The sequence below is a fragment of the Staurois parvus genome, unplaced genomic scaffold (assembly GCF_062004578.1).
Source record: "Staurois parvus isolate SC_StPar_1 unplaced genomic scaffold, SC_StPar_1.0 ptg000686l, whole genome shotgun sequence".
Lineage (NCBI taxonomy): Eukaryota > Metazoa > Chordata > Amphibia > Anura > Ranidae > Staurois > Staurois parvus.
This window is the reverse complement of record NW_028318482.1, coordinates 1,196,081-1,484,438: the sequence shown is the minus strand read 5'-3', so window position 1 is coordinate 1,484,438 and position 288,358 is coordinate 1,196,081. Positions and strand designations below refer to the sequence as shown.

Sequence of the window (288,358 nt, the reverse complement as noted above, 5' to 3'; positions counted from 1 at the left end):
CTTGACATTGTGTCTCACAACAGATAAAAATGTACTTGGCTTTGATGGAAGAAGTGGCCTTATGGTGCAGTCCCTGCTACTACTTCCCTAAGGTATCCATAATGCTTAGGATATTATTTGAGCCAGACTTTATTTCTACAGGTTACTGATAAAATTTAGACACTGTTTTTATGATAACAGTCAGTCAGCCAAGTTTAATTTTCATTCTACTTGTCAGGAATGGACTTGCCAGTAATGGTGGGACTCACCTGCCTTGTGGGCTGCAGTACCAGGGCTGGCCAGCGGGTGCTCCCAGCAATCAGAGACTCAACCCTGCAGCCAGCCAAACACCTGAAGTTGATCATGCAGGTGTATTTAAGGGATGGCCAGACCTGCAGTCTCTCCCTTGGTGTGTGTTTTTCCTGGGCCCTGTATCTTGTTCCTGCATCCCTGTTCCTGTCTATGTCTGATTCGTTGCTGACCCTGCCTGATCCGGACCTCTGCTGACTTCTCCTGTTTTATCCCTGGCTTGTGACCCCGACCATTCTCTGCCTGACCCCCTGTACCTACCTGCCCGATTGTTATTGACCCCGCCTGCCTGACGACGCTTGCATTGTATGTACTGTTATCTGTGGGTGGTTTGGTTTGGTTCGTTTGCACTGTGTTATGTTTTAGTATTGCACTGCGTTTATGTTTGTATTTTTAGTCTTTAATAAATTATATTGTTTATAACTTATCTGAAGCCTGCGTTTCCCTGCGTCAGTCACATACCTCTGGTCACACCCCGGAGCCCTGACATTACACCAAGGCCAATCCTGACCAGAAGTGGCTGCGCAGGGAAGCCATCTTGGCTTGTTGCTGGGAAGGATGGATCTTGATGAGGTTGTGTATTTATCTCTGCCTGGGGCCCGATGCCCGTCTGAGGGCCCGATGCCTGTCGCCCCGCCTGGGGGCCCGATGCCTGTCGCCCCTTCTGGGGGCCCGATGCCCGCTGCTCGGCGCCCGCCGCTCCGCCTGGGGGCCCGCCGTCCCGCCTGGTGGCCCGGTGCCTGCTGCTCCGCCTGGTGGCCCGGCGCCCGCCGCTCCACCTAGTGATCCGGTGTCCAGCTCGATGTGCCTCTGCCCGGAGTCCAGCTTGATGTGCCTCTGCCCGGAGTCCTGCCCGGAGTCTAGCTCGATGTGCCTTTGCCCGGAGTCCTGCCCGGAGTCCAGCTCGATGTGCCTCTGCCCGGAGTCCTGCCCGGAGTCCAGCTCGATGTGCCTCTGAAGGAGTATCCCAGGGATCAACTACTAGAGTGTATACGGATCGCTCATGTTCTAGTAGATCAGGGCACAGAATTCTCTGAGGTGCAGCCATTGATTCAGGTTTGTGCTGAGTTGGTTTCATCTGGTACCCCCGAATGCAGGGATGAATTTTTGCCGCCATTTACTGTCGACCAGGTAGAGTCCCTGGTATGGTTATTAGAGGATGATGTGGATTACTTTCTGGAGCATTATTCTGCATGTTCACCACAGATACTAAGAGATTGTATAAACACAGTGCAGTCTTTGGTCAGACAGGCTTTGTGTAAGCTGAGCTTTGTTCAACCCATACTGCAGACATGGTCAGACTTGTTGCACCCAGCCTCAGTCAGCTTACAACATCATTCCTCCACTCAAGGCACTCTTCCTGCATCCCCGACAGCACCCCCAGTGACTGCCCAGTATACTCTAACTACCACATACCAGTCCTCTGCTCCCACTCGCTGCACCTATCCTTTCTTTAACCCTGTAAAGAAGTCCTCTGTAGCAACTGCTCCCTCCTCTGTTCCATCTTCCAGCTCTTCTCTGTCCTCAGCTGCTCCATTCGTTTGCAGACCTGCGTTTACTTGCAGTGCCCCAGTAGTTAAAACCAGAAAAAAGCGGAAATTCTTTCCAACCAGTACCATCCTGCCAGTATCCAAACCGGTGAGTCTGCCGTCTGAGAACCTGCCTTCCGTGGTTCAGCCTGCTGCCTCGGCACCCGCACTTCAGCCTGATGTCTGTACCCAGCCTGATGTCTGTACCCAGCCTGATGAACTGATCCAGCCTGATGATCCTATCACGCCTGATGACCCGATGCCCGCTGTCGAGCCAGACGATCCAGCGCCAGATGACCCGGTGCCTGCTGTCGATCCAGACGATCCGGTACCTGATGACCCAGTGCCTGCTGTCATGCCTGGTGACCCGATGCCCGCTGTCGAGCCAGACGATCCAGTGCCAGATGACCCGGTGCCCGCTGTCGATCCAGACAATCCGGTACCTGATTACCCAGTGCCTGCTATCATGCCTGGTGACCCGATGCCCGCTGTCGAGCCAGACGATCCAGCACTAGATGACCCGGTGCCCGCTGTCGTGCCAATTGACTCAGAGTCCACTGTTGTGCCTGGTGACTCGGTGCCCACTGCCTTGCCAGATGACGCGGTGCCCGCTGTCGAGCCAAATGACCTGATGCCTGGTGACCCGATGCCCGCTGTCGAGCCAGACGATCCAATGTCTGACCCAGTGCCCGCGGTCATGCCTGGTGACTCGGAGCCCACTGTCATACCTGGTGACCCGATGCCCGCTGTCGAGCCAGGCAATCCAATGCCTGATGACCCAGTGCCCGCTGTCATGCCTGGCGACCCAATGCCCGCTGTCGAGCCAGACAATCCAATGCCTGATGACCCAGTGCCCGCGGTCATGCCTGGTGACCCGATGCCCGCTGTCGAGCCAGACGATCCAATGCCTGATGACCCAGTGCCCGCGGTCATGCCTGGTGACCCGATGCCCGCTGTCGAGCCAGACGATCCAGCGCCAGATGATCCGGTGCCTGCTGTCGAGCCAGACGATCCGGTACCTGATGACCCGGTGCCCGCTGTCATGCCAATTGACTCAGAGCCCACTGTCGTGCCTGGTGACTCGGTGCCCGCTGCCTTGCCAGATGACGCGGTGCCTGCTGTCGAGCCAAATGACCTGATGCCTGGTGACCCGATGCCCGCTGTCCAGCCAGACGATCCAATGTCTGACCCAGTGCCCGCGGTCATGCCAGTTGACTCGGAGCCCACTGTCGTGCCTGGTGACTCGGTGCCCGCTGCCTTGCCAGATGACGTGGTGCCCACTGGCGAGCCAAATGACCTAATGCCTGGTGACCCGGTGCCCGTTGTCATGCCTGATGACCCGGTGCCCGCCGCCCCGCCTGGGGGCCCGGTGTCTGCCGCCCTGCCTGGGGGCCCGGTGTCTGCCGCCCCGCCTGAGGGCCCGGCGCCCACCGCTCCGCCTGGGGGCCCGATGCCTGTCGCCCCGCCTGGGGGCCCGATGCCCGCCGCTCCACCTGGGGACCCGCCGCTCCACCTGGGGACCCACCGCTCCGCCTGGGGGCCCGCCGTCCCGCCTGGTGGCCCGGTGCCTGCTGCTCCGCCTGGTGGCCCGGCGCCCGCCGCTCCGCCTGGTGATCCGGTGTCCAGCTCGATGTGCCTCTGCTCGGAGTCCAGCTCGATGTGCCTCTGCCCGGAGTCCTGCCCAGAGTCCAGCTCGATGTGCCTCTGCCCGGAGTCCTGCCCGGAGTCCAGCTCGATGTGCCTCTGCCCGGAGTCCTGCCCGGAGTCCAGCCCGATGTGCCGCTGCCCGGAGTCCTGCCCGGTGTGCCGCTGCCCGGAGTCCTGCCCGGTGTGCCGCTGCCCGGAGTCCTGCCCGGTGTGCCAGTCTTTGATATCCCGCCAGTTACCAGACCCGGGCGGTGGAACATTTTGCCCAGCTAGGACTGTTTGGAGCGTCCTGAGGCCGCTCCTGGAGGGGGGGGGGTACTGTCAGGAATGGACTTGCCAGTAATGGTGGGACTCACCTGCCTTGTGGGCTGCAATACCAGGGCTGGCCAGCGGGTGCTCCCAGCAATCAGAGACTCAACCCTGCAGCCAGCCAAACACCTGAAGTTGATCATGCAGGTGTATTTAAGGGATGGCCAGACCTGCAGTCTCTCCCTTGGTGTGTGTTTTTCCTGGGCCCTGTATCTTGTTCTTGCATCCCTGTTCCTGTCTCTGTCTGATTCGTTGCTGACCCTGCCTGATCCGGACCTCTGCTGACTTCTCCTGTTTTATCCCTGGCTTGTGACCCCGACCATTCTCTGCCTGACCCCCTTTACCTACCTGCCCGATTGTTATTGACCCCGCCTGCCTGACGACGCTTGCATTGTATGTATTGTTATCTGTGGGTGGTTTGGTTCGTTTGCACTGTGTTATGTTTTAGTATTGCACTGCGTTTATGTTTGTATTGTTAGTCTTTAATAAATTATATTGTTTATAACTTATCTGAAGCCTGCGTTTCCCTGCGTCAGTCACATACCTCTGGTCACACCCCGGAGCCCTGACACTACTGTTGATGAATTGGAATTATCAGGAGAGGATACAGAATGCTGGGGGAATATGGAGGGGTTATAGGGTTGTTGGATGCAGGGAGAAGTGGATAATAGAGATGTTGGTTTTGAATACAATGTAGTTGGAGATTATTTATTAAGATGAGGGTATTAGTTGTAGGGGATAGATGAAAGAAAGTTACAGAGATGAAAGTGCTGGATGTAAGGGCGGGTAAAGGGCTTTATGTGGGGTACAGTGCTGGATGTTAGGTAGGGGCTGGGGGAGAGGTTATAGCATGTTGGACTTGAGTGTATGTGTGAGAAGTGCATTGAGTTTTTGGAAGTATTTGATACTGGGGAAGGTGTAAAAAGATAATGGGGGATGGGGATGTTGGTTGAGGGACAAGGGGGTTAGTATTAGGGAGACCGTATGAGTAACACTAGGGAGAGGTGTAAGGTATTCCCCCTTTCCTGGAATCCTTATATTCTTATTTCTTATATGCCGCGCAGCGTCTGGGTGTGGCACGGGTTTGATCGATTGGGCAATCAAAGAAACCAACACATGAGTAGGATACAGGAAGATTGCAAAGTTTATTACGTACATTACAGTTTATAAAGGATAAAACCACAAACCCAAATTATCCAATAGTAAGACAAAACCCAAAATTATCCAATAGCAAAGCGTACCTATTACTTTTACCCAGATACCAGACAAAGTTCACCTTTTACTTAAACTGTTAAACTGTTAACCTCAGTCAGTACATCCTGCCGTTTTACTTAAGACATAACAATTTCATCTACTTAAAACATCACTCTAACTCTTATCACAATGCAAGCATAATGAATACAAAAATGGTATACCTGAAGCATTAGCCCTAGCTCATATTTCCCCACAAGAGGTACTTGTTGAAGAGGGAATTAATAGGTTTCCCATTACAAGGTGTCTTTACGGTCAGCTTTTTGAAACAGTCTCCCACTGGCAGTCAGATATCTGTAGGGACTTTCTGGGATCTCAGTATGACACAGTAATAATAACCCCTCCAAGGGAAGTGGTCCTCTGGTATCCACTGATCTGTAAATATATTTTTTAACACTGATGGTAAACTGCCTTGCTGACAAACAGTATTTCCTCTGGCTAAAGAACTGTATGTTCTGCAAAGTTTGCAGGACAATTGTTTTAACTTCCTTGATTTTGCCTGTCCAATGTCTACAATATAAATAACATTAAGATAACTCTGCGTGGTGATTCCCCTCAATCTTCATGTACAGTGATTAGGCCTCAGCCACATAGAGGTTATGGGGGTGTAAGGTTTAGGGGAAGGTACAAGGTAGGTACAATGGAAGTGTTGGATGTGGTTTGTAAAGAAAGTGTGATGGGGCTAGATAGTAGAAGCAAAGCAATTGGGATAGGAGAGAGAATTTATGGCAGTGTTGGATACATGTGTTAGGTGCAGGAAGGTTATATTGTAAGTGTGTTGGACATTGGGGAGGTATACTAGGAATGTTATGGGGATGGATTGCTGGTTGTCAGGAACAACAGGACCCCCAGCCCATTTCTTGTTTTGGGGCCCAGGAACTTCAAGTTACACTTCTGGATGTGTCATTATGTTAATCTTTATTATCATCTTAAACTTCATTGTACACTATGAATAATATGTACTCCATTATATATATTGAGTTAAACATATGGTATTCAGATTTTCACAAGTGGAGTAAATGGAGTTACTGCCCAATAAAAACTGATGAGTATTATGTATATGCCTAGCAAAATTCTTCATCAGGATCAGGCTTTCCCAGCTGCGTGTGACTACTCACTGCACCGTCATCTGCAGACCACACATTATCACCTTAAACATTCCAGTATCTCTCGTAACCTCACCAGAGGGGCTATGAGCTGCTATAATCTAATCATATCACTCCATTTTCTACTTCCGAAATCTGCAAAAACACCACCGAAAATATTTGCTTGGACTTTGCAGGAGCTAAAAAGATACAGTGCACAGTATTATTTATAAAGTAAAGCACATGTACATGTAGCGCTACCCCCTTAGGAGTTGCTGACGTTTTGGCTGCCCCATATAGTTCTGCACAGCTAGGCAACATGCATTTTCACAGACATGCATCCAGCAGTCAGTAATCAGTCCTTGAGCTTTGTTTTTGTGATTTTATTAAGGGATTATAACTTGGATAGGGTAAGGGGTGTATGGGATGCCCAGTGGAACTGAAAAAAATGACAACTTCCTGAACTATGCTCAAGTATTTACACAAAAAAATCTTTTCTGTGGAGAGCTAGCCAGCATCATCTGTAGTATCACTCCCAGACCCCAGATGCTCCTTGATCTGACTGCCTGGAGGAATCCCTGAGCAGGGAATGCAGCGCCTGTCACATTAAAACAATGGGTGGTTGCTAATCTGGTTTTCCATCAGTGGAGTGCTTCTTCCCCTATCAGGCTCAGGGGCAGGTCTACTCACTCAGACCTTCTCCTGTGTTGTTGGTCAGTCAGTGGCTGCTACCGGGCCTTCTAGCTGGGCCACTCTTTCGCTGTCTCACAAGTGGTCCTCTCGCAGGGGACCGAAGAAGTCCCGAACTTTCTTCCTTCCAAGGTCCTCTGCCTGTAGGAGAGCCCCTCTCTATCTGGGCCCCCTCACAGGCTCCTGCTTCTCTCACATCTTCCACTCTCCTACTCCAACCACCACTCTCCCTCCTCCTGCTGAGTGGGTCCAGCTACTCTTAAAGGTTGTCCTGGCTCCTTTCCAAGCCTCCTGTTAGGGATTGGTCAGGATCCTCTAAAAGTACAGACCAGCCACTCCTCAGATCCACCCACTGCTTCAAGACCTTTCTACAAAGTTCTAGAGCAGGGGGAAATTCCAGAGGGCTGGTCTGCAGAGCCTCTCGGCTCTTACCCAAATTGACCCACCAAGCTATCACACCTAGGCTGCTGCTCAGCCCTCCTCGCTAAGGACCATTATGACCTAGCTCCCCCTAGCTACCTAGGAGGTCGCTACATACATATTTAAAAACATTTACAAGGAGAATTAAAGAGCTTGACATGTTAGTCAAAATTGCTGCTGAATATTCAGCGCACATTATATATAATTCTTTGCACATCGTACCCTCAATACCTCACCCTTCAGCAATTTACATATCTTAATAAAGAGAACAAATGTCCATGAATCTCAGGTAGACCACAATGATGGCGTCAGTGTGGTGTTTGACGTGTTTCTCAGATTTTCCAAACTGTATTAACAGGAACTATAATAGACTCGATCACTATTGACTATAGATTAGTGGCATATTACTTATCAAAACTCTGTGTTATATATCACTTATATTCAATCTACTTTGTGATATCATATCTTTAGATAAACTTTCCACAGTTCCTGATATTCAGATCGGGAGATCTAAAAAACATGTTCAATGCTATCTCACCTTTATCATTGTAATCAACCTGTGATATCTGGCAAATTTGTATACATGGTCACCAGATGCCTTCAACAGCTCCCCAGTAGTGCGCCCCTCCCCCCCCAGAACTCCTCTGACATGTTTCCTAGGCTCTGCTGTCCTACCTGCAGGTCCTGGATCCCCAGTGGATGCTGACTGGTGGAAGTAACGGGACAGTGAAATCCTTTTGTTCATATCCCCTATCTAGAATGATCACGGAAGCAGTATACATTGCATCACCTTCAAGTTCAGCTGATCTGTGCTCCAATAGCTTCATTGGAAGTGCAGATAAGACATCAAGGTCTAATAAAAAAAAAGTGTAAAAAATTAGCATTTAAATTCTCTCCAGAAAATTTTAGTCCACTCTTCCCCCTATGTACATGCACATTCAAATGTAAACATACTTGTTGGGGGCACTTATGTACAATACCGTTGATTGCCCTACACATGGTACATATTGCCAAGCATGCCGGAGTGAGAGCAATGATTCTAGAACCATTATGGTTAACTTTAATTTAATGACCTATATGGGCCTTGAAGCGTAGTGAATGGAAAATGTTGGGTACTGAATTTTGTTGCCATTTCACAGGTGCAAATAGCCCACTCCTGTATCTCAGCATGCTGAATAAATGAACTCTACAGGGTTTACATACACCTTAAATCACAATAAATTATATATATAATAAATCTTGCTACCTGTATAATGAATAACGTTAGTTCTACACATAAAGGACAGACTGGAACTGAGCGATATTCAGTGTAATCTTTTTACTTGTGTATGTATCAAAGCTTAACGTGTTACATATCTACATGGACTAGAAGTGTACGTAGCTTCCAGATGGTCATATATTGGAGGCGAAGACCTCCTTTGGGAACCATACCTCTCTCTTTCTTTCCACACAGCTGTCTCCCTTTTAGATTTACTCCTCTATTGCCCATAATCTTGTGTTAGAGCCCACTCTTGTAAACTATAGTATTTAAGTGCTGCTAATTTTAAAAAAACTAACATTGCATTTAGTAAATATTTTGTGTTACTGGCATAATTCTTTAAAATGTACTTTTATTGTGGAAGAGCAGTGAAACTACATCTATGATATAGGTAATGTAGCATCAGAAGCCATAAATACCCAACAACAGCGAGAGCAAGGTAGCTCTTATTCATCATAAGTAACCATTTCAAAAAAATTTAAAAGGCCAACCGCAGTCTGCGAGGAAAAAGATGTGGCAAATGTGATGAATAGGAGAAAACATCGAGTTTACCAGATGAAGGAAGAACATTTTCTGTAATGTAGTCACAGATAGCGGTAAACCTCTACGATTAGGCCCAATAAGGGTGAAACACCAAGATGCAGGGACTGCATCTGACTGCACTGGTAAGCCTCTGTTAGCTTACCAGTGGATGTGGTTGATCTATGAGGTGTGCACAGGGCCGCCAATAGGGGAGACCACCTGTCCACCTGTAGGGGGCCTGGACACACAATGGGGCCTGAACAACGGGGGAATTGGTGTAGCGGGCAGAGGGGCAATTACAGAACAATTCCCTGTGTGGTTTTCTGCAGCAGCTGAAAGCTGGTTTATCTCCTTCTGTCTTTCAGCTGCTGCAGGGAGAGACACAGGGCATAATTCCTGTAATTGCTTCCCTTGCATCGTTCCCCCTCTTTGTTCTGCCTGCTTCTGATTTTCCCCCATGTGCCCCCCTGTCACTGTACCACCCCTTCCCACGGTGCTGTCGGTGCTGTCCTTTTTTAAATGTACAAAGTAAGTGATTGGTACTGATCACTCCCTTATCCATTGAAAACTGAGCATAGTAAAAACACTTTACTATGCTTCAGTTTATGAATGAACAGGAGCCTCTGTCTCCTGTTCATTCATCTTTAGTGCAGCTGAGGCTACAATGAAAAAAATTGAAGAATCTGTGTCCTCAATTCCTTTCTCTGACTCAAAGGTGAGATGTTGGTGGTCTGTTTAGACTCCTGATATCTCACCAAAGCTGCCCCCAACAGCATTATAAAAAAAAATTGTAAAAAAAACAATTACAAAAATGTAAATAATAATATAAAAAAGAAATTGTAAAACATAGTTTAAAAAATGTAAAAAAAAATTAACAAATGTAAAAAATATTTTTTAAAAATTGTAAAAAATTATATTACAAAATTATCAAAAATAATTTAAAAAATATAAGGGCTCATTCACATGGGTTCTTTGGCCCATACAGAGTGAATGAGCTGTTTGTGTGGTAGGAGCTGTCTGTTACTCTATGATAAAGGAGCAGCTGTATGAACACAGCCACAGGTACTAATTTAATAGGTGTGCAGGTGTGGGTGAGTGGCCCCGAATGCACACTGTCAATGTTTGGGGGCCACACACTGCATCCACACGTCTGTCAAATTAGGAGCTGCAGCTGTGTTTGTACATCTGCTGCATCCCCATATTGTAACATAGCCTGTTTGTACACAGCAATAACCACATTAAACAACAAAAAAACCCCACTGATTCACACTTTACAAGCCACAGCATATTGTTTTGATATGTTCGGGGGGGGGTGACCCGTGATTTCTAACAGCAGCCCTGAGTGTGCACCCCCTAATTTTGCTACTGTGATTGTTCCGTGGAGTAAGACATGCTCCTAGAGGGGTTGGCACCCACTGTGGGAGGAGAACTGACAGAAGTACTAATGGAAGGTGTTTGAGTGGTGCTATTTTTCACATGTGATCACAAACCTGAGAGGCTCTCATCATTCCCCACACTATCCAAAACTAAAAATGTTTAGGACAGTAACATTTATTGCAGAGGGCAAAGGAATAGTCACTAGTATTGTTTGCAGTAGATCTTTCTCTCATTGACTTGCCATGACGTTTTCTGCACCCCTTTCTCTGTGGCTGTGGAGGCAGGGCTTTACTTCCTCGTGTTAGAGGCTCCAGCAAAGAGACCAGTAAGCAGTAAAATAGTGATATCACCAAACTCCAAAGACTAGCAGTCAGAGGCAGCAGTACATTAGCTCTCACACTGCAATATATAGCTATGAGTACCCAGGCATCCTCACAAAATGTGATGTACACTACTATTTTTAGGTGGAATTCCAGGTAAAATGTAGATTCTTCATAGCCAACTTTTACAATTTTTCCTTACAACACAGCAAATCACACTTTGAGCTCTATTATTCAGGATGTATATATAGTACCAGCATTTTGTGCAGCATGATATAAAATAAAGGCAGACAGTATAAGTACAATTCTGCATAAGAGGGTTAGGAAGGCCTTGCTTGTGAGAGCCTACAATCTTTGAACCATCATACTGCACTCCCTTGTAAAATGAAGCCTAAGAAACCGAACCAGGGCAAAGTAAGTAGGTTATAAAAATATATTTTTGGGATAATGCTTTATTTGGTTTATGCTTTGTAAAGACACACGATAAATTACACACTAAGGACCCAATTGCTTTTTTGCCTGCAGCGTCCATAGTTTGCCTGGTCATTCTTCTTTGCCCAGCCTTCCATATCACAGGAGGAGGAAATGTCCTAAAGCTGTAAAACTCATTCATAGCGATAAATTACTGGCCTGTAGGAATTCAAAGACCAAAATTAGCAGAAACAATGTAAGTTGAAGTACAACTAAAGGCTCTTGTATGACAGTCTAAACCAGTCCCAATCACAGTCACTATGATGTATAAGCCTCATAAAATAAACATTTCCTTTACCTTCCCTAAAACCATATCTTCCTTTATGTAGGTTGATAGCCACACTCCCTGCAACATTTTATTAACCCACTATAGTGCAAGCAGGCAAAGCCTACATGAGAGTGGCAACTCAGCTCTGTAGAGTAGGACTAGTGCAGTAATGTTCAATTTAACACTTCCGCGCTATATATGTTCAAATGTCATTCAAAATAACAAAAAAAAGCAGCCAGCACAGTATCGCAGGTATCAATACATAAAACTTATAAAACAAAAAAAGGTACGGCGCTACAAATACAAAACTAAAACTAGACATAAAATGAATAATAAATTAAAGTTATAAATTAAAATGTCCAATGATGTGCAGAAAAAAAGAGGAAAAATAAAATAAAAAGTCTCTTGTGACAAATAAAGATTCAAATAGTTAAAAAAAACACCTTGGGAATCCACCATCACCAGCACCTCAAAAAATACTGCCTCTTACCAGACTTGAATGACCACACAATTAAGTGCCGGTCAGGAAAAGCATAGTGCGGATATCAAATTATAATGAGGAACTCCGTCACTGTTGACTCTGGGAGGATACTGTGAACTCCAAATATTGGATGTAGATAGACGCCAATTGGATCCCTCTCATTAGATTCCCAAATCAAGGCATTGGCTCCCAACTGATACTTCAGATAAATTGCCAAATATAGACCTCCTTGCTGCAGTGCTGTTTCTGATCCCTTTCACATGTGTGTTTGTCCGTGCTCAACTAGGTGCACAGATGTCTATGCAAGTTGCACCTGAACTTGAAGAAAGTAGTGCATGCACTACGTTCAAAATCGGTGCGACTCTGACCAAGTCAGAATCGCACCGTTATGACCGCTTCAATTGCCAACAATACAGTGTGACTTGTAATGTGATTTAAAACTATCGTATGGCCGGGCACTAAAACACATATTTTTAAAAGGAGACCATAGTTCTGCTTTAAAAGGTCTTGTTGACTAGAAGCTCTCCAGTAGTCTCTGAATCCTCATAATGCATGACATACAAGAAAGATTTGATAAATCTATAGGTTAATTAAATAAATAAATAAATAAAACAATTGAGCTTTTTTGCACACAAATAAACTGGTATTTTCTGTTCATATTCACCAGATATTTATGGGGTCACAGGCTCCCTGCTGGTTGTTGATCTGATACATAAACTATTTTGGGTTTGTTTGCGTGTGACCATCTTTTATAGAAGCCCAGTGGAAATAAAAGTTCCAGCAGGATAAAAAGTTCAAAGTGCCCTCATAAAAGAAAATGGAATCTGAGAACAGTCGGTCTCTGTTCAGTGGAGAATACAGTTTTTGTTCTTTGAAAATTGTAAAATGTGATGGCAAAGAAAGCAACTGTACAGTGTGTCCAACTGATATCATAGACTGAAAAGCAGATCCTATCTTACAGCTCTGGAATGTTCCCTGCTTTACCCAGAATACACAGGGCTGTATGGCTGGCTGTGTACCAATTCTGTTCCACTTTGCCCTTTACTAGTAAAACGGCATCAATCTCTCATTTGCTATTGAAGTGCAGAAAGCAACTAGTCAGATGTTAAAGCCTAATTCCAGCTTGAGCATGTTAACTAAAAATGATTCACCTGCCAACTAAAATAAGAACTCTAGCTGTTATACTCACCTTCCCTTTGGTGCTGTCCCCCACAGACTCAGCATTGCAATGAAGCTGTGCTGTCCATCTTCCAGGATTAATGACACCCAGTGTAATCCAACCCACTTCCTGTGAGACTAGGATGTCAGGGCTCCACCCCCCACCCTGCACTTACAAGGGAATGCTACACAGCTTGGTGTCAGTCGGGGTAGTATTTATGTGTTGAAGAAGATAGAGAAGAAAGAGGACTTGTAACGTCATCGAACTGAAGACACATGAAAAAAAGGAATGTATAATGTGAGGATCATAGTGTCCATAAACAGTCTTTCAATTCAAAAGTCAACTTTATTCTCCACGAGAATCTTATGCTATTCAGTTTGTCTTCCATGTTAATGTGGCTTTCCCATAGTCCTCCAGCTTCCTTGCAGCTTTCCTTTTATAGGCAGGGCTGAAGGGGAAGTATCTCCCACATGGAAGAAAATGTATTTGAAATATATTTTAAAAATATTCTTCTCAAATATATTGACATATTTGAAATACTATAATTTTGGCCTTATTCAATATATTTCAAAATATATATTTTTTTATATATATATATATATATATATATATATATATATATATATATATATATATACATATATATATATATATACACTGAATGTTGAAATGGGGTTTTATTACAAAATATATGAAAAATATTTTTAAAAATACCATTCAAATATACTGTATGTCCTTAAAAATACAAATTTTTGGAATGCATATACAAATATATGTAAAAGTATACAGTTGCAAGAAAAAGTATGTGAACCCCTTGAGATTACGTGAAGTTTTGCATGAATTGGGCATAAAATGTGCTCTGAACGTCATCTAAGTCACAACAATAGAAGAACACAGTCTGCTGAACATAATACTACACAAACATTAGATGTTGCCATGGTTTAATTGCACATAACATGTAAACATTCACAGTACTCAGCAGGGAGGAAAAAGTATGTGAGGCCCTAGCTTAATGACTTCTCTCAGAGCTAATTGGAGCCAGGAGTGAGCCAACCTTGACTCCAATCAGTGTGATGATATTGGATGTGTTGCTGACAGCTGTCCTGCCCTTAAAAAACACACACCTGTTTTGGGTTTACTGGTTTAAAGAAGCACTGTCTGATGTGAACCGTGCCTCGCAGAAAAGAGCTCTCAGAAGACCTACGATCAAGAATTGTTGACGTGCATGAAGCTGGAAAGGGTTACAAAAGTATCTCCAAAAGCCTTGATTTTCATGTGTCCACGGTAAGACAGACTGTCTACAAATGGAGAAAGTTTAGCACTGTTGCTACTCTCCCTAGGAGTGGTCATCCTTTAAAAATGACTGCAAGAGCACAGCGCAGAATGCCGCATGAGGTAAAGAAGAATCCCAGAGTGTCAGCTAAAGAAATACTGAAATCTCCGGCACATGCTAACATTTTTGTTGACACATCTACAATAAGGAAGACATTAAACAAGAATGAAGTACATGGGAGGACACCATGGAGGAAGCCATTGCTGTCCAAAAAGAATATTGCAGCACGTTTGAAGTTTGCAAAAGAGCACCTGGATGTTCCACAGCACTACTGGCAAAATATACTGTGGACAGATGAAACCAAGATTGAGTTGTTTGGGAAGAACACACAACACTATGTGTGGAGAAAAAAAGGCACAGCACACCAACATCAAAACCTCATCCCCACTGTGAAACATGGCGGAGGGAGCATTATGGTTTGGGGCTGCTTTGCTGCCTCAGGGCCTGGACGGATTGTTGTCATTGATGGGAAAATGAATTCCAGAGTTTATCAAGACATTTTGCAGGAAAACGTACGACCATCTGTCCGCCAACTGAAGCTCCGCAGAGGATGGGTGATGCAACAGAACAATGACCCAAAGCATACAAGTAATTCAACAAAACAATGGCTGCAACAGCACAGAATACGCCTTCTGGAGTGGCCCAGTCAGAGTCCTGACCTCAACCCCATTGAAATGCTGTGGCATGACCTTAAGAGAGCGATTCACACCAGACATCCCAAGAATATTGCTACACTGAAACAGTTTTGTGAAGAGGAGTGGTCCAAAATGACTCCAGATCGTTGTGCAGGTCTGATCTGCAACTACAGGAAACGTTTGGTTGAGGTTATTGCTGCCAAAGGAGGGTCAACCAGTTATTAAGTCCAAAGGTTCACATACTTTTTCCTCCCTGCACTGTGAATGTTTACATGTTATGTGCAATTAAACCATGGCAACATCTAATGTTTGTGTAGTATTATGTTCAGCAGACTGTGTTCTTCTATTGTTGTGACTTAGATGACGTTCAGAGCACATTTTATGCCCAATTCATGCAAAACTCCACCTAATCCCAAGGGGTTCACATACTTTTTCTTGCAACTGTATGTTAAAATAACCTTTTTATATGTAAAAAAAAATTGGAAGAATATCATTAAAAATATATATATTTTGAAAAATATTTTTCATATATTTTGTAACATAAAAACACATTTCAACATGCTGTGTGTGTGTGTATGTATATGTATGTATATGTGTGTATATGTGTATATATGTGTATATATGTATGTATATGTGTGTAAAAAATATATATATATATATATATATATATATACATACATACATACATACATACAGGTGAAACTCGAAAAATTAGAATATTGTGCAAAAGTTCATTTATTTTAGTAATACAACTTAAAAGGGGAAACTAATATATGAGATAGACTCATTACATGCAAAGCAAGATAGTTCAAGCCGTGATTTGTCATAATTGTGATGATTATGGCTTACAGCTCATGAAAATTCCAAATCCCAATCAAGCACAGTAATCCCACGGTCATTGAACCAGGTTTTGGCGCTTTTGGCAGTGTGGGCAGGTGCCAAGTCCTGCTGGAAAATGAAGTCAGCATCCCCATAAAGGTCATCTGCGGAAGGAAGCATGAAGTTCTCCAAAATCTCCTGGTAGATGGCTGCGTTGACCTGGACTTAATGAAGCACAGTGGACCAACACCAGCAGATGACATGGCTCCCCAAATCAACACAGACTGTGGAAACTTCACACTGGACTTCAAGCATCTTGCAGTGTGTGCCTCTCCATTCTTCCTCCATACTCTGGGTCCTTGGTTTCCAAATGAGATGCAAAAGTTGCTCTCATCAGAAAAGAGGACTTTGGACCACTGAGCAACAGACCAGGTCTGTTTTTCTTTAGCCCAGGTAAGATGCTTTTGATGTTGTTTGTTGTTGAGGAGTGGCTTGACAAGAGGAATATGACATTTGAAGCCCATGTCCAGGATCCGTCTGTGTGTGGTAGCTCTTGATGCACTGACTCCAGCCTCAGTCCACTCCTTGTGAAAGTCCTTAACACTTTTGAATGGCCTTTTCTGACAATCGTCTCTAGGTTGCAGTCATCCCTGCACCTTTTTCTTCCACACTTTTCCCGTCCACATAATTTTCTATTAATGTGCTTTGATATAGCACTTTGGGAACATCCAACTTCTTTTGCAATTACCTTTTGAGGCTTTTTCTCCTTATGGAGGGTTTCAATTATGGTTTTCTGCACAACTGTCATGTCAGCAGTCTTTCCCATAATTGTGATTCCTACTGAACCAGACTGAGAGACCATTTAATGGCTCAGGAACCCTTTGCAGGTGTTATGGCTTAATTAGCTGCTTAGAGTGGGACACTTTGAGCCTAGAATATTGCACCTTTTCACATTATTCTAATTTTCTGAGATTGTGGATTTGGGGTTTTCATGAGCTGTAAGCCATAATCAGGGGTGGACTGACCATTGGAGAACTCGGGCACTGCCAGAGGGTCCGGGGTCAGTAGGGGGCCCCATGAGATATCCCTGGTACCTTTCATAGGCTTTTTGGGTGTGGTTTGAGTGTAGGTGAGGACACAGGGGCCCCATGATCCCCTATTGCCCGGGGGCCCCATGAGTTGTCAGTTCGCCCCTGGCCATAATCATCACAATTATGACAAATCACGGCTTGAACTATCTTGCTTTTCATGTAATGAGTCTATCTCATATATTAGTTTCACCTTTTATGTTACTGAAATAAATGAACTTTTGCACGATATTCTAATTTTTCGAGTTTCACCTGTGTGTATGTATGTGTGGATATGTATGTATATGCAGGGCTTTCTTTCTGCCGGAACGCGGCGGTACTGCGTTCCGCCACCTTTTTCTTCTTGTCCCCGCTCACCGACTGCCTCTGCAGAGCTGACAAGCTATGCAGAGCAGCGAAAGTGACAGGTGCCGGACGCGGCTTGTTTATGTCATGCTTGCGCGTGCCCGGCACCTGTCACTGCCGCTGCTCACAGCCGGTGAGCGGGGACATGCACGCTTCACCCCCCCCCTCTACCGCCAGCGTGTAAACATCGGGGGCGCGCGGCCACCCCCATAGGAAAGGTGTATCTTAGTACACCCGGCGGTGCGCGCTGACGTCATCACGCCCTCTGCTCGTCGATCCTACCATAGCGCGGATCGTCAGCATCAGGTAAGGAGCGGCGATACAATTTTTCTCGCTTTTCTTGCTAATGTGGGGGGGGGCAGTGTTACTCGCTATTCTTACTAATGTGGGGGGGGGGCGGTGCTAATTCCATACATTTACTTTTATAGCCCCTCCCAAATTTTACTTGCATTCCTGTTCTCTAAAGGGGTGGTCCTAGGGTTTGATGGGGGCGTGGCCAGGTTTGGGTGGGGGAGTTCCACCACCTTTCCTCTGAGAAAAAAAGCCCTGTGTATATGTATATATGTGTGTATATATATATGTGTGTGTGTGTGTGTATATATATATATATATATATATATATATAATATAATTTTTTAAATATATTAAATATGCCTAAAATGGTAGGATTTCAAATATATGTCAATATATTTGGAAAGAATATTTTTAAAATATATTTCAAGTATATTTTTCTTCCATATTGGCTGTCTTCCTGACTCCCTATATACCCAACCCGCTGATCCAAGCCAGAGGTCTTAACACTTCTGCTAAAATAGCAATATACCCAAGAGAGGGCATCAACATTTAGGTGCGCTGTCCCTGGTCTATGCACTAATGTAACTCTGAAATCCTATAGGGCGAGAAACCACCTGGTGATCTGTGAAATCCTGTCCTTATTTTGTGCCATCCAGGAAAGTATGCGTGATCTGACACTAGATTGAAGGGTCAGCCCAACAAATAGTACTAGAGTGTCGCTATTGCCCACTTTACTGCAAGATTGCTCTATTGCCCACTTTATTGCAAGGCACCTCCTATGGGACAAGGCCAAGAAGCATCCATTTACATCAGGAACTCCTTCTGATCATCATGTGCTATGATTTCCAGCACAAAGCTTGCTTCAGTTAGTAGAATGCTATTTCTGTCTCAAGATTTCAGGATTCGATTGCGGAGGTTTTTCCCTTGTGAGATCTGTCAAGGGGGTGGCTAAGCTGACAAAGATAGAGATAAATCTTCAATATAATATACAACAATCCTGAGGAAGAAATCATGAATGTGCTTCTGGCGCTGCTCAAGACTAACCGATAGCGAAGATCACCCCGCTGGCACAAAAGAAAAAATGGGAGCAGCTTCCCAGGTAACTCCAGACACTTAGCAGTATAGATGAGGATGGACGCCGCTCAAACTGAGCCCCAGGAAGCCTCTTTGGCCAAGGCCCCTATGGGCTGGGTGAAACGCGTCAGTGGGTGTGGCCAGAGTGACGACTGAAGCCATCCTACTACATCCCATTCTCCTCTGACTCCTGGGGTTCAATTTGAGCAGCGTCCATCCTCATCCAATCTTGAGGAAGAAGTGTACAACTTTTCCTGTGAAGAGCTGGGCCATTTTTGGATGCCTTCTACTTTTTTAAGCTGGAGTTTGATGATCTCTCTCCCTACCACCTACCCCAAATAGCAGGCCTCCTCCAGTTCAATCATGCTGTTCTCAGGGTTCTCAGTGAAACCTGCCTACCATAGAATATCTGAGACTAATTGGATATTTCTTGATGACTTTCCTACACTGTCCACCACAGCATTTTTTGTAGGGCCCGCTGTAGGCTTTTCGTGGATCAAATGGTGTATTGGAGACATTTTAGAGCCTTGCTTGCTGGGTCACTGCATTTTCTAGGACTGTCCTACCCAGGGCTTTTTTTCTCAGAAAATAGGTGCAGGAACTCCCGCCTTCTGAGTCAACCCTTGTCTCCACACCCTACCCACCTATGAGCACCATCTTTTGGTTCCACCACCTAACAGTAGCACCCTTTTTAGTGAATACAGAACCAAGTGTCATTTTGTGGTGTTAAGTAATTTGTATAGAATGTGCTAAAGAAAACATAAAAAAACAGTAAAATAGATTCCCTGCTGCCAGCAACAAAAGCATCCCCAGGCACAATATCCCCCACAGCAACAATAGACCCACTCCAGCAACAATAGATCTCCCAGCAACCAGCAACAACAGACCCCTCCCTCAACAGTAGATGCCTCCCAGCAACAAATCACCCTTCAGCAACAATAAACCTCTCCCTCATCGAGAGACCCTCCAGCAACAATAGATCCCCCAGCAGCCAGCATCAATAGATCCCTCCAGCACATCTTGCCATTACATACATTCAGTGCTGGAGGTGCCGGAAATGCATTCCCCCCCCCCCCCCCCCATGTTCCCTCTGAAAAAAGCCCTGGTCCTACCAGAAAATGGTTAATTTCTTATTGTGTTATGGCTGCATGTTGGTACTGTGCCAGAGCCTCCTCAGGGCGGGTCCGCATCTGCATACTGGCCAGAACCAGCTGCTTGAACAGCTCTTCCATCTTTTTTGCTGCTGAATTTATAGCTTGTGCTTTGATCGGTAGGCAGGGGCGGACTGACCATTTGGAAACTTGGTCACTGCCTGAGGGCCCGGGGTCAGTAGGGGGCCCCATGAGATGCATCTGGTACCTTTTTTCATAGGCTTTTGAGTTTGGGCAAGGACACAGGGGCCCCATGATCCCCTATTGCCCGGGGGCCCCATGAGTTGTCAGTCCGCCCCTGTCGGTGGGTGACACTCTGGAAGAATGGGCATTCCTGTGCAGAGTGCATTTGAATGCAGACTATCCTAGATAATGCCTATATGTGATGTTAAGTCTTCATGATTGAAAGAACTGAAAAACTGAAATCCAGAAATTGAAAGGCTCCTCTCCTATATTGAAATTGCTTACTCTGCACAGTGTATTCAATTTCAGTGCAGAAGAGGAGCCTACAATTGTGGAAGACTTAAAATAGCATTGATCCATCAGCATTTTTAGCTTAACAAATTAGGAAACAAAAATTAATTTGGTAAAACTCTTACCCCAGCACTTGCCGTTTACAGCTGTCAGTTCTGCTGGCTCCTGTTTGCCCAGTGCTGCTTCCCTGAACTTCTAGTCTTCACAGGAAAGAGTTAACAGAGGAAAGTGCAGTCTCCAGTCAGTCTGTTAGTTTGAAGAGGGGGGAGCAGGGCTGTGTGTTTCTTTTGATGCACGCACTATAAAGAGACACAATTTAGTCCCTGCGTGCAAGGGTGGCTCCATAGGATGCTGCAAGAGAAAGGAACCACCCTGAAACAGGAAACCTGGGGCTGTGGTCATGGAACCAGCTTAAAGGATGTACCCATACATCCTCTGGTTGAAGTGGGTATACCAGGGCCATGGCTGCAGCTTGACCCCAGTATAATTTTTTTTTTTCATCTAGCAATGCTGAAAAATTTAAAAACAATCAGAGTAGCTAAACCCCTGGATTGCTTTTCCTGGAGGCTTTCCCTTCACCCTGGGCTCTCCCGTCCCACCGGGGAGCTCAGGACTGAAGCTGGTGGTTCCATTGACTTACCACAGAGATGACTGAGGATCGGTACATCCTCGATCATCTCTATGGTCTAAGAAACTAGAGCCAACAATTATTTTCTCACTTCCGATTTCAGCTAATTAAACAGGCCAATACGAGCCTGCAAAAGCATCAGATCAGACTTCAGATCTGTGAGTAAAGATTACCTGTCACTGCCTATGCTATCACACAGCTATTCTTCATCCCTTGTGATAATAAAGTTGCTAAAAACATTTTTTAAAAAGCATCTATTATATTTTACCAAACGATTAGGTATTATATTGGGTCTTTGTGCACTAAAATTCACTAAAGTGTATTTTTTTCCCCAAAAAATTGCATTTGAAAAACCACTGCATAAATACTGTGTGACATAAAAAATTGCAACAACTGCCATTTTATTTTCTAGGGCCTCTGCCTAAATATATATATATTGTTTGGGGGTTCTAAGTAATTTTCTAGCAAAAACATTTAGACTTTTACATATACAGGAGAAGTGTCAGAATTGGCCAGGTGTTGGTGTGGTTAAACTTGAACATAAGCAAGGGTTTACCCCCGCTCACATCAAGCCCGACTTTGAAATCGCGTGACTTACAGTGAAGTCGCACAATTTCAAAGTCAGGTGAGATGCCGATTTCTGGTGTGATTTGCAAGACATCTGACACAGGTGTCTATGCAAATCGCGCCAAAAGTAGTACATGTACTACTTTAGAAATCGGTGCAGCTCCGAAGTCAGAACCGCACTGATTTGACCAATGTAATTGCGGACAATAGGGTGCAACTTGGCATACGATTTGCATGGCATGCATATCTCATGCCAAGTCGCACCTGATGTGACCGGGGTGTTAATATTACTTTAAGGTTAGGCTGGAGTAGAATCTGTGCCCCTCTCCCAACCTGTGATTGAACTGCAAAGGAGAAGCAGCAGACTGAGCACATCTCTCCGTCACTCTGCTCTCTCTTGTCATCAACATGTTCCTTGTCACATATCAGCACTGCATCACACCTAACCACCTCCTTGTGCTACGTCTTCCAGTCTGAGCTCTACTGTGCAGGGATTGCAAAAAGCTGAAACCAGGTTCAGGTCCTTACATGGCTTGCATTTATAAAAAATAGATTTAATGATGCATTATTAACCGCCTACCACCTGCCATATAAGGAAATGACGGGCAGGCGGCGCTTCTGTCCTTCCAGGACGTCCTCCCACTTTAACTGCACATGCGCGCCCCCCGGGGGCGCACGGCATAGCGATCGGTGGTGCGCTGTGTCCCTGGGACACAGCAGATCACCGATCACAGTAAAAAGCCGATGACGTCGGCTCTGTCATGTGTCCAATCACAGCTGATCGCATGTAAACAAGGAAATGCCTGTTATCGGCAGTCCTTTCCTCACACTGACAGTGCGTGAGTAGAGGAGAGCCGGTAAGTAGCATTCCTGTGAGGGGACATATACACTGATTATCAGGGCACTTATGATCTGTGCCCTGATAATCAGTGTAGCCCCATCATTTACACCTGTCAGTGCCCATCAATGGCACATACCAGTGCACATCAATGCCACGTATCAGTGCCCATCAGAGCTGCCTTTCAGTGCCACCTATTAGTGCCAGTCAGTGATGCCTATCATTGCTGCCAATCAGTGTTGCCTATCAGTGCCTCCCATCAGTGCTGCCTAACAGCTCCAGTCTGTGCTGCCTATCAGTGCCAGTCAGTGCCGCCTATCAGTGTCAGTCAGTGCCGCCTATCAGTGCCAGTGTCGCCTATCAGTGCCTGTCAGTGCCTCCCATCAGTGCTGCCTAACAGTTCCAATCAGTGCTGCCTAACAGTGCCAGCCAGTGCCGCCTATCAGTGCCAGCGTCACCTATCAGTGCCCGTCAGTGCCTCCTAATTTTGCCCGTCAGTGCCGCCTATCAGTGCCAGTCAGTGCCGCCTATCAGTGCCCGTCAGTGCCTCACATCAGTGCTGCCTAACAGTTCCAATCAGTGCTGCCTAACAGTGCCAGTCAGTGCCGCCTATCAGTGCCAATCAGTGTCGCCTATCAGTGCCTCCCATCAGTGCTGCCTAACAGTGGCAGTCAGTGCTGCCTATCAGTGGCAGTCAGTGCTGCCAGTCAGTGCCGCCTATCAGTGCCAATCGGTGTCGCCTATCAGTGCCCGTCAGTGCCTCCTATCATTGCCCATCAGTGCCGCCAAACAGTTCCAATCAGTGCTGTCTATCAGTGCCAGTCAGTGCCGCCAAAAAGTTCCAATCAGTGCTGCCTATCAGTGCCACCTATCAGTGCCATATATGGGTGCTGCCTTTCAGTGCCCATCAGTGATGCATGTCAATGCCCACAAGGGATACCTGTCAATGCCCATCAGTGCCACCTACCAGTGTCTCCTCATCAGTGCAGCCTATCAGTGCCCATCACTGCAGCCTCATTAGCGCACATCAGTGAAGGAGAAAAAATACTTATTTACAAAATTTTATAACAGAAACTTAGAGAATTTTTTTTTTCAAAATGTTCAGTCTTTTTTAATTTGTTTAGCAAAAAATAAAAAACCCAGTCAGTGGTGGTAAATACCACCAAAAGAAAGCTCTATATGTCTCAAAAAAGATAACAATTTTGTTAGGGTACAGTGTTGCATGACCGCGCAATTGTCATTCAAAGTGCGACAGCACTGAAAGCTGAAAATTGGCCTGGGCAGGAAGGGGGTAAAAGTGCCCGGTAGGCAATGGTTAAATATAGAACAGTAATCATTTGTGTCTTTTATATTTTCCCTGAGTTCAGCTTTAAACCCAAACAGAAGTTCTAAACCTTCCTTTCTCTATTCAATAAAAATAAATGTCTGGAGTTGGGTTTAATCAAGTTGATTAAATTTTATGAAAATATCAAACAAAAATTAAACGCCATTTATTTTATTATCTTATTAAAGTAGTCTGCAATTATTATAATAATAGTAAAGCGATGTCATTTTCAAACTGAAGATAATACCTTGAACACCTCCTTTGCTTCAAGCTATGAAATGTTCACGTTTACTTTTTGTGTAAAGAACAGTGCAAGCCAACCATTTATCCTGTCAGGAAAGACTTCAGCTTATGTCTTCCAAAGTCTTAGTTGGCAATGCCCTTGACATATATTTCATAACAGGATATTTTGCTTTCATCTTAAATGATATTGGAAAAAATCCAAAGCATGTGAATTCTTTGCAGGCTGCACAGGATTAATTCCATATTATATAGCAAGAACTTTCGCCTTTATTAACGTTACAAGATGGGAGATTGCGACAAACTTTTCGAAAGCCAATTTTCATCTCCCGGTAATATATTCATATGCAATAGTCGAGCCTGGCTGTAATTTCTAATGGAGTGTTTTATCGAACTCTATTTCATTTTCATGGCATTGTGTATTTAATTTCAATAGCGAAATGTCAAAACTCTGCCGAACAAGCAGAACAATTTATTCCCTTATAAAAAGGCGACGTTTTAATAACTTGAAAAGTGCGAGACATAAACGTTTCAATAAAAATCACCTTTCTTCAGCCTGTTTGTTGCTGCAGGAAAATATCAAAATATCGCTGTTTATGATCAGTGGGATAACGTGCCAAAAAAAATTCTAATTTGCAAAATGTCAAAACGATCCGTGCTATTAAATCTAGCCATGGATAGCCACGGTTATGAAATTAAAAGAGAATATCTGTATTAGGTTAACAAAAAAAATTGTCAGAAGAATGACTTAGGGTCAGGCTACATTTATTATGTCTGCTCCCCCTACACCAATGGTCTTGTGTTATCCCCTCCTACTGCATTTCACACTAACAAGCCACTTAACTACATGCCGCCCAGCCACTGTACATATATACGGCGGCAAGGCGGCACTCGCAGGCAAAACCACATTTTAAAACGTGTGTTTTGTAAACAAATAGGGGGCGCACGCGAGGCGCTCCGCCGCCCTATCTGTCCCGCGGATCACCGTCGCAGATGTCAGTCGCCGGGTCACAACCACTCCTTAGCGGCTATGTCCCGGCGATCGGCGGCAAACAGTGACAGAGAGCACAGCTGCAGTAGCTGTGCTGTCTGTCACTTCCCTGTCAGCTCGAGAATGAGCTGATCGAGAAAGAACAGTTTCTCTTTCTCGATCAGCCTTGTCCCGTTCAGTACACACCCCCACCCCCTAGTAAAACACTCCCCTCACTCCTATAACCCTTCCCTGCAAAATAAAGTTAACCCCTTCCTCCCCATTGCCATTAGTACAGTGTCAGTGTTTTTTTTTTTTGCACTGATCACTGTATTGTTTTTGGGGATGTCAGTGACCCCATGTCAGTAACCCCCAATGTCAGAATGTCTGCCACAGTCCCGCAATCCCGCAGTCCCACCATAAGTCGCTGGTCGCTGCCATAAGTCCCTGATCGCCGCCATAATTCGCTGATCGCCGCCATTATTAGTATAAAAAAAACCCTAAAAATCCCAGTATCTTTCCCGCCATTTGTAAACGCTATAACTTTCACGTAAACCAATTAATTTACACGTATTGGGATTTTTTTTTTAGCAAAGACATGTCGCAGAATGCATTTTGGCAGAAATTTATGACTAAATTTGATTTTTGCATTTTTTTTTACTGGACATGTTTTATAGCAAAAAGTCCAAAATATTGTTTTTTTTTCCTCAAAATTGTCAGCCTTTTTTTTTATAGCGCAAAAAATAAAAACCGCACAGGCGATCAAATACCACTGAAAGAAAGCTCAATTTGTGGGAAAAAAAGGATGTAAATTTCATTTATGTACCGTATTGCATGACCACACAATTGTTCGTTAAACTAGCGCAGCGCTGTATAGCAAAAAAATGGCGTAAATTGCAGTATCTATACCATAGTTTGTAGACGCTATAACTTTCACACAAAGCAATCAATATACACTTATTGGGATTTTTTTTACCAAAAACATGTAGCAGAATACATTTTGGCCTAAATTTATAACTAACTTTGAGTTTACTATATATTTTTTATAGCTGAAAGTAAAAAATATTGTTGTTTTTTTTTTAATTTTTGGCATTTTTTTGTTCATAGCGTGAAAAATAAAAAGCGCACAGGTGATAAAATTACACCGAAATAAAGCTCTATTTGTGTGAAAAAAAGGATGTAAATTTCGTTTGGGTGCAGCATTGCATGACCGCGCAATTATCAGTTGAATTAGTGCAGTGCCGAGTAGCAAAAAGAGGCCTGGTCATTAAGGGGGGTAAATCCTCTGGAGCTCAAGTGGTTAAAGGATAATTCACCTTTTTTTAACCACTTGCCTACAGGACACTTATACCCCCTTCCTGCCCGGGTCAATTTTCAGCTTTCAGCGCTCACACTTTGAATGACAATTGCGCGGTCATGCAACACTGTACCCATATTACATTTTTATAAATTTTTTGAGCCAAAGCTTTCTTTTGGTGGTATTTATTTGGGTATATATATGGGTTTTTTTTTATTTTTTTTGCTAAACAAACCAAAAACAACTGAAACTTTTGAAGAAAAAAAAAGTTTTTTCTTAGTTTCTGTTATAAAATTTTGTAAATAAGTGATTTTTCTCTTTCACTGATGCGCACTGATAGGCGGCACTGATAGGTGGCACTGATAGGTGGCACTGATTGGCATCGATAGGTGGCATTGACTGGCACTGATAGGTGGCACTGAAAGGCAGCTCAGATGGGCACTGATATGTGGCATTGATGTGCACTGGTAGGCACTGATATGTGGCATTGATGGGCACTGGCAGGTGGCATGGATGAGCACTGACAGCTGGCATTGATGGACACTGACAGGTAGTACTGCTGGGGCTACACTGATCATCAGTGCCCTGATGATCAGTGTACATGTCCCCTCTGAGGAATGCCGATTACCGGCTCTCCTCTCCTCATGAACTGTCAGTGTGACAGCTCGTGAGGAGAGAAATGCCGATAACTGGCATTTCCTTATTTACATGCGATCAGCTGTTATTGGACACAGCTGATCACATGACCGAGCCGACGTCTTCGGCTCTTTCCGTTGATCGGTGATCCGTTGTGTCCGAGGGACACAGCTCACCACTGATCACAGTGCTGCACGCTCCCAGAGCTGCGCATGCACGGTTAGAGTGGGAGGACATCATGTGACATCCTCGCAGAACGAGAGAACCACCTTGCGCCCGTCATTTCCTTATATGGCGGGCGGGAGGCGGTTAAATAAAATCCAGTTCCTCTATGTAGCAGTATACCATTAATGCACCTCTTGCAGAAAAATAAACGCTTTCTTTGATTTTGAGAAAAAGACCTTACCGTATTTTCCGGCGTATGAGACAACTTTTTTTACTTAAAAATATACCCCAACAATTGGGGGTCGTCTTATACGCCGGGTATAGAACCGCTGGATGTGCGGTAATACTGTACGGTAGCTTCAGCTACATACAGTGTACCACACTGAGCCAATCGCGGCGAGCGATGAATTCTATTAATGAATACAGAGCCTGCTCGGATTGGCTGAAGTTGTGACATCATCAGCCTGCCTCTCTGATGCAGCCAATCCGAGCAGGCTCTATATTCATTAATAGAATACATCACTTGCCGTGATTGGCTCATATGACGTCCTCCCATTCTACGCGCATGCGCGGCGATGCGCTGTGTCCCTCGGACACAGCGGATCACCGATCACGGAAAGAGCCGAAGATGTCGGCTCGGTCATGTGATCAGCTGTGTCCAATCACAGCTGATCACATGTAAACAGGGAAATGCTGGTTATCAGCATTTCTCTCCTCTCAAGCTGACACACTGACAGAGGAGAGGAGAGCCGGTAATCGGCTTTCCGCGGAGGGGACATGTACACTGATCATCAGGGCACTGATGATCAGTGTGCCCTGATGATCAGTGTAGCCCCAGCAGTGCCAGCTCTCAGTGTCATCAGTGCCACATCATTGCCACCTATCAGTGCCTACCAGTGCACATCAGTGCCACATATCAGTGCTTACCAGTGCACATCAATGCCACATATCAGTGCCCATCTGAGCTGCCTTTCAGTGTCACCCATCAGTGCCAGTCAGTGCCACCTATCAATGCCAATCAGTTCCAGCTATCAGTGCTGCCAATAAGTGCCACCTATTAGTGCCAGTCAGTGCTGCCTATCAGTGCCATGTATCAGTACTGCCTTTCAGTGCCCATCAGTGATGCCTGTCAATGCCCATCAGTGCCACCTACCAGTGCCTCCTCATCAGTGCCCATCAGTGCCACCTATTTCATATGGGTACAGTGTTGCATGACCGCGCAATTGTCATTCAAAGTGTGACAGCGCTGAAAGCTGAAACTTGGCCTGGGGGGGGGAGTGGGTATAAGTGCCCTATAGGCTAGGGGTTAAATGGTGTTTCCTCAGAAGGGGGGTAGTCTTATACGATGAGTATAGCCCAAAACCTATGTTTTGACTGGAAAATTAGGGGGTCGTCTTATACACCCAGTCGCTTTATACGCTGGAAAATACGGTACCTTAGTCCTTACTGTGTTTCTTAGAAAGCTTCATCGCTTGCTGGTATGTAGATGTAGGACAGAGAAGCCAGTAAGGCACAGGAAGGAATTTACCAGCTGATCTTGCGTATTAGCACACACATCCTGACCTCCTTTACCCACCAACTATTTTTTCACAGCATCCTTCCATGCATGCATTTGCCTGCCTTCCCCAGCGTGCCTTCAGACAGGCTCAGGCCGCATTCTAAACTCCCTGGGGCCTCTTGCAGCCCACGGAACACCCCTGATGTAGTGCAAAGAGTCTGCCTGATTGGATAGATGGCGTGTCCTTCCTATTATATAATTTTGGTAAATTTAAAGGAGATTGTACAATCAGATTGTATGGTGTATGACCATATTTATACACCTAAAAATACCTAGTTGCTCTTTCAGTGTCATAATTGTTCACGGCACATCAAACACAGAAGCAAACACACATTTTGCCACATGAAAAAACAGGTGACAAACACCGCAAAACGCTCAGTAAAAAAATGTGTAACTCAACCACGCCAAAATCTCCTATGAGCTACTTTGCCATATGTAGTGTTTGAAATTAATGGACTGCCCTATGTGTGTCACTGAAAAAAAATGAGCTAAAAAACGTGCACTCCACTACTCTAGGTGTGACTGAGGCCTGAAAGTGAAATTGGTTTGTTTACACAAGAGCAATGAGGACAGATCTGACATCTGTGTGGGTGTAGGTGCATGGCACAAAACTCAGACAGTGTGAGTTCAGGGACATGCTGTTGTTAAGTTGGGAGCATGTCCATGCAGCCGCTGCATCCCAATTGACAAGAATGGGATATGCTGCTGATGTTAATTTGGGAGCGGTGGCTGTGTCAATGCTGCCGCTGCATCCCAATTGACATGAATGGGATATGCTGCTGATGTTAATTTGGGAGCGGTGGCTGTGTCCATGCAGCCGCTGCATCCCAATTGACATGAATGGGACATGCTGCTGATGTTAATTTGGGAGCGGTGGCTGTGTCCATGCAGCCGCTGCATCCCAATTGACATGAATGGGACATGCTGCTGATGTTAATTTGGGAGCGGTGGCTGTGTCCATGCAGCCGCTGCATCCCAATTGACATGAATGGGACATGCTGCTGATGTTAATTTGGGAGCGGTGGCTGTGTCCATGCAGCCGCTGCATCCCAATTGACATGAATGGGACATGCTGCTGATGTTAATTTGGGAGCGGTGGCTGTATCCATGCAGCCGCTGCATCCCAATTGACATGAATGGGACATGCTGCTGATGTTAATTTGGGAGCGGTGGCTGTGTCCATGCAGCCGCTGCATCCCAATTGACATGAATGGGACTGCCTGCATGGGAATGCAGGGAAAACCTGTTCATTCCTGTGCAGCTAAACACAGACTCACTATAGTATTCCCTGCGTGAACAAGGCCTTAGGCCTTGTTTAGAATTGCGGTTGGGGGGCAGAAAAAATGTGCTGTTGAGGTGCACTTCTACCACCTGCCAACCGTCCCCCCTTAAGGTGCAATAGGCAGTGGACGGGAGTGTTTACAAGCTGCTGCTGCTGCTGCAATGTTTCATTTTGCACCCACTGCAGAGTTGACCCGAGCGATGCCACCCGCTCATTGCTAAACATTCAAGTCAATGGGGAAGTGCAAATGCCCCGCAACTGTATGTAATACACATGGTTGCGGTGCATCTGTTGACACAAATGGGGTTAAACAGGTGCAGAAGAAGCAGCGCATTGCTTCCTCACTGTCTGTCAGTAGCCTCTGGAGCATCATCTGAATGTGGATCAGGCTTTAGAGGTGGAGGAGGTTTAGACGCATGTCTAAATCTACCCTTGGGCCCCTTCCACATGGGGTGAACTGCGGCAGGAGTTTGCTTGCTCAGCAGGGAATCTGTCTGCTGATCCCTGCTGAGCAAGCACATGGCTGGTCTGTGTCCACTCCACTTCTGCAGAGCTGACACAGCTCACTCTCCTCTATAGGTGGTCGGATGTAAATGGACCACCTGTCCGTTTACATCTGACCGCCATCCGAGCTGCTAGACACATGGGGAACAGATCGGTTTTAGTGGATCGGATGCAGGCCGGTGTAAACTGACATATGTCCACTTACATCCACCGCTCTATAGAGGATAATGGAGGGTCCAATCGGGTCTGCCTAAAAAACTGACTGGTGGACCTGAACTTACTATGTTTTCTATTTTATTTTTTTTAACAATTTTTTAAATGTATTTTTTTAAAGAAAATTTTATTTTTAAATATTTTTTGTTACATATTTTATTGGGGGGGGGGCTTTGGAGAGACATCAAGGGTCTAAACAGACCCCTAATGTGTCCCTTTCTCTGCAGCTTCATCTACACTGTAGGTGAATGAGATAGGAGTCTGTAGAGACTCCTATCCATTCACAAACTGATGTATAGTAAACACACTGTTTACTATATTTCATTAATTAATGAAGAGGAGTGATGGGTAATGATAAACACAGGTTTTACCAGCCCTCACTCTCCATCCTGATACTCACCGATGTATGAACGGGGCTGCCGGGGATCGGTGAGGAGGGGGGACACTAAAGAGGGTGGGGTGGGGTCACAGTGGGGGCATTATTTGGAGATTTTTTTAAATTTTGTGCACTGTGGCTGGATGCAGTTGGCAGTGGGAGAGGCAGCAGGAGAAGCTGACAAGTGCATCAAGCCAAACGAGATTAGTGCTCGTGGGGGGGGGAGCTGGTGCTGGGGGGGGGGGATCAGTGATAGAGTAAGGTGTACGGTGAGGTGGTTAGTGGCCAATGCAGCAGGGGATGTGGAGAGAGAGCAAGAGGTAGGTGATAGCCAGGAAGCAGCAGTTGGAGGGGGGGGTCACATTTAGGTTGATAACTCTGACCGCTAATCAGAGTTATTGTTTTGTTCAGTGTGCACTGAACAGTCCTGCTATAGGTTCATGGTCACTGGAGTGCCCATGAGCTTGTAGCAGAATGAGAAATGTCAAATGGTTCAAACAAAGACAGAGTAATAGTGCTACTACCCATACACAGTCAGGTCCATAAATATTTGGACATCAACACTAGAGATGAGCGAATCGAAGTAGCCGAAGTGGAATTCGAGTCGAATATCGGAAAAATTTTGATTTTTGATTTTTCGAATCCGAAAAATAGCCTAATTCGGACGCGCGAATCGAAATTTTTCCGAAAATGGCGGCTGACATGTGCGGCGACGGAGCGGGGATGTCTGGGAAGGCACGCAGACAAGGCGCGCTGACCCATAATGCATTCCTCAACGACATGTGATCGCATCAGCCAATCAGCAGCCAGCCAGCTAGCACTGTGTAATGGTCGAGCTATAAATAGCGGCCATTTTGGAATTCTTCATTTGCCTGCAGTTATTAAACAGAGGCAGACCGCTCTGTATTAGGGACAGGGACAGAGTTAGGGCCACAGAAACGATACTTGGGGACAGAGAAACGATACTTAGGGACAGAGAACTATTACTCAGGGACACAGATTTGTTAATTAGGGCCACAGAATCGTTACTTAGGGACAAAGAAACGCTAGTTAGGGACACAGAATTCATACTCAGGGACAGACAGAATTGTTACTGAGTGCCAGAGAATTGTTACTTAGGGCCACAGAAACGTTATTAGGGCCACAGAATTGTTACTCAGGGACAGACAGAATTGTTACTGAGTGCCAGAGAATTGTTACTTAGGGCCACAGAAACGTTATTAGGGCCACAGAATTGTTACTCAGGGACAGACAGAATTGTTACTGAGTGCCAGATAATTGTTACTTAGGGCCACAGAAACGTTATTAGGGCCACAGAATTGTTACTCAGGGACAGACAGAATTGTTACTGAGTGCCAGAGAATTGTTACTTAGGGCCACAGAAACTTTAGTTAGGGCCACAGAATTGTTACTCAGGGACAGACACAGAATTGTTACTGAGGGCCACAGAACTGTTACTTAGGGCCACAGAATTGTTACTCGCACAGACACAGAATTGTTACACAGGGACACAGAACTGTTACTGAGGGCCACAGAACCGTTACTTAGGGCCACAGAATTGTTACTCGCACAGACACAGAATTGTTACTCGCACAGACACAGAATTGTTACTCGCACAGACACAGAATTGTTACTGAGGGCCACAGAACTGTTAGTTAGGGCCACAGAATTGTTACTCGCACAGACACAGAATTGTTACTCGCACAGACACAGAATTGTTACTGAGGGCCACAGAACTGTTACTTGGGGCCACAGAAACGTTAATCAGGGACACAGAATTGTTACTGAGGGCCACAGAACTGTTACTTAGGGCCACAGAATTGTTACTCGCACAGACACAGAATTGTTACTCGCACAGACACAGAATTGTTACTGAGGGCCACAGAACTGTTACTTAGGGCCACAGAATTGTTACTCGCACAGACACAGAATTGTTACTCAGGGACACAGAACTGTTACTGAGGGCCACAGAACTGTTACTTAGGGCCACAGAATTGTTACTCGCACAGACACAGAATTGTTACTCGCACAGACACAGAATTGTTACTCAGGGACACAGAACTATTACTGAGGGCCACAGAACTGTTACTTAGGGCCACAGAATTGTTACTCGCACAGACACAGAATTGTTACTGAGGGCCACAGAACTGTTACTTGGGGCCACAGAAACGTTAATCAGGGACACAGAATTGTTACTGAGGGCCACAGAACTGTTACTTAGGGCCACAGAATTGTTACTCGCACAGACACAGAATTGTTACTCGCACAGACACAGAATTGTTACTGAGGGCCACAGAACTGTTACTTGGGGCCACAGAAACGTTAATCAGGGACACAGAATTGTTACTGAGGGCCACAGAACTGTTAGGGCCACAGAATTGTTACTCGCACAGACACAGAATTGTTACTCGCACAGACACAGAATTGTTACTGAGGGCCACAGAACTGTTACTTGGGGCCACAGAAACGTTAATCAGGGACACAGAATTGTTACTGAGGGCCACAGAACTGTTACTTAGGGCCACAGAATTGTTACTCGCACAGACACAGAATTGTTACTCAGGGACACAGAACTGTTACTGAGGGCCACAGAACTGTTACTTAGGGCCACAGAATTGTTACTCGCACAGACACAGAATTCTTACTCGCACAGACACAGAATTGTTACTCAGGGACACAGAACTGTTACTGAGGGCCACAGAACTGTTACTTAGGGCCACAGAATTGTTACTCGCACAGACACAGAATTGTTACTCGCACAGACACAGAATTGTTACTGAGGGCCACAGAACTGTTACTTGGGGCCACAGAAACGTTAATCAGGGACACAGAATTGTTACTGAGGGCCACAGAACTGTTACTTAGGGCCACAGAATTGTTACTCGCACAGACACAGAATTGTTACTCGCACAGACACAGAATTGTTACTGAGGGCCACAGAACTGTTACTTGGGGCCACAGAAACGTTAATCAGGGACACAGAATTGTTACTGAGGGCCACAGAACTGTTAGGGCCACAGAATTGTTACTTGCACAGACACAGAATTGTTACTCGCACAGACACAGAATTGTTACTGAGGGCCACAGAACTGTTACTTGGGGCCACAGAAACGTTAATCAGGGACACAGAATTGTTACTGAGGGCCACAGAACTGTTAGGGCCACAGAATTGTTACTCGCACAGACACAGAATTGTTACTCGCACAGACACAGAATTGTTACTGAGGGCCACAGAACTGTTACTTGGGGCCACAGAAACGTTAATCAGGGACACAGAATTGTTACTGAGGGCCACAGAACTGTTACTTAGGGCCACAGAATTGTTACTCGCACAGACACAGAATTGTTACTGAGGGCCACAGAACTGTTACTTAGGGCCACAGAATTGTTACTCGCACAGACACAGAATTGTTACTCAGGGACACAGAATTGTTACTCAGGGACACATAATCGTTTAATTAAAGAGTATGTCAGACAACATGCAGAGGAGTGGCAGAGGAGGCAATGTTTTAGGAGCGAGCAGACGTGGCAGCAGAGGAAGGGGTCGAGGCAGCACTATTCGCAGCCAGAGGCCAGTGCTCCCGGTGTCATCCAGCGGTCGTGTCTCTACCGACAACCCTGCCGTCATCGATTGGTTGGCTCGGTCGTCTTCCTCTTCCCAGGTCACCTCTGACACCTACAGCCAACGGTCGGTGGGTACGTCAGACACAACCGTTAGTTGGCATGGCCTGGGACCAAGCCCACTGAAATCACGTGTCCTCTACCTGCCCCTGTCCTTTGGTGTTCCCTCACCAAGCGAAGTATCGCATGCTGTGGGCTCAGCCCCACTGTACAGTGAGGAAGAGCTAACAGAGGGCGGTCAGGAACGGGGGGAGACATCCGCCTTTTCAGCAGCCAGGCGAAGAAGTAGTGGCGAGGAGAGTGGCCCGGTAGCCGGTCTAGAGACAGGTCTGTCTCCTGACCCAGACGCAGCCGAGGGGGCTAGTAGTGAGGCGGAGACCCTACTTGATGATGAGGAGGTTGATCGCACTTGGCAGCCTCGTCCTCATCAGGCAATTTCTTCCGCATCATCAGGAGAAGAGGGTGGCAGCTTGGCAGTGAGCGAAACAGTCGGTGGGTTGCCCAGGAGACAGCAGCAGGGTCGCAGCAGTGTCAGTGGAAGCAGTGTCAGTGGAGCCAAACGGCCACGGAGTAGAGCACCAGCTCCACTGCAGCCTACCACCACGGCCAGTAGTGGTGCCGGTGTGCACGGAGGAAGCAGCAGTCAGCCAGTGAGGAGTATCGGGGGCAAAGTTTCCTACTCGGCGGTGTGGCAATTTTTCGTCAAGCCGCCCGAGGAAGTAAACGTAGCCGTATGTCGACTATGTGGCCAGAAAGTCAAGCGTGGCCAGGGGGCCCATGTTGGGACTACAGCATTGCGGCAGCATATGCAGCGTCGCCATTTGGTGGCCTGGGAAAACCGTGATAAAGATACGGCGGTTCTGCCCGCCCCAGCCCCCGCTCCATCACCCGCTCCGTTACTTGCTCCGTCACCCGACGTCAATCGCCCTCCATCAGCCAGTCAAGGCTCCAACACCTCTGCTGAGGGGAGTTGTCGCTCGTTGGCATCTTCCGCTCGTTCAGATGCTCCTTCTCCTGCTACTCCTCTTCACGGATTCCGTCAGCAGTCTTTCTTGGAATCCGTTTCCAAGAGACAACAGTTTGCGAGCACGCACCCGACGGTGCAAAAGCTGAACTTCCTCCTGTCCAAGTTGCTGGTGCTGCAGTCCCTCCCTTTTCAAGTGGTGGACTCAGCACCTTTCAGAGAAATGATGGCTTGTGCCGCGCCGCGGTGGAGAGTGCCAAGCCGTCATTTCTTCGCCAAAAAGGCAGTGCCAGCCCTGCATTCACATGTAGAAGACATGGTGGGCCAGTCTTTGAGCATGTCGGTCTCTGCCAAAGTGCACGGCAGCGCCGACGTGTGGAGCTGTAACTACGGTCAGGGACAGTACATGTCATTTACGGCCCACTGGGTGAACGTGGTGCCGTCACAGCCGCACCAGCAACTTGGACAGGTCACGCCGCTTTTGCCTCCACGTTTGCACGTCCTTGGTCCGGCAAAGATGTCCGCCTCTACCACCTCTTCTTCCGCCGTGTCCTCAGCCGCCACCCCCGTGCCAAGTCCCATTACCCGACTGGCATATCACATGTGCAGGGCGCAACGGTGTCACGCTGTTCTGCACCTGGTATGCCTTGGCGAACGTAGTCACACAGGGGAGGAACTTCTGAGTGTAATGAACAGAGAAATCGACAGATGGCTGTCTCCGCGCAAACTGAAAATCGGAACCATGTTGACCGACAACGGAAAGAACATGGTGTCTGCTCTGGAAGGTTGTGCCATGCGCCATGCATGGCTCACGTGTTCAATCTGGTTGTCAAGCGGTTCCTAAAATCCACCATCCCACTGCAAGACATCCTTAAAATGTCACGTAAACTTTGCATGCATTTCAGCCATTCCTACACCGCAAAGCACACCCTCCTTGAGCTGCAGCGGCAGAACGGAATTCCACATCATCGCCTGATCTGCGACGTTGCAACAAGGTGGAATTCAACCCTACACATGTTAGACCGCCTTTACGAGCAGCGAAAGGCCATCACCGATTTCCTGATGTTAAAAGCGGATAAAGGTACTCCCCTGTGTAACTTCGATGTCAGCCATTGGCAGCTCATGCGTGACACCTGCCGCTTGCTCAGGCCCTTTGAGGAGGCCACGCTATTCGTGAGTCGGCAGGACTATGGGATGAACGACGTCATTCCTCTGTTGCACGTCCTTGAACAAATGCTGTTAACAATGGCTGGTCAGGGTGCGGTAGACGTGGCGCACAGATCTCAACGCCACATGACCCCTGTGGGGGCAGGACAGGAAGAAGAGGAGGAGGTAGAGGAGGACATTTGTGCTCAGGAATTATTGAGTGAAATGGGTGGTTTTTCCACTCAGCGGACAGGAGTGGAGGAGCAGGAGCATCTGGTAGAGGAGGAGGAGGAGGAGACAGAGGACCCAGACGCACCGTGGCAGTATGCTGTGGAGATGGAGGCAGGGAGTCCCTCGCATTCCTTGGCACAAATGGCCCATAGCATGCTCGGTTGCTTGCGTAGCGACAGCCGAATAATAACCATCAGACAGAGGGATGACTTTTGGCTGTCCACCTTTTTGGGAGGCCAAAATAACGTACTATAAAAACCACCTATGTAGTCAGTTGGTCTCTGCCTTTGTGCGCCAACGTCCATCCTCAGACACTGTGGGCCCTGTGCGCTCGCGTTCCGCTGCCATGGCAGCAGGGGAGGGGTGGGGTGGTAGGAGCAGTGGCAGCTCCACCAGCAGCGGCTGCCTCAGTCTGCAGTCGATGATGAGTAGCTTTCTTCACCAGCGCAGTGAAGAAACTACTAACCAGCCGCAGCAGCAGCAGCAGCAGCATCAGGTGGACCTGGAGCAGGACCTCAAACAACAGGCTTGGGCCTACTTGGACAGCACCCTGCCAACCGAGTTAGACAATCCCCTTGACTACTGGTCAACGAAACTTGACCTTTGGCCCCAACTAGCTGAATTTGCCCTTGAAAGGCTGTCATGCCCGGCCAGTAGCGTGGCATCGGAGCGCGTGTTTAGTGCGGCAGGAGGTATTGTAACTCCGCGGAGGACACGACTGTCCACCCAAAGTGTGGAGAGACTCACGTTTGTGAAAATGAATCAGGCGTGGATTAGTCTGGATTTCAAACCACCAGTTCCTGACACAACTGACTAAATCCGCCATGAATCATGCCTCAAACATGTGCCACTTTGAGGTCTCCTCACACACTGCTGGTGTGTTGAATTTTTTGACATAGGGTGCTGGCAGATTACGGGCCTCCCATTGCTGCTGCCAGGCCCCTAATCTGCCATAGGCCCCTATATACCGCCTCCTCATGCTGCTGCCAGGTCCAGAGTCTCTCATGGGTCCCTGTACGGCCTCCCATTGCTGCTGTCTCCATCGCCACACTCTGCCATGTGCCACTTTCAGGTCTCCTCACACACTGCTGGTGTGTAGATTTTTTTGACATAGGGTGCTGGCAGATTACGGGCCTCCCATAGCTGCTGCCAGGCCCCTAATCTGCCATAGGCCCCTATATACCGCCTCCTCATGCTGCTGCCAGGTCCAGAGTCTCTCATGGGTCCCTGTACGGCCTCCCATTGCTGCTGTCTCCATCGCCACACTCTGCCATGTGCCACTTTCAGGTCTCCTCACACACTGCTGGTGTGTAGAATTTTTTGACATAGGGTGCTGGCAGATTACGGGCCTCCCATTGCTGCTGCCAGGCCCCTAATCTGCCATAGGCCCCTATATACCGCCTCCTCATGCTGCTGCCAGGTCCAGAGTCTCTCATGGGTCCCTGTACGGCCTCCTATTGCTGCTGTCTCCATCGCCACACTCTGCCATGTGCCACTTTCAGGTCTCCTCACACACTGCTGGTGTGTAGAATTTTTTGACATAGGGTGCTGGCAGATTACGGGCCTCCCATTGCTGCTGCCAGGCCCCTAATCTGCCATAGGCCCCTATATACCGCCTCCTCATGCTGCTGCCAGGTCCAGAGTCTCTCATGGGTCCCTGTACGGCCTCCTATTGCTGCTGTCTCCATCGCCACACTCTGCCATGTGCCACTTTCAGGTCTCCTCACACACTGCTGGTGTGTAGAATTTTTTGACATAGGGTGCTGGCAGATTACGGGCCTCCCATTGCTGCTGCCAGGCCCCTAATCTGCCATAGGCCCCTATATACCGCCTCCTCATGCTGCTGCCAGGTCCAGAGTTTCTCATGGGTCCCTGTACGGCCTCCTATTGCTGCTGTCTCCATCGCCACACTCTGCCATGTGCCACTTTCAGGTCTCCTCACACACTGCTGGTGTGTAGAATTTTTTGACATAGGGTGCTGGCAGATTACGGGCCTCCCATAGCTGCTGCCAGGCCCCTAATCTGCCATAGGCCCCTATATACCGCCTCCTCATGCTGCTGCCAGGTCCAGAGTCTCTCATGGGTCCCTGTACGGCCTCCCATTGCTGCTGTCTCCATCGCCACACTCTGCCATGTGCCACTTTCAGGTCTCCTCACACTGCTGGTGTGTAGAATTTTTTGACATAGGGTGCTGGCAGATTACGGGCCTCCCATAGCTGCTGCCAGGCCCCTAATCTGCCATAGGCCCCTATATACCGCCTCCTCATGCTGCTGCCAGGTCCAGAGTCTCTCATGGGTCCCTGTACGGCCTCCTATTGCTGCTGTCTCCATCGCCACACTCTGCCATGTGCCACTTTCAGGTCTCCTCACACACTGCTGGTGTGTAGAATTTTTTGACATAGGGTGCTGGCAGATTACGGGCCTCCCATTGCTGCTGCCAGGCCCCTAATCTGCCATAGGCCCCTATATACCGCCTCCTCATGCTGCTGCCAGGTCCAGAGTCTCTCATGGGTCCCTGTACGGCCTCCCATTGCTGCTGTCTCCATCGCCACACTCTGCCATGTGCCACTTTCAGGTCTCCTCACACTGCTGGTGTGTAGAATTTTTTGACATAGGGTGCTGGCAGATTACGGGCCTCCCATAGCTGCTGCCAGGCCCCTAATCTGCCATAGGCCCCTATATACCGTCTCCTCATGCTGCTGCCAGGTCCAGAGTCTCTCATGGGTCCCTGTACGGCCTCCCATTGCTGCTGTCTCCATCGCCACACTCTGCCATGTGCCACTTTCAGGTCTCCTCACACACTGCTGGTGTGTAGAATTTTTTGACATAGGGTGCTGGCAGATTACGGGCCTCCCATTGCTGCTGCCAGGCCCCTAATCTGCCATAGGCCCCTATATACCGCCTCCTCATGCTGCTGCCAGGTCCAGAGTCTCTCATGGGTCCCTGTACGGCCTCCCATTGCTGCTGTCTCCATCGCCACACTCTGCCATGTGCCACTTTCAGGTCTCCTCACACACTGCTGGTGTGTAGAATTTTTTGACATAGGGTGCTGGCAGATTACGGGCCTCCTATAGCTGCTGCCAGGCCCCTAATCTGCCATAGGCCCCTATATACCGCCTCCTCATGCTGCTGCCAGGTCCAGAGTCTCTCATGGGTCCCTGTACGGCCTCCCATTGCTGCTGTCTCCATCGCCACACTCTGCCATGTGCCACTTTCAGGTCTCCTCACACACTGCTGGTGTGTAGAATTTTTTGACATAGGGTGCTGGCAGATTACGGGCCTCCCATAGCTGCTGCCAGGCCCCTAATCTGCCATAGGCCCCTATATACCGCCTCCTCATGCTGCTGCCAGGTCCAGAGTCTCTCATGGGTCCCTGTACGGCCTCCCATTGCTGCTGTCTCCATCGCCACACTCTGCCATGTGCCACTTTCAGGTCTCCTCACACACTGCTGGTGTGTAGAATTTTTTGACATAGGGTGCTGGCAGATTACGGGCCTCCCATTGCTGCTGCCAGGCACGTAATCTGCCATGGGCCCCCGTACCGACTCCTCATGCTGTGACGTTGCAACAAGGTGGAATTCAACCCTACATATGTTAGACCGCCTTTACGAACAGCGAAAGGCCATCACAGATTTCCTGATGTTAAAAGCGGATAAAGGTACTCCCTGTGTAACTTAGATGTCAGCCATTGGCAGCTCATGCGTGACACCTGCGCTTGCTCAGGCCCTTTGAGGAGGCCACGCTATTCGTGAGTCGGCAGGACTATGGGATGAACGACGTCATTCCTCTGTTGAACGTCCTGGAACAAATGCTGTTAACAATGGCTGGTCAGGGTGCGGTAGACGTGGCGCACAGATCTCAACGCCACATGACCCCTGTGGGGGCAGGACAGGAAGAAGAGGAGGAGGTAGAGGAGGACATTGGTGCTCAGGAATTATTGAGTGAAATGGGTGGTTTTTCCACTCAGCGGACAGGAGTGGAGGAGCAGGAGCATCTGGTAGAGGAGGAGGAGGAGGAGGAGACAGAGGACCCAGACGCACCGTGGCAGTATGCTGTGGAGATGGAGGTAGGGAGTCCCTCGCATTCCTTGGCACAAATGGCCCATAGCATACTCGCTTGCTTGCGTAGCGACAGCCGAATAATAACCATCAGACAGAGGGATGACTTTTGGCTGTCCACCTTGTTGGACCCTCGCTACCGTTCAAAAATGGTGGCCTTTTTCACACCTGCTGAGAGGGAGGCCAAAATAACGTACTATAAAAACCACCTATGTAGTCAGCTGGTCTCTGCCTTTCTGCGCCAACGTCCATCCTCAGACACTGTGGGCCCTGTGCGCTCGCGTTCCGCTGCCATGGCAGCAGGGGAGGGGTGGGGTGGTAGGAGCAGTGGCAGCTCCACCAGCAGCGGCTGCCTCAGTCTGCAGTCGATGATGAGTAGCTTTCTTCACCAGCGCAGTGAGGAAACTACTAACCAGCCGCAGCAGCAGCAGCATCAGGTGGACCTGGAGCAGGACCTCAAACAACAGGCTTAGGCCTACTTGGACAGCACCCTGCCAACCGAGGTAGACAATCCCCTTGACTACTGGGCAACAAAACTTGACCTTTGACCCCAACTAGCTGAATTTGCCCTTGAAAGGCTGTCATGCCCGGCCAGTAGCGTGGCATCGGAGCGCGTGTTTAGTGCGGCAGGAGGTATTGCAACTCCGTGGAGGACACGACTGTCCACCCAAAGTGTGGAGAGACTCACGTTTGTGAAAATGAATCAGGCGTGGATTAGTCTGGATTTCAAACCACTAGTTCCTGACACAACTGACTAAATCCGCCATGAATCATGCCCCAAACATGTGCCACTTTCAGGTCTCCTCACACACTGCTTGTGTTTTCAATTTTTTGACATAGGGTGCTGGCAGATTACGGGCCTCCCATAGCTGCTGCCAGGCCCCTAATCTGCCATGGGCCCCTATATACCGCCTCCTCATGCTGCTGCCAGGTCCAGAGTGTCTCATGCCATGTGCCACTTTCAGGTCTCCTCACACACTGCTGGTGTGTTCAATTTTTTGTCATAGGGTGCTGGCAGATTACGGGCCTCCTATAGCTGCTGCCAGGCCCCTAATCTGCCATGGGCCCCTATACCGCCTCCTCATGCTGCTGCCAGGTCCAGAGTCTCTCATGGGTCCCTGTACGGCCTCCCATTGCTGCTGTCTCCATCGCCACACTCTGCCATGTGCCACTTTCAGGTCTCCTCACACACTGCTGGTGTGTTCCATTTTTTGTCATAGGGTGCTGGCAGATTACGGGCCTCCCATTGCTGCTGCCAGGCCTGTAATCTGCCATGGGCCCCCGTACCGCCTGGTCACGCTGCTGCTGGGTCCACAGTGTGACATGGGTCCTTGTACCGCCTCCCATTGCTCCCACTGCATGTGCCACTTTCAGGTCTCCTCACACTCCTGCTGGTTTCCATTTTGTCATAGGTTGCTGTATGGCCTCCCATTGCTGCTGCCTCCACCGCCACACTGTGGCTCCAAACACTGGTTTTGGCCCCATGACTGGCCAAATGAGTGAAGTGTGCGGTGATTCTAAGATCGACGGCACTCATCTGCATGTCATACTGAGTGACAGTATTATTTCTCTTCCCCAGCAGACTCCAAGGGCATTTAAATTAAAGGTACAGTGTTCTGCACTAATTTTAAGTCTCTCTGAAGCCTAGAAACACCCTTTTTTAAGTTAAATTCACAGCGAATTTATTCGACTCGAATCGAATATTGTCCACGAATTCGCCGAATCAGTCGAATCGAATTTTTCATTTCTTCGCTCATCTCTAATCAACACAATTCCAACATTTTTGGCTCTATACACCACCACAATGGATTTGAAATGAAACGATCAAGATGTGCTTTAACTGCAGACTGTCAGCTTTAATTTGAGGGTATTTACATCCAAATCAGGTGAACGGTGTAGGAATTACAACAGTTTGCATATGTGCCTCCCACTTGTTAAGGGACCAAAAGTAATGGGACAGAAAAATAATCATAAATCAAACTTTCACTTTTTAATACTTGGTTGCAAATCCTTTGCAGTCAATTACAGCCTGAAGTCTGGAATGCATAGACATCACCAGACGCTGGGTTTCATCCCTGGTGATGCTCTGCCAGGCCTCTACGGCAACTGTCTTCAGTTCCTGCTTGTACTTGGGGCATTTTCCCTTCAGTTTTGTCTTCAGCAAGTGAAATGCATGCTCAATCGGATTCAGGTCAGGTGATTGACTAGGCCATTGCATAACATTCCACTTCTTTCCCTTAAACCCTTTGGTTGCTTTTGCAGTATGCTTTGGGTCATTGTCCATCTGCACTGTGAAGCGGCGTCCAATGAGTTCTGAAGCATTTGGCTGAATATGAGCAGATAATATTGCCCGAAACACTTCAGAATTCATCCTGCTGCTTTTGTCAGCAGTCACATCATCAATAAATACAAGAGAACCAGTTCCATTGGCAGCCATACATGCCCACGTCATGACACTACCACCACCATGCTTCACTGATGAGGTGGTATGCTTAGGATCATGAGCAGTTCCTTTCCTTCTCCATACTCTTCTCTTCCCATCACTCTGGTACAAGTTGATCTTGGTCTCATCTGTCCATAGGATGTTGTTCCAGAACTGTGAAGGCTTTTTTAGATGTCGTTTGGCAAACTCTAATCTGGCCTTCCTGTTTTTGAGGCTCACCAATGGATTACATCTTGTGGTGAACCCTCTGTATTCACTCTGGTGAAGTCTTCTCTTGATTGTTGACTTTGACACACATACACCTACCTCCTGGAGAGTGTTCTTGATGTTAAAATGTTAGAATTGTGTCAATGTCCCAATATTTATAGACCTGACTGCATCTTGGTTCCAGAGAGGCCACAGTTGCTCGATGCACAGATGGCTCAGCTGTAGATGATACTTAGTAGAAAGAGGATCCGCACAAGCGTAGTTGGTCTTAAGATTCTTGTATATATTGAAAAGACACAGTGTAAAAGTTGCAAATACAGAAAAGCTGACGCTTTTCAGCCTGTGAAGCTTTACCATGTAGGCTGAAATTGTCAACTTTTCTGCATTTTCAAATTTTCCTCTTTCTACTAAGAAATGTCAAATGGCCAGATGAAAGCAGTGCTGTACATCTGTATGGCTTTGAAAGGAAGAAGGGGTTAAGGCATACTAATACTGGCTACTGTACTTATCACCAACATATAGAAAACTGTTATCCTACTTGCTAGCTGTTCGATCCTAGGTGTACAAAGAGGTGTACAAAGAGGTGTACAAAGAGGTGTACAACAGGTATTTTTTTCACTCATCAAACAGATATTCTAAAAGAAAACTTTAATGGTATGTTTAGCAGATCAAAATTAAACAAATAAGAGAAGTTAATTGTTAGGGTTTACTTGTACTTTAAAGATGTTTGTTTTGTTTTGGAATGAATTTAAAGAATACGCTATATTGCCAAAAGTATTGGGCCAGCCCTCCAAATCATTGCCACCCCACGGATAGCCAGGATCCCACTCTACAGCATGCTGGCAGGGAACAGGTTTTTCTACACACAAAAAAAAAAGTAAGTCCTTGCACACTTTTAATTTTAATGTACCTGGAATGTATTTAGCTGATTAAAGATGAAGGTTTAATTGGACTTTGATGGCGTGCAGCACTACCCCATTGGAAGTCGCTAGATTTGGGTCCCCCTCAGGGGCAGACTGACAACTCATGGGGCCCCCGAGCAATAGGGGATCATGGGGCCCCTGTGTCCTTGCCCAAACTCAAAAAAGCCTATGAAGAAGGTACCAGGGGCATCTCATGGGGCCCCCTACTGACCCCGGGCCCTAGGGCAGTGCCTGAGTTTCCAAATGGTCAGTCCGCCCTTGGTCCCCCTATAGTCCTGCAAAGCCAGCATTACTCATCTTCACAAAAGCTTGCATCCAGAGTCGGAAATCAGCCCTTTGGTTTTGTTGTTTTATTTAGGGAATTTGAACTGGGATGAGGTTAGGGGTGTACAGGATGCCCAAGGAAACTGATAAACTGAGAACAACTCCCTGGAACTATTTACAAGACTTCTCTGTAACACAGTCTTTGTTGGGAGCTAGCCAGTGTCTCAGTGCACCACCGCAGACTGTAGATTAACTTCTCTTCACCCAGCAATCTGGAAGTGCCTCTGAACAGGGGATCCAGTTTCTGTCACTTTAAGAGATGAACAGTCACTGACAGGTAGCTAATCTGGTTTTCCACCAGAGTGCTCCTTCCCCTATCCACCCAGGGGGTATAGGAGTAGCTTAGATCCTCTACCACTTGTGGGTTGGTAGCTGCTACCATGCCTATCAGCTGGGCCACTCCTTCATCTGGGCCATCCTATCAGCTGGGCCATGCCTATCAGGTGGTCCTCTCTGACCCTAGGTTCACACCTAATAATTTTCCGCAGCATTTTGCAGAAATGCACTAAAGTCCATTTAGTATGATTTCCTAAGGGACATGTTCACATCTCTGCGTTTTAACCCAGTGCGGTTTTTGGAAAGAGTCAGGGACTTTTTTTAACACAAAAAGTTGTGTTTTTGGTTCTACAGACTTCAATGGAAATGCTGCAGAAAAGCATGTAGGACGTTTTTTCCATGTTTTTACTGTGTTTTGCATTTTAAATCTGCCTAGCAACAAGAAAAAAACCCTCAAAACGCCGCAAAAATGCAAAACGCACTGCAGAAAATGATCAAATGCAAACTGCATAGGTGTGAACCTAGCCTTAGGGGGCTGGTGAGCTCTGAGCTTTCCTCCTTTTCATCTCCAGGCCTGCAGGTAGGCCCCATCCCACTAGGCCTCCTCACAGCCTCTTTCCTTCAGCCTCACATCTTCCTTTCTATCTTCCACCCAAACCAGTTATAATGATTTCTCCTTCTTTTTATGGAGACATTTTTACCTGGACAGGAAGTGAGAGGGAAAGTCCAACGGGGACACAGACAGCAATAAAAAGCTAACAGAGGTTTTATTCCTTCCTTATTTTTTTCTCAAGCTAAAGTTGTGGTTGTATTTCCATTTAAAATAAGTCAAATTTCTGGAAAGACTAAGTGTATAAACCAACATGCCTCTGGCAAATCATTGCTCAGAAAAACAAAATCATTTTTACATTACCATCATTTGGAAAATAACGAGCTTGCAGGTTGCTGCATATTCTGAGCAATGTCACTGACTGCAGCCTATTCTCGCTGCGGGTTTGGAATACCGCGATACGCTTCATCGCACATTGATCTTAGTTTACCTGCCAGAGGGGCTGCGCCTTTCCTTTTTGTTGGCATAGTGAATTATGTGAGCAATCTCCCCGGTGCCGGCTGCCAGGATTATTCAAGCGATTGGGTTAGCACACGTTGTGTATAAGCCCCCAGCACTGTATTTCCAGGGTTGAAGAGTAAGTTGTTTCCCTAATGTGGAGCTAATGAGCTGGCATCTGTGCTGCTCCATGCACAATGGCCTTATATCACCCATTGCTCCCAGCACACTAGGTAAAGGTCACATTCAGCATTAGGACCGAGCCTTCCAGGGAAATGTGTACATTATAATTATATATTGATTAATGGATGTGTCAGATAAGGCTTCTCCACCTATACCTGTTTTCCATAAATTACCAAAGATTTTAAAGAAATATTTAGTCTATGTTTGCTTAAAGCAGTGTTCCTCAACCATGGTACCATGGCATGCTAGGGTGCCGTTTGGTTTCCCCTATGATGCCATGAGCACAGGACCCTGTTTGCCCTCAGGGTCTGAGGGGGGAACTGTGATGGGGGGCTCTATGATTGGGAGACTCTGATTTGATGGGGAGATGCTGATGTGATGAGGGCTTTCATGTATATAGGGGACTCTGACATGAAGGGGAACTGAATTAATGGGGGTCCTCTGATGTGATAGGAGGACCTCTGATGTGAAGGGGGATTATGATTTGAAGGGGGGACTCTAATGTGAAGGGGACACTCTGACGTGAAGAGGGATCAATGTGATAGGGGGGCCTTTGATGTGAAGGGGAGACCCTGATGAGAAAGGGGTACTCTGCTGTGAAGCAAAGACTTTGACGTGAAGGGGGACTGATGTGATGGGGGTCTCTAATGTGATGGGAGGACATCTGATGTGAAGGGAGGATTCTGATGTGAAGGGGGGATTCTGATGTGAAGCAGGGGCTCTATTGTGATGGGGATCTCTAATGTGATGAGGGCCTCTGTTGTGATGGAAGAACCTCTGATGTGATGGGGGTACCTCTTAATGTGATGGGGGGCTCTGATGTGATGGAGGACCTCTGATGTAATGGGGGACTCTGATGTGATGGAAGACCTTTAATGTGATGGGGGACTCTGATGTGATGGGGGGACCTCTGATGTGATCGGCACCTCTGATGTGATAGGGGACTCAGATGTGATGGGGGACCTCTGTGATTAGAGGGCCTCTGATGTGATGGATGACCTCTGATGTGATTGGGGAACATCTAATGTGATGGGTGATTCTGATGTGATAGAGTACCTCTGATGTGATGGGGACTCTGATGTGATGGAGTACCTCTGATGTGATGGGGGATTCAGTTGTGATGGGAGACTCTAATGTGATGTGAGGACACCTGATGTGATGGGGGACCCCTGATGTGATGGGGACTCTGATGGGATAGAGGACCTCTGATGTGATGGTGGACCCCTGATCTGATGGGAGACTCTGATGCGATGAGGGACCTCTGATGTGATGGGGGACTCTGATGTGATGGGGGGATTCTGATGTGATGTGAGGACCCCTGATGTGATGGGGGACCCCTGATGTGATGGGGAACCCCTGATGTGATGGGGACTCTGGTGGGATAGAGGACCTCTAATGTGATGGTGGACCCCTGATGTGATGGGAGACTCTGATGCGATGAGGGACCTCTGATGTGATGGGGGACTCTGATGTGATGGGGGGGATTCTGATGTGATGGGGGACCTCTGATGTGACGGGGCACCCCTGATGTGATGGGGGATTCTAATGTGATGGGGGACTCTGATGTGATGAGGGGATTCTGATGTGATGGGGCATTCTGATGTGAAGGGAGGACATCTGATGTGAGGGGGACCCCTGATATGATGGGGGACTCTGATGTGTTGGTTGTGTCACATACCTGGTAGGAGACTGAATTGATGAGGTTGGCCTCTCTTGTATCTCCAGCCCAGGCCCCACTGAAGGTGGAACAGATGGTGCCGAGGGAGAGGAGGAACATGAGTGCTGTCAGGTGTTGATAGCAGAACTTGCAGCCGGAGATGAAGGTTTGAGAAGTCAGGCAGGACATCAGGTCAGGAGCAGATTTGATGCACGCTGGACCAGCTGAGATTAAAGGGTCACTCCGCATGTACTGCAGGTTCTGGAAGCTTTGCTTGTTGAAGCTGTCAGTGGGCTTTAGGCAGGAACACACTGATGATTGGAGCGGTTATGAAGGACAGCCGAAGCAGGCACTCAGAACTAGTATGAAGGCAAGTCAGAAGCAGGAGCGAGGTCACAGAGGTAGCCAAGGTCAGTAGCAGGCGGCCAACGAGGTACAGAAACGTAGGCAGAAGCGTGGTCAGGAACAAAGCCGAGGTCACAAACAGATTCCAGGATCAGGTCAGTAACAAGCTGGGTATTCAACAGAAATCATATACAGAATTTACTCAGGACACAGGGAAAGCTGAAGACCAGTCAGCACTGACAGTGATCAAAGCATCTAAATAGCCTATCTTGTGGCAGAAACTGTAGGCACGCTCCGGCATGCGTGCACACGTGTGCGCTCAGGAATATGCTCATTTCTATATGTGATGCAGCTATGCACATTCCTATTAGCGATGTTATGCACATGCACATATCTATGCACCAGTCGCCTTATAGGAATTCCCTTACAGGGGGACTCTGATGTGATGGAAGACCTCTGATGTGATGGAAGACCTCTGATGTGATGGAGGACCTCTGATGTGATGGGGGACTCTGATGTGATGGGAGGACATCTGATGTGATGGAGGACCCCTGATGTGATGGGAGGACATCTGATGTGATGGAGGACCTCTGATGTAATGGGGACTCTGATGCAATTGAGGACCTCTGATGTGATGGGACGACATCTGATGTGATGAAGGACTCTGATGTGATGGGAGGACCCCTGATGTGATGGGGTACTCTGATGTGATGGAGAACCTCTGATGTAATGGGGGACTCTGATGTGATGGGAGGACATCTGATGTGATGGGGGACCCCTGATGTGATGGGGGACTCTGATGTGATGGGAGACCCCTGATGTGATGGGGGACTCTGATGTAGTGGGGGACTCTAATGTAATGAGAGGATCTCTGATGTGAAATTAATTTTATCAAGGCAGTTGTGTACATTGCCCCAGGCTTTACATTTTTTTTACATTTTAGACTGCAGCGCCTCAAGATTGTACATACTGTTAAAGTATGCTGCAGAGCTATACAAAGCAGTGTGCTTACAGTGGAAAGCACACACACAGCATATTGTGAAACAGCACACAGTTAACCCTTTGATCGCCCCAGATGTTAACCCCTTCCTGCCCAGTGTCATTAGTACAGTGTCAGTGTTTTTTATTAGCACTGATCACTGTATTGGTGTCACTGGGAATGTCAGTGACACCAAGTCAGTTCCCCCCAGTGTCAGAATGCCCGCCGCAGTCCCACTATAAGTCGCTGATCGCAGTCATTAGTAGTAACTTTTTTTTTTTTATTTCAGTATATATACCACCATTTGTAAACGCTATGACTTTCACGTAAACCAATTAATTTACACGTATTGGGATTTCGTTTAGCAAAGACATGTAGCAGAATACATTTTGCCATAAATTAATGATGAAATTTTATTTTTTACATTTTTTTACTGGACATGTTTAATAGCAAAAAGTCAAAAATATTGGTTTTTTTCTCAAAATTGTTGGTCTTTTTTTGTTTATAGCACAAAAATTAAAACCGCACAGGTGATCAAATACCACTGAAAGAAAGCTATATTTGCAGTAAAAAAAGGAAGTAAATTTCATTTGGGTGCAGCGTTGCATGACCGTGCAATTGCCACTTAAAGTAATGCAGCGTCGTAACACAAAAAATGGCCTGGTCAGGAAGGGGGGTAAATCCTCTGGAGGGCAAGTGGTCAAAATGAAGCCCTCTAGCGGCTCTCTGTCACTGCTGACAGAGCTTTCATCTCCCCCTGGTCTTCCTTCTGGGTTTGCAAGCTCCAGTCATCTAACTGCGCATGCACACAGGAGTCACGGGTCTTAGCACAGGGCTCTGAAGAAGTGGCACGGGTATACTGTTCCTTCAGAGAGCATATGCCGGCTCTCAAAAACAGCAAATATCTTCTAAATGGTGCAGGTGAGGAGATATTCATTTTACTCATGGGGCCCCCGGGCAATAGGGGATCATAGGGCCCGTGTCCTTGCCCAAACTCAAAAAAGACTATGAAAAAGGTACCAGGGGCATCTCATGGGGCCCCCTACTGACCCCGATCCCTCGGGCAGTGCCTGAGTTTCCAAATGGTCAGTCCGCCCCTGGGTAAGCTTTATTATAAGGATACCTGCAGGTAAAAATATACAAAGTGGATTTTATCATTGCTTTAAGGAAGATATGAAAATGATTGCTGTGAGAAATATCTCTTTTTTATAGAAAACCTTGTATTTATTATATAGAATGTCTTAGGAATAGCAATCCTTTGTATCGCTGGACGTGCCAGTGCTCCAATGACTCAGTTAAGGGTCTGTGTTATGTTGGCAAGCTGGAGCAGTTGGCTGGCCAAATGTACAGCTGTGCAGGAAGGAAAGTACAATTGTCTTTCATTAAAAAATAAGGTCTCTTTTTTTCTGAATATATATAGACGTAAAATCCTGGAAGCCGTGCTTGAGGATCTGTTGGCTCTATGGATCTTCTTGGAAGCTGTGCGCTACATTTAAACAAACAGCCTGATTACAGCAACTGGCCTGTGTGCACCATCTACTTTAACAGATTATCCAAGATCAAGCCATAGTGGCCCCTATTCTTCGCAGCATTGCGGAGCACAGCCACAATCTTCGGCCTTGACAGATTCTTTTGTGGAGTTATCATCTTGAGAAAGGTTTTACCGCTGAAAGACTTGCCATTTAGATCAGTTTCAGATCACTGTCTTTAATGCATCAGAGTGGTAAATGGTTTCTCCATCTAGACCTTTGGATGAATAGAACATAATCACCGCACTGACATTATATATTATCCTTGTGAAAAGCCAATATTTCTCAAGACAAGTAAGGAGAATGTTTTATTTCTATGCTGATATTGGAGAAGTTGTAGATATTCAACTGGTACAAGGGACAGGAGAGCTGGCATGCACGCCAGGATTGCAGCTGGGAAAAGGAACTAATACCCCTCCCATTCATTTTTGAAGGTCATCTGTTACGAAAGCAAGTATTGGGAAGGTGACAGGGCCTCTTTGGGTGCTGAACAAACAGTAGTCAGGGTGGCCACATTTGAGGATCTGGGAAACTGATATGTCTTTGATTCAAAGCCCAACTTGAGTCAAATGTTTTTTTTGATGGACTTAGAAAAAACAAAAACTCATTTTCGGTGAAGTGACAAGGGATTAGAACTTTACTTTACTAAAGGAAAATAGACTGTGCACTTTGCAAATGTAGTTGCGCTCCAAAAGGGCATTTGCTCCAGAGCTTAAAAAACAAGGTGAAGCTTCACTTTGCAAAGAATATCCAATCATGTGCAAGGAAAATATAAAAAAAAACAGAATTTTTGCTTGCACATGATAGGATTATGGAAGTCACCAGAGCTTTCCCTCATTTATTAAGCTGTGGAGAAAATTCCCTTGCAGAGAACTGCACCTGCAAAGTACACTGTCTATTTGCCTTTAGTAACCCCAGTAAGGGGAAGGTTTGTACCTTCCTGTCCTTGTGACACCTGCTTCCCTCATTTCTTTTTCTAGTAGGGAAGGGCCTTGCCAAGTACTGCCGCCTGTGTCCCTGCTAGAGGTATGATCCACCAATTTGTCCCAGTGACCATTGTCAGTTAGGCAGGGAGTGAAAGCCTAAAAATTTCAGTTGTCCTCAGAGCTAAAGGTGAGGAAAAATCCTTTGATGGAGAAACCACTTTGTAGGGCAACTCTCTAAAATGGCAATTTCTTTCACTTTAGAAAGGTTTTTTCACATTTGCTGCTATTTCTCCAGGACAGGAAGGGCAAGAAAATCTCAACAGGACAGGAACAGTAAAAAAAAATTATGTGTGTCTGAGGAAGTCACATGGTTTAGTGAAGCAACGCGTTGGTACGCGGTGACGTAGCTTCCGGTACGCGATGACGCACATCTGGCGTGGACGCCATCTTAGGACACCCAATATTCCTAACCCATGCAGTACACCCAAGCATGAGGTTCTAATGCAAGTCTGTCATTTTATAAAAGTGAGTGGGTATTTTTATTATTAAAATAAAGGCTTTATTACTTTAACTACTACACTATGGAGGATCTTTTTTCTCTCACCATGGTTTGTGGTGGGGAGTGTGTTGTATAGCAGATGTACATATCGTGAGAGGCCTGGAGTATCATACTCACTACCTGAGAGGGGAACCGCAGGTGGACTGCTACGATTACCAGCTATTGCCAGAGAAGGATCCTGGAGTGATCCTGAAAGCGAAGTGGCCCAGTGGGTCGCTTAACCACATGCCGCCCAGCCACTGTATAAATACGGTGGCAGGGCGGCACAGGCAGGCAAAACCACGTTTTAAAACGTGTGTTTTGTAAACAGGTAAAGGGCGCGCGAGGCTTGCCACCACCCTACCTGTCCCGTCGATCACAGCCGCGGATGTCAGTCGCCGGGTCACAGCCGGTCCTTACCAGCTATCTCCCGACGATCGGCGGCAATCAGTGACAGGAAGCACAGCTACAGTAGCTGTGCTTTCTGTCACTTCCCTGACAGCTCGAGGACAAGCTGATCGGGACAGAAGAGTTTCTCTCTCCCGATTAGCCTGTCCCCATCCAGCACACACCCCCGCCCCCTAGTAAAACACTCCCCTCACACAGATAACCCTTCCCTGAAAAATAAAGTTAACCCCTTCCTCCCCAGTGCCATTAGTAGTGTCAGTGTTTTTTTTTTTTTGCACTGATCCCTGTATTGGTGTCACTGGGGATGTCAGTGACCCCAAGTCAGTACCCCCCAATGTCAGAATGTCCGCCGCAGTCCAGCCATAAGTCGCTGATAGCCGCCATAAGTCGCTGATCGCCGCCATTATTAGTATAAAAAAAAAAACTAAAAATCCCAGTATCTTTCCCGCCATTTGTAAACGCTATAACTTTCACGTAAACCAATTAATTTACACGTATTGGGTTTTTTTGTTAGCAAAGACATGTCGCAGAATGCATTTTGGCAGAAATTTATGACTAAATTTGATTTTTACATTTTTTTTTTACTGGACATGTTTTATAGCAAAAAGTACAAAATATTGTTTTTTTCCTCAAAATTGTCAGCCTTTTTTTTATAGCGCAAAAAATAAAAATCGCACAAGCGATCAAATAAAAAGGATGTAAATTTCATTTATGTACCGTATTGCATGACCACGCAATTGTCCGTTAAAGTAGCGCAGCGCTGTATAGCAAAAAAAATGGCGTAAATTGCAGTATCTATACCATAGTTTGTAGACGCTATAACTTTCACACAAAGCAATCAATATACACTTATTGGGATTTTTTCTACCAAAAACATGTAGCAGAGTACATTTTGGCCTAAATTTATAACCAACTTTGAGTTTACTATATATTTTTTATAGCTGAAAGTAAAAAAAAATTGTTTTTCTTCAAAATTTTTGGCCTTTTTTTGTTTATAGCGTGAAAAATAAAAAGCGCACAGGTGATCAAATACCACCGAAAAAAAGCTCTATTTGTGTGAAAAAAAGGACATAAATTTCGTTTGGGTGCAGCATTGCATGACCGCGCAATTATCAGTTGAATTAGTGCAGCGCCGAGTAGCAAAAAGAGGCCTGGCCATTAAGGGTGGTAAATCCTCTGGAGGTCAAGTGGTTAAAGGAGGTGAGGGGGCAATTTAGCCACTGAGGATATGTGTGCTGACACAATCACAAATATCACAAAGTTTTCACTTTGTATGTAAGGTTGTTTTTGAAGCAATATTGATTAGAAGAATTATGGACTATTAGAGACTTTATTTGCTACAATTGAATTTTTCTAACAATTTTTTATATGATTGCATTTTATATTTTAGTTTGGTCACTTTATGGTATATACTGTATATAGCATAAGTCACTTTGTGTGTTATTTCCCCAATTATAGGGGACTCATGATATACCTACTTGAAGTAGGAGGTATAAAAAAGGGGTTTTTTCACTTATTTATTTGTGTGAGATTGATTGCACCTCATAGAGGCCGTGGTAATGACCTCAGTATACACCTTTTGAGCAGTTTATGTACACTATATAGATTTTTTATTTTTATCACCAATCATTTTATGGTATGTCATTATTGCATGTTATTACTGATTTAATATTTTTTAGCGCTGCACTAATTTATTCAGTTTAATACACCACTGTTAAACTCTTTATTATGTAGCACCCTTCTAGTTTGCATAGGGGAGCTAGACCCTGATGGCTAGCGAGGAGCTGATTAGCAGCTCAGGTAAGATAGTCAGAGGGGTCAAATTCTGGTCAGGACTGAGAGACTCTGCAGGCTGGCTCCTCTGGAATTTCCCCCTGCTCTGGAGCTTTTAGAGGAGGGTCTTAGAAGCAGTGGGTGGTTCTGTGGAGTGGTTGGCTGCACTTTGAAGGGACCACAAGGGGCCGGACTCCCTTAAAAAGTGTTGGCGCCTGCTCAGTAGCAGGGGAGAGGAGAGAGTCAGTTGGAAAAAGGAGAGAGGAAGATGTGAGTCTGAGAGCAGAAGTTTGCTAGGAGGCCTGGAGGGATGGGGCCTCCTTGAGAGCCTGGAGCTGGAAAGGAGAAAAACTCAGGACCTACTGGCCCTCGAGAGAGGACCACCTGTATGGCAGGAAAGGAGTAGTCCCGCTGATAGGCCTGGTAGCAGCAGCCATTCCCTAAGTGGTACAGAAGAGAATCTGAGTGAGTACACCTAACCCGCTGGGTGTATGGGGGAAAGCAGATTAGCCCCCTTCTAGTGACTGTGCACCTAATTTAAAGGGACATGAGCCGATTCCCTGTTCAGATAGAAAACCTCTAGATTGCTGGGTGAAGAGAAATTCATCTGGAGTCTGGGGTAGTACAACTGGAGTTGCTGGTTAACACTCCAACAGAGATTGTGTCAGAGAAGAGAAGCTGTGAATAGTTCAGGAAGTTGTCCTCAGATTTTGGTTCCCTTGGACATCCTATACACCCCTTACCCCATCCAAGTTGAATCCCCTTAATAAAATAACAAAACCAACGCTAAAGGCCTAATTTATGTTTGTGGATGAAAGATGTGTGGAAAATGCTAACTGACTGGCTGTGCAAGACTATAGGGGGACCCAAATTCATCAGCAACCCCTAAGGGGGTAGTGCTACAATTCAAATAGTAAAACAGCCATTTCTAAGGGTCTTCTTGTGTTTGTGGGACTTGCCCAGTTGCGCAGGTCCCCAGGACACTGGACATTGACATGTTTGTAATTCTTGGTGTTTGTGAGTATACATCTGTTTTACTACTCTAATAAAGAGCTGTTGTTGAGGTAATGCGCAAGGCTGGTGCACCCATTTTTTTCTAGTTTTCTAGTATCTCTTCTGGTCTTCCTCAATCCTAAGGGGGCTGCAAACTTTTGCCTTAGTGGAATTATCAAAGATCCTTTGTTTATCAATGTCAGAACTGGTCTCTTGAGTGCAGGAGGTTGTTCTTTCTGTTTACACCATAATGCACCATGCATGCATTAGCGTGTTGAGGTGCCATTTATTTTAATGCTAATGCATGACATATTGCACATTATTGTATGTTTATTAATGCACCACAGCAGACCACCTTGGTGTAAGTGAGCCTATAAAGCTGGCTTACTATGTGGCAGCTGCAAGTTAGATTGTGGTGAACATTACAGACAATAACTCATGTACTAATTGATGTAAACTAGATTTTTATTTCCCTGAAGTCCAATTCGTGAATAATACATTTTGTCAAGACTTAACTGGCTTTTGTCCATTGTTTTTTGAACAATGAAATAAGCTTGATAGCGTGATTGTTCCTTACTTTTGTATAATGTCCATTTTTAGGATATGATTAAATTGCCTCTGGCAAAACATTGCTATGATTCAGCATTAGAATTCCCTTTGTTCCTGAAGCTGGAAGAGTCCATATTCAAATTCTATGATGGTTCAGTGACTAAGGAAACCCAATGACACATTAAATGGGACATTAAGAGAACAGTTGCATTCTTCTCTATAATCTGATAATTTATGTAAAAACAGAAGTTATAGACTTCCCATTCACTGTTCTTAATATCACTTAAACAGAGATTTCGCTGTTCATGCAGAAAATGTACAGAGCTATTACTACTGTCATTTGTTAAAGCTATTTAATTATAAATACCCATAAAAATGTCAGTTTAAACTAAATTATTTAAAAAGTTAGTATGTGTGCGTGCCTAGCCTGCAGAACATATTAGATGGTTAATTTAAAATCATGAAAAGTTAATAAAGGAAGATCAAGTTTAATAATCATTATGTACAGTGAAAATGTATTAGTTTTAACAATAAATGTTCCCAGTGTTGGATGTCTGATTCTGACTAGACATGTCCGGTTCGTTCTGAATTGAAATTTGGACAAAATATGGGTTATACAGTATGATACATCCAAACTTCCCAAATACGACAGTAACAAATTTCAACAAATCTGAATTAAACATTAATGAAATAATGAAATTCATCTGACAGCAAAATGTAAACAAACAATGACCCCCCAAATTCCATACCAGACCCCTATCCGAGCATGCAGCCCAGTAGGTCAGGAAAGGGCAAGCAAGCAGCCCTCCCCTCCTGAAAGATACCAGGCCATATGCCCTCAACATGGGGGGGTGCTTTGGGGCAGGATGTGCTTCCCCCCAAAGTACCTTGTCCCCATGTTGATGGGACAAGTGTCTCTTCCCCACAACCCTGGGTGGTGGTTGTGGGGGTCTGCGGGTGAGGGGGCTTATTGGAATCTGGAAGACCCCTTTAACAACCTCTACTCATTCACCATTCACAAAAAAAATAAAAACAAAGTGACAGTTTTTGAAAAGTTCTTTAACCGCTTCCCCGCCGCCCTATAGCAGAAATACTGCTACAGGGTGGCAGGGGTGCGCAAAATCATATATATATATATATATATATATATATATATACTTGATTTTGTATTTCCGAGTAGGGGGCAGGCTTGAGCCATGTGCGGAGTGCTCTCCCTGCGCCGCCATTCGTGGCTGTGGATGTCAATCACCGGGTCCCGGCTGGTGATTACCTGCTGGCGCCCGGTGATTACCGAGGATCTCCAACGGGGAGGACGGCTGCTTTGTTTACTAACAGTCCTCCTCCCTGTCGGCTCAGGGACACTGATCTGGATGGCTGTGCACAGCAGCTTTGCTTACAGTGAAGCACCAACACACCACCCCCTCATATTAAACCCTTCCTGCCCAGTGCAATTAGTACAGTGTCAGTGCTTTTTTTTTTAGCACTGATCACTGTATTGTTGTCACTGGGGATGTCAGTGACATCAAGTCAGTTCCCCCCCCAGTGTCAGAATGCCCGCCGCAGTTCCGCTATAAGTCGCAGATCGCCACCATTGCTAATGAAAAAAAAAAATTCCAGTAGATATACCGCCCTTTGTAAACGCTATAACTTTCACGTAAACCGATTCATTTACATGTATTGGGATTTTTTTTTTTTAGCAAAGACATGTAGCAGAAAACCACACAGGCAATCAAATACCACCGAAAGAAAGCTCAATTTGTGGGAAAAAAAGGACGTAAAATTAATTTGGGTGCAGCTTTGCATGACCATGCAATAGTCAGTTAAATTAACGCAGCGTCATAACACAAAGAATGGCCTGGTCAGGAAGGGGGGTCAATCCTCAAAACAGCAACCGGAATGAGAAAAAAAAAACTTGCCTCCCCCCAACACGACTGGTCATTTCCAGGAACATGGCCATCTGACAGGTAAACATAGGGGCGGATGTTACCTGGTGATGTGGTCAGGTGACCCTGCCCCCATATCTACCTCTCATTGGACAAGTGTCATCATGGGGGCAAGTGTTGGACAAGTGTCATCATGACTTCACCAGGTAACCCTGCCCCCATGTGTATCTGTCATTCAGAAATGACACTCATACAATGACTAGTAGATATGTGGGCGGGATCACCCAATGCCTTCATCTGGTAACCTCTGCCCCTATGTTCACCTATAGGGAGGCTGTGTCCCTGGACGGGACCAGTCATATTCGGCATGAGGCAAGTTTTTTTTTTTTTTTCAATCGAGTCAGCTTTCTTTCTTTTTTTTTGGTTCCATCCAGGGACACAGCCATCTTACAAGTAAACATAGGTGATGTCACTGGATGAGCCTGCCCCTATGTCTACCTGTCATTAAGCATCATTCCCAAATGACAGATACACATGGGGGCAGGGTTACCTGATGAAGTTACCGGGTGACCCTGCCCCCATAATGACACTCGCCCAATGAGAGGTAGACATTAAGATGGGGTCACCCGATGACATCACGGGTAACCCCCACCCCTATGTTTACTTGTTATGGAAAGTGTGTCTGGACGGGACCAGTAGTTTTTGGTGGGTGGTGGGGTTTTTCAATTGAGTCAGCTTTTTTTTTGTTTTGTTTTAATCTTAGTTAGGGACTTGTCAAAACCTGTGTTTATGTTTCTACTCACTTTGACACTTTTTTGGGTGAATCAGTAGGGCTACCATGTACCCAATATTCATTCTCATGGGGGGGGGGCCGGGATCTGGGGGCCCCCATGTTAAAGGGTACTTCAAGATTCCAAAAAGCCCCTCCCACCTACAGACCCCACAACCATTACTGGGAAGGTCTTTGGTTTTCATCTTGGATCATTACCTTGTTTCTAGAAAAAAGATTTAAAAATGGTGTGGAAATTGATCAAAACCATACTGGCATCCCTCAAAGTCTTTCTTCTGGATTTCTATCTCATTGTTCTTATGTCAAATCATTTTTTGTAGATGTAGATAAGTTGCTAGAAAGGTTAGGTACATTTAATCTTTTTGGCTCCCCTGGAGCAGTTTGTGATTGCATTTGGCTGTTCCAGGCTTCACTGGATGCAGGTTTGATTGCTCCCCTCTGCCTTCTGGAGGATTCTAGAATGTAGTGATCTGGAAGAGGCAGACCCATAGCCTGCATATTTAGGTGATCTCAGCTGATCCCTGGGGAAGGACACTTGGTTGGTGGCTGGGGGGTGCATAAACAGTCTGAGGCTTGAGGCAGCCTCGTTCTTGTCCAGGTGGAGAAGTTCCCAACCTGAAGGGCTGCTGCCCTTCTGGGCAGTGCAGTTGAAATTCTTACAGGAGTTCATCAAGGTCCCAGCTATGCTAGGGCTGGGAGGCCTATTTGCTGTAACTTGCTGGAATTGACCAATGAGGATCTGGTCTGGAGAGTTCAAGTGAGAAATGTCTGGCTGATATTGGAAGCAGGTATCCAAGTCTCCAGGAACATTGTAAGTACAGACCTGAGTGTAGCAGACTAGTGACTCTGTACTGCTACTATCACTTGCACATCAGTGCCAGTGCTGACTCAAATTTGGGACAGTTCTTATAGCTTTAAAGAGTTACTTATTCCCATAGCTTCTACTGAAAGGATTGAACTAAGAAGCTTTGCCAAAGAGAAGAGTGTCCTCACCGGATGCTCTCCACTAACACCACAAAACAGCAGCAGATGGGTACTTCAATTTCACACACCAGATGATGCGCTGTGTCAAAATGATTTGCTCCACCATCAATGGACAGGTCCTTACTAAGCTATTGACTATCATGGCTTTACCTATGCTTCTCCAGCTACGGACACTCAACCATTAATTTTCTTTTTAGGCTTTACAGGGGGGTAACTTGCCATTTCCATCTTAAATGTGACTAGATCTGATCAACTGCACCCCAGGTTTGAAGACCTTGACCAACTCTGTGCCGTCAGCCTCTCTTCAAGCATTGTCAGGCCCTTCCAACCTAATTGACCATATTACAATTAGACATGTTTACTGAAAAGTATTTTCTCAATAGGTAAATGTGCCATTCTGTTTACATCACAATTTATTATTATTATTATACAGGATTTATAAAGCGCCAACAGTTTGCTCAGCGCTTTACAATATAATGGTAGACAATACAGCAACAATAAAAACCAAAAATAAAAACCATATAAATGCTGCGCTACATTCAAACTTATTTAAGTGAATGTGGAATCCAATAACTCAAATCAAAATAGTGACAATAATAATGAAAATAAATAATATGTGCTTAATGATAACAAAATTACCAAATAAACCACCCAAACTGATGAAAAAGCACAAACTTAAATCTATACGTATGTGCATGAGAAATACACATACATATATTACATCACACGTGCACAATGTGAAGTGAAATGATGACTAAATAATAAACGCAAACTCAAAGTCCAATAATGAAATGTTGAAGGTGAACAAAACTGTAAACGGTGTTTCCAATAATACTGTAAGGTGACCACAAGTGAAACAAATCGTGCAGATATCTGGGTGTAGATAGAGCTTATGAATCCAACCACCTTCTGGATTAGCCTCTCACCTCATCACTTCGACCCTTGCGGGTCAAAGAGCAGTAATGGATCCCTCTCACAGATCCTCCAGGCACCACAGCACTCCAAAACCACTTTTCAGGATTTAGTATTCCCACTCTGGCTCTTCTCCAAGTATAGGTGAAATATCAATTTCTCAGAACAAAAAAGAGGAATCCTCCCATAGTGTAGTATGTTTATTATACCATAGGAACATAAAATCTTTGGTAAAATTGCACTTACGTAGCAGCCAGTCCACATTAGACCCTCATGCTCTCAGATGAGGATATATCTATGTTTGTTGGGTGTACAGCTGAATACACAGGTGTACCAAGATGGCCGCCACGCCGGAAATACGTCACCGCGCTACGCCGACGCGTTACGTCACAATGTCACGTGACTTCATCAGGGCTGTCAATCACAGTGACGATAGCTCTTTATATACCCGGCCAGGATAGAAGGAACCACCCACATAGAAGGTGTTATCTTCAACCTCATCGCATCGATACTTCCTGCGGCCATTAAACTGAAGACCACTGGGGACTATTATGCAGAGATGCATAAGCTAATATCTACAATGGGCACATTTACACAGAGAAAAACGAGGAATGTATAATGATGCACCAAAATGTAATAATTGCAGAGATGTATACACTAATATCAGCAGTGGGCACATTTACATAGAAAAAACCAAGAAATGTATAATGATGCACCAAACTGCAATATTGATTAAAAACAGCAAAAAATATTAAGCAAAAAATCTAATACCCATTCCCATTTGTATAAAATATTTTATTTATTAATTAAAATAATATAAAATAATAAAGTAAAAAATATATATAAAAATAGGCCATATCTCACCTAATTGAACGCCAAAACTCTAGTGATCTCTAATTATATATACCAATATAAAGCCCATATTTATTAATATATATATATATACCATTAACCGGAAACATACATATACCTCTGCATATAAGGACGCATCCGTATATATACAATCCTAAATGATAAATAAATATAAAAATAAATTAAATTAATTAAAACTATATTAAAAAATTAATATTTAATTAATGAGAATATTTTATAAGAGAAAATATTTACTTTAATTAACTACATCCTTCACCAGCCCATAAAGGATAACTCCGAATAAAATCACACACATCACCTTATGGCGAGGCAGCCATAAGGTGCGTACTTTGAGCCAATTAGAGTCGAAGTGGATTTACAGTATGCATACTTATTTTCCTAATGGTTTGAACATCGAGTTTGATGTAAATTGTTTTATTTCTGATTTCTGAGGTAGTTTGAGATGGTGCTATGGGTATATGCAATTTTTGATTATGTAAACTCATGCTTTCAGATAGAATATATGTGTGTGATTTTATTCGGAGTTATCCTTTATGGGCTGGTGAAGGATGTAGTTAATTAAAGTAAATATTTTCTCTTATAAAATATTCTCATTAATTAAATATTAATTTTTTAATATAGTTTTAATTAATTTAATTTATTTTTATATTTATTTATCATTTAGGATTGTATATATACGGATGCGTCCTTATATGCAGAGGTATATGTATGTTTCCGGTTAATGGTATATATATATATATTAATAAATATGGGCTTTATATTGGTATATATAATTAGAGATCACTAGAGTTTTGGCGTTCAATTAGGTGAGATATGGCCTATTTTTATATATATTTTTTACTTTATTATTTTATATTATTTTAATTAATAAATAAAATATTTTATACAAATGGGAATGGGTATTAGATTTTTTGCTTAATATTTTTTGCTGTTTTTAATCAATATTGCAGTTTGGTGCATCATTATACATTTCTTGGTTTTTTCTATGTAAATGTGCCCACTGCTGATATTAGTGTATACATCTCTGCAATTATTAAATTTTGGTGCATCATTATACATTCCTCGTTTTTCTCTGTGTAAATGTGCCCATTGTAGATATTAGCTTATGCATCTCTGCATAATAGTCCCCAGTGGTCTTCAGTTTAATGGCCGCAGGAAGTATCGATGCGATGAGGTTGAAGATAACACCTTCTATGTGGGTGGTTCCTTCTATCCTGGCCGGGTATATAAAGAGCTATCATCACTGTGATTGACAGCTCTGATGAAGTCACGTGACATTGTGACGTAACGCGTCGGCGTAGCGCGGTGACGTATTTCCGGCGTGGCGGCCATCTTGGTACACCTGTGTATTCAGCTGTACACCCAACAAACATAGATATATCCTCATCTGAGAGCATGAGGGTCTAATGTGGACTGGCTGCTACGTAAGTGCAATTTTACCAAAGATTTTATGTTCCTGTGGTATAATAAACATACTACACTATGGGAGGATTCCTCTTTTTTGTTCTGAGAAATTGATATTTCACCTATACTTGGAGAAGAGCCAGAGTGGGAATACTAAATCCTGAAAAGTGGTTTTGGAGTGCTGTGGTGCCTGGAGGATCTGTGAGAGGGATCCATTACTGCTCTTTGACCCGCAAGGGTCGAAGTGATGAGGTGAGAGGCTAATCCAGAAGGTGGTTGGATTCATAAGCTCTATCTACACCCAGATATCTGCACGATTTGTTTCACTTGTGGTCACCTTACAGTATTATTGGAAACACCGTTTACAGTTTTGTTCACCTTCAACATTTCATTATTGGACTTTGAGTTTGCGTTTATTATTTAGTCATCATTTCACTTCACATTGTGCACGTGTGATGTAATATATGTATGTGTATTTCTCATGCACATACGTATAGATTTAAGTTTGTGCTTTTTCATCAGTTTGGGTGGTTTATTTGGTAATTTTGTTATCATTAAGCACATATTATTTATTTTCATTATTATTGTCACTATTTTGATTTGAGTTATTGGATTCCACATTCACTTAAATAAGTTTGAATGTAGCGCAGCATTTATATGGTTTATATTTACTTGATCACTGGTATATGATTTAATGCTAGCAGCTGTTTGGGGTTCATATATTAATTTAGTTTGTTTTAAACACACATTTGGAGCGCAGGAGGGTCACACCACTATTAATACAGCAACAATACAGTTCAATACAAGAGGGATAGGAGGGCCCTGCTCCTTGGAGCTTACAATCTAGGAGATTTGATCATTTGTTCGTATGTATGTATCCACTTATTTTAGCTTTGTATCTGTAGAAAGATATTACACTTTTATCACATCTAATAAAATAATTAAATATACACATGTTGAGATCTCTTCACAGTATGAGGAAACATAATACTTTCTCCTCCCTCAAAAAACAGCTCCAGAGATCAAGTGTTTTCCCTCTGACTGCCTAAATCAGGGGTGTCCAAATTATGGCCCTCCAGCTGTTGAAGTACTACAAGTCCCATCATGCCTCTGCCTCTGGGTGTCTTGCCTGTGGATGTCAGAGTCTTGCAAGGCCTCATGGGACTTGCAGTTCCTCAACACCTGGAGGGCCATAGTTTGGACACCCCTGGCCTAAGTCCTCTTCCACCTAGCATCTAAAGTTTTTTCTCTAGATTGGAGAAAGTTTCCCTCCAAACCCAGAACAGGACCTTAGGTACATTGTACAGAGGGGGGAAGGGACCAAAAATTACTACCAACACTTAAGCTGGGTACACACAGGCCGAAAATTGGCTAAAAAATGGTTGGTTTAGCAGGAATCGTCTGACTTTCGTCTAATCTGTACAGCTCCTCATCCAACAAAAGCCAGCTTCTGTCGAACACGGTGGAGCAGTTCCCCTGTCAGAAGACAATAGCTCAGCATCAGATTGCCTGCTGGGTTGAATGATAAAAAACTTCCTGTGTGTTCCCATTATTAGATTATTTCAGTGTTGATAAGAATTGTTGGTCGTTTTTTGTGATTTTAAGCTAGTTGAAACTGCCTGAGCATTCCTATTTGTGTGGCCTGCCTAACAAGAGCTCTCTCTATGTAAAAAGTTGATTCTCATGTAAACTGTCAGATGATGCTTGAAAGGCGCCCTGAAAGCATAGGAGAGCTTTGTTCTGCTCTAAGACTATTCTTAGCTGTACGTTTGTGAAGTTCTACAGAGCAGAATGTTTGGGTGCCTCCGGTCAAAATTTTGTTTTCACGATTTTCTTAGTAAGAATACGTTATGCAGATGTATATATGTGTATATATATATATATATATATCCAGGAGACTGATTGTTGCAGGGATATCTGCTGGTTCTCATTGCAAGTCATCCCATAATTGATATCCATATGCTAATAGTGGCATCCTTTCCACCCCAAGTGAAAAACCTTCACTTGCTGTTCCTCCCCGCCCCACTCCCTCAAATACATACCCAAGTTCTCTCTTGATCCAGCACTGTGTCCATCTGCAGCAGTGCTGGTCTCTCTATCTTCTCTCACTGGACAAACTGAGAGCAGAAGGAGACATTGGCTCCTGCTGCTGTCAGTTAAATCATGTGAGGAGGGAGCAAGGGGGCATGGCTGAACCAAGCTAACTGTGCTACTTTAACTGGCAATGGCTCAGACATGCAACACTGTACCCAAATTAGATTTATATTTTTGCACACAAATAGAGCTTTCTTTTGGTGGTATTTGATCACCATTAAGTGTTTTATCATTCAAATGAAAAAATACCAAAAATGTTTGCGAAAAAAAAACTAATTTTTGTTAGTTTCTGTTATAAAAGTTTGAAAACAAATAATCTTTCTTTATAATGTAGTCTGCAACATTTCTTTAGCAAAAATAACCCAAATCAGTGTATATTATTTAGTCTTTGTGTAAGTCGTAGAGTCTACAAACTATGCTTTATATATATATTTGAAAATTGATTAGTCCTGATGAAGTTTTTTGAAGTTGTAATTTTTGTCACAATTTTTTAGAAAATGAAAAAATGAAAAATTTATTTTTTCACAATTTGTTTTACATAATGCCACTAGTGCAGTACAACATAATAGGAATGTTGTGGTGGTGATCAGGGATACTGGCTGGTGACAGTATATAAAAAACAAAACTTAAAAAAAAAATGTATTTAACATTTTTTTTATTATTTTTTCTAGATACTTTTATCAGCATAGTCCAGTGTCCATAGTGACACTGTACTATTCTGGGGGGGGGGTGATCAGGATTTTTTTTTTGTAATAACTGTTAATGCTTATAGCAGTGCTGATCACTGTTGTAAGCAATAGTTTTAACAGTTATGAATGGCTTTCCATTCATGACAGTTTGCTTACTGTTGACATGTTGTAATTGGCTACAGCTAATCACATGATACAGGGTGCCAGGTACCATATGATACTGTTGGGCCAATCACATTAAACAAGCTGTACATAACAGTTTGCTTACATATTATCATGTGATCGCTATCATTGGTCATAGCGATCACATGATACCCTAGCTTCTAGTGCGTGAGCACCCTTGAGCGCACTAATGCACACTGAGCCTGGCTGTGCCAGCTGCTTGCAGTATATGAACTGTGGGTGGGTGACACAGGTCCAGACAAACACTTACCATTGGGTACACCTGCCATAGGATAGCTAAAGCTTAGTACACACAATCAGAAAGTCGGATGAAAAATACTGCTTTCAAAACAATGCTATGATAATCTGATTGTTAATACACAGATTTCATCCAAAATTATGCGAAGGGACATACACAAACATTTTTTTTCATGTGATACCAGATCGTAGGATTTTGTTTAATCAGTACAGTATTCGTCTGAAAAAAATTGGAGGGGAAGACCACACATGCTCAGAAACGAAAGAATACATTACAATACAATACAACACATTACATCACTTACAAAGTTGTATTCTGTTGTATGAGAATTTCCGTAACTTTAGTAACCTCTTCATTTTAGATATGAGACTAGCATGAAAAAAAAAGAACAATCATTTGTTTGATATTCTCATCATGTGTATGAGGCTTAAAGAGGAGCTCCAGTCATTTTTGTGTTTATTAAAATGTTAGCAGCTACAAAAACTGTAGCTGCTGACTTTTAATAAACACACACTCACCTGTCTCAGGATCCAGCAATGTGCTCAACCGAGCCATCCCTTCTTTCCCTCTGCTCTCCCTGGTGCCGGCATCTCAACTATGGGCACCCAGCTGTGACAGCTTCATACCCGAGTGCTCACTGCACATGCACGAGTCACGTTGCGCCTCCTGAGTGGTCCGGCAGTCTTCTGAGGCCTGTGAAGTGTCCCAGCAGAGGGGGCTGAACTTCTGGCTCAGTGTGCCATGGTGAACTGAGCCAGAAGTGGAAGCGGGTACCTGTAAAAACTAGGTACCCACTCCCTCCCCCAAAAAAATGCATGCCGAATGTGGCAGGGGAGAAGGGGAAGAGTACTTAAAGAGGAACTTCCCTTTTGGGGGTTGCTCTGCTTTAAGGATTGAAAAGTGCAGAAACAAAGATGCTCAGAGTTGGCTTCTAAAGTCTTTATTTTGTTTTTACACACTGTAAATAAAAGACAGAAAGAGGTTTGAAGCCAAATAATGTTAATGAAGCGAACAATACTCAAGCTTGACAACTGTAGAATAACATGATAAAAATCTCATGGTTATAATTATCTGTGTTGTGTTGTTTGAAAAGTACGAAAGAATTCTGCAATGATGTACAAAGACATTTGTTCATTACAAACCTTGTTCATAGCTTAGTGTTTACTTTGTAATAAAATTGCCAAAACCAATAAAAATTAATGAATGGGGAAAAAAAGTCAGACTCCACCCAAAAAGCAATTTATTGTCATACCTATAAGGTCTATCCATAAGAAAAGAGAACAAAGCAAAATAACCATCTCAGTGAAAACTGTAGTGTATTTTTATCACTGGAGATTGACTTTGTTCAGTTATACATTAAAAGAACCTGATGCTTAGAGCAGAGGTGCCCCACACAAATCAACTGCCCTAACCCCAACAATCAGGTCATTGGGTTCATACTGATTGTGCCATTACGGCTGCTGCAGCTCCGCTCCTGTGAACCTGTTGTGATCAGCCAACAGCTGAATAATTAATTGTCACAGTGGTTCCCTAAGGCTTTGGACTGAATTTTCATCTCATCGTACTGAAGCATCCCTGATCTGAGGTTTCAATAAGGTTAGCAGTAATTGCCGTCTCCTCCTTAATGGCCTGGAGGATACATAAAGCATTTTAATAGGGCAAACTCTACAGCTTCAAGTAGGGCACCAGCTGATTAACGACGGGTCCCTGGGGAGAGGCAACAGGTAAATGATTCATACTGTCAGTTAACCACTGAGCAGCAAATTAATCACTTCACTGTCACCTTGCCAATTAAACTCCACTAAGCACTATTTGCTTAAAAAAAATTTTTGTGAACAAAAAGCATAAAAAAGGAACCCATGGCCATATACATTTGAATATTTACATATTCTCAACAAGCAGTAAATGAGATTTAATGAGCAAAGAATGAGATTACACACCCTCACTAATCACAGTAACTGCAGCCAGCGTGGGGTAATTCATCCTCAAAAATTACAGCAGCTCAGCTACCCCTGCTCCTACATCCCAGCAGTGACATGGTAGCCACCAGCTTTCAAAACTTTAAAGTGGACCTTGCACTTTAATGCGAGGAAGCCTATTACCCTACTGCCCCAACCCCCCATGGCTCAACAAAGGCTAATACCTGTTTACAAGTATAAAAGAAACTGCAAAGGAATGTTAGAGAAGAATGCTTTCCTTTTTCTCGGCTACCTCATTCTGGCAAGATCCTGGAGAAAATGAGGATACTGACTCTCATGAGGACGCAGTGCAGGAGAGACATTTTCCAAGATTTGGGGTACTTAGTGTTCCCAGAATCTTGTTTGAAAGACCTTGATGTCACCCTTTCCAGTGCAGGTATGCTGTGGTGTTTCAGTATGCCAGTTGGGGGCCTGCTTTAATGTAAACACAGAGAGGGTGCACTGACCAGGGGAGCAGAGTGCTGAGACTCAACTGAACATCTTTAGTGTTTCTCTTTGGAATTTGAAAATGAATTGCTCCATAGTGCCAGCAGCTACAGAGGTCAGTGAGAGCTGTCTTTATTGCTTGTTTAGTGTCTGTTAATATTATGTAAATATTGGAATGTCCATAGCCTGGACCACAGATATACTTTAAAGAGACCCTGTCACTAGACCATTCATTTTGACAAATGTCTCATTAGAATATTACATTTCACATATTTTATGTATGTTTTTTACCTGTTAAAGCCTCCTTTGTGTTGAAATACAAAATCCCTGAGACTGCTGCTGGGCTCGACCATCTGAGATGTGAAGTCAGCGGCGCCAGCAGACTCAGAGCTGTCAGTCAACTGACACTCTATACACTCACCAGCCACTTTATTAGCAACACCTTGCTAGTACCGGGTTGGACCCCCTTTTTGCCTTCAGAACTGCCTTGATTCTTCGTGGCATAGATTCAGCAAGGTGTTCCTCAGAGATTTTGATCCATATTGACATGAGTTTCTGTTGCCTTTCTATCATCTCAAACCAGCCTGCCCATTCTCCTCTGACATCAAAAAGACATTATCGTCCACACAACTGCCGCTCACTGAATATGTTCTCTTTTTCAGACCATTCTCTGTAAACCCTAGAGATGGTTGTGCGTGAAAATCCTGGCAGATCGCTAGGTTTGAAATACTCAGACCAGCCTGTCTGGCACCGACAACCATGCCATATTCAAAGTCATTTAAATCCCCTCTTACCCATTTTGATGCTCTGTTTGATGTTTGAACTTCAGAAAGTTGTCTTCACCATGTTTAGATGCCTACATGCATTGCGTTACTGTCTTGTGATTGGCTGATTAGCAATTTGTATTACCAAGCAATTGAACAGGTATAGCTAATAAAGTGGCCAGTTAGTGTAGTATTCTCCTTCGTTTATCCCCCAGAAGCTAAATAAGAGAACATTTAGTAGTGATGGGCTTTATATTCGAGTCGAATGTAAGTTTGACTCTAACATTGGCCATTCGTGTGTTTGCTGAACACACAAATGGTAAGGGTGTTCGGCAGGCTGTTTGCCCGTCACGCCCCACCATGCAGTGATTGGCCAAAGCAATGCACCTGACCATCACAGTATTTAAGAACTGTCATCGCAGTGCAGCTGTCAGACAGCCAGGAGCCAGTGTCGAGAGTGGAACATTTTTTTCTTCTTTTTTTGGGTAGGTGGAGGCAGCAGGCATCATGATTGACGTCGGGTCTACTTCGCGGGGGGGACGTTTTTTTTTTTGTTTTTACTAAAGGACTTGTCAAAGACTGTCTCCTATAATTTTTTACTGCACTTTTTTTTGTGAACGGTAGCAGTACCATGTATCGCATACTCATTTACATAGGGGGGTGGGATCTGGGGGCCCCCTTGTTAAAGGGGACTTCCAGATTCCGATAAGCCCCCCACCCGCAGACCCCCAAAACCACCGGCCAGGGTTGTGGGGAAGAGGCCCTTGTCCCCATCAACATGGGGACAAGGTGCTTTGGGGGAGCCCTGCCCCAAAGCACCCCCCCATGATGAGGATATATGGCCTGGTATGGTTCAGGAAAAGGGGCACTCGTTTCCACCCCCCCCCCTTTCTTGATCTGCTGGGCTGCATACTCGGATAAGGGTCTGGTATGGATTTGGGGGACCCCCACGCCATTTTATAAACAAATTTGGCATGGGGGTTCCCCTCAAAATCCATAGCAGACCCAAAGGGCTTGGTATGGATGGGAGGGGGGACCCCATGCCATTTTTTTTTTTTTTAATTGTCGAGCAATGCCGACAATTCTTTTGACATTCAGCTGTCAGCCTGGTACCCCGCTGACAGCGGAAACATTAAAGAATGTTTCACTACTAAAATACTGCATGACGTAATAGTATAACTCATGCGGTACTTTGGTAGCTGAGCGGTATCGTACTGCATACTCACTTTCGATAGGTTCGCATGTTTGACCGCGAAGCGAACAAGAGGGGTGTGCTCATCACTAATATGTAGGGGGCAGGAGAGCAGGGCCAGTACAGACAGTAATGAAGAGAGAGCTATGATGTGCATGGAAGGAGGTAGCTGTGCTTGGGAAATTTTCTGGCAAGTTTAAGGGCATATTGTGAGCAAAATAATTTATGGAAAGAAAAAAGACTGCAAGTAAGCATTAAAAATATTTGATTTTTCTGAGATTTTACCGGCAGTTTGTTAAATTGGTTATCAGGTCTCTTACTATATACATGGGATGAGAAAATACAGGATTCAGCCAGAGGACGTACAAGGAGGCAGAAGAATAGAGAAAGAAAAGATTTCATGAAAAATAGATTACAGGGACATTAAATAGCAGATGTGTATGGATTATTTTTGTAGAATAGGAATATCGTTTAGTGTCACTTTAATGCTTATGGACCTGGCATCCAAGAGCGATGACTGAGGACGTTCAGATAATATCTGTACATCCGACATTCCTGGGAAATGTGTGGGCTCCTTGAAGAGTTTTAAACTGCAGCCAATGAAAGGTCTATGCCATGACGACTCCAATAAATGTTGCTTAGTTGTTTATCACTCCTATCAGCAGGTTCCCGATTGGCTCAGAGTAATTGCTGCTTTACAGGATGACAGGAAGCTAATATCAAGACAGATTTAAGTACTTACACCAACTGGATTAAAAAATAAATTTAATATGAATTTATCTGCTTGGAGTTCAGATTTAAACTTTATTACATAATCAGTCAGGGTTAATATATTGCTGCTTTTATTCATACAATAATCACTTTGCCTTCTTCTAATAGTACATTTGTTGGTTGCTTGTCAAATTTTTCAAAGACTAGCTGTACTTATGTTACACAAGACATAAAGCAATTTACTTGGTGCTAAGACATGAAGATGATTCTTAGACTTCTCAATACAATAGTGAAGTAGGCTCATTAATACACTGACTTCTAAATAACAGACAAAAGGTGTCTTTTCTTATTAACTGTACTGATGGGTTTTACATTATGAAGGCTTGTATTAGGATGAGGTCAGACGAAGAGAAATTTGCCATGTTTCAAACATAAATGGTGATATTGCTCATTGGCACAATCAGTAAATGAACAATTACTCTTACAATGGAGTGGAATAATATACTGTGGCATTACAATACATATAGGACCTGGCAGAAAATTGGGCTTTCATTGGAATCTCCATCTGCTCTGTCCCATGTATTGCAAACCCAAGAACAAAATGTAATATAGCTTAGCAGTTCATAAATGTAGTGGATGCATTCACTTTCTTTTTCCAACTTTTCCTTTATTTTCACCTGGTGATCCAGCCAGTCATGCACTTTCTGTCCTCAAATGACAATGTTCTATACAATACAATGTATTGTATCAATGGAGGGACATCATTGTCTCCCTGGGACAAGGAGTGTGTTGAGACAAGAGAACATCTCCCACTCTCCTCACCTCCATAGCATGGGGGAGGATGTTCTGTAGTTCACAAAGGTAAATTGGGCAAGGCTGATAAGAATTCTTGGTATTTCAGTGCGGCAGATTTACTGTGTTGTCAACTTCCTACAGCAAGTTAAAAGCTCACTGGAATTCTGGGTAGTTTTTAATCAATCCTCATTGGTCTAAGCACTGAAACGTTGCATAGTAGGAGGTACTGAACCTTTGAGTATATCATAGAATTCCTCCACTGGATTGCCCGGTCCAGCACATCCACCTCTGTGTAACCAGTGATATTTTACAGAAACAAACACATGTACAGTCTGTAATCAGAAACTCATTAGTTGACATCATTAGTTTCCTCAACGTACTTATCAAAATTAGTACAAGAACCCTGTTATCGTATAAGGAGATTCCCCATGTATTGTTATTGTACTGTCCAGGGATGAACTGACAACTCATGGGGCCCCCGGGCAATATGGAATCATGGGGCCCCTGTGTCCTCACCCACACGCAAATCACACCCAAAAAAGCCTATGAAAAAGGTACCAGGGGCATCTCATGGGGCCCCCTACTGACCCCGGGCCCTCGGGCAGTGCCCGAGTTGCCAAATGGTCAGTCTGCCCCTGGTACTGTCTCATGTATTGTCTCCCATTGTAATGTACAGCGCTGAGCGAACTGTTGGCGCTATATAAATACTGTATAATAATAATAATAATAATAGATTCATATTTTTTATAATAATTCCTGAAGATTCAGAGCACCTAGATTTAAATAGTTGGGCAAACAGATTACAAACACTGTAGAATAAGGCAACCCATACATTATTCTTTTTTTTTTGTTCAACCAGCGAGGAAAAAAAATTATCCAAATTCCTAATCCACACATTCAAAGTGGATGGGGGAATCACTCTTGCTGTGCTATTGTATGCTGACGCTGGGGAACCTTCACCACTGTCAGAATACAATTGTCAGGGCAGGAGCTGGGAAACGGACAGGCAGGCCTAATATCAATGTAACGCACAGGCTGACGACAACCACCACCCACAGACCGAAGTCCTTCAGGGCGCGGAGTCTAAGTCCGAGGCTGCCCTTCACCAGGGCCCCTGATGGTGGGGATGGACTTGACGCAGCCAGGAATCAGGTCGCGGCCCCGATGCACCCCAGCTGCGGTAATGGCCACCGCCAATGGCGTGTAGCTAGTGGTAAAGACAATAGAGTAGTCAGACAGGCCGGGTCAACAACAATGAGACAAAAACGGTACAGGACAGCAGACGAGAATCACAGGTCACAAGCCGGGTTCAGCAACGGAGGGTCAGATCAAAGGAGAACACAAAGAATGGTCAGGTCACAAGCCGAGTCAGATTCCAGGAGAGTCACGAGAGTCAGAACAGAGTAACAGCAACACAAAGACACAAGTGCAAAGAGCATGTGCGGAACACAGGCTTATATGTCATCAGCCACACCCCTCTGGGGGATGGACCTCAGAGACCTGAAGGCATAAAAGATTCCCACCATGCTCTGCAGAAATCCAAGATGGATGCCAGCACATGGAGTAACATAACCTCTGGTAAAAAGGTAGGACCTTGACAACAATGATCAGTACTCCCAGCTATTGCCCACGGAATTGATCAATCAGGAAAGACCCGACAGGTTGGTTGTACAACCAGAGTGCCCATAAAATCAAAAATCGGCCAAGCCCTGCTGAACTGGATGAAGTTTGATCCATGTATAGTATGGCTGGTTTTCATAGAATTGGAGGGACACACCCTTTTTCTCTGCCTTAGCAAAGTTAAACTGTATGTCAGGTTGAAATATTAAAAATACATATTCAGTACATTGTTTCCTCACATTCACATTTCCCCATCTTTGCCTCTTTAAAAATGCTGTAAAAATACCTGGTAATCCTGCCAGAAAGCCAGTGAGATCACAGCTTATTGTACACACTGTCTCTGTTGCATTGAAATCTCAAGCAGTGTCATCAGCCCTGCCAAGTTCTCCCCATGTGGATTACAGAACACCTTCTTGCTATGTTATGCTGATGAGGAGAGGAGGAGATGTTCTCTAGTCCAAATCAGGAATGTACTTCCCATAGATTCATCTTTACCATAGATTCAATGCAGTGAGTAAGTGTTGTCACCGCAAGACAGGAAGTGTGTTACTGGCAGGATCACCAACCGAAATAAAGAAACAACAGCCTGAAAAATGAAGCAAATGCAGTTACAACATCTAAGGAATGGTGAGCTGCAATATATTTTTTTTTTTATTGTTCCTTAGTGTAGCTACGCTTTAGGTCAGATAGATTCATCTGACAGAGCCAAGTACACATGGTGCTTCCAAACATAGGTATTGCTGGGGATTAATTCTAGGAGGTCCAGCATACTTTGCAAACTGCATATCATGAATTAAGTCTGTGTTTTTTGCTAAATAATTATATATATTTACTGTATATAGTTGCAAGTACTTAGGGATTCTCACCCATGCAGGGTGAACAGTTCTGGGATGATCTGGTAAAGAGGGAAGGTTTTCCCAAGATTAATAAATCCTCATATGGGTTCCGGAATTCAGAGGCTTGGAGAGATCTTGGATGGGAAAGAGCCTCCAACCCTGACTACAGGTACTTTGGTCCTCAAAGGGTATACCCAACTAAGATAGAGGGCTGCAAAAGGGCAGGAAACAGTCAGTAGGGGGTTCATGAGGCGCTGAGTGGAACAGGACACTGTTCTGGGAGGAATGTGGACTGTTTGGGCTGCTGAGACATGGCTGGGCTGTTGTGACTTTTTTTGGACCTCTAGGAGAAGTTGGGGACTTTAAACCCTGTTGTGGGACAAATTTATACTGGCTGTGAGCCGAAGTTTTATTTTGGTGTGAGGGAGCAATTGACTGTTTTGTTAGTCTTTTGCAGAAAAGAAGCTGTTTTTGTGTGCCTTTTTGATAAATAAAGACTGTTTGCATTTACAAAGTTGTCTCTCTCTCTCTCTCTCTCTCTCTCTCTCTCTCTCTCTCTATATATATATATATATATATATATATATACACACTGTATATAATATATACTGTATGCATATAATTAGTTAATACCTACCTGTATCAATGTAAAGAAAATAAAATAGCCAGAAATAATTCTTTTTCTTTAAGGCAAACATATTTTCAGGTGTGCATTTGGTTTAATAGGGCATTCAATGTGTTCTATTGTATCACAGCCCATTATTCTCCTCACAACACAGTCTTTTGATCCTTGGTTTCTATTTATGATTTCGCTCTGTCCCAGCTTTGTAAAGGATATCTTTTTAAAATGAAGGAATGCACAGTCTTTGAACTAATTTCTTCCAGACAGAAGGTTTCCTGCACCTGTTCCTCTTACTGAGATTCAGCTGCCTAATAAATTCTACCAGAAGATCCCATATCGGATAAAGTGAATAATAGAGCACAATACGGGCACCGCTTGTCTTAGAAGATATTTAGACATCCACCCACTGCTGATTAAAGATAACCAGGATTATGTCATCTTAAAACTGCATGTAGCCATCAAAAAATTTCCTTGCAAAGTTACTTGTTTGCAGTGGGAATGGGTTTTTTTGGAGATTATATTGCATTTTATTCATCTGGTCTTGTTTTTTTGTTCATTTTCAAGATATGGCAAGTTTTCTGACCATGTTTCCAAGCGTCTGATGTAACTAGGCCCACCTTCCATAAGCCACTGTACCCATCTTTCACTCCTAGCCATATAGGTGATAAGTATACATTCCAGGGGTAGCAACTGCCTACAAAAGAGTCTCTCACTACTTAGAAAAGAAACTTGCAAAGAGAGACCCTTTGTTATGGCAGCCTTGTAAGAAAGCTCATGTTTTCTGGAGTTGGACACAAAGTCCAACTTCTTGATAGAGAGGGGCCTGAACATTTAATGTTTTCTTTTTCTTTGTCTGTGGAAATGCTTCCTAAGTTTTAGGATGCTGAAAACATGGCCGAAGTTGATTACATGCTGGGAACACAACAAAGCTGGTTATAGCCATTGTGAACCCTGAAGTGTTTTGTGGACTTTTGAGGCTTTCTTTCTTTATGATTATATAATATATTTATTGTAAAGATTTAGCGCTGAGGATAACAGTTTCTCTCCAACTTGCATTTTAGGGGCTATTTGGCCCACTTTTATTCAAAAGAAATTTCCTTGTATCAGGTTTTCCATGTAGGGATTCAGCATGACACAGAATACATGGAAAGAACAGCCTCCTGGCTACTCTGGTTTGCTCCAACCCATAGTCTGTCTCCTCCCAGCCTGCAATAACTAAGGTTTATTACTAAGTTCCTAAGGTAATCACTTAGTTCCTCTCTCTGGTACCACACAGACTTTCACAGCTCTTAGTCAACAGCCTGGTCAGATTTCATGTCTTTACAGCCAGAGAGGCCAGAAGACAGACACATACTTCTATATGTTGTAAGGGGGCAGGCTCAACTGGTAGTGGCCGTGGTAAACCATGCACAAGACAGTGACACCCAAGAACAGTCCAGACAGATTTGTCCTGCACTTTTCTTCAGAAAGGCAGCAAAAACAAACAGTTCAATGCAAGAGGGCTTTGTACAGCAAGTCCAAAACATAAAAAAATGGAGTATCTGCTCATCCGAGCCACTAACTAAACATATGTAATTTCCTGACTAACAAGGTGCCCCCTAATGGGTTCCGCAAAACCAACAGACAGGACTTTTACCCTTTTTAGTGTTCTGTCAGAAATCTTCCTTTTCACCCAACAGCAGGCAACTGTGGCAGAGAGGGTGCGATAAAGAGAGCCCTGAGCATAAGGCAGCTCACATCTACACTGTGTGCACAATTATTAGGCAAGTGAGTATTTTGGCGAAATCCTCATATTTTTATACATATTGTCCAACTCCAAGTTGTATAAACTTGAATGTTTATTGGATTTAAGCATCTCAGGTGATGTGTAGTGTGTTTGTGTAATAAGGGAGGATGTGGCCAAAGGAGATCAACACCCTATATCAAGGTGTGCATAATTATTAGGCAGCTTCTTTTCCTCAGGCAAAATGGGCCATAAAAGAGTTTTAACTGACTCTGAAAAGTCAAAAATTGTAAAAAAAAGTCTTTCAGAGGGGTGCAGAACTCTTGAAATTGCTAAGATATCACAGAACCATAAAACGTTTTGTCATAAATAGTCAACAGGGTTGCAAGAACATGTTGAGAAAAAAAAAAGACGCAAATTAAATTGCCAAAGATTTGAGAAGAATCAAACTTGAAGCTATCAGGAAGCCATTATCCTCCAGTACTGTCATATTCCAGAACTACAATCTACATGGAGTGCCCAGAAGTACAAAGTGTTCAGTATTCAAGACATGGCCATGGTAAAAAAGGCTGAAACCTGACCACCACTGAACAACTGATTTTTCAAGGTTTTATGGACTGATGAGATGAGAGTGACTATTGGCGGACCAGATGGATGGGCCCGTGGCTTAATCGGTAATGGGCACAGAGCTCCACTTTGGCTCAGATTCCAGCAAGGTGGAGGTAGGGTTCTGGTATGGGTTGGTATTAAAACTGTATGCTTCTGTATTATTACTGTAGAGGATACTGGGTTCCTGCTAGCTTCAAGTTTGATTCTTCTCAAATCTTTGGCAATTAATTTGAGTATTTTTTTCTCAACACGTTTCTTGCAATTTTGTAGACTATTTGCAATGAAACGCTTGATGGTTCTGTGAAAACGCCCCAATATCTTAGCAATTTCAAGAGTGCTGCATCCCTCTGAAATTTTTACAATTTTTGACTTTTCAGTCAGTTAAACCTCTTTTTTTGGCCCATTTTGCCTGAGGAAAAGAAGCTGCCTTATAATTATGCACACTTTGATCTCCCTAGGCCACACCCTCCCTCATTACACAAAAACACTACATATCACCTGATATGCTTAAATCCAGTAAGCATTCAAGTTTATCCAGCTTGGAGCTGGACAATATGTATAAAAATTATGATTTGGTCAAAAACTCACTTGCCTAATAATTTGTGCACACAGTGTATAAATGCCTGTGAGACTAAGACTAAGACTAAGAAGGTCTGAATAGCATGCAAAATGTGGACCTACGAGGTTTTATCCCACCCAAAGCTCTACAAAACACCAGCACCAGGACCTAAATCAGAACTTATTAAGATTCTAAGAAAATGAAGTTTGTTTTCTCTACACCAACCATAAACCCTCGAACACCTCACCATGCATATGAGAAATGTACATAGGTTAACTATACATACTGTCCACAATTCTGCCAGCTGTGCCTCACAATATACAGTGGGGCAAAAAAGTATTTAGTCAGCCACCAATTGTGCAAATTCTCCCACTTAAAAAAAATGAGAGAGGCCTGTAATTGGCATCATAGGTAGACCTCAACTATGAGAGACAAAATGAGAAAAAAAATCCAGACAATCACATTGGCTGATTTGGAAAGAATTTATTTGCAAATTATGATGGAAAATAAGTATTTGGTCAATATCAAAAGTTCATCTCAATACTTTGTTATATATCCTTTGTTGGCAATAACAGAGGTCAAACATTTCCTGTAAGTCTTCACAAGGTTGGCACACACTGTTGCTGGTATGTTGGCCCATTCCTCCATGCAGATCTCCTCTAGAGCAGTGATGTTTTGGGGCTGTCGCTGGGCAACACAGACTTTCAACTCCCTCCAAAGGTTTTCTATGGGGTTGAGATCTGGAGACTGGCTAGGCCACTCCAGGACCTTGAAATGCTTCTTACGAAGCCACTCCTTCGTTGCCCGGGCGGTATGTTTGAGATCATTGTCATGTTGGAAGACCCAGCCACGTTTCATCTTCAATGCCCTTGCTGATGGAAGGAGGTTTGCACTCAAAATCTCACGATACATGGCCCCATTCATTCTGTCCTGTACATGGATCAGTCGTCCTGGTCCCTTTGCGGAGAAACAGCCCCAAAGCATGATGTTGCCACCCCCATGCTTCACAGTAGGTATGGTGTTCTTTGGATACAACTCAGCATTCTCTCTCCTCCAAACATGACGAGTTGTGTTTCTACCAAACAGTTCTATTTTGGTTTCATCTGACCATATGACATTCTCCCAATCCTCTTCTGGATCATCCAAATGCTCTCTAGCAAACTTCAGACGGGCCCGGACATGTACTGGCTTAAGCAGGGGGACACGTCTGGCACTGCAGGATCTGAGTCCCTGGCAGCGTAGTCTTTGTTACATTGGTCCCAGCTCTCTGCAGGTCATTAACTAGGTCCCCCGTGTGGTCATGGGATTTTTTCTCACCGTTCTTGTGATCATTTTGACCCCACGGGGTAAGATCTTGTGTGGAGCCCCAGATCGAGGGAGATTATCAGTGGTCTTGTATGTCTTCCATTTTCAAATTATTGCTCCCACAGTTGATTTGTTCACACCAAGCTGCTTGCCTATTGCAAATTCAGTCTTCCTAGCCTGGTGCAGGTCTACAGTTTTGTTTCTGGTGTCCTTCAACAGCTCTTTGGTCTTCACCATAGTGGAGTTTGGAGTGTGACTGTTTGAACTTGTTATCAGTATAAAAGACACCTGTCCACAACCTCAAACAGGTGCCATTGATACAAGTAATGAGTGCAGGACAGAGGAGCCTCTTAAAGAAGAAGGTACAGGTCTGTGAGAGCCAGAAATCTTGCTTGTTTGTAGGTGACCAAATACTTATTTTCCACCATAATTTGCAAATAAATTCTTTCCAAATCAGCCAATGTGATTGTCTGGATTTGTTTTCTCATTTTGTCTCTCATAGTTGAGGTCTACCTATGATGCCAATTACAGGCCTCTCTCATCTTTTTAAGTGGGAGAACTTGCACAATTGGTGGCTGACTAAATACTTTTTTGCCCCACTGTGTATATATATATATACACATACATACATACATACACACACACATATACACACACATACACGCACACACGCATATACACACACATACACGCACACACGCATAGGTCCATATACACAGGACTAAAGACAAAGAGAAGTGAAAGCTGAAACTCTGCTACAGTTAATTGACTAATACTTGATGTTGTGTGGCCAGGTGTTGCTAAGCAGGCATCACTTCATGTTTGTGGCTGTCAGAGTTCTGCAATGTCTCATGGGACTTGTAGTTCAACAACAGCTGGAGGACCTAAGTGACCTACCCCTGGTGTATGCAGAAACAAGGGGGGATGTATGAACAAAAATGGGGGGGGGCTATACCTAATTGAGGACATATATGTTTGCACAGTCTCTGATTACGAAAGAACAAGAGCACAGTAGACATTGCTTCTCTCACAAAACCTCAGACAGAACCGTGCAGAGAGAGTGGGAGGAGTCATTGCCTTAACTCACATGTTTTTATTTAGGTTTGCACTACTGAGCTCTGTAAACACCAGGCTTTTCACACCAGGAAATGAAGGGGAACTTGAAAACAGGTGAAAAGGAACTTAAATCTCTACCTGCTAGCTGGGTATAAGAATACATAATATTCATATGCAATATTTTATGATAGCTTGACTAAAATAAAAATATATTTTTTGTTTTTTTTTAATCCTTGCCATCCTAAATAAAGAAATAACATATCTGGAGAGGAGCACTATACATTGCAGTTAAGCAGCACCACAACATTTTTCTAAAATGCTAGATTCTAAGAAATGTTACTTGGCCTTAACATTTCCCAACATGGCAGTAAACTTTATTACCAAGGCATAACTCTGTCTCTCTGTATTAACTGCTCCTTCCACCTGCTAGGAGTACCACTGTTTTATTTATTTTAATCTGTATGCATTATTTTTCCTAGGTGTCTTCAGTCTAGCTACATGATGTTACAGGATCTTTCTCCTCTGCATCTTTTGGTCAGGTCCTGCTACAGAGAGTGGTCCTATGTAATGAGATAATGACAGTGTCCTCTGAGCCCAGGAAGGCTAGGCAACGTACCCCCAGGGGGTGTTGTCTTGACAAGGGGGCTCACAGGAAGTGGGTTGTATTACACTGAGCATTATTCAAACTGGATGACTGGCAACATCTTGTGGTGGAAGAAAGTACTGCTGGGGACAGATAAGGATTAAAGGTTACTATTGTAGCCTGAGCTGGGTTTTTTTTTCAATTTGCTTTTATCTGGACACATTTTGTTATTTTGCTTTGATATGGAGTTCAGTCATCAGTGGTTTTATGATGTATATCTCCTTTTTGATTTATTATACAGGGTTGCATTAACCATCATTTGCCATAGAGATTATAAAGACCCACTAAATATATTTCTTCATTACTCTTTTTTCACTTTTCCCACTAGACATGACCCTGTGATCTCTGAATTATTACAGGCAAGAGAAAACCGTATGAAAGCAACGGGATGAAGCTTCCAAGTGACTAACTAATTAGAATGTAATTATAAAGGACTGTCATTAACAGAAAATGAAAGGCTTGTGCTGATTATATTTCCCACGGTTTCCCTAACAAAACAGCTAATCTTCTAAATGCAGAAGGAGTGCAAGGAAAAGAAACCAAGAAGTCTGTTACCAATTTCTTTTCTGTATTGAGTAGTATATATATATATATATATATATATATATATATATATATATATACACATACATACATATACATACACACACACACACACACACACACATATGCACACACACAGGCATACCTCGGTTTACAAATTTAATGCGTTCTCCGGGACGTTTCGTATTGCGAAAACTTTGTAAACCGAAACGCAGTTTCCCATAGGAATTCACTCGAAAAATGATTAATCCGTTCTGGAGGTCAGGAAAAGGTAAAAAAAAAAATACCTTTTTTTTTTTTTTTATCTGTTCAAAGCTCTTTATAAAGTGCACTTTAAAGGCACGGGGATGGCGCTATAAACCTCCCAGGTGCAATGCATCCTGGGGAAACTTGCTTCGTATTGCGAAAAACAAATTCGTAAACCTAGGCATTATTTTCAATGGATTTTCATTCGTAAACCGAAAATTATGTTAACTGAGGCGTACGTAAACCTAGGTATGCCTGTATGTATGTGTATGTGTGTATATATATATATATATATATATATATATATTATATACACTCACTGGCCACTTTATTAGGTACACCTTGCTGGTACCCGGTTGGACCCACTTTTGCCTTCAGAACTGTCTATTATTTGTAGCATAGATTCAACAAGGTGTTGGAAACATTCCTCAGAGGTTTTGGTCCATATTGACAAGATAGCATCACGCAGTTGGTGCAGATTTGTCAGTTGCACATCCATGATGCAAATCTTCTATTCCACCACATCCCAAAGGTGCTCTATTGGATTTAGACCTGGTGACTGCGGAGGCCAGTGGAGTACAGTGAACTCATTGTCATGTTCAAGAAACCAGTTTGAGATGATTTGAGCTTTGTGACATGGTGACTTATCCTGCTGGACGTAGTCATCGGAAGATGAGTATGCTGTTGTCATAAAAGGATGGACATGTTCAGCAACAATACTCAGGTAGGCCATGGCTTTTAACCACTTGCCTACAGGGCACTTATACCCCCTTCCTGCCCAGGCCAAATTTCCAGCTTTCAACGCTGTCATACTTTGAATGACAATTGCGTGGTCATGCAACACTGTACCCATATGAAAGTTTTATCATTTTTTTGAGACAGATAGAGCTTTCTTTTGGTGGTATTTAATCACCTCTGGGATTTTTATTTTTTCTTAAACAAAGCAAAAACCACTGAAAATTTTGAAAATCAAACGTTTTTTCTTAGTTTTTGTTATACAATTTTGTAAATAAGTAATTTTTCTCCTTCACTGATGTGCGCTAATGAGGCTGCAGCGATGGGCACTGATAGGCTGCACTGATGGACACTGATAGGTGGCACTGATGGGCACTGATGAGGAGGCACTGGTAGGTTGCACTGATGGGCATTGACAGGTGGCACTGAAAGGCAGCACTGATACATGACACTGATATATGGCACGGATAGGCGGCACTGACTGGCACTGTTAGGCAGCACTGATGCGCACTGATAGGCGACACTGACTGGCACTGATAGGTGGCACCGATTGGTAATGATAGGTGGCGCTGACTGGCACTGATGGGTGACATTGAAAGGCAGCTCAGATGGGCACTGATATGTGGCATTGATGTGCACTGGTATGCACTGATATGTGGCATTGATGTGGCACTGATGGGCACTGGCAGTGCCACTGGCACGTGGCACTGACTGCTGGCACTGATGGACACTGACAGGTGGCACTTCTGGGGCCACACTGATCATCAGGGCACACTGATCATCAGTGCCCTGATAATTAGTGTACATGTCCCCTCCGCGGAGAGCCGATTTATCGGCTCTCCTCTCGAGCTGTCAGCGTGACAGCTCGAGAGGAGAGAAATGCCGATAACCGGCATTTCCGTGTTTACATGTGATCAGCTGTGATTGGACACAGCTGATCACAAGACCGAGTCGTCATCTTCGGCTCTTTCCGTGATCCGCTGTGTCCGAGGTACGCAGCGCACCGGCGATCGCCACACTGCGCGCTCCCTGAGCCGTGCATGCGCGGTGAGAATTGAAGGACGTCATATGACGTCCTATTAGAACGAGAGAACCACCTTGCGCCCATCATTGTACTATATGGCGGGCAGAAGGTGGTTAAACAATGATCAATTGGTACTAAGGGGCCCAAAGTATGCCAAGAAAATATCTCCACCATTCATGTACACTCATTCCTGACCAGAACCAGTCTTGATATCTTTACTTTCTGACTTCTAGGCAAATTTGCATAGGTAGCATAGGAAAAAAGACAAAGCCGTGTTTCCATTTTTCCAAGACGTTCACTGGACTGCTTAGCAGCAAAGTTGAAAGCTGTATTTTACAAGTCGAAAGATATGGTAAGTAAATCCATAAATATGGTAATAGCACAAAAGAACGCTTAAAACATTCACTGCAAATGGAACAGGAAAGAGAACATTTTTTTTTGTTTTCATCATTAAATGTTAAAAAATATCTATTTTTTTTAACAATATAGAATTCTCTAACCTTAGAACCAATGATGAACTAATAATGGAAAACCTGCTCTGTCATATCACCTCCTGTTATAGTTGGAAATGTTTTTATTTTTCATTTTTATTGTGACTTCCACTTCAGTATGTTGGAAGATTCACCATTCCAATAAAGGAGGAAAGCATAATTTTGATGCAATTCCAATGCACATGTATAATATCAACCATGTCCACCCACTGGCCAAAGAGAGTAGACATTAGATGCAGAAGGTGCATAGAAGGTGTGTCAGGAAACTAATACAGCTAATGCTCATTTCCTTGCAGCAAATGCTTGCGCATATATACCAGCACACAGACAAGTTCGGGCTAATATCTAGCGTGCGCTGACATGTAGCCGCATTTGTTTGCGCCAGCACACATCAGCGCGCACGTCCTCCTGCGTTTGCACCAAGCTGTCTATTTAAAGGAGATCATGCTGTGTGCTTATTACTGGATGGTCTTCAGCTCCCCGTGATCTGTTCCTGTGTTCTTGGTTTTGCTGACTGACCTTCTGTTGCTGACCCAGCTTGTTCCAGACCTTGTTGTGTGGGTTCTGGATGCTGACCTTGGCTTGCCTCTGACTATTCTCTATCTGATCTCTTGGTGCTGACCTCAGCTTTCTACTGGACCTGGCTCTGCCTGCTTCCCTGGTACCGACCTCGGACTACTTCCTGACCACGCTGTTGTCTCTCCATGTATGACCCTGGCTCCCATTGACTGCATCCCTGACCATGGCATTCACCTGTGATCAAGCTACCAGCACCTGTGCTTCTTTGAGCCTTGTACCTCTGTCACCACATTCAAGGGTGCTTGGACCAGAACCACAAGGGAAGCCCTCTCGTCAATTCGGCCTTCAACCAAGGTACGGGACAAGGTGGCAAGAATGATAACAGAATAATTAGGGTAAGCATGAAATACACATTGCTGGAGGAGGCCAAACTGGGAAGCATGCCTTCCATTATGTGCAAGTATTGCTTATATCAAATGCTTCACATTGTCAATTTACACTAGTTCTATTTAAAGTGGTTGTAAAGGCTCAAGGTTTTTTTACCTTCATACATTCTATGCATGAAGGTAAAAAACCTTCTGAGTGGAGCAGTGCCCCCAGCTACCTCAAAACTTACCTGAGCCCCATTGAGATCCAGCAATGTGCATGGCAGCCTTGGCTGTCTCAGGTCTCTACCTCCTCATTGGCTGAGACAGCAAGCGGGAGCCATTGGCTTCTGACCTTGGCTTGCCTCTGACTATTCTCTATCTGATCTCTTGTTGCTGACCTCAATCACAGCAGTCAGCCAATGAGGGGAGGGGGTGGAGCCAAGCTGCTGCTTCGTGTGTTAATGGACACATGGAGCAGCGGGCGCCCCCATACAAAACTGCTTGCTATGGGGGCACCAGACAGAGAGGGTGAGCCAGGAGAGCCTGCAGGGGACACGGCAAGAGGAGGATCTGGGCTGCTCTGTGCAAAACCACTGCACACAGCATGTAAGTATAGACATGTTTGTTATTTTGCAAAAAAAAAATGAACTTAGAATCACTTTAAATGTTCAAGATGGATTGCGGAGAATAGGTACCCAAGGTTGACAAACATCTTTAGAACAGAGGATCAATAGAAAATGCCCCCAAAACAATATTTACAAACCTACATTCAAATCCATTGAGTAGATATCCCCTTTAATTTTGATTCTTCATACAGAAGGTACAGGGAATGCTTGATTGCCTTGAGGTAGCAGGAAGGATTTTTTTTCCCAGTTGAAACAAATAAGGCCTCTATTTACAATATCTTGCTTTGTCTTGATCTGGATCATATGTTGAATTAGGGCTCTGTGTAGATTTTTCATTTATTTAATTTTGTCTATTGGTTGAACTCAATGGACATGTGTCTTTTTTCAACCTTACTAACTATATAACTATGTGTAAGGTGTCATAACAATGAAAACCAGTGTTAAAAAGGTGCTCAATCTCTTTCTAACATGTACTAAACACAGAACTGAGGCATAATTTATTACAGAGTGTGAACTGACAAGACAGCTCGCAAAGAAATCTCAACAACTGAGCTTGCATCATTTGTCCTGTTATTGGCAATGCTCCTGGATGTTGTCAAGATGAAAAAATAGCTTTATTTTGCAAAAAACTGCTGGAGAGATGAACATTTCTGTGCCATATGTGTATTTTCCATACACAAGCAAGGTTACTTACAGATGCTACCTTTATGGGTGGGGTACCTGTATTGTTTGTAATGAGTTTTCAGCTTCTATTTGTTAACTTTCACCAGGCAAATTTAAAAATCCCTACCATTCGATCCTAAAAGAAAAATAGTAATAAAAACATTAAACCATAAGCATTAAAGAACATGAACTAATAGACAAAATACCCTAACACTAAGCTGCCAGCTGAATGTGCCTAGCAAGGATGAGTCACTGGTTGTTAGGACACTGGCGGGTGCCAACTTCCTAACAACCAAGAGTCCTAAGCAGGAGGCTGTCATATTTAGCAGTGGCAGTAATACTGCTTCTGAATGTTTCACGTCAGACTGCAGCTGTAGGTTCCCTCAGCCAAACACCTATTCTTTTGGTTGTTCCCACCGGAATCTCCATAGATTGTGTACATAGTGCAGAGATCATCCTCGTACTATTTCCCTTTCTGGTTGAATGTTCTTAGTCTATAGTGTTAGGCTGCTTTCCCTATTGGTGAATTTTCTTTAGCTCTTATCATCCAATATTCTTATCGCATTTTTATTAGGATTGAATGTTCGGGCATGTTACAATTGATCGGCAAAAAATATTGACTAAACGTGCACACTGGAAAAGTTTGTTTAGTTTTGGAACCATTTGTTAATTAATTCATTTTCAGATGTATTTGTTAATGGATCTATTCGTTTTCAGAATTTGTTTTGTTTAATTTGAAATAGCACTGGTTGTTAGGCTGCATTCACACTTGAGCAATTTGTGGCTTGAAGCTCAAAGCTCCAATAATGCTCAAACAATTGTGCAAACAGACACCATAGAGAATAATTTACTTTTTACTTTGAATGTTTTTGGAGCGTCGAGCTTCAAGCTAAAAATTGCTCAAGTGTGAATGCAGCCTAAAAGGAGTGGGTAGCCGCTGCGTCCCTCCCAACCATGATCCATCTTCTGTCAGTGGGATTCCCTGCTGTCAGCAGAATGCAAATAGAAGAAGTGCCAGTTACATTTTTTGTTTTAATCCCTTCAGGTCTGGTGTGGATTTTGAGGGAAAACCCACTCCAAGTTTACAAAAAAAAATGTTGTGGTATCCCCCCCCCCAAAATCCATAACAGACCCTTAGGTCTGGTATAGATTTTAAAAATGGTATAGGGTCTCCCTCAAGCATGCAGCCCAGTCCCCCCCCCCCTCCTGAACTATACCAGATCACATGCCCTCATGCCCTGGTCCAGGGGCACTCACTGAATGACAGGGGAACATGGTTGAGGGTCCGGGTGACCCCACCCCCTGTCAATTGGTGAGTGATGTGTCCCGTGGAAAGACACTAGGCCAATGGCAGGTAGACATGGGGGCGGGTCATCCAGTGATTTCACAGGTTAACCCCATCAAATGGCTGTGTCTCTAGACGGAACTAAAACAACCTGTTATTCGGCATGTGTCTCTCCACGGGACCTGTCACTCGCCGTTTGACAGGGGCCAGGGTCCCCATCATATTCTGTGGGCAGCGCTTTTTTTTTGCAGGTCAGCGTTCATCATGATTGATGTTGGATCTTTTTTGGGGGACATTTATTTTTTGGTGGGGGGTTTAATAAAGGACTTGTCAAACTTTTTACACTTTTCTTCGTGAATGAGTAAGGGTACTATGTACTCCATACTCATTCACATGGGGGGAGAGGCAGGATCTGGAAGCCTCCTTGTTAAAGGGGGGTTCCAGATTCAGATAAGCCCTCTGCCTGCAGACCCCCACAACAACCACCCAGGGTTATGGGCAAGAGGCTCTTATCCCCACCAACATGGGGACAAGGTACTTTGGGGGGGGCCTTCTTTCCCTAAAGCACCCCCACGTTGAGGGTGTGTTTATGGTTTAGTAGGAGGGGGGCACTTGCTCATCCCCCTCCTTTCCTGGCCTGCTGGGTCGCATGTTTGGATAAGGGTCTGGTATGGATTTTTTTTGGGGGGGGGGACCCCCACATCTTTTTTTTATTTTTAAATTGGCATGGGGTCCCCCTTAAAATCCATACAAGACCTAAGGATCTGGTAAGGATTTTGAGGAGGACGCCATGCCGTTTTCTTTTAAATTGTGGCGTGGGGTTCCCCTCAAAATCCTTACCAGACCAGAAGGGCCTGGTATGGAGAGGGAGGCGGGGGTTCCCACGCTGGTTTTTTTTAACATTTTTATAACTGGCACTTTTTTGTTTACATTCTGCTGACAATCGGGAATCCCACTAACAGCAGATGAGTCATGGTTGTCAAGGACGCGGACGACGTCCACTCCTTAACAACCATCTCTTCAATTAATCCAAATTATCCGATTGAATCCAAATTAATCTGAAAATCTCATTATAAATTATTTTGGATTTGTTCAGGCTTGTTACTATGTCCATTTGGAAATTCGAATACATCCAAATTTCCAAAAATTTTATTTTCTTCCGAAAAACTAAATTTTATCGAACCAAATTGCATATGTGTAATAATGAAGTTACACACATATTACAAACATTACAGGTATTATGTGTTACTTTTGAGACATTCACAAAGGTCCCTTATGTTTGAAGTTCATATCATCTTCCGGTTTTAAATTTTTTATTGAGCAAATAATTATAGTTTAGGAGATCTGTAAAATGTAGAAATGAAAGAGTTGTCTGTTTAGGCAGCCAATGCATTGTGTAATGCCTGTGGAAAGAGCCCAACAGGTCCTGAAAGCTTGCATCTTTAAAAACTCAAGTTAGCCATTAAAATGTATCACATGTAGCACCCTCCTAGTCAGCTAGGGGGAGATCTGCCTCTAATCGTTAGCTAGAGGCTGAGTAGCAGTCTGGGTGTAATAGTCAGGTGGGTCAAATTTAGGTCAGAGCTGAGAGGCTCTGCAGACCATCTCTCTGGGATTTCCCCCTGCTCTAGGACTTTGGAGAAAGATCTAGAAACAGTGGGAGGAGGTGAGGAGAGGCTGGCCTGTACTCTTAGCGGATCCTAGCCAATCCCCAACAGGAGGCTTGGCAAGGGACCAGGACAGCCTTGAAGAGTAACTGAGCCTGATCAGCAGCAGGAGAGTTGCAGGAGAGTTCAGGTGGAAGATGAGAAAGTGAGGCTAGAGAGCAGGAGCCAGGGAGATGGCCAAGATGGGAGATTGGCTCACCTCCCAGCAGGATGATGTTGCAAGGAGGAAAGCTTGGAACGTCCCCTGAGAGAGGACCACATGTGTGGCAGGGAAGGAATGGCCCAGCTAGAAGGCCTGTTAGCATCCACCCACCAGCAAAAAAGGAGAAGGACTGAGTGAGTAAACCTGCACGCCCTTGGCCAGATAGGGGAAGGAGCACTCTGATGGGAAATCAGATTAGCGACTACCTGGGACTGTCTTATCTCTTACAGTGACAGGCACTGGATCCCCTATCCAGGGATTCACACAGGACAGCTGGATAAATGAGGGATCTAAGTTTTGGGTGGTAAAACCGGAGACGCTGAATAGCTCACCAAGAAGAGGATTTGAAGTTGTTCTCAGTTTCACAGTTCAATTGGGCATCCAGTACACCCCTAACCCTATTCCAGTTCAAATCTTCTAATAAAACGTCAAAACAAAGCTCAGGAATGGTTACTGTCTCCTAGATGCAAGTTATTGTGAAAATGTGTGTTGGCTGGCTGTGCAGAACTATAAGGGGGCCCAAAACTTCAGCAACTCCTCAGGGGGTAGTGCTACACACATAAACGTCTAACTTTCCACATTTATCCAAGGCTAACACATTATGAGATGCTACTACTGCTATTTAGATGAGCAGCAATCCTTATACTGTACATTCCACAACATGTCTCATTTTGGCATCCAGAGATTCTCCATCCCACACAGATCTTGAAAAGTGTTATTTTTGTACTGGTCTAATAGTTTGCACTGAGTCATGGATTTAATTGGAGGAACCTCCTTTCAGGCAGACAAGCTGACACAGTTATGCAAGCAACCTACATCAAACACAGTCCCCACCCAGAGAAGCCAATTCAACAGCACTGAGGCGAAACACAAATATAGAAGTGAAATGTTGCAGTACCCTCAAAGATTCCTGGAGGTAGACAAACAGAGGTGTGAAATCACACACACAGAAAAAAGTTTATGTATGATCCTCCTCTACAATCATGGAGTTTACTAGATTCTTATCAAATTTATGCAGAGAAGGTGATGACATTAAAATCTAAAAATAAATTAAAGAACATTAACATTAAACAGAAACGAATAATACACAAAACATGAGCAAACATAAAGAATATTGAAAGCCTCATTTTTTTTTTTTTAAACAGCTGAAGTTTATTCGTATAATGGCAATACAAAGTTGAATCAAGTAGCATCTTAGAAAGATATACAGAAAACAAAGATGCACAATCATTTTTTTTTATGTTTTGGATAGAGTACAGAAGTGTAAACACCCCTATCATCTTTTTACCACCTATGTCTCATTGGGGAAACTTCCTATCACTTCCCATCCTGTAGACCAGGGGTCTCCAAACATTCTAAACAAAGGGCCAGAGTAGAAAATGTCCCAGCGGCAGTAGGAGTAAAAACAAAAACATAGTGCTTGTAGTCAGGAGAAGGTGGAAAATAGGGGGAATAGTGTCCAGTCATTGGTATTAGTTGAAGGAACAGTGCCCCATCATTGGTATTAGTGGGAAGAATATTGCCCCATCATTGGTATTAGTGGGAGAAACGGCGCCTCATCATTGGTATTAGTGGGAGGAATATTTCCCCGTCATTGGTATTAGTGTGAGGAATGGTGCCCCACCATTTTTGTTAGTGGGAGGAATAGTGCCCCATCATTGGTGTCATTGGGAAGAATAGTGCCCCATCATTGGTGTCAGTGGAATGAATGGTGCCCCGTCATTGGTATCAGAGGAAGGGATAATGCCCCGTCCTTGGTATTTATTAGAGGAGGAGTGCAGCATCCTTGGTATTAGTTGAAGGAATAGTGTCTACTTGTTTATATCAGTGGGAGGAATTGTGACCCATCATTGGTGTCAGTGGAAGGAAAAATTCCCCTATAGTTGGTGCTAGTGGAAGAAATAGTGCCTCCTTGTTGGCGCCAGTGGGAGGAATAGTACCCAGAGGGCCAGGTAGAGGAAGGTCAAGGGCCGCATTTGGCCCACGGGCCGCAGTTTGGAGACCACTGCTGTAGACACAACAGTAAGTGAAAGGAGCTCTGTCCAAAGGAAGAGAAATGCCCTCCTAGACAGTTGTAAACAAGCATAAAAGTGAGCGCTAAAATTGAACCGCTGTACACCGAAAGGCACCAACAACCTCCAAAAACCAAATATTAAATAAAGGTGCAGCGCTAAAAACATAAATTCAATAAATATGATTAATATCAATATAAAGTGCAAAAAACAGCAACCTCAGAGATAAATCTTTCATCAAAGGTATATCAAAAAATGACAGTGTTGCAAATGAGTATTCCCAATTGCAGGAAAATAAATAAAGTGACAACAGTGCAAACGCACATCCAAAATGGTGACTAATGCTGATAAAGTGACAAAGTCTATATATTATTCAAAGGATGTGAAGCTCTTAATCAAGTGATCCACTGTGCATCTTCTGGTAATCAAATATGCAAATTACACACTCACCAGATGCATAATTCCATCATGCATTTGAGAAAATAACATATCTCAGTGGGTCAGCTGGATCCTCCTATGGACTCCTCTATCCTGGTAAGGACTTCCCTCTGGATCATCAATGGGATGCAGCACCTCTCAGCTCCTCTCTAAGTGGATTCTGTGGGTGGTAGGCTCAACAAGAGCCACAAGAAAGGATGCCAAAATGGTGTGATATCGTTTCAAAAGGGGTATTTATTGATCCATAGCAGGAACAGACAAACAGTATAAAACAGACTGACCATGAGTTGAATCAAGATGGCCGCCGGACCACCATGGTTCCCGGCGGCTTGACGTCTGGACACTGCAGCTCTTCGCTTACGCGTTTCGTACGCAAGCACGTATCCATAGGGGGTGTGCCTGGCACTGGAACATGTGTCCCCTTTAGAAGATTCCCTTCTATTCCGGTTCTAAAAATAACCCTTAAATTTTAGATATTTTCTCACTTTCAGTCCCAAGTGACAGTGGCCAAAAGGACTATTAAATAGAGTAAATCTCCCTAATAGCAGCACAGAGTTCCTAACCACTCACCACTCTATTCTATTCAAAACTAAGAAAAAGGTTTGGGTTTTAGATACACCTGTAAACTTGTTGGGGTTGGTTTACTAAAGGCAGTTATCTTTGGAAGGGAAGTTTCCCCAGAGCTTACTTTCCTTTTCTTGAATTTACTTTCCTTGCTTGCGACTGGATATTCTTACTTTCCTTGCTTGCGACTGGATATTCTTTGCAAAGTGAATTTTCACTACATCCACTAAGATAATGGAACATTTCCTTACAAAGTGAACAGCCTATTTGAGTTTAGTAAATTAACTTCAATAGCCCCACCATGAAATCTATCTACTTGCATAGAGCACAAAAGATTTACATAGAATCGTTTTTTATTAAAGAATAAAAAAAAACACCAGTCTGGCTTTTATTGGATCAAAGATAATATAAAACCATTTTGGGAACACCAAAATATTACTCACTCATGAAAAAGCAGCAGCAGATCAAAATGTCAGCTGACGTATTTGCTCCTCCAATGTCTTATTACAAGCTGGAGATGGGTCCTTATCCAATCTTTATTGCTTGACCACAGCAGAGAAAATTGAGGTCACAGACCTGGAGTGTGGTTTCTGGCATGGCTGTTTGGATCACAAGACTGGCTAAACAGAATTAGGGATTTTTTTTTTCCTGCCAGTAAGACCCATTTCACTTCAAACATATGTATTCCAGCTGTGTGCTTAGCTGTATGCCTTTGTGATTAACGAGCAAGAGATCACCTTCATTCAGACAGGCATTTGCGTATTTTCTGCATGGAATGCAAGTTCTTTCTGGCAGAACTAGCAGAAGTTCCTGCATAAAACACAAGCCTCAGATACTCACATATAGGCACGTTTAGATGTGAACAGCATTTAGATGTGTGCAATTCTTCTACTAGCTTATGTGTGTATGCGTGCATGTGATTATGCGTGTTTACATGCGTACACACATGTAATCTGCAGATCTATGCAGTACTGGATGCAGCTAAATGCAGCACACATTTTTGCATGTAGATGCAGCTGTGTGTATAGGCTCATTAATCATAATAGTGCTGCATTTAGATGCTTCCAAACTACAGTGATACCTCGGTTCATGAACAGAAGAGTATGCAAAAATTTACTTTGGTTCATGAACTCCGCTTCGGTTGACGAACACAAGCCGCGGCCATCTTCCCTGCTCTGACACATGGTCCTGACTTCCTGTAGGATCGTGGTCATAGGCAGACACTGAAAGTGTACTGTGTAGACACTTATAGTACTGAGAAAATTCAGAGCAAGCATGGTGGTAAGAAGAAAGTGAGGAGCGGTAATGAAGGTCATAAGAATATGCAGAGCAAGCATGTTGTTGAAAAGAAAGTGCAGAGCGGTAATGAAGGTGACCAGAACGTGCAGAGCAGTAATGAATGTGACCAGAACTTGCAGAGCAGTAATGAATGTGACCAGACTGTGCAGAGTGGTAATGAAGGTGAGAAGAATGTGCAGAGCAGTAATGAAGGTGAGAAGAATGTGCAGAGTAAGCATGTTGTTGAAAAGAAAGTGCAGAGTGGTAATGAAGGTGACCAGAATGTGCAGAGCGGTAATGAAGGTGACAAGAATGTGCAGAGTAAGCATGTTGTTAAAAAAAAAGTGCAGAGTGGTAATAAAGGTGACCAGAATGTGCAGAGTGGTAATGAAGGTGACCAGAACATGTAGAGCAATAATGAAGGTGACAAGAATGTGCAGGGTAAGCATGTTGTTGAAAAGAAAGTGCAGAGTGGTAATGAAGGTGACCAGAACATGCAGAGTGGTAATGAAGATGACCAGAATGTGCAGAGCCGTAATGAATGTGACCAGAATGTGCAGAGCGGTAATGAAGGTTACCAGACTGTGCAGAGCGGTAATGAAGGTGAAAAGAATGTGCAGAGTAAGCATGTTGTTGAAAAGAAAGTGCACAGTGGTAATGAAGGTGACCAGAACATGCAGAGCGGTAATGAAGGTGACCAGGATGTGTAGAGTGCTAATGAAGGTGACCAGACCGTGCAGAGTGGTAATGAAGGTGACCAGACCGTGCAGAGCAGAAATGAAGGTGAAAAGAATGTGCAGAGTAAGCATGTTGTTGAAAAGAAAGTGCAGAATGGTAATGAAGGTGACCAGAACATGCAGAGTGGTAATGAAGGTGACCAGAACGTGCAGAGTGCTAATGAAGGTGACCAGAATGTGCAGAGCGGTAATGAAGGTGACCAGAACGTGCAGAGCGGTAATGAAAGTGACCAGAACGTGCAGAGCGGTAATGAAGGTGACCAGAACGTGCAGAGCGGTAATGAAAGTGACCAGAACGTGCAGAGCGGTAATGAAGGTGAAAAGAATGTGCAGAGTAAGCATGTTGTTGAAAAGAAAGTGCAGAGTGGTAATGAAGGTGACCAGACCGTGCAGAGTGGTAATGAAGGTGACCAGAACATGCAGAGTGGTAATGAAGGTGACCAGAATGTGCAGAGTAAGCATGTTGTTAAAAAGAGAGTGCAGAGTGTAATGAAGGTGACCAGAAGCACCACCCCAACATAACTGTAATGAACAGTGTTGAATCTGATAAACGAGTGTTGAATCTGATGAACGATAACGTGGTCTCTCATTTCCAGAGGGTTATGCAGCGCAGGAAAAGAGAAGGGACATTTGACAGATTTTTCACCAAAACTGAGCTTGCAGCTAAGAGACAAAGAAGAAAGGAAACTCCTTTACATTGAACCTTATGGGAAAATTTGATTTGCTTGGCGACCACATTCGGTGTGCAACCACGTTTGTAGGGGTCAGAATAGATTTACCTGATTTACATTGAACCCTATAGGAAAATTTGCCTCGGTTCGCAACCAATTTGGTTTGGGGAGTCGTGGAACGAATTAAGTTCATGAACTGAGGTATTACTGTATATGCTGTATGCACCTAAGCACATGTGAAAAAGGCCTTAAGCCTCATGCACAATGGACGTTTCTCTATCTCTCCTGGACACCTTTACTCCTGGCAGCAGCATTTTGGCAGAAAAAAAACCACTTGATGCTTATAAGCGTGTTTAATGTGTTTAGCCGCATCAAGTGTTTGAGAGTTAATTAATTTCACTGACCATAATAAAAATAATTTATTCTGGGGATTGAAATGAATTAACTCTCAAGTGCTAAATGTGCCTAACATTCACAAACGTCTAGCCGCGTTAACATGCGTTTACACACATTAAGGATTTTTTTCTGCCAAAACACCACTGCTCCTGGATGCGCTGGCAGTGAATTTTTATTTCTGCCTCTAAACACCTATGTCTCTAAACTCCTCTAAACGCCTATATGTGAATGGACACATAGGCTAACATGCAGGGGTGTTTAGAGGCAGAAAAAAATACCAGACGCCCCTTGGAGCAGCTGAAACAACGTCCAATGTGTGCTTGAGGCCTTAAAAAGCCAGATTAGGAATCACAAATCCCTTTTCCTTTTCATAGAATTGTGTATTTAGTGTCTTACTATATACAAACGAATGAGGATTATTCCACTGCCTTAGGTAAAAAAAAAGTTGTATAGTACTTTTGAAAACTTTTTGCAGGCTCTTTTTTCTAGTATGTGAAGGATTAGAATCCTCAACAGGATTAGCTGTTTTGAATGCCTGTAAATATAGTGAGATGTCAATAATCCCATTTTTGGGGGAAGGCTGTGTGTGTTTATGATACTCTGGTTGACAGAACATATTGCGGCATTTTTATGAACTGTCATATTTTTACCTGAACACTGGATATTAATCTAAAAATGCAGTATATGAAGTTTACCTAGCATTCTCTTCTACAGAGATGATATTTAAAATTGGATTTTTTTTTTGTTTTGGTTATCCAAAGCCTCCAGAGAGAAGTGAGAGAAATATTACCTTGCTGTTGTACTCGTGTAATCATAAATGAAAATAAGAAATCCAGTCTCAGGGAAAAGCCAGATGGGAGATGCTGAAAACACTACACAAGCAATTAACACTTGTTATACTTGTAGTGGGAGAACAGCAAATGTTTAGTGCAGAACCTGCCGACCGTCATGCTCTGTGTGTGTGGGGTGTATTCCCCATTCTCTGCTCTCAGTTAAAGAGACACTGTCATCACACTCGTGCATGGCAAAGTGATACTGTATTTGTAAAGTACACCCCGTCCCTTTGCCAATGTTATACTCACCATAATAGTGCTCCCTTCCTCCCCTGCAGCCGGCAAGGTGTCAGACACTGGGGGCGCTGTGACATCATGGCTCTGGGCACAACAATTGGAGCCATGACATCACAGTGCGGCCAGTGCTTGGCCTAGAGTTAAACCTCCTCTCTTTGAATGGCCAAAGTGACAGCAAGTCTTTATCTCCATCCTGCCCAGCTCCAGTGGTCCTTCAAAAGGGTCCTTATAACCAAGGGGTGGGAAACACTGCCTGATCAAATGACCAATGTGTTTGGCTGTCCCAGTGGTCATCATACCTGTAGGTGTGCACAGCCTACTGCATTAGGGTGTACACCACAAAGCCCAAACACACATGTGTATATATATTCCCCCATAGAGACCGCTTGATAATGTTTGTTCCAAGTGGTTGCCCTGACCTTGTAAGCCTCCTGACACTCTGGGTTTAGACATATTTCAACAGAATACAATAATCATGCACCAGACACAATTCTTTTTTCAACTTCTGTAGTACCCTCCTAGTCAGCTAGGGGGAGCTCTAGTTTTATTCTCAGTGAGGCGGGCTGAGTAGCAGCCTCAGTGTGATAGTCAGGTAGGTCAAATTGCGGTCAGATCTGAGAGGCTCTGCAGACCAGTTTTCTGTAATTTCCCCCTGCTCTAGGATTTTGGAGAAAGATCTAGAAGCAGTGGGTGGATTTCAGGAGTGGCTGGTCTGTAATCTTGGAGGATCCTGACCAATCCCCAACAGGATGCTTGACAAGGGGCCAGGACAGCCTTTAAGAGTAACTGAGCCTGCTCAGCAGCAGGAGAGCGCAGGTGGAAGATAGAGAGAATGTGAGGCTGGAGGTAGGAGCCTGTGAGGGGGCCCAGATGAAGAGGGGCTCACCTACACGAAGAGGAGCTTGGAAGGAGCCAGACTTCACCGGCCCCCTGAGAGAGGACCACCTGTGAGGCAGGGAAGGAGCAGCCCAGCTAAAAGGCCTAGTAGCAGCCACCGACACATCAGCAACGAAGGAGAAGGACTGAGTGAGTAGACCTGCACCCACAGACCCTGGGCCAGATAGGGGAAGGAGCACTCTGGTAGGAAACTAGCTTAGCAACCACCCGGGACTATCTTATCTCTTAAAGTGACAGGCACTGGATCCCCTGCTCAGGGATACCTCCAGGCAGCTGGAGAGAGGAAAATGTAGCATCTGGGGTGGTACAACAGGAGATGCTGGTTAGCGCTCCATGAAGAGGATTTTTGTGCAAAGATTTGTACATAGATCAAGAAGTTGTCCTGGGTTCCCTTTGGCATCCTGTACACCATTTACCACATCCAAGTTCTAAATCCCCTAAAAAAACTTAAAAACAAGCTCAAGGACTGGTCACTGACTCCTGAATGCAAGTTGATGCAAACATTCATGTTGCCTGGCTGAACAGGACTATAGGGGGGACCCAAAACTTCAGCAATTCCTAAGGGGGTAGTGCTACACTTCTATTTATTGAGGTTTTGCAAATAAGTAGAAAACATAGTCTTAGGGTATTCCCTGGCTTATAGAACATAACACCACAACATAAAGTTAAAATAATAACCTTGTAGTACAATCTTCTGCTCAGCTCTTTACCCTCGCATCGAAACATGTGAACAGCATGAATATCTGGATGACATGACCCCCTAGCACATACATCAAATCAGGAGCCAGTTATAGGTTATGATTAGGCAAACCCTGTAGATTATGCAAGAAACTAATAATACCTCAGACACAGCAGTAGTGCAGAAATATATTCTAGTTCACACCAATTCCATAGTATTAGCCAGGGATTCAGAGTCATCTTCTATAGAATCTGTGGTAGAGGAAGAGGTCAACCAAAGATTCCATACCTTTTCAAACTTTTTGGAGTAACCCCCAGATAAGTAGGTCACTTTATAAAGAGGGACAGCTGAATTAACCAGTTAAGTAGCCCATATGGAAGGATCCAGTATTGATTGAAATTCTGGTAAACTGGGACTGAATCAGTGTGGAGTGTTAGGAGACCTATGTCCTCTAGAAACATTAGGCTTGACCACAGTGATGTGCCAAGCTTTAATGACTGACAAAATTGCAGGGGTGAGAGGTGGATAGGAGGCCCTCAGTCCTCTGTACAGGAGATTGCGTAATGTTTCGTAGGAGAATGAATATGCTACCTCCAGTACCACTGAGGCATTTGTATCATCAAAGATTAGCCAATTATGGGCATGGGTGAGCATAGCTGCTAAATAATAAGTGTAAAGATCTTGACATACCAGTACACCGTGTGTCCAGGGCCTACAAAGTAACTTCCTACCAAAACGGGCTGGGATTGCCATAGAAAAGTTGAGACAATAGAGTCAAACTGTTGAAAGAAAGTTCTTGGGATCCAGACAGGGCAGTATTGTAAACAAATCTAATAACACCAGGAGAATTTTTAATTTTGATCAGATTAATGCATCCACAATATGAGATAGAGGTAAATGGGCCCAAGCTTTCAGCTTCCGTTTACATCACTGCAATGCAGGCAATAAATTTAAGTTTAGTAAAAATCTTTTATATCAGAGGAGATGGTGACTCTGAGATAGCAGATGGTAACCACCCATTGTAGTGGAAGATCAGGATCTGCTACTGCTCTTGCCCCTGGGTCAACCACGAGGATTAGCGATATGTCTCAGTGGGTCCTAAGGTCAGAGAACTCCACAAAACGAGCAAGGATTTGCAGAGCCTCCAAGAGCGAGGAGCCTGGATCATGAAGAAATAAAATTAAGTTATCAATTTTTCAACTATGGGGCACACCTTGATCCCAGCTACATCTGGTGACATCCTCAATGCCTTCACGAGGGGTTCCATAGCCAAAGAAAATAGGGCGGGGGAAAGAGGGCACCCCTGTCTCATCCCCCTTCATATTGAAAACGGAGATGAGAGTTTCCTTCCCAATTTAATATGTGCTGTAGGGGCTTTGTATAAAATCTCAATCCACCTATGGAAAACAAGGTCAAAACCAAATGCTTCCAGAACTGCCATCATATAATTCCACTGGACTGAATCAAATGCTTTTTCTATGTCCAACACAACCAACACTGCGGTCGCAGAATTATCAGGAGGAAGTTGAAGGTGTGCGAGGACCCTGCAGATATTGATATCTGTAGATTTAGCAGACATAAATCCAGTTTGATCAGTATTTATAAGGGATGGCAGGACCTTCACCAGCCTGGTAGCCAAAACGTTAGTAAGGATTTTTAAGTCATAGCTCAATAGCAAGATAGGTCTACAGGAAGAACAACAGGTTAAATCCTTCCCAAAGTTTGATAATAGCACTATATGTGCCTGGTACCTAGATTTAGCTAGCTCACCTGCTTCTAAATAGGACTCAAAGAGTTTTTGCAATTAAGGGACTAATATGGGTTAATATTCTTTGTACCATTCCCCAGATAGTCAGTCAGGACCTGAGGATTTAGTGGGTGAAAATTAGCAAATAGCAACCTCTATTTCAAGAGGGTCAAGGGGGACTCCAAACTGCTCACCTCTTCTGAAGAGAGGGAGGGCAGGTGAATCCCCCCTAATTCCTCTGCCAGGGGCCATGAAGGACCAAATGGGTAGACACCATATAACAAGCTGTAATATGAACAAAGTTCCTATAAAATAACAGGGTCAGTGATGCATTCTCCAGTCAAAGTTCTGGGATTACAGTTTGATAACAGGGATCTGCCACCAGGTTAGCCAAAAGCCTCCCATTTTTGTCAAACATTTGGTGTCAGATTGCGTTAACGTAGTGTAATGGAGGTGCAAATCCCTCCTAGCACTTGTCAGATGAGAATATGCCTCTGAGTCTAGATCTGTCACGAAGTTTGCTGCAGCTTCAAACTCTATATGGACAGTCTTCATAGAGGATACAGTTAGGTCCATATACATTTGGTCACAGGCACAATTTTCATACTTTTGGCTCTGTATGCCCCCAGAATAAATTAAAACAAAACAATCCAAATGAATTTGAAGTGCAGACTTTCAGCTTTAATTCAAAGGGTTGAACGTAAATATCAAGTACAAATTTTAGGAACTGCAACCATTTTTATACAGAGTCTCTCCATTTTCAGGGGCTCAATTGTAATTGGACAAATGAATATAATCATAAATAAAATGTTTATTTTTAATATTTTGTTGAGAATCCTTTACTGGCAATGACTGCCTGAAGTCTGGAACCCATGGACATCACCAAAGACTGGGTTTCCTCCTTTCTGATGCTTTGTCAGGCACTAACTGCAGCTGTCTTCAGTTGTTCTTTGTGGGTCTTTTTGCCTTCAATTTTGCCTTCAGCGAGTAAAATGCATGCTCAATTGGGTTGAGATCAGGTGACTGACTCAGCCATTGCATCAGCCATTGCAGAATATTCCACTTTTTTTCCTTCATCCAGCTGCTTCTGTCACGTCATAAATAAACACCAATGACCCTTTGCCACTGGAAGCCATGCATGCCCATGACATCACACTGCCTCCACCATGTTTTACAGATGACGTTGTGTGCTTTGGATCATGAGCTGTTCCAACCCTTCTCCACGCTTTTTTCTTCCTGTCATTCTGGTACAGATAAATCTTAGTTTCATCCGTCCAAAGTATGCTTTTCCAAAACTGGGTTTTTTATATCTTTTTTGGCAAAGTCTAATCTGGTTTTTCTATTCTTCAGGCTTATGAATGGTTTGCACCTTGTCGTGAACCCTCTGTATTTGCGCTGGTGAAGTCTACTCTTGATTGTAGACCTTGTCCATGCTTTTTTATGTTGCTGAGCTCATCAGTGCATTCTTCTTTCCTCAGAATGTACCACATTCTTGATTTGGCCACTCCTAATGTTGCTGCTATCGCTCTGATGGATTTATTTAATTTTTGAAGCCTTACAATGGCCTGTTTCACTTGCATGAACAGCTCTTTTGAGCGCATAATGTAGGTTCACAGCAATAGATTCCAAATGCAAATACCACACTTAGAATCAACTCCAGACCTTATACCTGCTTAATGGATGAAGAAATAATGAAGGAGGAGCCCATACCTGGCCATGAAACAGCTTGTGATTCAGTTGACCAATTACTTTTGGTCCCTTGAAAAAGGGTGGATGGCTACTCTTAAGAGTTGTAATTTCTAAATCCTTCCTCCAATTTGGATGTACATACCCTCTGTCAAGAGCCGACTGGCGGTAGCCTCTAGCAACCCACAGACCGGAATTCCTCAGGGCACGCAATCTAAGCCTCAGTCTGCTGATTCACCAGAGCCCCTGATGGTGGGGATGGACTTGAAGCAGCCTGAGACCAGGTCACAACCCCCAAGTACAACCAGCTGTGGTAGAGGCAGCTGCCAATGGCGGAAAACAGGTGAGATCCAGACGTGAAGAGGTATAACATAGTCAGACAGGCTGGGTTGGTAACAGTGGAGCAAATAGTACAGAGCGGTAGGCAAAAGAATAAAACAGGTCACGGGCCAGGTTCAGCAACAGGAGGTCAGGCAATCAGGATCAGGCAGAGAATAGTCAGGACGAGCAAGAGGTCAGAGCAGGAGAGGACAACAGGATCAGGAACAGGCTGGGTCGGCAACAAATCAATCAAGGATACAGGAGAAATCAGGAACACAGGAAACAAGACCATAGGGCAGTTTGGAGGAGCACAGGGCTGGTTTAAATAGTGCGCCCTGTGCTCTCATTGGTGCCAGGTGTGCGTCCACAATCGCAAGTGCGCATGCGCGGCCGCCGCGATCGCCCAAGCCCCAGTGCTCGCCGGCTAATGTGCATCGGCGTTCTGCGCATGCGCATACCCGTATGCTGCCAAGATTCCTGACACCCTCAAATTAAACCTGAGACTGTGCACTTTCAGCCCATCTCCATTAAAGAACTATAGCTGGAATATGTTTTGGTAAATACCTGAAAAAAACTAAAATTGTGCCTGTGTCCAAATATATATGAACCTAACTGTATATACTCTTCCCTAGTATGAGCTTTGCAAGCCTCCCACAACACTGCAGGGGAAGCTGTGTCTTCATTGGAGTTCTAATTATCAGATAATCTGGGAGAAACCAATTATTGGATCTTAGAATCCTGGACCCAGCGCGTGGCTAGCCACCAACATCCTAGGTCCTAACGAGCCTCCAAGGTCAAAAGAACCTCTAAAGGCAAGTGACCGAGAGACCCGCCAGGGGTATATAAACATTTACCAAGGCCCATAAATGGACATGTAGATCCAGTAGCAAAAATACATATCGGCCCCCAGGGTCTGTAATAACATGTTCCACTTTATAGGGAAGTGACTTATTCAGCAGGATGGCAACCCCTTTGGTATAAGTAGAGTATATAGCGTGGAAACCCTGTGTTACTCAGGATCTCTGTAAAGCAAGCATTGGATGACCAACCAGGTGTGTGAGACACAATTCTTAAGTAACATCTCTATATTAGACTTATTTAAAAGAGTAGGCCACAAAAATAATGGGTTTAGAATATGCAACCCCAGTTAATGCATAAAAGCAGAACACTGGTAAAATAGAAATATTAAAATTAACAACATTTAAGAAATTATACAGTTAGGAGTAGTAAGCTTCAACTATTTAATTGCAACACCAGCAGCACGAGGGGGAAGAAAAGGCTTGTTAATATATCAGCTCCCTCTGTGCCACTGGTGCCGCAATGGGCATGCAGAGAATTATGTAAATGTACAGGTCAAACTCGAAAAATTAGAAGATCGTGCAAAAGTTCATTTATTTCAGTAATGCAACTTAAAAGGTGAAACTAATATATGAGATAGACTCATTACATGCAAAGCAAGATAGTTCAAGCCGTGATTTGTCATCATTGTGATGATTATGGTTTACAGCTCATGAAAACCCCAAATCCACAATCTCAGAAAATTAGAATATTGTGAAAAGGTGCAATATTCTAGGCTCAAAGTGTCCCACTCTAATCAGCTAATTAGGCCTTAACACCTACAAAGGGTTCCTGAGCCTTTAAATGGTCTCTCAGTCTGGTTCAGTAAGAATCACAATCATGGGAAAGACTGCTGACCTGACAGTTGTGCAGAAAACCATCGACGCCCTCCATAAGGAGGGAGAGCCTCAAAAGGTAATTGCAAAAGAAGTTGGATGTTCCCAAAGTGCTGTATCAAAGCACATTAATAGAAAGTTATGTGGAAGGGAAAAGTGTGGAAGAAAAAGGTGCACAAGCAGCAGGGATGACCGCAGCCTGGAGAGGATTGTCAGGAAAAGGCTATTCAAAAGGGTTGGGGACAGGGGCGGACTGACCATTCGAGCAGTTCCCGAGGGCCTGGGGTCAGTAGGGGGCCCCATGAAATGCCCCTGGTACCTTTTTTATAGGCTTTTTTGGGTGTGGGCAAGGGCACACGGGGCCCCATGATCCCCTATTGCCTGGGGGCCCCATGAGTTGCCAGTCCGCCCCTGATTGGGGACTTTCAAATCAAGAGCCACCACACACAGACAGATCCTGGACATGGGCTTCAAATGTCATATTCCTCTTGTCAAGCCACTCCTTAACAACAAAAAACGTCAGAAGCATCTTACCCGGGTTAAAGAAAAACAGACCTGGTCTGTTGCTCAGTGGTCCAAAGTCCTCTTTTCTGATGAGAGCAACTTTTGCATCTCATTTGGAAACCAAGGACCCAGAGTATGGAGGAAGAATGGAGAGGCACACACTGCAAGATGCTTGAAGTCCAGTGTGAAGTTTCCACAGTCTGTGTTGATTTGGGGAGCCATGTCATCTGCTGGTGTTGGTCCACTGTGCTTCATTAAGTCCAGGGTCAACGCAGCCGTCTACCAGGAGATTGTGGAGCACTTCATGCTTCCTTCCGCAGACAAGCTTTATGGGGATGCTGACTTCATTTTCCAGCAGGACTTGGCACATGCCCACATTGCCAAAAGCACCAAAACCTGGTTCAATGACCGTGGGATTACTGTGCTTGATTGGCCAGCAAACTCGCCTGACCTGAACCCAATAGAGAATCTATGGGGCATTGCCAAGAGAAAGATGAGAGACATGAGACCGAACAATGCAGAAGAGCTGAAGGCCGCTATTGAAGCATCCTGGTCTTCCATAACACCTCAGCAGTGCCACAGGCTGATAGCTTCCATGCCACACTGTATTCAGCCAGTAATTGCTGCAAAGGGGGCCCAAACCAAGTACTGAGTACATATGCATGCTTAAACTTTTCAGAGGTCCGATATTGTTCTATGTACAATCCTTGTTTTATTGATTGCATGTAATTCTAATTTTCTGAGATTGTGGATTTGGGGTTTTCATGAGCTGTAAGCCATAATCATCACAATTATGACAAATCACGCCTTGAACTATCTTGCTTTGCATGTAATGAGTCTATCTCATATAATAGTTTCACCTTTTAAGTTGCATTACTGAAATAAATGAACTTTTGCACGATATTCTAATTTTTCGAGTTTCACCTGTACACTCTGAAATTACTAGATATAAATACCCTAAGTTAAATAACAATGGCCTTAGAAAAGAAAAGGTCCCTTTAACTAAAGATTGCAACTTGAGTCCTGCGATGTTTAAAGTTCCTGATATTGTGATATCTGCTGTCTTCTGCTATCAATGGCGGGGCCCATTAGAATTAGTGAATATTGGTAATTCAATGAGTTAAACAGATAAGTTGTGGCACTGCTCAAAGAAATGCTCTGCTGGTAACTGAGGTGTAAAGATGTCTGCATGCAGTGTCTCTAGAGTGATGACAGAGTTTGGGCATCCGCCCACTCACCAATCCCATGGATAGCAGGGCCTTCTAGGAACAAGAGTTCTTGCCCAGGGATGTGCAGAGTTACCGTCTGTGAGCAGAGATATCTGTGTGAAGAGCAGACAGTGACAATCCCGATGTAGAGAAGCTGATGTGATGTGCAGAGTCCCATAGCAGTAGGCCAGCAGTCTGTCTCTGGAGGGGAACGGCAATCCCCCATGTTCAGCTCTGAATCCCACGTCAAGAGAGAGAGCCAGTCCCATGCTGTAGAATATATCTGCTTTCCCAGCATCCTTTTAATTTGCCAGCTCTTTGGTAGTTATAGTTTAATCAGCACTTAGGAATACAGGATGTATTAGCTATGGGACTACAGGTCTAACGATCTTCTGCTCTCAGAAAAACTGAATATACTCTGCTAATAGGAAGTGATGTAGCAGCCCCAGTACAGGGCACTGGGGGGAAAAGGATTAATCAGTCTCATCTGTAAATATTCCTGTATGGCATAATAGCACCTGGCTACATTATATATATATATATATATATACAGTATATATATATATATAAATATATATATATATACATACATACACACACACACACACACACACACACACACACACACACACACACACGTACTTATAAATAAATGTAAAGAAATATGTTAAAATTTATTAAAACATGGACGGTGTCAGTAGGGCAGAGGTTGGTGTCAGAAGGACAGTGAATGGTGTTAGTCAGTAGAGCAGTGAATGGTATCAGTAGAGTAGAGGAAGGTGTAAATAGGGCAGTGGACTTTGTCAGTAGGGCAGAGGATGGTGTCAGTGTTAGTAGAGCAGTGGACGGTTTCAGTAGGGCAGAGGTTGGTGTCAGTGTCAGTAGAGCAGTGGACGGTTTCAGTAGGGCAGAGACTGGTGTCAGTAGAGCAGTGAATAGTGTCAGAAGGGCAGAGGATGGTGTCAGTAGGGCAGAGGATGGTGTCAGTAGGGCAGAGGATGGTGTCAGTAGGGCAGAGGATGGTGTCAGTTATTACATTTTTTTCTTTTTTTCTTTGTACAATTTTTGGCTTTGGTGGAATATCAAGGGTCTACACAGACCTCTAGTGTCTCACATTTGGGATAGAGAAAGGGACTGAGGACAGAGATTCCTCAGTTCCTTTCTCTGCATCCTCAGCTGCACTGAACAGTGAATGATTAGGAAGTTCTCCGAGTGGCTTCCTGTTCATTCACAATTAGTAAACGCAATTTACTATGCTTCAGTGATGAATAAACACAGTGAGTGATTGGTACCGATCACTCACTGTGATCATTTAGAAAAGGAAGGAGACGATAAATTACATACTTACATGCCCCATTCTTCACCCTGAAACATCCCCGGAAACAGCTGGTGGGAGAGAGGAGCCAGCATCGTTGTGGGGGAGGAGGGGCAGTCACACCCACACATCTATGGTTGGTCACATGATTGGTAACCGGTCACTGATCATTACTAGAGACCAGGAGTTGTCTTTGATAACTTGGTAACTGTGCTGGGAGCGTGCACAAAGAATAGAGGCTCTGCTGCCCTCAGAGCATGAAGAATGACTCCATGGAAAATACCCAGTTAAACCCACACCTAATGACCCAAAAATAAACAAAATCCATTATTAACATTAAGTTTATATAAAAAGTTTAGTACAGTATACCAGGAAGAGGGACATTTGAGGGACAAAGGGATTTGGTTCCAATACGAAGACAGTCCCTCCAAATCAGGGACAGTTAGGAGGTATTTATATATGGGACAATGACTTTTATTTGTTGCATTCTTGTTCTGTGCCATTGAGAAGTACTGAAGACAGACAATTGGAATTTTCTCTGATGGGAATTGTGAGCTCTTTCAGGGCAGGGCCTTGTGTAAATAGTTTAATGTTCTTTGTAATGGGCTGCTATAGAGATTAAACAATAAATATATTTGGTCACCTACTGAGAACGCAAAAGAGGTTGTTATGGTAAGTAGATGAGTGTCTGGCTTTGCCATGGCAACTTGGTCTGGGTGGAACCTGTTAACTTGTGTGTGTTAGACTGCATTGCTATGGTAACTATTGGAGGTGGAGGAGTTTGGTGGGTACAATGTGGTGCTATGGAGACCAGTGTCAGATCAGAACCTGTAATAATAGCAACTGATTGGACTTCCTTGCTTGGGGTTATCATGGTAAACTGTTGAGGGAGCAAAGCTTACCAATATGGATATAGTGGAGGGCATTGGCAATCTGGTGGTGACTGGATATGGTGGAAGAGTCTTATGATATCTTTCCTATTAGTACAGCTAAGCTGACCATACTTGCATCGGTTCACCATGGACCAGCCGAATTTCGATCTGTGTGTGGCCACTGTGGCTGAACAGAAGTTGATCTACAGATTGACAAACACTTTAATTGAACAAGCCGATGATAGAAACGGATTGGTTGTTATGCACAGCTGCTCCAGATTCTATCTGCTCCAGTTTAACTGCTTTCCAGCTGCCCTATAGCAGAAATACTGCTACAGGGTGGCAGGGCTGCCCAAAATTACGTGTATATATATATATATATATACACGTAGATAATTACAAAACACCTCCTGCACTCACAAGGACTCCTACCCTATAACCATAAGCTGCTGACACTAAACTTATACCCAAAATAAGTGAATAAACAGTGCAAAAATTATGAGTGCAGCGCTAATTAGTATCTAATAGAACCGTAAAACAATATATACTCAATCCCCAAAATAAATCCAAGATACTCAATACATATACAGTGTCATGCATGTATTCCCTCATGGGGAATATCTCATGCAAAAACGTGAAAATAAAGTAATATACACTATAATAACATATATACTAATAATAAACAGTGCCACATAAAAAGTGCACAAAAGGAATAAACGATAGTTCAAATACGAGAAAAGACCAAAGTTAATAATAATAATACTGATGATGCTGTGCTTAATGATGAACTTCACACTCCACTCTTCATGCAAAATTATGTGCAGTGTACGTGATTCACACGTGACAATCCTTAACAGCCAAAATGCCCCCTCACCTCCTTCCTTAGACCCCAAGGGGCCAGCACGCTTTCAGGATCACACGATCCTATCAATATGGATCACTCTCTAGAAAATATCTTCCTCCTCCAGCGTCCACCAATTTAGCAGCCAGCTCCTCCCAGGGTCATAGTAAGACACAAGCAGAGACCCTCCATAGTGCAACCAGTAATTTTATTGGTAATAGGTATAAAAAGTTGATTTCCACTCAAAACGATGAATCTTCCAGCCTCCTGCCACATGCTATGGGTGTACTGCATGGGTAATACACAGGGTGTTCCAATTTGGCCCCCACGCCGGAAATGACGTCACTGCGATTACCGGAAGCTCCTCCCCACGTACCGACTAGTTGTGTCACGCCCACTTCGTGACTTCATCAGGGTAACATCAGGTCCTACCCTCGCCACCATTGGCGGCATCAGCTCTCGATCACCAGGTCCCAGCCGGTGATTCCCCACCGGCACCCAGCGATCGCCGAGTATCACTGACAGGGAAGAGACCTGTATGTAAACAATACAGATCTCTCCCCTGTCAGCTCATGCACATTGCTTTGTATGGATCCGCATAGCAGAGCCATACAAAGCAATGTGCTGCCACAGTGAAAGACACATGCAGCGCACAGTAAAACAGCACACAGTTAACCCTTTGTTCGCCCCAGATGTTAACCCCTTCCTGCCCAGTGCCATTAGTACAGTGTCAGTGCTTTTTATTAGCACTGCTCACTGCATTAGTGTCATTGACAGTTAGTCAGTTCCCCCGCAGTGTCAGAATGCCCCCCACAGTCCCTCTATAAGTCACTGATCGCCGCCATTACTAGCATACAAAAATAAATCCAGTATATATACCGCCATTTGTACATGCTATAACTTTCATGTAAACCAATTAATTTACACGTATTGGGATTTTATTAGCAAAGACATGTAGCAGAATACATTTTGGCCTAAATTTATGACGAAATTTAATTTTTTACTGGACATGTTTAATAGCAAAAAGTCAAAAATATTGTTTTCTTCTCAAAATTGTTGGCCTTTTCTTGTTTACAGCACAAACATTATAAAACGCACAGGCGATCAAATACCACCTAAAGAAATCTCCATTTGTAGGAAAAAATGTCATTTGGGTGCAGTGTTGCATAACCGCGCAATTGTCAGTTAAAGTAACGCTGCGCCGTCTTGTGAAAAATGGCCTGGTCAGGAAGGGGGGGGGGGTATCTCCTCTGGAGGGCAAGCGGTTAATAAATTCCCTGCATTATTGTGTTTGTGATACATACCATGCCTTATATTTGTACGTACGTAGAGCAAACGTGTTTGTCCAAGCTTGGACATTGTACCTTCTGCTCCTTGAATATGCTGCCTTTGCTCCTGATGATTGACACAAGGAATTCCTTCTGCATTTAATCCAATTCCTAACAGCTTAGAAATTCTTTCAGGTAGGAAAAAGTAACCTGTCGTCCGAAACCCCCTCCCACCCCAACTGACAGGACTGTAGATTACACTGCACTGCTGATACACATCTGTTCTAGTTTCTGCAAACCTTGCATCCAGCTGTCAGTGTGAAATCCCAATGTGACACTTAGTGAAAACCTCCCTTTGCCTGCTATGCACTATCCGTTTTCATTTAAAAGTCAGAAGTCCCCATCGCTATACTAGACCTGGATCACTGACACAAAGTTTTAAAGGAAGAGTCAGTACAGTGTCCAGGCAACTAGCACCTGGCCCTAATGCTGGCTGCATAACAAAATGATCCCTGCATGTATAAAGCCAGTGGTGTATTTTGTTTTTGTGCTGCCCTAGGCAACACAAAAAACAGGCCCCCCCAAATAAAAAAAAAGAGACAGAGGAACGACAGTTGGACACCGTCCAGCAGCCCCAAACCTGTCTCAGATTACTCATCTCTTCTACACCATCCTCAGGACCTGCATGGAGAGATGGAGGGCCAGTTCACACTACATGCGTTATAGTTGCTTTTTTTTTTTGCATCCAAAACAGAAAGTAGGTGATATGGTTGTCAATGTCATAGTTCACATCAGTGCTTGCAGTTCCAGTGCGTTCTGGTTGCAGAAAAAAAAAGGATGCATTTTTCTTGCACAGGACTGTACTGGAACACGGTAAAATGCATCAAAAACGCACCAGCACGCACCAAAAATGCACTGGAACGCACATGTCCCTATTCAAATTGAAGAAAAAAAGAGGGGAAAAATGAACTGGAATGCATAAAAAACACAATGGAACGCGTTAAAAATGCACTGGAGCGTGCCAAAAACACGTAAAAAACTTGCATGCAAAAACACATCCGGAATGCATCTGGACTGCTGTTCCATAGTGTGAACCAACACTTAGGGTGGTTGTAAACCTCAAACAAGCATATCTCTCTATAGTGTGTACTTGTCTCAATTAAGAGCACTGTGTCATATCTGTCTGCTGCCTCGTTCCTCTCCATTAGCATTAATAATTTCTGACACGTTTTCCTGACACCAAAAAAAAAAAAATGGTGACAGGGGAGGGATCTCCAGCTCTGTTCCTGTGAGCTCTGTGGAGTGGGCTGTGTCTCTTCTCTCCAATCAGCTCTAAGATCTCTCCTCACTGAGCCATGCAGAGTGTAATTTCAGCTCTCTCCCTCCTCGTTTTCTGAACTCTAAGACAAGCTTAATAAATTCAGGACTTTGAACGGATGTAGAGAAGAGAGAGCTGCAGAAAGACAGGCAGAACTTATGTAGGAGGTTTTGTTTCATCTCTGAGGTCAGTCACGTCACTGCATATATGTTTGGCTTTACAACCAATTTAGCAATGCACTAACTCTGAGCGGCAAGCTGTGCTATCTATGACAACTTCCCAGCACATACTCTGAGCACTGGCACTTCTTAGAGTTGCTCTTAATTACCAGCAGTTTCTTAATCTGCCAACTGCCTGTAATTTTTAAAAACTTGTCTCAGCCATAATAACGGATTCTTAAAGTGGCACAAATAAAGATGTTTGGGGTTAATAAAAAAATACATTTTCATAATCACCTCTATGCTGCAGCAACGGTCTGATGCTGCAGCTGTCCCATGTTGCTCACAAGTGCTCACATGACCACCGATTGCTCCGTTCTCAGTTTTCGTGAAGCAGAGAGCAATGACTGTCAGTCATCACTTTCCACTCGGCTCTTGCAGGCAGTTACTTGAGTGCAGGGCTGTAAAGGGGCGGACGCAGTGATCTTCGACCCTCAGCCATGCACGAGATCAATTGGCAATCAGACAGCTGGGTGGATTTTTTTTTTGGCAAATTGGCACTCCTACTGTGCAGTAGACTTTAAATACATAAAAGTGCAGCACTTAAAAAATTACAAATAAATAAGAAAACAGTGAAAAATGTGCCCTGATGATACCTGTGACGAAACACGTAGGGTGGAGCCACACACACAAGCTACTGCGCATGCACGAACGGCCGGTGGCCATTTTGGAAACTGGTAAATTTGGATTTGTTTTTGCCAATCAATGCCTAATGATGTTTACTTACATGTGAGTGCAACCATACTTTAAATTAATGTTGTGATTACACTATGTGGAGCATTCTTTATTTGCATGTTTCTACTAGTCCAAGTCTTATCCTGAATGGTTTAGCTACCCTAATTAAGATCCATTGTTTGGAAGATCCTTATCTGCTGTTTTGGTGATCTGGAGGAGGATTTGAGTGTCCAGCTTTCTGGATTGTTTAACAAAGTGCGATTGACCACTCTTAACAGGGGGTCATGCCTTTCTGGCAAGACTTCTGTAGTAGTGGTTGGTGACACAACTGTCCTTGGATTTCGTTTGTTTCATCACAGCCTCTGGGACTTTTCTTTTATTTTTGGATGGACTATTTTTTTTTTTTTTTTTTTTTACACATTTTTCACTGTTTTCTTATTATTGTTTGTAACTTGTTAAGCCATGTACTTTTATGTATTTAGTGTTGATTGTCTAGTATTAGGGTTTTTGTGTTCAGCTACTATATGTTTTACACCTAATTTTTGATTATTGATTATCTATTGCGGTTCTTATTTGCGCTGGTTTATATATATATATATATATATATATATATATATATATATATATATATATATATATATATATATATATATATCCTTGTGCAGTAGACTTAGTAGTTACCTTGACCACGGGACCAGGCGTGACATCGTTTGTTACCGGACATGTTAGTTGGAACACACTTCTGGTCGCAGCAACGGTGTTCGTTCCATGCTGCTTAGCCTGCAGGAGTTCATCCTCCTGGTCATGTTTTTTCTTTTTCCCCAAATACTGGCCAGCTATCTATTAAAGTGTTACTAAACCTAGGCCCCTGCATTCACTATATCTGATCTCCCACAGTACACAGAACACAGAAATGCAATTATTTTTGTAAATATAAACTGCTAAATACCTTTTCTCATTAGCAGTTAGAGCAGTCTTGTGACTTCTACCAGTGTCCAGCCAAGTGCTAGCTAATGCTTGTAGGAGAAGTTTTCTTTCTGCTCTAGGAGGGTGCAAAACCCCTGACTTCTGTCTGACCAGTGCTGATTGGCTCTGTGCTGATCACATGCACTCTCCCAAGAAAAAAAAATCTCTAGCAACACACACCAAACTGAGCATGTGCAGAATGCCTATGGTTCAGTCTGTCTTATCAGGAGATAAGAGGCGGTTGCTTAAACAAGGGGAGGAACAGAGCATTCAGGATCAAACATCCTTTTTACACAATGCAGAGGATTAACCCCTTAGGTTCCACAGTGAGTATAACAAGCATGCTTTACTGCATATACAGACTGATTTTTCTGTTGTGGGTTTAGTAACACTTTAACCACTATGGAGTTAAACACTGTTGTTGGGGGCATCAGCAAGCACTCCATGAGTAATACAGCCTTTTGTGAGTACATATTTCTAGAATTAAACGATGGATCTTTTGAGGTACAGTACCATGGCCTAGTCACATAAACTTCTGTTTTCCTATTTATGAATGTATGCAACATCCAGAGAATTGTTTTTTCATGTGTGATCTTTTATGTGTGACTCTTTTTAGGGTATGGCTCTTAATTTGGCAAATTGCCCCGCCCCTTGCTGTTAGGGAGGAGTCTCTAACTATTATGTCAGGGTTAGTAGGATTAAAAGTGATGAAGGGATCCTGCTTCTTCTGGCTCAGAGAAAGAGGGTTGCCCTTGAAACACGTAGGACATTTTTTGGTTCCTTGACGGCACCTTTTTGGTGTCTGAAGGTCCATTGGGTCTCATCAAGCGCTATACCAAGAGGCTGTGACCTCATATGTGATAATTTACATATTGCTGTGGAGTATGATTTTATTATTTTAATAAACCTGCCTTGGGATCATGCACTAGGCTGGTGCACTCTTTGTCTTTTTATAGTTGGTATCTGGACCACCCCAATCGTTGGAGAGAGCAGCAAGGGTGAACCTGTCCATTGGTCTATTCCTTAACATACACACAGGAGAACTGTCCCTGATCCTCCACACTCATGCGCGGGAGATTTTGACATTTCTACTGGGATACTTCCAGAGCCTGGAGTGGATCTGTGAACTCAGCTGACCGCTGGGTATAGGCAACTATAAGCTGACATTGGGTCACAGGAGAGCAAAAGTTACTAGATACTTCTCTTTTAGGGCCGGTCCACGCTATAGAAATGCAGTCCAGATGCATTCCAGATGCGTTTCCGCATGCGCGTTTTTGATGCATTCCAGTGCATTTTTTATGCATTCCAGTTCATCCCCCTCCTCTCTTTTTCTTCAATTTAAATAGGGACATGTGTGTTCCAGTGCATTTTTTAGGTGTTTTTGTGCGTTCTTTATGTGTTTTACTGCTTGTACTAAAAATGCAGCATGTTCTACTTTTTTTTCTGCAACTGGAACGCACTGCAACTGCAATGACTGATGTGAACTATTACATTGACAACCATATAACCTACTTTCTGTGCGTTTTTGATGCAGAAAAAAAACATCTGAAATGCATTTAGTGTGAACTGGCCCTTAGGGCTCTTAGAGCTGCCATACCCTTAGGGCCAGTTCACACGACATGCATTTCAGTTGCTTCTTTTCTGCATCAAAAACGAGTCAAAAACATGCATGCTGAAACGCATCCAGAACGCATCTGGACTGCATTTCTATAATGTGAACCAGCCCTTAAATTGGAGCTTCACTCTCTCAGACACCATTGACTATTTTGAATCCTTATTCTGCTAGCCTTGGTAAAGAGGTAGGAAGGTATATTATATTTACTTGCTTTAAACTGTTTTTTATATATCTTTAGTTACATCCTGGTTTCCATGCCTAAGCAAATGTCATACATCCCAGGAGTCTTCAGAAAGGGAGGAGGGTTTTCTTCAGCTAGGCATGCCCTCCTGCCTGCATGCCTGAGCTAAGGACAGATTGATTCTGGGAAATAAATGCTACATGAATCATCTGCCCTTACTCAAGATAGCCGCTGCCAGAAATGCTAGGAGGGTGTTTAAAGCAGAGAGACACAGATGGATGGATGGATGGATGGATAGATAGATGGGGGAGTTTTCTTTTAATATTAAAAATGAATCAATTAGTATTTTTGGTTTGTGGTGCTCAGATTGTGGAGTTATGCTTTAAGAGCTGCCAGAATCTGTCACACGCATTAGAACTCTCATCAAAACTGTTGCAAGACTTTTATAAATGAGGCACAGACTGTTTTAAAGGGACTCTACCACCAGAAAAGGGTCACAAATCTTTTATAGAATTACCCCCCCCCCCCCCCCATTGTACTTTGGTATTTAATAAACACCTGTATAAAGAGGGTTTGCAAACACACCACTGACAAATACATTGTTACACTGTTATAACTGTTACAATGTATTTTGTTTAGTACTTGTTTGGTTGTTTTGTGTTTTTACATAAAAGTTGTTTCTAGTTTACTGCTTGTTAACTCCTTCCTCCCCTAAGCTTTTCTTTTTTAACCTTTTTTCATATGTAAGGTGCTGTGCTATTTCTATGTAACATTTTTATATTTTAGTTCATCCACAGACACCTTTTAGTACAAAAGATTTAGGTTTGGTTCACATATGCAATGTGATATTGAGACGATTTCCGGTATGCTTATGTAGTGCGACTTTAATGCAAATGCTGTAAAACGCGTTTAGAAAAACGCAAAACGAACTGCAAAAAGCACTGCAAAACAGACAAAACACAAACTGCATAGGTGTGAAGGGAGCCGTAAAATGAACTGTCAGCAGATGATTGGCTGGATGTACCATGCAGGGCAGGTTTTCTGTTCTCAGGCACATTGGTAGTGAGCTGTCCCAGGATTTGGGTTCCTAGTCCAGAGGAAGGTGCACAGAGGCAGCATTAGGACCTGGCAGAATCCCTGTCCTCAGGCTGAGTACACAGAGGGTGTGTAGAGAAATGAAGTTTTCTCTTCTCCTTGCAGAGTAGAACACGTGGGGGCAGAAGAAGACAGAAGAAGTTTGGGATGACTTCACAGGCTGTGATTGCAGTGCTGGAACCCTGAGAGGCCATCCGATGGTCAGCTCTGCGGAGCCCCTGCACCTTCCTCCTGGCACTGCCAACCAGACCCTGGGCAGCAGCAGATTTCTGGGGGATGAGGACTAGGCTTTGCTTGTAGAGATAAGATCCCCAGCCTGAACTCTGCTATGTTTGTCTACCTGGGACTCTACCTGCACACTCTTCTCAGCACTGCCCTAGGACACACTATACCAGAAGCAGGTAAGTGACCCCATCAGCTGACAGCTGCCTTCCTCATTCTGGTCACCAGTGTGACAGCAGGTCTCAGTGGAGGGAGATCACATCTGTACTATGGGGGGGGGCTGCCAGGGATGGGGTGCAGGTGTCAGGACTGTATATGATTTCTTGTACTGTTTTCTTAAAGGGCCAGTTCATCTAGAACTGATATTTACAGAGGACCGGTCACCCAGGGCTTATGCTGGATTTTAAAGTATAGCTGAAACCTAATCTTGTTTTTGTTTGTGGCTAGAATAGAGAATGTTTACAGCTTGTTTGCAGCAGATGCTTTCAGCAGCATGTTTTTTTTCTGCATCAGAATGTGTGTAAGTGGGCTGGAACGCACATAAACACAGTTTTCAAGTGAAAATGAGGCAAAAAAAGCATTTTAATGCCTTATAAATGTGTTAAAAATGCATGTAAGTGCAAAGGTGAAAGTGTGCTACCCCTCAAAGCTGAGCTTCACAAATTATTAGGTATTTGCATACCTAAAGCAGTTGTAAGTCATATTTAAAAAATGTGTGTGTGCGTATGTGTGTGTGTGTGTGTATATATATACTGATATATAACAAACATATTATACTTGCCTGCTCTGTGCAATGGTATTACACAGAGCTGCCCCAATCCTCCTCTTCTCAGGTCCCCTGCTTGTGTTCTCAGCTCCTCCTCTTCTTTGCTGCTTCCTTCGGTGGCACACCTGCAGGCTTGCTCCTGAATTAGGTTGTGTGTGTTTATAGACAAACACAGCATGACTTGGTCCCACCCCTATTACCTCCTCACAGCAATTGATTGACAGCAACAGGAGCTAATGGCTCCTGCTGCTGTCTCTGAGCCTGTGAGAGGGAAGAGAGAAAATCTGCACTGCTGCAGACGGATAAATACAGGACTCAGGGAAGTATTTTGGGGTGGGGGAGGTATATTTTATCTTAATGCAGGTAATGAATTAAGGTAAAAACCTTTTGGATGTAGAACCACTTTAAGCTGGCCATACACAGTAGAATTTTGATGTCAGTGATGAGAAAATTTAAAGAAGCAGGATGGAATTTTTTTTTTTTTTTTGAGCAAATTCATTTCTAACAATGACAATGATTGTGGTTTTCGTTTGGAAATGTCCATTCACTCAAAAACCAAATGGAAGTCACTTGGCTATCTGTATAGTAGCCATCCCTAAGTTATAAGATATACATACTTACATTATGCTAAACTGGAGTAATCTAACTATGCAATACAGATCATACCCAGAGTTCAGCTTTAAAAACTCTTCAGGGTTTTTTTTTGTCTGTATCCTTTTGAGGAAATATTCTTTCACTTCCTGTCCCCAAGAAATTTCTCCAAAGTAAGGGACGATCCTAACTTGAACAGATGTCCCTATTGGTATAGCTTAAACAGGTGCCTCCATGGTTGTTACCAGAATAGGTGTCCCCATTGGTTACTATTGGAACAGGTGTCCCCATGGCTCTTACTGGAACAGGTGTCCCCAATGGTGATTACTTGAACAGCTGTCCTCAGAACAGATGTTCCCATTAGTTGTTACTATAACAGGTGTTTCCACTGGTTATTACTGCAACAGATACCCCCATCGTTGATAACAAAAAAGGTGTCCCATTGGTTGTTATCAGAACAGGGGTTTGTATTGGTTGGTACCACAACAGGTGTCCCCATTGGGTGCTACCAGAATAGGTGTTCCTATTGGTTGTTACTGGGACAGCTGTCCCCATAAGTTGTTCCTGTTACATACACTATATTGTCAAAAGTATTGGGACGCCTGCCTTTACACGCACATGAACTTTAATGGCATCTCAGTCTTAGTCCATAGGTTCAATATTGAGTTGTCCCACCCTTTGCAGCTATAACCGCTTCAACTCTTCTGGAAAGGCTGTGCACAAGGTTTAGTAGTGTGTCTATGGGAATGTGCATTTGTGAGGTCAGGCACTAATGTCAGACAAGAAGGCTTGGGGCATCCCAGTGGCTAAATGGTTAGCACTTCCACCTGGCAGTACTAGAATCACTGGTTCAAATCCCAACTACAGCATCACCTGCCTGGAGTTTGCATATTCTCCCTGTGCCTGCGTGGGTTTCCTCTGGGTACTCCAGCTTCCTCCCACACTCCAAAGACATGCTGGTAGGTTAATTGGATCCTGTCTACATTGGCCCTAGTATGGATGTATATGAATTTAAGTTTAGGGACCTTAGATTGTACACCCTTTGAGGATTAGGGACTGACGTAAACATACAATATATATGTAAAGTGCTGTGTAAATTGATGGCACTATATAAGTACCTGAAATAAATTAAAAAATAAGGTCTGGCTTACAGTCTTCACATATCCAAAAGGTGTTCAATCGGGTTGAGGTCAGGAGTCTCCGTAGGCCAGTCAAGTTCTTCAACCCCAAACTCGCTCATCCATGTCTTTATGGACCTTGCTTTGTGCACTGGTGCGCAGTCATGTTGGAACAGGAAGGGGTCATCCCTAAAGTGTTCCCACAAAGGTGGGAGCATGAAATTGTCTAAAATGTCTTGATATGCTGACGCCTTAAGAGTTCCCTTCACTAGAACTAATGCAGGCCATAGACAGGTCAAAAATCGGCCAATTTTTCAACAAAAAAAAAAATCGGTCGTTTGGTCGGCCGACGTTACCACCAACGGTAAAAAACTTCTGTCCCTTGCAAGTCACTGCTCATGCGTGGGTTTTTTATCAGTGAAACGATTGGCCAATTTGCCCATCATTGCTGGGAAAATCGGCCGCAAATTTTTCAACATGACCGATAAAAAAAATCTGTGCAAAAAACCTGAAAAACAGCCGACCAATTAACCCACTAACAGTGCAAAAATCAGCTGAATTTTTTTTTTTCTTTTCGGATGAAAAATTGGCCGATTTTCGACCCGTCTATAGCCAGCATAAGGGGCCAAGCCCAACCCCTGAAACAACAACCCCACACCATATTCCCCCTCCACTAAACTTTACACTTGGCACAATGCAATCAGGCAAGTACCGTTCTCCTGGTAACTGCCAAACCCAGACACATCCATCGGATTGCCAGACAGAGAAGTGTGATTCGTCACTCCAGTGAACATGTCTCCACTGCTCTAGGGTCCAGTGGTGGCGTGCTTTACACCACTGCATCCGACGCTTTGCATTGCACTTGGTGATGTAAGGCTTGGATGCAGCTGCTTGGCCATTGAAGCCCATTCCATGAAGCTCTCTACACACTGTTGTGCTAATCTGAAGGCCACATGAAGTTTGGAGGTCTTTAGCTATTGACTCTGCAGACAGTTGCCGACTTCTGTGCACTGTGCGCTTCAGCATGCGCTGACCCCATTCTTCAATTTAACATGGCCTACCACCTCGTGGCTGAGTTGCTGTTGTCCCCAGCTGCTTCCACTTTGCTATAATACCACTAACAGTTCACCGTGGAATATTTAGTAACAAGAAAATTTCACAGATGGACTTCACGGTGCCACACTTGAATTCATTGAGCTCCTGAGAGTGACCCATTCTTTCACAAATGTTTGTAGAACCAGTCTGCATGCCTGGGTGCCTAATTTTTTACACTGGTGGCCATGGAGGTGATTGGAACACCTGAATCCAGTGATTTGGAGGGCTGGACCAATACGTTCAGCAATATAGTGTATGTCACTATTGGCTGTTACTGGAACAGGTGTTCCCATTGGTTGTTACCGGAATTGGTGTTAACATCAGTTGTTACCGGAACAGAAGTCACCATTAGTTGTTACAGAGACAGGTATCCTCATTAGAAAATTGGGGGGGACGCCATGGCTGCATATGAACGGTGTGTGGGCAATAAAGCTCACCCTTCTTGCCACTGAACATATGTATTATGTGGCTGTAAAGAGGGTAAAGCTATTTATGTTGGGCTTGCAAAAAGCAGACCTTCTGTTTGGCATGGAAGGTCCATTTTAGCCTCTTATTTATCATTAAAGAACACACTTTGACAGGAATACAGAGGTTGCTACTTTCTGGAAAGGCTGGTTGCCTGGCTGTATTTGCTTTCATTGCTGCCTTATTAATTGATGGACTGTCTCACATCTCCTGAGTGTGCCTGATCAAACAACACAGGCCCAGAGTTTACATTCTTATTATGTAATGAGCTCTGCTATCTTACATTGTTATGCACACTCAGAAGCCAGGAAACCGCATGTGAGCATGAGGTCAGCTGCAAGTAACAGAACTCAGGAGTCCTCTCAGCTATGTCTGCCTAACCTTACATATTGTCTCAACATGATGAACTCACACTTACTTAAAGTGTAACTAAAGACTTATTTTTAGTTTTTCATTTTGAATAGAGTGCTGAGGGGTTAGAACAACTCTCAGGTCTTTATTGTTGCTTGTGTCCCCATTAGGGAATAGAAGGAAAATCTTCTGTTGTGGACAACTGTTCCCATGACGACTATTTAAGAGGTGGTTTCCCCTCACATTGGAAAGATATCCTCCCACTTCCTGTTGAGCCTAAAAAATAGGAAGTTAAGGGATATCTCCCTGAAGACACAGGCAAGGAAAAACTGATGGCAGTTCAAACCTCCCGTACTCTATCCCAAATTAAAAATACAAGATTTGGTTTTAGATGAACTTTAAAAGAAACGCATAAATCAACAGTTTTAAAACATATAAGCCTAACAAAACCTAACATACTTTGACATAAAATCATTAAAGTTTCCCATAACAGCAGTCTCTACTTTGCCTGAGCTCCGGGGGGGTGGGGTTGGGTGTTATCAGTGGTGCTGATTGGCAGTTCAGGCAAACAGCCAATCGGTCTCAGCAAACAGATCCTGGCTGTTGAGCAGCAGATAGAAATTACTGAAAGGTATTTAGGTAGCCCCCTAGTGTTATTTTAATATGAGGGTTAGTAAGGCGGGGGAGTAGCTACAGTATATATTCTCAAACCAACCCGCTCCTTTCTACAAGTATGTGCACATTGTGTACTCCATTTGCTGTTTGAAATGCACTTCTTCTCTCTACAAAGTAGACAGTGTAAGATGAAGACACAGCTCTGATACCGATATGCAAATATTGACTTTTTGTTCAAAGTCAGCAGCTATGTCCTCATCTTCATCTTTTACTACTCCCCCTGTCTACTGACATACACAAAATGCAGTGGCCCATACCTGGAATAAGTGGTGTTGGTAGAGGGGCCCTGGGCAAAGATTTTCACAGGTTATCACAATGTGGGATCCCCCAGGTGAGGTCATTCACCCAAGCTTTGAAATTCAAATTTAATAGGTCAGAGTGCACCAAATGAAAAAATCCTTAAAGCGGAGTTCCAGTGAAAAAAATAAATAAAAGTCAGCAGCTACAAAAACTGTAGCTGCTGACTTTTAATAAACAGACACTCACCTGTTCCACAATCCAGCGCTGTCTTCCATCCATCTTCGGCCCCCAGTGTCGGCATCTTAACTGTGGGCACCCAGCTATGACAGCTTACGACTTCACAGCTGAGTGCCCACTGCGCATGCACACACGTGCTGTGCTGCACATTGTGAATGGCCCCACTCACTCCCCCCCCAAAAAAGTGCTTATTCCTAAAGAGGGTAGGAGGCCTTAAAGCTCTGCTTTTGGTGATGCTTTACTTTATTAAACTCTATATTATTCAACTGGCTACAAAAACAGGGCAAAGGACAGCCCTAGAAATGCATTGTCTGTCTTTTACCATACTTGTTGTAACCAGCTGACTTTGGACTCCTAAGGATTTTTTACTTTGGTGCTCTCTTTGACCTATTATATAAATGGGACAGGTAGTGCAGTGGTGTGTGACATGTGGGCTGTGATTGACAACTTGGCTTCACCTTCTCGTGTTGATCGAGAGGCTGGATGACAACATCAAGAGGCAACATCCAATGGGGTATTCACTGAGGTTTCTCTCACCGATTATACACCGATCAGTAATCATGTTTGGTAAAGAATATGGTGTCTTTAAGGTGTCTGCATATATTTGGGAATGTTCACCTGCTGCCATAGTTGGCATTCAGATAAAGGAATGTTTGTGGTTTTGGAGGCCTCTCCATGACCTAGGGTGAGATTCCTTTGTCAAGACTGCCCAGGGCAAAGTTTATTGGCTAGAGTGGTTTTTCTCAGCCGACCACTATTAGTTCCCTCCTAACTAGCCAGTAGACCGCTTGAGTTTAGGTCTGCTCCAAATCAAGACACATGGTTTGCAGATCTTACACCTTCCTGCTACTGACAGATGATAAACTGTCCATGATATCCAACAGGGAACTCTTGTGCATGTTCTTTTCTTAATCATCATATACTTCACTGTTCTTACATACTATAGCAGTCTGTGAAATGTTAATAACATCTTCTGATAGCTCATCTCCCCAGTAATGAGTGATGGAGCAAGGAGCTATCACTGTGAGACTTGAGAGCCGTCAGCAGCTGATCTTTATACATCATCGTTCATGGTTCTCCCACACAATGCTTTGATCATGGCCTTGACAGTCAGCCATAAGTAGGTCTATTCAGTAAAATGGTGATGGAAAGAAAAGTGCAGTAACCCATGAAGTCAATCAGAAGTCGTCTCTGACCTGAGCTGGCTGCAGCAATCTGAATGTAATATTATTATGGCCTGCACCGGTACCATATCCACATATTTCTAAGAAGATAGTCATACTGTACACTGTATGTTATGCTGGCATATCCTTTCACTGATCTCCCACAAATGAGCAAATTAGATCTTATACAGAGCTGTCTGTTCATTTTGGGTTACTGAGTCCATTCAAGTTTTTAAGCCCTAATGAAGAGGGAGTGGTTTAACCTTCAAAACGCGTTGGATGTTTTTTGTGATCATAGTGTGAAATATTAAAGTGATTTGGGCTCTTTTACATTTTAGGGTCCTGCAGTATTTTTATGCTTTAAGGCACATTCTTGGTACACTTTGGAGGGGAGCCTAGGCCCGCCCAGAGCCAGTGACTTTACCGAATTCATTTGTTCTCCTTAATGCTTTGAAAGAAGAAGAATTGAAGTCTCTGTGTCTCTCGGCGAGCCTTTTGGAATTTCCCTCACTTGGGGTTCAATTACACATATGGCCTGGCAGGGCAGTAAAACTAGGCAGTTAAGCCATAGTTTTTAAAACCCAACGACCAGCCATCTGAACATAGACAGTCAGCCACTGCGGGCTGTACACATGCCATGGTCGTGTGACTTTGGCAAAAATTAAACAGCATGTTGCATTACTGCCGCCGAACACAACCCATGCAAGTCTATAGGGCCGCGATGCAACTGCCCTGCAATGGTGTGCAACGCACCCTATTCGTGCGCAATGATAAATCCGGCAGTGAGGTGGCACAATTTTACATTAAAGTATAACTAAAGGAAATTTTTTTTTTAAGTTTTGGATAGGGTGGAGAGGGATTAGAATACTTATTAGGTTTTTATTGTTGTCTGTGTCTCTGTTCATCCTCTCTATTTGTCCTGTTTATCATTATCATTGAAAGTAAAAGAAAATCCCAAATTTTGGGCTGTCCCAATAAAAGTAATAGAGGGGACATCTTCCAAGGGGGACACTAGTTCTGGTGACCTGGGGGGCCCAATGAATTCCCTTATTTTGTAGGGATTTCCTCTCACCTCCTGTTTTGATTACGGGACAGGAAGTGAAAGGAAATCTACACAATGGGACACAGATGGCCAAAAAAAACTGACAGGGCTACTAACCCTTCCTTACTCTTCCCAAAATGAAAACACTTTGCCTATATTTCTACTTCAAACTGAGCCTTGTGTTTGAATACCAAAAAATACTTATGGATCCTGCCTGAAATCCAGAGCTGTATTTTGTCCTGTGTGCTTTGCAGACTTATCTCAATGTTATAAAAAATACTATTTTCCATAATATGAAAGAAGGGAAATTGTGATTTTTAAGGCTCCAGAAAAATAAACAAAACCTTATAAAACAGTGATATTTATTGAAAACCCATATAAAAGACCACAATAAAAACCAGGCTGATACAGAACTGCTGTTAAAGAAAATCACCAATCAGTACATGTCATATAGTTGTAGTGTCTAATAAATCAGATTTTGATTGATTATACAATGTAGGTCCAACGTGTTTCATTTTCTAAAGAATCTTCATCAGGGAAAGATGAATGGTTGGTCTTGCAGTAACTTAAACAAAAGCCAAGATGCAGCACTGCTGCATAGGGATGATTGCCGGTAACCCACACAGCAGACTAAGAAACACACAAAAGGGGATGATGGCACAACCTGACGTGTAGCTTAATCATGTACATCTACCCTGGAGTATCACACTAGAGGACCAAACAATGAAGGACATATAGGTAGTAGGAGCACAGCCTGGTGAACACCTCGGGTATCTAGGTCTATCCTGGAATACAAGACTGGGAAGCCACACAAAATAGGATATGCAGACAAGATGGAATACAAAAATCTGAGGGGACGCCCTAAAACGGCAGCAAAAATACTACAGCACACCTTTCCCTATGTTTTGGAGAAGAGGGAATAAGGGAAGGTGTTCTGTAGTCCTAAAACACTTTCTGTCCTACAGTGGCAACATTGTCCCTCCATAAATAAGAATTGTTGCTTTAGGGCAGGAAGTGTGTCAGGAGGACTACAGACCACCCCCCTTCTCCTTTAAAGGGCTACTAAACCCACAACAGTAAATTTTTTTCTTTATATGCAGTAAAGCATGCTTGTTATACTCACTGTGGAACCTAAGGGGTTAATCCTCTGCATTGTGTAAAAAGGATTTTTGATCAAATCTTCTCTAATCCTCCCTTTCTTCCAGTATCTCCTAAATACCTCCTGATAGAACAGAGGCTGGGGGCAAGCTGCACATGCTCAGTTTGGTGTGTATTGCTGGAGGGTTTTTTTTTTCTTGGGAGAATGCATGTTTTCAGCGCAGGGCCAATCAGCACTTTCCAGACAGAGGTCAGGGGTTCTGCATCCTCCCACAGGAGAATGAAAACTCCTCTTACAAGCTTTAACCAGTGCTCTGCTGGACACTGATAGAAGTCACAAGACTTCTCTAACTGCTGATGAGAAAAGGTATTTAGCAGTTTATATTTCCTAAAATAATTGCATTTCCATGTTCTGTGTACTGTGGGAAACCAGATATAGTGAATGCAGGGTCCTGGGTTTGGTAACACTTTAACATAGGGGGAAAAGTTCTGTAATCCTAACACACTTTCTGGTAGGATGACTAGGTGAAAATAAATGGGGGGGGTAAGCCTGAAACAAGAAAAATACTGCCGATACAAAACCATAAACGGAAAATATTAGATTTTTGCTGTTGGGTTTAAATATGTTTTTTTTAAAAAGACAAGTAGACAAACCCTTTAGAAAAAGGCTCAGAGTGCTATACTGTACATTCAAAGTAATGTACTGCTGTTTCTTGTGACATTATTTTATTACCCAGCTTCTATTTTTGTACTTGTCATTGCCCTGGCTTGATATAAAATGTGTCTCTGAAATAAAATTGCTCCCTTCTACAAGATAAAACAATGTAGACAAATTTTTATTATTACCAAAAGTTCCAGCCGCGTCTATCCAGAAGCCTGGGTGTGATGACATAAAACAGAATACGCCAACGGCTTCATAGAATCACAACAACAGAGAATCATTGAACCTGGTCCAAACTAATAACATTCTACTTTGCTGGGGCGAACTCATTTTGTGAATTGTGTTTTTCATTTACGCTAATTACTTTCCGTGGTTTCAGTCCACCCACAAGATGTAATTGTAACTGGCAACCATGTAAATGAAGTGAACTTTTTCCCATCTATGGATGCTGAGTGGCTGTATAGGGCTGGCTCCATTCCCTGCTATCTGATGGATACAGAGCAAGCGGAATATTTGGCTAATGTTTTTCTGTGTTTCCTGGTTGGATGAACCACAAGAGAGACATTAAACTGTCTTTTGTTTGCTACTTATATTGATGTTATCAGACTTGGCTAAATTTAACCCATTTATTTAAAGCCTAGCAATAGTTGGAGCAGATCAAAGTAAAATGATGAAAGGAAATGATGGGAAAACGTGGGTATATCTTATAGTATTAATAATAGATGATTATACAGGGACAGTACAGAAATGATAAAATACATTAAATATTTACTTATTTAAAGCCAAACTACTTCAGGAAATCTGAACATTTCCCCTTGCAGTGGGGCTGCACCAGCATTGCAAGGATTAACTGCTTGTTTTGTCTAGGGGAGAGTAAAAGCAGTTTTACTTGCCTGATCCTCCACTCCCCCTACAAATGAAAACCCCTCGCGCTCTGGTGATGGACTGTCCCTCGTGTCATCACATTCCATGCAGGGCAATAGACCCTGCTTTGGTCTTGCTGACATCAGGAATTTAGGCCACAAGTGAATTGGGGAGAAGACACTGAAGGGAACTGGTCTAGCAGCATTAAAGTGATACTTAACACACACTGTTTAATTTACATTGTCCCTTCTTTTTCTGTATATGGATGATGGCACTGTAATTATTTTGACAATAAAAAACTAAGTACCTTTTTCCTAATCAGTAATGACCCAGCTCTTTCTCAGCCTGTCTGCAGGAAAACAGTGGCGAGCGGAGCCTATAGACCTCTGCTGCTAGTCACATGTTCAAAAAAAAGCCTTTGGAATACAGAGTAAAAATAAAGAATTCATATCAATACACTGTTTTAAATCATGCAAATATATATTTTATATCAAATCTTTATTATTTTGGCAATAACATGATGTGGATGGCTTTTTGCCAGTCACAGTCTGTGTCTTGTCCCTCCCCTGTGTCTTAGAATAAGAGGAAGGTAAAGCCTCCATCAGTCTACATGTAATAGCACACCCCTATTGTGTTTAGCTGGTTAGTGAGCATGGAGGAGAAGGGAAGGAGTGAGCTGCCACTTAATACTGTGTATATGCCCACATATGTGACTCTATAACAGGGGTGGGCAAATTTTTTGACTTGAGGGCCGCAATGGGTTCATATATTGGACCCGGGGGCCGGACCAAGAGTAGATGAATGAATATTCCCCCATAGTAAGCATAGTAATTAATCCCCCATATAGTAATTCATCCCCCATATAGTAATTCATCCCCCATATAGTAATTCATCCCCCCTATAGTAATTCATTCCCCATATAGTAATTAATCCCCCATATAGTAATTAATCCCCCATAGTAATTCATCCCCCATAGTAATTAATCCCCCATAGTAATTCATCCCCCATATAGTAATTAATCCCCCATAGTAATTCATCCCCCATATAGTAATTCATCCCCGATATAGTAATTCATCCCCCATAGTAATTCATCCCCCATATAGTAATTCATCCCCCATATAGTAATTCATTCCCCATATTAATTCATCCCCCATATTAATTCATCCCTCATATAGTATTTCATCCCCCATAGTACTATTCCCCCCCAAGTAGTAAGCCAAGTCCCCCCTGTGTCAATTTACTTACCTTTGCTCCACACGTTCCTCTCGCCGTGTTCCCGCGCCGTTCCGGTCTTCAGGGCGGACTGTGAGAGGAGCCTAGCTCCCCTCACGTTCGTCACGCTGCCCCGCCTACACGCATCCTGACAGCCAATGTTTGCCTGCCCTGGCTGTTTTTTTTTTTTTATCACGCTCCGCGGGCCGAATTACACTAAAAACTGAGCATGTGCAAAGCTGCCAACACTGCTCTGCAAAATCCCCAGCTGCATTTAGGACATGGGCAGCAGGGGAGAACAGCAGGATCAACCAGGTTTTTTTTTTTTTTTTTGCAGAATATAGAAAACAAATCCTATAGCGACCAAGTGAGTATGAACAGCATGTAATATAGCATTTATTGATAGTCTTTTAAGATAAGGGTTTAGTGACACTTTAAGGATTCAGTAAGTAAATCTTTTCTATGTCCTGTACACTAAACAAGCAGGTAATCCTTGCGGAGCGGACACAGCCCCACTGTAAGGGAAAATCTCCAAGTTTCCCAGAGTTGGGCTTTAAAGAAAAATGAAAGTGTATTTCAAGTCAGTGCATATTTTGAGTTAATATTGCAGTGTTTGCCTTTAAAGCAAGGGTTTTAAACTGGTGGCCATTCAGCTGTTGCAAAACTACAAGTCCCTTCATGCCTCTGCTTTTGGGAGTCATGCTTGTAACTGTCAGTCTTGCAATGCCTTGCAATGCCTCATGGGACTTGTAGTTTGGCAACAGCAGGAGGGCCACCAGTTTGACACCCCTGCCTTAAAGCGATACTAAAGGTTCATATTTTCTTTTTTTTTAAATACCAAACATGTTATACTTACCTGCTGTGTAGTGATTTTGCACAGAGCAGCCCGGATGCTCCTCTACTCGGGTCCCCCGCAGGCTTTAACCAGTCCACAACACAAGTTTTGTGAGACAACAAGGATCAGCCAAACCTTACAAGTTAAAGCCATGGCACTACATATACCATCATACCTACTGATCCTTAGGAATATCTTCACAAAACACAAACACAATAGATGTATTAACAGTTTTTAGCCTTATAGCATTGTCTTAATCAGATTTCCATCTGAAAACTGGCTTTACCTAGTCGCCAATCAGTGGAGCAAAGAAACTCGTTCATACTTGAGCTCCATACATGTCAGATTAGGACATACAAGCGTACAATCCAAACGCACACGTTCCTGCATTACCAATGGCGGTGTGTATAAGTGGGTGCTGCAGCGACCATCTGCTGAAACCGAACAGAATCAGCAAAGCAAATCGTCACCAGCACACTGAGGATCACCAATATGGGGCCAAAAGTTTTAATGAACGATCACGTGGTTACAACAAGGCAATTAGAACATACAACACACGCCTAGACCTGAACAGTAAGACACAACTGGACTGACAAACTCAAACAAGCACCATCTAGCTAATGGGGGGTGAAACTCATAAACATGGACACGTGAAAACAGACAATACAGGAGAAAGATAATTTTGGAACGAGATGATCGCCTTCTGTTCGGAAAGCCCTGAAAGCCAATGACAAAACCTGTGAGGTAAAACACCAATAAAATTTAGACATAAAACATTACATTTCCACCTAAAAAATAAATAACCAATGGTTAGGGCTTTACAACAGCAACACAGCTTACAGTGAATATTAAAAAAAAAAATTTCTCAGATGTTTAAAGAGTGCACTTTTTCTATTACAAAAAAATAAATTGTTGACGTCAACTAATTATTACCACGTGGATTTTGTTTATGGTATACCATTAGTATCCAAAAAAAAAACATTGTTCACCATGGTTAAAATAAAAATGAGCAGCTCAAAACAAACATTTTAGTGTTACCATTCATTTACAAAATGTTGCACTTCACCAAGAAAATTCTCCAAAACTCGTCTTTCTAGAAAAACAAACACATCATAGTGAATACAGCTCAGAACATTTGCATATGAATAGGGTCATTTCCACTCACAGACCTGGCTATACAGGAGGGGGGGGGCAGTTGTTGGTGGGCTGTCAGCAACTGAGACATTAGATTTTTGAAGCCTAAACAAATATTACATTCACCTTCAGACAAGACAACATAGATTCCATAAACACACTCTTAAAATTTGTTATCTTAAAGACAAACTCTAGATACCACTAATACCAGCATGTCTTCTCCAATAACCTGGACTTTTTCTTTTTGCTTCCATAAAATCCATTTTGGAAGTTTGAGATTCCTTTAATGATTCCTCCCTTTTCAGTTGCTTATTCTCAACCTGTATAGATGCATTCTCTACCTTCATCTGCTGGAATGGGACCCATGATCTCGGCCGTTCATACTGATTACACCTCGGCCACGTACCAAAGCGTGCTGAATACACTTCCACATCACGTCTCCTTGTCCTGCAGGGATTTTGCTTCACTACCTTTCCAGCAGAAGAGGGTCGACAAAATCGTGCAATGTGGCCAAATAATCCACATTCATAACATTTGATCTTTTCTAAGGTGGTCCGGCATCTATTAACTAAAGGCTGTGTTTTAGACTGAGAATATTCAGTGACTGACACCTGATTAGCAAATTTTTCTGGCTGCTTACAAGATGAAGGAGCAGCTTTACAATCGCTCCTACCATCCAGAGATTTACAAATGTTCACACATAAACTAGGAGAGGATGATTTTTCACTGAATTCACAAATACTTAAATCAGTCTTTTTATCATCTGCTTTAATGGGAAAATGAGCAAGCTGCTTCTGGCAGTCAACAGAAATTTGATTCAATTCACTTTCTGTGTTCTTCAATTTTTCTACTAACTGATCAATTTCCTCCTGTAATATTTTGTTATCTCTTGTTAGCTGTTGGTGGCTAGCATCAGAATTGGTTACAGAAATTCTTAAACTACTCAGTTCGCTTTTGGATACTTCAAGAGCTTCTTGTAGTGATTCGTTTTGCACCTTCAGATGCTCATATTCCTTAGCCATCCAACAGGCAGCAAAGATCAGTGGAGTCTTTCCCGCACGCTTACTATAACTTTTCCCGCTAGGTTTTGATTTTGTATCTTCTTCTAACTCCAGTCTGGCCTTTCCCTGACTAACTTCTCTGTTTTCCTCGTTCTGTTCCTCACAGTCTTTTGGCCTTACCTTGTGGCTCTCCCTTTTCATCAACTGCTGATAACAGTCCATATCAGTGCTTGAGAATTCCACTGGCAAGGACTGGGTAACTGCATAAGGCCCCAGTCCTGACGGTTGCTCATTGTCCCCCTGTTCATCAATGCCACAATTCTGGGGTTTAGACTTTTGTGACTGTTCCTTTTATACATTTACTTTCAAGTGTTTGGAATGAGTTCTCATGGAATGATTCCATATTAAATACATTCCCTGCCTCCCTACTCATTGACTCTAACAGCCATATACTCCAAGCATCTCTTTCATTTGGGCGTGTCATCTTTTTACGATGATCATACCAGAGGTCTTCCCAGGTCTTAGGTTTAAAAGTACCTCTTTTAGAATACTTCATTCCAGTCCAGCGCTCCCAATCATGTATATATTCTACCACCCAGGGTCCATATTTACCAATCATCTCTTCCCTTGGGGTCAGTTGGCAGGGTTTGCCACACTTAGACGCCCTCCTTGAGTTGATGCTGTTACCCATCCTTACGGATACCGGACCCTGGAATAATTCCCAACCTTAAGCGGTTGCCCCCAGAGGTAGCTAATCTCTGGCCAATGATTGGGTTGACAGGTACCGCCCCTGTCACCGTTGCTGCTTTTCACTACTTGTAATATAGTCCTTCAAGCAACCTGGGGATCACCCGAACTTGATAGTTCAATCCCCCCAGTGGACGTTTCTGAAGTATTCTGACAGATTTTTTCCTAAATTGCTCCTATTATCCCAAGAAGGATTAGAGCAAACTTAAATAATCAAGATTTGAGTGCTTGGAGTGCATCAGGCAGTTAATTGAGGCACAGCTACTTGCAGTATGGTGTGTAGTAGTTACAATAGAGCTGGTTCTCACAGATCTAACTACACACTTACAATCTACAGTTACTAAATTACAAAGAGGACAGATTCATACACAACAAGATCATTCAATGTGATTTAGGCCCACAGGTACGTTTCAATCGCAAAGATTGGGAAGCATCTTGACCAAAAATCTAATTCGAGAGTCAACTGAAAACCTTTAGGCAGAATGGCACAGATCCTACGGTTTATTTCACTGCCTCTTAAGTTCAGTCAGATCTCTTTCATTCATACTCACACACCGCTGCAATAGGCGCAACCCAGCAGTTATGATGTTTCCTTATACACTCTCAGTACAATTTTAATTCAATTATACTGTTCATAATCAGTCTCATCAAAATATTAGTAAAGACAAAAGGTAAAAATGACATTCGACAAAGCTTACTAGTCTAGGTATTTTAGACAGAAATGGAAGATAGACATGAAAACAAAGAAAGATGTAAATAATTGTCTATTCCACACAAGAAGTAACATTTACCTAAACATTCAGACTTCCTCACTAAAGGGGCACCATTTGTTTTGGCGGTTTTCCTACCCACACTTATTTACTTGATTCTATACAGATTATAAACGTAATAAGTGATTATAACCTTTTGTCTATACCTGAATTTAGCCAATAGTGTTAATATTAAAAGATAACCACTGTGCAAAAAATAAAGATCTAATTTATTTACACAGCAAGGAAGCTTTCTATTAATCAAATACAAGAAAAATATAATGCAGAATGTTATCAATACAAAGGCTACAAGAAAGAGATAGTTACAAGAAAAAGACAGAGCAATGGTAATATACATTACAGACACCCTGATGTTGTGAGGTCTGGCTCCTGGAAGGCACACACAATAAAGAGAGGGCTTATCCTTTGTCCAAGGTGTTTTATGCACTTTACACAAGACCATCCCAAGAACCACCCACCCAAGTTATCTTCCAATGGGTGGGCTTCAGAGCAAGGTACACAAAGAAGCATTTGCCTTCCCCCTCACCTCCATTGAGTCTTTTGTGTAATCCCCCTCCCCCCACAGTCACAGTAACATACATGGAGGTGTGTTGAGGTGATACAACAGATGGTAAATATGTTGAAAATTATTATAGGCCCAAAATAGCCACCACATGTGTGACAGGAGTAGGAGCCAATCTCCGCAAATGAGGAGGCAGAGACCCGGGACAGCCAAGGCTGTTGTGCACATCGTGATGGGGCTCAGGTATGGGGGGTGGGCTGGGGGCACTGCTGCACACAGAAGGTTTTTTACCTTCATGCATTCTATGCATTGAGCCTTTACAACCACTTTAAAGTCATATTTGATATCACTTACTTTTTTAATAGCTTGCTTCTCCATAGTTTTGCTATGGTATTAAGTATAGAACATTGTAGAATAGCCACAATAAGGAGCTGTCAGTGGATCTGTGCAATTGCTCTGTTAATTTCTTTAGGCTGAACTCCAGGTATATTTTGAAATGGCTTGGGCACATTGGGTCAGCTTTGACCAATATAAGTATACATATGCCATACCAGAGGGTCCGCTGTGGAAGTGGAGAATTACTGCAGTAGTTGCCGTTATTACAGTGTTTTTTTGGGTATGGAATATGCATGTTTACTTTGGTCCAAGCTCAGACCAATGTTATATTGGACCAATGTAACAATTGAATACAAACTATCCCTAGGGTTGAACTTAAAAACTGAACTTCTGGAATGAGACAAAAGCTACCCTTGCAGTGGGGTCCCACCGCACTTCCAGGGTTAAATGCTTGTTTAGTCTAGAGATGTAAGGATAAAGTGTGTTGTTCTTTTCTGGTTCCAGCAGACTTCCTCACTCCATGCACTGGGTCTCCTGCAGCATCCTTTCTAAGCAGCTTCGGGCCATGGTTGCATGCTTGCCTCTTCACATGCAAAGCAGGGTTCATAACCCCTGATGCCTCAGAGGGACCTCCCACAGCCCGGAGCTTGAGGACAGTGCTGGATCCAGCCAGTCGGAAGGACAGGGTAGGTATTATCTATACACCCCTAGACTAAATAAGCATTTAATCCTTGCAGTACAGTGAGAGGGGGGCACGGCAAGGGTAGGTTTTGTCTCATTCCTTGAGTCCAGCTTTAACTAATAAGATTAGATATCAGCCACATGGGAGGATGATTGTCTGATGTAAAGCTGACCATAGATGGATCGAAATCCGTCTGTAACAGCAAAGAACAGTCAAAGTTTGAGCAATCCGTGGCCACTCCCACTTAAAAGAAATTGATCTAATGATTGACTTCGGGAATGTTGCAAATTTGTCTCGATCAGCTGCTGTAGCCAAATGGCTAATACCACTGATCGGTATATTCTAACAGCGGAGGGGTCATGGAAAATCTTGTGCAGCTCTGAATAGAAAGTTTCACTGAACCAGCTGAAGTTAGAAGCTGATTGGCTACCATGCACAACTGGGGCAGATTTTGAGTGCTTCAGTTTTAGTAAATCTCCCTAACTGGCTCATCGGGTAAGGTTCCCCTATCCACCTTACTTGTGTGATGGAGGAATCAGATTGTTTGTTTGTTTGTTTTTTGTTTTTTTTATTCGGCCTGCTTGGCTACAAAAAAAAACAATCCATCTATGGCCACCTTAAGTCTTTAGACTCAAAGACTTAAGCCCACGGGTGGGTCATGGACAGTCTGGGATCCCAGGAATGGGTAGAATGACTGGCAGTGCTAGGCGGAGGAGGAAGCTGAGGGGATAAGCTGATATTTTCCTTTAAAACAATTAATACAATTTATAATAATTAATAACAATAATTATAATTATTAACATTACAATTAATAACAATAATAATAATTAATAACATTAATAACATTTTCCTTTAAAACAGAAGGATGGGGGCAAAAAATCCTAAACAATCCCCAGAGGTTCCTGCACACGTTGTCTGATACCCTGTCAAGCTTCATGGGTGCACTAAAGCTGAAGAATCTCCTAACATCTCCTATTGGTCCGTCTGTAGACAGTAGACGGCCTTGAAACCTACAGTGAGGCACAAAGATGGCGTCAAGCACAAGCTCAGAAACTGGCATTGTTGTTTACCTGTTGGGGTTCCTGGTAATGCCTTCGGGGGCTGCAAGATGCTTTCTGGTTAATGCTGCCTGCAGTCTATGGATGTTAAAGTGAATGCTGGTTCACTTTAAGTAGTTTAGACTGGGCAGGCAAATGAGAGCTGTTTTTCCGACCTTTTGCTATGGAAAAATGTAAACTATTGCTCAATGCACATTAAATAAAGCCGTATATGTTAAGGCAGAGGTATAAAAAAAATTCACTCTGATGCAGCTGGAATCGTTTATGAACTGTATCAACAATGTATTTGGCCAAAAGTCTTAGGAGCTCTCACAGAGGAATCAGTGCACCTGAATTCAGTAATTGTGTCTTTTGGTCCACAAAGATTACTGCTTGATCATCCTCCAGGTTCATCCATAAGTACTGGCAATCACTTTTCATCTATCGCTTATTTCAACTCTTTCAGAAACTCACTTAAAGCAGAAGTTCACTCTACGGATATGAAACAGCCATATAATACACAGTGTTATGCATTTATAGGGGTACATGTGTTCTAGTGCTGTTTAATGTTCACAGAGCCATTCCAGGGTGAACTTCCACTTTATGGCTTGGTAAATGCTTTGTAAATGTTTGCTGAGTCTGGTTTTCTTTAGATTAGACATTACAAACTATGGCAGTTTGTTTAGGCCCATAAATTGATTTTCTGGTTTATTTGTAGGTTTAACTGTTCCCCTTTTAAAGTGGTTCTAAAGCCTTAAGATTTTTTTACCTGTAAAGCATTCTCTACAAACAATATAAAACGAAAGGCGCCAACACCTAGTGTATTATCCACAGCACTTGATTGAACCCGGGTTCACACTTATGTGGTGCGGCACTTTGCATGTGATTCACACAGAAACAGCACCGTGTTCCTGTGCAAATCACATGCGATTTCTGTGTGGTGCAATTTGAGCCATTTTGTATGGCTTAGATCGCACCGCATGCGCACCAAAATAGTGCAAGACCCTTTTTTTTTTGTCTGCACCAGAACCAGAATCAGATCGCATAAGTATTCACACCCATGTGATCTGATTCTGCACATCGCATTGCATTTTTTCGAACCAATTTTGGGGTGTTGTCAGGGGCGGACTGACAACTTATGGGGCCCCCGGGCCATAGGGGATCATGGGGCCCCTGTGTCCTTGCCCAAACTCAAAAAAGCCTATGAAAAAGGTACCAGGGGCATCTCATGGGGCCCCCTACTGACCCTGGGCCCTCGGGCAGTGCCTGAGTTTCCAAATGGTCAGTTCGCCCCTGGGTGTTAACACCCGCAGTGGTCCGCATGAACGGGGTGCGATCATGATGCAGTGCGGAAATTGCACAGAAACCGGTGCAAATTCTGCACCACATCAGTGTGAACCCAGGCTCAAGGATAAAAAGAGTAGATACTCAAGGAACCGAAGGTTCTGTCATGCGGTGGAAATCCTCTGGTTCAAAAGAAAGTCACATAACAAGCTGATGTTTCAGGGGACAGTGGCGTTCGTAAACCAAGGTACGCGTGTGTGTGTGTGTGTATGTGTGTATATATATATATATATATATATATATATATATATATATATATATATGGGATTTTGCACAGGAATGCCACCCTGTACCAGTAAGACTGCTATAGGTCAGATGTAAAGTGGGTAATGATTATAACCTGGTGTGGTCTGCATGCATGTTGCTGTTTGGTGGTTTAAACGTCTCTGTCACTAGTCCAGACCAGTAGTAATTAATTTGGTGTTACAATGTAATACGTCTCAAACAGAGGTGGACTGACCATTTGGAAACACGGGCACTGCCCGAGGGCCCGGGGTCAGTAGGGGGCCCCATGAGATGCCCCTGGTACCTTTTTTCATAGGTTTTTTTGAGTTTGGACAAGAACACAGGGGCCCCATGATCCCTATTGCCTGGGGGCCCCATGCGTTGTCAGTCCGCCCCTGGTCTCAAAGAATCTCACAGGAGTTTGAAAAATTAATTGCAATTTATTCAGTTATTAAACTGAATCTTCACCTGCGCATGTGAAAATTGAAAGTCAGCAGCTACAAATACTGTAGCTGCTTACATTTAGGAAATGGATACTTACCAGCATATGAAGCCCACCACTGTCTTCCTCACAGCCAATTCAGGCCAAAGCATTGAAACGTTGGTGCCGCCACCTTGGCTTCAGGAGCTGACTGTCATTTCTTGATGACTCCCAGCTGGCTCCCTACTGCACATGTATGATATCAAGAGGCACATAGAGACTACTCCTGTGTCTTTCAGGGATATGTGATGTTAACGCAAGAGGTTGTGGAGGGGGGAGGGTTAGCATAAAAGGCAATGTCATCCTTGCCTAGGTGAAAATTGAGGAAGTGGGAAAGGGTACCATAAACAGAAACATGCGATTTCCCTTAACTTCCTGTAACAGAGATGCAGCAGGAAGTAAGATGAAATTTTCACAAAGTTTTAGGTATTTCCCTCTTAGTTGAAACCTGAACTGATGCCACCATTGGAAGATTTCACCTCACCTTCCGTTCTGGTCATTTTCAGTCTAGGTCACCAGCATGCTGTGTACCTACGTAGTGGTGACATAGACAGCAATGAAAAAAATCAGAAAATCAGATCTCTCCTAAGATTGTTCCTAAGCAATATAAAGGAATTATTCTTCATAGGCAGCTCTCTCAAAAGTGATGGCTGAAGGATGGCTCTTTACTCGACTATGGACTAGGTGTGATAGATGATAAGAATGCCTTAAAACCAGAACATTTAAAGTTCTGATTCAGTTTTATTCATACTCTTATGTAATAAGTCAACATGCTAAGGGTTTGATAGGGTCCCTCTTTGTCAAGGCTTGGCACTGTTGACCAAAGTGCATACTGGACTGATAAAATTGGAGGGATCCCAAGGCAAGGAGTAACTAGTATGATCACTCTAGATGTCCTGATGAAAGGGAACACTTTGAACTCCTGAAACACATTTTTTTTTTTTTATGACATGGGAATTAATAAAATTGATGTGAATTTTATATGTTCTGACTTTGGTCCTTTCCTTGCACACCTAGTCCCTATGGCTGCATTCACACTTGAGCGATTTGTAGCTTCAAGCTCGAAGCTCCAAAAACACTCAAACTGTGTTCTCTGTGGTGCCTGTTCGTGCGATCAAGTGTGAACAGGCACCATAGACAAGATTTTTTTAAGAGCGCTTTAGAATCTTCAAGCTCATGTACACTGCAGCTGATAAACTCATGTTTAGGAGCTGTTCAGCGTTTTTTTCAGCAGCCCCTGAACTCATCATAATGTTTTCCTATGTACACATCTTCGTTTACAGTCGTTTACAGGCATTTGAGTTTACAGTCGTTTTTTTGAACGCAGAAAACTTGCGTTCAGCAGTCGATTTTATAAGTGTTTCAAAAGCAAAACACTTGTAAACGTGGCTAAACGTGGCAAATCGCATTTATAAGCATTTGCGTCTGAAAATTTTTTTTTTACTCTTACAGTTGCAGATGCTGTCCAGAGCCTTTTTTCATCATGAAAAATGCATGCAAAGCGTCTTCAAGGTACTCAGATGGACAAAACACTGAACACAGGATGTTCCTACCAAGCTTGTCACACATTGTAATGACCAATTCACACCTTGGACCTCTCCCACCCTTGGAAACAAAAGATATGTTAATGCCCATTCACAGCTCAAATTCCTCATGAAGACCTCCTGCCAGGTGGCCTTAATGACTCACTCCACCAGACACCTTTCCCAAGCTTGGAAACAAAAGAAATGTTAATGAGCAACTCACACCTAAGCTAATTTCAACACATACTGCTGTCTCTGCTTCTACTCTCTGTATTTCTCTGAAACAGTCTGAGATAGTTAATAATTTACCACTTTTCAGTGCATTCTAGGCATTTGGGAGGTTCTCCTGTGGTTATCTTTAAAAAACGCTTCTAAACGCACATAAACACGCATAAATGCATTAGGAAAACGCGGCTAAACAGACTTTTTTTAACCTGCGTTTTTCAGCAGTCAGTTTCCATCGTTCAGAAATGTCTCATGTACATGGGTCCTTAATCACTCATGTGTGAAGGCAGAGCAATCCTTTTCTACTTAATCTAAAACTGAAAACGTTTTGGCTATAAATACATTTAACATGAAGAAACTCTCCTAAGTGGAACTGAGTTTATACATTCTACCTATTTTCTTATTGTCTTCTTACATCTAGTAATGTCAGTTAAATCTGATATTTCCCTCTCAGGTCCTGAAGGGGTTAGTCCGCCAGTCATTGTGCCACTGGAGTCACAATGATGCTTTGTATTCTGGGCTTGCCAGCACAAGCGCTGACTGAAGGGTACTTTTCACTAATAATGGAAAAATGTTGCTGGCATTTGCCACTATCCATTGAAGACCAGATGCTTTCACTGAGGAGCTCATTAGAATCCAGGTTTATGGCAATCTGCCTTCTCACAGTGCGTACGGGCTGAATGTTCCCCTGATGACCACAGTCTACCATTCATTTTCTCGTTGCTATGGAATAAAACACGGGTTCTCTAACTGTTTTGAATGTTAGCAAGGACACTGTCTTAAATTAAACCAATCATGGTAAGTATTTTAGATGATTTGAAGAGAATTGGTCTTTGGAGATATCAACAGGTAGCAAGTATACTCAGTGAATCTTGGCTTTTCTGAAGAGCTGCATATTCTAACAAAATCAAGAAACAGAAATAAAGATCACTTGTCAATATGTAAAGCAGAATCTTTTTCTAAAAGAAGCTGTTGTAATGATCATTAAAGCAGAATAATGGCCACAAATAACAAGGTAAAAATGAATAGCCTATTAAAAGACTACTTTCTGTCACTAGGTGTCCTCAGTCTTATGGCCAGCATCATTCAACACACTTTCTCTGAGCCCAGGCTGTCGTGAACCTCAGCCTTTGATTGGATTGTGAATGGAGAATCTGCAAAGTGATGAGCCTGTTTCTGTGTCACTCTGCTTTCTCCACCTATCAGAATGTTCTTTGTCAGCATGTGAACTGATTGGTTCCTCATGCTGCTTCTTCTTCTCATACTTCACCTCTGCTTTACAGGAATTGTTGGTGGCTGTACCAGGTCAAATTCAGGTACTTACACTCCCTGCATTTAAAAGAAAATGATTGATTACAGGGCAACATTAACCGCTTCCTGACCAACCTATAGCAAAACTACTAAAAAATAAGACCTAGTTGTGATCAGCTGTTCCACCATCTCTGGCACTGGCCCTGTGTACACCAATATCTATTGTCTCCTATAAACACAGAAGTGGGGCATCTCATCCTGCAGCCTAATGCATGGAAGCCAATGCCCCAGGGGTGATCACCAGTCAGTGGGGAAGAGGCGGAGTGGTGACTGTGCTTGGTGCACTGTGTGGGAAGATAGGACCCGAAACTCACTCCTGCATCCCCTGCAACTCGCCCCTGTCTGTGGCTCATCTCTGTACCCTGTTTGAAACTCACCTGTCAATTCACCTCTGCAACACCTGACTGCAGCTCACATCTGTCATCAGCTGGCTCTCTCTATAGTAACCCTCATCCACAACTGCCTGCAGCTCACCTCTGCACCCCCTGTCCACACCTGTACATTAAAAAAAATAACACCTACCCCGAAAATAAGACCTAGTGTGTTTTCTTTTTTTTTTTTTTTTTTTAGCAAAAAAAAATATAAGACAGTGCCTTATATATATATATATATATATAGATATATATATATATATATATATATAGATATATACAGTCATGGCCGAAATTGTTGGCACCCTTGATATTTCTCCAGGAAATCATGTATTTCTCACGAAACGTATTGCATTAACACATGTTTTGCTATACACATGTTTATTCCCTTTGTGTGTATTGGGACAAAACAAAAAAAGGGAGGAAAGAAAGCAAATTCGACATAATGTCACACAAACCTCCAAAAATGGGCTGGACAAAAGTATTGGCACCCTTTCACAACTGAGGATAAATAAGAATGTTACAAGCATGTGATGCTCCTGTAAACTCACCTGGGGCAAGTAACAGGTGTGGGCAATATAGAAATCACACCTGAAAGCAGATAAAAAGGAGAGACGTTCACTTAACCTTTGCATTGTGTGTCTGTCTGTGCCACACTAAGCATGGACAACAGAAAGAGGAGACGAGAACTGTCTGAGGACCTGAGAACCAAAATTGTGGCAAAATATCAACAATCTCAAGGTTACAAGTCCATCTCCAGAGAACTAGATTTGCCTTTGTCCACAGTGCGCAACATTATCAAGAAGTTTGCAACCCATGGCACTGTAGCTAATCTCCCTGGTCGTGGACGGATGAGGAAAATTGATGAAAGATTGCAACGCAGAATAGTCCGGATGGTGGATAAGCAGCCCCAAACATGTTCCAAAGACATTCAAGCTGTCCTGCAGGCTCAGGGAGCATCAGTGTCAGCGCGAACTATCCGTCGACATTTAAATGAAATGAAACACTATGGCAGGAGACCCAGGAGGACCCCACTGCTGACACAGAGACATAAAAAAGCAAGACTACAGTTTGCCAAAATGTACTTGAGTAAGCCAAAAGCCTTCTGGGAAAACGTCTTGTGGACAGATGAGACCAAGATAGAGCTTTTCGGTAAAGCACATCATTCTACTGTTTACCGAAAACGGAATGAGGCCTACAAAGAACAAAACACAGTACCTACGGTAAAATATGGTGGAGGTTCAATGATGTTTTGGGGTTGTTTTGCTGCCTCTGGCACTGGGTGCCTTGACTGTGTGCAAGGCATCATGAAATCTGAGGATTACCAAAGGATTTTGGGTCGCACTGTAGGGCCCAGTGTCAGAAAGCTGGGTTTGCGTCCAAGATCCTGGGTCTTCCAGCAGGACAATGACCCCAAACATACGTCAAAAAGCACTCAGAAATGGATGGCAAAGAAGCGCTGGAGAGTTCTGAAGTGGCCAGCAATGAGCCCAGATCTAAATCCCATTGAACACCTGTGGAGAGATCTTAAAATTGCTGTTGGGAAAAGGTGTCCTTCCAATAAGAGAGACCTGGAGCTGTTTGCAAAGGAAGAGTGGTCCAAAATTCCGGGTGAGAGGTGTCAGAAGCTTATTGATGGTTATAGGAAGCGACTGATTTCAGTTATGTTTTCCAAAGGGTGTGCAACCAAATATTAAGTTAAGGGTGCCAATACTTTTGTCCAGCCCATTTTTGGGGTTTTGTGTGACATTATGTCATATTTGCTTTTCTGCCTCTGTTTTATATTTGTTCCAATACATACAAAGGGAATAAACATGTGTATAGCAAAACATGTGTTAATGCAATACCTTTTTTGTGTGAAATACTTGATTTTCAGGAAAAATATCAAGGGTGCCAACAATTTCGGCCATGACTGTATATATATATATACCACCATTTGTAGACGCTATAACGTTCATGTAAACCAATTAATTTACGCTTATTGGGATTTTTTTTTTTAGCAAAGACATGTAGCAAAATACATTTTGGCCTAAATGTATGACAAAATTAGATTTTTTTTACATTTTTTACTGGATATGTTTTATAGCAAAAAGTCAAAAATATAGTTTTTTTTTTCAAAATTGTTGGTCTTTTTTTGTTTATATTGAAAAAAAGAAGAAACGGAGAGGCGATCAAATACTACCGAAAGAAAGCTCCATTTGTGGGGAAAAAAATGACAAATTTCATTTATGTACAGCGTTGCAGTAACGCAGTGCAGTATCGCAAAAAAATGGCCTGGTCAGGAAGGGGAGTAAATCCTCCGGAGGGCAATCCACCGGGCCTAGATACTCTTACTATTGGCATCTGTTCAGTAATTATACAAACTTCCTGAAAGCTAATGGGCTCTTCTAGTGTTGCAATAACCTCCAGTGGGAGTCTTGGCATACTAAGTCAATACAGTCATCAATTTTCTGCCTTTACATCTCCCAGAGAAATGCCCTTCTAGTGTAGACTATATATCTGTTCAATATATTACTTAAAACACTGAAAATGAGCCATTCTTCATCTATTAGTGTTGATCCTTAATAAGTTTAATGCAATTATTAGATCGAGAGATAGCAAACTAAGGTACAAGTGCCTCAGTGGGTTCAAGCCATTTTTGGTGGCACCAGGAAGATTGACATTCACATGTCTATAAGATTTTTTTGCTATTGCTCCTTAAAAGTGAAGTAAAGATTGTTAAAATGATTGCAAACCTTGATTTTTTATTATTGTTTAAAAATAAAAAAAACATGTTAGACTTGCCTGTTCTGTGCAATGTTTTTTCACAAAGCAGCCTGGATCCTGCCCTTGTCTGGTCCCCCGCAGGTGCTCTTGGCTTCTTCTGTTCTTGGTGTGCCATCATAAGAAGCTACATCCTATCCTGACACACCTGCATGCTCACTGCCAAGCTGTCTATAAGACACCCAGAGCGGGGCTCAGCACCAAGATCGCACTTTGGTAATTGATGGGGGACTGGTGGGGGGAACTGCATTTTTTTACCTTCATGCATAGCCAGACAGGCCCAACATTTAAGCCATGAAGACAGGAACAGGGAACACACTAAATCTATAGTATAATGGTAAATCTGAAACAGCATAATTTGTTCATCTACAGTGTCTTGAAAAAGTATTCATACCCCTTGAAATTTTCCACGTTTTGTCATGTTTCAACCAAAAACTTAAATGTATTTTATTGGGATTTTATGTGATATGTGATAAACCAACACAAAGTGGCAGAAAATTGTGAAGTGAAAGGAAAATGATAAATGGTTTTCAAAAGTTTTTTTTCAAATAAATATGTGAAAAGCGTGGTGTGCATTTATATTCAGCCCCCCAGAGTCAATACTTTGTAGAACCACCATTCACTGCAATTACAGCTGCAAGTCTTTTTGGGTATGTTTCTGCCAGCTGTACACATCTAGAAAGTAACATTTTTGCCCATTCTTCTTTGCAAAATAACTCAAGCTCTGTCAGATTGGATGGAGAGCATCTGTGAACAGCAATTTTCAAGTCTTTCCACATATTCTCAATTGGATTTAGTTCTGGACTTTGACTGGGCCATTCTAACAAATGGATATGCTTTGATCTAAACCATTCCATTGTAGCTCTGGCTGTATGTTTAGGGTCTTGTCCTGCTGGAAGGTGAACCTCCGCAGTCTCAAGTCTTTTGCAGACTGACAGGTGTTCTTCTAAGATTGCCCTGTATTTGGCTCCATCCATCTTCTCACCAACTCTGACCAGCTTCCCTGTCCCTGCTGAAGAAAAGAATCCCCACAACATGATGCTGCCACCACCATGTTTCACAGTGGGGATGATGTGCAGTGTTAGTTTTCCGCCACACATAACGTTTTGCTTTTAGGCCAAAAAGTAAAATTTTAGTCTCATCTGACCAGAGCACCTTCTTCCACATGTTTGCTGTGTCCCCCACGTGGCTTCTTGCACACTTCTTATGGCTTTTTCTAAATTCTGGCTTTCTTCTTGCCACTCTTCCATAAAGGCCAGATTTGTGGAGTGCATGACTAATAGTCGTCCTGTGGACAGATTCTCCCACCTGAGCTGAGGATCTCTGCAGCTCTTCCAGAGTTACCAAGGGCCACTTGGCTGCTTCTCTGATTAATGCTCTCCTTGCTTGGCCCATCAGTTTAGGTGGACGGCCATGTATTGGTAGATTTGCAGTTGTGCCATACTCATTCTATTTTCAGATGATGGATTGAACAGTGCTCCGTTAGATGTTCAAAGCTTGGGATACTTTTTTATAACCTAACCCTGCTTTAAACTTCTCCACAACTTTATCCCTGACCTGTCTGGTGTGTTCCTTGGCCTTCATGATGCTGTTTGTTCATTATTGTTTTCTAACAAACCTCTGAGGGCTTTACAAAATAACTGCATTTATACTGAGAATAAATTACACACAGGTGGACTAATTTACTAATTAGGTGGCTTCTGAAGGCACTTGGTTCCACTAGATTTTAGTTAGGGGTATCATAGTAAAGAGTACAGAATACAAATGCACAACACATTTTTCAGATATTTATTTGTAAAAAAATTTTAAACCAGTTATTATTTTCCTTCCACTTCACAATTATGTGCCACTTTGTGCTGGTCTATCACATAAAATCCCAATAAAATACCTTTACATTTTTGGTTGTAATGTGACAATGTGGAAAATTTCAAGGGGTATGAATACTTTTTCAAGGCACTGTACATTTTTTTGTTTGCTGTTTTTTGAAATATAATAAAGAGAGTAGTATGCTGCAAGTGCCCCAAATGTATTTTCTTTATGAAAATCAATTATGAACTGTATATTTGCCTGTGCCACACTTAGTGATTCTAAAGGCTTTTTTTTTTTTAAATAACAAACATGCCTATACTTACCTGCTGTGTACAGTGGTTTTGCACAGAGCAGCCCGGATCCTCCTCTTCTCAGGTCCCCCGCCAATGCTCCTGGCCCCTCCCTCCTGTCGGTTGCCCCCCCAGTAAGTAGCTTGCTATGGGGGCACCCATTTCTCTGTGTATCCATTCACGCACAGAGCAGCAGCTCGGCCTCGCCCCCCTCTCTTCACTGGCTGTGAGTGACAGCAGTGGGAACCAATGGCTCCCGCTTCTGTCTCAGCCAATGAGGAGAGGGAATCCCGGGATAGCTGCAACTACAGTGCACATCGCTGGATCAAGAGGGGCTTATGTGAGTATTAGGAGGAGCTGGGGGGGGGGGGATACTGCACAGACAAGGTTTTTTACCTTCATGCATAACATGCATGAAGGTAAAAACCTTGAGTCTTTAGAACCACTTTAAAGGAGTATAAAACCCAAAAGCAACCACTTTATATGTTGCAGCTTACCATTTCCTACATGTGATGGCTGCATTCATTTTTCTTTTTTAGGCTCTCTTTTTTTTCTATGTTAATCTGATGATCTAGCCAGTACATTCATTGTTTTTTTTAAAAGAACAAGCTCTCTTCCAGATGTATCGGTTTACAGGGATGAAACAAACCATTTACCACTGGCAGAGGTGATTACAATGTTGTGGAATTCAGTCATCTTACGATGAACAGAAAGATGTTAAAACATACACATGCAAGGAATATTCTCCAGGGGAGAATACCCAGTAGATGGTATTTGGCAAGGATATTTATACAGTGTAGAACACACATACATGATTAGTCAACGGACATTATAAAAAAAGTAGAACAAGTTTTTAAATTAGCGACACTATGTATAATAATTAGATTAGGTGCAAGATAAACAAGATAAACCTTCACATGTCCAAAATAAGCTAAGACATATCATATGTCAATGGCAATAAAACAGTTACACATTACTCTGTACATTGCCACAAGAAGTCTTGGAGAGGTCAGAATAGAAAAGTGGGACATTGCTTATCTCAGGCCTATTTTATATAACTTTTATATGATATTCAGGTTCATTTCTTTATCCCAATGATCGGGATAAAGATATTCATGTAAAATCTTTATCCTAAAAGGAAAAAAGCTGTTTGTTGTAACTTATTATAAAGTGTGAGCTGGTGTTTGGCTTCAGTTTGTTAGTGTATCTAAATCTACTAGTACATCACTGACAATGCTGTTGTCTGCTGAGCTCCCTGTGCACCTTCATCCAGAGTTGGGGGCACTCTAATACAGGAGGTGTGTTACCGGCTAAATCAATCACCAGATAAAAAACAGAGGGAAAAAAGCCTAAGAAAAGAAAACGAATGCAGCCATCACATCTGATGATTGATAGGCTACAATATGTAAAAATTTTGGTTTTAGATTTAATACCACTTTAAGACTTTCCTAAGCTTTCCCCATAGTCTCTGCCTATTTTGTGTTAAAGAACAGTGTTTGAAGTACAATATAGCTAAAGGCAAAACTATTTCATAGATTTGTATAGAGTGGTAAAGGATTAGACCACTTGTTTTTATAGCTATCTGTGCCCCATTGGGAAAAATTTACCCTCTCTGCCCCATTTATCGGTCTCACTGAGAGTGAAAGTAAAAGAAAATCTCAAATTTTGGGTTGTCACCAGAACAGAAAAAGTAGATCTTCCAGTGGGGACACTAGTTCTGATAACCCTGGTGGAAACCAGGGATTCCCTCCCTTTTGAAGGGATTTACCCTCCTTTCCTGTTTTGGCTATGGAAGAGGAAATTAAAGGAAATCTCCCCAATGGGACACAGATGGCAGATAAAAACTGATGAATGAAAAGTTTTGCCTTTACAGGCATACCTCAGTTTATGAATTGAATGTATTCTCCGGGACTTTTTGTATTTCAAAAAATTCGTAAACCGAAATGCGGTTTCCCATAGGAATGCATTGAAAACCAATTAATCCATTCCGGAGGCCATAAAAAAGTAAAAAAAAGTCTTATCTGTTCAAAAACCTCTTTATAAAGTGCACTTTAAAGGCACGGGGCTGGCACTATAAACTTCCCAGGCGCAATGCATCCTGGGGAAACTTGCTTCATATTGCAAAAAAAATTCTAAAACCGAGACATTATTTTCATTCGTAAACCGAACATTATGTTAAACGGGGTGTTCGTAAACCGAGGTACGCCTGTATTTCTACATTAGGTGCTTTATGTATGGCAGATTCTTCTCATTGTCTGACAACCATATTTCAGTCTAAATTTTAAGGTGGGCATTTGGCTCTAAATGGATTGGAACTGCAAAGAAGAAAGTTTCAAAATCACATGTATTAAATGCTTGTATCACTAGAACTTGTCTGTGAACTTGAAAGCTTCTACTAGTGATAAAAGACCTTGTGATGATATCTCTATTGAGGAAGTCAGACTATGAAGGTAGTGAGCTTAAAGTATAATTAAAGGCAAAACTTTTTTTTTTTGTGTTTTTAGTTTTGGATGGAGTGAAGATGGATTAGAATGCCTATCTGGTTTTTATTACTACCTCTGCCCCCATTAGGGAAATTCACACTCTACATTTGTCCTGTTTACTGTTATCATCAAAAGTGCAAGTAAAAGCAAAACCCACATTTTGAGTTGTCCCCAGAAAAATACTAGAGTGGAAATCTTCCAATGGGGACACTACATCTGGTTGTTAAAAAGGCATCTACACCACAACAGCTACCGTCCAAAAAATGAATTATTGATATTGTAAAATGTCGTAGGAAAAAGTATAAATCGCAAAAAGAAAATATATTGGTGCCCACTTAACTCAAATCGCCCCCCTGAACACCCATCTGTAACCACTCCCATACCCTCCCGCAAGGCCAAGGTCCCCCCTACCCACCATCAAATAACCCCCCCCCCCCCGGAATGATCCCACTATGACCTAATGCAATGGATGCAAAATTACAGCGACTGCTCCAAGTTGAGGGTAGAGAGGCCAATGATACCGCAATGGGTGGAGTGAGGTCACTCACAGACTCTCCATTCAGCCTTGGGGACCTTGGTCTCGTGGGGGGTAGGGGAGTGGTTGTGGGTGGATGTTCAAGGGGGCCTGGGGGGGGTCGGTTTGGGTTAAATGGGCACTGTTATATTTTCTTTTTGTTATTTATATTTTTTGCTATGACATTTTACAATGTAAATAAATCATTTTTTGGACGGTACCTGTTGTGGTGTCCATGCCTTTTTTCTTTTTTTTTCTTTTGGTACAATTGTTTTTTGGTGACACCCTTCCACTTACTGTATACTGTGGATAGCACTGCCACATATTTCACTGGTGGGATTCTCAAGATCCATTATCTTTTCTTTCGTACACTAGCTCTGGTGACCTGGGGGCCTCCAATGGATTCCCTTAATTTGCAGGGACTTCCTCTCACTTTCTGTTTTGATTATGGGACCTGATGACTGCTATGGGGCCCAGCTGCATAAGGGAGCCAGTATTGCCAGTGATTTATGTAGGTAGCAGTAGCATTTAGTAAATATTGTATATTTGGATGAAATTCGCATTCGGTGTATAAGATTTTGATGTTTCTTTGAGAACAATTTGTATTCTATGGAATATTAGTAAAGAGCCTTTGACGTAGCTAATAGAACAATATGGGGACCCTTGAAGTGTATGTGTCAGGAATCTAGGAATGACCAGAAAGGTGTGGACTGACACAGGGAAATGCAGGTTTCAGGTATAGTATAATAATACAGTTTATTATTAGCCACACATATATATATAAACGCACAGTGAACAAACCAACCTTCCACTAATCTTAGTACGTGCAGGAACACAGGTGTAGTCAGGGCTGGAGAGGTGGAATGGTCAGGCCGGCCGTAGGGTTCTGTAATGACCGTTCGGTGGTACCTCTAGCAGTTCCCAGGACAGGATTCCCCAGGGCGCGGAGTCTAAGTCCCAGTCTGCTTATTCACCAGGGCCCCTGATGGTGGGGATGGACTTGGAGCAGACAGGAACCAGGTCGCGGCCCCTGAGTACCCCTGCTCGTGGTAGAGGGATCCGCCAGAGGTATGTGCAGGTAGAAATCCTGATGTGAAGAGGCAGAAGGTGTGAGCAGGGACGGCTGGATCCGTGCAGGATGGATGGATGGCAGAGTAGCTAGCGTGGTCAGACGGGTCAGGTCAGCAACGTGCGGGCAGCGAGGTACCAAAGGAGCAGGCAGAGAATGGCCAGGGTCACAAGCTGGGTTCAGTAACTCACGGGCAGCGCGGTACAAAGGATCAGGCAGAAGGATGGTCAGGCAAGCCAGGGATTCAACAGGAGACGGTCAGCAGAGGTCAGGATCAAGCAGGGTCAGCAACAAAGCAGGAACACAGGATACCAGGTACAGGGGCTCATGGGAAAACATACACCAAGGCCCAGATCACAGGCCTGGTCATGCCTTAAATACACCTTCTGCAATCAGCCCCAGGTTTGGCTGATTGCAGGTGTGAGCTTCTGGCTGCTGAGAGCACCCGCTAGTCAGCTCTGGTACTGCAGCCCACACGGCAGGTGAGTCCCACCACCAGTGCTGAGTCCATTCCTGACAGTATGTAAACCATAGCAATAAACGTATCTTCTTTGCTCACTTTTGTTATGTTAAATATACTATTATAGTGTCTTGTTAGATATGTTTAATAATGGCAAAAATACTTGTTGATCATGTAAGAAATTCAGAGCTGTCCTGTGCACACTTCCTGTGTTATCTCAAGGAGTGTAATTAGTCCTCCTAGTTCTTAGCTTGGACTCATGAAAGTCATTCAGTGTTTATGTTGATAAGATTAGGAGAGTTTGAGTAGTTTAGCAAAAAACAATGGACAGGGCTGACACCACAAAATGTTGTGTGTTGGCAGCTCATAAAAGAACGTACAAGCAGAGTGCATTTTTTGGGGGCACGAGTTTTTTTTTTTTTTTTTTTGCACCTCCAGGGTCTTTAACTGGAAACACATGGGGAAATTATTATTATTATACAGTATTTATAAAGCGCCAATAGTTCACTCAGCGCTGTACATTACAAAGGGGGACAGAACATGTGACAAATGTTCATATATTGTAAATATGTACTGCATGGGGTTTTTTTGGGGGGGTTTTTTGCCCTGATGTGCATGTTTAATGGTTTTGCTACAAGGCTCCATCACACTTATTTAACTAATATGTTGCACTAAAATTCATATCAACAATTACAATTTAAAATTTACAACCAACACATTTTTGGTGGCGTTTCAGTAAAACCACAATACAAATATATAAATTCTGAAGGTTTTTTGGAAGCCTTGACAGAGCAATGTATTTGTTTTCACACAATGTTAGTACGTCAGACCCTGTCTGTATAGAGTTTCTCTATGACTGAATGATGCTGTTTGTTTGGTATGTGTCAGAATGTTACTTGACAGTAACCCGAGGTCAAGATGGGATGTTAAGTCGTCAAAATGTTATATTTCAGTGATGATTGCTCAAGGGTTGGAAATACATAGCAATATGCTTAAGAACTTCTAAGATTAGGTAGTGGAAAGTCTATTGAAACCAATGTTCAGTGTCTACATAACGGCATATTTTTGTAGTTTTATATATTAGAAGGAAGATTATATGTTTTAATAAGTTTTTATTGCCATCTGTGTTTCTGGTGGAGAGATTGGCCATATGTGTGCCCTGGTGGCTATTGTCATCAAGGCAGAAAGTAAGAGAAAATCCCAGTTGTTATTGTCCCTAAAGCAAGGGAAGGTAAATCTTCTATTCCTGTTCCTGTGATGAGTCTGTAAGACGAAAATTATATTCACTTTGGAGAGATTATCTGTTGCGTTTTTTAGCAGACAGTGAAGGGTTGGGGTCATTCGACCTGGAAAAGGACTGGAGCTGAATTGCAGAGTCTGTGAAGAACAGCGCCGGAGAGTATATAAGCAAAGCAGCAAAATCTATTTTTTTTTTTTTTTTTTTAACTACTGCAGGGCAATACATATTTTAAAAATGTTTTGAAGTTGAGCTTGGACCTTAACTCCAGCTAGAACAAATATTTGACTTTTGGTGATATCATCAACAGTCTTCCTTTTAGTTGTTGATGCCTTCGGTGGTAAACTTTCAGTACATTGATTTAAGTCTTCGCCCCTCCACAAGACTTTTACAAGACCAAGACATTTGCCTCTTGCAGCTGGATTTTAAATTATATGTTGTGTGTTATAAAGGTTCCATCAAAGAAGTATGTTGGGTGCTGATGCTTCCAGAGTTTTGGTGCGGTTATCTTGCTGGAGTTTCAGAGAGATAAGTGTATGACCTAAGCAGCCCATAGATTAGTCACGGAAGGAAAAAAAAATGACCTAATTCTCTCAGCTACACATTGGATGTGGATGGGGGAATCCTTCTCACTGAGGTATTGTATTCTTTCATGAGGGAGGATTCCTTGCCTTCAGAATACAGTGATAAGCGCTGCCCACTACAGCCTGTGGTGCTGATCGAATGGAAAAATATCGGCAGGCTGGTTGTATAGAAGTTGATCAGTAGATATACTTCTGTCCAACCAGCCTGCTCATACATTGATTGATATTCGGCCAGTCCCTGCTGATCTGGCTGAATTTCAGTCGCTGTACGGCCGGCTTTGCAGTTAAACACTGGCATCTAAAATTGAAGCTCCACACTGTAATATTCCAGACGATTGTTACACTGACATATACAATAATTATCTATACTGTTCATTTTATATTTCAGCCCTGATAAAGGGGGAGGAGTCTGCCCCCCAAAACTCAGTGACTTTTATACTGTATAAAATTTGTGTTCGGAATAAATATTTTTGACTTGAATATTGCAGTATGGTGCATCAATTGTAGACCTATGTCGACTATAAGATGATTTTGGAAGTCCTTTTAGTGTGCAGAAACTGCCAAGCCAATATACTGTATATTTATTTATTACAGCTATTTATATATCACTTTGCATTCATATCAGGCCCTTTCCTCAAGGAGCTTACAATCTACTGTACATGCAGTAGGGACCAACTTACCTACCAGCATGTCTTTGCAGTGTGGGAGGAGATGCAGACTCCATACAGGTAGTATCCGGGTCAGGATTTGAACCGATGACCCTAGTGCAGCTGGGCAGAAGTGCTTTCCACTAAGCCACACTTGTTACAGTCGTATCACCATTATATTGTTGGATTACATTGTTCAGTCTAACCTAATTTTGGAGTGCCAGCACCTCTAACCCACTCTGTGAAGGTAAGTATGACAGTCCTGCAAGACAGAAGTGCAAACCACTACTCCACACTTTTCACAGTCGTATCACCATTATACTATATGACATAATTTACCTAACCTTGGGGTTTCAGCCCCTCTAAACCATTCTCTGATAAGTATGACAGCTCTACAACACAGAAATGCTAACCACTATGCCACACTTTTCCCAGTCATATCACCATTATAACATTGGATTACACCATGCAGCCTAACGTAACTGCAAGGCAGAAGTGCTAAAAACTAAGCCATTCTTTTCACAATCATATCTTCATTATATCTTTGGATGACATGATTCAATCTGACCTACAGTAACTTTAATATTCCTCTAACCAGGGCCAGTTCTAGACTATTTTGCGTCCTAGGCAAGACCAGCTACTTGCGCCCCCCCCAAAAAAAAATGAATAAAAACTTTTAAAAACAGTACAAAATATTAAATTAACAGAACATGAAACTGGTATATTTCTTTTAATTTGCAAAAATAAGTGCCATAAGATGCCACCAGCGACAATGGATCCACACTCTGACTGATCCCAGGCTGGAATTTCTCAGGCAATGGTGGGGAGATAAAATGCTGTGACGGCAGGCAGCTGAACTAAGTGATCTCACATGGTGACAGATCCGACACAACACACCACCTCCAACACTGACACAGATCAGCAGGCAATAGAAGAGCAAGAAGTGGAATTGTGGTGATGTCACTCACTGACACATTGCACATATGATGGATGGCCAGTGAACCTGTTGACACTCAGACACGAGACATCAGAGTCAGACATTACCTTCCCGGCAGGCACAGCTCTGCCTCCGCTGATGAATGGGAAGAGAAGGGCTGGAACTCCATAGTAATCAGCAGTCGTCAGCTGTGTTGCAGTAAGGGACTGAGTCTGAGAGGAACACTGGAAGAAGTGGCAGCTCAGCTGCTACACTGGCCTCAGACACCCAGCAGCTTCCTCTGTCCTTTCTTCCTCCCCTCTGCCACCCCTGCTCTCAGTTGAAGGATTGTTCATGACGTGGCAGCGTCCCACACAGAGAGAGTGCTGGCCTGTGCTGTGTCCAGGCATCCCTAGGTGGCAGTGCACCCTAGACGGTCACCTAGTTTGCCTAGTGGAAGCACCAGCCCTGTCTCTTTTTTTATATATCTTTATTTTCCAATACAAAAAAAGAACAATTTAATTACAAAAACATTTCACATATACGTACTTCCATTTAACCCCACCATTATCCCCTACCCCACCTACCCTCCCCTCAGCCTGGTACCCCCGTCCACCAGCCCTGTCTCTAACCCACTCTGTGAGGATAAGGAAGTCAGCCTTGCAAGGCAGAAGAGCTAACCACTAAGGCACACTTTTCATGGTCACATCACCATTATACCGTTGGGTGAAGTAATTTAACCTAACGTAGAGTTCCATCACCTCTGGCCCAATCTCTGGGGATAAGGATGACAGCTCTGACAGCTTTAAAATGATATCATCAATGACAGCTCGTCTGTCCTGACAGGTACTAAATACAACAAAAGCGTCATCACTAGAGTAGAATATAGTCTTTTCAGTCTTCTATGCATATTACTAACTCACAGATGTACTTTGAGCGATAAGCAAACCTCGGCTTATGTAGAGATGTGCCCGGCAGCACCTCTGGTGACAATAATATTCTGCTGCTGTCATTCGATAGAATCCTTAGCGGGTTGACTTTAACTTATCCACTGTGGAGTAGCCGCATGATTTACACCCGTAACAGGATTTTGCTTACCTATCGATCTCCGGCCCCAAGCTTTCTTTCTTCCCAGTGTCAGCCGCTTCTCCAGCAAAACGGATAACCTGTCAGTGTGAAAGCATTTGATTTGTCTCACCGGAGAGCATCAAACATCCAGAATAAAAGATAAAACTCTACTCCATCTCTGGAATTAAATATTGAAGAAGCAGATTTATGTGTCAGGCATCGTTCAGACCCGCTCTTTTCTTGTTTGTTTAAGTTGGACTTTTTGTAGAGACATAAAAATGGGACAAAAAAAAAGGTGCGAATGATTTTATTACTATTGAGCTAAACGGAAATAGACTTATTTTTAAAGTGGTAGTAAACTTTCTTGCACGCATGTCAAAAAAATCACTATAGGCTTGAAAATGAGTTAATGCTCCCAAACCCCAAAGCAGGGAACCTGGAGAACAAAATAGAAGTAGTTCCAATTGTTATGCCCCATGATATTTCAGCAACAGTTTTTATTAAGCACAATCTTTCAGTGAAAAATACACTAAAATGAAAGCGGTTGTAAAGGCTGAAGGTTTTTTATCATAATACATTCTATCCATTGAGGTAAAAAACCATCTGTATGTGGCTTCCTCCCCAGCCCCAACTTATACTTACCTAAGCCCCATCTCAATCCAGCATGAGAGGAGAGGTTTTCTCCATTCTAATTGACTCAGAGACAGCCAATGACTCCCGCTGCTCTCAATCTCAGCCAGTGAGGAGGGAAGAGAGGACAGGGCCAAGCCTTGTTCTGTGTATCTATGGACACACAGAGCCAGCTCAGGAGCAAGCTCACACCAGTGCCTCCATAGCAAGTGGCTTGCTATGGGGGCACTCGGGGAAGGGGAGGGGGAAGCCGGAAGCTCCAACTAGAGAAGATCAAGGCTACTCTGTGGAAAACCATTGCACAGAGCAGGTAAGTGTAACTTATTTGTTTTTGTTTTTTTAAATCGCATTTTATCCTTTACAATTGCTTTACAATTTTAGGGCACACAAACAGCCTAGAGCTGTGTTTTTTTTAGTGTTTGTTAGTGTTTAACTATAATACACCTCTGACTACACTTAACTGCATTCCTAAACTAAGGCTATGTATTCCTTTGTGTAATCATTACCTGAAAAAGGAGCCTCAGAGGGATGAGATTAGTTTATACCCTTTTGCTGCCAAATTCATTTTTGTGTTTTTTGCACACAGAATAAAATGATGGTAGTTCCAATTGTTTTTGTCAGGAGACATTAGAGCAACAAATTATGAAACACACAATTTTAGTGAAAAATCCAGTTAAGTTAATTTAAATTTTAACACAAATATATTGTCCAATTTAAAAGATGAGATTGTGCCAAGTAAATAGATACCCACCATGTTAAGCCTTAAAACTGCTGTGCACATGTGAAACTGAGATAAATTTCAATACCTTAAATTTTCCACAAATGACACTTTAAAAACTCTTACAGATCATTTGTTTTTTTTAAAAAACATGAATAATAACTCTAGAATGATTGCTCCGACATACATGGCAATATGTTAACAAGTGTAAGGCAATCAACATTATCATCCATAGGCTCCCACAACATGCGTTTACCATCATATGTACATGGACAGTATGTGCAGCTGGGGAGGCCTCAAATTTTTTATTTTTTTGGGGGGGGGTTAAATGCTTTTGTGTAAAATTATTATTTTATACTTATTTTTTCACTAAAAATTTCCTTCTATTGCAGAGGGGTTCCCTATGTGATACAGAACTCATTTAGAAGCCCCGTTGTCCAAAGGTCTGGTCTTTGGGTGGTCCCTCGGCATCTGCATACAGTGGATGGCAGAGGCAAGCAGCACCCAGGGCCAGAAAAGAAGGGTCCCTAGAGAGGCAGCAGAGCTGGACTGAAGATGGCTGCCATCACCAAGAATAGTTCTTATCCCTGCACCCCTTAGACTGAATAAGCATTTAATTGTAGTGCAGAATGGGTAAACGGCAAAGGGTAGATTTTATCTGATTTCTAGAGTTCGGCTTTAAAGGTTGAGGTTCCAGAGCTGTCATTAGTCATACGCTTAAACAGGTTACCAGTGAAAACTCAGCATATGTGGTCCAGAACATTGACTTATTAAAGTGCAACTTCAGGTTGATAGTTTTAGGTACCCATCCCCCACCCCATAAGTCAACTATGGTGGCACATTGCATTCTGATTTCTTGAGATTTATGTGTTTATGTGCTAAAGTTGATTTGATTCTGTGTCATTTTGCCTTTCACTTCTACCAAAGATATTTTGTTTTAAATCAGAATCAATTTCACAGACCTAAAAATGCTCAGTGTATCATTTGTCTGATTCTATATAGAAATACGGTATACATGGTAATTTAATCATTAGCTCATCCAATTTAAATGTTGCAAAATGACATTTTATTGCAGCTGACACATACAGCATTTCCTGGAAGCGAGTCCATGAAATGGAAAGAAACTCGTTGGATTAGAGTGAGAAATTTTTTCCTGAAATGAAAACTCTGCACGTGTGGAGCAATGATTTAAGAAAAACAGAACTTTTCAGGATAACGAGAGAAAGGAACTACTGCAGGAATATTTTTGTATTTCTGTTTTCAATTTTTGTTTTACAGCTGAACTCCAGGCGAGCAGCTACTTGTAAATACACAAATGATATATAATCTACACGCACACGGATGTTGTTAGGCATTAAATATGCCTAGGGTAAAAAAAAACTCAGCATTTTCCCATGACTGGGGAGCCAGCCATAGAAGTGAATGGCTATACAACCCATGTCTCATTGCATCAGCAGTTGACTGTGCACGTGCGTATATTGTATTTTGCCGAACGCTGAAGTATCACTTTCGGGAAATGACATCATACATGCATATGTGGATATACACCAAGATGCAGTGAAGCGTCAGTGTTTTCAAGAGTGGAGCCATTCATTTTTGTTTATTAAAAATCTTACAAACAACATTAGAAAAACATATGTACATATATACTACACACTAAATTAAAAAAAATATATATATAATAAATAAAATTAAACAAAAATAGCTTACTTCAGAATAGAAAACAGGAAACGGCTTTTTTCCCAGGAAAAAACATAAATACAAATAATCATATTTTAATATTATTATGTTTATATTGTATCTCAACAAACCTCACCTTCACCTAAACACACCCTCAAGCTAAGAAACAATCAAACATTTATCCCATGCATGCAGCCTTTTTTAAAAAATCTGACCTTACAAAAATTTAGGGGACGTGAAAGGACAGAGAGAAGCCACGCACCCAGAGACTGACAGACAGCAGATACAGGGACCTGACATTCCTCCACGCCTTTATCCAGGCTCCCGGCCACCACCTGTCCTTCTCAAGACCCCGAATCTTCCCTACCGCACCCAGAATGTTGTGCACCACTACCTTGACAGGAAGGACTTTTTTGTGAATGAAAACCTGACACCGTGCATTCCACGTGTTGTAGCGGACTACTGAGCTAACTAGTAAAAGTGTCCCAAATCAGAGTCCCAGAAAGTTTGAAAGGCTGCAAAAGGCCATTCCGCATAACTCAAGCTGGAAAGGAAAGGGATCCCCAGAGCCCCACCCACCTGCTTGTAGACTTCTATATTGAAGGGGCACTGAAGCAAGAAATGGTCCATCATCTCCTCCACCCCACCACACTCCATTCTTGGATATCCACGGGTGTCCGCAGAGCGATGCTTCAGGTTGCCCTTCACCTAGAGTCTGCCATGGAACGAGAGCCTGGCCAAATCCCAAAGCTTTAAAGGAATTCTCTCCAGATTCATCAAACGCAGACCCACTTCACTTCAGTGTAAGCCCCACCTGAGGCTCCCCATCTGCTAGAAAATGCTGAGGCTTTTTACATTCTGCACATTTAATGCTTAACAACATCCATGTGCATAAGGCCTAAGAGCAAATTGTAATGTGCCGAACGCTGACGTATCGAATTCAGGAAATGACATCATACACACATATGTTGATATACACCAAGATACAGTGAAGCGTCAGTGTTTTCAAGAGTACAGCCATTCACTTTAGTGTAAGCCCCACCTGATGCTCCCCATCTGCTAGAAAATGCTGAGGCCTTTTATGTTAGGCATATTAAATGCTTAACAACATCCATATGCATAAGACCTAAGAGCAATTGCACCTGCGAAAGGATCCTTTTTTTCTGCTCATCCAGTTATGATATTTACATTCCGATCTGGCAGGGGAAGGGAAATTATTTTTCTCTGCTGTAAATTTTCACTAAGGCAAGCCATATATGAATGATTTTCCTTTCCTTCCTATGTTCTGCTGGCGGTTGGACACTGAATCCTCTTGGACGGAAAAACACAATGATTACTGCTAGCGGCTTTAGCCATGGACAGTAATTGAATTCTAAACAGGCTGGTTGTACCCAAGTCAATTGATGGATCGAATTGGGTACAATCTGCCTGCCATTTGTTGGAATGAATCTTGACCAGTCCATGCTGAACTGACTGAGATTTGATCCATTTATGGCTGGCTTTACAGTTTTCCTCCCAACATCCCACCATGTGACTAAACTGTGAAAGGAGATGCAGCATATTGATGAGCTTATCTCTGTCACTCTACCTCTCCTCCTATCAGCATGCTTCTTGCACTGCAATTCACCAGATTGGCTCCTTATGCTGCCCCCCCCCCTCTCTGATTTCTACTGTACAGTAGACTGAAAGTTGCTCATTCCAAGTCAAATTAACCGAGTGGCACCTCACCACCAAGAGAAACATTTCTCTATGGTCTCCTGGGTCAATGGAGCAATGTTCAGGTTTGCTATGCTGTTCCCATATGACCCTCAGCAGTCATCTTTAGTCAGAAGGGTCTATTCAAGTCCCTGCCCCGGGGCTTAGGCGCGCTTTTGGCGTGTGGATAGTGTAGGGAGAAAGACCCCGCTTGTTAGGGAAAGTAGTGGTAGGGAAAGGTTCCTGAGGAGGAGGGAAAAGATTAGGGACTCTGTCTTGGAAAGGAGCTCCTCCCTTGGGACCAGAGCGGACTGGCCAGGCCATGCTTCACCCTTTGAAACAGACGCTGTCAGCACCTGTCCTCTACATCTGACTACATTAAACTGTGAGTCATTTCCCTAGTAGTGCTCTCCTGCATGGGTGTTTGTATGTGGCATTCTGTTTAATACAAGTGCCTAATTTAACTGCAACCGGACTCTGTGTATTTACTGCCCGCACCACACTGCACCTCCCCACAAGCCATCAGTAGCAAACCTGATAGGGAGCCACAACATTGTAAAACTATTCTGGCTCCACGCCTGACTTATCCCATAAGGTCCATTGTTGGGGTCAGTGGGAGGAGCCGTTTGTGCCTGTGTAGGTTTGGATTGCTTTGTCTTAGCTAGATAGCCACTAGTTGTACACTATTTGCTGGTTGCACAAAGGTTTACATGTGTAACACATTAATTACAGCCAAATAAACTGTTCTGGGTACACTTTTGTCCTACTTTTTTTTTCTATGCTCCCAAACAGAGGGAAAACTTCTGCAGGGCGCAATTCTGTGTGTGGGCCCATAGGCTTAATTAGTGCTGCAATCAGATGCATACAAACTATGTGGTATACACGTCCGAATGCAGCATTTTCCTCAGCTGTGTGAATGAGCTCTTAGTGAAATAATGGAAATTTGGCAAGGTGGCAAAATAGTCTGGATGGTGACTGGGAAAACCAAACTCGTGTGTTTTAGTAACATTTTGACCAGGGCTGTGGATAAGGGGGTACCACCAGTCCTCCTGTACAGGGCGCAAGCCAGCGGAGGGGGCCAGGCAGCTGAGTAAATCAGATGTGGGCAGGGAGGGTGATTTGCACAGTGGGGGGGCAATTACTGGAACTGATCCCCTGTATGGCACCCTATGCAACAGCTGTAAACTAGCTTCTACACTTCTCCCTCCCTCTGGCTTTCAGCTGCTGCAGAGAGAGCCATACAAGGGATTGGTTCCCCTATTTGCCCCCCCCCCCCCCCGCTGCACTCATCACCCTCCCTGTGCACCATACGATTCCCCCTGTGTGCCCCAATCCCTTCAATGCTGCTGGCTTCCCTTCTCTCCTTCCCTCAGGCAGCTGCCAGCACACAATAAGATCCTTCAGGATGGAGAGCCCCTTTCTCCCTAAATGAATGCAAATGTGTGATCGGTACTGATCACTCTCTGTGTTCATTCATAACTGAAGCATAGTAAACTGTGGGGATTTTTTGGCCAGGGGGGGCCTGTCAGGTTGGCTGTATGGGGGCCCCCTGGTTTCTAGCAGCAGCCCTGATTTTGACTGCTAAAACTAAACTTAAAAGTAGATGTATTTATTATACAAGAATGTTGGCAGACCTGCATGCAGGAAAAGCAACATAGTGCGTAGTATGGGATTCAAAAGACTGCTCTGACTAGCTGAGAAATCTGATACAATTTAAGGCCTCTTCCACACTGCAGCTTGAAAAAGCTCAGTACAGGTTTTTTTACTGATCTAAAATGCAGCCCATTGTTTACAATATGCTTGTATGCACAGGTGCGTAAATAAGTGCTGCATATTCTTGAGTAAAAAAAAAATAATTAATTTGTTTTCCCAGTCAGTATATTGCGCCAGTTGCTCAAATACATGCAAATATGTACAAATATATACATATGAGCATAAATATTTTCATAGGTTTTGCCATATGGAATGTATTATATGTGGAAATACATGTAACACAGATGTCTGAATTTATGTCCAGAAATGCTGATGCTGAAACATCAGTATCATGTGCAAGAGGAATATACTGTGTGTCCTAGAGTTTTACACAAATAGGTACAAATCAGGCCTTTAGTGGTCAGCACCAAATACCATATCGGAGATATTAAAGAATAGTACAAAATTTGTTCAGAGTTTAAATACTAGATAAAGAACAAGAACAATGTTGCAGTTTATACAATCTGAGAAAGGAACTAAACAAGTTTGAAGCAGGGAAACATTAAGGCTCCTTTCACACTGCTGCGACTTGGGATCTGACTTGTGAGACTCCAAGTCTCATGACATGTGAAATCCCATGTTACTCAATCAGAGCTGTCGTAACTAGCACTACTGAAGTCGCTCCGACTTTAAAAAAGGTTCCTGTATTACTTCAAGGCGACTTCTATCTGACTTGTGCCCATAGACTTTAATGGAAGATGCCTCTGATCCTCATCTATATTGATGTGATTTGGATCTGAGATTACAGGAAGGTTACCCAGCATTCCCTGAAAGTTACTTCAAAGTTGCTTCAGAGTCGCTTCAAAGTAGTACTCAAATAAGTTGGCAAAGTCGCACTGTAAGTCGCACGACTTTCAGGTCACAGTAGTGTAAACCAAAACGAAGGCTCCATGCACACAAGTGTTTTTTTTAAGCTCAAAAAACGCTGTAAAAAAATGCTGGTAAGTACCATATTTTAGTAGCATTCAGAAGCATTTAGGAGCGTTAACGTACTGTAAAAACACTAATAAAATGCTAACACTCCTAAATGCTAACAAATGCTCCTAACAACAGCTTTTTTCTAGCTTTTTTTTTCCTCAGCATCTTATTAGCGTTTTTACAGTACATGTTGAGTGAAAAAAAGCTAGAAAAAAAGCTGTTAGGGGCGTTTTGGTAACGTTTAGGAGCGTTTACCGTTTATTTTTCTGCTGGAAAAATGCTCTGACTTTAACGGGTGCTTTGGCAGACATAATGCTTGCAGAACTCAACATACCAAATCAAAAGTGGCGTACCGTGCTGCAAAGTGACTCGGTTGTGCTAGTCTGAACTGCTACATTCAGTTGTAAAGCCGGCTATACACAGTGTGATTTTCTTTCCTGCAGCCACAGGTCAGTGTTGATGGGGGAATCCCTCCTGAGAAGATATTATGTTCTTCCATCGGGTGGGGCGGTGGAAGCCGTTCCCTCCAGGAGAAGACACTGATTACTGTTGGCTACTATAACAGCCGCTGGCAGTAATCACATGTAAAACCCGACATGCTGGTTGTACCCAAGTTGATTTATCGATCACCTTGGGTACATTCAGCCTGCCAATACATGGTTCAGATCTCAGCCGGTCCCTGTTGAACTGGCCAAGAATCGAACCGTCTATGGCCAGCTTAAGGTGAGCACACATGTCCATTGCTATTGCAAACATCTGTTTTTTGTTTTTTTTTTCTGTGGCCCTCTGCCAGTATGAGCAAGCTCTTACTGACTTTCAGTTTGGATTCAATGTTTCACTAATCTTTTTGGTTTTGACAGCAATCTTGTTCTTTAACCCATACCTCGCCTTATCCTGTTCAGCCCCTGCTGATCTTATGCGGCCTCCAGCTTGTCCTAAACCTGTAGGCCTAGGCCTATTTGGGTACAGTTACAAAACCTGGGGGAATTTAAGTTGGCAGACGCATACAGACTAACCTTTCAAGGTTTCAACCCTTCCTCACTTTATTCAAAACTAAAAGAAAAAATCTGGCTTACTTTGTGTAGAAACATATTCCAATGGTCATGTCTTGTTTAGGCCCAATATATTTAAAGTGTTACTAAACCCACAATGTTAAAATCAGTCTGTATATGCAGTAAAGCATGCTTGTTATACTAACCGTGGAACCTAAGGGGTTAATCCTCCACATTGCGTAAAAAGGATGTTTGATCCTGTCTTCTCTGAACCTCCCCTTCTTCCACTGCCCCCAATCCATCTGCTGATAGAACAGAGCCTTGGGGGCAAGCTGCACATTTTTTTTTTCTTGGGAGAGTGCATATGATCAGCACAGGGCCAATCGGCACTGTCCACAGAGGGTCGGGTTATGCAGCCTCCATAGGACAGTCATAGCAGAATGAAAACTTCTACATGTTGTAACAGTGATCTGCTGGACACTGCTATATACTGCTGTTGAGAAAAGGTATTTAGCAGTTTATATTTACTAAAATACTTGCATTTCCATGTTCTGTGTACCGTGGGAGACCAGATATAGTGAATGCAGGATCCTGGGCTTAGTAACAGTTTAAAAGATTTATTTGGACTTTTACAGTGATATCTGATATATATTTGCTTCTCAATGCCAGGACTTGTTTGGTGATGCTATCTCCAGGTTTCTTCTGTCACTTCTAAATAGGATTCTTTTGTCTGTAATTCGGCGCTGAAGACACCCAGCAAAGCTGAGCTGAGTTTAATGATGAAAGCCAAGTTCTATTACAAAGGCCAGTCACGGCACATTTTAAGTCTCTAGTTAATTTGAGAGAATTTAGGTCATCAACCAGTGAAATAAAAGCAGCTTGGAAACCACACAACATGAACAAAGTGTTTATCCCAATCATTGTGAATTCTTTTTAGTGACCCACTGAGTGCTCAGCTGTACAGACAGTTCCTTACATTTCTGTGGCAATTGTAGGTGGGGAAACATATCAAAATATCACCCAAAAATGTCCTGTAAAGAATCTTAACATCAGATCAACTTCCTGATGTCTTGGATGCCTGCGTCCCTCGCCTAGTTCACTACAGGACACAGAGGCAGGCAAAAGGAAACAAAGATTGCGTAAGGGGACACAGACATTCTACATATGTAAAAGTGTACCAGGCGTGAAGATTCTTCAGGGCGGCTCAAAGTGGTTCTAAAACTCAGACATGAAATATGAACAAAGCATATCCCCCTATAGTGTGTACTTTTCTCAATCTAGAGCACTAAGTGTCTTTTCTATCCACTGTCTTGTTCCTCTGCTTTAATCAAGAGTCAATTTTTCTGAGTATTTCTGACACCAAGAGAAAAATGATGACATGGGAGAGCAGAGCCTGTGATTGACAGCCCTGTTCCTGTGTACTGTGTGAAGGGGATGTGCCCCTTCCCTCCTATAAGCGCTCGGAGCTCTCCTCCCTGATGTAGCTTTAGCTCCCCACCCTTTGCTTTTCAGAGCTGAGATCCTGTGTAAATTCTGTACATTGAATGGATGTAAGAGAAATATGGCTGTAGATAAACAGGTACAAATCGATGTAGGAGGATTTGTTTAATCTCTGTGTATCATCTGAGATCAGTCACTTCATGGGTTATATGTGAGGGTTTACAACCACTTCAAGTCTACATAGAATAGAGAAGGGCTAACTCTTGCTGGGTTACTTTTTTGCTATCTGGTAAACAATGGGGACATTTCTCTTAATTTCCTGTCCCAGAGACAAAAGGGAAGTTAGAGGAAATCAAAGTGTGGGGAATTCTCCTCTTTTATATGTCCTCGGGACAGAATTCTCCATTTGAAGATTTCCCCTGATCTCTTGTTCTGGGGACAACTGTAAAACTTTGGGTTCCCTTCACTTTCTTGCTGACAATGGTCACCAGTACAAATTGAAGGGTAAATCTTCCCACTGGGGACACAATCAACAATTAAAATGTATACAGTGGTACCAGGCGGTACAGCCAGGTCCAGTAATGATTTATTGGTTCAGTAAAAAACCACAGAAATGAAAACAAACAGTCAACAAATTTTGGAGGCCTCCTCCTTCCTCAGGTTTAGGGACTAAGAAGTGATACAGATGAAGCTCAATCAAGATGTGGTGAATTCCCCTCTTAGACAGTTGTCATCTGAACATTTGTCCCCTTTGGAAGATTTACCCCCGTTGCCTGTTCTGGAGACAACTCAAAACTACATTAAACTCAAAAATACAAATTGTGGGGTAATTCTACCTAATGGAGACAAAAAAACTTGACATAGGTTCCTTCCCAAAACCAAAAAAATAAGGTTTTACCTATAGATGCACTTTAAGAGACCTGGTACTTACCAGGTCTCTTAAAGTGCATCTATAGGTAAAACCTTATTTTTTTGGTTTTGGGAAGGAACCTATGTCAAGTTTTTTAAAGCCTTATCCTTTCCAGGATATTTTTAATCAATTTTTGTTTTCCACCCGCTTTATTATTGACAAAGGGGAGATGGGTAGTCTGGTGCACTGCGAATGGATAGAGAAATTAATTACTGAGCAGGCAGGTTATATTCCCTTAATGCATCTCAATGCTTACTTTTCAATTCTGACTGCAATACACCTTTGATGAGATGTGTTCTGTCAATTTATTCATGAATTAATACTCAGACACAGTAACTTACCTATACCAAATTAAAAAAGAAAAAAGCGCCATTTACAAAAAAACACCAAAATGTCAGCAGCATATCCCACCCAAAATAAATTTTGGCAACAATAATCCTAATTAAAAGGTATGCGCTAATAACAAACTTATACAAAAGTGTATATCATCATCCAAAAAACATTTAGTCAAACAATTTAAATCAATATCTATGTTTAAACCTCTTGGTACTAAAGACTCCAATTCCAACTCTCTCAATTCCATAAAATGTCGCTAAACTCGGATCACTATTGTTTTGCGACATTTTATGGAATTGAGAGAGTAATAAGTCATTGGAGGGGTTCAGATCTGATTAAAGAAATATCAAAAAAGGAGACTTTTTGGATATATGAATTGGAGTCTTTAGTACCAAGAGGTTTAAACATAGATATTGATTTAAATTGTTTTTTGACTAATTTTTAAGATAAATATTCTAAAATATTGATTACATGTAGTGATCGTTATATATAGTTTATTTTAATTTGGTTTATATTTTTATAAATGTTTGTAATTTGATTTGATTTTTTTGTGTATGAGAAGAGTTGTGCTTTAAGTTCTGTGCATGGCCCTTTAAGGGTTTTTCTGTGGTTTGAAGAGCCATGCACAGGATGGTATATATTGCTTTTCTGCATATATTTATGTTTTTATATTTTTTTTTGTGGGTATTTTTGAAGGAGAGCGGTATTGCGCTGATTCAAACCTGCAGGGTATATATATTTAGCTTTTTTGTTTATGTAGTAGAGTGTATATGTATAATTAAATTGGGAAACACCTGTTCTAGCCGCCGTGATTAAGGAGACTAGGAACGCAGTGATTGGCTGGGTGTTAAAATTATGTAGATGAAGGGTGGTATTTATAAGAGCTGTCTGACGTTCCCATCTGTACCGCCCCTTGATGACGTCGTGACGAAACCGGTTGGGCGTAGCCTACTCGATGTGGACGTTAGAGAGCCTTGCTGTTCTGTGCTGTATGGGAGAGATCCGCGGTGAGCGTTAACTGTATCTCAACCCTTTTTTGCGATTGAAGCTGGTGCCTGTTGGACACCTTGTTTGTGAGTTTCCTTATACCTTTTTTATTAAAGAGATAAATGAAAAAAACGTATTGCACCATTATGTTCTCATTTTTTGTCCCTGAGTGTACTGCATGCTCTCATGGGGGTATGAGAAAGAGTGGAGAAGTTCATCATAAGAGCTTGGGCTGCAAAGTTGTTTGTCTGTAATTATTATTATTATCTGGAAGTATCTGAAACATCACCATATCTATTTGGACATCGGGTTCATTGCTCCCAGAGCACAAGCGCTGTTGCTGGTTTATAATCTGACCAGCCATTAGCTCTGGTGAGTTCATTTAATCTCCTTTGGTGGTGGATTTTTCACAATTGGTTCAAGTCACTGAAGATATATATATATATATTTTTGGACACTAATTTATGTTTGGACACTATAATTATTTATTTAAAACACTAATGTTTTTTGGATGATGATATACACCTTTGTATAAGTTTGTTATTAGCGCATACCTTTTAATTAGGATGACAGTAACTTACCTACCTGTTTCAAGACACAATTTTCCTGGAAGCCAGAGAGGCTTACTGCAGAACGGATGAGCTCATGTACAAGCTTATTTCATGTTTGTAGCATATAATATATACACTGCTCAAAAAAATTAAAGGAACAATTTGAAAGCTCATCAGATCGCAATGGGGAAAAATATCATGCTGGATATCTACCTGGCAGCAAATGTCACTATTCAATGAACTTTTACCAACTGATTTCCAGCTACATTACTGGCTCAAGTCAAAGTAAGTAAAGCAATATAATGAGATCAAATATACACTGCTCAAAAAAATTAAAGGAACACTTTCAAAACACATCAGATCTCAATGGGGAAAAATATCATGCTGGATATCTATAGTGATATGGACTGGGTAATGTGTTAGGACTGTAAAGATGCCCCATCGTTTGGTGGAAATGAAAATTATCAACCTACAGAGGACTGAATTCAAAGACACCCCAAAAATCAAAGTGAAAAAATGATGCAGCAGGCTAGTCCATTTTGCTGAAATTTCATTGCAGCAACTTAAAATGGTCCTCAGTAGTTTTCAAGGCCCCACGTGCTTCTATGCATGCCTGACAATGTCAGGGCATGCTCCTAATGAGACGATGGATGGTATCTTGGGGTATTTTCTCCCAGATCTGGACAAGAGCATCATTGATCTCCTGGACAGTCTGAGGTGCAACCTGGCAGCGTCAGATGGACAAAAACATTATATCCCAGAGGTGTTTTATTGGATTTAGGTCAGGCGAGCATGGCGGTTATTCAGTGGAATCAATTCCTTCATCCTCCAGGAATTGCCTGCATACTCTCATCATATGAGGCCAAGTGTTGTCATGCACCAGGAGGAACCTAGGACCCACTGCACCAGCGTAGAGTATGACAATGGGTCCAAGGATTTCATCCCAATACTTAATGGCAGTCAGGTACCATTGTCTAGACTGTAGAGGTCAGTGCATCCCTCCATTGATATGCCTCCCCAGACCATCACTGACCCAACACCAAAACGGTCATGCTGAACGATGTTACAGGCTGCATAACTTTCTCCGCAGATTCTCCAGACCCTTTCATGTCTGTCACATGTACTCAGGGTGAACCTGCTCCCATCTGTGAAAAGCACAGGGTGCCAGTGGCAGACCTGCCAATTCTGATGTTCAATGGCAAATGCCAATCGAGCTCTATGGTGCCGGGAAGTGAGCACAGGGCCCACTAGAGGATGTCGGGCCCTCTGGCCACCCTCATGAAGTCTGTTTTTGATTCTTTGATCAGAGATATTCACACCAGTGGCCTGCTGGAGGTCATTTTATAGGGCTCTGGCAGTGTTCATCCTGTTCCTCCTTGCACAAAGGAGCAGATACTGGTCCTGCTGATGGGTTAAGGACCTTCCATGGCCCTGTTCAGCTTTCCTAGAGTAACTGCCTGTTTCCTAAAATCTCCTTCATGCTCTTGAGACTGTGCTGGGAGACACAGCAAACTTTCTGACAATGGTACATGTTGGTGTGCCATCCTGAATGAGTTGGACTGCCTGTGCAACCTCTGTAGGATACAGGTATCGCCTCACCCTACCAGTAGTGACACTGGCCCTAGCCAAATGCAAAACTAGTGAAAAGCAGTCAGAAAAGATGAGTAGGGAAAAAAATGTCAGTGGCCTCCACCTGTAAAACCATTCCTGTTTTGGGGGCCGTCTCATTGTTGCCCATCTGGTGCACCTGTTGTTAATTTCATTAACACCAAAGCAGCTAAAAGTGATTAACAACCCTCTATGCTACTTAACTGACCAGATCAATATCCCAGGAGTTTGACCAGATGCTATACTCTGATTAAAAAGTGTTCTTTTACATTTTTTTGAGCAGTGTATATACTATATTGCCAAAGATATTGGGACACCCCTCCAAATAATTGGATTCAGGTGTTCCAATCTCCTCCATGGCCGCAGTTGTATAAAATCAAGCACCTAGGCATGCAGACTGCTTCTACAAACATTTGTGAAAGAATGGGTTGCTCTCAGGAGCTCAGTGAATTCAAGCGGGGTATCGTGCTAGGTTGTCAACATCTATGAAATTTCCCTACTAAATATTTCATGGTCAACTGTTAGTGGTATTATAACAAAGTGGAAGCAACTGGAAACAACAGCAACTCAGCCACGAAGGGGTAGGTGTAAATGTCAGAGTGGGCTTAGCACATGCTAAAGCGCACAATGTGCAGAAGTCACCAGCTGTCTCCAGAGTCAATAGCTAAAGACCTCCAAACTTTAAGTGGACTTCAGAGTAGCACAACAATGTGTAGAGAGCTTCATGGAATGGGTTTCCATCACCGAGCAGCTGCATCCAAGCCTTACAGCACCAAGTGCAATGCAAAGCATGGGATGCAGTGGCGTAAAGCACACTGCTAATGGACTCTAGAGCAGTGGAGATCTGTTCTCTGGAGTGACGAATCACGCTTCTCTGTCTGGCAATATAATAGACATGTCTGGGTTTGGTGGTTGCCAGGAGAATGATACTTGCCTGACTGCATTGTGCCAAGTGTAAAGTTTGGTGGAGGGGGGGATTATGGTGTGGGGTTGTTTTTCAGGGGATGGGGTTGGCCCCTTAGTTCTAGTAAAGCAAACTCTTTAAGGCGTCGGCATACCAAGAGATTTTGGAGAATTTCATGCTCCCAACAATGTGGGAACAGTTTAGGGATGGCCGCTTCCTGTTCCAACATGACTGTGCAGCAGTACACAAAGCAAGGTCCATAAAGACATGGAGGAATGAGTTTGGGGTGGAGGAACTTGCTGGCCTGCACAGAGTCCTGACTTCAACCCAATAGAACACCTTTCCGAGCGGAGACTGTGAGCCAGTCCTTCTCGTCCGACATCAGTGCCTGACCTCATAAATGCGCTTCTGGAAGAATGGTCATAGACCCATAGACACCCTCCTAAACCTTGCGGACAGCCTTCCCAGAAGAGTTGAAGCTGTTATAGCTGCAAAGGGTGGGCCAACTCAACTGAACCCTACTGGCTAACACTGGGATACCAATAAAGTTTATGTGCGTATAATGGGTTTTTATATATATATATATATATATATATATATATATATATATATATATATATATATATATAACCTTTATAATTTTTTTTCCATATGAAATCTTTTCAAAGACTAAAACAATCAAAGATGGTATAACATCAATTCCAAAAGAAAACACAGTCTGTCAAATTTATTGAAGTTTGGCTTTGAAATATTTTCCATGCTATTTAAGCTGTACATTATTTCATTGAAGACAGCATCATATTCCTGATTTATGAGTCTTAGCATGATAAAAGCCGCATGTTCGATTATTCCTGTTCCATTCACCGGGCTTTTGTCTGCCACTCTTAATGCAGTCATTAGTCTAATCTATTGACTCAAATAGCTCTTGAACGATTCTAGAAGGAGAGAAATTGGACATGTAGCAGAATATGCCATCAGGCTCAGATAGAGCACAATGAAAGATGTTCCAATATTGTACAATCAAAGTAGAGGGCAATGACGGATGTCCATGTCACTTTTACTGAGCAATGAGTGGAATGATAAGAGAGGATAAAAAAAAAAAGTGTGGAGTTTGCAATATGTATCTGGGAGCTCTGAGGGGCCTGTTTAGTCACATTTTCTGTATTGAAAAAGTATACCAAAAGCATTTCTAGGGAATGATTAGCAGTAGTAGAGTGTTGCACTGTGCTAGGCATTGATTAATGCAGGTAAATTGGAGTTTAAGTGATATTAATGGCTAAAGCACTCCTTGCTGACACCATGAGCTGGTCCTTTAAGCTAGCTGTGACACCCTAAGCCAGTAGGAGGTGCTCCTAATCATGTGACATATGAATGGCTGGCTGAAGAGTGCTGACATCATCAGGAGCTTTATTACCCACCTAGCCCTACCACCTCAGAAGCTGCTTAGTAAATTGGGTCCTTTGGTCGATAAATGACCTCAACCCCTCAAGCAGGCCAGATTAAAATATAACTAAAGGCAAAACCTTTTTTTGTTGTTGTTGTAGACAGAGTGGAGAAGGATTAGATCACCTATCAGGTTTGGATCATTCTATTTGTCCTGTTTACTATTATCATTGAAAGCGAAAGCAGGGAAAATCTTCTGGTGACCTGGGAGGGGGGGCAGGGGCAAAAGATTCACTTAATTTGAGGGTATTTTCCTCTCATTCTGTTTTGGCTATGGGACAGGAAATGTAGGAAAATGTCCCCAATGGGACACAGATGGCAAAAAAACAAAACCAACCGGGGTTATAACCATCCTTTACTCTTTCCAAAATGAGAAAAAACGTTTTGCCTTTAGTTCTACTTTAACCCCTTGGCACCGGCGCCTCCCGGCCCTTTAAGGGTTTCAGAAGCCGGGAGGTGGGGTTTTAAGGTTATGTGACCGCCGTGATTTGCCGTCATGGCGGTCACATGATTGGGAAATGTCCCAATCGAAACATGAGATCGGGACCTTTCCGTGAGTACCGGACATGTGTGCTGGGAGTGCGCAGGGTGCGCTCTCTCAGCACATATGTTTTTGTTAATCACACGCAAATGTGCGGCCGCTCGGCATCAAAGGCCCAATTGCACGCGGCCGGCGTGAAGAGGTTAAGCAAAGAGGATATTGCACTACTATTACTAGCACAAGTATAAATATCCTGCACGCACTACAGTTCAGTATCAGGAAACAAACCGCAGCCTGGTTAGGAATAAAGAAATGCATTATATTGTAATGGGTCAAAGTAGATGGCAATATGTGCATACAGGTACAAGCAGCATGTGAGTCAAACACAGTTCTCTAGACAAAGAAGTTCCTATATTGTAGCAGAGCAGTTTAGATTAAAGACCTATATGGTTAGACTAATCTATACCTGAGAATCTGTAAATTAGCATTAAACAATGGCACAGATAATATTAACAGCAATGGTAATCAGTGTTGTAATAACTTTCCTGCGACCAGTATAAGATACTACTAGAGTGCACTCTATATGAACATACCTTTTCTATAGGCAGCAAGTAAAGTTCTTGTAGAGCAGCTATCTGTTGAGACTTTTGCCCTAGTTCTTCAGTGGTGGGGCCCAATCTTTACGGTGGTGTACATAAGTACAGTCCTAGTAAAGTTTGCATGCAGTGGTAAAGGCAGTTAGCCAAAAGTCCTGTCCCTATGTGCTCAGTCTCTACTAGCAGCGGTATAATACTCTCAGCTGTGGCGTCTCACCATTCCCAGCAGTACAGCAAGTGCTGACTCAGGTGCTCCACTGTCTACCATTCATTCACCACTGCACTCAGGCACTCAAGTCATGACACCCAGATCCTTAGTGCTGTGGTCCTCAGACCCAGTCGCAGACAGGCAGGTATGCACACTATAGCAGATGTGCGCACTATCCGATCTCCCTGCAGCAAAGACAGCATTGCCAGGTACTCAGCACAGGAAAATACAGCTTTTCTCCTCCTCATAGCAGTCTCACTTTTGAGAACTGTAGTCTGATAACCCATTGATTTTCACAGCATGGTTGCCTTCCTGAACTTCATCTCCCATCAAGCAGTGTGGCTTTCTCCAAAGTCTCTTGAGCTCTGGTGTTTGTAGTTCTTCCTCTACTGGCTGGAGGCAGATGGTGTTACCCAATCTAGCATGAACAGAGGAGTAGAAGCATAGTGATCAGCTTCACCTGTCCTAAATTACTCTCTATAGCCACGCACTCAGTTACATTTATCTATCTATCTATCTACAGTTGTGACCAAAATTATTCAACCCCCACTGAAATTGAGTGTTTTGGCCAGTTTGACATTGCTTTTGATCATTCAGTCATCTTGCTTACATTTACATTAAAGAGGCACTTGTAGGTCAGACAAATATAACATAACAGTTATAATGAAATAACCACAAATGTCTTTTCTGTGCTCACAGCATTATCAGTTTTATTCAACCCCCAAGTGACATTCAATCTTAGTACTTAGTACAGCATCCTTTTACAGTTATAACAGCTTTTAAACGTGAAGCATAGCTTGACACAAGTGTCTTGCAGCGATCTACGGGTATCTTCGCCCATTCTTCATGGGCAAAGGCCTCCAGTTCAGTCACATTCTTAGGCTTGCGCACTGCAACTGCTTTCTTTAAGTCCCACCAGAGGTTCTCAATCGGATTTAAGTCTGGTGACTGCGATGGCCACTCCAAAATGTTCCAGCCTTTCCTCTGCAACCATGCTCTAGTGGACTTGGAGGTATGCTTGGGATCATTGTCCTGTTGAAAGGTCCAACGTCTCCCAAGCCTCAGGTGTGTGACGGACTGCATCACGTTTCCATCCAATATCTCCTGGTACTGAAGAGAATTCATGGTACCTTGCACACGCTGAAGCTTCCCTGTACCTGCAGAAGCAAAACAGCCCCAAAGCATGATTGACCCTCCACCATGCTTCACAGTAGGCAAGGTGTTCTTTTCATCATAGGCCTTGTTCTTCCTCCTCCAAACATAGCGTTGATCCATGGGCCCAAACAGTTCTAATTTTGTTTCATCAGTCCACAGAACACTATCCCACAACTTTTGTGGTTTGTCCACATGGCTTTTGGCATACTGCAGTCGACTCTTCTTATTCTTTGGAGACAGCAAGGGGGTACGCCTGGGAGTTCTGGCACGGAGGCCTTCATTACGCAGTGTGCGTCTTATTGTCTGGGCTGAAACTTCTGTACCCACATCTGACAAATCTTTTCTCAGTTCCTCAGCAGTCACACGGGGACTTCTCTCCACTCTACGCTTCAGGTAGCGCACAGCAGTCGAAGTCAGCATCTTCTTTCTGCCACGACCAGGTAGCGTTTCAACAGTGCCCTTTGCCTTGAATTTGCGAATGATGCTTCCTAAGGTGTCTCTTGGTATGTTTAACATCTTTGCAATCTTCTTATAGCCATTGCCCTTCCTGTGAAGAGAAATCACCTCTTCTCTTGTCTTCCTGGACCATTCTCTTGCCTTCACCATGTTTGTAACCACACCAGTAAATGTCTAGAAGGAGCTGAGTATCACAGTCATTTTAAAGCTGCCTAATTGGTGCTTATTATGCTTGATTGCTGCTCGGTGACATCCACAGGTGTTTTCAATACCTGATGGAAAGCACCTGTATGAACCTCTGTTCTTCAGAGTGGTAGTCTTTAAGGGGTTGAATAATTGTGGCAATGAAGAAACCACATAAGAACCATTTACTACTGTATTACATAAACAATTGATGTCATTTTAGTTGCATTTGGGTAGTTACAACGTCCTTGTAGGATTTGATTCTGAATACAATTCCAAATGTACACTATAGTCCCTAAACCCCTTTACAGCATTGGGGGTTGAATAATTTTGGTCACAACTGTATCTATCTATCTATCTATCTCAAGAATTCTTTGCATTTTCACTGCCTGAGAATGAACAGGAAGGCTTCATGCACACTGGACGTTTCTACAGCGGCTGTTTTTGGCTTCTGGTGGTTTTTTTCTACAGCCAGTAAACTCCCCAGCATGTTATCCTATGTGTCCATGCACACATAGGCTTTAATCAGCATTTTTTGGCAGGAGCATTTTCTAGCTGGAAAAAACTCAGAACTTTTTTTAGCTGTAAAAATGCTCTAACGCTGATAAAAGCTGAAAAAACACTAAAAACCATGGCTATCCAATGTTTATGCTTTTGTGGAAGATTTTGTGGACGTATAATTTTACTAAAAACGCTGAAAAAGACTAATGCAGAAACCCTAAAAACCCATTTTTAATGCAGCATTGAATAGTAGTAAACAAGATGTCACTTCCTGACATTGTTTACTACGTGTGAAATCTGTGAATGATCACAGAGGTCACATGGTACAAGGCTATTCACAACAGCCTTGTATCATGTGACAAGCTGTGACCAATCACAGCTCACACAGTAGTTTTCAATGGCTGCAGGAATGCAGCCAGAGAGAAGGAGAAATGATTGCTTTTATAGCCTTTTTGGGTGTAAAAGCAATCAGTGTAAAAAAAAGAAAAAAATAATCCTAGTCATCCCCCACAAGTAGTACAGTGTCACTATGGTGACAATGTTCTGCTAGGGTGAAAGTATATTTAAAAAAAAAAAACAATATAAAAAAAAAATTAAAATGTTTTTGAAAAATTATAATTTTTGGTTATAAACTAATTTGTTTTGTTTTTGTTTTGTTTTTTTACTAAAAAAATAGATGAATACATTTTGGCCAAGATTTATGAAGAAAGATTATTTATTTGCAATATTGTATAAGAAAAACTATTTTTTTTTTCAAAATTTGTGGTCTTTTTCATTTATATAGCAAAAAAATAAAAATTAGTCTCAACAAAATGCTAAACATTTCATATGGGTACAGTGTTGCATGACCGCGCAATTGTCATTTAAAGTGTGATCGCAGTGAAAGCTGAAAACTGTCCTGGATTGGAAGGGGGTGAAAGTGTCCGGACTTGAAGTGGTTAAAGATGCAAGCTCTGGGACCTGTTAGGATTCTTCTTCAGGCATTGAGCAAGTCTCTAGGAAATGATTACACTTAAGAATACATACCAGCCTTACTTTAGGAATGCAGTTTAGTGCAGTCAGAGGTGTATTGTGGTTAAACACAAACTAGCCCTAAGAATAGAAAAAACAGCTCCAGGCAAATCTGTCAAAAACCTTTTTTTATGTATTCATTCAAATGTCTAAAAAAGGTCTTTCATTTCACTCACAGTGCATTTATATGAAATCTGTTTTATTCTGAGCTACCACGTGCCAGCTAAACGTGCATTTATGCCTTTTCCATATCCGCAGCCCATTTGCACAAGGCGTGAAGCCTGCCACAAGCACTTTACAATTGACCAACCCTTAGGTAGAGCGCCCTATATCGGTACAGGAATGAGCGCCGACTTTCTCCTGAGCCTCGCATGTGCGCAGTACACTCTTTCACTGCAGATGAATGCAGCAGCTGCTACAGGACTCTCCCTTGTACCACTAGGGGCTCTTGCCAAAATACATGCACTTGCTGTGCAGTGGATCAGCAAGATATCAACCCTGGATCACTTTTCAGAGGGGCAGCAATAATAGCCACACCTGTCAATAAGCCCTTATGTGCTACTAGGATCAGGCAAGAGGTGGGAGGGGACAGACAAGCTGTCATCACTATCAGGAAACATCTTTAAAAAGGTGACGAAACGCATCAGTGACATGGCCAGATGATGTCATCACATTGGTCGAAACAAGAAGCCATCTTGGTATAGAATCTGATGCTTAAGCTGATCTTTAAGGGGGCAATACATGTGTTAGAGGTGATTGTTTCTATGTGCACTGGATTACGTGCACTTGCATTGTGATTGTCATTTTAATAAATTTGATCAGTGTGAATATATACTGCATATTGAGTGTTTTTGTTTACTTGAGCTGTAGTGGAGGTATATGGAGGAGTGCTCATGGTGCATCTGAAGAGAGGTACAGCCGGGTGATGAGGAGTACTGGCCCTATTTAAAGGGCAGGTGCATAGACCTTAGTATATAGTGGGTCAGTATCCTCAGGTAAGTGGTTTGGTTGGAAGGTCAAAGAGCACATTTTGTAGTGGTGATGTATTAACATTGTCGGCACACTTATGGTGAAGGAGGAATACGGTAACAATTTATTGAATTAGAGGTCCTGGGACTTTTTGTTTGATGAACACTTAAACGTTTTGTGTATACCATACTATGTGTGGTGCGCATACATTTTTGTGAACCGATAATGGAAAATGTGTGCGGCTCAGGCTACAAGGGAAAGCAATGCTTGGTCTACCACTGTGACTGCAGGCCAGGGAAGAAGCTCATCTCCGTTCCAAACAACTATTAACCCCTCCATGCCGGTACCTCTTGGCCCTTTAAGGAGTTTCTGGTGCCAGCAGGTGGGGCGAGGTTTAGGGTCATGTGACTACTGTGATTGGCTGTCACATGATCAGAAAGGTCCGATCGCAAGGAGAGATTGGGACCTTTTCGTGGGATGTCGACACAATGTGCTTGGAGCGCACAGGGCGCACTAAGAAGAAGTTAAGCAAAGGTTGGATCCCATGAAGCCGCACATCTATGCAGACCCGCTGGCATTGAAATGAATGGCAGTCTCAGCTTGGGCTCCTGCCAGGCTGCTCCTCCCAACACATTTCACTCCACCCCTTGTAGCTTAAAGCGGAGTTCGACTCACCCTGTCAAAAAATAAAAGTCAGCAGCTACAAAAACTGTAGCTACTGACTTTTAAAAAAAACAGCCACTTACCTGTTCCTTGGTTCCACGATGTGTCCCCCGCAGCCCGTTTCACCGACCGTCCTGTACCCCAGGAGGCCGCCATCTTCAGTGTGGGCACCCGGCTGTGATAGCTTGCGGCTTCACAGCTGGGTACCCACTGCGCATGTGCGAGTAGCGCTGCCCTTCATGAATGGTCCTGTAGTCTTTTGGGACCTGTCACGTGTCCCAAAAGACTACAGAGAGGATGAGAGGGAGGACACCTTCCGATCACCTAGGCGATTGGACCAGAAGTGGGGGCGGATACCTGTCAAATTTGGGTACCAGCTCACCGCCGTGACCCCCAAAGGTGCCAAGCCTTAATGGGGAGTGGGGGAGCAGTCCTTAAAGCGGAACTTCCCCTTTTGGGTGGAGCTCCTCTTTAGCTCCTCTTTAATCATGGGGATGCCATGATTAAGCTCCGAGGGGTGGAGTGAAATGCGTTGGGATGTGGCCTGGTGGGAGCCCAGACTGAGACTGCCATTCATTTCAATGCCAGCAGGTCTGCATAGATGTGTGGCTTCATGGGATCCATCCTTTGCTTAACAGTTCATACATTTTTGTATGGTGCACATTAATGTAATCACAGCTATATAAATGATTTGATGGATTTTATCCACATTTAATCGGCACAAAGACATTGTGCTGCACTTTATTTATTGGAGTCAAAACTGGCATCACACAGCAGCTAAAACTGGCCATATATTGTTAGAATTTTTGCCTAATCAGAGCAATTACGTGAAATTCTAACAGTGGGTGGCCCTGCCAGTCTGAAAAAAGTTGATTACTCAAATGACTTTTGTTGAAGGAGTCTGGAGAAGAATTGTCAGCCAAACAGCGCCTGCAGCCAATCAGAGACAGACATTGTTCAGGTATTCTGACAGCTGCTGCTAGCAGCTGTCAGATTTCAAAGCCCAGTGGGGGATATTTGTCCATCCAAGCCACTTTGTGTGGATGGAGGAATCTGTTGGGTTTCTTTCGTTCAGCCCTCACTCTATTAGTTTTATTCTTTGGATCTGAGGAGGTAATATTGGGATAATTTAGAGGTGTATATGTAGGCTGTTAGGTTCCTGTAATGAATCAAAGTGCACTAAAAAAGCATGTGTGTTTTAAAATGTTATTGTAGGATCGGGGAGGTACTGTCAGTACCCTGCTAAATCTGGATAAAAGGAAACATGGGAGAATTATATAATCCACAAAACAAAGTACAAGAGAATATATTCAAACCCAATCACTAAAGTTTCATATGATCTTTGACATATTAATGTATTTTCAAAAATCATTTTCAATATTTTGAAACCTGAATCTTTAAAATAATATCTGTTGATCCTGCCATAAAGGTCCTTGCTCAGGTACTTCCTGTTACAGGGTGACCACGCTCTTCCCTGTCCCTGAATTGCACTCCTGAGATGTCACCTCTCACTAAAAGCAGCTGTGCCAACTCACATTACACAGGCATGTTCCACTCACCATCAGGAAAGTCCTCCAGAGAAATGCCAATCAGTCATCGCATAAAGTGGATGTAGATAGAAAGTGGCTGCAAAGATCCTGCAGGAGATCAGCGGCACGAAGATGTAACAAAGGATGATTTAAAAAAAGTAAGAATGGTATTTAAAAAAAAATGGCAACTGTTTACAAGACACGTTGCATTAGCAAAGTAAATGACATGATTTAACATTGACTTTAAGCACTCCTGGACTGTTTCCTGGACTATGTGAGCAGCAATGGGTTAAAGCCACTATGGGGCTAAACATTTTATAGAATAATGACAGACTGTAGGTAATCTAGAAAACAGACAGGGGAGTAGGAACAAATATACAAATGTCTGGTATTCTGACCTTTTCAAACGGACAAGTGTATCATTTGAAATAAACAATGTGATATTTACAAAATGGAAATGCGTACAGAGAGTGGAGAATGATAAATGTTTGTATTTCTTGGAGAAGGAAGCATTATTTCCTTCTGGAATTGATGATATCACTGTGCAGTCTGTCCTTAGAGAATGGTGTTGGGGGAGGGGAGGATACACCACCAGTGAAACCTGGTGACTGTGAGATTGAGAAGGGAAATAGGTAAAGTTCAGATGAGGGCATAAGCATTCTATAGTAGATGGGTGGTGGGTCAGCCTTAAAGTGGCAATACACGATTAAAAAATCAACCGATCGGTCATTCCACGACCGAGAGGAGTTTGTTTGTTGGTCGAAATCGTAACCCACATGAACCAATCTAAAAAAATCGTTCGGCGGGCAATGCGTAGTATTGACGTTTTCCATACAAGTGGAAGTGATGCAGTGTGCGTGTGACCTTGTAGCCACGCCCTTCCGGCCAGAACAAGCGATATACACAATTACCAGCAATGAGTATAATATCATTTATTACATTAAGTATAAACATAAATAGTGATACATAAAATATAATATGCAGAATTCTGCTTTCATTATCCCATTTGACCAATCTACTTTTAACATTTGGATTTTTCATTCATGTTTACGAAGATTCCTTGGACATAAACATCCGGGTCATCTTCTGTTTCAGCTCATGCGTGATAGCGCTTGATAGATTTTTTTTTTTGTACAACCATAATACCACCGCATAGAAAATCGGTCGTTCGTATACGAAACGACAACATTTTTCACTGATGTTCAACCGGATTTTTTCATTCACAATATCGTTATTGGTTAAAACATCCTGCTCATCAACGAAGAGAAAATTGTTCGATCAGTGGTTCTGTGAAATTTTTCGTACAATTTTCTTATCATGTATACGGGGCATTAGACTAGCATGGAGCTTTCAATCAGGTCTGTCTGAAAAACTGACAGGTGGTCCTGATTGGTTGTTAGTCTGTGGACATGTTTTTTTACATTAGAGCCCAATCATCCAAAAGGCAATCTTAACAGGTAGCTAAGGTCCTGTGGATGTCCAAGGGTGCTATAGCAGTGGTTGGCAAGCATTCAGGAGGCGCTACTGCCACCTCCTGATGCCTGTTTTTTCTTTTACATTGTGAGACAGCTAGGGTTGCCATCTCATCCCTTTAAAACCGAACACATATTAATGACACAGGTTCTGTGGCTGATTGAGGTGTTAATTAAACTCCCTTAGAGCCTCATCTGCATTAAATTGGCCTCAGAACCCCTGTCATTAATATGTGTTCAGTTGTAAAAGGATGAGGTGGCAACCCTAGACTGTCAAGTGTTTTTATCCTGACATGTGTTAGTAATGCAGGCCATAGATGGGGAGAAAACCGGCAGATTTTCGGCCGATTAACGAACTATCGGTCGGTCTAAAAAACTTACCTGACCACCAATTATTACGAAAATCGGCCGATTAATGAGTAACCTATAACGGGAAATGATGTCATTTTGTGGCCTTTGTGATCCTTTTTCGGAAAACGATCGTTCGTTTTTGACCATCAATGAGGATAAAGTCGGGCGTTTTTCGAAAATTTTCCAACATCACCGATAATCTGAAAGTCCAAAATACACGAAAAACGGCCGACAAAATCGTCCACTAACGATAAGATAATCGGCCGGTTTTATTTTCGGACGAAAAATCGGCTGTTTTTCTCCCCATCTATGGCCTGCAGAAAGCCGTACCTATCATCACAACTACTTCGTACATCCAGGTGAATTAGACCTTGTTTTTTCAGGACAAATTGGGCTTTCATTTGGTGGTAAATGGTAATGGATATCTCCTGATTTTTGTTTTTATTATCAAAGGAAAACTGGCCCAAAATAGTAAAAAAAATATTTTTTTTTATTTAGCTGTGTGTTTCTTGTTACTACCATAACCTACCACAAAAGAACAACCCAAAATAAATTCTCCAGCTCTTGACGATTGCTGCAATACCATAGATGTGTTTATTATTTGTTGTTTGTACCCGTAGTACAGCCTAGAAACAATAGTACATTTTGTTTTTGTCTTTTTTTTTTTTTTACCTAAAACACACTGACACTAAATGACACCACATTTTTTTTTAAATCCTGACCTTTGACCCTGACCCTGACCCAAACACTGGCACTGAACTAGATCAAACCTTGACCTAGGTATTTTTCCTTTATTTTTTATTTTATTTTTTTTATATTTATTTATATTTTTTTACAGACATTTTTCCCCCTCTATGCCAGGAGTTAGAGAGATATAATGTATCTCTCGCCTCCATTCATATATAGAAAAAAAAACAAGGGGGCCGGGCTATACAGTGACTGATCACTGTGATAGCCAATCAGAGGCTATCACACTGATCATGTGACCCTGACTCAGGAGTTCTGGGTCCTGATCGTTTGAACCGGACCCGGTGCTCTCAGTGACACCGCAGTGTTTGTGCTGGGAGTGTGCTGTGCGCCACGCTCCCAGCAGAAAGACAGGTACGCAAATATGCGGCCCCACGGAATACAGCCCAGTTCTGTGAGGCCACATATTTGTGTTATGTTGGCGTCAAGGGGTTAATGTACATATACTCCCCGTAAAAAGCCATATCACACTTATAGGCGGCTTTCTAATTAGGCAAATTAGGTGGTCGCCTAAGGCCTCAAGCTCACAGAGACTTGTTGCCGCCTAATCTGTCTAATGCAGCCGGCTTAAAAGTGAAAGTGATGCAGCAGCTCTATAGCTGTCAAGCGGTGTGCTGGTAGCGGTGTGCTCCCCCCTCCCTTGAGTCGGCGGCCCCCCGACTTCTGTGGTTCCCGGGATCTTCCGCTCTTAATGGAGCCCGGGAACACATCCGCTAGCTATTGCAGGGAGAGCGCTGTGAGAACTAGGCAAATCCATATCCCACATGCAAACTGAAACCAAAAGTGATATCCCTTCCGGTTTCAGATGCGCCCTTCTCTAGCCAGTGCAGCCAGGGGGCACATCTAATCAAGCTGATCTGTGCTTGGTTACATGGTGTGAAGATCAGGGGAGACATTGGGATCTATTAGACCCCTAATGTCTCCATAAAGAGTACCGGTTGTGACGATTGTGCGCAATAGAGCCATGGACACTGTACATGACAAGCCATCTTGTTAGGTCACGACCATGTTGTCTCTCCTGTTCTCCCTCCTCCCTCCTCCCTTTTGAATGGAATGTGAGTCTGTAAGTGAATGGAGTTCAAAAGTGCATATCGTCCTAGATAAGCACAGCTGGATGAGCTCCATGGCTGTAAACCACTAATTAGTCTGGTTCCAGGAGGTCTGCTTGAAAACCACTTTCCTCTGCCCGATCGTAAAACAATAACTCAATAAGTAATGACCTGTTAGACCATTAGGGCTAAAGTATGCCATAAAACGTACATTCCACATGAGTCATTTTTCATACAAATTCATGACATTGAGCAGGAAGTGGGCACATTAATATGAAGTATATATTCGGATAGGTCATTTTAATATGAGTCACATGACACCTTACATCCCTATGCAGCACCTACAAGAGGGTACCAAGCAATTTCTTTTTTCCGAGTGGGAGGATATGCTAAAGTTTGGTGTCTGTGCATTTGGAATATGATTCTAAATATTAATCTGCCAATTGCTAGGATGCTACCTATTGAAGGTTATTGACCGTAGTATGAACTTGTAAGGGATTTGGTCATAACCTTAGTTACCGCCTAACACCCATCCCCCAAATGGCATGATTGGCCATTTGTTCTCAGGAGATACCCCTTTGAGATAATAGAAAAAGACTGACAGCCTGGAGAAAAGGTAGCTTTCCTTTTAACATCGATCAGGAACCATCTTGAGAGCAAAGGCAACCTTTTGTTCGGACGATTGGACTCTGCATCAATCAAGGACTTTTGCAAGTATTCTGCCTTTTGAACTTCTTTCTTTTATATCTCTGTTGTTTTATTGCTCTCTTTATATATTTGTTATATCTTTTTCTGTAAATATTTTAATTGCACCATTTTGACCTTTTTAGTAATAAATCCTATTTTCTGAAAAGTGTTGAACTGTCTCTAAAGCTTTTAATGCAAACTAAAGAATCCCTGTCTCTGAAGAGTGCTACTGTATGTAATAATCCTCTGGATATATCTGTCTGTGATGACAGTGTGTGTTGCAGACGCTTATACTAATATCATAGTGTTACTGCTAAGATTTGTGAGTTTCCTCCTTCTCTGTAAAAAGTTGTTGGTTGCAGTGTGAAGGGTTAACTGTGTAATTAACCTGACACACTAACAGTCGCTCCCAGGCTGCTGGCACATAGATTGTGGTCCCGCGAGCTGGAAAATCTTTGTGCAGGGTGCAGCTGAGAGTGGCATTGTTATGCAAGTGACAGCGCAGTGTGAGATCGGCTGGTCCTTCAGTCACGAGTTGGTGAGAAAGGCTGGGGTCTGACGCCGCGCACTGTCACACCGGTGACCTGCCCAATTCTGTCCCATGGGGGTTTGTTAACCCCTTGTGATAGCAATCAAGTAAAAATAAAGAAAAATGTTTTAAAAATTTTAATTACAATAAAAAATATTAAAATGTTTTAAAAAACCCAGGGTGTGCCCGTGTATGTAAACCGCAGTTGCACCACACGTGTGACATATCGCCGTGAACGTCAGAGTGAGAACAATAATTCTGGCACAAGATCTCCTAGTACACTCAAAATTGATGAGCTGTAAAGGCTTTTCAAGCGACACCTATGGTGATTTTTGGGCACCGTAGTTATTGTTAATATTGCAGGCGCACGCAATTTTAAGACATCGAATGTTTGGTATTTATTTACTTGATGCAACTTCATCTTTTATATTTTAATCAAAAAAATGGGTATTCTATTGTGTGTTTTTGCTCTAAAATTCATATTTGTCATTCATATTTTTCCTGATGATTTGCGTTTAGTAAACCGTTACGCAAATATCATATGACATAAAAATGCACATATCACCATTTTATTCTGCAGGGCCTCTTGTTTCAGAAGATATATAATGTTTTGGGGGATTAAGTAATTTTATTGCCAAAAAATTTAGATTTTTACATGTATGCGAAAAATTTAAAACAATTGCTCTGGAGCTGAACTGGATAACTCTGCTCTACACAGGCAGTGTTAAGAGCTGTTCCCCTCTGCTTCTAAGACCGAGAACTGAGTGATCAGACACCGTTGATTGGTCTTCAGGGAGGAGGAAGCAGTGACTGTCCGTTTACGGCTCTCTGCTCTGCCCCTCCAGTTCTCACTGGAGCACCAGGCTGTGGAGGGGATGGAAGCGGCTATGGAGGGGCTGAGCCAGCTGCCTGTCCAGGCATCTGGATGGATCCCGACTTTAAAGTCAGGACCTTTCCACAGCCTGGACTGGCTGAGTGACATCAGCGAGAGCGTGCTTTAGCCCACTGTCTGCAAAAAAAGGGGTCACAGGAGTGCAGAACAAACTGCACTCCTGTGATCCATAGGAAACGTACTGTCAAAACGGCTTTGGTCATACTTTTCCTTTTAAAGTAGATGTAAACCCAATCACTAAAATTTCACGTAACCTTTACATGTTAAAGAAGAACTCTACTCCGCCAGGGTTAATTGAATAGCAACCCCTTCTTACCTGCTATACTGGGATGAAATAACATATACACCCACCCAGCAAATCCAGCTGTGTACCTCTATCATCCACTGCCATATAGGGTTCAATGCTGCCATCTTGTTTGTGATGTCATGATTAGGCTGGCTGTCTTTGTCTGGGTCCTAGCAGCCAACTCCCCTGATGATGCTGCCCTTGCACATGTAAAGTGGGATTATATACATCCCTGGAGCCTTCTAGGATCTGTGATGTGGGTATCCCAGGAGCTTTAGGTTGGGGGGACATCATTCTGGTAAGGCGAAAAAGGTGGAAGCTCTGGCTGCACTCTGCTGAAAAAAGGATTTTTCTGTGAAAAATGTATTTTTATGCAATTTGGTGAAAGAGAGGGGAACCGGGTTATAACACAAAAAAGTGAATAAAGTTCCACTTCAGTATAATTTCAGACAGCATTTTAAATTTTAAATTCAACTTGTTGGGCTCCTGCATTATTACCCTGTTAGGCTTTCGACAGAGAACCAAAGTGGCTGTTTCAACACACATTACACAGACATGGTCCACTGTTGTCACCATCAGGAACCCTGCACTGAGAAATGCCCTGCAGCCATCGCTGGAGTGCATGTAGACAGGAAGAGGCTGTTGGAAATCTGCAACACTGAGATACAACATGATAAGAAAGGGGGACTTAGTTTAAAAAAAAATTAAACAAAAAAAATAAAAACAGCAGTCATTTATAATACACAGTGCTTTAGCAAACTATATGCCATTCGGTTCAAATTTTCATCTACCTGAACTTTAGATTTCTAATGTTCTTCTGCATGAAAATGTAGCTCCATATTGTGGTCTGTGTTTGTGCTAAACAGGATGACAAAGCTCTGCCTGGATCTCCTCCCATGTCACAGGTTTCTTCTTATTTTTATGCTCTAGTCTCTTCATGTTTTGATTAAAGCATCTTCCAGTTTTCCTTGGATCCTTCTATTACGTGTTGATCTACATCACACAAATAACATCAGTTTATTTTTTCTGAGCCTGTCACTAAGAAACATTAAAAAGGGATTTCTAAGAAAATAAATGATTGATATGATTGGGGTCTCAACATGAAGGCTTCCCCCGCTACCACGACCCCCTTGTAAACACGTTGAGATCTCCATCCTGCTTACATTTCGTAGTAGATCTGGGCAGAGATATGACAAGTATTCTATTTACAGTGGGTATAGAAAATAATCCCCCCCACCCCCTTTAAAATAATCACACTTTGTTGCTTTGCAGCCTGAAATGAAGACAGACACAGTTTTTGTTTTATGCAGCTGTGTTTACTTGGTGCAACGTATAATATCCAAGTAAAAGGTACAACAGCAACATATCAGAAAACAAATCTAAATATTTCAAAAACAGAGTTGGAAAAGGTTGAACCACCTTTTGCTTTAATTCCAGCCTTTAGTACGTTGGGATATGTCTCTTCTAACCTTGCACATCTGCCCACTCTTCTTTGCAGAACTGCTCAGGTTCAGTTAAATTTGATGGTGACTGTTTGTGGACTGCAGTCTTCAAGTCATTCCACAGATTCTCAAACGGGTTTAAGTCTGGGCTCTGACTACGCCTTCCTTCAACCAATCTGTGGTCATTTTTGCTGTCTGCTTTGGGTCATTGTCATGTTGAAAGATAAACCTTCTTCCCATTGACAACTTTCTGGAAGAGGACAGCAAAGTTTCCTCAAGAATGTGATGGTATTTTGCCCCATCCATTTTTCCTTCTATCCTGAAAAGTGCTCCATTCCCTGCTGCCCAGAAACTCACCCATAATAGGATAGTACCACCTCCATGCTTTACTGTAGGAATGGTGTATTGGATTTCCGCCAGACAGGATATTACCACCTCCATGCTTTACTGTAGGAATGGTGATATTTGGATGGTGAGCTGAATTGGATTTTTTCCAGATATCTCGTTTAGTGTTGAGGCCAAATAATTAAATTTTAGTCTCATCTAATCAGAACACCATTTTCCATATGGCCTCAGAATCTTCAAGATGCGTTTTGGCAAAGCTCAGTGGTGACTGCATGTGGCCTTTCTTGAGGAGTGACTTTTTTCTTGCAACCCTCCCATACAAGCCACATTTGTGGAGAATTTGTGATATTGTTGTCACATGCACATAATGACCACTCTTTGTCATCAATTCCTGCATCTGCTGAGTTGCTGTAGGCCTCTTTGTAGCCTCTCTGACCATTTTCCTCCTGGATCTTACATCCAGTTTGGAGCTACGTCCTGATCCAGGGAGGTTTTGTGTTGTACCAAATACCTTCCACTTCTTAATAATTATTATTATACAGGATTTATATAGCGCCGACAGTTTGCTCAGCGCTTTACATTATGGTGGGAGACAGTACAGTCACAATACAATTCAATACAAGTGGGATTTGATAATAGACTTTACTTTTCTTCTAGGCATTGAGAAAGCCTTTGACATTTTTTGTATCCAACTCCTGACTTGTGCCTGTCCACAACTTTATCTTGGAGATCTTTTGTCAGTGCCTTGCCACCCATAGTTGATTGTTTGCTTCAGTTGCACTGTCAGGGACTGAAATGCTCCAGGAAAACTCTTTTCATGCTGAGGTAATCAAAATGACCACAGCTGATCACATTTGAAATCAAAAGGGTTTGTGTGCCATTGAGAAGGTAATTAGCTACACCTGATTGAGTTTAAAAGTCATTTTTAAGAGGGGATGATCCTTTTTCCAACTCAGTGATTCTGCTTTTGAATTTTTTTTTTTTCTTTCTGACATGTTGGTGTTATATCTTTCACTTGGATGTTATAAGTTGCACTAAGTAAATACAGCTGGATAAAACAAAAACTGTATCTGTTTTCATTTCAGACTGCAAAGCAAAAAAAATGATTATTTTAAAGGGGGCTGATTCCTTTCTATACCCACTGTATGTACTTTGGACACAGGCCCGTCTAACTGCAGTGCGTTCCTCCCAAGGAGCGGATGCAACATTCAGCACCACTGCCTGCAGATTGTTAGTCTATGGAGAATAAACACTCTTGAGTGGTACTCGTATTTAGGGCCCTATTCGTTCAGGGATGAATGCACTTGTCCTCTTGGGTATACCAGTATGCCGGTAGGAATGCACAGTAGCTATAAGTCCCCATGTGCAAGGGGCCCTAGAGTGTATGCATTGTCAGTATTGGCACTCTCCGGTGATGACAAAAGGATTCAGTTGTACTGCTGCTAGTAGGAAAGAGGGCCCAGAATCTGCCACTTTAGAATCAGCAGTCCCAGATAGGGGCCAGTCAGGTTTTCCACCAGAATGCCCTCTTCCCTTATCTGACTCAGGGTGTCTGGGATTACTCTACTCCTGCAAGCTTGTGGGTTGTTGGCGGCCTTCAGGCCTTATGCTGGGCTGGCTCCTTCCCTGTTACCCAGGTTGTCCTCTCTCTGGGGACAGTTGAGAATAAGAGATTCTCCTATGCAGCTCCTCCGCCTGTAGGTAGGCCCTTCTCCTACACCCCTCCCTGGCTCCTCACTCCATCCTGCTCACTCCATCTTCCACTTGAACTCTCCTGCTCCTGAGCAGGCTCAGTCACTCTTAAGGGCTGTCCTGACTCCATGCCAAGCCTCCTGCTTGGGGATTGGCTAGGATCCTTTAAGAGTGCAGACCAGCTCCTCCTCACCTCTGCCCACTACTGTGTTCTAGAGACTTCTTCAAGTCTCTAGATCAGGGGGCGGTATCAGTGAGCGGATCTGTAGAACCTCTCAGCCCTGACCCAAATTTGACGCTCTGACTATTTCTCCCTGGCTGCTACTCAGTCTTCTAACTACAAAAAATAATCATCTAGCTCCCCCTAGCTAACTAGGAGGGTGCTACATTTGTTTCAGTAATTGCAAGGTGTTCTCTGAATGGATGGTGTGGAGAGAAGGACATCACAATCTGCTGGTCCTGCATTGGTTGTGATGACCTTGTGGAGGGGAAGCTCAGTGTAAGGGTAGTTTTAATTTCCCTGGAGTCCAGCTTTAAGGGCCCATTTAAACTTGTGCTACCCGTCAGTGGCGTACTGAGGCAGGTGCGGGGGTGTGCGCAGCACCAGGTGACACCTACCGCATGGGGTGACACTGGACCTGCTCCACGAAAAGGTAAGCTGTAAAGCAAGGCGGTGATCCCCACAGGATGGATCCGATTTTATCCTGCGGGGATCATCAGCTTTCTTTACAACTTACCTTTTCGTGGAGCGGGTCCTTTGTCACCCTGTATAGGTTGCATGCCGACGATCCCCACCGGATGGATCCTATTCATCCTGCGGGGATTGTCGGCTTTCTTCACAACGTACCTTTTCGTGGAGCGGGTCCAGTGTCACCCTGTATAGGTTGCATGCCGATGATCCCCACAGGATGGATCGGAACTGCGGATTGGGGAGCATAATGGATCAGACTTTTTTATGCATTTGTATGCTTTTAAATAAACTTGTGTTTTCACCTTGGTAATGCAGAAAGAGAGTGCGCTTGTTCTACTTTTGTTCATAGGGGTGTATACATGCTGCAGTCGTGATGCATCGCTTCGTGCCCGCGGCAAAGTTTGCTGCACATGTAGCTATTGGCCGGCAGCAAGCCTGCTGGACACTACACTCCCAAGCAAGTGGGGAAGCGCTGCAAATGGCTCAGTTGTGGTTCATGTATCAGCAAAAATGGGGTTAAAACAGGTGGAGAGGAGGCATCACAATGCTTCCTCCCCGCCTGCCAGTAGCGTGATCCTGCCAGTAGCGAAGATAGGGAGATTTAGATGCACAACTGAGTACCTTTTAATATTTCCGTGTCACAGACGCAGAACAAACATTGCTTGTCAAAAGAGAGTCCGAATTCCTCATCTCTCTGCTTGTTCCAGATTAGATACTCAGAAACAACTGAAGCCAAAACAGCGCAATAGTCAGGGAACCTCCATTTTCAAAAGAAGTCGCCATCCACAGTCTACAAAATCAGCTCATGGCAGGGGTGCTTCAATTAGTCCCAGAGAGCTATTAAAAGGGCGGCTGTAATTATCTGCATGGAAAAGGTGTATTTTCCCTGCCGTTGGCGTGCTGTAATCTCAGTCAGGTAATTAGCAGACAATGACTCAGTCAGGAACACATTGGTTTCATGTGTCTGTCAGGCAGACACTTCCACAGGTCTCCTCAGGCCACGCTCTTGTTAATCTCTGGCAGGATGTGTCTGTTTTCGCCAGAGTTCCTGGGTGTGTCAGCTTTATAGGCACACATTTGGCAAAGTCTTTTCTTGCTGTTGTACTTCCACATCTAAGGTGACCAGATTCTACAATTCAGAGACAGATTAACCACTTGTCCTCCTGAGGATTTGCCCCCCTCCTGACTAGGCCATTTTGCATTCTGGCACTGTGTTATTTTAACTTACAATTGCGCGGTCATGCAACGCTGCACCCAAATGAAATTTACATTCTTTTTTCCCCCATGAATTGAGCTTGCTTTTGGTGGTATTTGATCGCCTGTGCGTTTTTTTATTTTTTGTGCTATAAAAAAAAATATATGACAATTTTGAAAAAAAATGATATTTTTTACTTTTTGTTATTTGAATATATCCAGTAAAAAGATTTAAAAAAATCAAAATGTATTCTGCTACATATCTTTGCTGAAAAAAAATCCAAATACGTGCAAATTAATTAGTTTATATGACAGTTATAGCGTTTACAAATGGAGATATATATATACTGGAATTTTTTATTTTTATTAGTAATGGTTGCGATCAGCGACTTATAGCGGACATTCTGACACTGGGGGAACTGACTTGGTGTCACTAATAAAAAGCACTGATGCTGTACTAATGGCACTGGGCAGGAAGGGGTTAACATGAGGGGAGATCAAAGGGTTAATTGTGTGCTGTTTTACTATGGGGGCTGTATGTGTGCTTCACTGTAAGCACACTGCTTTGTATGGCTGTGCTATGCACAGCCATACAAAGCAGTGTGCAGGAGCTGACAGGGGAGAGAACTGTATTATTTACATACAGGCAGGGGTGGACTGACCATTTGGAAACTCGGGCACTCCCCGAGGGCCCAGGTTCAGTAAGGGGCCCCACGAGATGCCCCTGGTACCTTTTTCATAGGCTTTTTTGAGTTTGGGCAAGGACACAAGGGCCCCATGATCCCCTATTGCCCGGGGGCCCCATGAGTTGTCAGTCCGCCCCTGCATACAGGTCTCTCTCCTGATGGAAAGCCTTCACTGACATCCCCAGTGACACCAATGCAGTGATCAGTGCTAAACAAAAAAGCACTGACACAGTACTAATGGCACTGGGCAGGAAGGGGTTAACATGATGGGCAATCAAGGGTTACCTGTTTGCAGGGAGTGTTTTACTAGGGGGCGGTGTCATTGTGCTTCACTGTAATCACACTGCTTTGGATGGCTGTGCTGTACACAGCCATCCAAAGCTGTGTGCCTGAGCCGACAGGGAGGAGAACTTATAGTAAACAAAACAGTTCTCCTCCCCATCAAAGATCCTCGGAAATCACGGGGCACCGGCGAGTAATCACCAGCAGGCACTCGGTGATTGAAAGCCGTGGCCACGAATGGCGGTGCGGGTAGGGCACACGCCCCCTACCCGGAAATGCGAAATCACGTATATATACATGATTTTGCACACCCATGCCACCCTGTAGTGGGTATTTCTGCTATAGGGCAGTCTGGAAGAGGTTAATACAGTGAAATGCACTCCAGTCCACCCTTGTATCCATGCCTTGTGCTTAAAAAAAAAAAAAGACTACTGGCATAAATTAAGGCATCTGATTCATGCCTGGCACAAAAACTTTCATTCAAATCTATATCTTAATAGCCACAAAGGGTAAAAATCTATTTTGTGCACCAAATGTCTTTACAAACCCAGTTATAGCTTGTAAAAGTTGAAGTGACATTATCACTGTACTGTACATAGTCTGTGCAACTGTGGGAGGGGTCTAGAAGCTCCACCTACAACAGGGTACCTGCAGAAAACTACAGGAAGTGGCTGGACAAGACCAGTCACTGCGCACAAAGAGAAAAAGCCGCAGTGAGTGGTCTTTATTAAAAATAGAAGATACATGTGTATTCTTCCTCAAGTCAGAGGAAACGTCTCACACTGGATTATTGCACAGATCTGGAAGAAATACACAGAGCACACCGAGATTCAAGGGAGAATACAGATGAATCTTGTATTTGTCAGGGGGCCCAGGGCAGTTGCCCCCTTTTAAATCCAGCACTGACTTCAGCCCTTCTTATGGCTCTCACCATTGCTAATCAAGCAGGGACATCAAACCCTCCGTGACTTTCGCCATGTCTGCCCCAGCTGCTACAATCAAGTCCTGGTCAGACAGTCTGCCTCTAGTGGGAGCGTTATTCCAATCTGTGAAAACCGCTTTATTTTAACCATAAAGAATCCCATTTAACAACTACCCCCTCCCCCCATCCAAGAAACACTATATACAGCAGTTCACTAAACTGCAAAGATTCCAAGTTTACCAGGATCTATTTCAGACATTCCCAACCAGGGTTCCTGCAGAGGTTGCCAGGGGTTCCTTGAGCTGGGATTGGGTGATCTCCCATTTGATGGTCAACAGTAACACCAATTTGACAGAGAGTTCTGGTCAGGGTGATAAACAGACCCCCACTAGTATGTGGCACTTGTTTCTACTGACCCCCATGAACTGATTTTAGCAAGGGATCCCCAAGACCAGAAAATTCTTTAAAGAAATTCTGTGGTTAAAAGGTTGAGAAAGGCTGGTCTGGATTAAAGTGATGTTAAAGGTTTGGGTTTTTTTATTTGTTTTTTTTAAATCACAAACGTCATACTTACCTGCTTTGTGCAATGGTTTTGTACAGAGCAGCCCTAATTCTACATAATATAGTTACATAGTTAGTCTGGCTGAAAAAGACAAATGTTCATCCAGTTCAACCATAAAAAAAAAAGTTATAATCCTACACCCACAGTTGATCCAGAGGAAAGAAAAAAAAAACCCAGCAAAGCATGATCTGATTTGCTCCTGCAGGGAAAAAAATTCCTTCCTGATGCTCTGAGAGGCAATCGGATATTCCCTGGATCAACTTTACCTATAAATGTTAGTATCCAGTTATATTCTGTGTATCTAAGAAACAATCCTGGCCTTTTTTAAAGCAATCCACTGAGCTGGCCAGAACCAACTCTTGAGGGAGTTTTTTCCTCATTTTTACAGCTCTCACTGTGAAGAAACCTTTCCGTATTTGGAGATTAAATCTCTTTTCCTCCAGACGTAAAACGTGCCCCCTTGTCCTCTGTGATGACCTCAGGGTGAATAGCTCTACATCGAGTTCACTATATGAACCACTGATGTATTTATACATGTTGATCATATCCCCCTTAATCTCCTCTTCTCAAGAGAGAATAAATTCAGTTCCTCTAATCTTTCCTCATAGCTGAGCTCCTCCATGCCTCTTATCAGTTTGGTTGCCCTTCTCTGCACTTTCTCCAGTTCCCCAAAGTTCTTTTTTGTGAATTGGTGCCCAAAACTGAACTGTATATTCCAGATGAGGTCTTACTAATGATTTGTTGCAGGGTAATATGATATCTCTCTCTCTGGAGTCTATACCTCTTTTAATACAAGAGAGGATTTTGCTCGCTTTATAACCCGCAGCTTGGCATTGCATGCCATTATTAAGCTTGTGATCTACCAGAACTCCCAGATCCTTCTCCACCATTGATTCCCCCAGTTGTACCCCCCCCCCCCTTAGTATGTACAGTGGGGATCGAAAGTTTGGGCACCCCAGCTAAAAATGTGTATTAATGTGCATAAAGAAGCCAAGGAAAGATGGAAAAATCTCCAAAAGGCATCAAATTACAGATTAGACATTCTTATAATATGTCAACAAAAGTTAGATTTTATTTCCATCATTTACACTTTCAAAATAACAGAAAACAAAAAAATGGCTTCTGCAAAAGTTTGGGCACCCTGCAGAGTTAATATCTTGTACTGCCCCCTTTGGCAAGTATCACAGCTTGTAAACGCTTTTTGTAGCCAGCCAAGAGTCTTTCAATTCTTGTTTGAGGTATCTTTGCCCATTCTTCCTTACAAAAGTCTTCCAGTTCTTTGAGATTTCTGGGTTGTCTGTCACGCACTGCTCTTTTAAGGTCTATCCATAGATTTTCAATTATGCTGAGGTCAGGAGATTGTGAAGGCCATGGCAAAACCTTCAGTTTACGCCTCTTGATGTAATCCCCTGTGGATTTTGAGGTGTGTTTAGGATCATTATCCATTTGTAGAAGCCATCCTCTCTTTAACTTCAGCTTTTTCACAGATGGCATCAAGTTACCATCCAAAATTTGCTGAAATTTTATTGAATCCATTTTTCCTTCTACTCGTGAGATGTTCCCTATGCCCCTGGCTGCAACACAACCCCAAAGCATGATTGATCCAACCCCATGCTTAACAGTTGGACAGAGGTTCTTTTCATTAAATTCTGTGCCCCTTCTTCTCCAAACGTACCTTTGCTCATTCCGGCCAAAAAGTTCAATTTTAACCTCATCGGTCAACAGAACTTGTTTCCAAAATGCATCAGGCTTGTCTATATGTTCATTTGCAAAGTTCAAACGATGATTTTTGTGGTGAGGACGTAGAAGAGGTTTTCTTCTGATGACTTTTCCATGAAGACCATATTTGTACAAGTATCTCTTTATAGTGGAATAGTGTACCACAACTCCAGTGTCTGCCAGATCTTTCTGGAGGGATCGTGCAGTCAAACGTGGGTTTTGAATAGTTTTTCTCACAATCCTGCGAGCTGTTCTGTCTGATATTTTTCTTGGTCTTCCAGATCTTGCTTTAACTTCCACTGTTCCTGATGACTGCCATTTCTTAATTACATTCCGAACAGAGGATATTGACATCTGAAAATGCTTTGATATCTTCTTATAGCCTTCTCCAGCTTTGTGAGCGTCAACTATTTTCAGTTTCAGTTTTCTAGACAACTGCTTAGAAGAACCCATGGTGCTGATTGTTGGGGCAAGGTCAGATGAGTCTGGGCATTTAAAGCCTTTAAGATTGACATAACCTGGTCTTCCCAAACGATGATTGAGAACAATCCATGACATTGGCAGGTCTCAGCTTTGCAAAGGGGGCAGTGCATGCTATAAATTTTTTTGTTTTCTGTTATTTTGAAAGTGTAAATGATGGAAATAAAATCTAACTTTTGTTGACATATTATAAGAATGTCTAATCTGTAATTTGATGCCTTTTGGAGATTTTTCCATCTTTCCTTGGCTTCTTTATGCACATTAATACAAATTTTTAGCTGGGGTGCCCAAACTTTCGATCCCCACTGTATGATGCATACATATTCTTAGCCCCCAAGTGCAGAACCTTACATTTATCAACATTAAACCTCATTTGCCACATAGTTGCAGAGCACTGAGGTCGGCTTGTAAATTGAAGACCTGTAAGGACGTTATTCCACTGCACAGCTTGGTGTCATCTGCAAAGCCTGAAATGGGATTTTTAATCCTCTTCTTCTTGAGTTACCCACCAATGCTTCTGGCTCCTCTCCCTTGACCAGTGCCCCCAATAGCAAGCTACTTGCTATGGGGCACAGGTGCATACTCTCTCCCAAGGCCCGCTCTATGCGTCCACATGCCTGTAGACCCAAGGGGACCCCGGATGCCATTGCTTCTTGACTTGCGCTGATTGGAGTGCTAAGGACTAAGTGCCATTGCCTACAAGCTCCTTGCAAATTATTAGTTTGATCCTATACTCAGCTTGGCTGGGGCTGTTTTATGGCGACCTCAGTGCTGGGATCCTCTGGACCAGTGGGGGGCTCCACATTCGATCATCTCTGTGGGTGTTGGCAGACACTGGTAGACTGGTTTTATTATGCTATGGCTATGTGTAATTCCAGTGTATGTACATAGGATGAATTCATCTACACCATGCTCCTCTATTTTTCACCCCTGATGAAAGAAAGTATTCTGAAATGCGTCGGATGTTCCATGGATGAAGTTCTAGTGGAACAAAGGATGTTCTACAATTCAAGCTATTTTTTCCAGCTTTCTATGAAATTCATATTCACTTTTATCTATGGATGAAACTGTACAATTTTTATCTTATTATGTGAAATAAAGTTATTTGTATTTAACCTCAGTATCCCTTGTAGTTGCCCTTAAAGTCCCGTACCATTTTGGGGGGTTCTCCAATTTTTCTATGCGTCCATAAGAGACACAGAGCCATGCCTTGGCTCCACCTCCTGCTCTCTCCTCATTGGCTCCCTGGCTGTGATTGACAGCAGTGGTAGCCAATGGCTCGCACTGCTGTGTCTCAGCCAATGGCTCCCACTGCTGTGTCTCAGCCAATGAGGAGTGAGAGACCTGGGACAGCCGAGGCTCCCTGTGCTTGATCAAGAGGGGGCTCAGGTGAGTATTAGGGGGGGCTGTGGAGGGAGCAGCACAAAAAAGGTTTTTACCTTCATGCATTCTATTTAACCTTCAGCCTTTCCAACCACTTTAACCGCTTCCACGCTGGTGCGTAAAATCACGTATATATACACGTGATTTTACAGTTCCATGTAGGGGGCCCTACTCACTCCGCCATTCACTGCCTCCTCTGTCAGTCACCGGGTCCCAGCTGGTGATTCCCCGCCAGCATCTGGCGATCTCCGAGGCTTTCCAACAGGGGAGAGACCTGTATGTAAACAATAGAGTTCTCTCCCCTGTCACCTCCTGCACACTGCTTTGTATGGCTCTGCATAGCACAGCCAGACAAAGCAGTGTGTTCTGTGAAACACACACACAGCCCCCATTTAAAACAGCACACAGTTAACCCTTTGATTGCCCCAGATGTTAACCCCTTCCTGCCCAGTGCCATTAGTACAGTGTCAGTGATTTTTATTAGTGACACCAAGTCAGTTCCCCCCCAGTGTCAGAATGCCCGCCGTAGTCCTGCTATAAGTATCTGATCGTCACCATTACTAGAAAAAAAAAATTCAGTATATATACCGCCACTTGTAAACGCTATAGCTTTCACATAAACCAATTAATTTACATGTATTGGGATTTTTTTGTAGCAAGGACATTTTTTTTTTAGTTTTTTACTGGACATGTTTAATAGCAAAAAGTCCAAAATATTGTCGGTCTTTTTTTTTTTTTTTTAAATAACGCAAACAATAAAAAATGCACAGGCGATCAAATACCACTGAAAAAAAAGCTCTATTCATGGGGGGAAAAGGACCTAAATTTCATTTGAGTGCAGCGTTGCATGGCCATACAATTGTCAGTTAAAGTAACGTAGCGCCGTATCGCAAAAAAATGGCCTGGTCAGGGAGGGGGGTAAATCCTCTGGAGGGCAAGTGGTTAATGTTACAACATAGTACAAAATTTAGTCTGGGAGCAGACACGTTTTCTCTGCTGTGTCATGGTGCTTGGCACCCACCTCACCCTGTATAACTAGCTGCCAAAGTGTCAGAACATTACACAAAAGATGCCTACTGATTTTTTACACTGCTGTTTAGATGGGAAGAATCATTTGAAAAAGTAAAAACATATTTTTGAAGTATCTATAGCACTTTCACATTGCGTCACATGGAAACAATTTACTGCAGTTTGCATGGAGACTATGCTTATTAGCTTCTATAAAGTGCAAAAGAACGGTGCAGAGTCAGAAGTATGCATGTGGAACAATAAAAGTCACTTTTAGGAGCAGAGCGTGGAAATTCAGCCTTGCTGAAAAGCTGTGCTTTGCCTATAGCGCCTGATGTCAGTTGTTAGGTTGGCCATGGATAACAAACACCAGATTGGTTGCTTTCTGCAATACATCCCAACCCTCTCTCCCCACTTTCTATTTTTACAGAACATTAACTCTACTGAACTGCTGTAATTAGTGAACAACTAAAATGGAACTGCACTGTACCTGAGCGTCACAAACCAAAATTGCTATTTAATTCATTATTAATATTCAAAGCAAACTCCCCAATCCATCCATGTTTTTCTGATTTGTTTTACTGAGAAATCATTTTGAAAAGCACCCCTGGGAGGGGCGCTCGTGAGCAGCAACCAGGATGGCTGCTTCCTAAGTTAACTCCTCGGCCGCCGGACACATCGGCCGATTTTCACTCCTCAGGGGGGGGTCCCCCTGTTTCCTCCCTGGCCCCCTGTCTCTCCAGTGCCCTGATGGGCAAAAAAACACTGGCCGCCCGTGCCTCCAGCTCCCGGCAGGCTGCTCCGGAGTTTGCGGCCTACCCACCGGCGATCGCGGCTGAAGCCGGGGCCTCGATTTTGGGCCGGCCGCCGCGGACTTCCAGGACCCCGTCCGCGGGTTCGCGGCTCTCGCCCGGGACCTCAGATGGAGCCCCAGCCGCGATTTTGGGTCCGCCACTGTCACCATCCATAGGTGGGTCGGACCCTGGCAGTGTGGAGGACCTGGCACCAGAGCCATCCCTGCAGTCTCCCATCCCATCTCTGCAGGATGCTGAGCTCCTGCGCCGATTCAAATGTATGCTGCAGTCCGAGTTGTCCTCCGCTACCTCCAAGCTGGCCGACCGTCTTTCGCAGGAGATTCGCGAGTTGAGCAACCGGACGAACGACCTCGAAGATAAGATGGACGCTGCGGTCACGGTCATAGAAAATCACGAGCAGGATTTGTGCGACCTCAAGAAAGAATTGGCGGACGCGCTGCTACGGCTTGAGGATTTCGAAAATTGTTCCCGCCGTGGCAATCTGCGGTTAAGGGGTATCCCGGAAACGGTCGCGGATCTTACTTCCACTGCTACAGCTCTGTTTTAGGAGCTGACACCCGCTGTTCCCATTGACCGGCTTGAATTTGACCGCATACATCGTGCGTTGGGCCCCAGACGACCGGTGGGCCCCCGAGGGACATTATCATCAAGTTTACGTATTACCGCACTAAGGAAACTATTCTCTTGGCGGCCAGAAACAACCCTGACCTCAGCTTCCAGGGGCATCGCTACCAGCTCTTTGCGGACCTCTCTCAGACCACTCTTCAGAAACGTCGCCAATTGAAGCCTTTTACTTCGGTCTTGGTGAAACACAGTATCAAATACGCTTGGGGCTTCCCGTTTCGCCTCACCTTCACGTACCAGGGCCGCAGTCATTCTGTGGCTACGCCGGAGGAGGCCCATTCTCTCCTGGAATCTTTACACCTTCTTTCGCCTGAGGCTGCGGATCGGAGCCTGGCACATTCATCAGGATCCGTGGCGAGGCCGCTTCTTCCAAGCCGCATCTGGGAGAGGTCGTCCAATAGGAAGAGGGCCCTCCCTCAGACCTCTTCACGATCAAGTCCTTCCTGTTCTTCTCCGGGCTGAAGATGTGTCTTGGACTTCCCATGTATCATCTCACCGATGGACTTCCTTGACGGGACCGTGAGTTTGGCCCTTAGGGTTCCCCCAGTTTGTCAGCATTACGGGTTGGGACTGATCTAGTGTGCCCCCTTGGGTTCCTTCCCTGGTTGGGGGGAGTCCCCTCATGAACTCGAGAATTATGACTTTCTGCTGTCGCAGCCTATTTTGGGCCTGGGTGATGGTATTCCGGTTTTTGTTGGTAGCACGGGTGAGGGCTCCCTCTGGTTTCGGGGTGGGAGGTTGATCTGGTAGGCCCGGCTGGGTGGGAGGGGGTTGGCCCAATGGTTCTCTGGGTTGCTATGGGGAGGTCATCACGGTGGCCTAGCTCCGGGGACCTTTAGTTTTATTGCTTTGGTACCCCGTTCTATTGTGCTTATTGCCTTATTGCCCTTTTACCCCCTGGGGACTTATGTTTCTGATGTTTCCATTTGCAGCCATGTGTCTGGTGGTAGAGCCACCCCTAACTGGTATCCTTCATTTGTAGGATGCACGTCAGCATTGGCGTGACACGATTGCACTATTATATATTCTTTTTGTGTCCTTTTCCTTCTTTCTTTCTTTGTTTTTTTTTCTTCTTTGGTTTTTTTTTGTTTTTGTTTTCTGCAGGGTTCCGGGACGCCACAGTCCGATCGCCATTGGGAGAGGAAATTGCTAGCTGCTTTATGGTTTTTTCTGCTGAGCGTGTTGCTCTGATGCCGCCATGGCCTCGCCCCTTTTGAAAATTCATTCGCAAAATGTTCAAGGCTTCAATTCGCCTCAGAAGCGGGCTACGGTGCGGGGTCATGTTATACAGCTGGCGGCGGTCCGGAAGCGGGAGCGCCGACTTTTGGAGCTTCATTCTCTCCTGGCCTCTGCGGATGCGCGTTGGAAGTCATCTCCATCCGTGGCCCATAAACGCGCTCGGGACACTCTGGCGGCAGAATTGGACTTACTTGCCTCTTCGGAGGCAGAACGGGCCCTGCGCTGGACCAAACACAAATTTTATTCCTGTGCTAATAAGCCGGGCCCGATGCTGGCCAGGAAACTCAATTCTGTGGGGAAACCCCATAAACCGATTCGACTGCGACTTCCTACAGGTGGCTGTACTTCTAATCCTCAGCAGATTGTTTCCCGTTTCTCAGACTTCCTTTCACGCCTCTATGCTAAACCAGATCCCTTCCCCGTGGCTCAAGCAGAGGCATTCTTTCAAGATCTCCAACTTCTTGGGTTATCCGAGGCAGCACAGGTGGCACTCAACGCCGGTGTCACTGTACCAGAAGTGCTCCAAGCTATCAAATGTTTACGGTCCACCGCGGCCCCAGGTCCCAACGGCTTTTCCGGTCTTTATTATAAGAAATTCTCAGCCTTGTTGGCGCCCTTTTTGGCTGAGTATTTTAATGCGTTACGACAGGGCTCCTCGCCCTCTCCAGATGCGCTTAGAGCGCATATCGCCATGATTCCTAAGACGACCGATGATGTACAGGAACCGCAAGCCTTCCGGCCTATTTTTCTTCTTAATGAAGACCTGAAGATACTGGGCAAGATCCTTAGTTTTCGCATCAATAAATATTTGCGTAGCCTGGTCCACAGTGACCAGGTGGGGTTCGTCCCCGGGAGGCAGGCGGGTGATAACGTCCGTAAGGTGGTCCATCTTATACATTTTCTGCAACAATGGAAAATCCCAGGATTCTTACTGTCTTTAGACATCTATAAAGCCTTTGATTCTTTATCCTGGGAATATCTGCGGTTTGTGCTGTCTCGTTGGGGTTTTGGGGATTCTATTCTTTCTTGGATTCAGGCCTTGTATTCTTCTCCTTCGGCCTCCGTCAAATACGCTGGGTATTTTTCAGATCCCTTTCCCTGGGCGAGGGACGAGACAGGGTTGCCCCCTGTCCCCAGCGCTCTTTGTCCTGGCGCTTGAGCCGCTGGCTTTGGCGCTTCGGACCGATTGCAATGTATCGGGGGTTCCTTACGCGGGACAGGAATTCAAACTGAATCTTCTTGCAGATGATGCACTCCTGACTCTTACTAACCCCCTGACGACGCTTCCTAATTTGCAACAGGATCTTGAGCGCTTCTCCTTTCGGGTCTCCGTATCAACTTGGATAAGACTATCGCCCTCAATATTACTTTGGCTTCGGATTTGGTTTCGCGCCTACAATCCCACTTCCCTTACAAATGGGCTTCCTCTTCTCTTGAATACTTAGGCGTTCGCTTGACCCCAACTTATGACTCCTTGTTTGCTGCAAATTATTATCCATTGCTTAGCTCTCTATCCTCTCTTATGCATTCTTGGCAATTTCCGCACCTGTCTTGGATAGGACGGGTTAATTCGGTGAAAATGACCATCTTGCCGAAATTGTTGTATTATTTTCGCTCACTCCCGGTGCGGGTTCCTCCTCATTTTCTTCGGTTGCTTCAGGTGAAGTTAATGCGTTTTATCTGGGCCGATAAGCACCCCAGAGTATCCAAAAGTACGCTTTTTGCCCATAGACTTCAGGGTGGTCTTGGGGTGCCTAATGTGACTAAGTATTATCAAGCGAGCCAGATTGCCCCGCTGTCTATGTTGCATGCCTCTTCCGACGTCCCCCTCTGGGTCCTGTTGGAACTACCTAATTGCGCCCCTATCGCACTGTCGACGCTTCTATGGCTTCCCCCTGCCCTGCGCCCTATGGCACTGAGTCCGATGTTACTTCATGGCCTACAAGTTTGGGACTCGGTACGTTATTCTGGTGGTCTGATGTCACCTTTTCTGCCTTTGCTACCAATTATTAACAACCCTCTTTTCCCGCCGGGTTTGGATCACCCAGGGGCGTTTTCTTGGTGGGTGACTAATGGTTTTTCGCAGGTGCGACACTTTTTGATTTTTCGGTCCTTTCCCACCTGGGACTCTCTTTGGGAATCCCGGAATATCCCCCCAGCGGAATTTTTTCGATATCTTCAATTGCGACACTGGCTGCTCTCGCTGCAGGGTACTTCTGCGTTCCCGTACCAGAAATCTGCCTTTGAACAGCTTTGCCAACAGCGTCCGGGCGCTCCGGGCCTTATATCCCTTCTTTATGCAGCTCTGAACAGACGCTCGTCGCATACTTCTCTTTCATATGTTGTTCAGTGGGAGCGCGACCTGGGAGTGGCTGTGGATCCGGAGGACTGGAATAAGGCCTGGTCACTCATAGCTAAATGCTCTTTTAATACGACCACACTGGAGGCAGCCTATAACGTATTGTTTCGTTGGTACTGGGTTCCGGCTCGGTTGGCCCGGGCTAACCCTGCCTGTAGTGATCAATGTTTTCGGGGTTGTGGTCATCGTGGTGATGTATTGCATATTTGGTGGTCATGCCCGAGACTGTTTCGTTTTTGGTCTTGTGTATTTGGCCTCCTTTTCACCTTGTTCCATCTCTCCATACGCCGGGATGTTCGGTATGCTTTGCTTCATTGCCCCATACCGGGCCTCTTGGCTCACCAGCAGAAGTTGGCTTCCTATCTGTTTTTATCCGCTACTAGAAGAATTGCTCAGGCCTGGAAGAGTCCGTTTGTCCCTCTTCAGGGGGTGCGGGATCGTATGACCACTATGATGCTCAACGAACAGATGTTGAGTATCCGCAATGACTCCCAACGTAAATTTTTGAAAATATGGGAGCCGTGGTTGCAATATGCCCTTCCCTCACTCTCCCCGGCTAGTCTGGGGATGTAATGGCGTTCGGTGTTGGCGCTCTTGAATCCCTGCTCTTTGCCCCCCCCCCCCCTTTTTTCTTTTTTTTTTCTTTTCCTTTTTCTCTCTCTCTCTCTCTTTTTGGTGTGACTAGGACAGCTGCATTTAGTTGTTATAATCAGATTAATGTTTTGTAACTTATGTGCCATTGATAGCCCCTGCGTGGGCGTACCTTTTGCCCTGTTGGCATTAGAGCATTGTTTTTCCCCCTTTTTTTTTATCTTGCATTTTGTTTATCTGTGCAATTGATAGCCCCTGCGTGGGCGTGTTTTATTGCCTCTGTTTATACTGTTTAAAAAATTTAATAAAAACCATTGAAATAGAAAAGCACCCCTGGCATTTCTGGCAGTGGCCATCTTGAGTAAGGGCAGATGATTCATGTAGCATTTACTTCTTGGAATCCATCTACCCTTAGCTCAGGCAATGGCTGAGCTGAGAACTTTTCCTCCCCTACCGAAGACTGGGATGTGTGACATAATTTTCCTGAGCATGGAAACCAGGAAATAACTGAAGAAATGTAGAAAAAACATTTAAAACAAGTAAATGTAATATACTTTCCTATCCATTTACTGATGCTAGCAGCATAAGGATTAAAAATAGTCAATGTTAATTGAAAGAGTGAAATTCCGCTTTAAGAAGACTCTATATTACGCATAGCAACCAGAAGTCAGCCTTCATTTAAAAAATTATTAGCTGGTTTAGTCAACATAGGAAAAAATTTTCCTCCTCCTCCAGCTCAGATCAGTCAGAGTGGCAGATTTTGGCAATGGAACAATGGAGGTACATGTAAAGGGGTGACAGGCCAGGTGTGGGACACAGGGTGTGATGCACAAGACAGTGAGGGAGGGCACTGGCTGTTAAATTAGATGCCACTCACATTGCAAGCATCAAGTGAGCCCTTGTGATATGAAAGGTGCACCCATGGTCCCTTGGAGGTTTGTCAGGTTTAAAGGGCAAATAAGGTTTGCTACCACTGTGAAGGACTGAGCATGGTACACACTGTAAGAGAATGCAAAGAGCCAAGAAAATGTACAACATACAGAGTGTTGTGCCATGGCTCGCCTCCTGACAATAGCTATTCAATACTGTTGGAGAGGACTGAGAATCTCTGCAAGGATCATCAATGCACCAAGTATTGCAGGTGAAGCTGTGAGTATTTTCTATGGTGTCCTGTGTACAGAGCCTTCTCAGAGAAATGCTGTTTAAAAAAAACTGGTCAAGCTTGGGTTTATGATCCGAATTTTATAACTGTACAGATTTACCTGTAAAAAATATTACACTGCTCACAAAAATGAAAGAAACACTTTTTAATCATAGTATAGCATCAAGTCAAGTAAACTCCTGGGATATTGAACTGGTCAGTTAAGTAGCAGAGTGGGTTGTTAATCAGTTTCAGCTACTTTGGTGTTAATGAGTTTACCAGGTGCACTGGATGGGCAACAATGAGATGACCCCAAAAACAGGAATGGTTAAGGCCACTGACATTTTTTTCTCATTTTTTTCTGACTGTTTTTCACTAGTTTTGCATTTGGCTAGGGTCAATGTCACTACTGATAGCGTGAGGTGATACCTGGACCCTACAGAGGTTGTGCAGGCAGTCCAACTCCTCCAGGATGGCACATCAACCATAGCCAGAAGGTTTTCTCTGTCTCCCAACACAGGCTCGAGCATGAAGGAGTTTCCAGGAGACAGGCAGTTACTCTAGGGGAGCTGGACAGGGCCGTAGAAGGTCCTTAACCCATCAGCAGGACCAGTATCTGCTCCTCTGTGCAAGGAGGAACAGGATGAGCACTGCCAGAGCCCTACAAAATGACCTCCAGCAGGCCGCTGGTGTGAATGTCTCTGACCAAACAATCAGAAACAGACTTCATGAGGGTGGCCTGAGGGCCCAATGTCATCTAATGGGCATTGTGCTCACTGCCCCTCACCATAGAGCTTGATTGGCATTTACCATTGAGCACCAGCATTAGCAGGTCCGCCACTGGCGCCCTGTGATTTTCACAGATGAGAGCAGGTTCACCCTGAGCACATGTGACAGACGTGAAAGGGTCTGGAGAAGCCGTGGAGAATTTTATGCTGCCTGTAACATCGTTCAGCGTGACCTTTTTGGTGGTGTGTCAGTGATGGTCTTGGGAGGCAGGCTACAGGCTAGACAATGGTACCTGACTGCCATTAGGTAGTGGGATGAAATCCTTGGACCCATTGTCAGACCCTACGCTGTTGCAGTGAATCCTGGGTTCCTCCTGGTGCACAACAATGCCTGGCCTCATGTGGCGAAAGTATGCAGGCAGTTCCTGGAGGATGAAGGAATTGACACCATTAAATGGTCCCCATGCTCACCTAACCTAAATCCAATAGAACCCCTCTGGGATATCATGTTTCTGTCCATCTGACAACGCCAGGTTGCACCTCAGACTGTCCAGAAGCTCTGTGATGCCCTGGTTCAGATCTGGGAGGAAATACCCCAGAACATAATCCATCTTCTCATTAGGAGCATGCCCCAATATTGTCAGTCATGCATAGAAGCACGTGGGGGCCATACAAACTACTGAGTACCATTTTGAGTTACTGCAATGAAATTTGAGGAAAATGAACTAGACTGCTGCATCATTTTTCACTTTGATTTTTAGGGTGTCTTTGAATTCAGTCCTCTGTGGGTTAATCATTTTCATTTCCATCAAACGATGGGTTAGCTTTACATTCCTAACACATTACCCAGTCCATATCAGTATAGATATCCAGCATGATATTTCTCCCCATTGAGATCTGATGTGTTTTCAAAGTGTTCCTTTAATTGATCCCATTATATTGCTTTACTTACCTTGACTTGAGCCAGTAATGTAGCTGGAAATCAGGTGGTAAAAGGTCACTGAATAGTGACATTTGCTGCCAGGTCAAATGCTTGATGTCACACATAGGGAACACTCAGAAGCTAAGAGACATGAGGTTAGACCAGGGTTCCGCCAGATCTTATCTTTTAACTATCTGTAACATTGGGATTCTTCCCTATGCCTAATGCTGAGTACACACAAGAAGTTTTTTTTTTTCATTTAACCCAGTGGGCTGAATGAAAAAAAAAAACTGAGAGGTCACCATACTAACTAAACAATGTTAGTACAGCAATCTCCCCTGTTGAGATATTGTGTTCTGACAGGGGACTGCCCTCCACGATAACACACTGATCAGCGATCACAGCCATTGGCTGCAACAGCTGATCAGATGCTGGTTTTCCAGCCTTGCCATTCAACAGAAGCCAGATATTAGACCGGCTTCTGTCGGACAGTCTGCTGTACACACAGGCCAAATGTTGGCCGGTCTCTGTTGAACTGGCCAATATTCATCCTGTGTGTACCAGCCCTAAGGAGCATTCTTCCCACACTAATGTACTGTGAGCTGTAGAAATAGTAAATATTAGCAGAGGGTTCTCTAAGCTTAAAATGTATTTTCAAGGGTTCCTCCATATTAAAATGGTTGAGAAATTGTTAGACAGTTGACAAGTCATCAGCCGAGACTTCAAGTAATCTTCAACTTTCTGACTCTAGTTGAGGTCTAAGGTTCAGACTAGAGATGAGCGAATCGAACTTGGCGAAGTGGAATTAGTTTCGAAGATTAGGAAATATTCGATTTGCGCCGAATCCGAAAATTAGCAAACTTCGGATGCACGAATCGAATTTTCCCAAAAATGGCGGCGACATGTGTGGCGACGGAGCGGGGATCTCTGGGAAGGCGCGCAGACAAGGCGCGCTGACCCATAATGCATTCATTCATGACATGTGATCGCATTAGCCAATCAGCAGCCAGCCAGCCAGCACTGTGTAATGGTGGAGCTATAAATCGCGGCCATCTTAGAATTCTCCATTAGCCTCCGGTCATTCAAGAGAGACAGACCTCTGTGTATTAGGGACAGAGTTAGGGCCACAGAGACTTTAGGGCCACAGAGACTTTAGGGCCACAGAGACTTTAGGGCCACAGAGACTTTAGGGCCACAGAGACTTTAGGGCCACAGAGACGTTAGGGCCACAGAATCGTTACTTAGGGACACAGAATCGTTACTTAGGGACACAGAATTGTTACTCAGGGACACAGAATCGTTACTCAGGGACAGACACAGAATTGTTACTCAGGGACACAGAATTGTTACTCAGGGACACAGAATTGTTACTCAGGGACACAGAATTGTTACTGAGGGACACAGAATCGTTACTCAGGGACACAGAATCGTTACTTAGGGACACAGAATTGTTACTTAGGGACACAGAATTGTTACTCAGGGACAGACACAGAATTGTTACTCAGGGACACAGAATTGTTACTCAGGGACACAGAATTGTTACTCAGGGACACAGAATTGTTACTCAGGGACACAGAATCGTTACTCAGGGACACAGAATCGTTACTCAGGGACACAGAATCGTTACTGAGGGACACAGAATCGTTACTCAGGGACACAGAATCGTTACTCAGGGACAGACACAGAATCGTTACTCAGGGACAGACACAGAATCGTTACTGAGGGACACAGAATCGTTACTGAGGGACACAGAATCGTTACTGAGGGACACAGAATCGTTACTGAGGGACACAGAATCGTTACTGAGGGACACAGAATCGTTACTCAGGGACACAGAATCGTTACTCAGGGACACAGAATCGTTACTCAGGGACAGACACAGAATCGTTACTCAGGGACAGACACAGAATCGTTACTCAGGGACAGACACAGAATCGTTACTAAGGGACACAGAATCGTTACTAAGGGACACAGAATCGTTACTAAGGGACACAGAATCGTTACTCAGGGACACAGAATCGTTACTCAGGGACAGACACAGAATCGTTACTCAGGGACAGACACAGAATCGTTACTCAGGGACAGACACAGAATCGTTACTCAGGGACAGACACAGAATCGTTACTCAGGGACACAGAATCGTTACTCAGGGACACAGAATCGTTACTCAGGGACACAGAATCGTTACTCAGGGACAGACACAGAATCGTTACTCAGGGACACAGAATCGTTACTAAGGGACACAGAATCGTTACTCAGGGACAGACACAGAATCGTTACTCAGGGACAGACACAGAATCGTTACTCAGGGACAGACACAGAATCGTTACTCAGGGACAGACACAGAATCGTTACTCAGGGACACAGAATCGTTACTCAGGGACACAGAATCGTTACTCAGGGACACAGAATCGTTACTCAGGGACACAGAATCGTTACTCAGGGACACAGAATCGTTACTCAGGGACAGACACAGAATCGTTACTAAGGGACACAGAATCGTTACTAAGGGACACAGAATTGTTACTCAGGGACACAGAATTGTTACTCAGGGACACAGAATTGTTACTCAGGGACACAGAATCGTTACTCAGGGACAGACACAGAATCGTTACTCAGGGACAGACAGAATCGTTACTCAGGGACACAGAATCGTTACTCAGGGACACAGAATCGTTACTCAGGGACACAGAATCGTTACTGAGGGACACAGAATCGTTACTCAGGGACACAGAATCGTTACTCAGGGACACAGAATCGTTACTCAGGGACACAGAATCGTTACTCAGGGACACAGAATCGTTACTCAGGGACAGACACAGAATCGTTACTCAGGGACACAGAATTGTTACTGAGGGACACAGAATCGTTACTGAGGGACACAGAATCGTTACTGAGGGACACAGAATCGTTACTCAGGGACACAGAATCGTTACTCAGGGACACAGAATCGTTACTCGGACACAGAATCGTTACTCAGGGACACAGAATCGTTACTCAGGGACACAGAATCGTTACTCAGGGACACGGAATCTTTACTGAGGGACACAGAATCGTTACTCAGGGACACGGAATCTTTACTGAGGGACACAGAATCGTTACTCAGGGACACAGAATCGTTGAATTAAAGAGTATGTCAGACAACACGCAGAGGAGTGGCAGAGGAGGCAATGTTTCAGGAGTGAGCAGACGTGGCAGCAGAGGAAGGGGTCGAGGCAGCACTAGTCGCAGCCAGAGGCCAGTGCTCCCGGTGTCATCCAGCGGTCGTGTCTCCACCGACAACCCTGCCGTCATCGATTGGTTGGCTCGGTCGTCTTCCTCTTCCCAGGTCACCTCTGACACCTACAGCCAACGGTCGGTGGGTACGTCAGACACAACCGTTAGTTGGCATGGCCCGGGAGCAAGCCCACTGAAATCACATGTCCTCTACCTGCCCCTGTCCTTTGGTGTTCCCTCACCAAGCGAAGTATCGCATGCTGTGGGCTCAGCCCCACTGTACAGTGAGGAAGAGCTAACAGAGGGCGGTCAGGAACGGGGGGAGACATCCGCCTCTTCAGCAGCCAGGCGAAGAAGTACTGGTGAGGAGAGTGGCTCGGTAGCCGGTCTAGAGACAGGTCTGTCTCCTGACCCACACGCAGCCGAGGGGGCTAGTAGTGAGGCGGAGACCCTAATTGATGATGATGAGGCTGATCGCACTTGGCAGCCTCGTCGTCATCAGGCTATTGCTTCCGCATCATCAGGAGAAGAGGGTGCCAGCTTGGCAGCGAGCAAAACAGTCGGTGGGTTGCCCAGGAGGCAGCAGGGTCGCAGCAGTGTCAGTGGAGGCAAACGGCCACGGAGTAGAGCACCAGCTCCACTGCAGCCTACCACCACGGCCAGTAGTGGTGCCGGTGTGCACGGAGGAAGTAGCAGTCAGCCAGTGAGGAGTATCGGGGGCAAAGTTTCCTACTCGGCGGTGTGGCAATTTTTCGTCAAGCCGCCCGAGGAAGTAAACGTAGCCGTATGTCGACTATGTGGCCAGAAAGTCAAGCGTGGCCAGGGGGCCCATGTTGGGACTACAGCGTTGCGTCAGCATATGCAGCGTCGCCATTCGGTGGCCTGGGAAAACCGTGATAAAGATACGGCGGTTCTGCCTGCCCCAGCCCCCGCTCCATCACCCGCTCCGTTACTTGCTCCGTCACCCGACGTCAATCGCCCTCTATCAGCCAGTCAAGGCTCCAACACCTCTGCTGAGGGGAGTTGTCGCTCGTTGGCATCTTCCGTTCGTTCAGATGCTCCTGCTACTCCTCTTCACGGATTCCGTCAGCAGTCTTTCTTGGAATCCGTTTCCAAGAGACAACAGTTTGCGAGCACGCACCCGACGGTGCAGAAGCTGAACGTCCTCCTGTCCAAGTTGCTGGTGCTGCAGTCCCTCCCTTTCCAAGTGGTGGACTCAGCACCTTTCCGAGAAATGATGGCTTGTGCCGCGCCGCGGTGGAGAGTGCCAAGCCGGCATTTCTTTGCCAAAAAGGCAGTGCCAGCCCTGCATTCATATGTAGAAGAGATGGTGGGCCAGTCTTTGAGCATGTCGGTCTCTGCCAAAGTGCACGGCAGCGCCGACGTGTGGAGCTGTAACTACGGTCAGGGACAGTACATGTCATTTACGGCCCACTGGGTGAACGTGGTGCCGGCACAGCCGCACCAGCAACTTGGACAGGTCACGCCGCTTTTGCCTCCACGTTTGCACGTCCTTGGTCCAGCAAAGATGTCCGCCTCTACCACCTCTTCTTCCGCCGTGTCCTCAGCCGCCACCCCCGTGCCAAGTCCCATTACCCAACCGGCATATCACATGTGCAGGGCGCAACGGTGTCACGCTGTGCTGCACCTGGTATGCCTTGGCGAACGTAGTCACACAGGGGAGGAACTTCTGAGTGTAATGAACAGAGAAATCGACAGATGGCTGTCTCCGCGCAAACTGAAAATCGGAACCATGTTGACCGACAACGGAAAGAACATGGTGTCTGCTCTGCGTCAAGGAAGGTTGTGCAATGCGCCATGCATGGCTCTCGTGTTCAATCTGGTTGTCAAGCGGTTCCTAAAATCCACCATCCCACTGCAAGACATCCTTAAAATGTCACGTAAACTTTGCATGCATTTCAGCCATTCCTACACCGCAAAGCACACCCTCCTTGAGCTGCAGGGGCAGAACGGAATTCCACAGCATTGCCTGATCTGCGACGTTGCAACAAGGTGGAATTCAACCCTACATATGTTAGACCGCCTTTACGAACAGCGAAAGGCCATCACCGATTTCCTGATGTTACAAGCGGATAAAGGTACTCCCCTGTGTAACTTAGATGTCAGCCATTGGCAGCTCTTGCGTAACACCTGCCGCTTGCTCAGGCCCTTTGAGGAGGCCACGCTATTCGTGAGTCGGCAGGACTATGGGATGAACGACATCATTCCTCTGTTGCACGTCCTGGAACAAATGCTGTTAACAATGGCTGGTCAGGGTGCGGTAGACGTGGCGCACAGATCTCAACGCCACATGACCCCTGTGGGGGCAGGACAGGAAGAAGAGGAGGAGGTAGAGGAGGACATTGGTGCTCAGGAATTATTGAGTGAAATGGGTGGTTTTTCCACTCAGCGGACAGGAGTGGAGGAGCAGGAGCATCTGGTAGAGGAGGAGGAGGAGACAGAGGACCCAGACGCACTGTGGCAGTATGCTGTGGAGATGGAGGCAGGGAGTCCCTCGCATTCCTTGGCACAAATGGCCCATAGCATGCTCGGTTGCTTGCGTAGTGACAGCCGAATAATAACCATCAGACAGAGGGATGACTTTTGGCTGTCCACCTTGTTGGACCCTCGCTACCGTTCAAAAATGGTGGCCTTTTTCACACCTGCTGAGAGGGAGGCCAAAATAACGTACTATAAAAACCACCTATGTAGTCAGTTGGTCTCTGCCTTTCTGCGCCAACGTCCATCCTCAGACACTGTGGGCCCTGTGCGCTCGCGTTCCGCTGCCATGGCAGCAGGGGAGGGGTGGGGTGGTAGGAGCAGTGGCAGCTCCACCAGCAGCGGCTGCCTCAGTCTGCAGTTGATGATGAGTAGCTTTCTTCACCAGCGCAGTGAGGAAACTACTAACCAGCCGCAGCAGCATCAGGTGGACCTGGAGCAGGACCTCAAACAACAGGCTTGGGCCTACTTGGACAGCACCCTGCCAACCGAGGTAGACAATCCCCTTGACTACTGGGCAACGAAACTTGACCTTTGGCCCCAACTAGCTGAATTTGCCCTTGAAAGGCTGTCATGCCCGGCCAGTAGCGTGGCATCGGAGCGCGTGTTTAGTGCGGCAGGAGGTATTGTAACTCCGCGGAGGACACGACTGTCCACCCAAAGTGTGGAGAGACTCACGTTTGTGAAAATGGATCAGGCGTGGATTAGTCTGGATTTCAAACCACCAGTTCCTGACACAACTGACTAAATCCGCCATGAATAATGCCCCAAACATGTTATTATTTTTAACATAGGCCTCTGTATGGCCTTCAATTTAAGCTGCTTACGCTTCGCCACTCTGCCATGGGCCCCTGTACCGCCTCCTCTTGCTGCTGCCAGGTCCAGAGTGTGTCATGGGTCCCTGTACGGCCTCCCATTGCTGCTGTCTCCATCGCCACACTCTGCCATGTGCCACTTTCAGGTCTCCTCACACTGCTGGTGGGTTCCATTTTGTCATAGGGTGCTGGCAGATTACGGGCCTCCCATTGCTGCTGCCAGGCCCGTAATCTGCCATGGGCCCCCGTACCGACTCCTCATGCTGCTGCCAGGCCCGTAATCTGTCATGGGCCCCTGTACCGCCTCCTCATGCTGCTGCCAGGTCCAGAGTGTGTCATGGGTCCCTGTACGGCCTCCCATTGCTGCTGTCTCCATCGCCACACTCTGCCATGTGCCACTTTCAGGTCTCCTCACACTGCTGGTGGGTTCCATTTTGTCATAGGGTGCTGTATGGCCTCCCATTGCTGCTGCCAGGCCCGTAATCTGCCATGGGCCCCCGTACAGACTCCTCATGCTGCTGCCAGGCCCGTAATCTGTCATGGGCCCCTGTACCGCCTCCTCATGCTGCTGCCAGGTCCAGAGTGTGTCATGGGTCCCTGTACGGCCTCCCATTGCTGCTGTCTCCATCGCCACACTCTGCCATGTGCCACTTTCAGGTCTCCTCACACTGCTGGTGGGTTCCATTTTTTCATAGGGTGCTGTATGGCCTCCCATTGCTGCTGCCTCCACCGCCACACTGTGGCTCCACACTCTGGTTTTGGCCCCGTGACTGCCCAAATGAGTGAAGTGTGCGGTGATTCTAAGATCGACGGCACTCATCTGCATGTCATACTGACTGACAGTATTATTTCTCTTCCCCAGCAGACTCCAAGGGCATTTAAATTAAAGGTACAGTGTTCTGCACTAATATAAAGGCTCTCTGAAGCCTAGAAACACCCTTTTTATAAGTTAAATTCGCAGCGAATATATTCGACTCGAATCGAATTTATTCCGCGAATTCGCCGAATCAGCCGAATCGAATTTTTGAATAATTCGCTCATCTCTAGTTCAGACAGTTGAGTATATACAACCATTTGAGGTCAGCTTGAGTCATCCGTAATTCAAATTCAAACACTGCATTCCATATCCTTCCAAATACTCCACAATTGTTTGTATATACAAGCCAAGTAAGGCTAAATAAGAAGATCAAAATTTAAATCTTTAATAAATCAGTATGCATAATTATAATACTCAGATTCTTGCACAAGTTAAGTCATGACTAGTTCTCATAAAAATGTAGTATTTGCGTAGTATGGAGAGTTGCGTTGTTTCCCTACAAGGCTCAGCAGTGCTGGCTCCTCCAAGTGGGATACTATTATCTAGTGCTGCCAAGGCCAGCATACAAAGTTTCGTCTGTTTACCACCTGCACCGGCTGGAACTGTTTCAAGTTTCTGAAGTTCAGCACAAGCCATCTAGTGCGTGTCCTGTGTCTCATTCCTGTGTCTGATCTATGTGCTTAGAGCCACCTTTCCTGCATGAGTAGAGCCCCTCTGTATTACATAACAGTACATATCAATTTCAGGCTTTCGTAACATCAGACACCCGCCTAAACAAGTAAAACGTCCGTTTAATCTACTTAGTATCACTTGAATTGAATATCTGACACTCTGCATTGACATACAAGGCTATTGTATTCATGAGGATTGAAATATAGATTGCACACCTCCAACAAGTATTGCCCTGTTCTTCGGTTATACCCTTGTTAACAAAAACAAGGAGAACAAGAACTATAGGACTTATCAATAAAAAATGCTGCGCGTAGTACAGAACATATATACACACACTACAGTGAGTGTGCACTTACATAAATTTTAAAGTGACAGTGCTATAGTAATTATATCCACAGTGCTTGTGACTACTTATGTGTAGCATAATACATCGTAAATGTCCCATATATTCCATGATGACTTGTGTGACCATATTATATTAACACCACTGTATTATTGTGCAAAAAACTCTTGTGACACCCCTTGGTGCTCCTCCACCTTCTGACACAATTATGCGCTCACCTTTATGTTTGACCCATAATGACAGGTCAGACTTCGCCTTTCCCTTTTACTCGGGCAGGTTTTAAAAATTTTAAGTACCTATTCTTCCTACTCTTTGCCAACAACCTTTACGAAATCCACTCCATTCTCCGCAATTGTGTAGAAAAAAAAACGCTAAATAGTAGTATGTTCAACACAAAAACAGCCTTTATTAAAATTGAATGCAGTCACATTAAAATGTGTCCTACTGCGACACTGCAGTAGATAGACTCACTGATACAGTTTTCTCCAGCGTTTTTTTGTCACTCACAAAATGACATCACGTCGACTTTTTTTGCTGCAGTTTTGCGGCTTGACGTCATCCACCCACCCTACATCTTGCGTCACAACATGTGACTTCATCAAGAGTTGCCTATTGGATGCCAAGCTGTATATTTATACTCTTTACTTGGATGTTAAATGATGTACATCTGTGCCGGCACCATTTTATTGTAGATCACATGATTTCGAGCACCATTTTGTTGTAGTAATGATGTCTGTTACTCGGTGTATACTAACCGCAGATTGCAAGGACTATATTATATAACATAATACATTTACATACTGGTAAATATCTATTTAGAGATGACGAACATTGAGGATCCCTTGTAATACATATGGAATGTGTATACATAGCCAAAATATTAAACTATAATAGTCTAATAGGGAATCAATATATGTCCACAAAATAACGCCATATTATTGAACTTCTAAATATATAATTTCTATATGGATAAATTTACAAACATATGTTGTTATATACTACCCAGTAATTACCCAGTACTTAATATATACTGTTACATGAACACATGGCCACTTCTTGCATATTATTGATCTATGTAGAGCCTCCTCCAAATTCTTTTTTTTTTTTTTACTGCTGCGATCCAACTTCCTGTTGGAGGGTGGATACATTTGTTCTTCATGGACCCACTGTATGTAGGAATGTAGCCACCCAGGGGCGGACTGACCATTTGGAAACTCGGGCACTGCCCAAGGGCCAGGGGTCAGTAGGGGGCCCCATGAGATGCCCCTGGTACCTTTTTCATAGGCTTTTTTGAGTTTGGCCAAGGACACAGGGGCCCCATGATCCCCTATTGCCCAAGGGCCCCATGAGTTGTCAGTGTGCCCCTGTAGCCACCCTTTCTTGCTCACTCCTGAGAGGAACTAGTGACTGTGATTTGTATTGTGGATAGAGCAGTGCACATGACCACAAATTAATGTGCACTGCTAGTTCCTAACAAAGTGAATTGAAAGTGAATTGGAAAAGGAGATGTTCATGATCTCATGGAGGATGCAGTAAGAAACAATTCCATGACAAATAGAGCCAGGGCCATTAACTGCTTCCACTCCACCCTATAGCAGAAATGCTGCTACAGGGCGGCACGGTTGCGCAAAATCACTTGTGTGTGTAAGTGTGTGTGTGTGTGTGTGTGTGTGTGTGTGTGTATATATATATATATATATATATATATATATATGTGATTTTGCAGTTTTGGGTAGGAACGCCATTTGAGGCCTCGGCTGTCAATCATCGGGACCCCGCACCAAGTGCTCGCTGAGTATCTACTACGGGGTAAAGACCTGTGTATAAACAACAGGGATCACTCCCCTGTCAGCTCCTGCACACTGCTTTGTATGGCTCTGCATAGCACAGCCATACAAAGCAGTGTGCTTACAGTGGAAAGCACACACAGCACACTGTGAAACAGCACACAGTTAACCTTTTGATCGCCCCACATGTTAACTCCTTCCTGCCCAGTGCCATTAGTACAGTGTCAGTGCTTTTTATTAGCACTGATCACTGTATTGGTGTCAGTGATGTCAGAATACCTGCTGTAGTCCTGCTATAAGTAGCTGATCGCCACCATTAGTAAAAAAAAAAAAAAAAAAACGTAGTAGAATACATTTTGGCCTAAATTTATGATGAAATTTGATTTTTAAAATTTTTTTACTTGATATGTTTAATAGCAAAAAGTCAAAAAAAATTTTTCAAAATTCAGTCTTTTTTTGTTTATAGCGCAAAAAAAAAAGAACGCACAGGCGATCAAATACCACTGAAAGAAAGCTCTATTTGTGGGGAAAAAAAGGACGTTAATTTTTATTTGGGTGCAGTGTTGCATGACTACACAATTGTCAGTTAAAGTAATGCAGCACCGTATCACAAAAAATGGCCTGGTCAGGAAGGGGGGTAAATCCTCTGGAGGGCAAGTGGTTAGTGAATGTGTATGGATTACATTTGTCAACCCTAACCTATCATCTAAACTAGGCCCTATCTCTTACTGCTGGGATGTAGTGCTGGATTGATATATAAATATTGGAGTGACACTTACTAATGCCCAGAGAGGTTTTCTTGTTAGAAGTGGACTTTGTATAGGTGTACCATATTCTGTCCCTCTCAGTTTACATAGTAGTGTGTCCTTATTCCTCCTCGTGTTCCTCACTAGGTGTGCTGTGATATATGCATTGTAGGGGTCAAAGGTCAGTTATTTTAGACTTGCATGTCATTTGATGTTTTAGGGAATTCTTGCAGGGTGAGGTAAGGCGCCAGGATAGAGATTTATACCCGTAATGCAGTCTGTCAAAACAGCCCACGTGGTTATTTGACACTTGATGTATATAGAATGGTATGTTTGAAATACAGGTGTTCCTGTTTATAATTCTTCTACTGTATTCGGCACTTGAATGAAAGGAAAAATGTCTGTTGCCCATATTAATCAGATTCTAATTTTGTTTTCTTGAGCTGATTATAAAATGTAAGCATCTGTTGCTTATTGGAAAGGCAGATACAAGGGTCTTGTTATTAATGCTTTTGACCAAAATTCACACAACTTTCAATCAAAACTAATCCATTTTCACATTAGGTTCAGTCAGAAAAATGGGCGAATCTTAGGTGAAAGTTGTATGGATCCTGAGTGAAAACATGGATAAACAGACCCTCTGTGTATTTTATGGTGATGCATTGTGTATATTAGCAATCTTTAGTGAACAAATAGATTTGAAAAATGAAGATGGGTGTTTAATAATAGTTGTGCATACTGTATATGTGGCAATGTTTTATCATGGTTATGTGATAGTTTACATTTTGGGGGTTTTATTCGAGATGTGCAGAGAGAGATCACATAAACATTTGTAGGTATAACACTTATGTAAATAAAGACAGATAATAGAATACTTCGCTATAGATGCTTTTTTGCCATGGTGTCAACCATCTTTGCGGCGTGGCACAATGATAACAGGTGCACGCTCGTCCTGGTTCGAGAGTAACCATTCCACGTTTTGGCTGTGGAATATACAGGATTAGTTGGTAACATCTGACCAGCCCCCATTGAAAGCAACGTTACCTTTTAAGGACTTGGTCATTTGGTCAGTTCATAATGACATTCCTATGGTATGAAGTAAATTACGGTAACCATCCTTAAATGTCCTTGTATTACCCCTTAACCAGGCTTGAAGGCATTCGTACATATTAGTAAACCACAATCAAGGAAATATTAATTTCTCCATCAGGCAGGCAGTCCAACCCAAACAGGTATTTAAACTTTGGATGGTTGCTGGTTGGCTGAATCATATACCTCCTTCTTATATACCTTGGGATTCTAGTGAGGAGATTTTGAGTGTCCAAACAATTCCTGCCTGCTGCACCTATGACTTTGGTCTCATTTTCCAAGGTGGTGGAGCCCCCTTCCTCTACCCTGTCCCATCACAATATCAACTGCTCTAATAGTTGGGGAACTTGGATAAGAGGGTTGTGAGCACCATTTTTGCAGCAGTAAGGATTGATATTGAGTGATATTGAGTGTCTCAATTAGAAGCTATACTGTATGTGCTTAAGAAGAGTCTCTTCTAGGTGCCTGATGTTTCTTGATAATGTCAGCTGCTATAGGTTCATGTAGAGTCCAGGCTTGCTTTAAGTATGAGTCCAGGCTTGCTTTAAGTATGAGTCCAGGCTTGCATTAAGTATGTTTGGAAATAATGTAATTTAATTTAAACGCATATGTTTTCCTTTGTTTCTGCAGACCACACCAGCTTCGTTCCAGATTCAGAAGGTGATCTTCTCTTCTTATTGGACAGCTCAGGGAGTGTCACCTATGATGAGTTTTCCAACGTCAAAGAGTTTATTGGGGACCTCTTGCACCCATTCAAATTTGGACCACAGGACGTGCAAGCTAGCGTTGTGCAGATCAGCACTGACCCCACTCTGGAATTCCCACTTAACCAGTACACGTCCAGCCAGGATGTCCAAAAGGCCATCCGGAATGTACAGCAACGGATGGGTGACACCAACACAGGCAAAGCACTGGATTATGTGAAAGAGCAGTTGTATACAGAAAAGTTTGGCTCCAGGGCTGATGTTCCCAAAGTCATGGTGTGGGTGACTGATGGATTGTCCACAGATGACATATCTCAGCCGATGCAACTTCTCAAGGACATGGGAGTTACAGTATTTATTGTTTGCACAACGGGTCGAGGGAATTTTGAGGAACTGTCTGCAGCAGCCAGTCAACCAGATGAGAAATACCTTAAATTTGTAGATAAGGATGACCTTGGTATCATTACAAAAGAGCTACGTGACTCTATTATTGGTATGTGGATAGATCTCACAATGAGCCATTTCAGATTTATTAAATGCAAGCTATTATTTATCATTCATCAAGCCTAATGGCATAGTTCCCCTTTATAGCGTCTAAATGGGGAGAAAGCTAAATTTACCGATGGTTCCAGCCAGGAAAAAAGCTAAACCTGCAAAAATTTTTTTTTTTTTTGTTATCCAATACTAAGATGCACAGCCCTTTCAACCATGATGCTGTCCTGACATTTCTGTAGTGCAGTTAAGCAATGTAGCTAGGTCAACTCCTTATTTTCAGCCTGTAATTGGACAGGGAATGAACAGGAGAACAGTAATGAGTCACTCCCTCTGATCATTATGGTTTCTCCTCCTGCCAGAATGTTCCACGCTAGCTTATATGCACTTGAAGCACTACTGATTGGTCTCCACTTCTGCCCCTGCTTCACCCACACCCACCCCGAGTGCTACTGTATCATGGAAAAGTGGCACCTATACTAAAAATGCATTTAACTTTTTTTTATTAACACATACCTATATTCATTAGAGCTTATTACATATCTACGTGAAATTCAATTTTCGGTTGAACCACATGCATAGTTATGATTTTTTTTTTGGGCCGGGTATCACAATGATATATTATTTTGTATTTGTAACATATTTGATATAATGAGGAATGCAAAAGGAGGACCTGGAGCAAAGAAAAGTTGGCTGGGATATCCAAAAATCCTAGGTGGAGAGGAGATTCAGTAAAACACTCACATTTGTAAGGTGAAATCAAGCTGTCACACTACAGAGTATGGATCAAGTTGTGGTGTGACAGCTTGATTTCACCTTACAAAAATGTGAGTGTTTTACTGAATCTCTTTAAATGGTATATCAAATAAAACAGTGTTGCACTATGGGAGATGTGTTCTTTGTTTTTGCATGGCCCTAATGGGGTTCATATCTATTGTCTACACCACGGTTTACCTGTTTGTGGAAGAGGGATCCACGCTGTAAGCAAGCCACCAGTGAGGGCCTGTGGAACCAGAGGAGCCAGTGTGGCCTGGAAAGATTTTCTACATAGGATCCAGGGTGATCCATACGGTGTGTTGACCTGTTTGAGTCACATTCAGGAGGTGAGGGGGCATGCCTGCCATTTAAGGATATCTATATATCATTTTGCACTAGCACTGAAGCACCTGTGTGAAGATTAAAGCACCTTTTTTGCATTATTCATTTATTTTTCTGCAGATTTTGCACTTTGAATGGATACTTATTTATATTTATTGTGATTTGCGTTTTTGGAGTCATTTATGATTGTTTATGAGTTTTTATTTCTCACATGTCACTTTATTGAATTCATCCCACATTTGAGACTCACAGTTCTTGTTATTTAGTGTTTGGGATATCATTTCCCAATTGGGATTGGTTATTTGTCACTGTATAAAGGCCCTTGTTTGGGACCTGTGAATCATATGCACTTTGTATCACTTTACTATCACTACTGTGGACACTGATTTATAGACATCTTCGAGGATTCATCACTTATATATGTACATAGAGTATTTATAATACAAGTATATTTATGTTTTGTGATATTTGCACATTTTAGGTATTTAGCGCTACACCATTTTTATTCACCATTCCAGTAACACTGACAGTGCACCTGGCTGACACCTACCCACCAGCTAAATGGCCAGTTTCCCTGGGTTCCCTTCTGGCCAACCCATATTATCTGTACTTGTCCTCTTTAAACACTGCCGCCATCACCTGCTGTTATCTTGCTTCTTTCTGTGCCCTTGCTCACCCTGATCAGGAATGGCACCCTCCCAGAGATCATCAGTTGCCCCCTGTCCTGTGCTTGCTTCTGATTCCTGCATAGCAATTCTTCCTTCCCTCCTCCTTTCCAAGTAGTCAGCCAGTTATTGCAATGCTGAATGGTGTCATGCACATTTTTTTTTTTTGTTTACAAACATTACTTTTAGATTGTAAGCTTTAACAAGCAGAGCCCTCAGATCCCTCTTTTACCAAAATGAATTGTTACTGTAATGTCTACCTTCATTTTCTAAAGTGCTGCACAAACTGTTGGCGCTATATAAATCCTGCATAATAATATTTACAGGCTGGTGGCCTGGAGAGGATTCCGAAGAAATGCCTTTTTTAAGTAATGACCTGGCAACATGTTTGAAATTTATCTCATTGCTGGGCCAATTCCAGAAAGCTCCCTGGTATGGTCATGGGCCACTGCATTTTGCAGATAATCACATTCGGTCAGTATATTTGCACTTTAGTCTGATCCCTTGCACAAGCCATGTTTACTGAATGTATTTAGCTATTTGTAAGAGGTTTATTTTTATTTTTCCAAACAGGCTATTTATATTTTTTGCTGACCAGCAGCTGTGACGTAGTAAAATATTTATCTTTAGACCTGAGTAAGACGGTGACACGCCTTTGGTTACAAGATATAGCTCATATTTTTACAGCTCTGGCTGCTGTTTGCAGATCTATGACATAGCAAGTACTAGTTATTTACAGGCACTATAAAGGGTGCCGAGGGAATCTCTGCCAGCAATGAGTGAAATCCAATATAATTAGTCATTTCCCAGGCGTATGATCAACTAGGCATAGTCACTATTCCAATGACAGACCGTAGCTAAAATCATCAACAATCTGGTATGTTTCTTTAATCTGCAAATATATTGTGCTCCAGAATCCTCCATTTACTCTCTAGAACCTCCAGAACCTCTCTGCTACTCTTTAAACTTCCAGAGCATTTCCTTTATCCTCTAGAACCTTCCCTCTACTCTATAGAACCTCCAGAAATGTCTCTCCACTCTCTAGACCCTGGAACATTCCCTCTATTCTCTAGCACCTCCACTACCCTCCAGTTACTCTCCATAACCTCCACTCTACCCTGTAGTACCTCCAGAACCTTCCCTCTACTCTGTAGTACCTTCAGAACCTTCCTTCTACTCTCTAGTATCTCTGGAACCCATACCCTACTCTCTGTAACCTACAGAACCTTCCCTCTACTCTCTAGAACCCCCAGAACCATTCCTCTACTCTTTAGGACCACCGCAGCCAACCCCTACTCTGTAGAACCCCTCATTTACTACATCTACTCTCTAGAACCAACAGAACATTCCCTCTACTGACTACAGCCTACAGAACCTTCTCTCTAGTCTCTAGTTCCTTCAGAACTCTTCCTCCATTCCTTGTAACCTCCAGCACCTTCCCTCTACTCTCTATACCCTCCAGATATCTTCTTCTGCTATCTAGTACCTTCAGAATCTTCTGTCTACTCTCTAGAACCCCCAGAACTATCTCTCTACTCTCTTCAACCCCCAGAACCATCCCTCTACTCTTTAGAAGCCCCAGTATGATTCTTCTACTCTCTAGAGCCAACATAACCTAACTTCTATTCTCTATAGCCTCCAGACCCTTCTCTCTACTGTCTGGTACCTCTAGAACCCTTCCCTAGGCTTCCCTAGACACACCCTTCTGATCGCTGGCATAAAAAAAAAGTATAGATTTAGGCATTTAAAACATTTTAATGCAATAGGTGTAAGTACCTGATTTCCACTTAGTGTCAACCTTTTACAGTCTTTGTACAGCAAAGCTCAGAGAGTGGGAGGGAAACTCAGCACAAGGAGTTAATCATATGTGTTGCAAATGCTTATAGGAGGGGAGAGCATAGTGACAGAGAGATTAGCTCATCACTCTGCTGCTTCTCCTTCACTGTTCAGTCACAAGGTGGGGGTGGGGACCTGCAAGTGAGAGTCAAACTGCAGCAGAGAAAAATATCTTGCACTGCCAGAGCTGTTTAAATCCCACCTGTCAAAATCTCAAAACAGTTCTCATATTGTATATTTATCTACCTGTTTGTCTGGAATTTGTCTTATAAGTTTCTTAAAACTATGTCCCGCTAAGACTACTCTGCCCACAGGGTAACAACACTGCTGTAGAATTTGACGTTGGATCAATCAGCATTGTCACTGTATTACAGGAATTAGGAAAACATTTACACTGATAGTATTACACAGGTAATAAAAATAAGTTACGGATATGAAGAATTTCAGCAAGGAAGCCTATAGGGAATTAGCATGGTGGTTCTCCCTGGCAACCTAATTGTTTCCTGAATTAAATCCAATGGAGTTGATTTACTAAAGGTAAATATATTGTGCACTGAAAGTGCAGTTGCTGTAGATCCGAGGGGAAGCTCTGAAACGATGCAAAGCTCTGCTGATTTCTTTCATCCAATCATGTGCAGCAAAAATGCTATTTTTTTTTTAATTTTCCTTGCATGTTCCCCTCAGATCTAGAGCAAGTATGCTTGCTGTGCACAGATTATTTGCCTTTAGCAAATCAACCCCAGTGTGTAATCTGATTGGATGAGGGGCAGATCATGACATCATCTTTTCTTCTCTCCACCTGGTGCATGCAGAAAACACCTTGGGGTTGATTTGCTAAAGGCTAATAGGCTGTGCACTCCAAGTGCACTGAAAGTGCAGTTGCTCTAGATCTGAGGGGAACATGCAAGGAAAATAAAGAAAAAAAAATAGCTTGCTTGCACTTGATTGGATGAAAGAAATCAACAGAGCTTCTCTTAATTTCAGATTTTCCACTTGCAGTGCACAGACTATTTGCCTTTAGTAAAATAAACCCCCCAGTATTCATTACAATACAAGGCAAAAATACAAATGGCAGAGGTGCCAAGTGAGCAAACTCCTGTGGTCAGTGTGCAGAAGGGAAGCCGCGTCCACAGACTCTGGAAGATCACAGTTATCACTGAATGTAGCACTGACTATTCCTGAAGTTCAGCTTTAAAGTGCTTCTAAAAGCTTAAGGTTTTCTACCTTCATGCATTGTTTGCGTGAAGGTAAAAAAACCTTCAGCATGCAGCAGCTCACCCCCAATACTCACCTGAGCCTGATCTCTGTCCAGTGGTGTGTGCAGGAGACTTGGCTTTCCCAGTTCTCTCCCTCCTCATTGGCTGAGGCACAGCAGCGAGAGCCATTGGCTCCCGCTGCTGTCAATCATAGCCTTTGAGGAGGGATCGGGGGGCAGGCCCAAATCCCGCTATGCTGTGTCTTATGGACGCAGAGAGCGGAGCTCGGGGACAAGCATAGTACCAGTGCTCCTATACAAGCTGCTTACTATGGGGGGCAGGACGAGCATAGTACCAGTGCCCCCATAGCAAGCTGCTTGCTATGGGGGCACTGCTTAGAGGGGAGGAACCAGAATCGCCAATGGGCGACTTGAGAAGAGGAGGATCTGCTCTGTGCAAAACCACTGCACAGAGCAGGTAAGTATAACATAATTGTTATTTCAAAAATAAAACAACAAGGGTTTAGTACCACTTTAACCTTTTGCCACTGTGTAACACCTAAAGGTGGGCTTTAATGCTCACACGTCACACAAATGTATCCATGAATGCCTGAGATTTTTGTGTTCCCACCACAGAAACTGAGCTGTCCTGGGCCCATTGGGTGGGCTCCTGATCATGTAACCACCATTCGCAGTGGTCACGTCATCGGGCAGTCCCATCTTTCCCCTAAGCATTAAGACCCAGTTAAAGGGATGCCAGGGCTGGGCAGGAGGAGGTTAAAATAAAAGCACAGGACTCTGTTGCATACCTATATAAATACAGGTGAAACTTGAAAAATTTGAATATCTAAAAGTTCATTTATTTCAGTAATGCAACTTAAAAGGTGAAATTAATATATGAGATAGACTCATTACATGCAAAGCAAGATAGTTCAAGCTGTGATTTGTCATAATTGTGATGATTATGGCTTACAGCTTATGAAAACCCCAAATCCACAGTCTCAGAAAATTAGAATATTACATGCAATCAATAAAACAAGGATTTACATAGAACAATATCGGACCTCTGAAAAGTATAAGCATGCATATGTACTCAGTACTTGGTTTGGGCCCCTTTTGCAGCAATTACTGCCTCAATGCGGCGTGGCATGGAAGCTATCAGCCTGTGGCACTGCTGAGGTGTTATGGAAGACCAGGATGCTTCAATATCGGCCTTCAGCTCTTCTGCATTGTTTGGTCTCATGTCTCTCATCTTTCTCTTGGCAATCCCCCATTGATTCTCTATGGGGTTCAGGTCAGGCGAGTTTGCTGGCCAATCAAGCACAGTAATCCCATGGTCATTGAACCAGGTTTTGGTGCTTTTGGCAGTGTGGGCAGGTGCCAAGTCCTGCTGGAAAATGAAGTCAGCATCCCCATAAAGTTTGTCTGCGGAAGGAAGCATGAAGTGCTCCAAAATCTCGTGGTAGATGGCTGCATTGACCCTGGACTTAATGAAGCACAGTGGACCGACACCAGCAGATGACATGGCTCCCCAAATCAACACAGACTGTGGAAACTTCACACTGGACTTCAAGCATCTTGCAGTGTGTGCCTCTCCATTCGTCCTCCATACTCTGAGTTCTTGGTTTCCAAATGAGATTAAAAAGTTGCACTCATCAGAAAAGAGGACTTTGGACCACTGAGCAACAGACCAGGTGTTAGGAATGGACTGGCCAGCAATGGTGGGACTCACCTGCCTTTTGATCTGCAGTACCAGGGCTGGCCAGCGGGTGCTCCCAGCAATCAGAGACTCAACCTTTCAGCCAGCTAACACCTGGAACTGATGATGCTGGGGTATTTAAGGGATGGCCAGACCCACAGACTCTGCCTTGGTGTTGTGTTTGTCCTGGGCCCTGTATCTGTCCTGCATCCTGTTTCTGTCCCTCTGCCTGACCCTCTGTACTACGCTGCTTGTTACCTGTTTTGATCTCTGGCTTGTGACCCTGACCATCCCTCTGCCTGACCCTCTGTACTACGCTGCTTGCTACCTGCTGAACCTGGCCTGTGACCCCGACCATTCTCTGCTTGCTCCCCCTGTACCTACCTGCCCAATTGATATTGACCCGGCCTGCCTGACGACGCTTGCTTGTATGTACTGTTATCTGTGGGTGGTTTGGTTTGGTTTGTTTGCACTGTATTATGTTTAGTATTGCACTGCGTTTATGTTTGTATTGTTAGTGTTAATAAATTGTATTGTTTATCACATATCTGAAGTCTGCGTTTCCCTGCATCAGTCACACACCTCTGGTCATACCTGGGAGCCCTGACATTACACCAAGGCCAATCCTGACCAGAAGTGGCTGCACAGGGAAGCCATCTTGGCTTGTTGATGGGAAGGATGGATCTTGATGAGGTTGAATATTTATATCTGCTAGTGTTTGATGACAGGGAGTATGCTTATCAAACTCTGAAGGAGTATACCCGGGATGAACTGCTAGAATGTATACGGCTCGCTCATGTTCTAGTAGATCAGGGCACAGAGTTCTCTGAGGTGCAGCCTTTGATTGAGGTTTGTGCTGAGTTGGTTTCATCTGGTTCCCCCGAATGCAGGGATGAATTTTTGCCACCATTTAGTGCAGACCAGGTAGAGTCCCTGGTGTGGTTATTAGAGGATGATGTGGGTTACTTTCTGGAGCGTTATTCCACATGTTCACCACAGACACTAAGAGATTGTATAAACGCAGTACAGTCATTGACCAGACAGGCTTTGTGTAAGCTCAGCTTTGTTCAACCCATACTGCAGACATGGACAGATTTGTTGCACCCAGCCTCAGTCAGCTTACAAAGACCCAGTCCTGCTTCTAATCTATTTCCTCAAAACGCTATTCCTGCATTCCCAACAGCTCCTCCTGCCCTGCTATCTACCGCATGTCAGTACCCTGTTCCCACTCGCTGCACCTATCCTGCCTTTAACCCTGTAAAAGAGTCCTCTGTAGCAACCGCTCCCTCTCCTGTTCCATCCTCCAGTTCTTCTCTGTCTCCAGCTGCTCCATTCGTTTGCAGACCTGCGTTTACTTGCAGTGCTCCAGTAGTTAAAACCAGAAAAAAGCGAAAATTCTTTCCAACCAATACCATCCTGCCAGTATCCAAACTGGTGAGCCTGCCTTCCGTGGTTCAGCCTGAAGCCTCTACTCAGCCTGAAGCCTCTACTCGGCCTGATGCCTCTACTCGGCCTGATGCCTCTACTCGGCCTGATGCCTCTACTCGGCCTGAAGCCTCTACTCGGCCTGAAGCCTCTACTCGGCCTGAAGCCTCTACTCGGCCTGAAGCCTCTACTCGGCCTGAAGCCGGCATTCAGCCTGATGCCTCTACCCAGCATGATGAACTGATCCAGCCTGACGATCCTATTAGGCCAGTTGACTCGATGCCCGCTGTTGATCCAGATGATCCGGTACCTGATCCGGTGCCCGCTGTCGAGCCAAATGACCTGATGCCTGGTGACCCAGTGCCCGCTGTCATACCTGGTGACCCGATGCCCGCTGTCGAGCCAGACAATCCGGTACCTGATGACCCGGTGCTCACTGTCGTGCCTGTTGACTCGGAGCCCACTGCCTTGCCAGATGACGCGGTGCCCGCTGTCGAGCCAAATGACCTGATGCCTGGTGACCCAGTGCCCGCTGTCCAGCCAGACGATCCAATGTCTGACCCAGTGCCCGCGGTCATACCAGTTGACTCGGAGCCCACTGCCTTGCCAGATGACGCGGTGCCCGCTGTCGAGCCAAATGACCTGATGCCTGGTGACCCGATGCCCGCTGTCCAGCCAGACGATCCAATGTCTGACCCAGTGCCAGCGGTCATCCCAGTTGACTCGGAACCCACTGCCTTGCCAGATGACGCGGTGCTCGCTGTCAAGCCAAATGACTTGATGCCTGGTGACCCGATGCCCACTGTCCAGTCAGACGATCCAATGTCTGACCCAGTGCCCGCGGTCATACCAGTTGACTCGGAGCCCACTGCCTTGCCAGATGACGCGGTGCCCGCGGTCGAGCCAAATGACCTGATGCCTGGTGACCCGATGCCCGCTGTCCGGTCAGACGATCCAATGTCTGACCCAGTGCCCGCGGTCATACCAGTTGACTCGGAGCCCACTGCCTTGCCAGATGACACGGTGCCCGCTGTCGAGCCAAATGACCTGATGCCTGGTGACCCGATGCCCGCTGTCCAGCCAGACGATCCAATGTCTGACCTAGTGCCAGCGGTCATGCCAGTTGACTCGGAGCCCACTGTCGTGCCTGGTGACTCGGTGCCCGCTGCTCCGCCTGGGGGCCCGAGACCTGTCGCTCCGCCTGGGGGTCCAGCGCCCGCCGCTCCACCTGGGGGTCCAGCGCCCGCCGCCCCGCCTGAGGGCCCGAGACCTGTCGCTCCGCCTGGGGGTCCGGCGCCCGCCGTTCCGCCTGAGGGCCCGAGACCTGTCGCTCCACCTGGGGGTCCGGCGCCCGCCGCTCCGCCTGAGGGCCCGAGACCTGTCGCTCCATCTGGGGGTCCGGCGCCCGCCGCTCCGCCTGAGGGCCCGAGACCTGTCGCTCCTCCTGGGGGTCCGGCGCCCGCCGCTCCGCCTGAGGGCCCGAGACCTGTCGCTCCGCCTGGGGGTCCGGCGCCCGCCGCCCCGCCTGGGGGCACGATGCCTGTCGCCCCGCCTGGGGGCACGATGCCTGTCGCCCCGCCTGGGGGCACGATGCCTGTCGCCCCGCCTGGGGGCCCGATGCCCGTCGCCCCACCTGGGGGCCCGATGCCCGTCGCCCCTCCTGGGGGCCCGGCGCCCGCCGCCCCGCCTGGGGGCCCGACGCCTGCTGCTCCGCTCGGGGGCCCGGTGCCTGCTGCCCCGCCCGGGGGCCCGGTGCCTGCCGCTCCGCCCGGGGGCCCGGTGCCTGCCGCTCCGCCCGGGGGCCCGGTGCCTGCCGCTCCGCCCGGGGGCCCGGTGCCTGCCGCTCCGCCTGGTGGCCCGCTGCCTGCTGCTTCGCCTGGTAATCCGATGTGCCTCTGCCCGGAGTCCTGCCCGATGTGCCTCTGCCCGGAGTCCTGCCCGATGTGCCTCTGCCCGGAGTCCTGCCCGGTGTGCCTCTGCCCGATGTGCCTCTGCCCGGTGTGCCTCTGCCCGGTGTGCCTCTGCCCGGTGTGCCTCTGCTCGATGTGCCTCTGCCCGGAGTCCTGCCCGATGTGCCTCTGCCCGATGTGCCTCTGCCCGGAGTCCTGCCTGATGTGCCTCTGCCTGATGTGCCTCTGCCCGGTGTGCCTCTGCTCGATGTGCCTCTGCCCGGAGTCCAGCCCGGTGTGCCGCTGCCCGGAGTCCTGCCCGGTGTGCCAGTCTTTGATATCCCGCCAGTTACCAGACCCGGGCGGTGGAACATTTTGCCCAGCTAGGACTGTTTGGAGCGTCCTGAGGCCGCTCCTTGGGGGGGGGGTACTGTTAGGAATGGACTGGCCAGCAATGGTGGGACTCACCTGCCTTTTGATCTGCAGTACCAGGGCTGGCCAGCGGGTGCTCCCAGCAATCAGAGACTCAACCTTTCAGCCAGCTAACACCTGGAACTGATGATGCTGGGGTATTTAAGGGATGGCCAGACCCACAGACTCTGCCTTGGTGTTGTGTTTGTCCTGGGCCCTGTATCTGTCCTGCATCCTGTTTCTGTCCCTCTGCCTGACCCTCTGTACTACGCTGCTTGTTACCTGTTTTGATCTCTGGCTTGTGACCCTGACCATCCCTCTGCCTGACCCTCTGTACTACGCTGCTTGCTACCTGCTGAACCTGGCCTGTGACCCCGACCATTCTCTGCTTGCTCCCCCTGTACCTACCTGCCCAATTGATATTGACCCGGCCTGCCTGAAGACGCTTGCTTGTATGTACTGTTATCTGTGGGTGGTTTGGTTTGGTTTGTTTGCACTGTATTATGTTTAGTATTGCACTGTGTTTATGTTTGTATTGTTAGTGTTAATAAATTGTATTGTTTATCACATATCTGAAGTCTGCGTTTCCCTGCATCAGTCACACACCTCTGGTCATACCTGGGAGCCCTGACACCAGGTCTGTTTTTCTTTAGCTCAGGTAAGACGCTTCTGACGTTGTTTCTTGTTCAGGAGAATACGACATTTGAAGGCCATGTCAAGGATCCGTCTGTGTGTGGTGGCTCTTGATGCACTGACTCCAGCCTCAGTCCACTCCTTGTGAAATCCCCAACACTTTTGAATGGCCTTTTCCTGACAATCGTCTCCAGGCTGCGGTCATCCCTGCTGCTTGTGCACCTTTTTCTTTCACACTTTTCCCTTCCACATAACTTTCTATTAATGTGCTTTGATACAGCACTTTGGGAACATCCAACTTCTTTTACAAATACCTTTTGAGGCTTTCCCTCCTTATGGAGGGTGTCATTGATGGTTTTCTGCACAACTGTCAGGTCAGCAGTCTTTCCCATGATTGTGATTCCTACTGAACCAGACTGAGAGACCATTTAAAGGCTCAGGAACCCTTTGCAGGTATTATGGCTTAATCAGCTGATTAGAGTGGGACACTTTGAGCCAAGAATATTGCACCTTTTCACAATATTCTAATTTTCTGATACTGTGGATTTGGGGTTTTCATGAGCTGTAAGCCATAATCATCACAATTATGACAAATCACGGCTTGAACTATCTTGCTTTGCATGTAATGAGTCTATCTCATATATTTGTTTCACCTTTTAAGTTGCATTACTGAAATAAATGAACTTTTGCACGATATTCTATTTTTTCGAGTTTCACCTGTATATGTAAACTCATTGCGCCACGTCAAGGCGGGTGGAGTGGTTTCCTTTAAAAACAAGTCGGCAATGGCAGATCCCATATTTCTATCATCACAGTCTCCCTTTAAAAAATAAATACGATTTCACAGTCTGCTGTGCAAAGCTGTGATCTTCCCTCACATGTGACAGATTCTCATTAAATTGACAAACAGCTTTTAAAGGGGAACAAAATTATTCCTGTCCTAGCTAACTAGATCCATAGGACAACACTGGGTTCCTGGAAATTATTTAGCATACATCTGACAGATGGAACTCTAGATGACAGTGTTGTGATGCAGACTAGAATATTAAAGAAACCTTAAATTTCTAGATAGCAGAAAGCAGTGAAGAAAGAGTATGTAAACCCAAAATCTATTTTTTAGTAGGTCTGGTAACATATCTCATACTATAAAGTTTTCTTATACAAATTGTGAATTTGTTTGAAAGTCTCTTATCTGGAGCTCTTTCCACAGGATCACAAAGGGCTGTATTATGCTTCAACGGGGCAAAAGTGAATGTTCTCAGGCTATTTTCTCTGCAAATTGAATATTATTCATTGAAAAAAAAATGTTGGAATAGAGAAAAGACTACATTATTCCTTATTAGATGGTGCTGAGTATCACAGAAAATGAGTATGCTCCTCTGTTCCATATAGTGACCAGAATGCGGTGTTTTCACCATTTACATTTTTTTTTTAATGTATAAAATTTGATCTACAGGGAATACAGCCTGAGAACATTCCATTTTCCCCACTCGCACAGAATTAATTTACATGTAGTTTTGATGAATGATCAGCTAGCAAATATTTTATATATTCACCCTAAGTCACTGCATTACAGTTGTCAGCCTGCTGTGTCCACTCCTTTAGTTGGCAGCAGGCTGACAACACAGCTAATTGCGAGGAAGTGGCTTAGGGTTGTCAGCCTGTAACAGGAAGTGCTGTTGATGGCAGGATCTCCAGGTAAGAAACTTTAATCTACATTTATAAAAACTGTTTAAAAAAAATTAAGAGACCTGATGCAACACATACTAAAAAAGTATTGGGGTTTACATATACTTTACAGAGTAAGTCCACACATGCCTGAGTTTTCAGTTTAGGTAGGTGTTGGAGAGGTAATCAAGCTGACTATTTTTTATCATTCTTGCCAACTCTCTTAGGGAGATTTCTGTACTCCTTGGGTCCCACACACCCTGGATTTGTTTTTATTATATATCATGAAGATGGTTATTGGGAGCTGGAATGCACAAAATTCATCCAAATTTCCCAGGTGGACAGAAAAAAAGTTGGAAATTAAGGCAGAGAGATCTCATTGTTGGAGTATTAAAGCAGAACTTTACCCATAACAACTTGCTAAAAAATAATGTTCTTTTGCAAGGAACATACATTCCACAATAATAAATATGCCACCAAAATGAGTGTGTGCTGTAAATTGCCTCCAGCATTGCTCCTGTTTCTTCTTGCTGCAGTCTGCCATTTTGATGAAGTCCAGAGCCCCTGAGTAGCAGTAAATCTTCAGTCTGTCCATAGATCGGCCTCTATGTTTTCAGTACAGTGCCAAAAAATAGAGAGTAACTGAGCATGGGCAGAACAGGGTGAAACTGTGTGTTACTGAATTTTAACCTGTTTGCGCAGAGAGTACGCAAATATTTGGCCTCCTGGCGGGTGGTGTTTGATGTCGAAAGGCCACATATTTGCGTACTACAATGAGAATAAAATTAAAACCACAGTGATGGTGTAAAAAGTGGCGCACACACTTAGTGATAAACTAATCATAAAAATAACAAATATAATAAAACATGATATTAATAAGTAAAAAAGTCATTAATATGTTAAAAAAAAAAAATATATATATATATACAAATGTGGGGGGGGGGGAAATATATATATATGTGAAAAAAATATATATAACTATATAGTGTGAATCTAAATAAAACGTCACATATCTAAATCCACCTTATAATGAATATATCGATATATATGCAACGTTTTATTTAGATTCACATATATATATATTTTTTTTTCACTTTTATATATTTTTTTTCCACAATTATATATATATATTGTTTTTCACATATTACTAACTTATTTACTTCTTAATATCATGTTTTATTATATTTGTTATTTTTATGATTAGTTTATCACTGCTAAGTGTGTGCGCCACTTTTTACACCATCACTGTGGGTTTAAATTTAATTTTGTTGGATTTATTTATATAGTGGCAGCAAGGGATGTTATGATATTGATATTTCACTTATGATTTAATTTATTTTTGCATCTAGAGCGATATTGTGTATTTCACTGTTGACTTATGCACTGGGTTTTGTTTAAGTACAATGTAAATAAACCTGTGCAAAAGACGTGTGGCCTGCATGCTCCTGACACAGTTGCCTGCGCCTAACGGAAAGCTCCCGGTCGCTACTTGCAATCGGTAGAATTCAAATTATGTGACCGTTGTGACAGCCAATCACCGCAGTCACATGGTCATAAAACCCATGCTGCCTCCTGGCATCAGAAACCCCTTAAAGGGCTGGGAGGCGCCGATGTTACGTGGTTAAACACTATAGGCTCTTATTTTTAATGTTTTAGCTGCAAAAAGGGCCAGCATGAAGTGATCTAACAGAACTTAAATTTCTGACTAAAGTTCCACTTTAAAGTTCTATAGGAAAGGGACTGCAATGAGAGCTCATTCACACCAACCGGGTTCGCTGTAGAGCGTTAAATACACACACACTGTTCAAGTGCGTTGCTTTAAGACAGTGCGTTCATTTGAATAGCCTGCCCAATGCATCACAACAGACCAAAAGTCATGCGTACAGTATTTTCATCAGTGGGCATTTTATCACACATTTTCATAAGCATTGCTATGCAGTGTGCTGCAAAACATCGCCATCGATGAGGTGCGTTGGGGTGCCATTCCAAATTGCAGCAGTGATGCAACATGCATTGCCATGTGAGTGGTCTCCGTTCCTTTATGGAAGCCTATCACAAGAAAAATATACAGATTGCCATTTCTGACTCATTCTTCAGAAATAATGGTCGGATGACTGTCACGCTGACCCTCTTGCTGCAACAATTTGAGTCATTGACCAAGAACATGTACATACAGTATATAAAGACTTCATAGATAGATAAGGACTTCAGCATGTTCTCTGTCATTAATGATATGTAGAACTGTTCCAGATTCAGTATAGCAATCAAGCAACTGACAGAAATGGCAACCTCTGTATGTTACTGATGGCAGGTTTACTTTAACTGCTTCCTCACGGTCCTGTAGAAGAAATACTGCTACAGGGCGGCAGGGCTGCACAAAATCACGTGTGTGTGTATATATACGTGATTTGCACTTCCAGGTAGGGGCCATTGGTGGCTACAGATATCGATCACCGGTTCCCAGCTGGAGATTCCCCGCCGGCACCCGATGATCGCTGAGAAACAGTGGCAGGGAGAGACCTGTGTGTAAACACAGGTCTAAATTTATCTGCTGTGCAGAGATACACAGCAGTATGTTATTGCTGGCAGGAGAGACCTGTGTGTAAACACAGGTCTCTCTCCTGCCAGCAATAACATACTGCTGTGTATCTCTGCACAGCAGATAAATACACAGCAGCATGTTTCCCTAGTAAAACCCCATACAGCACACATAGTAAAACAGCACACAGTTACCCTACATTCACACCTATGCAGGTTGCGTTTTTGTGCGTTTCTGCATTGCGTTTTGCACTTGTGGTTTTGCCACGTTTTTGATGTGTTTTGCTTTTTTTTAACTTTTTTTTTTCTTCTATTTTTCTTGTTGCTAGGTAGATTTAAAATGCATCAAAAATGAGGCAACTATGCAATATATTCTTTTCTGCAGTGTTTCTGTTGAAGTCTACAGAACCAAAAACTCAACATTTTGCATTAAAAAAAAGTCCCTGACCCTTTCTAAAAAATGTACCAGGTGAAAACGCATGGGTGTAAACATGTCCCATAGGAAATCATGTTAAATGGACTGTACTGCGTTTCTGCAAAATGTAAAATGCTACAGAAACCGCTTGGGTGTGAACCTAAGGTTAACTCTTTGATCGCCCCAGATGTTAACCCCTTCCTGCCCAGTGTCATTAGTACATGTCAGTTTTTTTATTAGCACTGATCACTGTATTTGTGTTACTGGGGATGTCATTGGTAGTTAGTTCCCACCCAGTGTCCAAAATGCCTGCTGCAGTCCCACAGTCCCACTATAAGTTGCTGATCGCTGCCATTACTAGTATAAAAAAAAAAATTCCAGTATATATACCACTATTTGTAGACGGTTTACCTTTCACACAAATCAATTCATTTATATTTATTGGGATTTTTTTTTAGCAAAGACGTGTAGCAGAGTACATTTTAGCTTGAATTTGACAAAAAAAATTTTTTTAATGTTTTTACTGGATATGTTTTATAGCAAAAAGTAAAAATACTGTTTTTTTTTTTCAAAATTGTTGGTCTTTTCTTTTTTTGTTTATAGCGCACAAAATTAAAAACACATAGGTGACCAAATACTACCAAAAGAAAGCTCTATTTGTGGGGAAAAAAAGGATATACATTTTATTTATGTACAGCATTGCATGACCGCACAATTGTCAGTTAAAGTAAGGCAGTGCTGTATTGCAAAAAAAGGCCTGGTCAGGAAAGGGGGTAAATCCTCTGGAGGGTAAGTGGTTAAATTCAGAATAAAATGTAGTCAAGATATGCATAAGGATGTACACAGGTAAGGGGAGAAAAATCACAAATAATAAGATTCAGTCTCATGGGAATACTATGGTAATGCGGTTATTTTTTGAACGTTTATTATGCAGCTTTGTTGTTTGATGTAGAGTGATTGTGAAAGATGCGGTTTTGAATCAGTATCTAGCTGAGCCCCTCAGCCATCCACATCAAACTGGAGCCTGGTAGGGAATTCACAGTAAAATCAATGCTGCCATCTTGTGTACATTTTGTGGTAATGCCGTTCAGATATTTTACACATTCTAGTTTGGACAAGATTAGAGAATATATTTTATAAATGCTTTCGACATTAAATTTGTGTACATTTTCTTAATATCTGTGTTAACTTTTCAGAACTAATCCAAGCAAAGAGACTTCATGCACTGGATATAACAACTACAAGTTTTCGGCTTTTATGGCCAAGACTCCTCTCCAGAGACACAGGGCATTATATACTGGAATATTCTCCAGTAGCCTATCCACGGCAGAAGATGAAGGAGACATTGCCTGGAGATCGGACAAGCTTGGTGTTAAATGAACTAATCCCAAACACCACCTACCAGGTGACGCTTTACCCCGAATCAAATGTGGATTATGTCAGCCCTCAGTCCATTCAAGTCTCCACTCGTCATGGCAAGTAGAAAACTGAAATGAAGATTTTTTGGATTTCTGAAAATGCCAAAGCATTAGGATTTTACGTGTTTTTGGCAATATTAATTTTGTTTTTGGTTATGACTTCTACACAGTGCCAAAGAAATAGGCTATCCAGGGGTGTCAAACTGGTGGCCCTCCAGCTGTAGCGAAACTAGAAGTCCCATCATGCCTCTACCTTTGGGAGTCATGCTTGTAACTGCCAATCTTGCAATGCCTCATGTGACTTGTAGTTTGGCAACAGCTGGAGGGCCACCAGTTTGACACCTGTGGGCTATGCATATATTTTTAGTGTACAGAAAGGGGGGATTTACTAAAAGTGGTGCACACAAAATCTGGAGCAGCTGTGTATAGTAGCCAATCGGCTTTGAGATTTTATTGCCAAAGCTTAATTGAACAAGCTGTAGTTAGAAGCTGATTGGTTACTTTGCACAGCTGCACCAGACTTTTGGTGCACCAGGTTTAGTAAATCTCCCTCAAATACTTCCTTTTTCATTTCTACGTTGTTTGAACCAATCGCCCTTCTTTAATGCTTGTATTTGTTGCATTAAGTGATCAAGTAGGGGTCAAAGAACTTTAAAGTGATGCAAAGCAAAAGCAGGTAAGTGCTTAGCAATTCAGCCTTACAAATCTTACATTCGGTTCTCACCCCAGAACATTTTCTGCATTGAGATTGTATGTTCTCTCCTTTTTTGCTTGGGCTTCCTCCGTGCTCCTTTTTTTTTTTTTTATACCCACAAACAAGAAACAAGTAAATTGGTATGTGCCTAATGACTTATGTACATGAGCATCTGAGATCTGTCTGCATTTATTTGCCTTGTGTTCACCCTCACCAAAAAAGTGGAATAAAAGCAAAATTCAAAATGACCTTGAGGGCAAGTTCAAACAACCCCTGCTGAACACAGTCCTGGCAGATAGACAAGGCAATTTGCTCTGAGTCCTATGTGTTCAGTTCACAGCACTGTGCTGCAGTGGTGTGCACTGAGAAAAGCAGGACATACAATACTTTTTTTCAGTGCAGCGTAATGCAAAAGAGTGCACTGCATCATAAGCCAGTGCAGCGAATAAAGATAAAATAAATGTCACCTTGTAATATTTCACTATAGTTGAAAAAAGTAAAACGTGCCATGAGTCATTTATGAGACACTGGTACCACTCTTTTCACATCTTTGCAAACCACCTACTGCAATAGAACATGGCCAATGGTGTGAACAAGACCTAACTGATCCCATATGCCAATGTACAAATGCCAATATTGTCTGAAATAAATGTATAACCTAGAAAAGGACTTGCACTCTAATTCCTGCATCTGCATCCTGAAATAAAAAACAATGTATTGTCATAGATGGAGAAATCCAACAATGGTCTGCTATTATACTGATGGTGTTAGACTGACAAAAGAAGATGGGTGGCAAAAAACAAAACAAAACGTTTAGAATATAACTGTTTAAAACAGAACTTTACCCATAACAACTTACTAAAAAATAATGTTCTTTATCAAGGAACATATATTCCATGGTAATATGAGTGTTCTGCAAAAAGTTTCCACACTTATTAAATTATATATACTGTATATATATGTACAGAAACTTTTCGAAGACCCCTCGTAATTATGCTACCAAAATTAGTGTGTGCTGTAAATTGGATCCGGCATTGCTCCTGTTTCTTCTTGCTGCAGGCTGTCATTTTGCTGAAGCCCAGAGCCCCTGAGCAGCAGTAAATTTTTAGGCTGTCAGCAGATTAGCTTCTACATTTCCGGCACAATGCCAAAAAATAGACAGCAACTGAGCATGTGCAGAGCAAGGTGAGACAGTCTATTACTGGATTTTAAACAGTATAGGCACTTATTTTTAATGTTTTGCCTTTTAAAAGGGGCCAGCCTGAAGTAATCTAGCAGGACTTAATTTTCGGACTAAAGTTCCAGTTTAATGTCCAGGGGCATGGTTTATTCTCGACTGTGGCAAGTAATCTCAATAACCCTCGGATCCAAGGGGTTCCACAGGGATCCCTCTGCAGACTCCTCAAGGGGCTGTACTCCTGCACTGTTGTAACCTGAGAAACATTTTGGCCTATGCCAGGTTCATTGTAGGCTGAATACCAACCATAGTGCCATCACAAATAAAAAGACTGTTGGATTTAACATGAGAATCACAAGTCAAACAAGCAGCCCCAGCCTTGTCATTTGTTGGAAATCTTGCTGACACTGCTTAGACAATATAAATATTTGTTTGTACACCCAATGGCCATATTAGTGTTATTAACTTTACACCTCTGATGTATAAATAATGATTATAAAGTGCTGGATTTATGAATACAAATTTTTTTTTTTTTTTACAATTTTAGAATTAACAGAGGAAAGAAAACTAGAAGCTGATGAGGTAACAACCACAGGATTTCAGTTGACATGGTCCAGCTTGTCTGGAGATACAGGAAGTTATGTTTTGGAGTACTCCATTCTATCTGATCCAAAAACCCGGCTCCGGAAGACTTTATTTGGAGATGAGACCAGTGTGGTACTTGGTGATCTATTACCAAACACAACCTACCAGGTGACACTTACCTCAGGTTCCATAGAAAAATCTGTCCAGCCTGAAACAATCTATGTCACCACCCTTCCAGGTGAGTTCTGAATATTTCTTACATAGATGTTTTATTACATGATACTGTATAGAACAGAATTGGCATGCAAAAGGTGTAGTTATTTAAAAAAAATATCTATAATTTCATATAGCAAGTCCTACCCCATAGAAGCCATGATTTCCATACACCACACTGATGATATCCAAATAACCTGAAACAGCTGATTGCAGTGTGGAATACATGGCTTTATAATATTAGGCTGTTCTGGATGAGCATCTGGTCAGTGTGATATAAAGGAATGATTTGCATGGCTCTGCCCACTGTCCTGAAATGAGGAATAACCCTCTTATTTGTGGGATATGTGATGGAATAAGACATTTGAATACCTTCATTTCTAAGAAGGCTTTACTGTGTACAGTAATATAACAATCAAATTTAAGTGGTTGTACACCTCAGACATGAAATATGAACAAAGCATATCCCTCTATAGTGTGTACTTGTCTCAGTCCAGAGCACTAATTGTCATTTCTGTCTGCTGCTTTGTTCCTCTGCTATCAGCATGAATCACTTCTGACACATTTTCCTGACACCAAGAGAAAAAAGGTGACATGGGAGGGAGCTCCGGCAGATTGACAGCCTCAGCTCTGTTCCTGTGAGTTATGTGGAGGGGGTGCGTCTCTTCCTTCCAATCAGCTCTCAGAGCTCTCCAGAGTGTAATTTCACCTCTCCTCCCCTATATTTCTGAACTCTGAGACAAGCTTTTTAAATTCAGCACTTTGAATGGATGTAGAGAATACTGCAGATAAACAGGTACAACCTATATAGGAGGATTTGTTTCATCTCTGTGTATTTCCTGAGGCCAGTCACTTCACTGGGTATACTGTATGCAAGGGTTTACAATCGCTTTAAAACATAACTTTGGCAAGCATATAAAATAAGCGCCAAGTTCTGGGTATATTGATTCTAAATTGATTGCATATTTTTAAATGCTGCATAACCCCTTCCACACTAAGTTCCAGGAGGGAAGTGAGAGTGCCTGTACTGGGATCCAGAGACCAGAAGCTTTGCTAGGTAAACCTAAAGTTTTAGGCATCATTACAGGAAGGAAGAGCACAGGGAGGACCTTCGTATGATAATGATCATTCATAGTGCAATAACCTGGAGGGCAGGAGGTGACACAGGAAGACCTTTAATAGTAGTACTACCCACACTATATAGTATGGCAGGAGTTTGTATATCACAAGAGCATGCTGCACAGAATTCTAATTCTTTTGGTAAAGTCCAGCTCTGGGAAACTTTAAATTATCCCTTGTAGTGGGGCTGTGCCCTCATTGCAAGGGTAAATGGATCATCTTGTCTATGGGAGAGGAGAAGCAGCTTTACTTACCTGATCCTCTGCTCCCCCAGCAGATGGCGCTCCCTCACACTGCGGCAGTGGACTGCCCATCAGCTTCATCACATCCAATGCATGGTTATGTATCCTGCATTAGCCTTGGTGATATCAGGACTTTGGGCTGCTTGAGCATGGTGGTGGCCTTTCTAGCAGTATGGAGGATTCTGGTAAACAAATCTTCTTTTTTGTGTTCCCTAGATATAAATTAGCAATTAAATTAGCAGAGCAGGGGCAGCCTCACTCTTAGGGATAATTTTAATGTTTTTTCAGAGTTGGGCTTTAATTATTTATATAACTATTTTGTCAAAATATACTGTTCCTGGTGCTGTATTTTATTTTACTCTACATCCCTCTTCTTATTGTACTCAGTTCTCCTCCTTCCTCATCTCACTCTGTACTAAATTAAAAATGATTATAGTTTGAGTACTTAGGATCTTGCTTTCCTAAGTTTTCGTGTTCTTTTGGAACCTCTACTAATGCTGTGAGATGACTTTAATAAGGTTTGTCTATGTCTTTGTTTATCAACCTTTCAGATCTAATCCACTCAAGAAACCTGCAGGTTCTGAATGTAACAATGACAAGTTTTAATGTAACTTGGTCAAAGTTACTGGGTGATACTGGACGTTACTTTTTGGATTACGCACTGGTATCTGATCCAAGGAGAAAGTTACGAAAGACATTATATGGGGATCAGACTACCGTAGTGGTCAGCAACCTAATACCAAATGCCACATATCAGATCACATTCAGCCCTGAATCCAGTTTGTCATATATGCAGTCACAGACTATACAGGTCACCACCCTCCCAGGTGAGATCACTTTTTTTTTCTTTTAAAGAAAAATATAGTGTATTTTCAATGAGAACTTGTTTTGAAGTGTTTACTATAAATTCATTATTGATGTGATTTTTTCATGCTTGCTGTTCTTTTTTGGTAAGCCAAATCTGTCCCCTGCAATCATCTCTTTTCACACAAGATGTTCTAATTCTAAATGATGCTGGGCATGAGGACTGAGGATATACGTACCGTGTGTGCTGAGCATCATGGACAGCTTTCCCATATGATCAGCTGACTGCAAACGATAAATACCAAAGAGTAATATGAGGTTATATAAGCCATATTGATAATTTAATATGCATGCTGTTCTTTCTGTCAATTAGTGTAATAAAAGTCTATCAGATTTTGGGCCAGCCAATTTTATTTCACCAGGATCTTCAGGAAAGATGCTAATTACACATCATGATCTGTACATTAACCACTACGGGAAGACCTACAAATCTGTACATGGCATGGAAATCTACAGAATTGTTTAATTGATACACAAGTACTACAGCTTTTATCTAAATGTTTCTTTTATCAGTATTAATACCTACATCTCATTTTTTACAGATCTGATCAAAGCAAGAAATTTGCAGGTTTGGAATATAACAGCAACAGGTTTTCTCCTGACCTGGTTGGCATTGCAAGGGGACACAGGGAGTCATACTGTGAATTATGTGCCCATTTCTAAACCTGGAGTGATATCACAGATGTTTCTACATGGAGAGACCAGTGCAGTGGTCAGAGACTTAACTCCAAACACCTCCTATGAGGTCACATTTATCCCTCTGTCCAATATGCAGTTTAGCCAATCACAGACTTTCCATGTCTCCACTCTTCCAGGTAAGATATGTTTTTCCTAGATGAAATTTCATGCTGTTACATATTTTTTTTTTTTTTTTTAAATAGAAATAGCCTATGTTACTTTTCCAGTAGCAAGGTGACTGCTAGGCACGAATTGCCTCATTTACATTCTGTATACTGTTTATTTTATATCATCCTACCTCGAGTGGACTACGCATTAAATCTGTTTATTTTTGTATTTTACTAATTTGAAAGTTTATGGTGCTCACTGTTTTTTACCTCCTTAGTTCCATATTTCATGAGGCCTAGGAGGCCTGGTGGTCCCCCCCCCCCCCGAGAAAGGGGTGGGCCAGCATTTCACCCCTAGCCTGAGTCCATGGCCAATGGTGGACTGAAAGAAAGTTGAGTGTCAGTCACTTTCCATCTTTTTAGAAGTTTTATTGGTCATCAAGCAAGAGAGGGTTTCTTAGACTTCCATACATCCTGTCCAAAAAAGTCACCAGGTGCATGAAACCAGCCTTTAATCTGACTTTCTCCAGAAAGGTCCTCCTCTTGGATCTTGATATTGGCACAGCTTCCCCCATGGAGAGGCAGGACAATTTCCAGGACCACTTCAGGCCTCCACATTCAGGGCACATGGTAGGCCCCGCACAGGCTATGGACCTAAAAGATAGATTAGTCCAGCAGCACCTCCCCCAGCCACAACAATAAGGGTTGTTGTTTTGAATCCCAAAAACGGCACTACCTGCCTAGAGTTTGCATGTTCTCCCTGTGCCTGCGTGGGTTTCCTCTGGGTACTCTGGTTTCCTCCCACACTCCAAAGACATGCTGGTAGGTTAATTGGATCCTGTCTAAATTGGCCCTAGTATGTGTATGTATGAATGTAAGTTGGGGACATTAGATTGTACTCCCCTCCCTAGGGTTAGGGACTGATGTGAATGTACAATATACAGTATATGTAACGCGCTAAATAAATTAACGAGGCTATACAAGTGCCTGTAATAAAATAATAATAATTACATAAACAATAAATATCTTAATATCTATACCACAAATCAGTGATCATGTCCAAATAGTGATATCAATAGTTTGAAAACAATTTGTGTCCAAAAATCAGCTCAAAAGAATCAGATTCCATACATCCAGTTCATATGTCCAGTTTATGCACCAAACAGTGCTCACACAAGATCCTTACCAGAGAAATTTGACCACTGTATAAAGAACGGTCAAACAACGCATGTCCTTGGAAGCATTCACCAATTTCTTATATATATATATATATATACATATATATATATATATATATATATATATGAGAAGAGAGCAACACTCATAGGGTAGTACAGTAGGAACTACTCTATTGAAATACTAAAAGTGCACACTCACATTATATAAAATACAATCCAGTAATATCACATGTACAAGCATGAGATCGTCAATACCTTCCCACATCTGGTAACTTGTTTGTGATGATTTCACATCCATTAGCCCCTCTCTTTGCTTTTCGTATCATCTGGAAGAGTCCCCATTGCTATCAAGACATTTCATTGCCGGCAGCTCACAGTTTGTTAACCTAAATGCAATAATCCTTTTTTTTTTCTATTGCTGTCTCTGATATGGTCTGTTTTTCACAGGACTTGTTCAAACTAGAAATCTTCAAGCTGTTGATATAACAGCTACAAGCTTACGTCTGGTTTGGTCACGATTACCTGGAGATCCAGAACTTTATGTTCTGGAGTATTCACCAATTTCTGACCCAAGGTTGACACAACAGAAGATTTTATATGGTGTGGAGGATAGTGCAGTGGTTGGCGGTCTACTGTCAAATACCACTTATCGGATCACACTCTTCCCTCACTCTGCCCAGCATGTTCAACCTGATGTCATCATGGTATCCACTAAAATAGGTAGGTTTTATTTAGTGTTTGTCAAACTATAGCATCTATACAATTAGGGTCGGAAACTTCTTTTTGGATGACATGGAGCCCATAGACAGGGGCTGTTGTGTTCCATAGTTAAAATCACTGTGCCCCTTCTAGTTCATTACAGATGTCACTAGAGGAGGCAGATCTGTTTTATCTGGCAAGAACCACTAGGCAATAGAGAGAGCATGAAGAGGACTAATGATGAAGCATAATTTATAATCATATTAGAGTATTTTTGATCAGGACCGCTGCACCCAATGTTATTCCTCATTGGACTGGATTTTTTGTTGGTGGCTTTGGTCTACTGCACACTGAATATCAAAGACAAAACTGATACTAATAAGAACAAGACAACTTGAACCTGTGTTCATAGTGGCTGTCTCAGGGACTGACCCAGTTTTCACATTTCTGCTTCAGTGGAAGCTGCACTGAAAAAGGACATAGTCATGTAGTCAAAGTCCCTGGTAGAAAACCTGAGACCTTAAGACAAATATATAACACTATCAAATGAAAGCAACATGATGACTAGAGATGAGCGAATCGAACTTGGCGAAGTGGAATTCGTTTCGAATATTAGGAAAAATTCGATTCGCACCGAATCCGAATTTTAGCAAACTTCGGATGCACGAATCGAATTTTCCCCGATCAGCCGGCAAAAAGTGTCACTGCAGAGAGCTCCGCTATTTCTGACAGTTCTCTGACAGTTCTGACAGTTCATTTACAGCGGTTGAAACATTGTATCTATTTGTTTCCATTTAGGATACAGATGTTTTTATTCGGAAATAAATAGATACAATGTTTCAACCGCTGTAAATGTGAAGGAACTGTCCGAGAACTGTCAGAAATAGCGGAGCTCTCTGCAGATACACTTTTTGCTGTACTGGAATTCTTCTTCTTTTCATTCTTCTTCTTCTTTTCCTTCTTCTTTTCATTATTCTTCTTTTTCTTCTTTTCATTCTTCTTTTTCTTCTTTTCATTCTTCTTTTTCTTCTTTTCATTCTTCTTTTTCTTCTTTTCATTCTTCTTCTTCTTCTTTTCATTCTTCTTCTTTTCATTCTTCTTTTCATTCTTCTTCTTCTTTTCATCATTCTTCTTCTTCTTCTTTTCATTCTTCTTCTTCTTTTCATTCTTCTTCTTCTTTTCATTCTTCTCATTCTTCTTTTCATTCTTCTCATTCTTCTTTTCATTCTTCTTCTCACTCTTCTTTTCATTCTTCTTCTTCTTTTCATTCTTCTTCTTCTTTTCATTCTTCTTCTTCTTTTCATTCTTCTTCTTCTTCTTTTCATTCTTCTTTTCATTCTTCTCATTCTTCTTTTCATTCTTCTTTTCTTTCTTCATTCTTCTCATTCTTCTTTTCATTCTTCTTCTTTTCATTCTTCTTTTCATTCTTCTTCTTCTTCTTTTCATTCTTCTTTTCATTCTTCTTCTTCTTTTCATTCTTCTTCTTCTTTTCATTCTTCTTCTTCTTCTTCTTCTTCTTTTCATTCTTCTTCTTCTTTTTTTCATTCTTCTTCTTCTTCTTTTCATTCTTCTTCTTCTTCTTTTCATTCTTCTTCTTCTTCTTTTCATTCTTCTTTTCATTCTTCTTCTTTTCATTCTTCTTCTTTTCATTCTTCTTTTCATTCTTCTTCTTCTTTTCATTCTTCTTCTTCTTCTTTTTATTCTTCTTCTTCTTCTTTTTATTCTTCTTCTTTTCATTCTTCTTCTTCTTCTTTTCATTCTTCTTCTTCTTCTTTTCATTCTTCTTCTTCTTCTTCTTTTCATTCTTCTTCTTCTTCTTCTTCTTTTCATTCTTCTTCTTCTTCTTTTCATTCTTCTTCTTTTCATTCTTCTTCTTTTCATTCTTCTTCTTCTTCTTCTTTTCATTCTTCTTCTTCTTCTTCTTCTTTTCATTCTTCTTCTTCTTCTTTTCATTCTTCTTCTTTTCATTCTTCTTCTTCTTCTTTTTATTCTTCTTCTTCTTTTCAGCGGTTGAAACATTGTATCTATTTGTTTCCATTTAGGATACAGATGTTTTTATTCGGAAATAAATAGATACAATGTTTCAACCGCTGTAAATGTGAAGGAACTGTCCGAGAACTGTCAGAAATAGCGGAGCTCTCTGCAGATACACTTTTTGCTGTACTGGAATTCTTCTTTTCATTCTTCTTCTTCTTTTCATTCTTCTTCTTCTTCTTTTCATTCTTCTTCTTTTCATTCTTCTTCTTCTTTTCATCATTCTTCTTCTTCTTCTTTTCATTCTTCTTCTTCTTTTCATTCTTCTTTTCATTCTTCTTCTTCTTTTCATTCTTCTTTTCATTCTTCTTTTCATTCTTCTTTTCATCTTTTCATTCTTTTTCTCCTTCTTCTTCTTCTTCTTTTCATTCTTCTTCTTCTTCTTCTTCTTTTCATTCTTCTTTTCATTCTTCTTCTTCTTCTTTTCATTCTTCTTTTCATTCTTCTCATTCTTCTTTTCATTCTTCTTTTCATTCTTCTCCTTCTTTTCATTCTTCTCCTTCTTCTTTTCATTCTTCTTCTTCTTTTCATTCTTCTTCTTCTTTTCATTCTTCTTTTCATTCTTCTTCTTCTTCTTCTTTTCCTTCTTCTTCTTTTTATTCTTCTTCTTCTTCTTCTTTTTATTCTTCTTTTTATTCTTCTTCTTCTTCTTTTCATTCTTCTTCTTCTTCTTTTCATTCTTCTTCTTCTTCTTTTCATTCTTCTTCTTCTTTTCATTCTTCTTTTCATTCTTCTTCTTCTTCTTTTCATTCTTCTTCTTCTTCTTTTCATTCTTCTTCTTTTCATTCTTCTTCTTTTCATTCTTCTTCTTCTTCTTTTCATTCTTCTTCTTTTCATTCTTCTTCTTCTTCTTCTTTTCATTCTTCTTTTCATTCTTCTCCTTCTTCTTCTTTTCATTCTTCTTTTCATTCTTCTTCTTCTTTTCATTCTTCTTTTCATTCTTCTTCTTCTCATTCTTCTTTTCATTCTTCTTCTTCTTCTTTTCATTCTTCTTCTTCTTCTTTTCATTCTTCTTCTTCTTCTTTTCATTCTTCTTCTTCTTCTTTTCATTCTTCTTCTTTTCATTCTTCTTCTTCTTCTTCTTTTCATTCTTCTTCTTCTTCTTTTCATTCTTCTTTTCATTCTTCTCCTTCTTCTTCTTTTCATTCTTCTCCTTCTTCTTTTCATTCTTCTTCTTCTTCTTCTTCTTTTCATTCTTCTTTTCATTCTTCTTCTTTTCATTCTTCTTCTTCTTCTTCTTCTTTTCCTTCTTCTTCTTTTCATTCTTCTTCTTCTTCTTCTTCTTTTCATTCTTCTTCTTTTCATTCTTCTTCTTCTTCTTCTTCTTTTCCTTCTTCTTCTTCTTCTTCTTTTCCTTCTTCTTCTTCTTTTCCTTCTTCTTCTTCTTTTCCTTCTTCTTCTTTTCCTTCTTCTTCTTCTTCTTCTTTTCATTCTTCTTTTCATTCTTCTCATTCTTCTTTTCATTCTTCTCATTCTTCTTCTTCTTCTTTTCCTTCTTCTTCTTCTTCTTTTCATTCTTCTTTTCATTCTTCTCATTCTTCTTTTCATTCTTCTCATTCTTCTTCTTCTTCTTTTCCTTCTTCTTCTTCTTTTCATTCTTCTTTTCATTCTTCTTCTTCTTCTTTTCATTCTTCTTTTCATTCTTCTCATTCTTCTTTTCCTTCTTTTCCTTCTTCTTTTCCTTCTTTTCATTCTTCTTTTCATTCTTCTTTTCATTCTTCTTCTTCTTTTTTCATTCTTCTTCTTCTCATTCTTCTTCTTCTTCTCATTCTTCTTCTTCTTCTCATTCTTCTTCTTCTCATTCTTCTTCTTCTTTTCATTCTTCTTTTCATTCTTCTTTTCATTCTTCTTCTTTTCATTCTTCTTCTTCTTCTTTTCATTCTTCTTTTCATGCTTCTTCTTCTTTTCATGCTTCTTCTTCTTCTTTTCATGCTTCTTCTTCTTTTCATGCTTCTTCTTCTTCTTTTCATGCTTCTTCTTCTTCTTTTCATTCTTCTTCTTCTTTTCATTCTTCTTCTTCTTCTTCTTCTTCTTTTCATTCTTCTTTTCATTCTTCTTCTTCTTCTTTTCATTCTTCTTCTTCTTCTTCTTCTTTTTATTCTTCTTTTCATTCTTCTTCTTCTTCTTTTTATTCTTCTTTTCATTCTTCTTCTTCTTCTTTTTATTCTTCTTCTTCTTTTCATTCTTCTTCTTCTTTTTCTTTTCATTCTTCTTCTTTTCATTCTTCTTCTTTTCATTCTTCTTCTTCTTTTCATTCTCCTTCTTCTTCTTCTTCTTCTTCTTTTCATTCTTCTTCTTCTTTTCATTCTTCTTTTCATTCTTCTTTTCATTCTTCTTCTTTTCATTCTTCTTCTTCTTCTTTTCATTCTTCTTTTCATTCTTCTTTTCATTCTTCTTCTTTTCATTCTTCTTCTTCTTCTCATTCTTCTTCTTTTCATTCTTCTTTTCATTCTTCTTCTTTTCATTCTTCTTCTTCTTCTTTTCATTCTTCTTTTCATTCTTCTTCTTCTTCTTTTCATTCTTCTTTTCATTCTTCTTCTTCTTCTTCTTCTTTTCATTCTTTTCATTCTTCTTCTTCTTCTTCTTTTTATTCTTCTTCTTCTTTTCATTCTTCTTCTTTTTATTCTTCTTCTTCTCTTCATTCTTCTTTTCATTCTTCTTCTTCTTCTTTTTATTCTTCTTCTTCTTTTCATTCTTCTTCTTTTTATTCTTCTTCTTTTCATTCTTCTTCTTTTCATTCTTCTTCTTCTTCTTTTCATTCTTCTTCTTTTCATTCTTCTTTTCATTCTTCTTCTTCTTTTCATTCTTCTTCTTCTTCTTTTCATTCTTCTTCTTCTTCTTTTCATTCTTCTTCTTCTTCTTTTCATTCTTCTTCTTTTCATTCTTCTTCTTCTTCTTTTCATTCTTCTTCTTCTTCTTTTCATTCTTCTTCTTCTTTTCAGCGGTTGAAACATTGTATCTATTGTTTCCATTTAGGATACAGATGTTTTTATTCGGAAATAAATAGATACAATGTTTCAACCGCTGTAAATGTGAAGGAACTGTCCGAGAACTGTCAGAAATAGCGGAGCTCTCTGCAGATACACTTTTTGCTGTACTGGAATTCTTCTTTTCATTCTTCTTCTTCTTCTTTTCATTCTTCTTCTTCTTCTTTTCATTCTTCTTCTTTTCATTCTTCTTCTTCTTTTCATCCTTCTTCTTCTTCTTTTCATTCTTCTTCTCATTCTTCTTCTTCTCATTCTTCTTCTTCTCATTCTTTTCATTCTTCTTCTTCTCATTCTTTTCATTCTTCTTCTTCTCCTTCTTTTCATTCTTCTTCTTCTTCTTCTTTTCATTCTTCTTCTTCTTCTTCTTCTTTTCATTCTTCTTCTTCTTCTTCTTTTCATTCTTCTTCTTCTTCTTCTTCTCATTCTTCTTCTTCTTCTTCTTCTTCTTTTCATTCTTCTTTTCATTCTTCTCATTCTTCTTTTCATTCTTCTTTTCATTCTTCTTTTCATTCTTCTTTTCATTCTTCTTTTCATTCTTCTCCTTCTTTTCATTCTTCTTTTCATTCTTCTTTTCATTCTTCTTTTCATTCTTCTTTTCATTCTTCTTCTTCTTCTTCTTTTCATTCTTCTTTTCATTCTTCTTCTTCTTCTTCTTTTCATTCTTCTTTTCATTCTTCTTCTTCTTTTCATTCTTCTTCTTCTTTTCATTCTTCTTCTTCTTCTTTTCATTCTTCTTCTTCTTCTTCTTTTCATTCTTCTTTTCATTCTTCTTCTTCTTTTCATTCTTCTTTTCATTCTTCTTTTCATTCTTCTTTTCATTCTTCTTTTCCTTCTTCTTTTCATTCTTCTTTTCCTTCTTCTTTTCATTCTTCTTTTCATTCTTCTTTTCATTCTTCTCATTCTTCTTTTCATTCTTCTCATTCTTCTTTTCATTCTTCTCATTCTTCTTTTCATTCTTCTTTTCATTCTTCTCATTCTTCTTTTCATTCTTCTCATTCTTCTTTTCATTCTTCTTTTCATTCTTCTTTTCATTCTTCTTCTCATTCTTTTCATTCTTCTTCTCATTCTTCTTTTCATTCTTCTTCTTTTCATTCTTCTTCTTTTCATTCTTCTTTTCATTCTTCTTCTCATTCTTCTTTTCATTCTTCTTCTTCTCTTTTCATTCTTCTTCTTCTTTTTTCATTCTTTTCATTCTTCTTCTTCTGTTCATTCTTCTTTTCATTCTTCTTCTTCTGTTCATTCTTCTTCTTCTTTTCATTCTTCTTTTCATTCTTCTTCTACTTTTCATTCTTCTTTTCATTCTTCTTCTACTTTTCATTCTTCTTCTTCTTTTCATTCTTCTTCTTCCTCCTCTTCCTCTTCCTCCTCCTCTTCCTCTTCCTCCTCCTCTTCCTCCTCCCCGTGACTGCCCAAATGAGTGAAGTGTGCGGTGATTCTAAGATCGACGGCACTCATCTGCATGTCATACTGACTGACAGTATTATTTCTCTTCCCCAGCAGACTCCAAGGGCATTTAAATTAAAGGTACAGTGTTCTGCACTAATATAAAGGCTCTCTGAAGCCTAGAAACCCTTTTAATAAGTTAAATTCACAGCGAATAAATTCATTTCTTTTCATTCTTCTTTTCATTCTTCTTCTTTTCATTCTTCTTCTTCTTCTTTTCATTCTTCTTTTCATTCTTCTTCTTCTTCTTTTCATTCTTCTTCTTCTTCTTTTCATTCTTCTTCTTCTTCTTTTCATTCTTCTTCTTCTTCTTTTCATTCTTCTTTTCATTCTTCTTCTTCTTCTTTTCATTCTTCTTCTTCTTCTTTTCATTCTTCTTCTTCTTCTTTTCATTCTTCTTTTCATTCTTCTTCTTCTTCTTTTCATTCTTCTTCTACTTCTTTTCATTCTTCTTTTCATTCTTCTTCTTCTTTTTTCATTCTTCTACTTCTTTTCATTCTTCTTTTCATTCTTCTTCTTTTCATTCTTCTTTTCATTCTTCTTCTTCTTCTTCTTTTCATTCTTCTTTTCATTCTTCTTCTTCTTTTCATTCTTTTTCTTCTTCTTTTCATTCTTCTTTTCATTCTTCTTCTTCTTCTTTTCATTCTTCTTCTTCTTCTTTTCATTCTTCTTCTTCTTCTTTTCATTCTTCTTCTTCTTCTTTTCATTCTTCTTCTTCTTCTTTTCATTCTTCTTCTTCTTCTTTTCATTCTTCTTCTTCTTCTTTTCATTCTTCTTCTTCCTCCTCCTCCTCCTCCTCCTCCTCCTCCTCTTCTTCCTCTTCCTCCTCCTCTTCCTCCTCCCCGTGACTGCCCAAATGAGTGAAGTGTGCGGTGATTCTAAGATCGACGGCACTCATCTGCATGTCATACTGACTGACAGTATTATTTCTCTTCCCCAGCAGACTCCAAGGGCATTTAAATTAAAGGTACAGTGTTCTGCACTAATATAAAGGCTCTCTGAAGCCTAGAAACCCTTTTAATAAGTTAAATTCGCAGCGAATAAATTCGCATCGAATCGAATTTCTCCCGCAAATTCGGCGAATCAGCTGAATCGAATTTTTGAATAATTCGCTCATCTCTAATGATGACATTAAGTGTAGGCTTACTGAAAAATGTTTAGGTTTCATATAAATATAAGGAGGTACCAGGGGCCGAATGACAACTCAAAGGCTCATGGTGCAGCAATTCAACCCCCTTTCCACTCTCCCTCTTCCCTGCCTCCTCCCAACCCCTATCCCAGGCTGAAGCTCCACTCCAGGTGTTTTCTGCTCACTGGGTGGGTCAGACTGGACAGCACCTGCTGCAACAACCCTGGGTTCCTGAACTGGCCAGTAGGGGGCAGCCATGGTCTGCAGTGGGGACGCTACTCTTCTTCTCCAGGAAACCTTTAGGCAGGAGAAGGAGGAGCAGAACCAGGGGCGGACTGACCATTTGGGAACTCGGGCACCACCGTCAGTAGGGGGCCCCATGAGATGTCCTGGTACCTTTCATAGGCTTTTTTGGGTGTGATTTGAGTGTGGGTGAGGACACAGGGGCCCCATGATCCCCTATTGCCCGGGGCCCCATGAGTTGTCAGTCCACCCCAGAGCAGAACCAGTTCTCTCTGTCCTCTCCTGTCCCTGCACGGGGTGGAGTTGGGAGATTGTTAGTGCTGGCTCTTGGCTGTGAGAGAGAGACTATCTCAGCTTAGAGCCCTGCAGCCACTGGGAAGCCACAATCCGGCCTCTTGACCCCCCCCTCCCACAGTGGCATCAGAGTGGCCCAGGGGACAATTGCCACCCTGCCCTCCCCCCACCGGCCCAGTCTACCCCTGGGAGGTACTACAGAAAATTAATAAGCTAATGTGCTGACTAGACCCCCAACCATGATTTAACAGGGCACATACGGGGGCCAACAGAGTGGTAGGGAACACTGTATAATGTGGATTCAGCTCCTCTCAGATTAGGTCTTGAGATCAGGGCCGTGAATAAGGGAGTACCACCAGTTCTCCTGTACTGGACCCAAGCTAGCAGGGGGTCCAGGCAGCTGGGTGAATTGGATGTGGGCAGAGAGGATGATCGGCACAGCGGGGGGGGGGGGCAATTACTGGAACAAATCCCCTATATGGCTGAAAGCCTGCTTCTTCTCCTCAACCTCCTGCTGGCTTTCAGCTGCTGCAGAGAGAGCCATACAGGGGATGAGTTCCAGTAATCGTCCCCCTGTCGCACCCATCACCCGTCCTGTGCACCATACGTTTCCCCTTGCTGCCTGGGCCCCCCTGTGTACCGCCGGCTTTCCTCTTCCCCTTCTCACTGGGTAGCTGCAAGCACACAATAAGATCCTTAAGGATGGAGAGTGGGGAAGGTCCATCAATATGTCACATTTATCAGCCCCTTCCTTTCCTGCATGAATACAATGAGTGATCAATACTGACTGTCAATACTGTCAGGTTGGCTGTATTTGGCCCCATGGTTCCTAACAGCAGCCCTGCCTGAGATCCTAATGTACATATATAAAACAAACACAAGAGGAGTGCCTTCATGTAGGTGTAGAGATTTATTGAAAAGAGTAAAAGATAATAAAAATGCACTCACTAATTAAAAGTGGATCAAGGCTAGTACTTCAGAAAGTTCCTGTAAGGCTAAATTCATACAGATGTTGAATTTTTAAGCAGCCAGTAACACGCAGTAATGTGCCAACAGCCTTATTGAGCATTTCAGACTCATTGCACAAGTCTTCAAGTTGCTCCTTAAATTCCCTGTGAGATTTATTTTTTACAGTGCGTAAAGGGCTTGTTTACATTTGCAGTGCCCTCTGAAGAGCAATCTGTTTGACAGGTGGTGAAGACACACATTGGGGACAATTCACTAAAGGTTATCGCATGCGTTATGTCAGTCACGTAACCACATATCGCATACGATACAGAAAATGTCAGTTCACTATTGCTAGTATGCAGTATTTACTGTACATAGCAAATACATTTGGTAAATACCGCATAAAAACTGTCATGAACTTAACACATTCATGACAGTTCAAAGAAGCTTTACATTGCATTGCATGATCAATGAAGATCATTGCTCTGCAAAGTGTAAAAAAAAAAATCCCTGATTCCCCCCTCCCCCCCCCCCAGAGTAGTACAATGTTACTATGGTAAAATTACAGAACTCTGAAGAAAGTATTTAACAAAAAACAGTAAGAAAAATAATGTTTTAAAAAAATTGAGAGAAATGTTTTATGATTTTTTTTTTAAGTTCTTGCCCACCCACCCACAATTTGCAGGCAAGCTGCGGCTCTGGGCAAACCAATGTAATATTACGTCACTTTCTATTTCCAGGTGTGCGTGTGCCCCCCGATGGCCCGTATGCTGTCCAGGGAGAGAAAATCGAACACGGCACTGAGTAGAAGCACTACATTTTACATACACGTTATATTAGCATATTTAACTCTTTGATCACCCCTATTAACCCTTTGATCACCCATCACCCAGCCAGTGCCATTAGTACAGTGTCAGTATATAGAATTTTTCACTGATCACTGTATTGCTGCTACTAGCAACATCCGATAGCGTCAAGGTCAGTTAGCTCCCCTCCCAGCCAGGGTCAGCTAGCGTTAGATTGCCCGCATACTATTGCACTTACACTATAGGTCGCTGATCATGAACTATACTAGTGCCTCCTTTGTATAGTGTCCCCAAAAATGCATTGTTAGCAGGATCAGCCCCGTTGCGCTTAGCCCCTCCGCTGTTTTTCACAGAAGATTTGTATGAATTGATTGCGGACCAAAGTAATTTATACGCACAACAATACATCACTGCCCACTCAAATTCAGCTTTTGCCAGACAATTTGCATGGAAGCCTATCACAGCTTCTCAATTTTAAAATTGGGAAAGCATCTGATCACACCGATCTTGGTGTGATCAGATGCTTTAAGGACAGAGGAGAGATCGATCTAGAGTCTAATAGACCCAGATTTCTCAGAAAAGAATACCTGTCCTGCCTATTGCTATCACAAACGCAAGTGGCGGTCCCATGGCGGTATGTAAGCAGAGATTGCACCATGCATGTGAGGTATCACCGCAAACGTCAGATCGAGGGCAATATTTCTAGCACTAGACCTATGTAAATCTAAAGTGGTGACCTGTAAAGGCCTTTAAAGTGTGGTCTATAGATATTACAGATTTACGCAATTTGTCGCAATTGCACAGGCATGCACAATTTTGAAGCATGTCATGTTTGGTATCCATTTACTTGGTGTGACATCATGCCAAACTCATTCAGTATTTCAGTAACATTTTTTAGTGAATGCCAACGTTTCTGTTTTTTTGTAAATGTTGTGCGGTATCTTACCACATACTTGGATGCGGTAAGATACCGCTTAGTGAATTGTCCCCTATATTGCCTCTTCCCTGCCTGTTTTAGCCTCTAAATACCCACACCACCACACCGCAACCACATGTATTGGGCGCAGTCGTGGGGCGAACTCATTCAGGTGACTGGATCACATTTGGTAGGTGGTACTGCCTGCCAAGCACACATTTGTACAAGTACACAGCATGTGTACACCCATGTCCACTACCTTTACAGCTTAAGAACCAACTATTGAGGAAGTCTATTCCACTTTTTCACAGCTGTTAATGTGAAGAAACCTTTCAATCTCTGTTCCTTCAGACATACAGAGTGCCCCTTGTCCTTTGTGATCACCTCAGGGTGAATAACTCCAAGTTCACTATATGAACCACTGATGTATTTATACATGTTGATCATATCCCCCCTTAATGTCATTCAATAGAAGTGAACAGAGGTGGTTGGAAAGCATCAGTGCTTGCTTAACTTTGCAGGCAACATTTTTTTTGCCTTGTGAAGCAACACTAATGCTGCCGTGTGTACACCGCTCTCTGTTTTAACAATCTTGAGTGATGTTAATAGGCAGTCAGGAAACTGTAAAAACATCGCCCAACTGCCATTTTCATCACTGGTGTGAATGATGCCTAATGCATTGTGCTCTTTTTCTGTAGACCCGGTCCAGAAAAGAGTACTTCAAGTAAAGGACATAACCTCAACTAGTTTTCTGATAACATGGTCAAGACTGCCTGGGGATTCAGGAAGTTATACTGTACATTATGCACCGACATCAGATCCAAGGCAAATGCTTCGGAAGACTGTGACAGGAGATGAGGACAGAGTTCTGATTGATGGCCTAACCCCAGATAACACCTACAGAGTCACCCTTATCCCAGAATCCAATGCTCCAGACACCCAGGTTGTAACAATCCAGGTCTCCACTCTCCCAGGTAAGCTGGATACAAGTATATCTCTAGTCAAAACTTTCTTTTTTTCTTAGTTTAATATACTATAGAGAAGGGTTAAAAACCACTGTCTGATTTTATTGATGTCTGGTGACTGTTGTCACCAAGACAGTAAGTGATGGGAAAATCAATAAATTTTCAGTTGTCACTAGAACAAGACGGGAGGGTAAATCTTCAATGGGGACACCTGTTCCAGTGTCATCTGATTGAGACGGGAATCCCCCTCACTTTGTAGAGATTTCCTCTCACTTCCTGTTGGGTCTTTCTGACATAGAGTGAAGAGAAATCAGACACACAGACAGCTATAAATATCCAGGTAAGGGTTTTATTCCTAAATACTCTATAAAAAAGCTGAAAACATTTAGGCTATAAATACACTTTAAGACCTATTCATTTTTTATGGAAACTATCTGTTTTTAAAGTTACACCTATTTATAAATCTACTTGGTGTGATCTCTGCTCATTTTTACAATATTTTGAAAATGATGAATGTAATCCAAGAAAATACATTTTGTGGATAGATTACACCCAATACAGAAATTATTTCCATCCACACATACAGGCTCTCACTATATGGTTTTGAATCAGTGACCTCTGGTCTGCTTTAGGCTCCTCATTGTTACATTGACAGCCATCTGTATCCAAAGAAAAGAATGACTACAATTATTATATATAGGTGAAACTCGAAAAATTAGAAAATCATGCAAAAGTTCATTTATTTCAGTAATGCAACTTAAAAGGTGAAACTAATATATGAGATAGACTCACTACATGCAAAGCAAGATAGTTCAAGCCGTGATTTGTCATAATTGTGATGATTATGGCTTACAGCTCATGAAAACCCCAAATCTACAATCTCAGAAAATTAGAATATTACATGCAATCAATAAAACAAGGATTGTACATAGAACAATATCGCACCTCTGAAAAGTATAAGCATGCATATGTACTCAGTACTTGGTTTGGGCCCCTTTTCAGCAATTACTGCCTCAATGCAGCATGGCATGGAAGCTATCAGCCTGTGGCACTGCTGAGGTGTTATGGAAGACAAGGATGCTTCAATAGCGGCCTTCAGCTCTTCTGCATTGTTCGGTCTCATGTCTCTCATCTTTCTCTTGGCAATGCCCCATAGATTCTCCATGTGGTTCAGGTCAGGCGAGTTTGCTGGTCAATCAAGCACAGTAATCCCACGGTCATTGAACCAGGTTTTGGTGCTTTTGGCAGTGTGGGCAGGTGCCAAGTCCTGCTGGAAAATGAAGTCAGCATCCCCATAAAGCTCGTCTGCGGAAGGAAGCATGAAGTGCTCCAAAATCTCCTGGTAGATGGCTGCGTTGACCCTGGACTTCAAGCATCTTGCAGTGTGTGCCTCTCCATTCTTCCTCCATACTCTGGGTCCTTGGTTTCCAAATGAGATGCAAAAGTTGCTCTCATCAGAAAAGAGGAATTTGGACCACTGAGCAACAGACCAGGTCTGTTTTTCTTTAGCCCAGGTAAGACGCTTCTGACGTTGTTTTTTGTCCAGGAGCGGCTTGACAAGAGGAATACGACATTTGAAGCCCATGTCCAGGATCCGTCTGTGTGTGGTGCCTCTTGATGCACTGACTCCAGCCTCAGTCCACTCCTTGTGAAAGTCCCCAACACTTTTAAATGGCCTTTTCCTGACAATCCTCTCCAGGCTGCGGTCATTCCTGCTGCTTGTGCACCTTTTTCTTCCACACTTTTCCCTTCCACATAACTTTCTATTAATGTGCTTTGATACAGCACTTTAGGAACATCCAACTTCTTTTGCAATTACCTTTTGAGGCTTTCCCTCCTTATGGAGGGTGTCAATGATGGTTTTCTGCACAACTGTCAGGTCAGCAGTCTTTCCCATGATTGTGATTCCTATTGAACCACAATATTCTAATTTTCTGAGATTGTGGATTTGGGGTTTTCATGAGCTGTAAGCCATAATCATCACAATTATGACAAATCACGACTTGAACTATCTTGCTTTGCATGTAATGAGTCTATCTCATATATTAGTTTCACCTTTTAAGTTGCATTACTGAAATAAATGAAATTTTGCATGATATTCTAATTTTTTTAGTTTCACCTGTATATTGAATAATCTTAGTGGAAGTAATTGCAGGTATACACCTAGTTCCGATAACCAATCAAGATCCTTTCAGATGATCATTTGTTTGCAGGGGTGGACTGACCATTTGGAAACTCAGGCACTGCCCGAGGGCCCGGGGTCAGTAGGGGGCCCCATGAGATGCCCCTGGTACCTTTTACATAGGCTTTTTCAAGTTTGGGCAAGGAAACAAGGGCCCCATGGTCCCCTATTGCCTGGGGGCCCCATGAGTTTTCAGTCCGCCCCTGTTTGTTTGTTAAATTTCACTGCACCAAAACGTTACTTTTACTTTTTGAAATTCTTTCAACTTCCTATTTTTGTCTGCATCCCCTTTTTGGAGATGTTCTCTCGCTTCCTGTCTTTCAGACTTCTTACTTTCTGGGCATTTGCTTTTGGGCACATACTACATTTTAAATGTTCATACCTCCTAGGTCAGGGTTTCTCAACCAGGGTTCCATGGAACCCTAAGATTCCTCCAGAAGTTGCTAGGGGTTCCTTGAGCAATATCCGCCTCTCAGATTCCTGCTGACACCATTGATATTTTTAGCTATCTGTAAGGGGGTAATTCTTCTCAATGGCCACAAGTGTAAGGAACATTCTTCCCAATGCCTATCACATGAATGTATCATGAGCTGTAGATACAGTAATTTTTAGCAGGGGTTCCCCGAGACAAAAAAGTAATTTCAAGGGTTCCTTTGTGTTGAAAAGGTTAAGAAAGGCTGCTCTAGGTGCATCATCCAGCCCCATCAGCTGTCAGCCTCTCATAGTTTGACAAGCTGCCAGCAGTGGGGCTGGATGGCACACTTTGCTCGCAGGTTAATGCCACAGCCCCATGCATAGGGGTTAAATGCCCAATGTGCAAGTGGCCTTAAAAAAACGTTTTGGTTGGAGTTATGATTTACTATATGACAGTCTAAAAGCTCCAAAAACAACTGTGACTTATTCAGTAATAAAGTTAACATTTTATACTACCCTTCCAACTTTTTTTAAATGGCAAAATATGTTGAACAAATAGAATCAATATTAAGTGCAGCCGAAAGATGCTGAAGGCCACATGGGAAGCCATATATTTTGTTACTCACCAAGTAGTAAAGCCTGACAGCCAGGTAGTAACTTCAGAAGACGGCTGGAAATAGCAGCACAAGTCCTGTATATCTTTGGTAACAGGTTCCCTTTACCCAACATTTTCCCTAAAAATGTATGTAATTACAGACTAAGAAGCTTTGCTCTCTCTGCACACTTTATTTTTTATTTTGTGGCCTAAGATCAGCCAACTGACTTTTAAAGTGGTTCTAAAGTCGAAAGGTTGTTTACCTTAACGTATTCTGTGTACTAAGGTGAAAAACCTTCAGTGTCACAGAATCTCCTCCTCACCCCTGACTTACCTGAGCCCAAATTCAATCTAGAGCTGTGCATGAGAGCAGCAGCTCTCTCGGCTTGTTCATACCTCACTAAGCGGTAGCTATTGGCTCCCACTGTTGTCAAGCAAATTCTGTGGCAAGGGAGGAGAGGGCGGGGCTGAGCTGCACTGTCTGTGTCTATAGATGCAGAAAGGGAGGCTCGGGAGGGAGCCCGCACGAGTACCCCCATAGAAATCGCCTTTTTATGGGGGCACTAAGCTTGGGGAGGAGCCAGGAGCGCTGTCGGGGGACCCCAGAAGAAAAGAACAGAAAACCATTGCACAGAGCAGGTAAGTAGGACATGTTTGTTATTTTAATTTAAAAAAATTTAAGCTTTACAATCAGTTTAAGCTCAATAAATTGAACTCCCTACCTTTCAGCTGCAATAAATACACTGCTCAAAAAAATTAAAGGAACACTTTTTAATCAGAGTATAGCATCAAGTCAATTAAACTCCTGGGATATTGATCTGGTCAGTTAAGTAGCAGAGGGGGTTGTTAATTAGTTTCAGCTGCTTTGGTGTTAATGAAATTAACAACAGGTGCACTAGATGGACAACAATGAGACGAACCCCAAAACAGGAATGGTTTTACAGGTGGAGGCCACTGACATTTTTTTTTCTACTCATCTTTTCTGACAGTTTTTCACTAGTTTTGCATTTGACTGCACCCTACAGAGGTTGCACAGACAGTCCAACTCCTCCAGGATGGCACATCAATACGTGCCATTGCCAGAAGGTTTGCTGTGTCTCCCAGCACAGTCTTAAGGGAATGGAGGAGATTGCTGGAGACAGGCAGTTAGTCTAGGAGAGCTGGACAGGACCGTAGAAGGTCCTTAACCCATCAGTAGGACCGGTATCTGCTCCTTTGTGCAAGGAGGAACAGGATGAGCACTGCCAGAGCCCTACAAAATGACCTCCATCAGGCCACTAGTGTGAATGTCTCTGACCAAACAATCAGAAACAGACTTCATGAGGGTGGCCAGAGGGCCCAACATCCTCTATTGGGCTCTGTGCTCACTGCCCAGCATCATAGAGCTCGATTGGCATTTGCCATTGAACGTCAGAGTTGGCAGGTCCGCCACTGGCTCCCTGTGCTTTTCACAGATGAGAGCAGGTTCACCCTGAGCACATGTGACAGATGTGAAAGGGTCTGGAGAAGCCATGGAAAATGTTATGCTGCCTGTAATATCATTCAGCATGACCGTTTTGGTGGTGGGTCAGTGATGGTCTGGGTAGGCGTATCCATGGAAGGACGCACAGACCTTTACAGGCTAGACAGTGGCACCCTGACTGCCATTGGGTATCGGGATAAAATCCTTGGACCCATTGTCAGACCCTACGCTGGTGCAGTGGATCCTGGGTTCCTCCTGGTGCACGACAATGCCTGGCCTCATGTGAGGAGTGTATGCAGGCAGTTCCTAGAGGATGAAGAAATTGATACCATTGAATGGCCCCCATGCTCGCCTGACCTAAATCCAATAGAACTCCTCTGGGATATCATGTTTTTGTCCATCCAAAGGCGCCAGGTTGCACCTTCAAATGTCCAGGAGCTCAGTGATGCCCTGGTCCAGATCTGGGAGGAAATACCCCAGGACACCATCCATCGTCTCATTAGGAGCATGACCCAACGTTGTCAAACTACTGAGTACCATTTTTTGAGTTGCTGCAATGAAATTTCAGCAAAATGGACTAGCCTGCTGCATCATTTTTTCACTTTGATTTTTGGGGTATCTTTGAATTCAGTCCTCTGTAGGTTGATTTTCATTGCCATTAAACAATGGGGAATTCTTACCTTTCCTAACACATTACCAGTCTATATCATTATAGATATCCAGCATATTTTTCCCCATTGAGATCTAATGTGTTTACAAAGTGTTCCTTTCATTTTTTGAGCACTGTATATTCCTCAGTAGTCGCAAAGGATATAAATCTACTTTGTGCGCACTAAATGCCTTTACAAACACAAATATTACCTGTCACTGTGCTGTACATAGTCTGTGCAGAGAGCAGAACTATGGGAGGGGCCCAGCATGCTCCACCCACTACAGGCTACCTGCAGAAAACTACATTAAGAGGCGAAGACAGGACCAGTCACCCTGCACAAGGAGAGCGCGCCGCAGTGATTGGTCTTTATTAAGGGACGCTCCTGCACAGGGAAAAGTCTCACACTGGATTACTGCACAGATCAGGAAGAAATACACAAAAAACACCAAAATTCAAGTAAAAATATACGATGAATGTATTTAGACAATATTTACTTATCCCAGAGTTTAGCTTTAAATACCTATATTAGCTGCAGAACTACCAGCCTACAGGCCATTTTTCTGGCAGGTTAAGGTTAGCACAGTGACTTGCATGGCTTTGTCCCGGGTACTCCGGTTTCTTCCCACACGCCAAAGACAGGCTGGCAGGTGAATTGGCTCCTGTCTAAATTGACTCTAGTATTTGTATGTTTGAATATGAGATAGGAACCTTAGAATGTAAGCTCCTGGAGCGCAGGGACTGACGTGAATTTACATTATGTAAAGCACTGCATAAATTGTCAGTGCTATATACTGTACCTGTAATAATAGCTGCTTGGCAGGTAAGCTTGAGACCCTTTCACTGCTCAGGACTATGTTGACTTTGAAGTAATAGTCAGCAGCTACAAATACTGGTAATAATCAGGCACATACCAATACTTGGAGTCCAGCTGGCTCTACTGTACATGCGCAAGATTGTGCAAACTCTTTTTAACTGATCCTGCAGCCTTCTGGGATGTGTAATGAGTCAAAGGACACTGTGGGCAGGGAGTAGGGCAGGGCAAACAACGTCATCCTTGCTTAGGCGAGGGTTGCGGAAGTAGGAGCAGGTACTGCCAAAAATCATTACTGGCCCCCCCAAAGAAAACCTGCAACTCAGTAACAGGCTGGGGGGGAGGGAGCAAATAATCAGTACTTCACTCTTTGACTGAAGTTCCACTTTAAGCTGGTCGTACACTGACTGAAATTTGGCCAATCCAACAGGGAATGGCCAAATTTCAATCACTGTGTGGCCGTCTCTGCTCTACAAAAGTTGATCTTTTAATTAACTTCTGTTGAAGGGACATGTTGGAAATTTTTATTGATCAGTAGCTAGAGTGAATCAGTGGCTAATCAGTGTATTTTGACTATGGTGGGTGCATTTGTGTGGATAGAGGAATCTTACTTTTGTTTTGTTCAGCCCTCTGTCTGAACAAAAAAGTTACGTTTATGGCCACCTTTAGTCCAATTACAGCAGAGTTTCTTTGGATATCTCCAATCTTTAATTTTTCTTTCTAGACCTGATCTTAGCAAGGAACCTCCATATTAGGGATAAAACATCGACAAGTTTCCAACTTGCCTGGTCGCGATTATCTGGGGATACAGGAAACTATGTAATAGAGTACGTGCCAGTGACAGATCTAGGGAAGAAGGTGCAGAAAACCTATGGAGATCTGACTAGTGTGGTGTTCAGCAGCCTGGCTCCAAGCACTACCTATGAGGTGACCTTCATCCCCGAATCCAGAGAGTCCACTACCCAATCACAGACTATGCTGGTCACCACACTCCCAGGTAAGCCTAATTTATCATTGTGTCTCAGGAATGAACTAGCTTTATTGCCAACATAGACAGTGACCTAGTGCCTGAAGGCTGCTTCGGGAGGGTTATAGCCACTCATATATCATGTCATTATTATTAATATGTTACCTTGTATAATAAAGTCAAAGAAACTGCACTTATGTAAAAAAAAACTAAATGTTCTCAAATAATTAACCAATTAGCAGCAGGCTCTACTATGAGATATTTTCACAGTTTAACATTCATTATAATACATCAAGTCACAGCGTAATGTGTTCAAAACAAGGATAAAGAACCTTTGTGATAAAAAGTGCATAACCGACATACATAATATTAAATTTGCTTATTTAACATGTCAACCAAATAAAGATTGCCAAAAATATAAGCTCCACACATGTGAAATTCATTATTTGCAAATGTTCTTGAATCTGAGTAAAAAGTCCATCACCACTGAAGTCAAAAGGACAGTGATGTGAAGACCACCATCTCAGTAGTAAAAATACACGCTTACCAATTGCAATAGGTCTCAAAGGCTCGTAGATATCAACTCCAGTAGAGATCAACACACTGCTAGGAATATTCTCCAAGGGGAACCGGTATCTTTAAAATGACACTTCACATATCTCCATCTATTCCATGCTCACATATAAACATAAGGACTAAGCATTCCTATAGTGTAAAATCTTTTAACACCATTTATAAAAGCGATTCTAAACGTTCTTTTTTTTTCTTTCGGAAAACAGCAAATATGTCTATACTTACTTGCTGTGTGCAGTGGTTTTGCACAGTGCAGCCTGGATTTTCCTCTTCTCGGGTCCCCCTGTAGGCTCTCCTGGCTCCTCCTTTCTGTCAGGTGCCTCCACAGCAAGCAGCTTGCTATGGGGGGCACCTGCTGCTCCATGTGTCCATTCACACACGGAGCCTCGGCATGGTCCCACCCCCCTCTCTCTCCTCATTGGCTGACTGGCTGTGATTGACAGCAGCGGGAGCCAATGGCCAATGACCTGGGACAGCCGAGGCTGTCATTCACAAGGCTGGATCGCGATGAGGCTCAGGTAAGTATTGAGGGGGTATTTAGTATTATGTGGGGAGGATGCTGCACACAGGTTTTTTACCTTCATGCATAGAATGCATGAAGGTAAAAACCTTCAGCCTTTACAACCACTTTAAAGTATAAAATTGCACTCACAATGTCGAAACAGAAAATTGCGCAATGTAAAATCCTCTTACCCGGCAAAACTCACATATCCCCTGCACCTCCGGGAACGCAGGAAACAATGACGCAAGCACGCAGTTCCACCCTATGTGTTTCGTCATAAGTGGCGTTGTCCAAGGTGTGTCTCTACCTTTCAACTGCACAGATCATCAAACAAGAAAGATAATTTAATTATAGAGAGTCTCCTGACTCCTCTTAACATTCCCTGTACCACCTTTCCCTACAATTCTCATGCTACATTTAATCAAAGATGTCTAGAGGTGGACAGAGAGGGCAACAAAATAAGGAAAGCGTTATCACAAGTTAGCACTTGGTGCTGCCTCCCCTAACCCTGCTGCTCAAGGCTCTTAACGCCTAAATGCTTTGAGTAGATCTAAACTCTAAATGGAAGACATTTAATTTTTTTTACCTACAGTGTAGTTTAGTTATCAACAATCAGTGTGTTTTTGCTTTTCCTAAAATGCTGCTTTCCCCTTTTTTTAATAATTTTTTGCATGTCATTGCTATTGATCACCTACAGCCTTTTTTCATAACTTCCTATCTACATATACTGTACTTGCTCCTGTATCAAGTACACCAATCCTTGTCCTGGACTGGCTTCCTGATAGTGACAACAGTGGATCATGCCTACTCACAGAGGCTTGTAGTCTCTACCAAGGATGCATGTGAAAATGCAGGAACACAATTGGGAGAGCTGTCCCCCTATACCAGGGCTGCCTTCATGGCAGGATCAACAGGTATTCTTTGAATTAAAGAAGCAGATTAAAATTGATTGAAAACTATATAATTACTGATTTGAGTTTGGATCAACTTTTATAGCTGGCTGTGGAGCTGGGAATTTAGGTGCCAGAGTATTACCACCTTTAGAATGATCTAACAGGTCAGCCTGAATCCACCTAAAACTGAAATATTACTTTTGGGGAAACTTTTTTCAATAACTTCACTTTTGAGAAAAAAAATATAACAAATGAAAAAAAAAAATAATATAGCATATACAGTTGCTACACACGCCACATTATAATTTAATATTTAAAAAAATGACCTGTCCTTTTCAATCTGGAGTGCTGTAATTTTCTGTAATTCAATGCAACATGGCCACCTTAAGGCGTTTTGGTGTATGCAGCGCCCCCAGAAATGTAATTTCTTGTTTGCGTGATTGACTCACTGATCTTCCTAGAAGTCTGCACTAACATACAAGTCAAATTTAGGCACCCCCTGCAATAAGATTTTTTTTTTTTTTTGTAAGATACTCCCCAAGAGTTAAGTGATTCTACAAGTACACAGACCCTGCAGCTTTCCTCATTAGAACACTAAAAGTGTGATTTTAAAAGCGAAGTATGTTTTTTTTTTTGTTTTTTAATTGATTATTCTCACCTATATGACTGCAGCACCAATCCCAGCTGCAGTTGTCCCCCCCCCCCCCCCGCTTTGATGTGACCGGTGTGACCGCCACCGGTCACATCAAAGCAAGTTTTTAAAACGTGCGACTTACAGTGAAGTTGCACGATTTCAAAATCAGGTGACCTGCCGATTTAATTGCGATTTGACACAGATGTCTATGAAAATCGCAACAAAAGTAGTGCATGCACTACTTTAGAAATCGGTGCGGCTCCAAGTCGGAACTGTACCGATATGACCGCTCTAATAGCGGACAATAGGGTGCGACTTGGCATACGATTTGCAAGTTGCATGGCATGCAAATTGCATGCCAAGTAGCACCTGATGTGACCAGGGTGTAAGACCGAGAACTAAGCGTTCAAAGACCACCGATCGCTCAGTTCTCAGTCTTCAGTCTGCAGAGAGTCGGTGACTGTCAGTCACCAGCTCTCTGCTCTGCCGCTCTAGCACCCACTAGAGCTCTGGGCTGTGGAGGGCGTGGGAGTGGCTGGCTCAGGTTCTTAGCAGTGCACTGTTGGGCTTGACACATGCTCTACTACATCATACCAACTAGCAGCTCCATTTATACAGAGCAGGAAAATGTCCAAGTGCGCTGTGGGAGCTCAGCTTTTTTTTTTAAATGCATTGTGGAACATTTTTGCATTATGGGATGTCATGAAAAGGTTTTTCATAGATTGAATTATTGTTTTTTCAAAGACTATAATAGGATTTGACCATTTTAGCTGCAAACTCTATTTTCTGATATAAGTCCTCCTTGCCTTCACAGAATTGATACAAAGGAGAAACCTTCACGCCTGGGACATATCAACATCAAGTTTTAGACTCACGTGGTCAAGACTGATCACAGACAAAGGCCGATATGTTCTGGAGTATGGTCTGGTATCGGATCCACAAAAGAAGCTGAGAAAGATGTTGACTGCTGATGAGACCACCATGCTGATTGGCAATCTAAACCCCAACACCAAATACCAGGCTACGCTGCATTCTGAAGCCAATGTTCAGTATGTCCCTCCACAGTCCATCCAGATTGCAACTCTTCCAGGTAATTTATCCCATGGTGAATATTGGACAAGCAGCCCTTAGATTTTGGGGGAATTCAGACAAATATCACAAGCATTTATCCAGGTTGCCCAAATCTTCCCCATACTTTTTGTAATACAGGGGTGCTCAGCCACATGTGACCCTCGGAGGCCTCTGATGTGGCCCTCAACCTCAAACCATGGTAGCACACTTCTATTGTATCCTGCAGGTTTGGTGCATTTTCTAAAATCACACCATAACTCCTGAATGCACGAGTTTTTGTGAGCTTTCAGAAAGTGCACCACACCCGCAAGATATAATAGAAGTTTATGGCAAAGTGCAGCTAACCTGCAGGAAAGCCCCAGGTGCACTGCACCAGCAGTGCAGGTAAACCGCAATGCATCAGTGTAAAGGCAACCTTATAGGGAGCTCAGGACAGTAACGACCTATTTACATTTGCGGTTTGGGGGCAGTAAATCCCCATAGTCGAGACGTGTTTGTAAACCCCCCCAACCACTGGTGTAGTGTCAGGGTTTGCCACATTGACCCCGCCCCATGCTCCATGCGGCTTCCCTGTCACATTCTGTTTTACACTTGGACAGTAGGGGCGGCAGGGGTGGCATATACAGGAACAGATCCTCTCCATTTTCCTCCTGCAGGGGGAAAATGTTTATTATGCTATTCAAAATAAAAAAAAATCTAAATTCTTAACCAGTTCATTTCATTGTGGCCCTTGACCTGATACCAAATCACCTAAGTGGCCCTCACTCCTCAAAAGGTTAAGCACCCCTGCTTTAGGACAATGACTTCCTATTATCATCAGCTCCATCTAGTGGCAAAAATGCATTATATGTTCTGACTGAGGTATTTGAGAAAAATATTCTATATTTTGGCCACTAGATGGAGCTGACAATCAAAAGAGGTCACAGTATTATAGAAACTGTGGGAAAATGCAGCCTGGACAAATGCTTCATCCAACAAATGTTTTATAAATAGACCCCCTAGTGTCACCTGCCAGATACAACATCATGCTCTGAATACTCTGTCAAGGTGGACAGGGAGCACAGGACACTTCCAGTGGGGGACAGTAAATATAAAGAAACCTCTTCAGTCCTGTTCAATGAAGAATTACAACATCTAAAAGCAGTTTTAACATTAAAGCTGAATGCAAGACTGAAATAAAAAAAAAACAAAAAACATAAATTAATGCAGCTTTGCAACCATTATTACATCATTAAATGTATTTTTTTAATGCAAGTAGTAGTGTACATACCTGAATTTTATGTGGTATCTGCCTCTTGCAGTAAAGATTCTAAAATAACTCTGTGCACACTGCTATACATCTTTACATATTCATAGCAAACATTGCATTAAAACAGGGATTCTTGGTTGGAATATAGCGCACTGTTCAAGTTGGCCAGCTGCATCAAAGTGATTCCTTTCTGGCCAGTCCCTACTCTGATGTGTAAAATTAAAAATACTTGCTCAAAGCAATATACGTAAACCATGTTTGCTACATACACTTCAGTGTGTATAGCAATGTGCATTGTGTTCTTTCAGAATCCATAGTATTAACATGTGATCAAACCCCTGTACCACCTGTACAACAGGGCTGGAGTGTGATAGAAAGAAACAGCACAAGGAGCTAATTGCTTGACATTCTGACAAGGAGCATGCTGATAGGAGGAGACACAGAGTGATAGAGAGACATGAGATCATCAGTGCACTACTTCTCCTGTCACTGTCCAGTGACAAGCTGGGGCAGCTCCCAAACATCCTGGGCTCAGAGGAAGTGGGTGAAATTATACTGGCCATCAGACAGAGGACATCTAGTGGCAGAATAAGTACTGCAGGTGGAATCTCTGGATCTTATATAGTTTTTTTGGGCTGGGGATCTGCTTTAAAGTGTACCTAAATCCAAAGCTTTATCCATTTTAGAGAGAGTGGGGAGTGTCCGTTTTTGATTTTATGTTTTGGAAATGCCCTCTTAGACAGTTTTACCTGAAAGATGTGTCCCCATTGTAAGATTCCCATCTGTTTTTGCTCTGATGACAACTGAAAATATTAGATTTTCCTACTTTTCATTTCCAGTGGCAGTGGTCACCAGAACAAAGAGAGGGTGAATCTACTGACTGGGGACACAGGCAGCATTTAAAACCTCATACAATGTAAGGAAATCTGGTGCTCAGCAGGGGAAACAGAGAGTCCACAATGATATATGATAGAGACGAGAGTTTTTATGGGTATTCCAGGGCTACAATCCAGAGGCTGCTGCTGTATAGAGTTAGAAGAGACTCCGCAAACAAGCATAAGGAGAGAAGCAGCGCCAATCTAAGTGTAGCACGATGGATTTATTTCTGACAAGCAACAAAATGCACACTTACAAAATAAGAAGTAAAAACAGGCGCTCATCAAAGAAAGCCGCTATCTGCTGTAGGTATCGCCGGCCATGGCCGCTGCATGCTGGGAGAAACACACTTAGAAGAAGGATCCTCCATGGTGCTGGTGGCTTCCAGCATTTCCTGGATGATTCAGAGGCCTGATGAAGAAGCAAGCATGCTCCGAACGCGTGCCAAGCCCACTGCTACATACCTGACGTGCTGACGCCCAGGAAGTGTTGGAAAAGCCACCGGCACCACTGAGGATCCTTCTACCAGTGTTTCTCCCAGCGTGCAGCGACCATGGCCGGCGATACCTACAGCAGATAGCGGCTTTCTCTGTTTTTACTTCTTATTTTGTAAGTGTGCATTTTGTTGCTTGTCAGAAATAGATCAACTGTGCTTCACTCAGATTGGTGCTGCTCTTCTCCTTATGAGCATTTAAAACCTCACAGGGGTTTAAAACCCCTGTGCATGGCATTTGAGGGGTGTTTTTAACGCTCCTCAAACGCTTATACAAATGATACTAAAACCAGCACACAGTGCGGTTCACATTATCAAAACATAAAGTTGAAGCTTCATGTCAAGTCTGATGTAGTTTGAAGCCTTTCAACACCTCCCATTTAAGTCTATTGTGATGCTCTGCAAACGCGTTGGCAGGCATTTGCGTGGCGTTTTTAGTGCAGTTGTGGCACATTAATAACATTTAATAACAGTTTAATATATGCATTTGTGGTGCAGTTTTAATGCTTGTAAAATGCCTATAAAACATGTCAAAACCATGCAAATGCCTGATGAAGGGGTCCTGCGAGACTCAGAAACATTGCCTTGCTGTAACTATGTGATTGTTCATTAAAATGTTTGGACTCATATTGGTGATCCTCGGTGTGCTGGTGACATTCTCCTTTGCTGATTCTGTTCGGTTCCAGCCGACAGTCGCTGAAGCACCCACTTATACACACAGCCATTTTTAATGCAGGAACGTGTGCGTTTGGATTGTACACTTGAAAACCATGCACAGGGCGTTTGGGGAGCAGTTTTTACGCTTGTAAAATGCCAGTCTAACGCCCGTACTAAAGCTCATTAATGCCAGTCTAACGCCCGTACTAAAGCTCATTAATGCCTGTCTAACGTTCATACTAAAGCTCATTAATGCCTGTCTAACCTTCATACTAAAGCTCATTAATGCCTGTCTAATGTTCATACTAAAGCTCATTAATGCCTGTCTAACGTTCATACTAAAGCTCATTAATGCCTGTCTAACCTTCATACTAAAGCTCATTAATGCCTGTCTAATGTTCATACTAAAGCTCATTAATGCCTGTCTAACGCCCGTACTAAAGCTCATTAATGCCAGTCTAACACCCATACTAAAGCTCATTAATGCCAGTCTAACACCCGTGCTAAAGCTCATTAATGCCTGTCTAACGCCCTTGCTAAAGCTCATTAATGCCTAACGCCCGTACTAAAGCTTATTAATGCCAATCTAACGCCCATACTAAAGCTCATTAATGCCTGTCTAACGCCTGTACTAAAGCTCATTAATGCCTATCTAACTCCCCCCTACTAAAGCTCATTAATGCCTAATGCCCATACTAAAGCTCATTAATGCCAGTCTAACGCCCGTACTAACACCATAGGAGCGTTTGTTAAGAGTTAGAAATTTAGTCAAGTGTGAACAAGCCCTCAGGTAGTTTTTTTTATAACAGAAGGGATCTTAGAGGTCTTTTCTGTCATAAATTTCTCTCCCCCAGTCAGTGGTAATGTGATCAGAGACACACATGCGCAGCTAAGACCACATTTATGGCACCTGGTCTGTGCTGTGGTGATGTGACTTCTTTCGCACTCCAGTGATGTCATTGGGGCTCAGCCATTCAAGCAGCTGAGGAGAAGGAAGGAAGAGTGGGTGAGAATGGAAGTGCTGGGACCAATGGGAACAGTGACAGTGCAGCACTGACGGGCTCTGTTTTACAGGTGAGTCTGTCATTATTGTTTTAATATGTGGTGCATTCAAGCACATTATGGCATAAAACCTGCAAGGGGGCACATTTTTAAAAATGTTCTGGTGGACTTTAATACTGATTTAACTCCACACCACTCTATCCAAATTTAACAAAACAAATTGCCTTTAGATGCACTGTACATTATGGGTTGTGCTCAGGTGCTTGGAGTAAATTAGCACAATGTGAAATATCTGGTACCCTGGACAGGTGCTGATAATCTGCTATTACTTCCTTTGCAGAACAACTTGGGCCAGCTCAGATTTTGATATCTGACCCCACGGCACACAGTTTCCGAGTAAGCTGGGGCCCTCATCTGGAAAGTGTCATTGGCTATGAAATTCAGTATGGACCACTACCTAGCAATTCTGTGCAGAAAGTCCAGGTGGACGGCCGATTCAACACTACCGTTTTAGAAGGCTTAAAATCAAATACAACGTACTTGGTCACAGTGTCTGCCATATTTAAATCTGGAGGGGAGAAGGCTTTGTCTGCCATAGCATGCACTGAGATCAGTGAGTATCTAGAAACAAAATGATCTGTAATAGAAATGAAAAATTTGTGCTTGGACCAAAGTCGTGTAATTCAAAATATCAGGCTAAAGCTCTCCAGGCTCCCTAATGTCCACTTTTTGTGATTGCAGTATATGTACACACTGGCGTTTCTTATCTTAAAGGGGCACTATCACCTTGCACATTCAGGGCAAATTAAGAGTGTCTGTGTAAAATTGACCCCCCAACCACTTTATACTCCCCTCTCCAGTGCTTTCCTTGCACTATGATAGACATTGCAAAGCACTTGGAACTTCCTGGTATAGGGGAACATGTGACCTCCCCCAATGATGAAGTGCTCAGACCTAGTGACCAATCACTAGGCCTGAGCACTGTCACATGATGGGAAAGGTCATTGCTACTCCTGAGCTCTGAAACTAGCCAGCACTGAGTGTTTTGGTGGCATCTGAGACAAAGGCAGGAGTGGCATGGGAACACCGGAGATAAGTACAAGATAGTAGTAGGGTCAAATATACATAAACTCTGTCATTTTGTCCTGAATTCCAGATCAGTGTCCCAAAAATACCACTAGATCATCATGAAAACAAAGCAGCTAGCATTTTAAGAAGAGGAAATCAGCAATGGCAGCCTACGTTTTTTTTTCATTCAGTACATCACATTGGCAAGCATGTAGGCTTTATTCATGCAGGTATACCCATACACCTATACAAGGGCTGTGTTTGCCCACATGGGGATACATAGGTGTGCTTCCACATGCAGGCAGTCTCAATTATGTCAATTAGGATGCAGAAGCTGCACAGACCCACTGCTGCTCCCAATTTCACATCTGTGTGGGTGAGGGTACATTCCTCAAATGCACCCTGTCTGCGTTCAGGGAACTGACCTGGAACAAGCATGAGCTATATTGTTATGGTGTCAGCAGCATTGTGGAATGACTGCTCCTGGCAAATGTTACAAAATTAGTCTCATTTAGTTTTCCTTTTCTAGACTCACTTGTAACATGTTCTTCCCATACAGATGGCACTAAAGTGAAGTACCTACGCATTGAGGACCTACAGTCCAACAGCCTAAAGGCTGTCTGGGGCTCTGCAGATGGAGATGTACAGGGTTATCAGATAAGGTGTCGGAGACATGCCAGACGCTTGTCTACAATTAATGTGGCTCCAGAGGCTCACAGTGTACAGCTAACAGGCCTGCCTGAAGGTACCACCACAAAGATCTGTGTTAAGCCAGTGTATAAGAACGGTGCTGGAAAAAACCTGTGCAAGAAGGTGAAAATGCATCCAGGTAAGTGAAAGAACGGGCTGCTATTCCAAAGAGACATGGAAATACACAATATGGCTAAATGTACTATACATGGCTACCCCTCCAAATTATTGATTTCATGTGTTTCCATTGAAGGGTACCATTAAAGGATAAGTTCACCTTTTACCAAAAATAATAAATGCACGTTTTTTTCAGGTAAATTTTTGTTGAAGGAGCCTGGAAACCATTGCACCAGCAATCAGCAGATCACTGGTGCCATTCAGGTCTCCTGCAGATCTGTCAGTATATCTGTTTGCCCATATGGGATGTACAAGCAAGCAGATATACTTACAGGAAGAATTATGGAACTACCACGGAGCTCCACAGGGTCGTGGTACTTTATTGAGAACTACAAGCCAACAACCACTAAGGCTGTCGGAGTTGAAGTTTCTCATTCACAGAGGACTGTGAAAGAGTGGCGCTGCTGGGCGGAGCCCAGCATGGCCACGCTTTTTTTTTATTTGACAGCTAGCAGGGGGAGAGAAGATCCCCCACTAGCTGTCAAAGCTGGGGAGTGGTGTGGTCATAACATGTTACATTTTAATAAAAGATAGTGATATGATTAAAGTACAATCCAACGTGAAAAATAAATACTGTGTTATGATGAAAAATAGATAAAGTCCAGGTTATACCCACATCCTTATGATATTTTTTGAAAGTTCAAAGTTAGATGAAGTCACCGTGATGATTCCAACCAGTTGAAAGTGATACCTTTCAATATTCATACAGTGGTCCACCACAATGACACACCATGCATGCTTACCAGAGCAAGTGGACCCACATACTATAAGTATGGAGTCAAACACGCATTTATAATTCCAAGGCCACCGATCACCAAACCGAACCCAGCTAGATGGACATCCACTGTTTTTCTCCTCCTTAAGCTGAAAACCATACAGACTCCGTTAGCGATCATATATCGTTCTCAGATGACCATAGCATATGTGGAAACACCAAAACACATTGTGAAACACTAAAACACATCCATATAGTGTAAGACCATTAAAAATATACCTTTATTAAAAAGTAGTGCTCTTACAAAATCGCATCGGGTGAAAAGCTTCACATAATTATCCGTCCCGGGGAACATACAACACTCTTCCTGGATCCAAGAACACGATGATGTCACCGACTCGGGCTCCATCTGATGCGTTTTTTCATAATTGACATTGTCTGGGGCTTGTTACTTGTTACACCCTGAATATGGGTGTAACATGTTATGAAAGGTGAACTTATCCTTTAATGCTACAGCAAACCGTTTTAGACAACTGTGTGCTTTCAGCCTTGTGGCAGGTTGGTGAAGGCCCTTTTCTGTTCCAGCATGACTGTGACCCTGTGTGCAAAACAAGCTCCATAAAGACATAGTTTGATGAGTTTAGTGTGGAGGAACTCAAGTGGCTTGCACAGAGCACTGATACCTTATTGACATACTTTGATACTTTGGTTGTGAGTCAGGTCTTCTTGTTCAGCATCAGTATATGACCTTAGATATTGACAAATTGGGTGAATGAACAAAACTTCCCACAGACACACTGTGAAAAGTCTTCCCAAGAAAGTAGAGGTTGTAATAGCCACAAAGAGGGGTAGACTCAATATTATTGCCCATGGTTTTGGAAATATTGCCATATATAGTACCTTTTAGGATTTTTTTTAACATTGAAGGAACAGATTCAAGGGAAAAACAAAGCAGGGGATGGAAAAGGGCACCATTTTGTAGTGATACAACAAATTAAACATGTCAGGAAATAAAAACACTATCCCACCCGTAGAGCCCCAGAAGGCCCTTCAGCACAGCATTTCTCAAATTTCTTTTCAGTTTCAGCACCCTTTAAAAGTATGCAAATCTTGAGGCACCCCAGTCTAAAGTGTAAATGTTGCTTATCAATGGGAAACCTGACCCTAGGGCAATGCACACAATGAATAAAACTTCACATCAGAAGCTCCCCTTCACATAAAAGCCCCTCCCCCTTTAAATTAGAATTACATCAGAGGCCCCTTGTCACATCAGAGGCCCCCCTATATATGAGAGCTCCCCATCATATCAGATACACCCCTATACATCAGAGACCCCCTATACATGAGTCTTCCACAAAGTCCCCTCTTCACATCAGAGACCTACCTTTTGGTTTCAGCAGCGTCGCACAGGGAGGGAGGTGGAGGAGGTCTGCAGGAGGTCTTCTCTTGAATGCTGAGGGTAGTCCTGCATGTTGCCTTCCCTGGATCAGATCCATGTGTTACATGGTGCAAGCAAGCCAGCTACAATTCCCACAGCAATTATTGACAGGGATAGGGGTCCTGGCCCTAGAGCATCATTGTTACTTACTTTGCCGATGGCTGGCCCACCTGCACCATAGCAACTCATGGCTCTGAACCAGAACAAGCTGGGTCCTGCGCTTGCTGCACCCTGGGAAAGCTAGACAGCCCCCAGGGAGAGTTGAGAAACTCTGATCCAGCAAATACTGATAACACCCAAATTGTCTGTACCTGCACACTAACACCCTGCCATCCATGCAACAGTTCTAAGGTCCAATAATTGGTTGCACAGATGCCGAGATCTGCACTGCGGTACGTGTAAGCACTGAATGTTCACTTATTATACTCTGACAGGGTTTCTTGGACCAATTTTAAATTTCACATGAATCTGTAAAGTATGTGTCACTGATATCAAATCACATTTGTATTCATATTGAAGGGGGGTTAGTTAAAGTGGAACTTCAGTCAGAAAATTAAGTCCTGCTAGATCACTTCAGGCTGACTGCCTTTGCAGGTATATAGCTATAGAAACTGTTACAAATAAGTGCCAATATTGTTTAATCACTTCCATACCGGGCACTTTTATCCCCTTCCTGCCCAGGCCAATTTTCATGTTTCAGCGCTGTCACACTTTGAATGACAATTGCGCGGTCATACAACACTGTACCCAAACTAAAATGCTATCATTTTCTTCACACAACTAGAGCTTTCTTTTGGTGGTATTTAATTACCACTGGGGTTTTTATTTTTTGCTAAATTAACAAAAAAAGACTGAACATTTTGAAAAAAACCCACGTTTCTCTTTATTTCTGTTATAAAAGTTTGCAAATAAATAATTGTTCATAAATTTAGGCCAAAATGTATTCTGCTACATTTCTTTGGTGAAAATAACCCAATTTAGTATTTATTATTTAGTCTGTAGGAAAGTTATAGAGTTCACAAACTATGGAATAGATCTGAAAATTGATCAATCCTGAAGTACTGACGGCCAATCTAATTTCTTGAGGTCCAAGAATGTCAGAACAGTACAGATATCCCCCAAATGACCCCTTTTTGCAAAGTAGACAGTCCGACGTATTTCATACGAGGCATGGTGAGTTTTTGAAGTTGTCATTTTTTTGTCATAATTTTTCAGAAAATTAAGAGATTAAAAAAATTATTTTCACTATTTTCTTTTTTACATACTGTCACCAGTGCAGTACAGCATCATCATATAACTGGCATGGCAGTGATCAGGGACACTGACTGGTGACAGTACAAAAAAAAATTATAATTTTTTAAAATTTGTTTTTTAATTTTTAATTACATTTTTTTTCTCTTTTTTTAAGATTTATTTTCATATTTCACTATGACTAAAGTAGTATAATGTTGCCATAGTAACATTGTACTACTTTGGGGAAGTGATCAGTATTTTTTTTTTTTTTACACAATTTGCTTATAGCAAAAAATTACTTTGCTATAAGCAAGCATTTACCTGAATGAAATCGATTCATTCAGGGTTTTTATTTTGTGATTAGCTGTAATTTGGCCACGGCTAATCACATGACACAGCTGGGCTGTGATTGGCCCAGCTTGTACATGTGATCGCTGTGACCATTCACAGCTAGACACACTTGAATACAATGGATGGCATGAAAGGAAGCCATCCATTGTATACAATTGTCATGTGACCTGCTGTGATTGGTCACAGCAGGTCACATAGTACTGGCAACGGGGTCAGTACACAGATCTGCCATCGGCCATGTCCGAGGTACACGGCCGGTGACAGATGTCGCCACAGCGTGGTCCTGCGGGCATGCGCACTGCGTGTTCTGGAAAGGACGCAATATGGTGTCCACCTGGAAGGACGAGCTATTCGCCCGTCTGCCATCTGGCTATAGGCTGGGCGGCAACTGGTTAAAATCCAATAATACACTGTTTTACCCTGCTCTGCACATGCTCAGTTGCTGTCTATTTTTAGGCATTTTTAGGCACTGATAATAACTGCCCATAATAATAGTAATTCACAAGGAGTTTCATCTGATCATGGTAGCAATAGAAAACACAAAAAATAAATGTTGGTCAAAAAAAAATCAAACGTTACCCAACTGTCAAAATTAGATACCTCTCTTTTCCCCCTGAAATGCATTTGGTTGTCTTTTCTTATCTCTGAAGCAAAAGTTGGATAATACGAGCAGATGAAGCCAGCTTAGAAGGTGTTCAATCTTCATGCAGCCCTCAACATGAAATGATGGATTCACTTCCTAGATAGAATAATGACTAGATAAGGGGAAAGGATGGGGGTAATTGCATTCAGCGCTCAGTGTGATTATGGATCAAGAAATATCCTTGACAAATGCAGCAGGTTCATGCCATGAAATTGTTTCTTAGCTTTTAGCTAAATAGATTTCTGCCGCTTTTTACAGCTGGGATAGTATAACTAGATTCTGAGAACCATATCACCTGTTTATAAATTAAAATTAAATATATAGTAAACCACATTGGATTACCCTATGCTAGCTTTGTTCTAAAACCACGGTTGCAGGATTTATGTAAAGTATTATACAGAAATTTTGAACAGCTGAATATCTTTTCAGACACTTGGTATAAATCCAATGGTGGCAGTCAAAGTGCAACTGTGGGCAAAATAGAAAGTGAAAAGTATCAAGCAAACAAGTAGAGCCCAAGTATAGTGTATATAAAGAGATATATTAGGTAAAAAAGACATTGCTCTGATCAAGAGGATATGCCCTTGAAACATGTAAGTCATCGTGCACGCTTGAAATGACGCCTACGTCTGCTGTGGGAGTCGACAGTTTGAACCTATTGGTTGGAAGGATCTTCAAGGTTATGGATTTATGTTATATGCACTTAAATCAAGCACCTTTGTGAGTACATTATATTCATTTTAATAACATATATCAAGGGAATGACTAGGAGGTTAGAGGCTGAGCCAGGCTTGCAATTGGGTCTTGGCTAAATGCAAGATTTAGCACAATTTAATTTAGGAGTGAGCAAGTCCCCATTAGGCATTAGTCAATCTTTGGGCATTAGCACTCATGTCAGTTCCAGCATGTACCGTACTTCCTGGCTATAGAGGGATAATCCTAATACCGAATTAGCCCTGTAAGCTTTTGGGGGGATTTAGCATAACATAGCCACATCTTTTTGCCTCAACACCTTTTTTACATCAAAATGTCAACCTAAGATGTCATGTCAGGAAGCAACTACAATAGTTATTTATTACAAATGTAAATATAGAATATATTAGAAATTAAAGGTAAACTTAAAGCGGAACTTCACCCAAAATATCTACTTGTTTGCATCCTCCCCTCCACAGAAACATTTGGCATTTTTTGGGGGGGAGTGGGTACCTAGTTTTGACAGGTCCCACTAGCAGTCCTATTGTGGCAACGTTTGGCCCTCCTCCTCCTTCCTCTTGCAGCCTTCTGGGACACATCACAAGTCCCAGAAGACAGCGGGACCATTCACAAAACCCAGCATGGCTCATGCATGCACAACAGGAAACCAGCTGTGAAGCCATAAGGCTTCACTGCCAGTTTCCCTTATCAAAGATGCCGGTTCCTTCACCCAAAGCCCATTGAAGAAGCAGCTTGGGTGAGGACATCACTGGGTCTCTAGACAGGTAAGTGTCCTTATATTAAAAGTCAGCAGCTACGGTATTTATATTTGCTGACTTTTAATTTTTTTTGGGGGGGTGGAGCCTGGAGCTCCTCTTTAAGCAATCCAAAAGTGTTGGTATTTTTTCTTTATAAAGCAAAAAAATAAAAAAACACAGTGGCTATCAAATAACACTAAAAGAAAGCTCTATCTGTATAAATAGTTTTATATACCATTTATTTGGGTACGCTATTGCATGAGTAATTATCAGTCAAACTATCACAGCACTAAAAACTGAAATATGGCCTGCAAACAAAGGGGGTTTTACATGCTGGTATTGAGTTGGTTAAAAAAGCACAAATATCTGTGTCCATGCATTTTACATCAGGTATAGATTCAGCCTAAAACAATTTTAAAAATGTGGTATACATTTCTGTCTCCCTAGGAACGACTGCAAACAGTTATTCAAGTCTTCAGATGCAGTTTAATGGAACAAAACTTGTGGTCCAATGAGCATGGAAATCATCAAAGCATAAGGAAGCCTACTGTATGTTTACAAATTGGACCTTGACATTGAAGAGGAAGAGTGGATGAGCTTAAGCATTTTTTTGTACACGGGATGATTTGACTTTCATCCCAAGTGGTCAATGATATATCATGTGACCACCCTAAACCCGGGCTTTTTATTCATAACCACTTTGAAAACGGTTTCTAACACAATCATTTAATCTTCATAGAACATCCAGGAAAGGGAATGTGTTAGACTGAGTGAAGACTTTTAAAAGGGGGATAAAATGGACTTGGGCTTGAAAATGGGTGAAATATGGCTGATAACATTGTGCTTCTTCAGCAAGCAACCATGATTAATGTTATTTTTTTAATGTAAATATCAGCGAATAGGGAGACAATCTGTTACGAAAATGGTATCTCCTCTGCACAGGGAATTGCTAACAAGGTTGGAAGAAAAGACTGTGCTTGCAGAATGTGCAGGAACAACTTCACAGGATGCATATATTATACTTTATTTAATGAGTGAAAAGTGCAGCGGTGTAGTAACCAGTGGTCAATCAAAAGCCAGCTTCCAGCAGCTCAAGGTGGATCTGGTTACCAACAACTGTTTGTGATTGGTTGCTGTAGGTTAGTGCAGTGTGATCATTGCTTTTGGCTAATTAAGTTACCTTGACATTTATTATTAGAAAACTTGAAGTAATATATGAAAGTTTATCTCCAGTGAGAGTACATGAAATCTCTTCCACTGTCTTTCCTCTACACTGTTTATATTTTATTCTTTAACAAAATCTACCTAAAAGCCCCAATTATGAACCAAAAACTCTGGTCATATAACAGGCCGCATCCCACGCCTTCTTTTTTGTCTGCGCTGTAGTGTGGGAGGGTCCAGTCTGCAGTTCCCAGAGTTCATTCCTGGTGACATGGGTGCTGCTCAAGTGAACAAGCATCCATCACTAGGGCCTCGCAGGATTCCAAAGCATTCCAGCTTGATGTTATGATGAATGGTGGACAGTAGACCAGTTGGCTTAGCAGTGGAGAAAGAAGACCGCTTTCAGTCTATTGGTCACCTTGAACAAAAGAGGCTCCTGGGAATCAGAGCGAAGTTACTTAGCAAAAGCGATTGCATAACAGGCCAGGTCCCAGATCTTTATTTACCTGTTTCTTGGTGTGGGAGGGTCATGTCTACAGTGCCCATGTCTCTTCCTGGTGACATGGGCACTGCCCATTGGCTTCCACAAGTGTCCATTACTTGGTTCTTTCAGGATTCTGAAGCATTCCAGACTGATGCTATGATGAGTGGTGAACAGTAGACCAGTTGGCTTTACAGTGGAGAGTAAAGACAACTTCTAATTAGTGGTTGCCACCAACAGAGGGGGCTCCTGGAGGATCACGTACCAGTGGATTCATGAAAGTTTTTCTGGGTTATTGGGGCATTTGCAAAAACCAGATGCAACTCAGAATTTTCAGAATGGGGTAGGAACAAGGTGTTATACAATGAGGGCAAAGTGCAATGGTGTAAAAGCCCATGGGATCCAGTCAGTATTCATCCTTTAGCAGCTTGCAGTGGATCAAGTTAAAGTGGCTGTAAAGACTGAAGGTTTTTTACCTTAATGCATTCTCCGCAAAAACCTTCTACTGTTAACCCATCCCCCTAAATCCTTACCTGACCCTGATCCCAATCCAGCGCTGTGCCCAAGAGCAGTGGTGCTCCTGCTGCGGTCAATCAAATCAAGTGACAAGGGGGGCGGGGTCTATAGATGCACACAGTGCAGTTTGGGATTGAGCCTGCACATGTGCCACCATCGGAAACGGCTATGGTGGCACACAGGGTAGAAGAAGTGGCCCTGAGAAGAGTAGAATCAAGGCTGTTGTGTGTAAAACCATTACACTGAGCAGGTAAGTATAACATGTTTGTTATTTAAAAAAAAAATACTTTACAATCACTTTAACAAAAACGGTTTTTGATTGGTTGCTATATTATATTATGATATTGTGTTTTTATTGACCTTCATGTTTCAAAAAACGTGAAGTTTACCCTGTAATTGGTGAAAACGTCTTCCTTGGCCTGAGATGCTTAAATAAAACCAAAGGCAGAATTCATGTATATGTAACATCTGCAATCATTCCTGATATTTTTTTTAATAAAGCCCATAGGAATATGAACCAACCTATAGCAATTATAAAACACTCAACCGTCTCCTTTACCAAAACTCCCATACTTGCGCAACATATTAGTTTCTCATAGAAGTTTTTCTCTGCTATTAAATGGATATGGCTTCGTTATGAAAATAGATTACGAGTTTGCTAATGACAATTACATACATTTTCTTGTTAACGGAACAAATCCCTTCCTACAGCGCTCATTTTGGAGACAGTTGTGACTTTTGACCCATAGAGAAAAGGCTGAGTGAAGTGGTATGGTGTTGGCTGAAAATTGGCACATTTTGGGAGGAGTTTTGAAATTTGGGGGCTTATTCATTCACTAATTTTTTAGATGTTAGAAGCTATATGGATTTCTCAACAAGCATTTGTTTTACTAAATAAAAATCCACCTAAATACTGGAGCTAGTGGAACTCTGTCCAAATCTTGATAATTTAGCTGAACAGAAGTAAAATTACTATTTTAAAGCTGAACTCTAGACAAACCTACATTGGCTACATATAGTGCAGCTTTTTAACCTGTCAAAGGATTTGTATTTCTGTCCATTCAGTCCAGAGAGTTACACAGCTCTGTAACATTGCACAGTCTTGTCTGGCAGGTAGAAGACCTAATTATTCTCTCCTGTAGTTATGTGACACTTGTAGGTCTTATCCTTCCCCAGAAAGAGAAGCAGACGGATGAGCCTATCTCTCTCATTCTACTCTCTCCTCCTTTTAGAATATTGCTTGTACTGCAATGCAGCTGGCCAACTCCTTGTGCTGTTTCTCCCTCTCTGTATAGGGACTGCAAGAGGCTAATACCAGGTCAGATTTAGTTACACACACCACTTGCCATTCTTAGGCCATATATACACAGCCTCAGGATCAAGTGGTTATACCAGGATCATGATCCAGGTATCACATTTTTCAGCCTTCAATTGGCTTTCAGGGAAAAGTGATCTGAGTGGCTATACAGCTGCCCAATCACTTCTAAAGCACTTGGAAATCCCCCCCCCCCCGATGTTCCTAGGTTCTCCTGTCCCACTGGTAAGCCTTGGACCGCTGTAAGTGGATAGGCCACATGAGCACAGAGAAAGGGGAGGAGCATCTGTTCCTCCCCCTCCTCTGTGACAAATGAAGCCGAAAGCAACAGGATTTGGTCATGTCCAATTTCGGTTCTTTGTTTACATGGCCAGTACCTGCCAGGAAGGCACCCAATCAAATTGATCTGTGTTTGAATGGTTGCTTCGGAGGACAGAGGAGGGATCCCCTGATCTCTCAAAGAGTACCTGTCATTACTGAAGCTATCACAAGAGATGCTGCTCATCCCTTGTGATAGTAATAAAGTTGAATAATAAATGAAGTGTAAAAAAATACATTTAAATAAAATTAATAATAAAATGTAAAGCACCCTGTCTCCCCATGCTCTTGCACTAATGCAAATGCTTACATAGGTCCCACATGCATATGTAAACAGCGATTGCACTACATATGTGAAGTATTGCCACCTACATCAGAGTGGGAGCAATCATTCTAGCACCAAGAGCTCATGTTTACCTCTAAAATAGTAACTTGTAAGGCACTGGTAGTAAACCTTTCAGAGGTTGAGATCTATGCAGACAACATGGAGGAAATTAAAGAACCAGAGGGGGTGGAGGTATCTGAGTGGCGACCCTTCAAAAAAAAATAAATAAATAAAAGAAATACAATATATATATATCAAGCTCCCAATAAAAAGACAGCATGAAGAACACATTTGTGTAACATAGTGGTGTCCTCTGCCCCCTTTCACATCACATCCTTTCCCCACTGTAGGGTCCTCTGCCTCCCCCCCCCCCCCCCCCTTCCCCATAGCAGTTTCCTCTGCCTTCCTAAAGCAGTGCCCTCGATCCCCTTCTCATCACTTCACATCATTTTATTTCTTGACAAGTTTTGTATCTGTTTACTTGGCGCAATATCATCTTTTATATTTTAACAAAAAAGTGGGTATTATATTGTGTTTGTGTGCACTAAAAATTTCATTTAACTGTATTTTTTCCTGAAATTGTGTTTGATAAACATCCGCGCAAATATTGTGCAATATAAAGAAATTGCAACAACCACAGTTTTATTTTCCAGGGCCTCTGCTTTTAGAAAATATATAATGTTTGGGGGTTCTAAGTAATTTTATAGAAAGCTGTATTAATGTATAACTTTTATATCTGCCTGTGTCCATGTTAGGCAAAATTCTCCTCACTTCCTATCTTTCTTTGCACCTTCTGACTTGTATTTGTTTACCAAGTCTTACTTGTACTAGTTACAGTACAGTGAATCCAAACCTTTTTAAAGAGCATGTAAAGTATAGAGTATGTAGAGTATAGAGTATGTTTTTGATAAAGTAGGGAATGGTGAGTTTATTTTGTGCTTTGTCCCATTGGGTAGATTTACCCTCATTTCTTGCCCCAGAGACACAGCAGGATATACAGCAAGAGGAAATCTCTCCAAACTGTGGGGTAATCCCAACTTAACCAGGTTTACCCGATGGAAGACTTGGACTCCTTTCAACCGAGCAATTGGATCAGGTCTGCTGTCAGTTTTTCGGGTGGACCTGATTGGATGGTCCATGTATCTCTATGGACCAGCTGGTTTAAACAGACTTGTGTCCGTTTACATCTGCCTACCTCCAGTTTAATTCAGTTTGCTAACAAAAAAACGGAAAGGGGATCCTTTCCCTCCGTCTAGGTGGATCGGATCAGAGGGCAGTTGGGTGTAAACGCACAGCCAGTCCATGTATACCCAACTGCCCATAGAGTACTGTAGAGTGTGTCGTGTACATGTTCACTCTGCATAAACTGAGCAGAGAGGGACCTGTCATCCACCTGCTCTTCTCTGCTCTGCTCAGCAGGGGATCACCAGATTCCCTGCTGAGCAAAGCGGATCAGCCCCATGTTAGGGATGCACTGAAATTTTGGCCACCGAAACATTTTGGCCGAAAACAGCTCTATCGGCCGATAGGAAATATTTAGCCAATACAGGGGACTGTGTGTACTGCAGATGTAAGGAGGTGGGGACGGCGGAGAAAGGCAGGAGAGGAGTAGTGAATACAGTGACTGGCTGTCACTATGTCAGTGCTGATTTTTAAATGCAATTGCCAGGTTTTTTTTTTCTTCACTATAGCTCAGAGAATCAGCTGTCATTTCCTGGAGCTAAAAGAAACAAAGTCTCTTTTTAGTTTCTTTCCCAAGCTAAAAGAAACAAAGTTTCATTCATTCTCTGGGCTATGGTGAAGAAAAAAAAGCCAGCAATTGCATTTAAAAACCGGCACTGACATATAGTGACAGAGAGCCTCTCTGTATACACTGCTACCTCACTGTATACACTGCTCCTCTCCTGCCCCCTCTCCCTCCTACAAAGATGACCTGTCACTCATATGCTATCACATAGGGGACTATTGGTCACCTATGTTATAGCAATAAACTCATAAGTAATAAAATAAATAAAAATATACATAAAAGTAGAAATGTTTTTTTTTTAAATTAGAGCCTCCCCTCCCCCACATACGCAGACATTTCGGTTTCAGTTCGGTTTTCAGCCACATGCATTTAGAATTTTCGGTAACGGTTTCGACACCAGAATTATCATTTCTGTGCACCACTACCCCGTTTGAAAGGGGTCTATCTCTCACCTCCTGTTCCTGCAATAATGTACAAATATTGGATTTCCCATCACTTTATGTATCAGAGAAAACAGTCACCAGGACCAATAGAGAGAGAGAATCTACCTAGCGGAGACACAGACGAAAACAAAAACCTGACAGGGGTTGAACCCTTTTACATTCTATAAAAGTAAAAAAAAAAAAATCTGTCTTTACATACATTTTACCTTCACAATGACTGATACCACTATCTTGAGCTAGCATTCTGCTCAGGAGTCATCCAAGCAGCCTGTAGCTGATGTTTTGCATTGTGATAGTTTCTTTAACCATGAGCAATATTCATCAGCAACAGAGATATCATGTTTAAAATAATTTGGTGCTATGTACTTTAGGATTATTTATCTCGGAAGCAACATTCGGCCAAGGGTGTCAGTATTATTCATTTACCATAATGATTTTAGATGTGAGAACTGCTTTTCACCATTCTATAACAATGCAGCTAAAAACAATATTGAAATGTTACTTCTTCATTTAGCATTACTAAGTTATAAACAGGACCAGTCACTGTTTTATAAATTGTAAGGAACGATGGTGTAGTGCAGCTTTGTAACTGCACTGCAGTATAATTGGCAGTTACAAAAATAAATGTCTGCTCAAAACCTTATTGTCTATCTGTGTTGTATTTTCTGAATGGCTATCGATATGTAGCATCATGTTAGGAAATTATACAACCACCAACTTATGTCTTGGTCCTCCTTCAGGCCTACAGACACTCACACACAATTCAAATCAGATGGTGCCTGTCTGGAAAGTATATTACACTTATATCAATTGACTTTTTCTCTGCCACCTACTGACCAGAATGTATGCTGCTGGAGTCAGGAGCTGATTGTCTTACCTCAATAAGAAAGAAGTTTTTTGCTGCCCATAGTGAACAATTGACTTTCCATGATATGCGCTTTTAGATTTCTGTAATTCAGCTCATGGTCTATGTAGCAATTGTGCATACAGAGATGGACGCGGTCATCCATCTTGCTAAGGATCCTCCATCTTTTATCATTTCTACTCTCAAATCAGCTTCCCTCCAATTTTTGCCCTCTCTCAGAAATGTGGTCTGTATAATGCCAGAGATCACAGGCACAGTGGGAGAGCTCCAGGGTTATAAATCCCACACTAGCTGGTTCCCGGGTGTCTGTTAGCTTCTCAATCTGAGATATCGTAAAACCATAAACCAGTCCTTCACTGAGCTTCAAAGACATTCCAGCTAGCTGTAAAACAGACTCACATTTAAAAATCCCCTTTTCCATATAATTTTATATCTGGAGATATGGAAGACTTACAAGGAAACCAGCAATATATTCAGATCGGTCACTTTAATACAAGTCAGCTGATATATGACACCCCCTAGCTGAAATCTACAGGAGAGCAGAAAATAATATCTCCTTAACCATCCCAAGCAGGTAGGTCATATTTAATATCTAGACGTTCAGCAGATGCTTCTGCATATTATTCTACTAGTGGCAAGGGCTACATACACCGAGGGTATGTTATGGATCATGATATAAACTGAGAGGGATTTTGGTTCTAGCTTGGGTCTCCACCTTCAACACCCTCTCCAAATGAGGCGATTGGTTCTCTGCTTCAAGGAGACACCCTGCTGAGTTCCTAGAAAGGCTGTTATGCTTGGAGCAGAGAGTTAAGTTGAGTAGGTCGTGTTGTAGTTGAAGATTCCTCCCTTTTAACATCGGAATTAACTTTGGGAGATAAGGCACCCTTTTGGCTCAGGAAACTTGATCTGCTTAGCCCAGGACTTTTGGCAAGTACTCCATCTCTCTAAATTTCTTTCTGTTATCTCTTTGCTGTGTTATTGCTCTCTGTATATTTATACATATATATTGCCTACATGTTTTTCTGTAAATATTTTTATTGCACCCTTTTGACCTTTTAGTAATAAACCTTACTTTCTGAAAGTGTTGAACTGTTTCTAAAGCTCTTTAATGCAAACCAAGAACCCCTGTCTCTGAAGAGTGCTACTATGTGTTTTAAAACGTCGGCATACATCTGTCTGCGGTGACATTGTGTATACAAACTATTATTCAAACATCATAGTGTTATTGCTAATATTGCCGAGTTTCCTCTTTCTCTGTACAAAAAGTAGGTGGTGGCAGTGTGAAGGGTTAATTGCGTAATTAACCTAACCCAGTAACAATTGCTCCCAGGCTGCAGGTACACAGATTGTGGTCCATTAGCTGGAAAATCTTTGTGCAGGGTGCAGCGGGGTATGGCATTGTTATGCACATGACAGCGCGGTTTTAGATTGGCGTCACAGTCTAAATCAGTGGTCTCCAAACTATGGCCTGTGGACTAGATACAGCCCTTTGCTTGCTTTTATCTGGCCCTTGGGGCAATATTTCATCCTCTGACACCAACAATGGGGCATAATTTCCCCCACTGACCGCAGCAAAGGGGCACAATCCTTCTTCACCTGGACTTTCACTGTATTGTTCATTTAAACACAAGAGACTCCATCTTGCTTGCAATGTTGAAATGTGCCTTGTGCCCTTCACTTAAGACACAGACACAAGAGAACTAGATGTTCTCTCTCTCTCCCCCCTCTCCCTTCTTGAGGTTTTAGTTTTGCAATGGTTAGGTATAGTCTATGATATATGAAATGTGACATTCTGTTTGCTAATTTTTAATAACATCTCACACCACCCGTTTTATCTTGTGTATAAAATAGAATGTAATACATTTTGTCAGAATGGATACTTTAAACCACAGTGATTGTGTCCTGTGAATCTGTTCCTGCAATTGCCCTGTTAAATTAACATATCTTAGTGCTTTAATCATCCCGACATCATGGTTGTATAGTGTCAGCATGATTGAAGCACATTATTTCTATTATCACATTGTAATATATAATTATATAGTTCAACTCACTGTAATGCAGAATCACAGGGAGCCTTGAGCTTGTCACTTGCCACCGTAGACTGCCGCCAGATGCAGCATGTCACTTGCCACCGTAGACTGCCACCAGATGCAGCATGTCACTTGCCACCATTGCCTGCCGCCGGATGCAGCATGTCACTTGCTACCACTGCCTGCCGCCAGATGCAGCATGTCACTTGCTACCACTGCCTGCTGCCAGATGCAGCATGTCACTTGCCACCACTGCCTGTCGCCAGATGCAGCATGTCACTTGCCACCATTGCCTGTCGCCAGATGCAGCATGTCACTTGCCACCATTGCCTGTCGCCAGATGCAGCATGTCACTTGCCACCACTGCCTGCTGCCAGATGTAGCATTACACTTGCCACCACTGCCTGCCACCAGATGCAGCATGTCACTTGCCACCATTGCCTGCCGCCAGATGCAGCATGTCACTTGCCACCACTGCCTGCCGCCAGATGTTGCATTACACTTGCCACCACTGCCTGCCGCCAGATGCAGCATGTCACTTGCCACCACTGCCTGCCGCCAGATGCAGCATGTCACTTGCCACCACTGCCTGCCGCCAGATGCAGCATGTCACTTGCCACCACTGCCTGCCGCCAGATGCAGCATGTCACTTGCCACCATTGCCTGCCGCCAGATGCAGCATGTCACTTGCCACCATTGCCTGCCGCCAGATGCAGCATGTCACTTGCCACCACTGTCTGCCGTCAGATGCAGCATGTCACTTGCCACCCTTGCCTGCCGCCAGATGCAGCATGTCACTTGCCACCACTGCCTGCCGCCAGATGCAGCATTACACTTGCCACCACTGCCTGCCGCCAGATGCAGCATGTCACTTGCCACCACTGCCTGCCGCCAGATGCAGCATGTCACTTGCCACCACTGCCTGCCGCCAGATGCAGCATGTCACTTGCCACCACTGCCTGCCGCCAGATGCAGCATGTCACTTGCCAGCATTGCCTGTCGCCAGATGCAGCATGTCACTTGCCACCATTGCCTGCCGCCAGATGCAGCATGTCACTTGCCACCATTGCCTGTCGCCAGATGCAGCATGTCACTTGCCACCATTGCCTGTCGCCAGATGCAGCATGTCACTTGCCACCACTGCCTGCCGCCAGATGCAGCATGTCACTTGCCACCACTGCCTGCCGCCAGATGCAGCATGTCACTTGCCACCACTGCCTGCCGCCAGATGCAGCATGTCACTTGCCACCACTGCCTGCCGCCAGATGCAGCATGTCACTTGCCACCACTGCCTGCCGCCAGATGTTGCATTACACTTGCCAACACTGCCTGCCGCCAGATGCAGCATGTCACTTGCCACCACTGCCTGCCACCAGATGCAGCATGTCACTTGCCACCACTGCCTGCCGCCAGATGCAGCATGTCACTTGCCACCACTGCCTGCCACCAGATGCAGCATGTCACTTGCCACCACTGCCTGCCGCCAGATGCAGCATGTCACTTGCCACCACTGCCTGCCGCCAGATGCAGCATGTCACTTGCCACCACTGCCTGCCACCAGATGCAGCATGTCACTTGCCACCATTGCCTGCCGCCAGATGCAGCATGTCACTTGCCACCACTGCCTGCCGCCAGATGTAGCATGTCACTTGCCACCACTGTCTGCCGTCAGATGCAGCATGTCACTTGCCACCACTGTCTGCCGTCAGATGCAGCATGTCACTTGCCACCCTTGCCTGCCGCCAGATGCAGCATGTCACTTGCCACCATTGCCTGCTGCCAGATGCAGCATGTCACTTGCCACCATTGCCTGCCGCCAGATGCCGCTTGACACTGTAGCCTGCCACCACAGCCACCAGCAGATTCAGCTTGCCACTTTTTAAGAATTTAAGGCCAGTTTGAATGGGTTTTCTGACAGCAGCAAAATAACTTAGTTGCAACCTCTCCCCAGTGCTACAGAGTACGGCAATCAAGAACGGGGAAACCGGCACATGCACAGTTAATCTCAACAGAGTTCCTGCCTATGAGATGTGAGAAGGCGGACCCAGCAGTGGTGATGCGAAGATAATGTCATCTTTGCTCAGCTGCTGCAGTTCCTTCAGTGCAGTCTGTGTGGCCCAACTGCAAACAGGGCA

The 288,358-nt window shown here is 43.2% G+C and overlaps 1 protein-coding gene across 2 annotated transcripts; it reads left to right on the top strand.

The window, feature by feature from the left end:
- Positions 1–115,513: 115,513 nt before the first annotated feature.
- Positions 115,514–285,282, top strand: VWA1 (von Willebrand factor A domain containing 1). Of its 2 annotated transcripts, XM_089652555.1 has the most exons (13): positions 115,517–115,912; positions 217,444–218,010; positions 234,678–234,956; positions 237,318–237,593; positions 239,481–239,756; positions 240,336–240,608; positions 242,204–242,476; positions 253,954–254,229; positions 261,061–261,333; positions 264,720–264,995; positions 269,594–269,866; positions 270,881–271,150; positions 277,467–285,282. In XM_089652555.1, the coding sequence occupies exons 1-13, from the start codon at positions 115,840–115,842 to the stop codon at positions 277,532–277,534; spliced, it is 3,453 nt and encodes a 1,150-aa protein (XP_089508681.1). In that variant the 5' UTR covers positions 115,517–115,839; the 3' UTR covers positions 277,535–285,282. The 2 variants fall into 2 exon arrangements, with proteins under 2 accessions (XP_089508682.1, XP_089508681.1); XM_089652556.1 differs by lacking the exon at positions 261,061–261,333 and having other exon boundaries at positions 115,514–115,912.
- Positions 285,283–288,358: the final 3,076 nt, after the last annotated feature.

Bases quoted from the DNA above. Each gene is read 5' to 3' on its own strand.
- VWA1 (XM_089652555.1), top strand. From the start codon at position 115,840: ATGTTTGTCTACCTGGGACTCTACCTGCACACTCTTCTCAGCACTGCC. The intron at 234,957-237,317 runs GCAAGTAGAAAA...TTACAATTTTAG, and splicing joins TCAAGTCTCCACTCGTCATG to AATTAACAGAGGAAAGAAAA. The intron at 237,594-239,480 runs GTGAGTTCTGAA...TCAACCTTTCAG, and splicing joins CTATGTCACCACCCTTCCAG to ATCTAATCCACTCAAGAAAC.